Here is a 288,358-nt window from a genome sequence, read left to right as displayed (position 1 = left end):
TTTTCTGTATAAGACTGGTAGGCTTTCTTAAAGAACGAAAGTGTAAAATGAATCTTAAGAAAACACAGTACTCCGCTATTAGCCATAGATTATAGTCACACTTGCAGAAATAAGTTGAGAGGTTGGAATAATTGTGTGCCAGAATTGATTCAAATCCCATATAGTACAGTATTAAGACATGAGGCAATAGAGTTTTGTTCTTCTAGAACAGTGGTTCCCAAACTTTTTCAGTCCACCGCCCCCTTGGTGCTACACTCATCCTCAGTGCCTCCCACCCAGGAGTGGGATTCAAATTTCTTAACAACCAATTCTTTGGGCATGGCCTAATTTGTGGGTGTGGCTTGGTGGTCATGTGACTGGCTGGGCGTGGCTTGCTGGCTGGGCGTGGCTTGATGGCCATGTGACTGGCAAACCAAATGTAAGTGGTCCTTGCTTAATGGCCAGTTGTTTAGTAAGTGTTCTAATTTATGACTGACCTCCCCAGAGCTACTTGACCTATTTTTGGAGCTTTGACAGCCATGCGCGTGAACACACACACACACACACACACACACACCCTTCTAACCCTGCTGGAGCAGGTGGTTGGATTAGATATCTCATTCACTTTCTCCTCCCTCCCTCCCTCCCTTTCTTTTTCTTTTTTCTTTCTGTCCCTTCCTTCCCCTCTTTCTTTGTCTATCCTTTTTCTTCCTTTCTCTCATTTTTCTTTCCCTTTTCTCTTTCTTTTCTTTCTTGTCTCTTCTTTCTTGCTCTCTTGCTCTCCCTCTCCATCTCTTTCCCTCCCTCCATATCCCATTCACTTTCTCCTCCCTCCCTCTCTCTTTCTTTCTTTCTCTCTCTCATTCCCTCTCTTTCTCTCTCTCTTTCTTTCTGTCCCTTCCTTCCATCCCACACTCTTTGTCTATCCCTTTTCTTCCTTTCTCACTCCCTTTTTCTTTCTTTACTTTCTTGTCTGTTCCTTCTTTCTCTTTCCCCTCTTTCTTTCCTTCTCTCTCTCTCTCTCTCTCTTTTTCTTTTTCTTTCTCTCCTTCCCTCTCTCTTTCTCTCATTCTCTCTCTCTCTCTCTATCCCTTCCTTATCCTATCTACCTATTTTCTGCCCAGCCAGGCATAGCCTAATCTGTCAAAGGCCTAGCCTAATCTTGCATCACCCCATTTCCCCTTTCAGAGGCCCCATTTCCTCCCCCATGACTGCCTCTTTCGTCATCCCACTGCCGTGACTTTACCTTCCTCCCACAGCTAGCTGCCAGGGAAGGCAAGCCAGGGTTGAACCATTGTTGTCACTGGGCTCTCTGCCAGCCCACATTGTCCTTGTCACAAATGCCTGCAGCCGCCACAAGTTTTTTTCAGGGTGGCTGGACTGCAGCTGCTCCGAAAAAAAGACATGGTGGCTGGAGGTTTTTTGTAGCAAAACTTACTGACCTCTGGCTTTGCTCTGCTTCTCCAACGTACTGCTGCAGCTGCATTCTAGGCGCCGGCCCTGTAGTCCACCCCATTGAGCTGCTGCACCGGACTTGCCCAAACAAGTCTGAGTGGAGTGGTGCAGCAGTCAATGGGGTGAGCCTGCATGGCCGTTGCCTAGAACTCAGTGGCAGTGCATTAGAGAAGCAGAGCAAAGCTAGAGGTCAGTGATTTTTGCTGCAAAAAGCCTCCAGATGCTGTGTGATTTTTTCGGTGTGGCTGGACTCTAACCCCCATTCCTTTAACTTCAAACTTCACTTTGCAGTGAAAATTACTGATCTCCGGCTTTGCTTGTTCCGCTTCTCCAACATGCCGCTGTGGCTGTCAGCGATGTTGCGCATGCACAATAAGGACTGACCGGACAGGGAACGGAGGAACGGGTAGAGAGGAGCAGGGTCAGCCAGGGGGCCATTTTACTAGTTCTCCAAACTACCAGGAACAGTAATGAACCGGTAGAATCCCACCTCTGAATTGCGCCCTGCAAGGGGCCCACCTGCAATGCCTCACTGCCACCTCTTAATGCCCCCTGCTGGCCCCCTTGACTCTTAGAGCCCACCTAAGTCATTCCACCGCCCCCAGGGGGTGGTACCACCCACTTTGGGAATCACTGTTCTAGAATCTGTAGTAGTTTGTAGCCTGGAGGGGTTCCTTTTGGACTCTCCATTAGCATTTTGAGAAAGGTAGAGGTGAAGATTTGGGGATGCATATTTGAGGGATCAAGGAGTGGAAACAGTAGCAGTGTGAAAACCCCTCAAACTTACTCCGTTAGCAACACTGTCTATGCCCTCCCTGGATAGGCCACAGGAACCAAAAAGTAGAAGTCTGAAACAAGTGGGAAAGGTTATAATCTCCTGTCCTCCTGGCCAGATGAGGTTTCAGTTAAGCCTCCACTAACGCAAGTGGTGAGTGCTTTTGAAAAGATTAATATGAAAATTGCTTGGCTACACACATAGCAGTAATGACCATGGGAGCTATTAGATAGGCAGTCAAAATTAATGTTACATTTCATTGTGCGAATTGGTCCTCAAGGCCTAGCGCTGATATGTTGCCAACTGCCAGAAGCATTTACAATCTCTGCTTTAAATCCATATATTTTTTTCTAGCTCCTCTTTGGGGCTGACCCCAGCAGACTTGAATGAGAGTTTGGCAAAACTGACTGATGCAAAGCTGAGCTGTCCTTTGGAAACAGGAAGTCTATTGCATGTGTATGGAAGAAGGAGCTCTTCTCTCTGATGATTCATCACAAGAGTTTCATGCTTCTACATCAGATGAGAATGAGTGGAAAATGGCAATTATCTGTATGCTTTTTGACCAAGAAAGATCTGCTGGTTCTGCTTTGTCAAGTGCAAAGGTATCTGACTAGTTATTGTTACGATCTGTGTACATAAAACACATTTTTATTCAGATTAGTGCATTCAAATCCACATCTGCTGATGCCAGGACTAATGATCAATAAATGGCTGTCCGTTACAGTTCACTTTCTGGACGCTAAAAACTTTTCATTAATTTATTTTAGTGAGATCTACCTGTCCCATGTTTTTCCAGGTCTTTATTATTGTAGTTTGATCCCCTCTTTGTTTATCTTTAAGTGGCATCTTTCCATCCATCAATCATATAGACTAAAACATACGCAGAATGGTTACTGGGCTTGGCTAGTCTAGTAAAGAGAAGGACCAGGGGAGACATGATAGCAATCTTCCAATATTTGAGGGGCTGCCACAGAGAGGAAGGGGTCAAGCTATTTTCTAAAGCGCCTGTAGGCTAAACAAGGAATAATGGATGGAAACTGAACAAGGAGAGATTTAACCTGAAAATAAGGAGAACTTTTCTGACAGTGAGAACAATCAACCAATGGAACAGCTTGCCCTCAGAAGTTGTGGGAGCGCCATCACTTGAGACTTTCAAGAAGAGATTGGACTGTATTTATCAGAAATGGTGTAGGGTCTCCTGCTTGCATGGGGGGTTGGACTAGATGACCTACAAGGTCCCTTCCAACTCTGATTTATCTGTTATCTGTTAATATAGCAGATTCTTGACCTAGGGAGAGATGACAGAGCATATTGATCGTTTTCAATAACCACAAAGAACATTGGCATTCCCCAAAACTTGCAAAATGGCCCCAGTGGTTGAAATGCCACATTTGTGAAGACAACATGAAGATACTCAATTTCTCGGAAGTGTAAGATTCATTTAAATCAATGTGAACTTGGTACCTGGGCTTTCAGTTGTTTTAATGTGACACTTCTTCTATCTGATATATTCATATCATACAGCATATGAATCCTCTCTGATATCTAGTGTTTTGAATACATATTGTAATTTATGTACCTGGAACATATAACTTATTTATCCAATCACCAAACAAGGACTAAGAAGTCAGCACAGTGTGAAGTCAAATCTAAAGAGCAAAAATTCTGGTCTTTCTAAAAGTCTCATGAAACTAAATCGTAATAACCATAACTCTTTGTTTTAGCTCAGGAGGTTAGTGGCAATGAGGGAAGAATTATTCTTACTCATGACCCAAACTGAAACTGTAAAAGTTTCAATAATTCCCAATAATTCCCCATGTCACGTCTTTGGTGCCTTTCTATTAAATCACAAAGTCTATGAACCTCAACTTTTTGGAACAGATTGATTTGTTGGAAATTTTGCCCCATATAACCAAATAATAGAGTTGGGACCTTGGGGGTCTAACCCCCTAGTCCAGCCCCCTGTTTAGGCAGGAAACCCTATACCTTTTCAGACAAATGGTTGTTCAATCTTTTCTTAAAAACCTCCAGTGTTGGAGCATCCACTACTTTTGAAGGCAAACCGTTCCACTGATCAATTGTTCTCATTCTTAGGAAATCTCTCCTTAGTTCTAGGCTTGTTCTCCCCTTGATTAGTTTCTATCCATTGCTTCTTGACCTGCCTTCATGTGCTTTGGAAAGTATGTTGATGCCACCTATTGCAAGAAATAAAGAACAGTCTTCAATGTATATCTTGTTGTTTATTACATGTTCTTGTTCTCTGTCTAACCTATTCTCAGTATTAACCATTGATTAACCTATACCTAAAGTGGTCATGTCAGGAATCCATTCAACTTGCAAACTCTGCCAAAATTAAAAATTGAGCCAATATCATATAATTAAAAAAAACCAACAATCAAAAAAATCTACATGTGCACAGGACCATGAATACATGTGCATTCACACACACACATGTGACTAATTCTCTCATCAGCTGCTTATACCAGTGTAGAAAGACCAGTGTCTTTCTGGATTATTTTCAGATGATATGTTTATTTTCCTCTGTCATGCAAAAACCATTTTAATAATAGATGTTCTTCAAAAATGTTTATTATGATTATAAAGAGTGTCAGAGTAAAATTTTATCACTTTAGCACAGCATCTAATTTCACATATGGAAACTAATTTAATAGAAATAGTTTAAATTAAATGGGATTCAATTACAGCCTTCTGAATACGAACACTGTATTTCATCATCATCACCCCAGTGCATAGTCAGGGAAGTTGGTTATGAGAAACCACTGACAATGACAAGTAGAATTTTCATATTTAAATCAAATATGTTGTAGTCTTTTGTTAGAGGCTTAAAAATAATTGTAGGGGCCCTATGTGTCTCAGTTCACAAGGGAGGATGAAAAGCATCACAAAAGTTCTGTTAATTCCTGCCACCAATAAAACAATTCTAGCAGTGAAGCTTAAAATAAAACTGACAAGAGATTTAGCTATTTCCTCCTTCCCATTTAGACTTGCTTTATTGGTAGCTCTGTAGTGCAGAAACTGTATTCAACAACATTACTGGATGCAGGAAAATACTTTCTTCCTGCCAGCACAATCTTTCCTATATGTTTGAGGGAAAGAAGTATATAAAAATCTTTTTCTGTGTGTGTTTTAATTACTTGGTTAAGCAGTAGCCATTTTATTCAAATTTTGCAAATGCTATAAGTGGAGAGAAAATGATTATATATAACAGCAGAATCTTTCAGACTCATGGTCTTTTCTTGAAATTTGGAAATGTATCTGTGTGCTGAAAAAAACTTCCTTGGGAGAGCTTGCCCATTGCAAAATGGCTGCCATGGAGATCTAAATTTTAATCTCCTCATCCAGGGATTCTCACTTTTTCTGAGCAGCTGGATACATTTGCAAACTATGTTCTGTGCTTCAGTTACCCAAGTTTTCTTTTTTACTTTCCACAAAAACTGATGAAGCTCCTTTGGGGCTCAAGTGCATTCTTGGAAGTAAAAGTGAAGCTGAAAGTTGGCAGCTGGAAATTTAAAATACTGTCTTTTCAGATGCAAAATGAACAGTAATTTCTTAAGTGTACATATTTTGGAGGGTGTGAGATATAAGACCCAAATTATTCAATACTCACAACACAGAAACAGGTCTGGTTCACAATTCAAAGCTTTATTAAAGAAAATAAATGTTTGCAAATGGGCCTTCAAGTCCCTTCCAAAGTGGATTGGGTATGTTGAAAGGCTGTCAAAATGCCTTTCTTCTGAGGATTCGATTTTCCTGCTGGGAGAGCTCCGGTGCAAGGATACAGACAACTGCTTGAAAGCTGGATCTTTTTATTTTTCAGGAAGGCGAGAGATAGCAAGAAGTCTGCGTTCCTGAGCTAGCTAGCTTTGTATGATAAGTCCCTGATTTTTTATATCTTTTCTCCTTTTGCGTGTGTGTGCTTGTGTTTGTATTTCTTAATGTTTTAAATCTTGTCAGGGGTTGTCTTCATTTCTGCTGGAGGGCAAACTCCGCGGGGTGCAGAAGGCAAACTTTGCGGGGTGGTTTGATTGGATTATAGGTTTCGTCCTAATCTTTATTTTGCTTAATGGTTTCTTATATTTGTTTTGTGGCAATCTCCTGTCTGTCTCCTTTGCAATATATTTTGTGTCTTTTGTCTGTTTGTTTTGCTGATTTGGCATGTCTTGTGTTTGTAAGGGTTTTCTTTTCTTGTTTCCTTAGTTTTCTTAATTATTTGGGCTTTTGTCTAAGGGGCTTCTTTAATACCTTTTATTTGATTTCTTTTCCTATGCAAGTTTGTTTTATGGCTGGCTTGATGTTCCCTTTGGGCTTTTCCTGCTTGGGTGACACCACTGTCCTCGTGAAGTTTCCTTTCCACAATCCTTCATTTTTTTTTCTAGAGGGTGGTCGCTGATTGAATGTCTGGGTATACTTGGTATTCGTGATCAATCTGGATCATTATCATGGCCGCCTGCCTCCCCTTTAATTTTCTCTTCTGAGAGGGAATACAGGCCTTTAGGCAGCTAAAGCAGGGTGGAATGTATCGACAGAGGCAACACATGAGGGCTCCAAAGACACAAATGGTGACTGTGGTTGTTATAAGGATTTTGAGCCAATGGAAATCTGGCATCCATGAGAAGAGCCATGAAAAGTCCAGGAATGATTGCTCCTGACCAATATTCTGAGATAGCTCTTTCAGGTGGTAGATGTCCTTCCCTACTAGTTCTGAGGTTTCGTCCAGATTGAAGCAACACATCCCTTGGAATGTTATGTTTTGCAGCCATAATTATGCTTCAAGAGAAGGAAGTCTATTGCTGCCCTATTCTCCAAGGTGGCTTCTCTGACCTCCCTCAGTTCTCTGTTAAGGGCATCCAGGGCATGGGAGTTCAAATTCAAGCTTTTTTTTGCCAGGGTACATGCTAGTCTATTCAAATTTTTAGAATTTCGCACTGCCAATCCAGGTACCCCTACCAGAGATATTGCCAATGAGACCTATTCTGTTTTGGTGGGAAGGGAGACTTTGGAGTCACAGTCTGAGTCTAAGGTTTGGAAGGCTCTCCTGTGTCATCTCTGTAAGGATGGCATAAGCATGGTCAACCTTCCCAAGGTGCAGGGGCCATTGGTGGCATTTTCAGGAAGGTATGAGTAGGCTTTTAAGCCACAAAGGAAAAAACCACCCTGGTGGGAGCTTCAGGTAACTATATGAGAATGATATGGTCTCTGTGTAGTTGCATTTTAGTTCTGTGTTGCTAAGACTGGCGCATTCTGCGACCCTAGGTGTGCTGCACCCAGTGACATTATGATTTCCCTCCTGCTAAGCAAAAGTTAGTGGTGTTGAGTATTTCTCTTGCTAAATATTCCCATATGTTTCCTTTTTCTGGGATAAGCTTTGGTTCCAGGAACGCAGTTGCTTGTGTTACAAATGTTACAATTGTTACAGATAATAATACATAGTATATATTGCATTTCCTGTTCCCAATTGCTAGATTCCTTTTCTTCCCTTCCTCCCCCCTCCTTTTTTTAAAATAGCAATGTAAAAAAATGTAAAAGGTCAAGTATCAAAAAAATATGAGAAAGGTATGGTTAAAGTCCTTTTTGTTAAAAAAAATACGATGAAAAAAGGTTTAAAAAAAAGAGAAAAAAATGGAGAAGGTGAGAGAAAAAATAAAAAAAATAGTTTATAACTCAGCACCTGGGAGTCCAGTTTTGTGTAATGCAATGTTTGCACTTGGTTCCTCACAGTGGTGTGGTTCAACGGTGTTGAAGAATGCTGCAAGCGTCCATTGATCTGTGTCCCGATTATTCTTGAGTTTGATGGGTGGGATTGATTGTGGTGGAGTTTGGCTATGGTCTATGACTGCTGGCTTTGCATGTGTCCAATGTATCCAAGAGTCTCGTTCTGCAACCTTTATGGTGGTGTGTGTAGTCAGTAAGACTTGGTAGGGTCCTTTCCAGCTGGGTTGTAGAGTGGAGGTTCTGGTGAAGAACTTGATCCATACCCAATCTCCCGGCTCATATGGATGCAGGGCTTCTTCCAGGGATAAGGTCTGTGTCAGCGCACTCTGGGTCCAGAGGGTCTGTAGTTTTTGCAGGGCTGTAAGATAAGAAGAGAGAACCCTATCCCCCCTATCTAAGCAAAGGGAATGAGGATCTAGGCCTTGTAGGGTATTGGGGTGTGTGTGTGACCAAAAAGGATCTCAAAGGGGGAAATACCTATATCTTGTCTTGGTCTGGTTCTAATATAAAAGAGGGCAATTGGGAGCACTTGTGGCCAGGGGAGGTGTGTCTCCTGACAGAGTTTGCCCAGTAGGGTCTTCACCTCTTTGTTTGCTCTCTCCATGGCTCCTTTAAGTAGTCCTACTTCTGATGCATCCCAGCCCCATAAGGAGGGTGGCAGGTTTTTTAAATCTTCATGAAGCCCTATGTTGCTGGTTATCAGCATGATTGTCTTGTGTGTGCCTTTTCCTGGGATTTCCAATTGCAGCCCCTGTTTGCCATATGTGATGGTAGCTCCCATTTTACATAGGAGATCCCTTCCTAGTAGAGACAGTGGGGACTGGGGGCAAATAGTAAATGCATGGTCTACTGTGAAAGGTCCTAGTTCTACTGGTACGTTGTGGGTATATTTTACAGGGATTATTCCCCCCCCCCCACTCCCATTATGCTATCCTGAGCCCCTTCAGCCACTGAAGCTTTATATAGTGGTTCAGTAATTAATGAGGAGGTGGCTCCAGTATCAACTAAGCAATTGTATTTCTTTCCTCCTATAAGAATGGTGACAATGGGTTCCCCTTCTGGGCCGTTTTCTAGGGGGATAGCCAGCCCGTTAAAGGTAACCATGAATTCAGTGCTTTCATTGTCATGTCCTAGTCAGGAAAGAGGTAAATCATGTTCTCTTTTTTGCTCCCATTGATGTCTATTGTTATTATTTATTGGAGGAAAGGGAGCGCTGGGTGGTGCCTGGTGACTGAAACTTTGTTGCTCAGTGTAATGGACTGGATTATTGGCTGGCCTCATGTTCCTAGGTGGTGGGTGATACTGGTTGCGGGAGGGGTGTTGCCTACATTGCTTGCTGAAATGACCTTCCTGTCCACACCTATAACAATGCTGACATTTGCCTTGTGACCATCCTGCTTTATCGCAATGCCAGCATTTCTTTGAATTATAGGGGGTTTTACCTGGCGTTTGTCTGGCATCATGTTTCATTACAGCAAACATTTTTTAAGTCTTCCTGTCTTTCTATTCATCTCTTTCTATCTTTCTCTTCCTCTTTCAGCTTGTCTCTTTGATCATAGACAAAGTTAGCGATCCTGCGCAACTCTGCTATGTCTAAGGTTGGCCAGTTAGAGACGAAGTGGTGGAAATGTTCTTTAATATCCACGGGGGACTGGTCCACGAAGGCTGAAGCTAAAATCCTTTGGTCCTTCAGGCAGCTAAGGTCTTGGTGGGCATATGCAGTAGCTGCTTCTGACAGGTGGACCCAAAAGGCATCAGGGTTTTCCTTTTCCCTTTGTGTTGTTTTTTGAAATTCGGACCAGTTTAAAGGCTTTTTTTTCCTATTTCCTCTAGAGCTTCTAGTAAGTTATCTTTTGCTCTAGTGTATTCGTCCCAATGATTGGTATCATTATAGTCCCAGTCAGGGCGATGTACTGGCCATGCGATGCGGGCTGGGGCTGCCTGTCCAGGGATAGTTGGTAGTTTGGCTATTTGGTCTGTTTTTTCAAACAGTTTAATAGTTCGTCTTTTGTTAGAAAGACTTGTAACAGCTGAGTCATGTCACCCCAGGATGGATTATGGCTGTCTATGATAGATTTCAGGGTTTTAATAACTGTTTGAGGATCAGCTCTGAAAGCTGGGGTATCTTTTTTCCAGATGACTAGGTCAGAGGCAGAGAAGGGAGTGTGGGTAAAAACATATTCTAGTTGTCCCCTATTTCTGCCTGGCACTGGCTTGCTTAAAAGGGGAGCCATAATCCGTGCCTCAGTATTCCCTTCCCTGAAATGGGTTTCAGGCTTTTCCTTATTTTTTTTCCCTTGGTTAGGTCTTTGGTCCTAGCCATTTCAGCCCAGCAGTACTAATAGGGTATTTGGCTGGGCTTAATGCGTGTTCTAAGTGCTTTCAGGGTTTTATAATCTAAAGTACCACTATCAGGCCAAATTTGTCTACCCTTGTCATCTCGCAATAAAGCCCACTTTTTGCAAATCCTTTTTGCTTCTTTTTTATTCATTCCAGTTAGGACAAGCACTTGCCTTTCATCCCAAGCCTCAAGTAATTTATCCAAGGGTGTTGTGGCTCCGGGCTTGGATTCAGCTCCTGTGACTGATATGAGTTCAAGTGAGGAGGTCATGGCAGAAAAATATGAGCCAGCCTGGCTTAGTGATTGGACTGATAACCAGGATGAGGAGATGGACGTGACAAAGGACGACAGACCTGATGTATTAGAATTGTCAGGACCTTTGACCTCCTCTGGTTCCTTATCTGATCAACAGCCGGAATGGCTGACAGGGAAGTTTTGAGAGAGTCTTCTAGTGGAGATGAGAACTTGGAAAATTTGTGGTTAAATGTAAAAAATAGAAGACGGTTGAGAAGGCAAAATCAGCTGGAGCGAATGAGGAGAGCGAGTCAGTAAATTAGCACGTTGCCTCAATGAGTATAAAAGGACACAGCTGGGCTGGTACATTTTGCCAGGAACAAAATGACTATTTGAGTGAGGACGTTACAGCAAGAAGCTCTGAGACTAGAGATTTATTGCCAGGACTGGTTTGCCGGACAGAGTAAAGATTTATGCTGTGGTTTCTGCCAGCCGTTATCTTGTAAGACTTCTTTCCATTTGATTTAATTGTGAAACAGCTGCTTTCTGTTTTGTTTGTTTGAATTTTGAAGGGGAGTCATAACATTATTGTTCCTGGCCCAAACAAACCATCTTTAAAGCAAGATGGATTCAAATCAACTGCAGCATTTGGTAGAGCAGCAACAACAACAAATTAATCAGCTACTGCAAAGCAATGTGACGCTTCAGAATCAGGTAACACAATTGCTGAATTATGTTTCCAGCTTATCAAGCCCTGCTGCTGTTCCCCCTGCCCCTCCTGTGAGGAAAAGCCCAGTATCCATGCCGGAGAAATTTTCTGGGCAAATGGACAGGTTCCTGGCATTTATGGGTCAATGCCAATTGTTTATCTCACTGAGGTCTGAAGACTTCCCAACCGACCGGTCTAAAGTAGGATTTATGATCAGTTTATTAACCGGGCAGGCTGCTAATTGGGCTACTCCCTTGTTAGTTCAAGATAGCCCGTTGTTGAACAATTTCTCCGTTACTTATGTTCTGAGTGGACAGAATCAGAGGGCAGACCCGTTGTCTCGGAAGCCCGGGTATATCGGGCCCGAGGATCCTCTTCCTCTACGAACGGTGTTACCACCAGAATCCTTGGCTGTACTGCAAGATCCAGTAGACTTGCGGGCTCGCATACAAGAGGCGCAACGATTGGATGCGTGGACGCAGCAGAGACGGGGGGATGTCGGACCTGATTCTCCATGGTCCATTGAAGAGGACTTGCTCTGACATCGGGGTTTATTATACGTACCTACCAGGTCGTTGAGAGCTCTCATCATGACACAATGTCATGATAACCCCGCTGCTGGCCATTTTGGATTTTATAAAACCTTGCATTTGGTCACCCGGACTTTTTGGTGGCCTCGGGTTCATCACGATGTGTTCTCTTATGTCGCTTCTTGCGTCCAGTGTAGGCAAGCGAAAGCGGCGTCGGGTGCGCCCCTGGACTCCTCCAACCATTAGCTGTGGGTGACAAGGTGTGGTTGTCCATGAAACACCTTCGGATCGATCGCCCAATTAGGAAATTGGACCATCGTTTCATCGGTCCATTCCCGATTGAGGCGGTTATCAACCCTGTGGCATACCGGCTCACCTTACCGCGCTCCATGCGTATTCACCCTGTATTCCATCGCTCTCTTTTGGTTCCTGACTCCCTGGACTGTCCTCTGCGTGCTCCAGCTGGTACGACTTCCCCATCAACGCCCCATGAGGAGGCGGAGGTTGATGACACGGTTGTCAGTGTTACTGATTCGTGTTGGCTCAAGGGTCGTTTCCAGTATTTAGTCGGGAGGAGAGTGGATGACTCGGAAATTTGCTCATGGACGGATGCGTCTGCAGTTCATGCTCCAGACATCATTCGGGACTTTCATGAATGTTTCCCTTCGAAACCGCATCTGGATCGTCAGACTCGGGGGAAGGGCCCTGCGGTGAGGGATAGTGTTGTGGCTCCGGGCTTGGATTCAGCTCCTGTGACTGATATGAGTTCAAGTGAGAAGGACATGGCAGAAAAATATGAGCCGGCCTGGCTTAGTGATTGGACTGATAACCAGGATGAGGAGATGGACGTGACAAAGGACGACAGACCTGATGTATTAGAATTGTCAGGACCTTTGACCTCCTCTGGTTCCTTATCTGATCAACAGCCGGGAATGGCTGACAGGGAAGTTTTGAGAGAGTCTTCTAGTGGAGATGAGAACTTGGAAAATTTGTGGTTAAATGTAAAAAATAGAAGACGGTTGAGAAGGCAAAATCAGCTGGAGCGAATGAGGAGAGCGAGTCAGTAAATTAGCACGTTGCCTCAATGAGTATAAAAGGACACAGCTGGGCTGGTACATTTTGCCAGGAACAAAATGACTATTTGAGTGAGGACGTTACAGCAAGAAGCTCTGAGACTGGAGATTTATTGCCAGGACTGGTTTGCCGGACAGAGTAAAGATTTATGCTGTGGTTTCTGCCAGCCATTATCTTGTAAGACTTCTTTCCGTTTGATTTAATTGTGAAACGGCTGCTTTCTGTTTTGTTCGTTTGAATTTTGAAGGGGAGTCATAACACAAGGGGGTCTCTTCCATTGCCCTCGAGCTACAACTTCCCATATTCCCTACCTGATGTGGGGATTACTTTGGTTTAGCCGGGCTACTGCCGTCAGTTTTCAGACAAAAAAGGTCTGGAAAGGACTCCGGTTTCCCTATACACGGAGTACGGGCCCCTTTCTCTTAGGGAAACTCTGCCATCAGTTTTAAGACCCCCCCCCTAAAAATGGGAATGTTGGAGGACCATCTGCCCCCTAGCAGCACCGGTACGGGCCCCTCCTCACACTCTGCTGTCAGTTTTCAGATCTCCCTTAAAGGTGGGGATCTGAAAGGATCTGCTCTGCTTTGTTAGGCAAATTATTTCCAATTTTGTTTGCCAGCAGCCGGTATGGGCCCCTTCTAACTGCACAGGGCTTTGCTTGCGGGATGCACCGGGACTATTTTTTCTGCTTTCTATATATTTCCCAACACCAGTTCCTTTCTCAGACCACTCATTTTTTCTTACGTCCTTCAGAAGGACTCACACTCCGTGATCACCCCTTGCGTTCCCAAATCCAGCCAGTCACAGCTTGTTGGAGCTAGCAGCTGGCTGGGGTGCAGCTGGCAATCACGGAGGAGGTGAGGTCCCGCTGTTTCTGCAGAGAAAACCCACAATCACACACTTGGTCCACTCACGCTTCCACTCCCCTCCCTAGTAAGATTATAAATTTGAAGTGGTACTCACCTGCTTTCAAGCAGCTGTTGAGCAGAAAAACCCAAGGACTCCCTTTACTACCCTTATGCCTTCCGGGCTGGGTCCATGGATGTTGTCCCTGGACAAAGAAGGTCCATGCCGGCTGGGTTTGGATCCGCCGGCCTGGTCCGGTGGCAAGGTTGGCTGGAAAACCTTCATGGTCACCAATTGTTGAAAGGCTGTCAAAATGCCTTTCTTCTGAGGATTCGATTTTCCCGCTGGGAGAGCTCCGGTGCAAGGATACAGACAACTGCTTGAAAGCTGGATCTTTTTATTTTTCAGGAAGGCGAGAGATAGCAAGAAGTCTGCGTTCCTGGGCTAGCTAGCTTTGTATGATAAGTCCCTGATTTTTTATATCTTTTCTCCTTTTGTGTGTGTGTGCTTGTGTTTGTATTTCTTAATGTTTTAAATCCTGTCAGGGGTTGTCTTCATTTCTGCTGGAGGGTAAACTCTGCAGGGTGCAGAAGGCAAACTTTGCGGGGTGGTTTGATTGGATTATTGGTTTCGTCCTAATATCTTTTTTTTGCTTAATGGTTTCTTATATTTGTTTTGTGGCAATCTCCTGTCTGTCTCCTTTGCAATATATTTTGTGTCTTTTGTCTGTTTGTTTTGCTGATTTGGCATGTCTTGTGTTTGTAAGGATTTCCTTTTCTTGTTTCCTTAGTTTTCTTAATTATTTGGGCTTTTGTCTAAGGGGCTTCTTTAATACCTTTTATTTGATTTCTTTTCCTATGCAAGTTTGTTTTATGGCTGGCTTGATGTTCCCTTTGGGCTTTTCCTGCTTGGGTGACACCACTGTCCTCATGAAGTTTCCTTTCCACAGGTACAAGAAGAGCAAGCTTCCATATTCAAACAATACATTTTATACCCCTGCACAGAACACACCACGCCTAGAGGCCCTCCCCACACACCCCTTATTCTCTATATTCAGGGGTGGGATTCAAATTTCTTAACAACTGGTTCTGTGGGCATGGCCTAATTTGTGGGTGTGGCTTACTGGTCATGTGACTGGCTGATTGTGGCTTGGTGGTCACATGACTGGGTGGGTCAAAAGATAGAAATTCACTTTAACAATGCTCTTGGTGTGGGGTTGGACTAGATGACCTCTGAGGTCCCTTCCAGCCCTGGATTGCTGTGCTGTTTCAAAGCCTCCTCTGAAGCTGTGTCTAGTGCCAGAGTTTGTGATCCTTCCTTCCTCTCCTTTTTCTTTCCCTCCCTCCCTCCCTCTATCCATCCGTCCGTCCACCCATCCATCCATCCATATCTCATTCATATTCCTTTTCCTTCCCTCTTTCTCCCTTCCCTCCCTTACTTTCTTTTTCCTATCCTTCCCTCTTTCTTTTTCTTCCTTTTAAGAGAAAGAAAGAAAGAGGGAGAGAAGGAGAAAGAAACAAAGAAAGAAAGAAAGAGAAAGAAAGAAAGAAAGAAAGAAAGAAAGAAAGAAAGAAAGAAAGAAAGAAAGAAAGAAAGAAAGAAAGAAAGCATCTCTATGGTATTCATGGTATATTTTCAGCTGGAACCTCTTTCTGCTTAAACCAGGGGTCCCCAAACTTGGCAACCTTAAGACTTGTGGACTTCAACTCCCAGAATTCTCCAGCCAGCATAGCTGACTGGAGAATTCTGGAGTTGAAGTCCACAAGTCTTAAAATTGCCAAGTTTGAAGACCTCTGACTTAAACCTTAGTACAACACTATTTAAAGCCATTAAACATCTTGAATTAATCTTGAAACCTTTTGCATACTTATACATAAACAGGAAGAATTTTATTTTAACACATATGGCATATTTTAACACAATTCCAAAGCTACTTTTTATGAAGACCAAGTCAAGAAAAGGAGACTGGAAACAAAGCAAAGGTTAACCGTCTCATTCTTTCTAATATTTTCTAAATGGCAAGTAGAAGTGAGCCTTTCTACTTGCCATTTTATTACCAAGAATTTAAAATCCGTTCCCATTGGCTGAGCCATCTGACAGCGAGTGATATAAAAGTGAGCTGTCAGACAGCGTCAGCTGTTGCTCGTTTCTGTCAGTTGACTTGTGCAAGCAGCGGCTACCGTGGTTATCAGTTAATAGTTAAGAGTAAATAAAAGGTTGAACTTAGCAAGATCGTGGATGTCGTTTGTACCTCATAAAGCTGGCGACGAGGGTGGGATCAATGCAGTGAAGGCACACCAGTTTCCCGAATGATTCGAAGCGTGCCATGAAGTTACCTCAGCCGGCTGACGAGATGTCTTCCCCTCCAGCGTTCCCATGCTTCCATCCTACAATGGAGATGTGGTATTTATACATTAATCGATTTGAGTGTTTTCTAGATGCTGCTGACTTGGCGGACATATCGAATCACAGAAAAAAAGCTTATTTCCTAAGTTTCTGTGGGGCAGCTGTCTTCGACACTGCCACCGCTTTATTGGTGCCACAATCTGTTAAAGAGGTTTCCTGGGAAGCCCTCCAGGAAATCCTTAGTAACCATTATGTCCCAAGCCCTCTTGAATCGCTAGGCAACATGCTTTTAGGCGGTAGGCACAAGCGGAAGGGGAGACCATTAGTATGTATATGGTGGCTCTCCGAATGGCAGCGTTGCAATGCAGTTTTAAAGAGCTCGATGACATGCTGCTTGATCAACTGGTATGTGGAGTGAGAGACTTCAGACTCCAAAGACGTCTGTTGGCGAAAGGTGACCTCACTTTAAAAATGGCCATAAAAGAGGCTCAAGCCGCTGAGATGTCCAATCTCTCTGCGGCTGAGATCCAAGGCATGACTAGTAGTCCAGTGACTAAACCAAATGCTACTGTTCATTTTGAAGAGTTTACCCCTGATGAGTTTTTAGACTATGGCAAAGATGTTAATCACCTCACCAATCACCAACAACCTCAACAGCAAAGAGACTGGAACCCAGGAAACAAACCACAACAGTTTCCTACAGCGCAGGTAATTTGCTTGAGTTGCGGGGGTTATCATTTAAGACCTGCCTGCCGGTTTAGAAATACTATTTGTTTAAACTGCCAGCAAAAGGGCCATATAGCTAGGGTCTGCAAATCTGGAAAGAAAACACCGCAATCACAGCCTCAGCCACCAGCTAGATACCAGAAACAAAGAGATGAATGTTTTACTGTTACTAGAGCATCTCCCACTGACTCTCTAAACAATTTATCACAACAGCTGCACATTAATAAACTTCATGTAACCATCTCATTAAAAGATAAAGAGTGTCCAATGGAGATTGACATAGGTTTGTCTCTGTCCATACTTTCCTGGAGCATCCTGAAGAGACTGATTCCGTCCATCTCCAAGAACCAACTTCAACCTTGCAATCTGTCTCTCAAAGACTACCAAGGGTGGAACATACCAGTCATAGGAACAGGCAAATTTGCAATTAATTTTCAAGAGTTCAAGGGACATTTACCCCTTACTATTGTAGAAGGCACTTTACCTAGTTTGCTAGGGCTAGACTAGTTTGATGCTTTAGATCTTAAAGTGACTGGCATACGTTGCACTCAAAACCAAGACATTGAGTCATTATTATCTGAATTTAAGGACGTTTTCAACGACAAGTTAGGCCAAGTTAGACAAGTTATGTGGGCTCCCCAATTTCTTTTGCACTAGACCCAGCCATAACACCTATCAGGTTGAAACCCCGATGTGTTCCTTTTGCATTGAAACCAAAAGTTGATAAAGAAATTGATAAATTAATATCCCAAGGGGTCCTGAAGTCTGTGGATTATGCACTATGGGAAACCCCTATAGTGACCCCGAATAAACATGACGGCTCTATCAGATTATGCACAGACTATAAGAGCATATTGAATAAGGCCTTGTGCACTAACGCATACCCTGTAATTCAACATTTCCTCTATTCAATGGAAAAGGGCACCATATTTGCTAAGCTTGACATGGCCCAAGCTTATCAATAGCTGCCTGTTGATGAAGCAACTGCTATGGCCCAAACCATTGTGACACACAGGGAAGCATTCAAATGTAAACACTTGCAGTTTGGGATATCTGTGGCTCCTGGCATATTCCAATGTCTTTTGGAGCGGTTGCTGCAGGGTATCCCTGGCATTATACCATACTTTGATGACATCATCATCTCTGTACAAAACAAGCAAGACCTTCTGGCACACGTTAGACAAGTCCTAACTTGTTTCCAGACCTCTGGACTCAAATGAAAAAGGGACAAATGCAAATTTGGTGTTTCCCAAGTGGATTTTCTGGACTACTGCATCGATGCTCAAGGGATTCACCCTACAGACTCTAAAGTTAAAGCCATTAAGGATGCACCAGTTCCGAACAACAAAGAGGAACTACATGCCTTTTTAGGTCTCCTAAATTTCTATGCCTCATTCCTTCCTCACAAAGCTTCTATTGCAGAACCTCTGCACAGGTTGTTAGACTCACAAGCTCAGTGGTCTTGGGGACAATCACAACAGGGCTCTTTGATGCTGTCAAAGCGAAAGCTTTCTTCTGACAGCGTTTTGATTCAATTTGACAACCAATTACCTTTGATTCTATGCTGTGATGTATCTTCTTTTGGTATAGGTTCTGTCTTAGCTCACGTATTGCCAAGAGGAGTGGAAACCCCAATAGCTTACTTTTCAAGGACTATGTCCTTGACAGAAAGAAATTATTCAAAAATTGATAAGGAGGCTTTGGCAGCCATTGCCTTGGTTAAAGGGTTCCATGAGTTTCTCTATGCCTGCCACTTCCATTTAATAACGGATCACAAGCCTCTCCTGGGTATCCTGTCTGGTGATCGACAAAGTGCCCCTGTTTTGTCCCCTAGGATGACCCGCTGGACATTATTCTTGGCTGCATATTCCTAGAACTTGACATACAGGGCGGGCAATCAGCTTGGACACGTGGACGCATTAAACCATTGCCCCTTGCCAGACAAAATTGTATACCTTGCCTCTTCCTCATCGATACTATTGATTGACGATCACCAATTACCTGTCATGGCTGGGGATATTGCGAAAGCCTTCTCTAATGATCTTATTTTCTTACAGGTATTGGACAGGGTGATGGGGGCGTGGCCAGAAAGTTCTTTAGATGCCCCATTTATGCCTTTCAGAGCAAAGCAGCATGAATTGTCCACCCAACAGGGTTGCCTACTGTGGGGATGCAGGGTAGTAGTTCCCAGACACCTGAGACCTAGGATGTTAACCAGTTTGCATGAGGGCCATCCAGGAATGACCCACATGAAGGCTTTAGCCTGGAGTTACGTTTGGTGGCCTGGCATAGACTCTGACATCACCACAAAGGTTAGGGCTTGTCAGGCATGCTGTCAGATCCATGTATCTGTCATTTCTTTAGTGGAAGAAGAAAAGGGGGGGGGAGGCTGATAAAGAAATCCTGTCTTGATGTAACCTGAATATATTTAACCTTATATCGAATTTGTATAACCCACACATGATACAATGGAGGGAGAAAAGCCAGATAGCCAGAACCTATCACCTCCGAGAGGCACAGCCAGGAGATGGGAAGATCATAAAAATTCCACAGTGAGATGTATTCGGGGAATCTCTGGAAAAAGTTTGTTCTAAAAAGGGGGTGGGGGGAAATTAGGTATGTCCTGGGAAACTGTGAGAAAGATCTTTCCTACAGAAGGGGTGGCAGGGGAATTAACATACTGGCTTTTGTTTCTCTAAATACACATCGAGATAAGGGGAGGGGTTCTGCACTCCCTTATGTATCCCTGTATGCCTGAGGGACCTCAGGCACTGCTTTGAACTCCTACATGAATTGTCTCATCTCAAAAAAGGATTCATTTGGATAAATTTGGTTCTTAGAAGTTCATTCTTGCTAATTGAATGGGAAAAAGTTCTGTAGCCTGACACATGCCAAGCATCTAGAGCTGCCCCTCCAGCTACTGCCTCTGGGGAATGGGAGTCTGTGAAGTCTCCATGGGCTAGGGTCCATATTGATCTCTCTGGGCCATTTTAGGGCCACACCTTCCTTATCCTTGTGGACTTATATTCAAAGTGTGTAGAGTTAACCCTCATGCATTCTACCATGTCAGAGATGATTATCAAGGCGTTAGATCACCTTTTTCAACCCATGGGTTTCCTGACATCCTAGTGTCGGATAACAGTCCACAGTTTACCGTGGCAAATTTTGAGTTGTTCCTGGCACACCGGGGCATAAGGCATGTGCTTGTTGCACTCTACCACCTGGCTTCTAATGGCCAAGTGGAGAGAGCTGTGAGGGCTGCCAAGGAAGTGCTGGGGAGGTTAGAGGGCGAGGACTGGCATTCTAAGTTGGCAAAGTATCTGGTAATGCAACATGTTACCCCTAGCACAATTACCAATCATTCCCCAGCAGAGTTGTTAATGGGGCGAAAGTTGAGGAACCATATGGAGAGACTGCACCCCAGTTACACCCCAAATGTTCCCTTAAACTCTTTCAGTGGCACTAGAGTTTTCCGGGTCAGTGATTTAGTTTATGCTGGAATTTTGTGGGTAATTCGTTGTGGCTGCTGGGGAAAATAGAGGTCGTTACCGGGCCAAAATCATATAAAATAAGTCTGTCAGATGGCCGAGTTTGGTGCCAGCATGTAGACCATGTGAGAGGGTGTTGGTTTGAGTTCCTGGAGGACCCGGCAGATAGCAAGCTGGCCGGCGCACAGCAACATGAACTCGGAGTGGCCGATACACCAAGGTGCAAAACAACTGACAACAAGCCACCAGGAGAGGTCGACCTACCGTTAGAAGTTCCTCCATCTGAGTCTGAGTCAGCTACGGAGAAGAGTCCAGCGATGCTTCCGCTGTCGTCTCCATGTGTTCCTCGGTGGATGGCAAGCGGTAGGGGAAAGGCGACCGCCGGAGGCAGCAAAAGGCAAGTGGGGGGGAAGGCGACCGGAGCTTGCAGAGCTTCACTCACCCAGGGAGATTAATAAAGGCAGGACCGTAGTGAAAGGCAGGCAGCAATGACTGGCCTGGCAGGCATGCAAGAGCAGGCAGCAGTGTCGCGCATGCGTGCAATGTCGCGCATGCATGATAAGGTCTGACGGGCAGGCAGTAGAGAAGTGGATGGAGAGGGGCAGGGCCAGCCAGAGACCCGATTTACCAGTTCTCCAAACTACTAGGAACAGTAACAACCGGTTCTATAGAAGTGGACCGAACCGATAGAATCCCACCCCTGTCTATATTCTAAAATGAGATAAATATAAGCTTGAGAGTTAGCATGACATTGTTTTCTGTGTTTCAGTGTCTTATCTCGTTTTACTGCTGGGCTTTACCTTGGGAGGATGTCCCTTATAACAATGCATTATGTACTTGTAACTTTTTAGGTTTTAGGGTGGGGGTTTTATGCAGAAAAAGAGGAAGCTAACAGAAAAACATCAGAAACAACAAAGAAGAATCTTCTAGTCTAACCACATAAAAATTCCATTATAAAAGAGTAACTTATAATTATTTTCTCTCAAGGGGATGAAGGAGCCTGGGTTATGCCAAGGGAAAAAATGGAAGCACATTGGTACCTAGGAATTGATTTTCATTTCTACAAAGGTAAAGGTTCTGAGAAATTTCTTCCGGACTAGCAGGCTTGAAAGCCTGCAACTCGGATTGGCCCACTGACAGCGGATCGTGATTGGTCACCTCAGACTGATCCGATTGGCTAGTTAATGGGCTGCCGCGATTGGTCTAACCAAGCGCGGCAAACTCAAATCACCGTCATTGGCTGCCTAGCCACAGCCAGCCCTCTATAAGGGGCTGCTGCGGCTGGGATATTTCGCTCAGATCTGAAGTCACTAATAAAGAGCTGTTGTTGCTATCTGAGTCTTGTCTCCGTCCTTGGACCCGTCCTCCCAGATCCAACACTGGCGACGAGGATGGGATGCAGAGACAACGAAGCCTACTGAGCACTCAAAGCTGAAGGAGCACGTGGCTGACAGAGCGCAACATCAGCGAAATGGCCAGCAGCGCTATACCACCCGCCCCATTCGATCCAGCCAGCGAGGACTGGGACTCATATATGGACAGATTTCAAATGTTCCTGAAGTCCAACAACCTGAAAGATGCCACGCCCAGCAAAAAAACGAGCAGTCTTTCTGACACATTGCAGACCCGCCGTTTTTAAAATGGCTAAAGCACTTGCAAAACCGGCTGAAGTCAAAACGATGGACTGGGATACCCTTGCTCCCATCCTTCGCAACCATTACGCCCCAGCAGTACCGACTCTCATTTGCAGGCACGAGTTTTACCAGAGGGATCAGCGTGAAGGTGAGAGCATCGGGGATTTCGTGGCTGACCTAAGAAACCTGGGTGGATTATGTGGCTTCACCAATCTAGAAGAAGCCATGAGGGACCGAATTGTCCTTGGCCTGAGGAATCCAACCGTCCAAAGCAAGATCATGGCCAAAGGAGACATTTCCCTTGCAGATTCCATAGCAGATGCCACTGCAGCTGAAGCCACTCATAAATCAGCAGCACGAATGCGCCAAACCAGTGGGGCCAACTGCCAACCCACCAATGATACGGGGAAGCCTTCAGACAAATACACGTCCGCCACCCATCACGAAGATGTCGAATCCTCCTCAGACAGTGAGGAAGAAGAAGTCCACAGACTCCGGTCAGAACGTGAACAACAGGACCAGCAGGGTCATAAATTGAACTACCAATGTGCCGGGTGCGGTGGGAACCATCCACGATTCGAGTGCAGATTCCTAGATGCCATCTGTCATTTTTGTGAAAAACGAGGACATATTGCTAAGGTATGCAGGAATAAAAGAGGCTCCAGCCCCCGACGGAGAGGGAACAGCCCCAAAAGAACCGATGGCAACCCCACCACACAGAGGGACCGCCCAAGCAACCAGTGGAACCAGTACAACAGACCCCGAAGGTTTACTGGCGTACCCAGACGAGAGGAGGCACATCAGATCATCACCATTGGCCACGCTTCATCACTAGATACAAAAAAAATCCATGTAGAAGTCACCATCGAAAATCAACCGTGCATCATGGAAGTAGACTCCGGGTCTTCCCTATCCATGGTCTCCTGGAAAACCTTTAAACAACTGATTCCCAACATCCGCCGCCGAGATCTCAGCAGTCAGAGACTCATATTAAAAGATTACCAAGGCAACCGGATTCCAGTTGCTGGCACCAGCCATTTCCAGGTTTCTTTCAAGGGACATACTGCAATACTACCACTCACCATTGTTGATAGAGACTGACCTAGCCTACTGGGCCTTCAGTGGTTCACGCACCATTAGGAATCGGAATGGTAGGCATTCACCATACCGAAGACGATGACTGGGAAGCGGCCCTTGTCCAGGACTTCCAGGAAGTTTTCAGTGAAAATTTAGGCAAGTACAAAGGGTCCCCTATTTCATTTAATCTCCGCCCTGACATTGCGCCCATTCACCTAAAACCACGCCAAGTTCCTTTTGCTCTCAAACCCAAAATTGATGAGCAACTGGACAAATTAATTGCACAAGACATGTTAGAACCCATTGATCACGCCCAATGGGAGATACCAATTGTCACCCCCATAAAACCTGACGGGTCTTTGAGAATCTGTGGAGACTACAAGGCCACCCTCAACCACGCACTGCAGCAGAGCGCCTATCCGGTACCAGTCGTCCAGCATCTCCTACATTCACTTGGGGGTGGCAGAATATTCGCAAAACTTGATCTGGCCCAAGCTTATCAACAGCTGCCAGTCGATGCCGAAACCGCCGAAGCCCAAACTATAGTTACACATCGAGGCGTGTTCAAATGTAACAGGCTCCAGTTTGGAGTCAGCGTAGCACCAGGCATTTTTCAAAGCCTGATGGAGAGACTATTTCAGGGCATAAAAGGGGTTGTGCCCTATTTTGATGACGTATTAATAGCCACCCCAACAAAGAGTCATTTTGAGAAACGCCTCAGAACGGTCCTACAAAGGTTCAAAGATGCTGGCCTCAAGGTAAAAAAGGAAAAGTGCCAGTTATGCACGGAAAGGGTTGAATTTCTTGGTTACCTCCTTGACAAACAAGGAATTCACCCTACAGAAAAGAAATTGGCAGGCATCAAAAATGTCCCAAGACCCAAAAACAAAACAGACCTTCAAGCCTTCCTGGGACTCATTAACTTTTATAACATTTTCCTACCCCAGAAGGTGACCGTTGCTGAATCCCTTCATAGACTTCTCGATAAAAGGGCCTCCTGGATTTGGGGATGATGGGAGGAACATGCTTTCCAACAAGTAAAGGACCTTCTCACTTCAGATGCAGTGCTCATACAGTATAACGAAACACTCCCATTGACTGTGACTTGTGATGCCTCACCTTTTGGGGTGGGGGCCATCCTGAGCCACGTCCTACCAAACAGTACTGAGGCACCTATTGCATTTTTTTCAAGAACCTTGTCAAAAACAGAAAGAAACTATAGTCACCTAGACAAGGAAGCCCTTGCAATTGTATCTGCAATCAAAAGGTTCCACGAATATGTATATGGGAGATCATTTTCCATCATCACAGATCATAAACCATTACTTGGCATCCTGGCAGGTGACAAACCCACTCCACACATTCTATCTCCCAGAATGACACGGTGGTCGGAGTTCCTAGCCGCTTATGACTATCAACTGAAGCATCGCCCTGGAAAAACTATTCCCCACGTAGACGCCTTGAGCCGCTCTCCACTACCCGAACTGCAAGATGACCCAGATCCCATACTACCAATACTACAAATTGAGACAATCCCCTCACCACCACTAACAGCTCAAGACATCGCCCTTGAAACCAAAAAAGACTCATGCTTGGCACGAGTTCTTGGCTGGGTAGAGAGGGGATGGCCAGAAATTGGGCCCAACGAAACCTTTAAACCCTTCAAGAACAGACAAACAGAACTTTTCTCACAAAGAGGGTGTGTTTTATGGGGAGACCGTGTGGTCATACCAGCAAAACTACCAAAAAAAGTTCTACAATTGCTGCACGATGGACACCCGGGCATCGTGCGTATGAAAGCGCTGGCGAGGAGTTACGCCTGGTGGCCAGGTATGGACAAACAAATTGAAACCTGGGTCGCCACCTGTAACAGATGCCAAGAAACATGCTCAGCCCCACCAAAAGCTCCACCAGCCGAATGGGAAACACCCAGAGGTCCCTGGTCGCGTATTCATATCGACTTTGCGGGACCTACGAAAGGGCATACTTTTCTAATAACAGTAGATGCATATTCTAACTGGCTCGAGGTTAATAAAATGAAAACAACCACCACAGATGCAGTCATCAAGAAATTGAACAGACCTTTTGCAACACACGGCCTACCCGATGTTCTGGTATCCGACAATGGGCCCCAATTTACTGCCTTAGCCTTCGAACAATACCTAGCAGACTGTGGCATCCGACATGCACTGACATCGCCGGCTCATCCAGCAGCGAATGGTAGAGCTGAACGAATGGTTCAGTTCACAAAAAAACTCTACAAAAAATGGAACAAGGAAACATCTACGATAAAGTCACTAGGATGCTCCTTCTCCAGCACATCACACCCAACAGCACGACCAACAAGAGCCCAGCTGAACTTCTGATGGCCAGGAAACTCAGATCGCCTCTAGACCGGCTACACCCTGCTTACACCCCGGAAAAGCCCCTGGGCTCCAGCAGCAAGCACCGTGCCTTTAAGGTAGGAGACCTTGTATTTGCAAAAAACTTTTCAGGGGATCCCCTGTGGATTCCTGCCCAAATAACTCAGGTCACAGGCCCCCGCTCCTACCGCCTACTAACCACTGATGGCAAAGCGTGGAAACGCCACATTGACCAGCTATGTTCCAGGCTGACCACAACTTCCATCAGTGACCCCAACCTCAACACCAGGGGGGGAAGGGAAACTGTGAGTCCTGGAACAGAACCAACATCTGGCCTACAAGAACTAACCCCAAGATCACCACATCAAAGCTTACAATACTTACCAACTGAAGTAGAGCCTGGGCAAACGAACACTTCACCTAGAAGCAGCAGCCAAGCAGGCTCAGCAAGCCCTGGGAGCCCAAGCAGTAGCAACGAAGCTGGCGACTCAACCATCTCGAGGTCACCAGAAGAGAGTCGCAACTATGGCACTGGTTCACCGTCCCAGGCAGATCCAGCAAGCAGCCCATCTGAACCTGAAACTGAACACGGGCAATTGGAATTATGCAAGTCAGGTAGACAGGTGCGAAGACCCGCCTACCTGCGAGACTACATAACCCCGCCCCTTAAATGGAACCGAGAGGGGAGCGGTGTTCCGGACTAGCAGGCTTGAAAGCCTGCAACTCGGATTGGCCCGCTGACAGCGGATCGTGATCGGTCGCCTCAGACTGATCCGATTGGCTAGTTAATGGGCTGCCGCGATTGGCAAACTCAAATCACCGTCATTGGCTGCCTAGCCGCAGCCAGCCTTATATAAGGGGCTGCTGTGGCTGGGATATTTCGCTCAGATCTGAAGTCACTAATAAAGAGCTGTTGTTGCTATCTGAGTCTTGTCTCCGTCCTTGGACCCGTCCTCCCAGATCCAACAAAATTCTAGCATGTTTTTAGCACCAAATTACTGCAATAGAAATGACAAAAACTGAAACAGTCCATTGGACAGGTGTCTTGGTTCATTTTTACTTTTTAATCTTGCCTTTATTATCTTTATAAGTAACTCAAGATGGCAAACATACCTAGTAGTCCTCTCTCCTCCTATTTTTCCCACAACAACAATCATGTAAAGCGAGTTTGGCTGAGAGAGAGAGACTGGCCCAAGGTGGCTTTCATGGCAGGACTAGAACTCACCATTGTTTAGGTAACCTGGTGCCTTAATCACTGAACAGTACAGTACTCTCACTCTCTCACTCCTCACTCTCACATTCCCCTGAGAGACATTTACAGGAAAAGGTTGGAAAAGTGCTTGACAATAAACATTTTTTAAATTATGAAGAAGTAATTCACATTTTTTTCTGTATTCTCACCCAAATTTCACGGATTGTTTACTCCTGGCTAAAAGCATTTCTGAAGCTAAAATCTCATAGATAGTTTTTTTTTGGGGGGGGGTGCAGAAAGGAAGACCTTCTGTAGTAATTTCTACAATATTAAATTTCATAAATCTGTAACAAGGTCAAGACAAATTCTGAAATGAGCTTTTGGAAATATATTTCTTCCCAAAATTGAATTCTCATGATTCCAGTATGAGAGAAAAGAATTATAAGTTACTCTTTTATAATGGAATTTTTATGTAGTTAGACTAGAAGATTCTTCTCTGCTCTTTCTGATGCTTTTCTGTAAGCTTCCTCTTTTTCTTTTTCTGCATAAAACCCCCACCCTAAAATCTAAAAAGTTACAAGTACGTGATGCATTGTTATAAGGGACATCCTCCCAAGGTAAAGCCCAGCAGTAAAACAAGGTAAGACACTGAAACACAGAAAACAATGTCATGCTGACTCTCAAGCTTATAGTTTACCTCATTTTAGAATATAGAGAATAAGGGCAGGGGTGGGATTCAAATTTCTTAACAACCAGTTCTGTGGGCATGGCCTAATTTGTGGGTGTGGCTTGGTCATCATGTGACTGAGGTGGGAGTGGCTTGCTGACTGGGTGTGGCTATGGTCATGTGACTGGGGTGGGTGTGGCCATATGGCTGGCAACCCAAATTTAACTGGTCCTTGCTTAATGACCAGGTCCTTGCTTAATGTCCAATTGCTTAGCAAGTGCCTTTTGTCAGTTTCCAAGGCCTGGGGAACCCTGGAGAGGGCAAGGTGAGGCGTGGGCAGCTACGGGGAGGTCTGCAGAGGGCTGGGCAAGGCCAACTCAACATCACTTCTTTGCCCGAATGACTAAGTATTAAAAAAGATATACCAAAACAAAGGTAGTTTATTATGTCATATCTCTAATGCTTAAATAATAAAAAGGTACACAAAACTATATTGTTACAACATTTTAAAATATTAATCAAAAACTATTACATAACAAAACTTTACAAAAAACAATAAAACTTATTTAAAGTACTCCCAAATTGCTTTTCTATTATCGTCCCAAGTTACAGTTTTCTTGTGTTTAACACAAGCATCATCAGCTGTGTGATGATGTGCCCGTAACCACTTCTTTACTATAGGAACAGGGTCCCATTCTTGCAGAGGTAAGTCAATTAGACTGATGGTCAGGAGGTTTGTAATATTGGAAACTGTAAGGCAACTTCTGCCCTCTGAACATATTATGTTCATCTGCGAGAAGCCCTTTCCACCTCTGCTGAACTGACTGCAATAGTTTTAATAATATCTCTAGCGTTTTTAATGCTGCAAGGAATTGTATAATTTTTAGAATCTTTTAGTACATTTTCTATGAAATCACGATAATCATTAATATTGATTTCATAATTGAAAATTTGACCAAATGCAACCAATTGTCCTTCAGCTGCTCTCCATGGAACCACCACTTCTTCAATGTTCCAATAATCTGGCCCCAAATAATTTAGAAATTTTAATTGATCAATGTCTTTAAATTGGTAGCCTGTTTTTAAATGTTCGCAATCCATCAATCTTTTCTTTAAATTACTTATAATGCTTTGTATAAGTTTTTCACGAGGAAGTCCCACAAATCGATGATTTTGTATAAAATTTATATTTTTAAAGGTTTCTGAAGTAATTAATTCATCAACCTTATTTTCATATGAATGCTTTTCCTCTATAAGCATTTCAAATGATCTAATTGATCTTATCACAAGTTTTTCAGCCTTTATAATGTCTATGTTTCTCACTTGCAATGCATTAGAAAGGGGAGATATTTCAGTTAGCACATCAATCATCACGGCCAAATCAGTGAGAAAATATGCGTTTTCAAGATGGGCAGCCATACCAGAGTATTTTTTATTTGAACAGAAAAACGGATGTAGCGCTGGATAAGCATGCCACACAGCTAGGGTTGATCTTAAACTACAGGCAGCCCATCTTGGTCCAAAAACTCTACCAATTTTTATAATTTCAATCTGAAGTTGTTCGGAAATTTTGTTAAGTTCAATTAGGTTCTTATTCGCTTGATGGAAAATAGAATATATTTTATCAATAAAAAATTGAAAATGATTGATTTGCTTTATTTCCCTAATATAATCATCTTAAACAAGTTGCAGATGGTGGTTTAAACAGTGCCATATTGTAATATTTGGAAACTCTTTGGCTATCCTCGTGCTTATCCCAGATTTTCTCTCAAGCATAACACTGGCTCCATCAGAGCAAAACCCAATTAAATGTTTCTCCAGATAGTTTTTATTAAACCCAGCTTTATTCAAACTTTCTATAACCGAACAATATATCGTCTCTGCATCTTGTTTATCTAATTCTACTAGTTCAAGGAAAATTGTTCATGAGAAAGCTAGACCCTCAACTTTTAAGTATAGCATAAGAACTGGTTTGGAAGATATTGAGGCTTCGTCAATTATCAAACAGATTTTGTGAATTTTCTCAATAATTTTGGTAAATAAATGTTTCCTGATATCTTTTGCAATGAAATCTACTATTGCAACTACAGTTCTATGTGAATGCAACCCTGTTCCCAAATCTAAACCATTTGTTATTTGTAATTCAATCGGATCTTCTATATATGAAAATGGTCTGCACATTTCTGCCAGACTATACACTGTAGTAAACACTCTACACGTACTACCCAAATATTTCTCAATCATCCTCTCCAGTGCTTTGCTTATGACATCCTGCTCACATTGCTTCAACTTCTCTGTACAGATGTTGTGAGCCTTAGATGAGAAATGTTCCTTCAATTTCTTTCTGAGGGAAGCTTGTTGGATTTCTTTACTCCTTCCTGATGGTTCAATTTGGTAATTCTTCCACTCCTTAGCTCCGTGGACACTTTTTTCTTTGGTCGAAATTTCAAATCTTCTACAATGCTTGCAACTAATTTTTTCTGGGAAACGTCCAGTCCATCATATTTTTCCCTAAAATTATTGTACTGCTGCAGTATCCAGCAGTCAGGAAGGTTCCCTTCAATATCTGATTCAGTTCTTCCACTACCTGATGATGTGCTGGCTCCTTCCTCTAGTCATGGTGTGGATGATGTGCTGGCTCCGCTTTCTTCGATGGTTGATATGCTGGCTCTGCTTTCCTCAGACTCCAATGGTTGTGGTTGTGACTCTTTTGGATCTCCCTTTGTTTTCTTGCCAAAGAAAGCAGACAAACTCATTTGCCTTTTCATCTTGGCAATATGCTACAAAATTTTAACAATGGGACTCGATTGTTGTTGTAGGTTGAGTGGTGAAGGCAGTGGCAAGCAAAGAAAGCAGGTGAGGAACGGAGATCAGTAATATTCAGTTACTTTTAAGAGTCCCTGACACTATAGCTAGCTAGTATTTAAAAGATGTTATGGAAGAGGAACAAGTTTCACCAGACAAGAATGAGACGGAATTGAAAGTGGATTTGAAAATGACCGCCTATAAAAAGATGTTGCACTGTGTATATAAAAGAATGGCTGATATTTTAATAATTACAATTCATTAATTGAAAAAAAAAACTTAAAATGGAAATACTATTAACAAACCAAGGGAGTTTGTTATTTTGTGCCAGTAGAAATCTTTCCTAGCCAAGACTACTTACCTGGACCAAATGGAATGCTTTCTCTATAGCAGAGAGAGAGAAGCCAGAGGAAGCCATGTTTGGTTGCCTAACCTTTTTAGAATGCAGCTTAAAAATATACTGAAGCTTTTACCAGCCTTATGGAGATATATAAAGTACAAAAAAAAGATAATAGTACAAAATCATCTAAGAAGTTAGAGTACAAATGGAATGGATAGGCACATTCACAGAGCAATACTGAATTCTTTTTCTGAAATTTATTCCTCAGTTTAAAAAACTGGAATATACTGTATGAATTCAGTATTGGGCACTGCTAGTGTAGCTATTCAAGAGGATATAGTATCAAGGCTAGCAAAAATGGTAAAGCAAAATATAGATTTAAATTTTAAAACCAGAAATATTTTTGTTGGTACCCACATAAATAAAGGGAGTACAATTCATATTTAATGTTACACGTGTTAACAGCAGCTAGAATTATGTTTGCACAACAGTGGAAAAACGAAGAGATGAAAATGAAATAAATTTAATGAATGAAAAATTATTTTACTATTCATCTTGATGTTTCTTAAAGCAAAGGAGAAAGAAACATCAAGATGAATAGTAAAATAATTTTTATTTATGTATTTATTTAGTATCTGTTTTGTTTTTATGATTAATAAAAACAAAAACAGATAGTAAAAAAATAAATACATAAATAAAAAAAGTAAATTACCAAAAATGAGACAGGCAACTTGGCAAGCTAGCTAACCGGGGTCCTCCTTAATCTTCAAGCTTGCTGCGATGAGGACAACCAGCTCGGGAGTCGGCTCTCGACCAGGCTGGGGGCGGTGGCAGTAGGAGGAGGTAGGGGACCAGGCTGGTAGGACTTGCTGCTTTGCCTCCTCACTACCAATTGTTGGTGGGAAGGCAAGGCAGCAACAATGGAGGGCCGTGGGCGAGGGAAGATGGGGGCGGGTGAGGCAGGGAGCATCAGCAAAGGCAGTGGGCATCCTGGGAGTCGGCAATCGACCAGGATTGGCGGCGGTAGGTAGGCGACCAGGTTGGAGGTCATATTTACTGATCCGCATCTTTGGAGGCTGGCGGGTTAGGCAGTCCGGGTGGGTGAGGATGGCTAGCGGCAGTGGTGGCCATGGCTTGCGCCTTTTTTAATGGCAGCCACCATGGGAGGCAGTCCAGGCAAGGCAGGCAGGCAGGTCAGGGAGGCGGGCAGGCCGGGGAGGCAGGCCAGCCAGGCAAGGCAGGCCGGCCGGGTTAGGGTGGTTAGCGGCAGTGGCAACCGGGGCTTGCGGCTTGCCCTCACTCACTCAGCAGGGCGGCAGAAGGCAAGTAGCGATGGCTGGCTGGTGGCTGGCTGGCTGGCTCAGCTACTGCTGCTGCTGCTGCTGCTGTTGATACTGGTGTGAGCAATGGTGCTGGGCAGGAAAATTTTTATAGTTAGTGCACATGCATTATAAGTAGGGGCGGACAGGGGAGAATGAGGAAGGGATTTTCACGTTTATGCCGTTAAAAACCCCATTTTTTTTAAAAAAAATGTTTTTTTAACTTTGGAATGGTGGATAGGGATGGGGGCCAGGGCCAGTGAAGGGAGGGGCAGGCGGGGAGAATGAGGAAGGGATTTTAATGCATGCGCAGTAAAAAAACCCATTTTTAAAAAAATGTTTTTTTTTTTACTTTGGAGTGGTGGATAGGGATGGGGACTGGGTCAACAAAGGGAGAGGCAGATGGGGGAAAATGAGGAAGGGATTTTCACACATGCACAGTAAAAAACCCCGCTTTTTAAAAAAAAAACTTTTTTTTTTACTTTGGAGCAGTGGATAGGGGCAGGGGCTGGGGCCAGTGAAGGGAGGGGCACATGGGGAGAATAAGGGATTTTCGTGCATGCACAGTAAAAAAAATGGTTTGGGGGCCATAGGAGCAGCAGATAGGGGCGGGGCCAACAGGGGTCAGTTTTACCGGTTCTTAGAACTACCAGTGATGTTAACAACCAGTTCTATAGAACTGTTAGAAACCCACCCCTGGGTGTGGCGTGTTCTGTGCAGGTGTATAAAATGTATTGTTTGAATATGGAAGCTTGCTCTTCTTGTACTCAATCCACTTTGGAAGGGACTTGAAGGCCCATATGCAAATGTTTATTTTCTTTAATAAACCTTTGAATTGTGAACCAGACCTGTTTCTGTGTTGTGAGTATTGAATAATTCGGCTCATACATCTCACAATCTGTAGAAAAAAAATTAAAAGAAATCCATATATAATTCATCCATCCAGAATGATCTTGGTTTTTGGAAAATTGTATGAGTTTCCCCCCCCTCCTCTTACCCCAATAAGTTCATATTGGGTCTTACAATGCACAACCTAATGCCCCCACCCCCATATTGCTCTGGATTACTTTTTTCAGGGTGGGGAGGATAACATACAAAGAAATCTGTAATTGGTCATTAAAAGAAATTTGCAAAAAGGGGGTCTTATTTCCTCATGTGCACCTGACTGGCCCCACAAGAGCTGCTATGATATATATATCCATTGCTATGTACATTTTGGACAATTGATTTTGTCTTATGTCTGCTGAAGAAATTTTTAGTAAAGCCACTAATATTCAAATATATGAGTGAAGACAAGAGGAAGAACTGGAGACAATCACCAGGAGGTTTGTCAAGACATTCTTCCATATATAGATTTCTGTTAAAAGTCGTGGTTGTATATAACAGCCTAGTTTTTCATCCAGCTGTTTTTTTCAAGAGCTGCAGCCATAGTTATAGGTTGCAACGTAAAGCCACTAAGTGTGCAGAGGGAGAAAGTGATGGCTCTCTTAATAGAAAAAATGTGGAAACAGGATCAAACAAGATGCATATAACTCTGTACAACCTGTACAGCCCCTGCCTTATGAAACATCTTGTCCCTAAAGTTCTATTCTTTTAGCCTTTTATAAGGCTTTAAAGATCTAGATTTTTCCCCATTAGATGATGGCACATTAGCACAGACTGGCACCAGGTTCTTCTCCATTTCTATCTATGAGATAAGGAAAGCTTTTAAGGAGAAAGAAATATTAAGAATATTGTATACATGAAGTCATAAGGATCTCTGTATAATACAGTCAAAATATATCTTGAATTCTTATTTAGTGAGTTTCCAGTGACGACCAAATCAAGTGATGACCAAATTCTCAAAACAGATTATGGTTGTCACCTGAGGTTCTACTTGTATGCTTATTGTTTGATCGGGTACAGACAAGACGCGAGAGTAGTGAACTTCAAGCTCTTTATTTAAGTTAAGACCTGTACAAGATCTTGGAGCCGCGGCAGCCCTTCATATAGGGAATGCTCACGGCTTGCCGGCCAATGAGAGGGCTTTGAATCTCCCGCGATCTGCTCGGCCAATCACAGTTGATTCTTAGAAAACCAATCACGGCCGTTCAGTGGACCAATTGGGAAGCGGTCCATGTGGACCAATCAGATTTCAACGTTTGGAGTATGTTAATATAGAACACCCCTCCCCTCTTGGTTCAATCCTATGCAGTGTGGTTACGTAGTCGTGTAAATAGGCGGGGCTTCGTACCTGCCTATTTGACTTGCACGGTTCAGTTGATGTTTGGTCTTCAACCAATTCGGATGGACTCCTTGCTGCTCTCATCTCTCCTGATGGAACCACCTGGAAGGGTGAGCCGGGCCTACTGCGGTAGCTCCCTCCTGGTCTACTTGGGTTGGTTGAGCTGCCGGTTCCATTGTTCCCGCCTGGTCTTTCCGGGCTGGTTGAACTGGCTTGGCTGCTCCTTCCAGGTGAAGCTCTGGGTTGTTCATCTGCTGTTGGTTCGTCATCTACCGGTGAGTATTGCTGGTTTATTTTGGCTTGGGGGTGTTTGGTTTGTATTTTAGGGTTTTCTTTTTCTGTTTGTTTATTGCTTGAGGTTTCCCCCCCGCCCTCTGGTTTCTTTATTAGTGACTTTTTGTGGTGTTTGCGAGTTGTCTTCGTTGTCGGTGGCTATTCTTGACTTTAGTTGGTTGATGTGCTGTTTCCAGCTTCTTCCATCGTCCGTTTGTAGGCGGTATGATTGGGGGCCTGTTACCTGGGTTATTTTTGCAGGTACCCAGAGCGGGTCTCCTATAAACTTTTTAGCGTAGACTGTGTCTCCTGTGTTAAATGTTCGGTGTTCGATGAGTCTGGGGGTTTATCGGGGTTGTAGGTGGGGTGCTGTCTATCTAACTGGGACCATAATTTTCTGCCCATGAGGAGTTCTGCTGGGCTTTTGTTGGTCGTTGTGTTGAGTGTTATGTGTTGTATTAATAGCAGTTTATTTATTTTTTCCTGTATGTCCCTGGTTTCGAAGTTTTGTATGTCATTTTTTGTGTAACGAACCATGCGTTCCGCCCACCCATTCGCCGCCAGATGAGTGGGTGCTGTCAACGCATGTTGTATGCCCCTTTCTGCCAGGAATTTTTCAAATGCCAGTGCAGTCAATTGTGGCCCGTTGTCTGATACCAGCACGTCTGGTAGGCTGTGAGTTTGTTTGTTTAGTTTTTTGATAACGGCCTCCGTGGTGGTGGATTTCATGGCGCTTACCTCCAGCCAGTTGGAGAGAGCATCGACCGTTATCAGGAATGTGTGCCCCTTGGTTAGTCTGGCGAAGTCTATATGGATCCTGGACCATGGTCTCCTGGGGGTTTCCCATTCCAGGATTGGGGCGGAGGGAGGGCTGAGTCTGGTTTCCTGGCATCTCCCGCATGAGGCTACTCAAGTCTCGATTTGTTTGTCCATTCCTGGCCACCAGGTGTAACTCCTGGCCAGGGCTTTCATCTTAACTATGCCCAGGTGCCCCTCATGCAACATAGACAGCACCCTCTTTTGTAGCATTTCAGGGATCACAACCCTGTCCCCCCAAAGTATGTAACCTTTCTGTGTGAAGAGTTCGGTTTGCTGGTTTTGAAAAGTCCTGAATTGTTTGCTGCCGCCATTTTCCGGCCACCCCTTTTCCACCCAGTTCAAGACCCACATCAGCTGTTTGTCTTTATTAGTCTCTCGGGCAATGTCTGACGCAGTCAGGGGTGGGTTGGGTAGTGTTTCGATGTGTAGCGTTGCTGTTGTGGGTGCCGGGTCATCCTCCAGGTCGGGCAGGGGTGAGCGGCTCAACGCATCTGCATGCGTGATGTTCTTCCTGTGTCAGTGTGCCAGCTGGTAGGAGTAGGCGGCAAGGAACTTGGACCACCTTGTTATCCTTGGTGATAGAACGTTCGGGGTGGCCTTCTTCCCTGCCAGTATCCCCAGCAGCGGCTTGTGATCGGTGATGATTGAAAAGGTCCTACCGTATAGGTATTCATGGAACCTTTTCACTCCGGCGACGACTGCTAGGGCCTCCTTGTCCAGTTGACTGTAGTTTCTCTCCAGCTTGGATAGCGTCCTCAAGAAGAAAGCGATGGGTGCTTCTCTTCTGTCCGGCAGCGTGTGGCTGAGGATGGCTCCGACGCCAAAGGGTGTCACAGGTCATGGCTAATGGCAGAGTCTCGCTGTATTGGATGAGAACTGCGTCTGATGTTAGCAGGTTTTTTGTCTGTTTGAATGCATTTTCCTCCCGCTTCCCCCAGGCCCAGTTTTGTCCAGCAGTCTATGGAGGGGTTCCGCTACCGTTGCGTTCTGGGGCAGGAAAACATTGTAAAAGTTAATGAGGCCAAGAAAAGCCTGCAGTTCAGTCTTATTCCTAGGTCTAGGGGCTTCTCTGATGGCTTTGAGCTTTTTTTCCATGGGGTGGATTCCGTTTTTGTCTAGGAGGTACCCCAGGAATTCAACTTTCTCAGTGCAAAGTTGACATTTTTCCTTTTTAACTTTTAGTCCGGTGTCTTTGAATTTTTGCAAGACCTCCCTTAGGTGGCTTTCTAATTTCTTTATTTGTAGCTGACACCAGTACATCGTCAAAATAGGGAACCACCCCTTTTATTCCTAGTAAAAGTCTTTCCATCAGGCTCTGAAAGACCCTGGGTGCCATGCTGACTCCGAATTGGAGCCATTTGCACCGGAATACCCCTTGGTGGGTGACGATGGTCTGCACCTCCACGGTCTCGGCATCGACTGACAGCCGCTGATATGCGTGCGCCAGATCGAGTTTTGCGAAGACCTTACCTCCCCTCAGTGAGTGCAGAAGGTGCTGTACCACTGGGACGGGGTAGGCACTTGGCTGCAACGCATGGTTGAGGGTGGCCTTGTAGTCACCACAGATTCTTATGGACCCATCTGGCTTGATCGGGGTGACTATGGGAGTTTCCCACCGGGCATGGTCTATAGGCTCTAAAACCCCTTGCGCGATGAGCTTGTCTAACTGCTCATCGATTTTGGGCTTGAGCGCAAATGGCACTCGCCGTGGCTTAAGGCGGATTGGGGCAACATTCGGGTTTAGGCTGAAGGAAATTGGGGACCCCCAGTACTTGCCTAAGACCTCCTGGAAGTCCCTCACGAGCGTTTCCTCCCAGTCCGCCTCGGCGACGTGGTTGATGCCTGTCACCTCGAACCCCAATGGTGCGAACCACTGTAGTCCCAGCAGGCTTGGGCAGTCTTTGTTCATGACGGTGAGCGGAAGTACCTCTGTGCGCCCCTTGAAGGATATTTTAAAATGCCCAATCCTGGCCACGGGGATGCGGTTCCCCTGATAGTCTTTCAGGGTCAGCTTCTGGCTTTCTAGATCACCCCTGTGGATGGTAGGCACCAGGCGCTTGATTGTGCACCAGGAGACCATGGAGAGGTAGGATCCGGAATCTACCTCCATCACGCATGGCTGGTCTTTGATGCCTACCTCCATGTGCATTTTCCGAGTATCGAGGGTTGTTGAGTGCCTGATGATGACCGTCTGATGGGTCTCCTCTTTTCGCCTGGCCTCGATGAACCGCTTGTTCCGCCCGTCCCGGCTCCATCAGTTCTTGGCGTGATGGTCTCTGGTCCTGGGGGGGTGCCTTCTCATTGTCGGGGGCTGCCATCTCGTCGCCGAGGGCTGCCGTCTCGTCGCTGAGGGCTGTGGTTCCTCTTGTTCCAGCACACCTTGGCGATGTGCCCCCGTTTGTCACAGTGCCGACAGATGGCATCGAGGAACCAGAATTCAGAGCGTGGATGGTCACCCCCGCACCCGGCGCACTGGAACCCCGACTTATGACCTCACTGTTCTCGCCGGTCTCGTTCCGCCTGCAGCCAGTGGATCTCCTCCTCGTAGTCCTCGGTATCTGAGAAGGAGTCAAGGTCTCCGTGGTGCATTGTGGTGGTCTTGTGGTTGGCCTCTGGTCATGCTTCCAGGGTTGGTGCCGTCTCCGTGGTCGGTGGTCGGTCTGCTGCATGCATCTGCTGCATCTGGGCTGTGGACTGCTTGGTGGCTTCGGCGATGGCCTCGGTGACTGAGATGTCTGTCCTTGCCATCAGATGGCTCTGGAGGATGGGGTCCCTGAGACTGAGGACCACGCGGTCTTGTAGGGCCTCATCCAGGTCAGTGAAGCTGCATATGCCCCCAAGGTCCCTCAGCGTGGCCAAAAAATCGCTGATGCTCTCACCCTCTTTCTGGTCCCACCGATAGAACTCGTGCCTTCTGATGAGGTTGGGCACGGCGGGGGCATAGTGGCGCCGCAGCAATGGTTCGAGGTCGGCCCAGTCCATCTCCTTCACGTCGGCGGGTTTGGCTAGGGCTTTAGCCATTTTGAACATTGCGGGGCCGCAGTGTGTCAGGAACACGGCCCTTTTTTTCTGTCCATTGGCATCCTTTAGATTGCTGCTCTCGAGGAACATTAGGAATCGGTCAATGTATGATTCCCAATCCTCGGCAGCCTGGTCGAAGGGTGCGGGTGGTGAGGTGTTGCCGGCCATCTCATCTGGATTTTGGCATCGATTCACCATGTGCTTTGTTGGTCTCGGTGTCTCACCATCCCACCTTCGTCACCAGTGTTTGATCGGGTACAGACGAGATGCGAGACTAGTGAACTTGAAGCTCTTTATTTAAGTTAAGACCTGTACAAGATCTTGGAGCTGCGGCAGCCCTTCATATAGGGAATGCTCGCGGCTTGACGGCCAATGACACTTTGAATCTCCCGTGATCGGCTTGGCCAATTGTGGTTGATTCTTAGAAAGCCAATCACGGCCGTTCAGTGGACCAATCGGGAAGCGGTCTGTGTGGACCAATCAGATTTCAACGTTTGGAGTATGTTAATATAGAACACTTATCCCTCCCAAGGTCCTTGAAAACTGATGGCCCAAAGATTGTATAAGGTCCCCCAGATGTTGTTGAATTATGTCTTCAAGGATCTCTTGATACTGACCATGTTGGCTGCAGGCTGCTGGGAACTGTTGTGCAACAGATCTAGAAAACTGCATCCAAGCTTGAATTCAGCAAGGCTTATATAGGACAATCATATTCAGAACTGCCGAAATAGGTGAAATATCGACACATTATGCTCCCAGATGAAACTATTACTCTGCAATTATCCCACCTTACTCACAGAATGTAAGTTCTGGTCTGGCCATCATTTTCTCGACCTCCTATCTTTTCCCAGTACTAATTGTGTCATTTTTTTCAGATAAAATTGTTAAATTTGCTGAGAAGAAAAAGACAACAATTATGTACAATACCTTTTAAGTGATAGTGGAAGCATTTATGTTTTGAAATGTTTACTCGATGTGAAGCATCTTTTATTCTAATTCTCAAGGTTATACTTATATGTAACATCTTAGAAAATAACTTTATCATTTTTACATGTAATGTTCTAAGTAATATTTGAATTATTTGTTTTTTCATAACAAAGTACCAAGCAGAAACAAATAGGCTTTTCTAAGCTTCCCCACTTTTTTTTTTCAGTTTGTTCCCTTGGGTCTGAAATAGATTCAAAATTGTCCCTGGTGGGAAACATGAGCTAACATCTCTTTATTTTTTAAAAAATAATTCAGAGATATCTGGATGCTGCCAAAAATCAAAAGAGGCGTTCTTGTATTTTGTACTATCTCCATGGTTACTTTTTCAACATCTTGAAACTGGCCTGCAATTGTCACCAAAAAGAAAAAAAAGGTTCATTAAAGAAATGTAAGAAAATAACCGAGAAATATCTTTCAGTTAAATCACTGAAAAAATGAGATACAGCATAATTGAATGATAAATGTGTTTGACTAGGATCCATTAGACTCAGGAAAAACAGGTTTTAAATTTAATAGACAAATAATAAATGTCTGGAAAATGCAAGTAAATAAATTTAACCCCTTTTGACCTTGAGTATAATAGCAATGTTTTATTCAACATGCCTTTTGTCTATGAATATCTGATTAATAAAATGTTACATTTTACAGGTTTTATTTTATGTATTTAAAACATTTGTATAGCCACCCATCTTTCAACCAACTCTGGATGACTCCCTTTCAAAAATTAAAAGATACATTAAATCATTTTATAAAATATAAAGCTCAACCAATTAAAACGTAAAAGATCAGAAACAATAAAAACCTGGTGCTAGTCTTTGCTAAAGTGCCATCATCTAATTTCCCAATGCTTGGTGGGTGGGGGATATCAGGTTTTTAAAGCCTTACAGAAGGCTGTAAAAGAAGGATGGAGGCCTGCTGAACTTTAGGGGCGAAGTTTTCCATAGGGCAGAGGCTGTACAGGTTGTACAGAGTTAAATACATCTTGTCTGACCCTGCTTCCTCATTTTTTTTGTTTAAGAGAGCCATTACTCACTTGAACAAAGAAAGAAAGCACACTCAGTGGCTTTACATTGCAACCTATAAACTGCAGCTATTGGAAAAAACAGCTGGATGAAAAACCAGGCTCTTATGATATGACCACTGCATTCAATAGAAATCTATATATAGAAGAATGTCTTGACAACCTCCTTATTAACACTCAGCTTTACTGCAGAATATTCACATGCATAGAGCATGCACTATAGACAACAATGAGGTAGTAAAACAGTTTATGTTTCTGCCGAGCTGCGTGGAGTGCATGTTATTCATAGAGCTGCTGTATTTCAAAAGGCTGATGATTTTTAACCCCCTCTGCTGCCTAGCCAGAGAGGACTGGTTAGATATTGTGTTTCCAATTTCTTTTCAATATTACAGGGTTGCACAGCTTTATACAGAATTTCTATGCGTGCTAAGGGATCAAGGTCCCACACAGCGAAAAAGTCCATTTGGATGCTTTCACATAGAAAACTGGTTTAATAATCAGATTTTTTTTCTGGAGGCTTTCTTTTTAGACAGTCACTGTTCTTCAACATAATACAACCTTCACAAGCATCCAGTTGTCTGCAGAATGGTGGGGAAGACTTTCAAAACACGTTTCTGTCACTGATGGGACTGCACATGTGAGAAAGGCAGCTAGAATTGTCACCAGGTTCTTGTGGGAAGTTAATATTTCAGGCTGAGAAAAAAATATTGGAAGATAATCCTTTTCTCAAATAAAACTCTTAAATATCTAAGTTATGCTGGGAAAGATCTGTTATCTTTAAAAGTAATACATATTTGAATGTAGATAAGTATTATTTTAGTAGTAGGTGTGCAATTCATTTGCAAGCTATTTAAACACGCTGACAACTCCCCAATACTCTTGACAGATTCAAGATTAGTGTGATTATTACTGTATGGGTGTCTCACTTGAATCCATTCTCACTATTGGCTTGAAATATAGGAATGTGAACAGTATTCTATGCTTATATTCCTATAGTCCATAGAACAGCCAGTTTTAAATGGTCAGTGCGTGCACTGAAATGCACATCAGTGGACAGGCTGATAGGATATGACGTGTCAGGCTATTAGCAGTGGCAGGAGAAAGATTAAAAAGAACAGACGGTCCGGGAAAAAGTGGAGAGGCCAGCTGGGAGATGCAAAAGGTGGGAATGACAAGCAACAGCCTTGCCCTATTCAATTTTGTTTCATCTAAAATATAGAACAACTAAAATGTTCCGGGTTTTGCTTTTGTGACTTTGGTTGACCTGCTGAGTTGAACTAAACAAACCTCTAGAAAGTGATGATTTCTAATTGTTTCATACTCCTACCACCATCCATCATTGAGTATGATCCGAAATTTGTTTTCTTCTGTTGCTAATCCATATCCTATCTCTTTGCTGGACTCTGCTGCTCTGGGAATTGAACGTATTCTTAACTTCCTGAAATGATCACAGTACTGCAGGTCTGATGCCATGTTTTATAGCTGAAAATATATTGCTGACACTATGCAATTTTGTCTGTTTTTTAATTATCATATAAACATTTGGTTCTTAGGCATATGAATACAGTTAATTTCACTTTCATGGTAACTAGTATTTTTTGGTAATTGGCTAGGTTATATTGAAACAGTTTTTTAAAAACTGAATAGAAAACATATTTTTTTAATCAGTTAACTTTTTATCTCTTTCAAAAATATGCATTCTTAGATATTCAATAGCTTTTTAAAAAATAAACTTATATTAGATTTGAAGAGTGAGGAACATTTTTCTGCTGCACTGTATGTGTCCATTCATATTGCATAAAGTAATTAAAGCTAATTTATTTATTTTAATATAGAAAAGCATTTATTGTAGAACTTGGAAAACATTTTCTAAACACTTGAATGTGCATACATAGTGTTGCTGTTTTCAATGTCCTGGAAATTTAACCTGCAACCCAAAATTAACTTTTTAACAGACTTCTATTTTTGTTTGTAAAATTTATGAAGAATAGAAAATATCCATGGAAAAATGCCATTTATCTGACTGTAAAATAACTACCTTATAAATTAATTGTATACACAACTTCTCTGTCTCACTACCAACATATATAATAGATGAATGTACATAGATGAATTGATTTTTGTCCCATTTCAGATCTGACTCTACATAGTTTACTGTTATGTCTCACCTGTATCCACAGGTGAGAATCCAAAGTTCCAGAGTTCAAATATTCAAGCAAAACAAAACCAGACCCAAAAGAGTTAACTGCTTCTGTTTTCACAGTCCTTGGCAGTCTTCCTGGAATCTGTCTGGCAAGTCTGAACTGTCCATAAATCATGATGGCTGCTTCAAACGTATTCTTCTGAATCCAAAAAGCACTTTGCTCCAAGCAAAGATTGAGAGCCAGCACGCCTCCTTAAATCCCCTGGATGGGCGTGTCAGTCTCTCTAATTAATGCCTGGCTTGATGTCTCCTTTCAGATTGTGATTGACGTTTCAATCTTCTTCTAGTCCTAGCATCAAGCCAACATCCGTCAGTCTCTTCCTCACTTGAAGCCTCTGGCTCATTCTGTGGGTCAACTGCTGACATCCGAGGCATGAATGAAGTAGAAGGTTCTGGAGAGGACTGTCTCTCCGACACTCTCTCATCTTCCTGGCTCACATCTATGTCCTCTGATACCTCAGACTCCACATTCACAGCAGGCTCAAACCTTCCATCTTCAGAGACATCAGAATCAAAACTCCCAGCAGGGTCAATCCTTCCAGTCACAACAGTTTACTATATTTAATAAACAAGACATAGCAATATACACAAGCAATAATAGGGCCAGTTTGGTCGATGGTTAAGGCACCAAGCTAGAAAACACCAAACTGTGACTTCAAGTTTCACTTTTACTGTGAAAGCCAGTTGGGTGACTTTGGGCCAGTCACCTTCTTACTGCTCAATCCACCTCACAGGGTTGTTGTGGGGAAAATAGGAGGAAGGCATATTGGATATGTTCATTGCCTTGAGCTATTTGTAAAAAAATAATAAACCTGGGATACAAATAAATAAACAAACAAAGCAATAAATAAACACATACAATATATGTTAATCCAACCCTTACGGTGCGATGTTTTTCTTACAACTGTCTTTAAAATCCAAAGGTCTTAAATTTCTGGACGGTCATAAGAGTAAGAGTCATTTTTACCACTGGCAATAGCTGTTTTATAAGAAGGGAAACTCCACAAGAATCCTGGTGTGACTGTAGCTCTTTATCCAACAGTTATCAAAACAGTGAAGTGCAAACCGGTCCTCCTTTACAAAAGAGGCAAGCTCTAATTTACTACAGGTAGTCCTTGACTTATGACCACAACTGTGCCCACAATTTATGTTGCCAAGTGAGAAATTTGTTGAGTTTTGTTTGTCCCATTTTACAACTTTTCTTGCCACATTTGTTAAATGAGTTACTGCAGTTGTTAAGTTAGTAACATGGTTGTTAAGTGAATCCTTCCTCATTGACTTTGCTTGTCAGAAGGTTGCAAAACATGACCACGGAACACTGCAACTGTCTTAAATATGAACCAGTTGTCAAGCATCAGAATTCAAATCACATGACCTTAGGGGTCCTGAAAATGATCATAAGTGTGAAAAATGGACATAAGTAACATTTTTCAGTGCCGCTGTAATTTCGAATGGTCACTAAATGAACTTCTGTAAGTCAAGGTCTACCTGTACATTGAAAAAGCAGGACAATTGTTTCTTCCCTCAGTTGCTTGGATACAGGACTCTCATTTGAAGGTGGGGGGCTTGCTATAATTCTTAGATTATAATCTCAACATTAATTCCTTGGATTAATGATTTCAGTCTAGAATCAAAGTTCTGTTTTGACTTCTGAGGATACAGTACCAGCTAATAAATCCTTCTCCCACCAAATCTGCTCTGCTTCTGACTTCCTAGCTGAAGGGATGAGATCTGCAAATACCATATACCCCTCTGGGGCATCAATGTCCATATCCTCTGCCGAACTTGGTTGTCTGGTGGCATGTTGCCTGCCTTAGTTCCCTTAATATGAATGACAATGCAACCACCAAGAAAAGTATGTGCACTGTCAATCCAAGATGCCCCCTTCTACTGAATATGTTCTTCAATGAGATTTATTTCCTGGTAGATGTACAAGATGAAGCTTTCACTTTTTCCTGCGATATATGTGGCACCACTACTGCAACTCAGTCCACAGTAAAGTGCTGCTAGAGTTGAATCCCAGAAAGCAGAAGCACTTTGTGAATATTTCTTACCCCCAGCTCAAGAGTCATCATTCCATAATCACTGGTTATATATGTTACTGGGCTCTCTATATCGTTTTTATGAATTTTTTTTTCTACTTTTGCAAATTTTAGAAATTGTTCTGCTTTTTCTCATATCATGTGGTTGAGTGTGAGTGGTGCAATTTTAGCTACATAAGCAGGAATATTCTTCTTTAAACCAATGGTGTAGGATGCTTCTCTCTTTTTACTATTTTTAAACATTTTTTCTCTTTTTACTATTTTTAAACATTTTCTTTCTTTCTGCACAGTAGGCTACTGAAGATTGGATAGATTACACTTTCCTCTGGATTGTGTTCTCAATTCTAAGGCAGCCAAATTGTTCATTCTTGGTATATATCACAAAGGCAGACATTGATCTCATTGATTTCATAAAAGAATGCAATATGTTTTAGTACCCAGTTTGCTTAAGTATCTTCAGTGTGGCTAACAATGTGGTTCTATTTCCAAAATCATAGATTATATTTTGCAGTACAGGTGGGTTAGTTGTAATTTTGTACAAAGTTTAGAAAGGTCCATCTCTGTGTTTACCTCTAGAAATGTTCTCATAGTCTGCGAAAACTGAAACTATTAAGGTATGAGACTGGAATCAGGGAGATCCAGATTCTAGTCCACTCTCAACCAACAGAAATTCACTGGATTACTTTGGGTTAGTCAATCTCTCTCAACTCAACTATAAAGTTGTTGATATGGGAGAAAAGGATGAGGCTGAGCTCCTGAACAAACATCAAGTTACAAAGCTAGTCGCACCTCTACCAAAAGTATACACTCTTGTTTAAGAACAAGGTAAATGGTTTTCAGATTCAGATTATGATTCAAAATCTAGGTTTTGAAAAAAATGTTGCAGTTATCAATTTGACAAGTTTTAATGTCTTCAGTTGAATCCACCCACACTGCAGTTGGTAAAATAATTCATGCAATTCCTCAAATTAGGTTCTGATATAGTACATTGGCCCATTGCAAGGATGTAGCCTTTTGAAGTCTTTGATATAAGCCTCTGTGTATTATTATTTATTAAAGCATTTTTAACTATCCTGATTGTTAGATAGCAGGTAGAGAGAAGAGGCAAGACACCAGGCATAGTGGAACAGCTCTTTATTTCAGCTCTGGTAAAAAAAACTCAAATGATATCCACTTAATGATATACCAACTAAATGATATCCACTTACTCATCAAAGATGCCATTGAACGTGAACGGAAATGTCCAAACACTATTTTATTTAGTCTTGATGACACCACCAATTTGGATGATATCACTAAGGTTCGCAACATCATAAACAACTCTCATACATCAAACATCTCCCCTGATGACATCATTAAAATTTCCAAAGATGGCCCTGAGTACAAGTACAATGATGGCTCGGTGGCCCCATGATTTTGTAGAGTCGTTTGCAAAAATGAGTCCAATAAATGTATATTCATTCATACAACAAATTCCATTGCTAAAACCAACCCCAACCATAAAAAACTTCACTCACAGCCTGACTTATCCATACTGCAAAGAATTCGCTCCCGTGAACTCTGCACAGAACTCAAAAGACGTCCAGAGAGGATGATACATACATGGATTACCATGCTGAATGTATCAAAAAAGGTCCCACAATCCACATCCTCACAACCACTCCTCCATCATCTAATCCACCATCACCCAAAACTAGGCACACATGCCCTAACTTCCTCAATACCAACTACTACTGACCTTAAATGTAAGCTACTTTACGCAAGAAGCCTCGTAAAAAAATACCTGAATTCCTCCTCTTATTAAATATGACTAAATACGTTATATTTGTCTGTGAAACATGGCTGAATACATCCATCCCTGAATCCATTATCACAGTAATAGACACAGTAATAGAATGTACCGATCTGACCATGAAATCCGTAGAGGAGGTGGTGTTGCTATCTTTGATAAAAAGTCCCTACACCTAAAAAATATTCAAGTTACCCAGGAACTTGCTCTTCCTGAGATCATTGTCTGTTAACTGCCCTTAAATATCACACTTTGCTTCTTATTATCTTATAGAGCCCCCGATTATGACATTGTACATGCATCCTCCTGCCCACATACTCCTATCTTTATTGGTGACCTCAATTTACCTCTTATTAATTGGACCAAAACAAATGTACAACTGAACCCATACACTAAATCTTGTACAATGCTGTAACTAATCTGGGACTTGAGTAACTAGTAACCAACACTAGACTTAACTGCCTCGATCTCATCTTCTGCAATAGTTTGAACTCAATTTATGGGCTACATATAAAAGAGCCCTTTTCTAACAGTGACCACAGCATGATTGACTTTTGTCTCAACATATGTCCTCACAAAATAATCATAATGATGAGATCCCCAACTATAACTTTAAAAAAGCCAACTATGATCTCATAGACATTGACCTCTCATCTCTTGATTGGCAAATTCTATTCACTGGATGCAATACTGCCGAAGACCATTACAACATTTTTTTACTTGAAGTCAAAAGTCATCAAACTACATGTACCACTAATAATCCCCCAAACCAGAAAAAACAAATTAACCACAACAATAAGGAAGCTCCAATCCAAAAAGAAATCCCTTTGGCAGAAAAACAAATCTGGCCACGTTGCCAATTTTAAAAACTACAAAAACTTATGCCACCAGATAAAGACTGAAGGCACCAATTATCACATTAAACAAGAGGAAAACCTTCTATGCACGTTCCACCCATGCTTTCTATAATTTTGTAAACAACAGACTTAAAGACTCGAGATCCATCCCATCCCTAAAAGGACCTAACAGTAAAGACTGTAACAATGTGAAACCATTAAAGCCAACCTCTTTAACACATTCTTCGGCTCAGTCTTTGTAAACAACAATGGCTCATGCCCAATATTTCATAGTCAAACCACAGACAATTACAATGATCTAATACATATCAATTTTACAGAAAATAATGTCGAAAAAAGCACTACAAAATCTAAAGCCATTTCTATTTATTGGACCCAACGGGCTATGTGCCTACTCCTTAAAAAAGCTTTCCATTGCCATAGCAGAACCTCTAAGCATAATCTTTGAAAAATCTTTCAGGACCAGCTCCTTCCCAACCCTATGGTCACTAGCCATGGTCATCCCCGTAAGCACTGGTCTTTTCCCCTTCAACCGAACAGAATGAACTTCTGAAAGCTAGGTACTTCAAAAGGAATTCTTTATTGAAAGTAAGGGATCCCAGGACTAGCCAAAGCAGAATCTAAGATGCTTCCAGTCATACAGTAATAGATAGGAGTTAGAACCCCTTCCCTTATTCTGATGTGGATTTAGTCAAACAAAGAACCAACATGTTAATTTCCCCTTTTCTGGGAACGTATCTCAGAAGACTTTCCCAGGGAGTATCCTTCAGAGCTGGAATTTTTATGGTCCCTTCTCCTCTTGCCATCTCTTCAAGAGGTGACAAGTTTCCAGACATCTGGCTCCAGTCCTCCTGTTACAACATGTGCAAGTTATACAGATTCAATATAAGATTTATCAGGTTACATCAAAAAGGATTACTTGTACAAACTCCCCCCCCCCCCTCTTCTTCCATTGAAGAATGGCAGATACACAGATCTGACATACTGCCCTCCTCAAAAATTTGAATAATCCACCTGGAAGACATAAAACATGTGTTACTTTTACAACTTAGGATGGTTTGTGAGGGTATTTCAGGTGGAACTTCTGTAGTAATGTGGGTGCTTTTACATGTCATTTGGCTACCCACTCATTTTCTGAGGAAGGTGTTTCCAAGCTACTAAATATTGTGTGGATCCACGGTGAGTGCACGAATCAAGGGTATCTTTAATTTCAAAATGTTGTTTCCCATGTACCATAAAGGGAGTTGGAGGTGTGTGTCTGGGGTGTCTAAGGTTTGAAGTGATCTCTGGTTTGAGTAGGCTACAGTGAAATACTAGATGAACCTGTCTAAGTGTTTTGGGAAGTAGAAGCTCTACCGTAACAGGGTTAATAATTCTGGAGATGGAAAATGGCCCAATGAATTTAGGTCCCAGTTTCTTAGAAGGTTGTAATGATTTTAGGAATTTTGTGGACAAATATATGCGGTCCCCAACTTTGAATGGTTTAGGATCACAGTGTTTTTTGTCTGCTTGAGCTTTAAAAGCTGCACTAGCCTCTTGTAAGGCTAGTCTGACCACTGGCCAAATGGCTTGCAAATTATTCACTTCTTAAGGGAGGGAATTTCAGGTTCCTTGGTGTGTAGTTCTGGCATGGGGTTGAATTCTTGGCCTGTGGCTACCTGGAATGGGGTGAAACCAGTGCTGCTGTGAACAGAGTTGTATGCTACCTCTGCAAAAGGAAGGTTAGTCCAATTGTCCTGTTGGTAATTAATAAAGCATCTTAAATATTGTTCGAATACGCTGTTTGATCATTCTGCTCCGTCATTAGTCTGGGGGTGATTTCATGATGACAACCTCCGGCTGGAGCCTAATAGGTTTAAAAACGCCCACCAAAATGTGGATGTGAATTGTACACCCCTATCTGAGATAATCCATTGGGAAGCTCCATAAAGGCGATAAATGTGTATTAAAAACATCTTTGCCAAGGCTTTGGCTGTTGGGATCTTTTGGCATGGTACAAAATGAACCTGTTTTGAAAAAAGATCAGTTACAACCCAAATGACAGTATTTCCTACACTTTCAGGGGAGCTCCACTATAAAGTCCATAGAGATCTCTTTCCAGGGTGCTGAAGGTTCCACCACTGTTTGTAAAAGTCCAGGAGATTTTCCTTGTCTTCTTTTTGCAGCAGCACAGATGGGGCAACTGGCAACATAGTTTTCAATGTCCTTTTTGAGAGATGGCCATCAAAATTGTCTTTTGATGAGGTGCAGGGTTTTTACAAAACCAAATGCCCCAATATTTTTGAGTTGTGGCATTGTTTCATGAGGTCCATCCTCTCGCTGGCAGGGACGTAAAGTTTGTTTTCTACCCAGGCTAGACCATCTTTGAGTAAGCAAATGTTTTTGTTAGCCTGGAGCCAGTCGTCCTTAAGTAGTGCCTCCTTAAATATTGAAGTTTTTGCATTGTCTGACTGATTCTTTCTTCTCTTGTGCCCGGGTGATTACTTTGGCTGCAAGTTGGGTTGGTTGGATCATGGGTTTTATAACTTCAATCTTTTTGCTATTGTATTGGGGTTTCCTGGACAGGGCATCTGCCAAGAAATTTTTCCCCCCCTTGGAGATATTTGAGAGTGAAATTAAACAGTTTAAAGTATTGAGCCCACCTCCTTCTGGGAGTTTCTGTGGAGTATTCAGGGCTTCTAGATTTTTATGATTAGTCCAGACTTCAAAGGGGATTTGGATCCCTTCTAGGAAATGCCTCCATGTGAGGAATGCCCATCGCACAGCATATGCCTCTTTCTCCCATATGGCCCATCTTTGCTCGGTTCCTTTCAGTTTCTTGGAAGTGTAAGCACATAGTTGTAACTGTCCATGTCCATTCTTTTGGAGTAGAACTGTTCCAACTGCTACATCGCCATGGTTGTTCAGGGTCTGTGTGTTTCAAGATTGGTTCTGTTGAAAACAGACGTTTGAGTTTTTCGAATGCCGCTTGGCATTCCATTGTCCAGATAAGGGGTTGCCTTGGTTTGGGTTTCTCCCCACCTTTCATTTTTAACAAGTTCGTGATGGGGAGGGCGATATTCACAAAAGCTGGAATGAACTGAAGGTAAATGTTTGCAAAACCCAGGAAGCTCTGCAGTTGTTTGTGAGTATGGGGAGGCTCCCAATCGATGACAGCTTTTACTTTTTGTGGGTCCATCTCTATTCCCTCGTGGAATATTCTATATCCCAGGTAGTCAATTTTTTCTTAATGAAACTCACATTTAGAGAGTTTTGCATATAGTTTCGCATTTTGGAGTTTTGGGAGAACTGCTCGGAGTAACTTGATGTGTTCTTCTGTTGTTCGGTGTAGTTTAAAATATCGAGATAAACAAGAACCCCTTTGTACAAAAAACCATGGAGAGTCTCATTAATTAATTGTATGAACATGGCAGGTGCTCCTTGTAGTCTAAAAGGGAGCACTTTAAATTGGTAGCATCCCAGTGGGGTGTTAAAAGCCGTCTTCCACTCATTCCCTTCCCATATTCTGATGCAGTAGTATGCCTCTCGTAGGTCTAACTTTGAAAAAAAAAATCTTTAGAGAGGTGAGGTAACATGTCCTTCATGACGGGGAGTGGGTACATATTCTCCACACTGATGGTATTTAAATTTCTGTAATCCATACATAGAAGCAAAGAGCCATCCTTTTTGTGGAATAATACTGGGGCTGCTATTTTTGGTCGGGTAGGTTTGATGAAACTCCTTTTTAGATTTTTATTGATAAATGGTCTGAGTTCTTTTAGTTCTCTGGGGAACATGCAATACATTTTTGGTTTTGGAAGTTTAGCTCCTGGTAGGATTTCAATGGCGCACTCTGTGGCATGATGGGGGGGGAGTTCATCAGAAGGCTCCTCGCTAAATACTTGGGCTAAATTTTGGTACTCTTTGGGGATGTTAATGGGTTCAGCCAGCTGACCGGCCATGGCTGGTTCTCTGTTTTCTTTCTTTTCCTTTCCTCTGGGCTGTTTGCAAATGCTACATGTTTCTGGAAATGTACGGTTCCTCTCTTCCAGTTTATTTTTGGATTCCATTTCCATAGCCATGTGAGTCCTAGGACTAGTGGCCCTCCCATTCCTGGTGCTACAATGAATGTGAGCATCTCACTATGGTTCCCAAGTCATAGTTTTAATGGTTCTGTGGTAAAACTGGCTGGCTCCCCCCACCCCCTTGATATAGTTCCTTCTAATTGGCAGAAAGTGATGGGATTTTCCATTTTCCTTAGTTGGATTCCCAATTTCTCTGCTAGGGTGGGGTTTATTAGGCATCGGGGGCATTCCGAATCCAGTAACGCTGCAACTTCCTCCCCCTTCCCTCGGCTGGGGATAAACAGTCTTTGGGGTAGAGTGGGTCGCTTACCAGCAGATCGTCTTCCAGATCGCTTTCAGACTGGCTCAGGTCTCCTCGGGACATTGGGGATTCTTCCTCTGGGTTGGGGGGGAACGAAAACCTCACAGCTTCTCGGCTTCTCAGGCCAGTTTCTTTTCCTCGAGGGTTGGATTTTCCAGGTTTCCCCCCTGATGGGTGGTCTGGCTTTCTGTCAGGGGTTTTTGAACGGCATTCTGCTGCGTGGTGTCCCTCTTTTCCACGCTTAAAGCAGCCAGCTGGTCATGGAGTCATGGTGGTTTGGGGTTTGAAAAATTTCCACTTTCCCTGGGATGGGGATCTTCTCCAAACTCGGCCACTGTGGTACTGGTTACAGGTCATGTCTATCTCTGCCTCCTCTGCCATCAGGTACCATTCATGCAGGAGGTTTGGCGCCCCACTGGCTAGGCAGGCAGTGTACAGGTCATCGAGTCCATCTTTGAACAGACTAGGATATCTTCTGGCCAGTCGACTCAGTCGGCCAGGTCACGAAATTCCTCGGTGTACTCAGCTACCGGGCGATAGCCTTGCTTTACGACTCTAATGCGGTTGCAGGCTTTTCTGTCAGCGAGGGGGTCTTCAAAGTGGTGGCGTAGGACTGTCATGAATCGATCGAGGTTCCTCAGTTCTGGGGCACTGATGTTTTGGAGAGTCACCATCCATCTGGCTGCTGCCCCTTCTAGGGCCAGGTTGATGACTCACACTCAGGCCCCCTGGGTCAGGAAATTCCGCCCATATTCTTGCATGTAAGTGAGGACTTGCGCCAGGAAAAATTCCAGTTTCTGGGGGTCCCCATTGAATTTTACCCCCAAGGGCAGGACCTTTCTCTGCACTTGTTTCTGGGTTGGCCAGGGTTAAACCCCTGCACTGGAGTGGTAAGGGGTCGGGTATCTTGTCTGGCTGCTGGTCCTCCATCTTGTTCCAATGCCTGATCATTCTCCTCTGGATTAGGGGTGACAGCTTGGGTTCTCTCAATTTCTGGTTCACTCGTTCTCCTATTTTGGTGACCTGGTTCATTCCTCACGTTGAGGTCCACCAGGGCTTCCCTTATGAGGCAATTTATGTACCGTTTCAGTCAGTCATCTGCCAGTGGTTCCTCGACCCATTCTTCCTGATCAGAGAGGACCTCCAGTTCCATTTTCCATGTGGGTTTACAGTTACCCCAGGTGAGGGTTATTCTCTTGGTTCTTCCATCCCAGCTGTCTCTCTTTCCTACGCCTACAGACGACCTGGGCTTTGTGGAATTTTCGCAGGCAGCTTCACTTTCGATGGGGTATAAGCATAGTACATAAAATAATCTATTGCCATGTCCATCAACGACTACTTCAGCTTTAACCACAATACACGAGTACATAATAGATAGAAAATCAAGGTAAATCGCACCAAACTCAATTGCAGGAAGTACGACTGCAGCAACAGAGTGGTCAATATCTGGATTACCTGACGCTGCGGTTTCTTCCCCAAACCCCAAAAACTTTAACCTTAGACTGTCTACTGTTGACCTCACCGCATTCCTAAGAAGACTGTAATGGGCATGCATAAGTGCACCAACGTGCCTACTGTTCCTGTCCTACTGTTCCTTTTTATTTGTATCTATTTCATGTATTCATAATTGTTGTGGCTCCGGGCTTGGATTCAGCTCCTGTGATTGATATGAGTTCAAGTGAGGAGGTCATCCAAAGTAGTAGGGGGGGGGGGGGGGGGGGGGGGGGGGGGGGGGGGGGGGGGGGGGGGGGGGGGGGGGCGGCGCCTTTTTCGGGGGGGGGGGGGTGGGGGGGGGGGGGGGGGGGGGGGGGGGGGGTTTGGGGGGGGGGGGGTGGGGGGGGGGGGGGGGGGGGGGGGGGGGGGGGGGTTGTGTGGGGGGGGGTGGGTCATCGGGCTTCACGACGGTGCTCGTGGTAGTTGATATGCTGACTAAAATGGCTCATTTCATTCCCTGTCGGAGATTACCTTCATCCCGCACTACGGCTCAGCTATTTTTACAGCATATCTTTCATCTGCATGGACTGCCAGATAGAGTGGTTTCTGATCGTGGGGTTCAGTTTACTGCGCAGTTTTGGAAACAGTTAATGGCAGCGCTACAAGTTCAGGTGTGCTTAGCGTCAGCGCACCATCCGGAAACTGATGGTGGGACTGAGAAGGTGATTGGCATTCTTACCCAATATTTGAGGTGTTTTGTTAATCAGCGACAAAGCGATTGGGCGAAATACCTCCCATTGGCAGAATTCGCTTTTAATAACTCGCAGCACACCTCCACTCGGGTAACGCCATTTTTCGCGAATGTAGGTTATCATCCGCGCTTCTTCCCATTAACTTGGATGGATTCACCGGTTCCTGAGACACAAGATTTTCTGGAGGAACTACAAGCAGTCCACCGTTTAGTAAGGCAACAACTTGAACGAGTGAAAGAGGACTATAAACGGTTTGCGGACCGGTCACGTCGAGCACCGCCTCTGTTAGCTGTGGGTGACAAGGTGTGGTTGTCCACGAAACACCTTCGGATCGATTGCCCAATTAGGAAATTGAACCATCGTTTCATCGGTCCATTCCCGATTGAGGCGGTTATCAACCCTGTGGCATACCGGCTCACCTTACCGCGCTCCATGCGTATTCACCCTGTATTCCATCGCTCTCTTTTGGTTCCTGACTCCCCGGACTCTCCTCTGCATGCTCCAGCTGGTACGACTTCCCCATCAACACCCCGTGAGGAGGCGGAGGTTGATGACACGGTGGTCAGCGTTACTGATTCGCGTTGGCTCAAGGGTCGTTTCCAGTATTTAGTCGGGAGGAGAGTGGATGACTCGGAAATTTGCTCATGGACGGATGCGTCTGCAGTTCATGCTCCAGACATCATTCGGGACTTTCATGAACGTTTCCCTTCGAAACCGCATCCGGATCGTCAGACCCGGGGGAAGGGCCCTGCGGTGAGGGATAGTGTTGTGGCTCCGGGCTTGGATTCAGCTCCTGTGATTGATATGAGTTCAAGTGAGGAGGTCATGGCAGAAAAATATGAGCCGGCCTGGCTTAGTGATTGGACTGATAACCAGGATGAGGAGATGGACGTGACAAAGGATGACAGACCTGATGTATTAGAATTGTCAGGACCTTTGACCTCCTCTGGTTCCTTATCTGATCAACAGCCGGGAATGGCTGACAGGGAAGTTTTGAGAGAGTCTTCTAGTGGAGATGAGTACTTGGAAAATTTGTGGTTAAATGTAAAAAATAGAAGATGGTTGAGAAGGCAAAATCAGCTGGAGCGAATGAGAAGAGCAAGTCAGTAAATTAGCACGTTGCCTCAATGAGTATAAAAGGACACAGCTGGGCTGGTACATTTTGCCAGGAACAAAATGACTATTTGAGTGAGGACGTTACAGCAAGGAGCTCTGAGACTGGAGATTTATTGCCAGGACTGGTTTGCCGGACAGAGTAAAGATTTATGCTGTGGTTTCTGCCAGCCGTTATCTTGTAAGACTTCTTTCCATTTGATTTAATTGTGAAACGGCTGCTTTCTGTTTTGTTCGTTTGAATTTTGAAGGGGAGTCATAACACATAATCATGTTTATACTTATACACGTTACCTAATACATACCTTGACAAATAAAATAGTCTTGCATCAGACTTCACTCCTATTGAATATTCAGCACTGATCAGATGATTATTATTGACTTTTTATACTACATTATTCTATACTGGACTTTGGAAATAAAAATTTCATGATTGTCGAATCTAACCCTCTTCATCAAATGGCTGAAACTGTGAGTCACCAGAAGTCGCAAACTATGACAAAGCAGACCTAAAGTTGATATATGGTACAGTCACAAAGATTTAGGCCTCAATCAATAATTTTATTACTGTATCAAATAACATTCTGCTTAAAATGCCTCATGGTTCTTATATTCAGATGGTTTATGTTAAAAAATTAATACAGTAAAGGATAAAAAGTGAGTCCAGGTATATATGCAGAACAGTGCCGACAATAAAAAGCCTTAAATCTGAATGGGCAAATGTAGTGGGAGACATTCTCTTTTTTCTCCAACCTCCTCTCCAGTCACTATACCTAGAGTTGGAGTTTCCTAGTAACTCCAACCCCGCTTCCGTCGGGATGTAGGCACCGGAAGTGGGACAGAAAACGCTGGGCGGTAGGGAATTGCCGAGAAAGGGGGCCCGCGAAGAAGAATTTTCATGGAAAACTTCGGCGCATGCGCAGTGGCCGCCGCCGCTGTTGGTTTACGCCGCGCCTCAGCTGAGAGCGGGTGGTGGGTGGGAGGTAGAGGGTGAAGTTGAACCCCGCGGCCAGCGGGCGGGGTTAGCGAGCGCTGAGCGAGCGGCGGAGGACGCGGACCTAACTGCTGCAGGCGTTGTGGACAAAAGGCGGGACGCCTGGGTTTTGGGGGATAGTGGGGGGTGGAAAGGAGGGAACAGAAGGGCGGGGCTGAGTGCGCACGCGCTAGGATGTGAAGATGGCGGAGCTGCAGATGCTGCTGGAGGAGGAGATCCCGGGAGGGCGCCGGGCCCTTTTCGACAGCTACACCAACCTCGAACGGGTGGCCGAATACTGCGAGACCAACTACATCCAGGTACGGAGCGGTCGCTGTCTTTCCTAATTGCCCCCCCCCTCGCTGCAACAAAGAGAGAAGGGGTGAACACTCTTGAGTGCACGCTCGTATGCATACATGCATGCATGCTTGTATGCATGCGTGCAATGGAGAATATCGATGTTCCTCTCCATCCCAGGCATCTCAGCTGGCCTTAGAGGCCTCGAAGGAGCTTGGAATGAGAACGAGGGGGAAGTGGAGAAGAGGTGGGTACCCTTGAACGCCCATGCAAAAAGCCGTTGGGTCTAAGATTTGAGAGAGGTGCCCTTAATCCAGAGGTTTCCTTTCAGAAAGATGTATCCTGTACACAGGGAACTCACAGTTAACTGGGATCGTTGAGATAAAAAATGTTTCCCATTCTTTAACTGGAATAGTGTGCTATATTTCTGCTTGCTACACCTTGGAAATAAGGGCAAAAGGTGATCTTTGGACTAATAGGTACGGAAATTTTTCAGGCGACAAGAATAAACCCCTGACTCCACGTGTAATGCTACTCCTCGAGCGATATTACATGTACCTTTATTAAGAATTCCTTTTCTCTCCATTTAATAACTACTGTGCTCCATTTAATAACTACTGTGCTCCGTTTAATAACTACTGTCCTGTAATGTTAATGTTGTGTTCCTTACAACAAGGTGTTAATAACAATTCAAAGCTATGGCTATCAGACTGCCTGATTTGCTAGAATTGTGATTTGGCATCAGTTCTGAATGTGATGTCAAACTCTACTGAGACGTGGTAATGAGCTGGCTAGCTGATTACTGTTTTAATTTTTGCTGATTCTTCAAAGGAAAAAAACCCCTGATTTTCTCCTTCATCAACAAAGCTAAAAACTGACAGGATGCTTCAATATTTAAATTGAAATCACAAAGGAAATCTTTATTAGCTTAGAAATTTATATGCATTTTTGTGTTGCTTTTCCTGAAATGGGCGGGTTAGATTTGATGGATGGGTGGATGGATAGATAGATGATCCTCTAATTGCAACCTCTCTATCTCATTTATAAACAGGGAGTGATCTTAGTATCTTACTAAGTGTGCAGCCTTATTATAGCATATGGTAATATAATTTAGTAGCTTTCTGCTTGGTGATTAGAATTTTGTATTTCAGATATTTTTTCAGAGCAGTTAAAACATTATTCTAAGATGTAAAAAACTCAGATTTTGCTGGGGAGACATAAATTAAGATTTAATTATGACTTTCTGTTGACGAAGTGTTGAATAATTGAATGCAATGAATTTGCTTCATGGGAGAGTTACAAAATTGCAGTTGCTTTTTGGTTTATTACTTATGAAATTGGTTTAGTTAACTATGGTATCTAATGTTGAATGTAAAGTTTACATTATCAATTACTTAAACACATCTGGGTCTTAAGGAATAGGCAAAGAAAAGATGAGTAATTCTCTTATGTAATATTTTCCTTTTCATCATATCAGTTTTATAACATGCTTCTGATTTGAAGACTAAAATGTATGTGGCACTGATAAAAATTCTGAAGTTTTGGAACTTTTCTTTTTTTATGTACAGTGTAAATGGTTTTGGAAGCAAAACATATCCATAAGTTTCTGTTTTCATGCATGTGAATAATGTACATATTTGAAGATCAAAAGAAGAACTGAGAATTTTAAAAAGCACTAAGAAAATGTGCAGTGTGACTTGCTTGTTTTTCCTGAATTGGATATTGAATTATATAATCGGAAAGCTTTTGTACTTACTGTAGTCTGTCATGAGGCATTGTATGACTTAACCATGTTATTGTGAGTTTATAGTCCAAGGCGAACATAAGATTTTTCTTTGTGATATTGTAACGTAAAATGAATAAAATATTTTTGCTATGTTGCTTTAAATTGTTGCATGCATTGAGGTTGCAAAAATGGTATTTATTGGTTTTTATTTTAATCATAATGCTTAAAGATGAATTCTGTTAGCTTGACCTGAGGATGATTGGATTTTTGAAAGATTTTGCTGAAATAATATATGCCAAGGGAATCTTTATCAGATTGTTACATTATAAATCTGAAGTATTCCAATAAAAAATATACAGTTTAAGGAACAATGGTCAACAAAGAACAATTTGGGATAGGACTTTATATATTAGTCAGCTTTAATGTTAAAATAAATCCTCCCAATTGTTTTTGGGCAAATATTTGTACAAGGGCTCAGTAGATTTCTTTAGATTATTTCTAAATTTCCTGCTGAAAAGCAAGAATGTAGTCTCCACCTTTGTAGCACATTATTTTCAATCTGTTTCAAGCAACTTCTTTTTTTAAATTCACTCTTCATTTATTTGGTGGAGATTATTTTGTAATTTTTTTGTATACAGAGCTTATGCTGACTTTCTATGAAGTTATTCACTCTCAAATATGCCTGCATGTAACCTACAGAATAACATTCCTTCCTCTTTCCTATGTCCTTTACCATTTCCATATGCTATTGTTGTCACTTGTTGGATACATAGATACTAACTGCTGCCACTCATTGCTTTAATAATATAGAGAGATTATAAATTGGGTTACCAACCTTAATTATACCCCTGTTATATGCAGCATTTCCAGCTGTGGACAATACTAGTCAGTTTTAGCACATTTTAGTGTCTATGTCATATGTGCAGTCAGAGCTAGTTTTACCAAGCATGCTCATACTGAATGTACAAGCTTGCATCTTTAACCAGTATATTTCCTTGTAATCTCTTGTTTTCATCTCACAACTGAAAAAGTAAATGCAGTTATTGATATATAGTCTGAGTGCACAGAAAAACTTTAAAGCATATTTTTATTTGTTTCAAAGCCTTTAAATCTATATAAATTAGAAATCTGAAAAATTTTGGCATGCAATTGGCTCATTAATTTGATGAATGACTTTTGAATTTTACTGTATATATTTTAACTTGATTTGATATTTTTAGGATGGTGTTTTGTTGTGAATGATCCAGAAATCTTTGATAATTGGGCTGTTTATTTATTACAAACAAGTAAATAAAGTGCCATGTTGTGGAATGAGATCACAATATCATGGTGAAAACATGGATAGTGTTACTGGTATTTTACCCTTGTTTTATTAGTTGAATGAAGGATATATTACATATTAATCAAAATAAGTCATAAATTTCAATTTCATTGTACACATGTTGTGCATTGACAATAAACGTTTGATTTGAAATGGTTAATATAAGCAGAACCTGGGTTACAAATGAGATCTGTTCTTAAGTCTGTCTTTAAATCAGATTTGCAGATAAGACAGAATACTTACTCGATATCATGATCCTACTTAAAATGTTGGACATCATTCTTCTTCTTTGAGCCAACATATTATTGAAGCAATGCAGTGTTTTCACATAATGTCACAAAACAATGCATGTTTATTATTACGAACCATTTGTATTTGTATTCAGGTATTTTTTAATATAATAGGATTCAGGACAATCTAAAAGTTGTCTGAAAGTCAGATGTTTTTAACCTGGGGGAGACTGTCTGTTATCATGTAATACAGTTTTCTTTTCAAGTGAACAAAATTAAAAAAGTCTGAACCTGGCTTGATGCCATAATTTGTTTTGATTCCTGCTAAAACTTATATTTCAATTTATATCTGAATTTTCTTGCGCAATATTTTCTCAAAGATGGAGTGATATTCTGTGGTTCTTTACTCAAAGCAGTCTTGTTGCATGATTGCAGGTATACTAAAAATCTTTATAGAGTACACCATCCATTTAATATATTGGTTGGAGGAATGTGAGGTGTTCATTAAATCAGAATAACTTTTAAATATCAATTTATACCATTTGCATCAATTTACATCATTTGTGTAATTATATAATTAACATAAATGGCCTCATTTGTAGTAAAACTTTGATTTAATGGATAAACCCTCATTTTCAAAGCTAAACTGTCAATTTAATAGGGAATAGACATCAAATGGGATAGAGTGTGATCTGATGTATCTGATGTCTGCTAAACCAGCTATTTGGTGGACAAACCTTTGATTTAACACAGGGGTTGCCAACCTTTTAGCGTGATTTTTTCCTGCTAGGCAGTCTGCCCAAATAAGGGAGAGTTGCCTAATCAGAGCAGAGGAATTTTTTGTGGCTTGTTTCTACTTGATTGCTGGGCATAGTAGCAAGTAATTTTGGCAGGAGCGCCATTTTGGAGATCAAAGACTTTTTCAAACGCCCATTATCACATATATCTGCTTGGCTGTAAACCTAACTCAGCCTGTTCAGATACAAATAGCCACTACCTTTTGACACCTTTTCTGTCCTTTTGCAGGAGTTGCAGCTATAGTTTTGGAGGCTTTCTCCTTCATTTCCCAACTGGTGATCCCTTGGCCTGACAGATTGCTGCAACTAGCAGACTGCTCAGAAATTTGAATTCCCTTTCCTTGATAGATAGCACAGATAGCACTCTCACCTGAGATTATTAGCACCCATTCATTATAGCATTTGTACTCTAGTTATATAGAGTCCTCATAACAACTAGGATTAACATCATCCAGCTAAGTAATGGATGATTCCACTGCCACTCTTTCTCCACCTCAGACTTCTGAAACACAGCAGCAGGGTAAGAGTAAAAAACCAGTAAAACCAGGGATTCCGCTAAGGAAGCAGCAGTTAATATTAGAGCCAAGGCCAGAGCAACTAGGAGATCCAAGGCAGAGGAACAGGCTGAACGTAGGCTACACAACGCCTTACTCAAGCAGGTGGAAAAGAACACTAGAGAGCAGGAAAAGTTAATCCAACTTAGTCCTCCTAGGGAAAGTGAGAATCAGACCAGCCAGCCAGTTGTATCACGGGGGAAGGCTCAGGGACAGAGAACTAGGGGTAGCCAATCAGTAATTCAGCAGTCAGTAAACAGACTGCTGAAATTTCTGGTTGCTCTCATTGGGGAGTTCCTATCCAATGGTACCTGGTTTCCCACTCTTACCAGTTCCAATGTATCAACAGGCTGGGGTGGGCGGCTTGATACCTAACCCAGCCCTTCAATCAAGTCACTTGCCTCCCCCAAGAACCTATAGAGGTTGATGCCTATAGAGGTGCAACAGTGGGTTACCCAGATGATTAGGCAGGGTCTGATGGGAGGAACGCAACAAACAGTTCTACCCACTCAGGCAGCCGCTAACCCAGTCATTGCTCACTGCAGTAAACGTAATGCCAGACAACCTTTAAAGCATTCTGCAGTGCTCCAGGATTATTCCCCGGTCTCCTCTGAGGAAGACCAATCCGATTATTTGATTGAGGAAGGGGAGATAGAGGCCCTGTCGGAGGAGGAAACAGAACCCGAAAAATCCAGGTTCAAAGGGCTCTTTAGACCCATTTATTTAAGCCACTGTTGGCCAAGGCCAAGAGTGCCACAAGGTTAGAGCTTAATGCAGAAGCCCCAATTCCCACACACAAGACGGGGGGGCAATGAGACCTTATTTACGAACCCAAAAGAGGAAACGGACGTAATCTCCTTCTACAGAATCTTGTTTAATATGGTCGAACGACAGTTGGACTTCCTAGGGTCTTGTCCTAGCGCTACTGCCTTTGACAAATGTTTCTACAGTGTAGATACTGCATTCACAGAAGCGTTATATACCTGCCAGAAGTTGATTAATCGGTTTTGGCACTTGCTGCTTCTTCTTGTACACTGAACAACGCAGATAACGTCCTAAAGAGTGAAGACAAGAAGGCTGACTTAAGAGTGGCAAAAGACGCACCAGGCGGCTACATGGGTGGTCAAAACAGCCACAGCAGCATCCTTCTTCACCAGGGTGTCTTTGATCTGGCTATGGCAGATGCAAGAACAAGTACTGACCAGCAACATCAGAGCATACCAAGATTTCAACAAGGTGATTGCTGCATCTGAGTATACAGCTGATGCAACTTTGAACTCAGTTAAATTTGCATCCCGTGCACTATCTTCAGCTATAGCAGCTTGTCATTTATTGTGGCTCAGATACTGGCAGGTGGACACCAAATGAAAATGGAAACTTGCATCAGCACCGTACAAAGGTGGCAAACTATTTGGTGCCCCATTAGACCCCGTCCTCGTCAAGTCCAGGGACAAACGCAAGATTGTGCCATCAATCTCAAAGAAAGGAGACTCTAGGTTTTTCCCCTTTTCCCGACGTTCCGTTCGTGCACCCTACTATAGGGCAAAGGGACAATGGACTCAAGGCAGCTTCGGCTAGTGACAAGACACGCAGCCTGCGCAAGGGGGACGTTACAAGGCAAGATCACAATCACAGGCCAAATGGCCATTTTGAGGGTCCTCCAACAGGCCCTTTTATGAGCAATCTGTAGCTCCCCTACAAATGAGCAATCTGTAGCTCCTGTTGGTGGCAGACTCCCCCCACCTAAGATTTTTCATCTGCTGCCCTGTGTCAAATAACACCTCCAGACGAAACCTGATGGAGGAAGCAATCCAACACCTTCTGACAATACAAGAGACAGAAGTAGTTCTGGAGGAAGAGCAGGGCATGGATTCTATTCAATGCTATTTGTAGTTTCAAAAGCTTTGGGGCTGGGTAGGCTGGAGGGCTATTTTGAACCTCAAAAGACTAAATACCTTTCTGATTTATCACAGGTTCAAGATGCACATGCTCCAATCCATTTTGAAGTGTGTGAGAAAGAGGGACTATTTAACATCAGTAAACCTCACAGAGGCGTACTTACATATCCCCACCCTACCGGCCCATTGTCAGCATCTGAGGTTTTTTTATGAGGGCAAACATCTTCAATATAGAGCCTTCCCGTTTGGTCTAGCATCGGCCCCCAGAACATTTGTCAAGATACTGGCAGCCTTAACAGCTCATCTCAGAACTGTATCAATCAGGATATTGGCCTACTTGATGATATCTTAATTCTGTCGGTTTGCCAAGATCAAGCTGTTCGTGACTTGACGACCACCATGCAGGCCCTAGAGAATCACAGGTTTCTAGTCAACCGGGAGAAAAGCCACTTGGGGCGATAATAGACACGAAGGCTGAAATAGTTTTCCTATCACAGCAATGAAGGTAAGACTTACAATGTTAACAGGTCATTTCTGTTCCCCCAGGATGGCTTCCCCTGCCCAAATATCTCAACTACTGGGCAAGATGATACCGTGCATTGACGTTCCATGGGCATGCATCCACTCTCAGGTTTTGAAGTGGTTCTTGCTCCCGCATGAGAAAGCTAAGAAAGGAACCTTGCCCATACGAATGAGGTTGCCACCAAAGGTTTTATCATTCTTGTTTTGGTGGACCTCTTCGGCCTTAGACAAGGGGTGCTCATTTAGAGAGCAGGAACGTATAAGCATAACTACAGACGCCAGGCTGTCAGGATGGGGGCCCCGCTGTCAGGAAAAGGTGGCACAGGGCATTTGGACAGTTTCTGACTTAAAACATAACATCAGTAGGCTGGAGTTACGAGCGACCTTTTACGCCTTTAGAAAATTTGAGTCACTAGTGATAGGATAAGATGTGCTCCTTCTGATGGATAATGTGGCCACGAAAGCGCACATCACTCGTCAGTGGGGGGATATACTCCAAAACCTTAATGAAGGAGGCCTTTCGGCTCTGCAAGTTGGCAGAGGCAAGCCTAGTATCTATCAAGGCTGAGCATATCTCAGGGACACTGAATGTCAGAGCAGATTGGTTGAGCAGGTCCACAATAGATCACTCAGAGTGGACCTTGCACCCTCTTCTTTTCAAGGAGATCTCCAACAGGTTTGGGCTGCCCTTAGTGGATCTCTTTGCATCTGAAACCAATAATCAATTGCCTCATTTCTTCTCTAGGTTCCCAGCACAGGGGGCAGAGGAAGTCAATGCCCTCCGCTGCCAGTGGCTGAAGGGACTCCTTTATGCCTTCCCTCTGTTACCCTTCATTCCAGCAGTCATCAAGAAGACCTTGCAACAGGAGGCCAAGATTCTCCTCATAGCTCCATACTGGCCCAGGAGGCCATGGTTCATGGACCTGGTCAGTCTAGCAGTGTCATGCTCGTGGAGGATCCCCCCGACAGGATCTTTCTCAGCCAGGGGCCAATACAACACCCAGAGCCACAGTGGCTCCAATTGACTGCCTAGCACTTGAGAGGTGAATGGCTAATCTTTCAAGTCATCAACACCATGCAGGCGGACAGATGACCATCGACCATTCGAATTTATGAAACCACTTGGAGGGCCTTCTGTACATGGAGCACAGGAAGGAATGTCGACCCCACCAAGGCTTCCATCACCCACGTGTTAGAGTTTTTGCAGAATGGATTTGACAGAGGCCTGGCTCCCACAACACTGAGAAGACAAGTGGCAGCACTTTATTAGTACTGTCCTTTAGCAACCTGGATTCATTAGCACAGAATTCACTGATACGTCGATTCCTTAAAGGAGCATCAAATTTAAGACCGGCGGTGGTACATAGATTCCCCACATGGAATCTCTCCAAGGTGCTTCAAGCACTTACAGTTCCACCCTTTGAGCCCTTGAGAACTGTCGCCCTACAATACCTATCCTATAAAGTGACTTTCCTGGTGGTGATTACATCAGCCAGGAGGATATTGGAGTTGGTGGCTCTGTTAGTCAGAGATGACCTCTGTATCTTCCATAATGATCGTGTAGTTCTGCAATTGGACCTGACCTTTAACCCTAAAGTATTGATCCTAATTAACAATGTGGTAGCCAAAGCACATGTCAATCGCCAAGGAGGGACACATTCCGGATCCCTCATGACCAAAGCAGAACAATTGGGAATCTGGGCAGAAGCACACCTATTGTCCATCAAGGCGGAGCACATATCGGGGACAACAAATGCAAAGGCAGATTACCTGAGTAAAATCAGGGTGGACAACTCCAAGTGCTGTCTCCATCCGGATCTCTTCAGGGAAATGTCTCAGAAATTCGGGAGGCCGGTACTGGACCTGCTTGCCACTCCGACAAATGCCAACTTCCTGACTCCAGGCGCAGAAGGGGTCAACGCTCTTTGCAGCTGCTGGCCCAAGGGCCTACCATATACTCCTTCCCTCCTCTTCCCCTCATCCCGGGGGTTATATGGAAAGTGCTACTAGAACAGGCAGAAATCCTTCTCATTGCTCCCCATTGGCCAGAAGGTCCTGGTATGCAGATCTAGTAAGCTGTCAGTGTCCCGTCCGTGGAGGATTCCTCAGGACAGGATCTGTATCAGCCAGGGGGTCTTGGAACACCTGGAGCCCCAGTGGCTCCAACTGGCTGCCTGGCACTAGAGAGGAGGACTTTGAGGAAGGATAACTTTTCAAGAAAGGTGATCAGGACAGTACAAGCTTCCAGGAGACCTTCCACGAACAGAATGTATGACACTACATGGAAAGCGTTCTGTAAGTGGTGTATCAACAAATACATAAATCCCACTATGGCTTCTATACCACAGATCCAGGACTTTTTGCAGGATGGACTCGACAAAGGTTTCTCTGTTAGTACAATACGCGCACAGGTAGCCACCCTGTCCACAGTGCTGCACTATGGAAAGCGGGACTCCCTAGCCCACCATCTGCATCTTCATCAAAGGAGCTGTCCATCTCAAACCACTGCTAATTCACAGGTACCCTTCCTGGGACCTGTCTAAAGTCCTGCAGGCCCTCACTCTAGCACCGTTTGAACCTCTATAATCTATAAGTCTGTGCTACCTAACAATCAAAGTTGCCTTGCCATCATCTCGGCCATGCGCATATTGGAGTTGGCAGCTCTTTCTGTCAGAGAAGACCTGCACCTTCCACACAAACAGGGTAGTTCTGCACCTGGATCCCTTCTTCATCTCTAAGATCAACTCCTGCTTTCATAGGGCTCAGGAAATCATTTTACCTAACTTCTGCCCTACTTCATCTCATGATATGGAGCACAGATGGCACAAGCTGGATGTAAGGAGGGCGCTCCACAGATATATCAAAAGAACATTATGTATCACAAAACTGAAGCCCTGTTTGTCTCATTTCAACTGTCTTCCATGGGTACCAAAGTCTCATCATCGACCATAGGCCGTTGGATCAGGGCTTGTATAGTCAAGGCCTACGAGACTCAGGCTGTTCCCGTACCCAGATGACTAACTGCCCATTCAACAAGAAGTATAGTTACCACAGCTGCCTGGGCGATGCAAACCTCACTTGAGGACATCTGCAGGATGGCAACATGGTCCTCCCTATCTCCTTTCATAAGGCACTACAAACTGGACACATATGCCTCAGCAGAGGTGGCCTTCGACAGAAGAGTGCTACAATGAGTACATACAGATGGGGGTTCACAGGACCAGACTTCTTCCCTCCCATAGGGACTGCCAGCTTTGGTATGTCCCATATGTCTGGATTTTCCTGAAGGCATGCTGGTATAGCTGTTGGCTTACCTGAATGCAGTTTCTCAGCATGCCTTGGTAGAATCCACTCCCACCCTGGCAACTGTCTGGTCCAGTGTCCACGTGGGAGGCAGAGCCAACACCACAAAGAAGATGCCTGCGCCTTTGTCGTGACTGGAGCCTGGGGACTTCCTGGCCTGACAGGAAGAGGCATGGCAAAGATTGATGACTCAGTCTCTGGGCAGAAAGGCATATTCAACCCATACATGTGGATTTTCCCAAGGTATTTACCTATTTTATAAAATATTAGAAAGAAAACATCTTATAGATAAATAGAGATATGTAGCAAAGCCAGATTATTTAAGAAAATATTTTAAAAATATATGGACAAGAATTATCTCATTTAATAGTACTACAATTAGCTTCTGAAATTGATTATGTAAATTCTTGAATATTTCACAAAATATTGTCTATTATTAGTTTTAACATTTTTTGATAATATGAATTTAAACATGAAGATTTTAAAATGTTCAATATTGATCTAATTACTTTACATTTTATCAAAGAAATTTGTATTTTAATCCTAAGGATGTTGAATTCTGAATTTCCAGGATGGAAACTGTTGAAGTCATAATTAAATCTAAGGTGTGTTGTGTATATTATGTAATCATCAGGATTCAAGTTGAAAAAGTTAACTATCTTCATCAATTCTGGACTATTAATTATTTTTCTTAAGCTATTCTGTGAAAGGAGATACAAGCGTAAGCTAAGGTTAGTTGGAGAAATTTTGGATTAAAATTGCTGATTACTCCCAGCTTTCTGGAAAGATTCTTCTGTGGCTGCCACTGGCTTGTTTAAAGCTTATCATGCCATGTGCTACCAAATAAAGGATATAAGCTAAATGAAGCTATAGGATATTTTAGGTTTGATTTTCAGTTAGTGAAAGCAGCAGTGCATATGACATGATAAAGGATTGAATGAGCCATTGGTAGCTGTTGAGAAGCTTATGAAGTAATAGGAACAGCTAGCTGGTACAATAAGGGATGTTACAACTTATGCTTATGCCATGTGAATGTGTCCCAAGAAGTTCTTTAAATAGAGAATATTTGGCAGAAAAGCATGGGTTAATAACATAGAATTAATTTTTCTGAAGTCTCAGGTAGTACAATCTCTGCTGGGCCCTTTTGACCAGTGCTGCAATGTGAGCACCCCAGGTCAGGTCCTCTTTTATGGTAACACCCAAAAACTTAAAACTGGCCACTTGCTCCACTCAGTCTCCATTGATAAGCAAGGGCTGGATGTCCCATCTGTTCCTTCTATAGTCCACTATAAGCTCCTTGGTCTTATTGGTGTTGAGGACCAAGTTATTGTCTCCACATCACGAAAGCAACTGGTCCACCTCATCTCGATAGGCAGACTCATCCCACCGGAGATAAGTCCCACCAATGTTGTATCATCTGCAAATTTAGTAATAGTATTGCTAGCGTGAGTGGGAATTCAGTCATGCACATAAAGAGTATAGAGTAAGGGACTCAACCCGCAACCCTGTGGTGTACCAGTGTTAAGAATAAGGGCTGAAGAGGTATGATTATTTAATCTTCCTGTGGCCAGACAGGAAATCCATAATCCAAAGGCAAATTGAATTAGAAAGCCCAAGGTCCAGAAGTTTAGACGCTAGTCTATGTGGAAGAATTGTGTTAAACGCAGAACTAAAATCCACAAAAAGCATCCTCACATAGCCCCCGTCCTGTTCTAGATGAGTCAGAGCAGTGTGAATAGTGATGGCTATAGCGTCCTCTGTAGATCTATTTCTCCTGTGTGCAAACTGGTGTTTATCAAATGTGTGCTGAAGACCAGAAATGATGTGCTGGCAGACCAATTTTTCAAAGCACTTCATGATGATAGGAGTGAATGCCCCTGGTCTGTAATCATTGAGGTTATTGATAGGGAACTTCTTTGGCAGTGGAACAATGGTGGAAGCATTCAAAGAAGATGGAATAGTGGACTGGGATAAAAACCAATTGAAGATCATGGTAAAGACTCCAACTGATCAGCACAGTCTTTAAGCACTTGATCAGTGGCAGGATATTTTTATTTTAACTAATTTTTAGACGTGCAAATTATATTAGTATTCTTAATAACGAATTCTTATGCATAACTACAGAGTTCTAAACTTTTCTTCTTGGCCCTTTGGGTAAGATTATGTGTAGTATAGAAGAAACCGTTGCTAATACAACCTGAACTAGGCAAATTTTCACCTCAAACCCACATTATGGCTTTTTTGAGAGTTATCCTCTGTACGAAATCTGTCTTTTCCGGCTTCCTGATTTAAATATATATTTGTGTCTGGCATATGGCCAGTGATTTGTGGAAGACTTTATTTTCATCATTACCAAGTCAGATAATATAATGAATTACAGTTAAAGATGTAAACAATGTTTCCATTTTCTAGATTCTAATACAGGTTTTAAAGGAGCTAGTATTGTTTATTCAAAGAGGAGCTCTTTCTAAGAAAAAGGTTTTGCCATCTTTGGTGAATATTATATTCTCCCTTGTAAGGCTGTGACAGGTGAGGAATGGGTGTTGCTCCTATCCTAGCTGCTTGGACTGAATCTGTCTAAAAGGCTTATTAGCTTAGCTCTACTCACTCTGGGTAGCGCCTCCCAGTTTTTGCTCAGTCCTACAGCTAGGAAGGACGCATAGCGTGGCCTCCCCTGCCTTTGGTTTTTTTTTTCCCCAAAGGTAGCCTTGCAGGAGAGAATTCTAAAACAAACTACCTACAGAAAAAAAGCCTCGAAAAGGCTCGCCTTTTGAATTTTGCAGCTCTGCTTCCCAGCTGGGGCTTGGAGCCGCGCAACAGCTGAGGATTGCTCCGGCAGTCCGGAGCAGCTTGCAGAGGGCCGCGGGGATGATTGAGGCCCTCCAGTGAAGCATAGCCATTTTCGAGGGTGGAGGCTTCTTCTTGGAGCTTTGGGGGCGTTTCGGAGCCTCTGCAGTGAAGAGGGAAGCCACGCTTTGTGAAGCGGACTTCCCAGCGGCTGCTCCAACCTCCCAGGAGCAGTGAAAGGCCAGGGATCCCTCTGCAGGATTCCCTGGTGAAGCAGGCGGTCTTGTGGCCAGAAGTGGTTATTTTGAGAACTCCTCATGGCCGATGGCCATTTTGAAAAGCTTCCTCTACCCGAAGCGGCCATTTTGAAGAGGCCGGCCTGCTTCTTCTTCAACTACTCTGCGCCTGTCAGCACTAGGCCTTTGGTCTCTCCTCGTTGCTGTCCAGAAGACACCAAAAGGTAGGCGTTTTTAAATTATATTTTCATCCTGGTGGGGGATTGGTTCCCTGTCCCGAGGTAGACCAGAGCCCCCAGGCCTCAAGCCAGACCTGGGCTATATTAGATAGCCCTATTAGGCCCAGGAGGGTATGAATCCCAGTAGGGAGTGTTAAAACATCCTACTGAAGTTTGTATAGGGCTGAAGAAGAGTAGTTGTTGGAGTTGGGGGTTTGGAAGGAAGATTTCCCCTGAAGTTCATTTATAAATCCCTTCATGTGTTTCTCCTCCTTGCATAGGACTCCTGTCCAGAAGAGGCCTTTCTGCTTTCAAGATGGCTGTAGCCCCTAGGGACACCAGGGCATCTAGAGCTTCCAAAGCTCAAAGGCAGCTCCTCTTGCTTCAAGTAACAAAGAAAAGCAGCCTGCAAAGAAGGCCTCTAAGGCGGAGGAGGAAGATGCTTCCAGGCACCATCGGGCCATAGAGAAGCACATTGCCAAGGTACAAAGGGCCTCTATTTCCAGATCTCCAGAAAGGGAATCTTTTCCTGCTTTGCATCTCAGTGAGGTGGATCTTCAAGAGGAACCTGGTCCTTCCTCCAGAGCCATTACCCAGGCTTAGTCCCCAGATGCAGCCGGAAGAGAGGCCTCCCCTCGGAGGTGGAGAGTCATCTAGATGATCCCCAGGGTGGATTCAGAACTGTACCTTGGCAGGAGTGTGCAGGCAGTAGGCCTAGGGTGGATCCCTCCCTTACCCCTACTGCAGCAGGAGTTAAATCTGCAGAACCTTCTGATCCAGCTGTCCCAGTCAACCTGCAGCTCTTGATTGACAAAGGCCATCCGGAAGGGTATCTCTGAAGGTATGCAGAGATTTGCCCGTCACTCTTCGGTGGCTTCTGACGTTTCAGAGAGACAGTCCCGGGTTCGAGAGTCTCTTCTTTCAGAAAGAGGTTCCCCGGTTCAGGAACCAGTTTCTGTTTCAGCTTCGGCCCTCACTCCTGCTGTCGCTGATGAATCTTCCGAGGTTAGTGAACCTGACAAGAAGGAATCTGGTATATCAGAAGATGAAGGGTCTTCCCATGAGATTCCTGTGTTCACTGGATGTTTTTAAACATGCCTTATTCTTCCCCTTGCTGTACAAGGTGAGGCTACCCAGCCTCGAGTCAGATATCCTCTTCGATGAATTGGAGGTGAGGAAGGAGGAAGGTACCTTCTCCCAGGCTCTTTCTGAAGGTGGCTTGGAAACAGTGGAGTCACAATCCCCTGTCTTCAGATTGCAGGTTCTTCAGTGTGGGCCCTGAGCTCACCAAGACTGTTCAGGTGCCCTCGGTTGATGTGCCAGTGGCGGCTTTGGCCTGTACCTCTTCAGCCCTTTCTGATCCAGGTGATGTCCTCAAGGCGGAGGAAAAGCGGATCGAGCAATTGCTCCAGAGGTCTCACCAGGCGGCTGCCTGGGCAGTCAAAGCTTCTACTGCAGTTTCATTTTTCACCAGAACGTCGCTGAAATGGCTGAAACAGTTGCAGGACAGGATCCCAACTACAGATATTCAGGTCCATCAGGACCTAAATAAGATCGTGGCTGCAACTGAGTTCATGGCTGATGTCACTCTGCATGGGGCGAGATTTGCCACCAAAGCTATCGCTTCTTTGGTGGTGGCCAGGCACCTATGCTGGTTGTGCAATTGGCAGGCTGATGGAAGAAGAAAGTGGAAGCTGGCCTCTACTCCAGTTCAAGGAGACAAGCTCTTTGGGGAAGCCTTGGAACCGTTCCTGGTCAAAACCAAAGATAAGAGGAAAGTACTTCCATTCCTGTTCAAGAAACTAGAACATCGGCCTGCTCCGTACTACAAGCGCCCTTCATTTAGGAGTGAATCCAGCTCCAGCGCCCAGCCAAGTCCTCTTACCAGCAAGGGCAGGCAGGCCAATTGGCCCTTTCGACAAGGAGGAAGTTGCCCATACCATTGCCAATGCTAGCATTGGCCATTCCTTTCCCATTGGTGGTCATTTAGCATGGCTTGCCAACAAATGGGGAGAGAGAACTTCTGATGCCTGGGTGTTAAGCGTTGTGAGATCAGGTCTTTCATTTGAGTTCTACTCCACTCCTCTTAGGTTTTTCCTCTCCTGTCCCGTTTCTAGGGATTCAGGTAGAAGGCGGCTCATGGAGTCAGATATCCAGCATCTGCTGGATCTCAGGGCCATCTAAGAAGTCCCTCTGGACCATGGGGAACAGGGTTTTACTCCAGAATATTCATTATCCCCAAAGCCTTGGGGAGGGGTGGAGAACAATTCTTGACCTGAAATGACTCAATAAGTTTATTGTTTACAGGCATTTTAAAATGCATTCCCTCCAGACCATTCTGGGGGGCGGGGGGAGACTTCCTCACATCTATTGATTTGACGGAAGGTTACTTACATGTTCCCATTTGTCTTTCCCATAGGAAGTTCTTAAGGTTTTGTTATCAGGGACAGCATTATCAATATAGAATTTTTCCCTTGGTGGTTTGTCCTCTTCCCCTAGAGTTTTCACCAAAGTTTTGGCTCCCTTAGCAGCATATCTTCTTTCCTTTCCAGTGAGTCTGCTTTGTTATTTAGATGACATTTTGATTCTGTCTTCTTCATTTCGAAGGGCTCAAAGAGATTTGCAGACCACTATCTCAGTGCTGCAGGATCTTGGTTTCTCTTATCAATTTTAAAAAGAGCCAATTTACTCCATCAACTCATCCTTTTCATTTGGGGGCCATAATTGACAGAAGGGTGTCAGGTTTTCCTTTCTCAGAAAGGAGGGACAGCCTGCAGGGCTTGGCCAGGAATTTCCATAGTATGGGTTCTATTCCTTCAGCTCATCTCTCCCAGCTTTTGGGTAAGATGATTTCTTGTATTGGCATTTTTCCCTGGGCCAGGCTCCACACCAGGGCCCTTCAATGGTTTTTATTGCCTCACCAGAAGTCTGGTAAGAGTCATTCCTTAATGAAGGTGAAGTTACCCAAGCAAGTTTTGCTTTTCTTTCACTGGTGGCTTTCCAGTGCCATTTCTAAGGCCCAGTCCTTTAAGGTGGAGGACAGACTCATCCTCACAACTGATGCCTCATTGTCAGATTGGGGTGCTCATCTGGAGTCTCATATGGCTCAAGGCTTATAGTCTGTGGAGGAACAAGGTCATAACATTAATTGGTTGGAGCTAAGGGCAGTTTGTTTAGCTCTTCAAAAATTTTCTCATCTTGTCTTTGGGGAGCATGTTCTTGTCATGACTGACAATGTGGCCACTAAAGCCCACATTAATCGACAGGGGGGCACCAGGTCCAAATCCCTTATGACAGAAGCAGAGGCTTTGGACAGATGGGCAGAGTGGCACCTTCTATCCATCTGAGCTGAACATATCTCTGGCTTGGATAATGTGCAGGCAGATTGGCTCAGTCGAGCTACTATAAACCACTCAGAATGGAGCCTGCATCCTTTGCTCTTTACTCAGATTACTCAGAGGTTTGGGTTGCCACTCTGTTCAATGCCCAGTTGCCCAGGTTCTTAACCAGATTTGCTTCCCCTGGGGCGGAAGAGGCCAACGCCTTATGTTATACGTGGCCTCCAGCTTTGATGTACGCTTTCCCTCCTTTGCCTTCGCTGGCAGCGGTGATTCAAAAGATTTTGAGAGAGAAAGTAGAAGTGGTGTTAGTGGCTCCCTATTGGCCACAGCACCCCTGGTTTGCAGATTTAATCGGTCTCTCAGTTGCCCAACCTTGGCGGATTCCTGAAGAGGATGTCTCCTCCAGGGATCCCTGAGTCATCCGGAGCCCCAGTGGCTACATCTGACCGTTTGGTGATTGAGTGGGGCATCCTAAAACATGCCCACCTCTCCAACAAGGTTATCAGGACCATTCAGGCCTCCAGGAGACCCTCGACCATATTTATGATGCTACATGGCAAGCTTTTTCTAGTTGGTGCCCCAAAGCTAACATTCAACCTTTAGAGGCCTCGGTGGCTAGCGTATTAGAATTTTTACAGGCTGGATAGAGGCCTGTCTCCCAATACCCTTTGCCGGCCAATGGTGACTATATCTTCGGTGTTGGCTTGTGGCAAAGCAGAGCCCTTATCTCACCATCCTACAGTCCTTATCTCACCATCCTACAGTCCATAGGTTTCTCAGAGGAGTGGCCAATCTTTGCCCTCCGGTGGTTCACAGGTACTCAATGTGGGATCTGCCCAGGGTTTTGCAGTCCCTTATGAAGACTCCATTTGAGCCTCTTCGCCAGGCTAGTCTGCACCTTCTTACCCTGAAAGTGGCCTTCTTGGTAGCGGTCACCTCTGCCAGAAGAATTTTGGAGTTGGTCCCCTTCTCAGTTCACCCTGATCTCTGTATTTTTCACCCTCATCAGGTGGCTTTATGTTTGGTCAATACTTGTTCCACAGGTCTCGAACTGCTTCTTCCAGATTTTTGTCCCCATCTGGTCCATCATGTGGAAAAGGCTTGGCACACGTTAGCTGTGCTCAGGGCTCTGAAAGTTTACATCAAATGAACTTCTGAATTCCGTAGGACAGAATCCCTTTTTTTGTTCCTTCCAACCTTCCTTGTTGGGGGGGGAAAGTGACTCCTTCCACAGTCAGCAGGTGGATTAAGTCATGTATAGCCAGAGAATACTTGAGTTGGTCCCTTCTGGTACCCAGAGGCATTACAGCACACTCTACTCACAATGCTGCGACGACTGTGGCCTGGGCGACGCAGGCATCGGTGGAAGAGGTCTACAAAACAGCCACGTGGACATTCCTGTAGCCTTTCATCTGCCACTACCGACTGGACACCTTTGCTTTAGTGGATGCGGCATTTGGCAGAAGGGTCCTGCAACAAGTGGTGTTGGACCGTGAGAGCCTTAACCTTCCTGAGGACAACCCAGCTTTGGTATGTGCCATTCCTGACCTGTCGCAGCCTTACAAGGGAGAATGGGTGTTGGTTTACCTGAACACCTGTTCTCCTTTTAGGCAAGACAGGTCGGTCCCACCCTAAGGGAACTGATCCTTTCAGGGGCGTATGGGAGGGGGAAACGGATAACAGTCTTTTTTTAAAAAAATGTTTTTCCGCAGAGGCAGTCCTGTCTGTCGTGTTGTCTTTGCAGAAAGCTGGGAAGAGCTACCCAGAGTGGGCAGAGCTAGGCTAATAAGCCTTTTAGACAGACTCAGTCCAAGCAGCTAGGATAGGAGCAACACCCATTCCTGACCTGTCTTGCCTACAAGGAGAACAGGTGTTCAGGTAAACCAACACCCATTAACAATATTTTACATTGAGATTATTTTTATTTTGAAAAATAGATTAGAGATAATGTAATACTAACTGTGTTAAAAGTGATCAGTCTTTAATTTTTTCAGAAGTACTTTGTTATTATACTGTAGTTTAGGGAATGTTTGTGTTTGCATTGTGGAGAAATATGAAATGATTAAAAATACTAGCAATTTACTGAAATCATATTAGGTCTCTTTCCCTGTTACATAGTTTTTAAGAAATAAAATGGGATTTGACATTGTTGAATGTTATTTCAGTCATATTGTTGTTATAATATAAAGTATTTCTATTGCCCTGCTATAATACATTTACAAATGTAATGTTGATTTACACCAGTTATATAAAATGTAGGACAGAGCTCGTAGAAAAACATTTTTATGATTGATTTCACCTGTTAAATAATTTATGAAAATCTCATAAAAATAAAAGCTGCTTACTTGGCCCTCAGTGAAAGAAAAATCCCAACACATTAATAGTCCTTCAATTTTCTATTTAAACCTCCAGAATTTAAAAATTGTACTTATATTTGTTAGTAAAATGCTCAGATATTTTTTGGTTTTTTATTTAAATTGAAAAGATCTTTAAATCTCAAAATGGTCTGTTTTTATTAGGATGGTTTGGGCATGGTTTGAGAGACCTCTAGGAAGTGAACTGCTACCATTTCTATCTTTTACCCTGTCCTGAAAAGCACCTTTGAAAGATCAATAGATAAACTAAGACACCTCAAATTTTGCACTTCTATTACAAAGAAGTGATTTGATTGTTATGCACCTCAGTTCTTCTACTTCTCTGCCTCCCAGTTTTGACATTTAAAACCCTAAATGGAGTTCAACGTTCTGTAGTCTTCATGTCACAAGAAGTTGGGCAATTTTAACATATTTTTCTTTTTTTCTTATTTCCTTAAATATATTCTATATAAACTTCTGCATGTTAAGAATTTCAAAAACATGTAGACATTCTATCTGTCCATCCATCCATTAATCTCCCAAACAAAAAATCGTTACGTCTCATACTTCTCATTATTCCTAATAATATTGCATTTTGCAGTTTAGAAAAACAATAATATGATAATCTATATCTGGTGTCAAACTTGCTGCCCGTGGGCCAGATGCATCACATGCTGGCCACGCCCACCCCTGGTTTAGCGAAGGGGAACAAAGTTGTGATATGTCATATGACATATGTAAAACTTTTATAAAATAAGTGCATTTTTATTGCTCAAATCATATTTTAATATAATGCTCTCCCATTGTGCTGATTATAGCTGACACTATTCAGTATTAATTGGTTAGGTAATGGGAGATATAGAACTTGCATAAATAGTCCAGAACTTTCAGGTGAAGGGTGCTATTCAAGTTTGGACATTTATTTTTGACTATCAAGAGTAGATTTAGAAAAGTGCTTTAAATATTGGGCTGTTTAGCGGGTAAACATATCAGTGAATGTACATTGTCGGTGCAACACATGAAACCCAAATCATCCAGTTGTTAATGGTAAAAACAGTATATTTATAATTATGCAGCCAGATGGTCCTCCTTTCAACTTTTTATAAAAAGAAACTGTTAAATGATGAAACTAATTCTTTGCCAAAACTGGTTTTTTAGTTTATAAATTGGAGAACTTCTGGCTGATGTCGTGATGGGACCAGAAGCAGAGAACAGAGTTCTCTGTTCCTGTGCTGGCTTCTCGCTGTTTGTGGGCTCTGGAGGAAGCCGAAAACCACCCTGGAGGGGTGGTGAAGCCAAGGAGGGGCGTGAGGTCCTGGGAGAGAACACAACTCTCCTGTGGAAATCCTGAGCTTTTTCCCTCTATGCCACGACAGAAAGAAGGGACTGGTCAAAATGGCCACCAAAAAGTTGGGACAGCTGTGACCATCCAAGCGCTGTGCAGGAGTGGAGATAGTGAATGGTGTCTGGAGCAGGATGAGAAGAATCTTCTTTATCTAAAACTTAACCCCAAAAGCCTATCTAAAAAGGAACTTACTGTTATTTTTAAAGCGGCAGTACAAGCATTTGGAGAAAAAAAATTAAAATTGAAAAAATTGAAGGCAAATGTCTGGAAAATATGGAAAATTGAAAAATTACTGCATTGAAAAGACATTTTAAAATGTTAGAATCATATAAGTTAAAAAAAAACTAATATCTTACTATTTTGGATTGCTATTTTTAAAATCAGAGAAAACTGGTCAAAATTGTCCAGCTGCTGACAGAAGGAAGGAACAACTTACTCCCAAAGTTGGAAATGTTATGAAGTAATTTTGAAGATTTTGATATAAGATTGAATTTATAGAGTTATGAAGTTTTTGGAAAATTCCAGAGACAACCCAGAGACCCCAGAAAATTACATTATAAAACTGGTGGAAAAATTTATGAATATATTACCCTTGGATAAGAAATAGATTAACTTTTGAACTCAAAGACTCCTGGACGTTGAATTTATAGCTTGAAACGTGAGGCTTGGACAATTGGGACAAAAAACGGAATAAATAAGAATAAAGATGAGTGAAATATGTAGAGAAATTGAGTCGGAATTACGAGATATAAAAGATATTCTGAATAGAGGAGTTGTGGACAAAATACAGGGTGTGTTAGAAAAGCTAGAAATGGAGTCGCAGACAGCAGAGACACAAGCAACAGAAAGAAAACAAGAAACCCAGGAAGAGGAGGAGCCAACTGGAATTATAATCAGAAACAGAATGGATAATACAACAAATGAAAATAAAAGGCAACAAGAAAATAAAACTTAATAGGATAATGATCAAGGCAATAAAACAAGGGGGGAATGTTCTAAGGGGAAAATTACAGGAAATGGGATCTCAGTGAAAACATGCTGAGAGGATTAGACATTTGGAAAAAGAGACAATGGAATTTAATAGAGTAGGGAGGAATGAGTAAGAGGAAAGGTAAAATAAAAATAGAAAGTGGGAGGCAAGGTACCGTGTTTCTCATAAAATAAGGCCGGGTCTTATATTTTTTTGAGCCCCGAAAAAACGGCTAGGCCGTCTTTTGGGGGGTGACTCAATTCCCCCCCTTGCATCCTCATCTAGAGTGCCCCGTGGGCAGCCTCGCCACCAGCCGCTCCTAACGGGTGATCATGGCAAAGTGCAGAGAGCACCCTACTCCCACCAAACACCTTTGCTGCAGACCCAAGACCTTCGGCACCTGCCGCTGTTGCTTTCCCTTCTGCCCATTCCGCCGCCACGTTTGAAGCTGCCGCTTCCGTGTTTGGAGTGCCGCTGCCATTTGGAGCACCGCTGCCATTTGGAGCACCGCTGCCACGTTTGGAGCTGCTGCTTCCGTGTTTGGAGCACCGCCGTCATGTTTGGAGCTGCCACTTCTGCGCTTGGAGCTGCCGCCGTGTTTGGAGTGGTGGCGGCGCTCCAAATGGCGGTCGTGCTCCAAACAGCGGCAGTGCTCCAAATGCAGAAGTGGCAGCTCCAAATGCAGCGGCAGCTCCAAATGCGGACATGGCAACTCCAAACAGCTGCAGTGCTCCAAACAGCGGTGGGGTTCCAAACGCGGCGGCAGCTCCAAATGCAGAAGCGTCTGCTCCAAACGGCAACGATGCTCCAAACAGCAGTGGTGCTCCAAATGTGGAAGTGGCAACTCCAAACGCGGCGGTGGCATGGGCAGAAGGGAAATCAACAGTGGAGGGCCCTGAAGGTCTTGGGTCTGCCGCAAAGGTGCTTGGCAGGAGTAGGGAGCTCTCCGCGCTCTGCCATGATCGCCCATTAGGAGCAGCTGGTGGCAAGGAATTGCTGCCCGCGGGGTGCTCCTAACGGCAAGTCCCCCCGCCCTTCCCCCCATTTTGCATGTTTTAAAATAGGCCTAAATTTGGGAGGAGGGGCTTAATTTCATTTTATGCCTAGAAAACATGCTGGGTCTTCCTATTGGGGGAGGTTGTATTGTTGGAGAAACACAGTAGAAAGAGATGAATTAATTATGAGAACAAGAGATGATGGCTGAAAAGGAAAAGATAAGGATTCCACATGAATGTATGCATTAATATTTAAGATGTATAATTGTTAATAGTAATAAATATGAAATTAATATGGTATTAGAGGATTAGCATTAAAGATATACAATTGAACTGTAAGAAATAAAAAACTAATACTCTGAGGTAGGAAAAGAAATTATGTGGAAAGTGACAGATTTGAAAATAAGGTAAAATATGCTAATAGCTAAAGGGGAGTATAGTATAACTAGAATAGTATAATAAGCTAAATGTCAATAAGATGTATATTGTTTGTTTTATTATAATTGGGAGTAGGAAGAAATTTTGTTTTAGGTGTAATGGTGTCATAACCAAAAATTAAAAAGGGGATAAATAAGTAGAAAACATAAATTAATATGAATTTATGAATGGCTATTTAAAATATACAATTAGATAAATATTGCAAATATGACTATTAATATAGACTATATAACAAAATAAGGGAAGTTAAGAATATAGAGACTGATACAAAACAGTATACGAGAATATTGAATAATTACGATTGATAATATGTATTAATATCAAATAATGTATGAAAGCTAATAATATCAAGGTGAAATTACTTTCGTGTTTGTTCTAAAATGTAAAATAATCTGGAACCACACTGCTCATGAAATGATGTGTTTATATAATGCGTTGAACATTGCAAATATAACTATTAATATAGAATTCATGATAAAAGAAGAGACGTTAAGGATGTAGAGATTGATACAAAATAGTATATGAGAATATTGAATGATTAAGACTGATAATATGTATTAATATCAAATTATGTAAGAAAGTCAATAATACCAATGTGAAAATATTGTCATGTTTGTTTTAAAATGTAAAGCACCTTGGAACCACACTGTTCACACAATGATGTGTTTATAGAAACAAAAAAATAAAAAATGTATTTAAAAAAACCCTTCAAATTGAAAGATAACTAGAGTACTCTATTGGTTTTTTACTCAATTAAATATACTGCTTGTTCAGAAATATGCTGTTTTTTTGACAATGCATATCTGACACCGATTGTAATGGTAAATCTGAGAAGAAAGGATATCATAAATACTCACATTGAGCCTACTTATGGCTAAACACCTTTAGTGTGATGACAGTTTGTTTTAACCAGTTTTTGTTCTGTGCTCGTAGTGCTTTTTAATTGTTAATTGTCATTGTTATTTTATTGATTGTCAATTGGATGAACATAAAATATAATAACGAAACATTGTGCTTGGAATGAAGATCATAAACCTATGTGGTCAATTCAAATTCCCATGGCCATATTTAAAATGCAGTGTTAATAGTGAAATAATTTTTTTGCCTAAATTCTATGAAATTCTGTGAATTTAATATTTTTTAGTTATTCAGTTTTAGCTTTTACAGTAGTCTTTTCTAAAAGAAACAAAAATTGCAGATGGTCTTTGATCAGCGATGTTGACAGCAAACTACTATGATTCAAAATTGATGAATACACACATGGAACAAAACTAACACATTCTGCCATTAGATACTTCATTGTGATGTGTGATATAAATATGCCAGTCATATTATTTGTCATGAAACATGTTTTATTAATCAATCCCCCCCTTATACTTGCATGAAAAGTACTTATTGCTTATAAATTCCCCAGGTTATAGTGGCAAGGGGAAAAATTGTTCAATAAAGGAATTACTAAAAGGTGAAAAGAGAAACTACCAAGTTACATCTATTTTATTATAGTTCCTTTCTTGAAAGAATATTGGGATTACATATTTTATTGAATTGTATTGTAGTTTTGGCTCTGGGCTTTCTTGAAAAATATAGCTAATAAACATTTTTCGATATACCACATCATTAAGGGAATGACAATAAATATGTTAAGCTTCTTTTGTTTTGATTAATTGATTGATGGATCTAAGGAAACAGTTTTATTTTTAGGAGGCAATGGGACATATATTATTTGCTAGACTTTATCTAATCCTGTTGATAGCTATTCTCCCAGCTTGATGTTTTCCAAATATGATTGGACTAGTATTTAAAAAAAATCCCATCTAGCATGTCCCATAAGCATACATAGGGATTCTGGATTTTGCATATGAAGTGGATTTTTCTCCAGGTTAATGCATGAAAATAATCTCATTGTATTGTGAAACAATATTTTGTGCCTTGATAGAATTGAAAATACAGCTCACTAGAGCTGCCAATGCTGCCTGATGATCTTTGTTACCAAGAAGTGATTTGAACTTATATATCTCACCAATAAGGCAACCTCTGGGAGGCTTATATATATTGGATGGTGCATAAATCATGTACTCCAGTGTAGCAGATAAGAAGCAGATACATTATTCTGTTTCTTTCCAGGCTCCATCTATTTGTGTGTGTGTGTGTGTGTATTTTAAATTCCTGAAATAAAAATCATAATCTTTATTTTTAAGAAAATATTTTGGGAAAATATTTTAAGAAAATGCTATGTGCATATCTTGAAAGCATTGTTAAAAAAAATGTAACCTGGTTAAGTGAATCTGCTTCCCCATTAACTTTGTTTGTCAGAAGGTCGCAAAAGGTGATCACATAACCCCAGGACATTGCAACCATCATAAATACATGCCAATTGCCAAGAGTCTGAATTTTGATCATGTGACCATTGGGATGCTGCAATGGTCATATGAAAAATGGACATAAATCACTTTTTTCAGTGCTGATGTAACTTCGAACAATCACTAAATGAATGGTTGTAAGTTGAAGACTAGTTGTACTGTACAGAAAACTCTTGATTTACGATCATTTATTTAGCAACTGTTTGAAGTTACAGTGGCAGTGAAAAAAGGGACTTGCAAAGAGACCAGTCCTTGCCTTTATGATTATTGCAGCATCACCACAGTCACCTGATCAGAATTTTGGTATTTGACACCTGGCATTATTTACAATGGTTGCAGTGCCCCAGAACCATGTGATCACTATTGGCGACCTTCCCGGCCAGCCATCTTCTGACAAGCACACTCAGTCGGGAACAGAATTCACTTAACTCACTTAAGGACCAGGTGATTGCAAAAAATAGTAACAATGGAAATTTTGCTCCCAGTCGTGGTCATAGGGCGAGCACTACTTGTAATGCATTTTAAATTATGAAATAATTTGGAAACTGAAAAAGTAGAAATGCTTTTTTCCTCTGACTATGAACAATACTAAAATTAAATTACCAATAGCATCTGAAAAGATCTTTTTTCCCCCATTTTCATGAATTGATGATTGCTCAGAATTACCGGGTGTGATTAAGATTACATTTGCTACTTTCATACATGGTTTGGTGTTATAACTCCCCTTCAAAATTCCAACGAACAAAACAGAAAGCAGCGGTTTCAAATTAAATCAAATGGAAAGAAGTCTTACAAGATAACGGCTGGCAGGAATCTCAATCCACAGCATAAATCTTTACTCTGTCCGGCAAACCAGTCCTGGCAATAAATCTCTAGTCTCAGAGCTTCTTGCTGTAACGTCCTCACTCAAATAAGTCAACTTTGTTCCTGGCAAATTGTACCAGCCCAGCTGTGTCCTTTTATACTCATTGAGGCAACGTGCTAATTTACTGACTCGCTCTCCTCATTCGCTCCAGCTGATTTTGCCTTCTCAACCGTCTTCTGTTCCTTACATTTAACCACAAATTTTCCAAGTTCTCATCTCCACTAGAAGACTCTCTCAAAACTTCCCTGTTAGCCATTCCCGGCTGTTGATCAGATAAGGAACCAGAGGAGGTCAAAGGTCCTGACAATTCTAATACATCAGGTCTGTCGTCCTTTGTCACGTCCATCTCCTCATCCTGGTTACCAGTCCAATCACTGAGCCATGCCGGCTCATATTTTTCTGCCATGTCCGGGGAGTCAGGAACCAAAAGAGAGCAATGGAATACAGGGTGAATACGCATGGAACGTGGTAAGGTGAGCCGGTATGCCACAGGGTTGATAACCGCCTCAATCGGGAATGGACCGATGAAACGATGGTCCAATTTCCTAATTGGGCGATCGATCCGAAGATGTTTTGTGGATAACCACACTTTGTCACCCACAGCTAACGGAGGCGGTGCTCGACGTGATTGGTCCGCAAACCGTTTATAGTCCTCTTTCGTTCGTTCAAGTTGTTGCCTTACTAAACGGTGGACCACTTGTAGTTCCTCCAGAAAATCTTGTGTCTCAGGAACCAGTGAATCCATCCAAGTTAATGGGAAGAAGCGCAGATGATAACCTACATTCGCGAAAAATGGCGTTACCCGAGTGGAGGTGTGCTGCGAGTTATTAAAAGCGAATTCTGCCAATGGGAGGTATTTCGCCCAATCGCTTTGTCGCTGATTAACAAAACACCTCAAATATTGGGTAAGAATGCCAATCACCTTCTCAGTCCCGCCATCAGTTTCCAGATGGTGCGCTGACGCTAAGCACACCTGAACTTGTAGCGCTGCCATTAACTGTTTCCAAAACTGCACAGTAAACTGAACTGCATGATCAGAAACCACTCTATCTGGCAGTCCATGCAGACGAAAGATATGCTGTAAAAATAGCTGAGCCGTAGTGCGGGATGAAGGTAATCTCCGACAGGGAATGAAATGAGCCATTTTAGCCAGCATATCAACTACCACGAGCACCGTCGTGAAGCCCGACGAGGATGGTAAATGCGTGAGAAAGTCCATGGAGATCGCTCCCCATGGTCTGCCCGGAGTCGGTAATGGTTGGAGGAGTCCAGGGGGCGCACCCGACGCCGCTTTCGCTTGGCTACACTGGACGCAAGAAGCGACATAAGAGAACACATCGTGATGAACCCGAGGCCACCAAAAAGTCCGGGTGACCAAATGCAAGGTTTTATAAAATCCAAAATGGCCAGCAGCGGGGTTATCATGACATTGTGACATGATGAGAGCTCTCAACGACCTGGTAGGTACGTATAATAAACCCCGATGTCGGAGCAAGTCCTCTTCAATGGACCATGGAGAATCAGGTCCGACATCCCCCCATCTCTGCTGCGTCCACGCATCCAATCGTTGCGCCTCTCGTATGCGAGCCCGCAAGTCTACTGGATCTTGCAGTACAGCCAAGGATTCTGGTTGTAACACCGTTCGTAGAGGAAGAGGATCCTCGGGCCCGATATACTCGGGCTTCCAAGACAACGCGTCTGCCCTCCGATTCTGTCCACTCGGAACATAAGTAACGGAGAAATTGAACCTGGCAAAAAACAACAACCACCGAATCTGGCGTTGGTTCAATTTCTTAGCTGTGGTCAAATGTTCCAAGTTTCGGTGATCTGTCCGAACCTCTACCTTGTGCCGAGCCCCCTCTAAATGATGTCTCCAGGTCTCAAAAGCAGCCTTAATGGCCAACAACTCCTTTTCCCAGATGGTGTAGTTGCGCTCTGAAGCTGTGAGCTTCCTAGAATAGTATGCGCATGGGAAAAGAGGCACGCCATCCTTCGAAGCTTGTAACAGTACTGCTCCGATAGCGACATTAGAGGCATCTGTCTCGACCACAAATGAACGATTCGGATCAGGATGCCTCAATATCGGCTCGGCCACAAACGCTTTCTTTAAAGTTTCAAAAGCCTGTTGTTGTGGAGGCCCCCACACAAACGGGACCTTCTTACGGAGGAGCTGAGTTATGGGGTCCATTACTTTAGCAAAGTCCGGGATAAAAGTCCGATAGTAGTTGGCGAATCCCAAAAGACTTTGGATGTCCTTGACTCGATGAGGGGCTTCCCAACTACACAATGCCTCAACCTTTTTAGGGTCCATAGCAATGCCCTCGGGAGAAATGATGTGCCCTAAAAACTCTATCGACGACTGAAAAAAGAAACACTTCTCCAGTTTCGCATAGATCTTATGCTCCCGAAGACACTGCAGCACTTGACGGACCTGATGAAGGTGGTTATCCCTGGACCGAGAGTAGATTAAAATATCATCCAGATACACCACGACAAACCGATCCAGCATGTCCCGAAAAATGTTGTTCATCAAATGCTGGAATACAGCGGGAGCGTTGGTTAGACCAAATGGCATGACGGTGTACTCGAAATGACCACAACGAGTGCCAAACGCTGTCTTCCACTCATCCCCCTTGCGCATCCGAATCAGGTTGTAGGCCCCACGCAGATCGAGTTTAGTGAAGATAGTAGCCTCTCGCAACCGCTCCATCAATTCTGGAATGAGCGGTAAGGGATAGCTATTCCTCACGGTGATAGAGTTTAGTCATCTATAATCACAGCAGAGACGCAGTTCTCCCGACTTCTTCTTAACAAAAAGAACGGGAGCCGAAAGGGGGGACGACAAGGGTCGAATAAATCCCCGAGCTAAGTTTTTATCCAAAAACTCTCGGAGTGCAACCAACTCGGGCTCCGACATGGAGTATAATCTCCCCTTTGGCAATGGAGCGTCCGGTATCAGGTCCACGGGGCAATCATAAGCACGATGTGGGGTAATCGGTCTGCCTCCTGTTCGCTGAAAACATCGGAGAAGTCCGACAGCTCCGAAGGAATTGAGAAAGCAGGAGCGGTGATATCTTGGCCAGCGCAAACATGCCTCAAGTGGTCCACACATTGTAGGCTTGGAAAAGAAATGGCGTTCTGTGACTAAGCCACCAACGGATCGTGCAAACGCAACCAGGACATTCCGAGCACCAAAGGGAGATGGAGGTTCGAGGTGACATAAAAACTTATCGCCTCCTCGTGATCCCCAATAAGCATACGCACTGGCTGAGTAGTGCGGCGAATGGGTCCCGACTTGAGTTCACGCCCATCTACGGCTTCCACCTTAATGGGTGGATTCACAGGAATCAAAGGAATTCCAAAATGTTTAACAAAAGCACAGCCCATAAAGCTGGTTGTAGCCCCTGAATCCACCAGCGCAACGGCAGGAATTCCTTCTTTCTGGGACTGTAAAAAGATACGAATGTCCAAAAGTAAGTGCCGAGGAGGACCAGGATTTACTTCGGCAATTTGGGATGGGGGTGTAAGATGTGCCCGACCTAAGGTTTCCCTGAGGTCGGGCCTACCCCGTTTCCCGATGGGCCAGGAGTGGTTTCAGGCACAGGTCTGCGAGTCCTTCTCCGAGTGCAGGAATTTGCAAAATGTCCCGGACCCCCGCAATAAAGGCACAAGCCTTCCTGCAACCTTCTCGAACATTCTCGCACTGTTAAGCGAGGGCGGAGTGCGCCTAACTCCATCGGCTCCTCAGCATTAACCGTGGGTTGGAAAACTCCTGGTGGCGTGGGTTGTGCATGAGAAAACGAAGATGGTTCCATACCGAGCCGTTTGCGTCCACGTTGCTGTAAACGAGCTTCAATTCATAAGCACTGAACTATCAATGCATCCAAAGTTAAAGCCCTCTCTGCATGGACCAGCTCATCTTTGATGGCATCAGATAAGCCTTCCTGGAATGCAGCCATATGAGCCGGTTCATTCCAGTTAGAGTACATACACAGCAAACGAAATTCTGCAACGTATTCCTGCAGGGAACGTTTCCCCTGATTAATGTCCCGTAACTGTCTGTCCACATTTTTTATCTTAATTGGGTTCTCAAACATCACTCTCATTTGTTGGAGAAAACCCTGGAAATTGTTCAACAACGGGCTATCTTGAACTAACAAGGGAGTAGCCCAATTAGCAGCCTGCCCAGTTAATAAACTGATCATAAATCCTACTTTAGACCGGTCGGTTGGGAAGTCTTCAGGCCTCAGAGAGATAAACAATTGGCATTGACCCATAAATGCCGGGAACCTGTCCATTTGCCCAGAAAATTTCTCCGGCATGGATACTGGGTTTTTCCTCACAGGAGGGGCAGGGGGAACAGCAGCAGGGCTTGGTAAGCTGGAAACATAATTCAGCAATTGTGTTACCTGATTCTGAAGCGTCACATTGCTTTGCAGTAGCTGATTAATTTGTTGTTGTTGCTGCTCTACCAAACGCTGCAGTTGATTTGAATCCATCTTGCTTTAAAGATGGTTTGTGGCCAGGAACAATAATGTTATGACTCCCCTTCGAAATTCAAACGAACAAAACAGAAAGCAGCCGTTTCACAATTAAATCAAACGGAAAGAAGTCTTGTTAGATAACGGCTGGCAGAAACCACAGCATAAATCTTACTCTGTCCAGCAAACCAGTCCTGGCAATAAATCCTCAGCCTCAGAGCTCTTTGCTGTAACGTCCTCACTCAAATAAGTCACTTTGTTCCTGGCAAATTGTACCAGCCCAGCTGTGTCCTTTTATACTCATTGAGGCAACGTGCTAATTTACTGACTCGCTCTCCTCATTCGCTCCAGCTGATTTTGCCTTCTCAACCGTCTTCTGTTCCTTACATTTAACCACAAATTTTCCAAGTTCTCATCTCCACTAGAAGACTCTCTCAAAACTTCCCTGTCAGCCATTCCCGGCTGTTGATCAGATAAGGAACCAGAGGAGGTCAAAGGTCCTGACAATTCTAATACATCAGGTCTGTCGTCCTTTGTCACGTCCATCTCCTCATCCTGGTTACCAGTCCAATCACTGAGCCATGCCGGCTCATATTTTTCTGCCATGTCCTCCTCACTTGAACTCATATCAGTCACAGGAGCTGAATCCAAGCCCGGAGCCACAACAGTTTGGAATCAATTAGAGGTAGGAAACTCCTATCTCTGTATGGCAGTTTTTTCTTTTAAGCCAGTTCTTTTATCTTTTCTCATTTTTTCTGATGCCAGCAATTTATATAATAAAATATGAAAGAACAATTTGACCTAAGAAAGTTGTGAGAAATGACTGTCAGCTTTGAAAGACATATTTAGACCAGATGCTCCCACATTGCCACATTTTTGAGCCTGGGAAAATGGGAGGGGGGAATTTCTTGGATTGCATGTAGTTAAACATAATATTCTTTTTCTAATTAAAGGTCATGTTAGTTTGTACATAAGTGAGGGGAAGTGTCAAGTTGACGGATGATGATTGGGGCATGTGATGTGATGATGGGTGCAGGAGTTGGATTTGTAGTTTTTACTTATTGCAAGGAAGCTCGGAACTTTCAGATTTGGGATTCCCCAGTTGTGCCAGTTTACTATCCAAGTAAAAGAACTTTTGAGAAGATGTCTGTCTCGGAGTTACTGGTTGGAGTGGAGGTTTTCTGGAATGCTGAAAATGACTGTAATGTGTATATTGGCTTAAAAAGTTGGAAGATGCACAAATTGTTTATGAAAAATGTACATTTTTGATTATTATTTTTTCTTTAGTCACCAGATAAACAACGGGCTCTAGAAGAAACCAAAGCATACACAACTCAGTCCTTAGCTAGTGTAGCCTATCTGATCAACACTTTGGCAAATAATGTTCTCCAAATGCTGGATATCCAGGCATCCCAGCTTAGGCGAATGGAATCGTCAATCAACCACATTTCCCAAGTAAGATAACATATTTACTAACTTTATATTTAAGGTCAGTGTAATGCAGAGAATGTTGCACCATAGGCAGATACTATCTGTTGTCTTTTTGTTTTTATGGAAAAATAATTATTTTTCTTGAAGAAAATAAAATAGGCACTCTTTGAATAATAAAAAAACTTCATTAGCCAGCTTTACCATGTAAAATTCACACTTGAAATGTATAATTATTGCAACAAATGCTGAATATTACTATTTATTGTTTCCTTGGGATATTTTGCTAAAATTTTAAATCTGAATTGCCAGTTTCCCAAAATGTTCAATTATAGCAATGAGTTGATTCAGTTATTGGGACCTGTAGCATTAAAAAAAAATTCTACAAAGAAACTGAAAATATAATTGTCTTCCATGACACTGTCTCACATTAGATAAAAACAACATTAGCAAGCATGGCATAAAATTATTCCTTTCATTCCAGGAAGTCCATATTGGGACAGTAAATGTTTTGCATAGTTGTATCTAATGTTAAGTTTCTGTAGAGATCTTAGAGAGCAGCAGACCTAGGTATTTATAATAGACGGTAATCAATGTACAAAAGAAATCCATAATATAACACTGTTAATCTCATAGAATGATTCATGAACATAGAATCATGTTTCTGGAAGGAATATATTTTCACTTAATGTTAGGGAAAATGTAACTTACGACAATGTATGTCATTTTAAATTATCAATGTATTGTATTTTAAAAGAATTTGTTTTTTCTTTAATTACTTAGCATAGCATTAGTATAAGGACTATTCTGTATACCTCAGAAGTTTTTGTATTAAATTAAATGTTATTATAACAAAAGAAATAAAACATGTAACTCTTGTAGCTGTTTTATTTAATGATCTTTAATGATGATTTAAAAAAAAATACCTATATTCATTATGCCTGTAGACAGTTGATATACACAAGGAAAAAGTGGCTAGAAGAGAAATTGGCATCTTGACTACAAACAAAAACACTTCAAGAACTCACAAGATCATTGCACCAGCCAACTTGGAGCGACCTGTTCGTTATATCAGGAAACCTATTGATTATACAATTCTTGATGATATTGGACATGGGGTAAAGGTAAGTGGCAAAATGAAATAATTCAAATGTATATTTTAAGAATGAAAAAATGTTTGTGTAGAGAGGCTTCCTTGCATTCTCCAATTAATAGCATGGTTTGTTTACCTTTTATATTATTGATTCTGTACTGTATTGTTCTTTGTGTCTCAATGAGCAAAAAATAAGATAAAATGCATGTCCCCTTGATTTTGATTATCAAGCAGTACTGACTGACAATATAATACCTCTTTTCTGTTTAGTTGTGAACTAAACTCTTATTACACTACTATTGTAAACATATTAATCTTTCCTTTGGTCAGACCAATTTATTTATATTTATTATATGGATTTGTCTGCTGCCTACTCTCTTGATTCTAGACTCAATTAATTCCAGACTTGCATAATAAGCAAAATTAAGGAGCTAATCTTTTAATATCCTTTTAAAGCAGAAAAATAAGATAAACCAGAAAAAAATAACTAGGATCCATTGGGTATGTGGCTCTAACAATACCTATGATTTAAGTGTTGCTAAATTACATGTAGAATTACATATTAAATGTATATGCATGCACTGTGTAGGTACACACTTAATTGCATGTGTAAAGTTTGTTCATTTTCTTGCATGCTTCTCTGGAATACAGCCTTAAAAGATACAAAGTAATTAAAAAATGTGAAAATATCAACAAAAAGGAAAAAGTTAATGTGAAAAAGAACAATTTACAGTACTTGCAACATTTTCAGTCAGCATAGTAGCAGAAATGACAAAAAAATACGTATTTTCTAGAGAATTATTTACCTTGCAAAGAAATGCATTTGTTTGTGAACTAATTATATTATTGTTTACTTCACAATCCAGAATGTAATGATTCGGATTCTTCAGGGAAGCTTATTAAATTTGAAATATATTTAAATCCAACTTTCTTCACTGAAAACATTTTCTGTGTTGATTATAATATAAAACTATTCTGAAAGTAACCTTTGATTGAAATTCTCATTTTAAACATTAGTGAACTCTCTAAAAATTGCATGCATTGGTATTGTGAAGATGATGCATAAACTAGTTATTTTTCTTATAGTTATCATGTCTTTAACGTTTTATAAAACAAATACAGAGTTTCTGTAGCTGTTACACATATTTACATTTGGACTATAAAAATAACATAGCACCTTTGATTTATGAGAAAGGATGTTTGGTTCTGTTTTTCTTTCAATATAGCCATCCTGGAGGCAAACAATAATCAAATACCTGAAAGAATATTTGAAATGCAGCTTTAATTTGTAACAACAAAAACATACAGCCATGTTATATCATCTTTGGTAATCCTTATGAGTTCTATCTAATATCAAAAATTCCGGTTCTTCCTTATATCTAAATCTATTCTGGAATGTGAATTAATGTTCTAGAATACCTTAAGGAATGTGGATCAGAGGTGGTATTCAGGTTCTGACCAGTTCTGGAGAACCAGTAGTGGAAATTGTGAGTAGTTCAGAGAACCAGCGAATACCACCTCTGACTGGAGATTTTACAGTATCCTTCCCTTGCCACGCCCACCAAGCCATGCCCACAGAACCGGTAGTAAAAAAATTTGAATCCCACCACTGGTGTGGATTGCTCACACAGAAAAGGGAAATCTGTTTTGCCAACCATTTTTCTTGTTCTGGTGGGTAGTCTGATTAAATGTGTTTCAGTCACTGCCCCTACCTACAAGATAATGGTAATGAATAGTGGAGGTAATGAACAAATAAACACAATTTGAAGGAAGTATACAAGCAATTAATTTAATTATTCTGTAACATGAATGCTATAAATAGAAAACCAGAATAAACATACTTAGAAATAAAAATTATTTGTGGAAAACGATACAGTCAGAACAGATTTTGATAATGCCCTATTTTATTTGTGCAAAGCAGAAAGTCTTAAAACAGGAGCTGTGTCCAGTTTATAAGTTATTTGTGATACTTGTCTGAGAACCCTGGTTCAGGGAGCATGCTGTATGCTCCAAAGCATCTATTTCTTTTTAAATCTGAAGTGTTGCAAAGCCCTTTGGGATGACAAGCTGCTAGCTTTTTTTTATTCAAGTGAAAGATACCATGTTTCTCCAACAATATGGCCTCCGTCAATAGGAAGGCTCAGCATGATTTCTAGGCATGAGGTGAAATTAAGCTCCGCCCCCCAAATTTAAGCTTATTTAAACCATGCATTTCCCCACCATTTCTCACATTGTTAGAACTACACAAGGTGAAGAGAAATGGGAAGGGAAGGGGGAGGGAACTTGCCTTTAGGAGCGCCATGCAGGTAGCCTAGGCTAGAATACCCTGATCTACTACCGATAGAACATCGGCCAATAGAAGCTCCCCAAAGGCAGAGTCACCAGCTGCTTCTATTGGTCGGTAGAAGCAACCTCGGGGCGAATGCCCATGCGCACTCCCCTCGCCACGAGGCCATTTCTATCAGCCGATGGAAGCTCCCCAAAGGCAGAGTCACCAGCTGCTTCCATCGGCCGATAGAAACGGCCTCGTGGTGAGGGGAGAGCACGTTAGTTGTGTTTGAATCTACCAGCGGGGCAGGAGAGAAAACACACATGTATCTGTGTCTGGATAAAAATTGTGAGATTGCGACGGAGGGAATGGGAGAAAAGCCCTTAGCCCAAATGTGTTCCTGTTTTGCTTTCCTGCCCATTCTCTGATCAATCTCTCCAGGGCAGCTTTTGGCCTAAAATCACCCAGGTCTCCCTTAGCTAAAGGAGAGGGGAGGTCTCCAAAGACCGTCCCTAACCTCCGCCATTTGAGAGGACTGAACTCATTGCTTCTCAAAGTTAGACCCTCAAGTTTTTCAAAAGTTCTTCTGAACGCCTCAGACGTCCGATGTAATCCAGAAATGTCTCATGATTGAACTCAATAAAAAAAAAAAAGAACCTGCACCTCATCACCAAGTCCCTGGTTTTACGGCTCCTCTCTCATCCCGAATTATGCTGCAATAAGGGATTCCGAGGCTGGCGTTGGTAAATTGGTTAATGATGGGCACTCTTTCAGGTGCTCAGAGAGAGAGAGAGAGAGAGAGAGAGAGAGAGAGAGAGAAAGAGAGAGAGAGAGAGAGAGAAGGAGGCGTTGCTGAAGTTCTCAGACTCCCCCCAACTGTTAGCAACGCCAACCGTGAGCTGTGGCAGGATTGCTTCAGATCATGTGCAGAATGCCTTTGCTGTTCAACTCCCCCCATGACTCAAGGTTCATACTAAAATTAGGCCTTTCCAACCAGCCTCTGCAAATATTCGGCCCTCACCAGAGCAATAGAAAGGACGGTTTAGCTTCTCCCCGGCCCTTCTTCGCTCCAGCTCCCTCCCGCCCTCCTGTGCCGCAGCGGTGACCCTTTCACGCTCACCCCGCTTCCCCGCTGCATTCCCACGAGGACCGCTCCTGCGTCTCCTTTCGAGAACCCGCCCAATCTCCCTTCTAATTGTAGCCGAGCTCTGCTGCCTCCTCTTCCCTCCTCGGCGGCCCCCCCACTCCACAAACCAGCGGCGGCAGCAGGTAAAGGGAGGTCGGCTGCCCTGTGAATTTGGGAGGGTGCCCGGAAGAGGTCTGGCCTGGGGAGGGGAGGGCGGTGGTGGGAACCCCGCAGATTCTGAGACCTTCCCTCACCAGAAGGTCTCGGCTGACCCGGTGCAGGGGGGAGGGCTAGCAGGGGTGTGTGTGTGTGTGTGAGAGAGTGTGAGTGAGTGAGAGAGAGAGAGAGAGAGAGAGAGAGAGAAACTCAGCTTGCTTCCCTTCTGCTAAGAAAAGTTTGCAGCTGCTCTCCCATGCACACTCTCCTTGCCACGAAGCCGTTTCTATTGGCTGATGGAAGCGGCTGGTGACTGCCTTTTGGGAGCTTCCATCAGCCGATAGAAACTGCCTTGAGGAGAGTGCACGTGGGGTGCTCCTCTCAGGAGCGCCCTGCGGGCAGGCATGCCTCATCCCAAAGCGGCTGGTGACTCTGCCTTTGGGGAGCTTCCATCGGCTGATAGAAACAGCTTCGTGACGAGGTGAGTGTGCGTGGGTGCTCACTCTGAGGCCGCTTCTACCAGCAGATAGGCTGGTGACTCTTACCTTTGGGGAGCTTCCAGTGGCGGCCTCATGGAGACGTGAGTGCACATGGGGCACTCTAGGTGGAGGTGCGCATGGGGGAAGAAATTAAGTCACCCCCGAAAAGACGTCCTAGCCATTTTAAAATAAGACCTGGCCTTATTTTATGAGAAACACGGCAATTATTTTACGGTAACTTTGTAATTGAGTCTACACATGGGCAGAGGTATATATTTCATCATAATATAATAGATTTAGCAATAGAAGAATGGATAAATAGCAAATCCTATATAGCTGAATAAATTCTTCCAAATGAGGTGTTTCAGAATACATGGAATCATGTATAAAGAATCTATTTTTGATTAATTAAAACAGCGGTGTCCTTTTGTACACTTCAGAAGCTGTTCTCAGTTGTGTCTGCATGTGTGTGCATGTAAGTCAAAAAGCCACTGGAAGTGGCTTGGTTTGTGCAGGTATATAGAGACACAGCACAGCAGGTGTGTGAGTCTGGAAAAAGATTCCACTGTTTTAATGATCCAAAGAGAGCTTTGTTTAACATGGATTAAACCTTCTGAAGGATTTTCATAGCCCCTAAAATCTATATTGAGTGAACTTTTTTCTCAGTATTTTTTAGCATGTGTGAGATTTACAAATATGCTACATGTGCAAAATAATACTTTCGAATTCAATTTATCATTGTTATTTGTTAACAGATTTGTTAGCAAATTCTGTTAATAATATTTTAAAATGTTATTCATTTTGAAAACCTTTATTCATAACACCTTCTGCTTTAATCACTCTTTCTATGATCTATTGATACATTATTTAGTTGATACTAAGTGCTTAACTTTTCTTTTTCCCTTCTTTCTTCATATCCTGAAATTTCAACTAACCTTTCAATGCTTTTCTTCCTTGCCTCTTTTATTTGCTTCATTTATGCATTAAGTGGTTGCTTAGATTTAAGGTAAGAAACATCAGGGCTGGATTTCATTCTTATATTTGAGACTATTACATATGGGGAGAATGTTGTTTTTTGCCAAGTTCATGGGAAGAAAATAATGTTTAATATGTTTCTTGTGTCTTAAAAATATGCTAGATGCTGAAAGAACTAGCAAGGGCTTCAGCAATCAGATTTTACATGAAAAAACAAATCAATATAAATTTGTGTCAGGTCTTCTCTCCCCCTGTGTAATTATATATTATTACTTATATGGTGTGATTTGATCTCAGTTATGAGCCAATTGAATTTGAATTTGCAAATTTTATTTTATTTTGCAAAATCAAATATAACTTGGGGCATGGTTTATGTTTTGAAGTTTTACTTTCAATTATTAAGCAAATTTTTGAACTGCTACACCAGTGCTACTATTGGGCTGGTATTGCAGATCTATATTATAGTTCCTTTGGAAATATATATGTTTATATAGTTTCTGCTATGTTTGTTGTCTTCATTGTATTAAGTAGGATTTAAGGTTACTTTTAATGTTCTCAGTATTTTTATATTAAAATAAAGGAGAAGTAGATATAACTATTATAAGTACCAGAATGAATCTCCTAATTATCCTGAGCCCTTTGATTATATTTTATAAGTAACTTTTGTTGCTTTAAGAATATGAACAGATGTAGATGAAAGATGAAAGGACAATAGAGCACCTAAAGTTGTGCTGAATTGAACATGGTGGGATTTGGTACTGGGTAGCATGTGCTGCCAACTTTGGCTTATTTACATAATGACTTTTATCATGTAATTAACTAGTGCGTGCATTTGGAGTTCAGTTCTGTACTGTGCTAACTATAATTTTCAGCCACTCACTCACTTAAATGCAGTTTACAAAGTTCTTGTGAGTCTAAAATGGGATTGTCCTAAGGGATATTATTGTATCCTTGCCCCTGGAGGAATTGATGATTTAATAATGTGGAATTGATTTTTTAAAAAGCCAGTATAACTGATGACAAGAAATTGCACTTATGACAAACACACCTTAGTTTTTGAACATTAGTTGAGCTGAGCTGTGTTTAAATCTTTTGTTTTGTTCATGCCTTAGCAAATAAATATTTTGATGGCAGGGTGTTGACTATTTGCATTCCTCTTTGTGGCATTTTGGCTTTTTTTTCTGAAAATGAATACAGATTCTCAATTAAATGTCAATATATAACAACATATATTGTTAAATGACAATATATGACATGTCTAACAAATATCTGAAAGGCAATCTACCCAGTACAGAGGACTTATTTCCTTCTGAGGTAATTCATAAAAGCCTGCACGTCAGCAATGGGCACAGCCATAACTGCCTCAGTCTTTAGTCTTTACTAAAGGTCACCACAGCTACTATTACTTCTCTCCTATATTTTTGACGTTGTGAGGAATAGTGAAGCAACTCGTATGCATTTACATTTGCTGGAAGATATTTTAGAAAAGTGTTAGAATATATTCAGTAATCTTGAATTAATATTTCCATATATTTGGCACCGATTCTCTGGATATTGTATATAAATAATAAAGTTACCAAATATTCTGCAAATATTAACTACTCTAAAGTATTGAAAATCTTGTTTAACTGGATGCCATCCAAATATTAGATAGAGCTTCCATCAGTTCCAGGTTTCATAACATTCCATTATAACAGTAGCTGCAGAATGCCACACTTCATGGACTTTATTTATTGTGTCCCCTTCCTTCTACATTTTTTAAAGATAAATTCAGAAGCTTTAAACTGTAGGGTGTCCCATACACTTATTGACACTGTGAATGCATTATTGGTGTTGCTTTTATGGTAAGGAAATACAGTTGAATATAACTTTCCAAACATCATGTCAAATCCTAATTCTTAAACTGACTAAATTGACTGACCCTCCAGTGATTCCTTCACTTAGTGAGTTATTTTTTTATCTACAGAGAAATAATCACAATTTCTGTCATATTTATGATTGATAAAAATCCTGCTTATTTCATAAAACATTTCATTGAACTTGAGACAACTTATTTATACCTTGAATTTATAGCCTCATTTATATCGTTTGATTTACTGATATGATCAGTACAATAATTAACTGAAAAATTGAGGTAATTAATGCACTAATTACAACTTGGTTTTTAAAAAATATTTACTATTAAGGATAATATTTTATTTTTTATAACTTTGTATATTACTTTTGATTTGCAAATTGCTGCGACACAATTAAAATATGGTAAAAATAATTAAGAACAAAAATTAATAATATCCCGGCAACATAATAAATATAAACATATTTATCTTTTGTTACATAATATATATTTTCTAGAATTCAATTTATAGAAGCATCAAGTAATATCAGTGTGAATTTAATGTTAACATTTACAAGTATATTTACAATGTATAATAGCAATAGCACTTAGACTTATATACCGCTATAAAGTGGTATATAAAGCACTTATATACCACTATAAAGCACTATAAAGTGAGTGCTTTACAGCCCTCTCTAAGCAGTTTACAGAGTTAGCATATTGGAGGACAATTTGGGTCCTCATTTTACTGACCTTGGAAGGCTGAGTCAACCTTCAGTCTCGTGGGATTTGAACTGCCAAATTGTAGGCAGCTGGCTGCAGAAGTAGCTTGTGGTACGGTACTCTAACCACTGTGCCACAGAGGCTCCTTCTCCTCTGTAATGCTTATCAAAATCATTTCAAGATTTATTGAAAATTTTTTTCTTTAGGGCAATATTGGATTATTTATCCTATAATCTCAGAATGAACCATCCCTTTAGAAGCTACCTGCTTGAAATTTTGATTGCCCTTTGATGTATGATATTAGTGACATAACCCAGTTTATTTCTGTTTTATTACGTATGACTTCAACAATTTTATAGAATTGCAACTAAATTTAAATTTATTACCTGTTCTCTGGGTCAAATTCTTCTGGTCTTCATGCCAAGAATGAATCCCGCTATCTCAATATTCTTGGGGAAATAGCTTATGGAGATTTATATAAAAAGCCATATAAAGGGGGAGAGACTGAATAGAATTATTATCATGATGATGATAGGACCTTATATGGAAAAGGCAAGGGAAGCTGTTGGATTGGCCTTTATCACTACTTCCTGTTGCTGTTCACTCCAGCAAACCTTTACTTCTCCTTAACAAATGGTGATATATAATTAATTGGATTGAAAAGGTAATTGGATTCACATTTCTCATTCCAATTTTGTTATAAAACTGACTAATGAGACCTCATATACTTCAGGACTTCCTTGGAATATTTAATAAAATTATATGTAAGGCATTAATGAAAAGAAAATTGTTCCTGAAAAACACCTCTCAGAGGCAGTAAAATCATATTGGATTTTCATATAATATGCAGTTGTAAATTTGTATTTGTTACAAAGAGTAGAATCAAGCTCGAAACCAGGTTTTGAGCATTTAATTGATTACATGTAATTAATACATGCATATAGTATAATTAAGGCACAGCTAATAAAATGTTTCAGATACAGTTACTTTTTAGTCTCATTGGAGTAGACAACTACAGTACTGCGTTCTTGGAATGATAATTTGTCTAAAACTCTTGAGCCTAGAAAGCTCAACAATTTTCATGGAGATAGATTTGCTAAATGTAAATGTGATGGCCTTAGGCAAACTCTGTCTCAAAACCACATCATCACACCGCATATAACCACAATTTAAGTGCACCTAATAATTTTAACCAGGGTAGAGATAGCACACGTATGTATGACTAGTTTAGTTTTTTCTTTTTCTTTTTTTGATTTGCACATTTGTCTCTTTAATGTAGTAGATCAAGTCTTTATGGGCTCTAATTTAAGTCTGAAAAGTTTAAGTGAGGTTATTTTTTTCCCATTGCCTCTTACACAGGTTAGCACGCAGAATATGAAAATGGGTGGTCTGCCTCGTACCACACCACCCACACAGAAACCGCCCAGTCCACCAATGTCAGGGAAAGGAACTATTGGGTAAGTATAATTGCATATACATCAGAAGGGGGAGGGAGAGAATGTAAAGGGGAAAGCTAAATCTTTCTTTTAACTTTTACAATTGTCTCTTGGCATTAAGGTACTTAAAAGCTGCAGTCTGGGATTTGAAGGCATCTGTCTTGCAAGCATAAACCTATCCATAATATCACCAAGAGGTGTTGCATAATCATTGGAAATATAAGATACATTTCTTTTGTGGAAGCCTTTGGGCTAGTGCTTGCACTTTGAATAGCTGTACACTTATTTTCTTATATATTTGGAAAAAATGACCAGCCTGAATATCCTGTAGTAGATTAATATAAAATGTCATGACCCAGTACCTAAATGTGGGGATTTTTTTTAGCTCCAAAGAATCCTATTCTCTTTTTTTCTTCTGCATAGGGATGCCTGTTACATGTAGCATGACAGACCATCAAGGGGAATAGGAACTCTGTGCATGCCTCTTATAACCTAATCCCATCTGTCCTTTCTGCCCCAGTACATAAATACTCTTGAGGAAAAAGGGAGGGAGGGATAGTTTATGGCAGGCATGCATGGATCTCTTTATGAATTATCTACATAGATGCCAGCTGGGAAAGCTGGGCCTAAGGAAATCCTACACATATGCTACTCCTGCAGCGCATTGGATCCAGACCTGTGCATTTTTGAGCAGAACAATCTAGCAGGAATTCTGCACTGCCTTGGCCAAAAGGTTTTTGTATTTCATTGTCTGAAATTGCTTCCATACATGTTTTTCTTGTGTAGGCGTCACTCTCCCTATCGCACACTGGAGCCAGTGCGTCCTCCAGTGGTACCAAATGACTATGTACCTAGCCCTACCCGTAATATCGCTCCCTCGCAGCAGAGCCCTGTTAGAACAGCTTCTGTGAATCAGAGGAATCGCACTTACAGGTATTCACTCTGCTCCTGTGCAAAATATTAACAATAATTAAGATAGACAACTCGGTTTATAGCAAACTGCTTTTAACCACCCCACCCCACCCCACCTCTCCACTTAGAGCTTCATAAATTCATGCGATTTCCTGGGAAATAGAGAGAAATCATGCTGATTATACTACATGTTGTGTACTGTGAAGTTGTTTGTCTTGGAACAGGTTTTTGTTTTGTTCAAAAGCAATATACAATACACTACTGCATTGTGTAACGCAAATAGTATTGCATTTAATGTATTTATTTTTGCTGCCTACTATCTCGTTATAACTGGTGTGATACACAGCTTCTAAAATGTGGTACCTGCTAACAAGAATACTACAACTGTGAAAAGTTTATGTCCAAAATTCTGAAGTGGTAAAATTTTGATGCTTGTGCAAGTGCTGCCAATTTTAAACAAATGTGTAGTTCAGTTGACTTGAAATGTAGCTAATATTATTTATTTCCATTGACCCTTAGAATGTATATTGTAGCAGTAGGAAAGTAGCCCTGGTAAAATAGTTTTTGCAGTGTGGAATCAACCTGCAGAGCAGGCTAGCAGTACACAAGGAAAGAAAAATCTTAGCATATATTATAAAGCTCTCATGGGTATTTAAATTTTATACATAAAGGTTTTTACTTCAGAGATGCAGTTTAGATGAAATCAGCTTCTTTCCACCAAAGGCCCATATTACCAACATTTTTAGAAAATGCTCTTGGAGTTGTTTCTGATCATTTCATCTGTACTATTAATCCTGAATGATGTTTCCTAATTTTAGCTGAAGCATTGGCAAGACATTTTAAAAACATACTCAATTTTTATTGATCTTCAAAATGGAAAATTTAGCAAGCTTCTATAAATGTTGTGCAGCTGTGGTTTACCTGTTAAGGAATGGTCTATAGTTACTTTGGTGGTTTGGATTTCTTTTAGCAGCAGTGGAAGCAGTGGAGGTAGCCACCCCAGCAGTAGGAGCAGCAGTCGAGAGAACAGTGGGAGTGGAAGTGTCGGCGTCCCTATTGCTGTCCCTACTCCATCCCCTCCCAGTGTGTATCCAGGTAATGTCCCTTTTGTTCCTAGTCCTATTTTGTTCTTTTGATTATGTGCTCAATTAGCCAGTGGTTTGGAATTGCAAATGAAGTTATCATAGGAATAGTACTAGGAATAGTACTGTTTAAATGGAAATGGATATTTTACATTAATTTGGAATGTTAAGATTTATTTAAAATCTTAGCTATTTTGTTTCACACACTCCATGTGACTCAATGTTGTAAGCCTCCCAGACCCTCCTTGTGGTGAGATGAGCAGCAAATAAATTTAAATAACAATAGCAATAATAATGATGTGACAAATAGCAGATATAGTAAAACTAGATTTTGCTAGTATTATAAAATAAATACATGCATTCTTGTTTTATTCCAATTGATCATAACATATACTGCTTCACAGTGCTTTACAGCCCTCTCTACGCAGCTTATAGAAATAGCATATTGCCCCCAACAATCTGGGTCCTCATTTTACTGACTTCAGAAGGATGGAGGGCTGAGTCAACCTTGTACATGTAAACATAGATGCAACATGAAGTGAGAGCAGAAAGACATGTATAGACATGTGTCTGTCTTTCTATCTACCCATTTATCCACTCATATACTGTATATTAGGATGCCTGACACATATACAAAATCAGGCAACATATATGTAGTCATTCTAAATAGACCTTTTTTCATGCTCACCCAGGCAATGCACACGCATCCATTCTGATTGGACCCTGAGACACACACAGATGCAATATGTACTTTTGAGGAGAAACATACATGTATCACACTACTTCATTACACAGAAAAAAAAAAGGTGCCACCTCTGGAAGTTGGAAAGAATTCCAAACAACATGGTTTTCCTGTTTTTCCTCCTCCTTTATTATGGCCCCATCGGAGCCTAAGTCTGAGGAGGAGAATAAGACTGAGCTAGGGCCACTGGAGGAGGCCTTTGTTCTGGCTGTCTTGTTTCCATGCTCCGGGTCATCACATTCTTCCTTTCCAAACAGGAAAATAATTACAACCAAAAGAGGAAAGTTATTAGAATCTGTGGGGTCAAATACCTGCTTTTAAAATTTTATTTTGCGTTTTGGGTTGAGCTATTGTTGAAGTTGATTAGGAGTCAAATAGTTAATAGGAAAAATTGGCCTGAGACCATAAAAGGTGCAGTACGTCCAATTTGTCCCCCCAAAAATATCAAAATGCAAAAACACATCAATCTCCGCCCCCAAACAAATTTTGGCCCTGCCTTCTCTGAGAGCTGCAGAGAATCAAACGGCACTCTTGTTCTATATCAGGGGTGTCAAACTCATGTCATCACGTGATGCATCGTGACTTTTTTCTCTTTCACTAAACCAGGCATAGGCATGGGCATGGCCAGTGTGTGAAACATCTGGTCTGCGGGCTGCGAGTTTGACACCCTTGTTCTATATCAACAGCTAAAACAATATGATTTAGATTTGCGAGGCTTTTATGTATAGAATGCATTTCCGTTTCTTTTTTACTTTGGTGTTTGGCTGTATATGTAATGGGAAACCTCTCAGTGTGAACATTCCTGCTCTATCCATTTTATTTATTTTTTGCTAATTTTGACTGAAACTTAATAGCAATGATTAAAAACTTTTCTCCTCCTTGCTAACCTGAACTATTCCTTAATGCTGCCTCTTCCTCCTCTTTCAACATAGCCCCTACCAGTTCTGCTGGCACTTCTCCTCTCCCTGCTACTTCTGCCTCTGCTTCTGCCCCTCTCACTCCTGCTACTGCCCCATCCTCTGCTACCCCAGATGTTGCTGCTGCTGCAGGGGTTCAGCCCCTTGCTGATGGCTTCACTTCTCCAACTCCCCCTGCTGCCTCTTCCAATCCCTCTTCAGGTGAGTTTCTGCTGCTGATTTCTGACAACTGAAAAGTGCAATTCCTGCCTAAAGCTGATCAGATGTTTTGAGCTTTTAGATAGATGGATATTTCCATTATTTCTCTTTCTCCTTCTTGAGTGAGGAATGTTTCCGATTCAATCAACTAGACTGAACTTTTGAAAACGTATCAAAAAGTATCATAAAGGAATCCATTATTGAGATGAGACAATTCATGTAGGGGTTAAAAGCAGTGTCTAAAGTCTCTGAGGCATGCAGAGATAGATAAGGCAGTTTAAAACCCCTCCCCTTATCTTGATGTGTATTTAGTGACACAAAGAGCCAACATGTTAATTCCCCGCCCCCCCCTTTTTAAAACGATCTTTTTCAGAGTTTCCCAGGGCATACCGAATCTCCCCCCCCCCCCTTTTAGAACAATATTTTTCAGAGTTTCCCAGGACACATCTCACGGTGGAATTTTTATGGTCTCTTCATCTCCTGGCTGTCTCTCTCAGAGGTGATAGGTTCCGGCCATCTAGATTTCATCTCTCCATTGTATCGTGTAGGTTATACAAATTTGATATAAGATTAAATATATTCAGGTTACATTAAGAAGGATTTCTTTATCAGTCTCCCAGCGCCCCCCTTCTTCTTCCATTGAAGAAATGACAGATACACGGATCTGACATCCTGCCCTCCTTAAAAAACAGATAGGTCTACCTGGAAAAAACAAAAATCATGCGTTATGTTTGCAGTTTAGGGTGGCTTGTGAGGGTATTTTAGGTGGAACTTTCGTAGTAATGTGGGTGCTTTTACATGTCGTTTGGCTACCCACTCATTTTCTGAGGAAGGAAGGTGTTTTCAAGCTACTAAATATTGTGTGGATCCACGGTGAGTGCGCAAATCAAGGATATCTTTAATTTCAAAATGTTGTTCTCCATGTACTATGATGGGAGTTGGAGGTGTGGGGGGGGGTGTCTGAGGTTTGAAGTGATCTCCGGTTTGAGCAAGCTACAGTGAAATACTGGATGAATCTGCCTAAGTGTTTTGGGGAGTTGAAGCTCTACCATCACGGGGTTAATAATTTTGGAGATGGGGAATGGGCCGATGAATTTTGGCCCTAGTTTCTTAGAGGGTTGTAATGATTTTAAGAATTTTGTGGACGGTCCCCAATCTTGAAAGGTATACACGGTCCCCAATCTTGAAAGGTTTAGGATCGCAGTGTTTTTTGTCAGCTTGAACTTTAAAAGCTGCTCTAGCTTCCTGTAATGCTAATCTTACCACTGGCCTCGTGGCTTGCAAGTTATTTATCCACACCTTAAGGGAAGGGATTTCAGGTTCTTCGGTGGGTAGGTCCGGCATGGGGTTGAATTCTTGGCCCCTGGCTACCTGGAATGGGGTGAACCCCGTGCTGCTATGGACTGAGTTATTGTATGTTACTTCTGCAAAAGGTCAGTCCAATTGTCCTGTTGGTAATTAATAAAACATCTTAAATATTGTTCTAATATGCTGTTCAGATGTTCAGAACCTCTGTTTGTCTGGGGGTGATTTGATGATGATAACCCCTGGGTGGAGCCTAATAGGTTTAAAAACGCCCGCCAAAATTTGGATGTGAACTGAACATTATCCCTTGGGGAGCTCCATGAAGGCAATAAATGTGTAACATCTTTGCCAATGCCTTGGCAGTTGGGATCTTTTGGCATGGAATAAAGTGAACCTGTTTGGAGAAAAGATCAGTTACCACCCAAAGGACAGTATTTCCAGCACTTTCGGGAAGCTCCACTATAAAGTCCATAGAAATCTCTTTCCAGGGTGCAGAAGGGTCTGCTACTGTCTGTAAAAGTCCAGGAGATTTTCCTTGTCTTCCCTTTGCAGCAGAACAGGTGGGGCAGCTCGCAACATAATCTTTTTTTTTAAAAAAAATGTATTGGTTTTTAAAACAAACAAACAAAACAAAAACATCAAGTCATCTTCCATATATATACATACAGTGTGCTGGTTGGTTTACAAATTGTTTTGTGCTTCCATTTTGTAGTCTTCAATTACAATTACATTGTTATAATCTCGTATTTTCAATCAAATATTAAATACATTAATATCATTATTAATCATTTGACTATACTTTTATTCATTCATGTTTTACGAAATAATCATATTTTACTTAATTTGTTTTATGACAGTTCATATTATCCCAAATCTATCCTAGAATCATTTTGTAGATATAATAAGAAAAGAATACATCACTTCCGGTTTGCAGGGCTTCGGCAGTGGCAGGAATCCGTGATCGTGCGCGGTTTCTGCTGCGCTCGCCGCTGGAGTGCCCCGATCAGGCTGGATTTGGGGCTATAGTTACCCCGTAGAAGTAACTGAAGACAGGGGAGATCCGGCAGGGGTCTGGGGGAATCGCAACCCCCCTCCTCAGCTGGCTTAACTCCCTTTTCCGAAAGCGGTGGAGCGGCGGTCAGCAATGGCCGCCACAAAGAAGCTCTCATCCGGATAATAATGTGCAGGAGGAAGCTGAGCAGTGAAAGTTTTGGCTGACCAGGATAACAAGTAACATTTAAATACCCTGGAATTTAAATTTCATTAAAGATACATCGCTCCCAAAGAAGACTCGGAAAAAGCGGCGAATGAAAGTAAAAAGGGAAAGTTTGTTTTTTCTCACTCTCCTTCCTGACGGTGACAGCAGATGAAAGAAATTGGGAAAACCCGCTTTGGCATCAGCAGGTAATTAAATTGGAAAATTAAAGCCAAGGGGACAATAAAGATTTCTGAACATTGGAGAAAAAACTTTTCTTGCTGTAAGTGGGAAGGGAGAGGAAAAGAATTAATATTAATATTTTGCTGGAGGAGGCTGCTTGGAATTTACAAGACTAGAGCTAAATTGTAACAAGACTTCTAAAAGATACATTTTAATTGGAACTTTGTAACTGAACTGTAACCCCAGGAAGAGAAAGTGTAAAAAGAAGAAAGTGTTAAATGAAACAGTCTGTGTGCATTTGGATCGCTTGGTGACTTTGGGACTTTTGGAAATTATTATTTGAAAGACTAAAAACATTTGGGTTATTTAAAAATTTTTCCACAATGGCATTACTTGTTGATGAACTGAAAGTGGAATTCAAAAAGTATAAAGAAGAGGAACAAGAAGGGAAGGGCTCTTTTGGCTCTATTTTCCACTTCTTAGAAATGGTGATTTCTACTTATGAGAAACTACAAGAACAACAAGAAGATTGGGATGAAGAAGAAGCCATCTTTAACGAACAAGCAACTCTAGCTGGGGAAGAAAAGGGAAAGGGGGGAAAAAGAATAGAGAATTTAAGACTTAAAAAAACAACCAAAAAAGGGAAAAATAAGGTGAAAAATCGATACATTGTCAGAAAGCAGCAGAAAAGAGGAATACAGAAGAGGGTGGAGATCAAGAGACAAGGGGGTAAAAAGGCTAGATAGGAGAAGCAAGGAAGGGAAAAAGGGAAGAGAAGCTACAAAGGTTTGAAACAAGATGTAAAGAAACAGGATTTTTTCAGAGATAATGGGTAAAAATATAATTAAAAAAGAGATTCTGCAAAAGTACGTAAAACTGTATTGTATTTGTATTTGAAATAATGTTAGAAAACTGGAACATTATACGATTATAAAATGGGATAAAATATCAAAACGAATGTGTAAAATGTTTAAGACTTAATGATAGAGTTTAATTGCTATGGATTATTGTTTCAATTAAAATATTAACTTATTATTTTTTCTTATTTTAAAATATAGTATGTAGCTTTAGAATGTACAAAGCAGAATTCGAATGAAAATTATATACTATTTTAAGTGTTAAATTTAGGGGAAAGATATAAAGGCGTCATACTTCAATCAGTGATTACAGGAGAAATTTTATGTTAATGAAAAAAGATAATAGATAACTGAAACAGAACAGACAAAAGATATAAGCATAATGATTTAAATTGAGATGAAATAAATAAAATAGAATTAGGAGAGTGAAAAGAGAGGAGAAGCTATATAGAAAATGTAGAATGGTAAATAAGATATGAAATGGTATATAAAAGTGAGCATGAATTCGAATTTATGTCTGTACAAAAAGATGTAACCTGGGACTAAGCTGCTTTCCAAAACTAAGTTTTATGTTTTCATGTTTTGTGTTTTTTTTGTGTATGTTTGTTTATTGAAAATTAATAAAAATGTTATAAAAAAAAGAAAAGAATAGAATACATCTTTATATATTCATTATTTTCTAAAAGTCTACATATTTCATTATTATATTTTATTGTCTAACCATTAATAGAATAGATCCCAAATTTTATAAAATTGTTTATCATCTTGTTCTCTGATTTCAAATGTCAATCTACTCATTTCAGCACATTCCAATATTTTCTTAATGATTTCCTCCTGTCATAGTGTTTTCTCATTTTTCCAGTTTTTAGCAAATATAATCCTAGCCACTGTTAATACATTTACAATCAAGTATTTCAAGTCTTTACTATATATTTCAGGTAAAATTCCCAATAAAAATATCTTTGGTTTCAAATCTATATGTTTTTTTGTCATTTTTTTTCCAACCACGTGTGGATTTTAGTCCAGTATTTTTTAGCGTCCGCACAAGTCCACCACATATGGTAATATGAGCCAGGTGTCTGATGACATTTCCAACATTTTTCGGATTTATTCTTGAACATTCTTGCTATTCTTGTCGGGGAAAAATGCCACCTGTAAAACTTCTTATACAAATTTTCTTTATATGCTGTTGACATTGTCATTTTATAATTTTGAGACCACAATTTTTGCCATTTCTCTAGATCAGTCCCATATCCAAAATTCTTCCCCCAAGCAATCATAGTTTCTTTAACTTGTTCTTCTAGTTTAATTTCTAATAAATATCCATACAATTTTTTAATCACCTTTTCATCAGTACCTGTCAAAAACTTGTCTAAGTCAGTCAGTTTATCATAGAAACCTTCTGTTTTAGAATCTTTATCATACCTTGAATGTATTTGCGCATATGAAAACCAATTCATCAGTATACCTTGTTCCTCTAGTTTTTGTATAGATTTAAGTTCACCCTTTTCATTCAATATTTCACCATATCTGTTTGTTCCTTTTTGTATATTATAGGATAAGAAAATGCTTCAATAGTCGATAGCCAGACTGGAATTTTCAAATAACATTGTCTTTTAATCTCCCAGTTTAACCACAGAGACTCCCGTGCAACATAATTTTCAATGTCCTTTTTGAGAGACGGCCACCAAAATTGTCTTTTGATGAGGTGTAGGGTTTTTACAAACCCAAAGTGTCCCGCTGTTTTGGAGTCATGGCAGCGTTTCATGAGGTCCATTCTCTGGCTTTCAGGGATATAAAGTTTGTTTTCTACCCAGGCCAGTCCATCTTTGATTAAACAAGTGTTTTTGTTAGCCTGGAGCCAGTCGTCCTTAAGTAGTGCCTCCTTAAATATTGACGTCATTGTGTCTTCAGTCAGTGATTTTCTTTTCTCTTGTGCCTGGGTGATTGATTACTTTGGCTGCTAATTGGGTCGGTTGGATCATTGGTTTTATAACCTCAATCTTTTTTCTGTTGTATTGGGGTTTTTTGGACAGTGCATCTGCTAAGAAGTTCTTTCTCCCAGGAAAATATTTGAGAGTGAATTTAAACCGTTCAAAAATATTGAGCCCACCTTGCTTGTTTTTCAGAGAGTTTCCATGGATTTCTCAGGGCTTCCAGTTTTTTGTAATCAGTCCACACTTCAAAGGGGATTTGGTTTCCTTCCAGGAAATGTCTCCATGTGAGCATTTCCCACCGCACAGCATATGCCTCTTTCTCCCATATGGGCCATCTTTGCTCGGCTTCCATCAGTTTCTTGGATGTATAAGCGCATGGTTGTAATTGTCCACTTCCATTCTTTTGGAGGAAGACTGCTCCAACTGCGACATCCCTAGTGTCTGCTTGGATGACAAAAGGTTGTTCGGGATCTGGGTGCTTAAGGACCGGTTCTGTTGAGAATAGATGTTTGAGTTTCTCGAATACCACTTGGCATTCCATTGTCCAGATAAGGGGTTGCCTTGGTTTGGGTTCCCCCCCCCTTCGTTTTTAGCAAGTTCATGATAAGGAGGGCGATGTTTGCCAAAGCTGGAATGAATTGGCGATAAAAGTTCACAAATCCCAGGAAGCTTTGCAGTTGTTTGCTGATGTGCGGTGGGTCCCAGTCCAGTACAGCTTTTACTTTCTGTGGGTCCATTTCTATTTCCTCGTGGGATATTCTATACCCCAAATAATCAATTTTTTCTTGGTGGAATTCGCATTTAGAGAGTTTTGCATATAGTTTAGCGTCTAAAGAGTTTTGTGAGGAGTGCCCAGAGTAGCTTGATGTGTTCTTCCATCATTTCTGTGTAGATTAAAATATCAGATACACTAGAACCCCTTTATATAAAATTTCATGAGGGGTTTCATTGATCAATTGCATAAACACGGCAGGCGCTCCTTGCAGTCCAAAGGGGAGCACTTTAAATTGGTAGCATCCCAATAGTGTGTTAAAAGCTGTCTTCCACTCATCCCCTTCCTTTATTCTGATGCGGTAATATGCCTCTCATAGGGCTAACTTCGAATTTTTTTTTCCTTTTGAGAGGTGGGCTAACATCCTTCATGAGGGTGAGTGGATACATATTCTCTATGCAAATCGTGTTTAATATTTTGTAATTAACACACAAGCGTACTGAGCCATCTTTCTTTTCGTGGAATAACATTGGGGGAAGCTATTTTTGGTCAGGCGGGTTCGATGAAACCCCCTTTTAAATTTTTGTGATAAATGCTCTGAGTTCTTCCAGTTCTCTGGGAGACATGCAGTACATTTGTGGTTTTGGGAGTTTAACCCCTGGTAGGATTTCAATAGTGCAGTCTGTGGCACGATGGGGTGGGAGTTCATCACAAGCTTCCTCGCTAAATACTTGGGCCAGATCCTGGGGATGTTAATGGGTTCAGCTGACTGTCCGGTCATGGCTGACTCTCTGTACTCTGTTACTTTCTTTATCCTTTCCTATGAGCTATTTGCAAATACTACATCTCTCTGGAAGTGTACAGTTCCTCTCCTCCAATTTATTTTTGGATTCCATTTCTGCAGCCATGTGAGACCTAGGACTAGCGGCTCTTCCATTCCTGGGGCTATAATAAATGTGAGCATCTCATTATGGTTTTCCTAGTCTTATTTTCAATAGTTCTGTGGTAAACCTAGCTGGCTCCCCCCACTATAGTTCCATCTAATTGGCAGAAAGCGATGGGATTTTCCATTTCTTTCATTTGGATCGCCAATTTCTCGGCAAGGGAGGGATTTATTAGGCATCGGGTGCATCCCAAATCCAGCAACGCTGCAACTTCCTCCCCATTCTTTTGGCTAGGGATAAACAGTCTTAGGGGTAGAGTGATTGGTTCAATTGGGTTGCTTACCAGCAGGTCATCTTCCGGATCGCTTTCGGACTGGCTCAGGTCCCCTCAGAATGGACGTTCTTCCTCTGGGTTGTGGGGGATCGGAATCCCACAGCTACTCGGCCTCTCAGGCCAGTCTCCTCCAGGTTTCCCCCCGATGGGTGGTGTGGCTTTCTGGCAGGGGTTTTCGAATGGCATTCTGTTATGCGGTGTCCCTCCTTTCCACACTTAAAGCAACCAGATGTTCTTGGAGTCATGCTGGTTTGGGGTTTGAAAATTTCCTGTTTCCCCAGGGGTGGGGATCTTTTCCAAAACTTGCCACTTGCGGTCCCGGCTTCGAGTCATGTCTATCTCTGCCTCCTCTGTCATCATGTACCATTCATACAGGAGGTTTGGGGTCCCACAGGCCAGGCAGGCAGCGTATAGGTCGTCATTTAGTCCATCTTTGAACCAACAGACTAGGATATCCTCTGGCCAGTCGACTCGGCCAGCCAGGTCACAAAATTCCTCGGTGTACTCGGCTACTGGGCGACGGCCTTGCTTTACAACTCTAATGTGGTTGCAGGCTCTTCTATTGGCGAGAGGGTCTTCAAAGCAGTGGTGTAGGGCCATCATGAAATGGTCGAGGTTCCTTAATTCTGGGGCGTTGAAGTTGTGGAGCATCACCATCCATCTGGATGCTGCCCCTTCCAGGGCTAGGGTGACGACTTGTACTCGGGATCCCTGGGTTTGGAAATTCTGTCCATATTCTTGCATGTAGGTGAGGACTTGCGCCAGGAAAAATCCCAGTTTCTGGGGGTCCCCATCGAATTTTGCTCCTGGGTTGGGACCTTCCTCTGCAGTTGTATGTCTCTGGGTTGGCCAAGGTTAATCCCTTGTTCTGGGGCATTTAGGGGTCGGGTACCTGGTATGGCTGCTGGTTCTTCAGCTTGTCCCACTGCCCAATCATTCTCAGCTGATTCCGGGGTGGCGGCTCAGGTTCTCTCTTTTTCTGGTTCCCTCGCTCTCCTGCATTGGCGTCCTGGTGCATCCCTCACCTCGAGGTTCTCCAGGGCTTCCCTCATGAGGCGATTTATATACCGTCTCAGTCGGTTGTCAGCCAGTGGCTCCTCACCCCATCCTTCCTGATCTGATAGGGCCTCCAGCTCCAAATTCCATCTGGGTTTACGATTGCCCTGGGTGAGGGTTACTCCCCTGGTTCTTCCTTCCCTGCTGTCTCTCTTTTCTACACCTATAGACCACTGGGGCTTTATGGAGGTTTCGCAGGCAGCTTTGCTATCTTCAATGGGGTGCACTGAGTCAGTATCTGGCTTGGTAACTGTCAACATTTCTCCCCAGCATTTGGCACCCCCTTGGTCCTTGCTGTACTTAGACATTTTACTTTCTTGCAGGGTCCCCTTGGTAGAGTTAAGGTGTTTTTTTTTTTTAATTCCTCTCTGGGCTGGCCTCTATTGCAGATGCTGCTTTATGTCAGGCTACAGAACTTTTCCCATTCAATCAACTAGAATGAACTTCTGAAAACGTATCAAAATCTATCATAAAGGAATCCTTTATTGAGATGAGACAATTCATGTAGGGGTGAAAAGCAGCGTCTAAAGTCTGTGAGGCATGCAGAGATAGATAAGGGAGTTTAAAACCCCTCCCCTTATCTTGATGTGTATTTAGTGACACAAAGAGCCAACATGTTAATTCCCCGCCACCCCACTTTTTAGAACAATCTTTTTCAGAGGTTCCCAGGACACATCTCACTGTGGAATTTTTATGGTCTCTTCATCTGGCTGTCTCTCTCAGAGGTGATAGGTTCCAGCCATCTGGGTTTCATCTTTCCATTGTATCATGTGTAGATTATACAAATTCGATATAAGATTAAATATATTCAGGTTACATCAAGAAGGATTTCTTTATCAGTCCCCCCCCCCTTTTCTTCTTCCATTGAAGAAATGACAGATACACAGATCTGGCACATCTTTTTCCCTAGAACCATATGAGAATAAAGATGATTCATTTTGGAGCTAATGGGTTTTGTTTTTCTGATTTTCTGGAGAAAATTAGAAAGATGGAAGCTGCAATGAACCAAGATGCATTTTGCCAGATTAATTCTATGAATAGGAAACTCTTGGATATGTTCATGCTGTTAAATTTATCTACAGTTTTATTTCTTAACTTCATATCATACAGCTTCTGATATCAACTTGGCTTATTTTATTCCTACATAAGTAGTACATAGGTTTGAAGTGAAAATAAGCCTTCTATATGTACTAAAGCACTATTTAGCTATGTGAAATTTATATGTTTCAAATTATAGCTCTTAGAAAGTTTTATCATTGGTGCATAGAACTTATGGATTTTTTCCCCTTCCATTCAATCGTGTCTGATTTTTGGAGACTGGCCTGGTCTCCAATCCCTGATGTTTTCTTGGTAACATTTCAGAAGTGATTTGCCATTGCCTCCTTCTAGGGTGACTAGCCCAAAAATGCCCTGCTGGCTTTGTTCTAATGCAGGACTACCATACAGGGTCTCCCAGTTTCTAGCCTGGTGCACTATACCAAACTAGCTCTCATTCTGCATCAGAGCACTTTATATTTGTTCTGTTCACTGTTCTAACAACTGCTCATTATGATTACATATATTAAAAAAGCTGAAAATGATTAAGATCAAATCTCTCACAAGATTTGAGATGGCAATGCTGGACACCAATAGTTTTACAGTTGGCAATGTTTTGCCATTTTTAAAAATTATTTTTGGCAAATCAACCAGGAGAATATTTACGATTCCCAGGAGCCACCAGTGATCCTGAGACCACCAGTATCAACCCATTGCCCTTGATTTTACCTTGGTCCTGCCTTTGAAATGTTGAGCCAAGTGACCTCAAGCTGGTCAATAATAAGATTGTGGGAACTATTCAAAGGAACATTTGGGCAAAGCATCGCAACAGACTGGCCTGTACTTCTGCGAAAGAGCTGTGCATGCAAATGCATGCAAAAACAACTGGGGAAAATCCAGGCATGAGAAATTCAACATTCTGTAATCAGTGAAACCCATTCATATGGTACTTGAGCATGAGATTCTTCTGCATTCTGACTCTCTACATTTTCACTGAGAAGCACTGTGGCTGAAAGAGTAGAGAATGTAGATATTCATTTCATATTAATTCATTCACACATGCTGGTTATTAAGTAATTAACTTGCACATTATGCATGTATTATATTGGAACGCTGACTTCCGGATAATCAAGTTATCTACTTCTATATTTGGCCAAGTTTTTTTAAGAGTCAAGAGAATAATATCTAAGAATGTTTTCTTCTTAAATTTGTTTGATCTCATCCACGTAGGATTTTTTTCCATTAGAGAACTTGACTGAAACGTGTTTCACTTAATTTGAATTGCCATGCCTAAGTTAAATCACTTCATCTAAAAATGGATTGTTCAAGGTTTTATATTTTTTTCTAACCTGTTGAAATAGGTCATCCTGTTCAGTTCTACAGCATGAACAGACCTGCTACTCGGCACACACCTCCAACAATAGGGGGCTCTTTGCCATATAGGCGCCCTCCATCCATCACTTCACAGAACAGCCTTCAAAGCCAGGTCAACGGAGGACCGTTTTATAGCCAGAATCCAGGTAAGATAGGCCCCTGCAGAATTCCCAGTTTTGATAGAAGAATGTTAACCAGAAGTAGCTGGATGTGTTTAGCAAGAACCTTCTATATATCATAGCACATAACTAAGTCCTGGCTTTAAATTTTCTGGTATGTTTGTTTACAGTAAGGAATTGGTAATGGAAACATCAAATCCAAGAACACCTAGTTCACTTGTTTTAAGTGTGAATAGAAAGGTACATTAGAGCTGTGGTGGTGCAATGGCTGGAATGCAGTGTTGCAGGCTAATTCTGCTGACTGCCAGGGACTTGATCCTCACCAGCTCAAGGTTGACTCAAATCCTTCTGAGGTTGGTAAAATGAGGACCCAGATTGTTGGGGGCAATATGCTGACTCTGTAAACTGCTTAGAGAGGGCTGTGAAGCAGTATATAAGTCTTAAGTGCTATTGATATACAAGTATATACATGTTACGTTCAGACACATATTTCCCCCTTTCCCAAAACTTCCATGTATTTTTTAAAAATGTGAAGTAAATTGCTTAGGTTACTTTTTCTTCTGCAAAAACTTATTTTCTCTATTCTATTTGGTAGAATACTTTGTAAAATAAACTGTTGGGAGATAAATTGTTGACATTTGTTATTCCTTTGTTGAGATATCATGGAAGGTACCAAATAATGTATAATAATAGTGATGTAATCCCAATTCAATTTATCTAATCAGAAGAAAATAATTATTTAAAGTTCTTGCTTCCATTGATTGTAAACTTACAAAAATATAAGTATTTTAGTAAATGCAATTCAGGACTTAGCCACATAGTCACACTCTTTAAATGCTCAGACCTAAATTAATTTTGATTAAGCGGAAATGGGTCAAGCGTCCATATTGTATCAAATTGATAAATATGGAAGAATAAACATTTTCTCTTAGCAGCATTAATAGTGTAGCAATATTTCCATTTGCCACAATAATATTGTGCAACATTTTATTTGCTGTAATAAAATAAGTATGATTTGAATAGGGCTGTTTCAGGAATATTATTCTGTAGATACTGTAGATGTTTCCAAGAATTCTTTTAAAAAATTCTTTAAAAAGCTGATTATCCATTTTCAATGTTCTGCACAATTAATATTACCTAGTTTTTAATTATCCAGTCACTCCATTGCATTTAGTAAGATGCCACATTGTCGTATCCAGTTATTTCATGTTTCTATACTATACTTCTGATTGGAGTCTATTTATTTGTATTTCTTCTCTGCAGTGTCTCTTGCACCACCTCCTCCCTCTATCCTACAAGTAACTCCCCAGTTACCATTAATGGGTTTTGTGGCCAGAGTTCAGGAAAACAGTAAGTTTGTCTTTTTATTGATCTGTGACTTAAGTAAAGATCTTTCAGTTTTTGTTTCTTACCTTAAGTTACTTGTATGCACTAGTTTGACTGATCTCTGGGTAACAGTCAATTTTGTGCAGCCATATCACTATTCACTCCTAATATGGTAGAGATTCCATGTTTAGATGTTTTGATTAGACTTATCTGATAAATTCTGTCCCAATTTCAGGCAGCAGCTAATATTTAGTCTTCTTTTCTCTGAAAATAGGGTAATTGCCTTTCTCCCCCGGCCTGTATTAGAGCAAGCCACCTTCTACCTTTCAGATATTGCTTGTCAGGTATGAAAGACCAGGTCCACACCTGAAGGTCCAATTAAACTGATTTATTGCTAAAAAGCCTATTTGTGCACAGGAATCTTCTCATCTAATGATTAACATGTGTTTCGAATTAGATGAAGGTGAACTAAATTTGGGAGGGGGAAAGTTGGACTTAATTCACTTGTGGCTACATAGAGATCCTAGATCAGGGTCACAAACCTTTCGGACCTCAGGGACCACTAAATTCATAATTTGAAATCCCGCAGACCACTAATATGATCAGCTGAATGACTGGCTGGGTGGGCATGGCCAACTCGATGTTACTCACATCGAGGGGCGCCTTGCCAGCCTCTACTCGCCCCTTCCCTCTCAGCCACTCCTTGCCTGACCACCCAGGTTCCTTAGGGCCCAACAGGAAACAGTTGTTGGAGCTAAGCAGCCACCACGAGATAGAGTTGGCAAAACAACTGCCTCAGTTCAAATTGGATCTGACCAAGAAGGAGGCTCAGCAAAAGCACTTCACTGAAGACTACGAGCATAGGCTTTCCAAGCAGAGGGAAGACATGCAGGAGTACAAGGCCAGATACTGGTGCCTGGAGGCTCAGCGGTTCCAGGCCATGATGCAAACTCACTGGAACAAGGCCCTCCGGCTCCAGCCTTTGCCCAAAGCCCCACATTAGGAGGCTGAAGCAGACTCCAAGTCATAATTTCTGCCCCCCTCCAACCCACACAAAGGAGAAGACTCTCTGCAGCGTTCATTGCACATATCCGGCCCAGTTTGAGAACTCCTGATTTAGTGCAGTATAAAAAATGCAAATAATTTTTCTGTGGACCACCAAAATTTTCTCACAGACAACCAGTTAGTGACCTAGATGATCCCTCTTTTAATTCCACCCCAGGTTCTGCCACTCCTTTTCCTACAGTGCTGGATAGTATATGATCTTTGACATCACTAGCTAGGCGTTGTATTTTAATAGCTGGTGAATACAAAATTATTTGATTATCATTAAAAAGCTTATATACATTAGAAGAAGGGAAGCAAAGGAGTCTTGCCAATTCTTTGTTACAAAATAATCTATATAAATGTTATGCATATAGGTAGCCCTCATTATCTATACTTTTTATTATCCACAAGTTTGTGTATCTGTGGTTTTGCTCATCTTTATCAATGAAAGTTTTGAAGGATGAAGGAACATTTGAAGCATAATCTCTAATATTATTTACTAGATCTCCATATTTCCACTTTGGGTTTCATGTGTAAAATAAACTGGACAAATATGTCCTACTATTTATTATATTGCTATTTATGTAAACATCTAAGTCAAGAAACTTGAATATGATTTTTATTTTTTTTAGTTTCAGACACACCTCCCCCTCCACCCCCAGTAGATGAAGCTGTTTTTGATGAATCTCCACCACCACCCCCTCCTCCAGAGGATTATGAAGAAGAAGCAGCTGTGGTGGAATACAGCGATCCTTATGCTGAAGAGGATCCACCATGGGCACCAAGGACCTATTTGGAGAAAGGTTAGTTGGTTGTAATTGTAGTGAAGGTGGAAGTTTGTCTCCCTCATTGGATCTGAATTAAGTGTGGCACATTATACTGATTCCTTTTTATCCTGAGAGCTTGAGAGTCTCTGGTTTTCTACATTTTGCCAAGTAATAGTGCTAGAATAATATTTTGCTCCCTTATGTGATGTCTTAAAGTGTGACTTATGGTGTGATCATGAAATAAAATTATTATTAGCCATCTCCAATTATTTTAATCAAAATTTTACTGGCTTCTTTCCCCAAGAAACCAAACCACATTCAGATATGAATGTAATTCAGAAACTTAATTTGCATTCAGTTTTTAAAAATGTTTCCCTATGTCATGTACTAACAACTATGACTGTATTCCATTCTTTCTGTCTGTCATGTGCAGTCTTTGACTTACATCAATTAGGACCATAATTTCCATCATCAAGCAATGCAGTAATAAAGCATGACTGTATCTCTTAGTGATGCAGTCTGTACAATCTTGGTTGCCATTGTTAATGGAAATCCACAGTTATTAGGTGAGGCAACTTCTTACTGGTTTCTTTTTTTTTTTTAAACTTTTTATTGTTTTTTAACATACAAACAAAACAACAAAACATAAAAGCATCAGCTCCCCCATATTTTTATACAAACAGTAAGTCGGTTGGTCCATCAGTTTTGTGCATTCATCTCATAGTCACAGCTACAATTACCTTATATAATACTCTTATTATCAATACAAACTTATAAATCATAATATCACTATTAAAAAAAAAAGAGATTTGACTAAACTTTTATTCGATCATGCCTTTATGAGATAACTATATTTTAAATAATTTATTCTAAAACAAATCTTATAATCATGCCAATTCTATCCTAAATAGGAAAGGAAAAGAAAAAAAAAAGAAACAGAAAACTATTATATAGATATAGTATCAAATACCAAAAAAAAGAAAAGAAAAATAAAATCAATATTATTCCTTATTGTCTAATCTTTATATTTTTGTATTTCATCATTCAACCATTGATAAAAAAGATCCCAAACTATATAAAATTGTTTATCTTCTTGCTCTCTAATTTCAAAAGTCAATCTACTCATCTCAGCACATTCCAGTATTTTCTTTACAACTTCTTCTTGCAATGGAATTTTCTCATTTTTCCAATTTTTTGCAAATACAATCCTAGCAGCAGTCAATACATTTACAATCAAATATTTCAACTCTTTACTATAAGTATCTGGTAGGATTCCCAATAAAAAAAACTCCGGTTTCAAGTCTATATGTTTCTTTGTCATTTTTTCCAGCCACATGTGGATTTTAGTCCAATATTTTCTAGCATCCTCACAAGTCCACCACATATGATAGTATGAACCAGGTTTCTGATGACACTTCCAGCATTTTTCGGATTTGTTCTTGAACATTCTTGCTATCCTTGTCGGGGGAAAATGCCACCTGTAAAACATCTTATACAAGTTTTCTTTATAAGCTGTAGACATTGTCATTTTATAATTTTGCAACCATAATTTCTGCCATTTCTCTAGGTCAATCCCATATCCAAAATTCCTCCCCCACGCAATCATAGTTTCTTTAACTTGTTCTTCCTCCAGCTTAATTTCCAATAAATAGCCATACAACTTTTTAATCACCTTTTCATCAGTACCCATCAAAATCTTATCTAAATCAGTTTGCTTATCATAAAATCCCTCTGCTTTGGAATCCTCATAATACTTTGAATGTATTTGCAGATATGAAAACCAATTCATCTGTATACCTTGTTCCTCTAGTTTTTGCATCGATTTAAGTTCACCCTTTTCATCTAATAATTCCCCATAGCTAACTGTTTGTTCCTTTTTATAGATTATAGGGTAAGAGAACGCTTCTATCGTCGATAACCAAACTGGAATTTTCAAATAACATTGTTTTTTTGTCTTCTCCCAATTTAACCACAGAGACTCCCGTATATAATGTCTTCTAAAATACCCCTGTGTTTTGGTTCCCTTGTACCATAAAAAAGCATGCCAACCCAACAGCAAATCATGACCTTCTAATGTCAACAATCTGGTTTTCCTTAATGTTATCCATTCTTTAACCCACATCAAATTTGCAGCTTGGTAGTACAACTCCCAATTAGGCAAACCAAACCCTCCTCTAAATCTAGCATCCTGTAAAAGCTTTAACTTTATTCTTGCTTTCTTGCCTTGCCATATATACTTCAAAACAATTTTGTTTAAATCCTCAAAGTATTCTTTTCCAAGCCTAATTGGTATTGTTTGAAACAAAAATAAAATTCTGGGTAAAATGTTCATCTTAATTGTTGAAATCCTTCCTATTAATGACAATTGTAAGTTTTCCCATTTTTTCAAATCTTGGGCTATCTGTTGTTTAAGTTTAATATAATTATTCTCCTTTAATGTACTACATCTTGACGTCAAATATATCCCCAAGTACTTAACCTTATTTGTAACTTGAATTTTTAACAGTTCTGCCAGTTCTTCTCTTTGTTTCAGCAACATATTCTTTGACAAGATCTTTGTTTTGTCTTTATTTATTTTCAGACCGGCCACCTCCCCATAGGCCTCTATCTTTTCCAACAGCTTCGAGGCTGTTTCTATAGGATCTTCCAAGATGAAAACTAGGTCATCTGCAAAAGCTTGTAGTTTAAATTCTTCCTTTTTAATTTTCATTCCCTTTATAGTTTTATCTTCTCTGATATTTCTATTCAACACTTCCAAAGTCAATACAAATAACAAAGGCGAAACAGGACAACCTTGTTTTGTACCTTTTCTTATATTAATAGAATCTGTAAATTCTCCCTCCATCATTACCTTAGCTGTTTGTTCATTATAGATTGCTTCTATTGCTTGAATAAATCTTCTAGCAAAGCCCATCTGTTCCATTAAAAGTACCATAAACCTCCAGTTTACGTTATCAAATGCCTTTTGAGCATCTAAAAATATCAAAGCCATTTGCTTTTCAGGGTGCGCCTCATAATATTCCAAGGTGTCCAAAATTACTCTCATATTATCTCTAATTTGTCGCTTTGGCAGGAACCCATTTTGATCTGGGTGGATAAAGTTATTCAAATACTTTTTAAGTCTTTCTGCTAATATTGAAGCAAAGATTTTATAATCTGCATTTAATAAGGAAATCGGTCTATAATTCTTGATTTGAAGTAGGTCCGCCTCCTCTTTTGGAATAAGTGTAATATAAGCCTCTGACCATGTTTTAGGTATTATCTTTTTTAACATAACTTCATTCATAACTTCTAGCAGTGGAATACACAATGATTCTTGAAAGGTTTTATAAAATTCTACAGGAAATCCATCTGGACCTGGTGCCTTTCCATTATTTTGTTTCTTAAGTGCTTGGCTTAACTCCATCATTGTTATATTGCTTTCTAGCATTTCTTCAATCTCTTTAGGTATCTTAGGTAGATTTGCATTCTGCAGGTATTGTTTAACTTTCTCCTCATCAATATCTTCTTTCTTATACAAATGTTTGTAAAAATCATAAATAATTTCTTTTTTCTCTTTACTGCCATGACAAGTTTTACCTTGGTCATCTATTAACTGTAATATTTTCCTCGACTCTTTCTCCTTTCTCAGTTTATATGCTAGCCATCTACCTGGCTTATTTGCATCCTCAAAATAATTCTGTTTAGCATTCCTAATTTTCTGTGCCAATTCTTCTTTCTCTATTAAATCCATTTTATGTTTAGTTATATCCAGTTTCAATTTGACATCTTTTCTGTGTGGTATTTTCTGCAATTCTTTTTCAAGTCTTTTATATTCATCATCCAAGGCTTTAAGAGTTTGCCTTTTCCTAATATTCTTTTTTCTTGTATAGTCTATTATCAAGCCTCTAGCATAAGCCTTCATTGTATCCCAAACATTCTGTATTGAAGTGTCTTCTTTTCTATTCTCTTTAAAGAAAAAAACCAATTCTTTCTCCATCCATTGTATAAATTCCTTATCCTTTAAAATAGTATTATTTAATGTCCATCTCGATCTTTTCCTTTGTCCCTTCCATTTAATTGTCAATGGGTTGTGATCAGCCCAAGTACTTGTTTCAATATTTACTTCTTGAATACTAGATATTAAGTCTGTTGAAATCCAAATCATATCCAGTCTGGACCATGATAGATGCCTATTTGAATAAAACGTATATTGCTTGAGTTTATTATTTCTTTCTCTCCATATATCTTTTAAAGTTAATTCATCTATCATTTTAAAAAAAGATTTAGGAAGAGTTTTTCTATTATGCTTTACTGCTGTTGCAATATAATCCAGTTTATTATCCACAATTCCATTTAAGTCTCCCATCATAATTGTATTAGCATAGTCTAGTTCAGCCATCTTAGTATGTAGTTTTTTATAGAATTCTTCCTGTTTATCATTCGGGGCATAAATTGCAGTCAAAAGTATCTTTCTATTATTGTCCATTATTTCTACCATTAATATTCTCCCATCGTCATCTGTATAAATCATTTTTGCTGGGATGGCCTCTTTAATATATAAGACCACCCCTCTTTTCTTGCATTGAGTCAAAGAGGTAAACAATTTCCCTAGTTTTGGTTGTAATAACAATTGTTCATGTTGCTTTTTAATATGTACTTCTTGTAAGCAAATTATGTCAAACTTTAATTTCCTCAATTTATGGAAAATCTTCCTTCTCTTAACAGCTGAATTCAGTCCATTTATATTCATTGTAATCAGTTTTTTCTCTTCCATGATTATATTTTATATTTAGATTTAACCACTCTCGTGGGTCTTGCTTCACGTTGATCTTTAATATCCACTTGTCCACCTACTGCACCTTCTTCTTTTCCAATCTCCATTTGTTCCTCTTGGGATTCAATTGGTGGAACCTCCTTTCCTGCCCCTCCTTCTCTCCCTCCAAAAACTTCTGCATAGAACAGTTCTGCTTTCTCAATTGAATCAATTCTATGTCTCTGTTCCTGCCACGTAAACATCAATCCTTCTGGGATCAGCCATCTGTAAGTCACCTCTTTTTCCAATAACCTTTTAGTCAGGAATCGATATTCTCTTCTCATCTCTCTCACTCTTCTAGGTATTTGTTTTAAAACCAAAATTTCTTTACCTTTATATTTCAATGTCTTCTCTCTTGCCACTTGTAATACTTGTGTCTTCATGGATTTTTTAATAAATCTAATATGAACTTCTCTGGGTAGATTGTTTCTCATCGCATATCTTGTAAAAACTCGATATATCTCATCTATTCCATCCATCATCTTCTCTTCTGTTATCTCCAACGCATCCGCCAAGATTCCTACCATTATCGCAGCCAAATCTTGTCCTTTTTCTTCTTCTATATTTTGAAATCTGAGATAAAATTCTGATCTATCCAACTCCCATTTCAACATCTCACTTTTTTCTTGTTCAATCACTGTTAATCTATTGTCAATATTTCCAATCTTCTCCTCTCTTCGTTTGCCCCCCTCTTCAACTTTTTGAAGTCTCTCCTCATATTTTACCATCATCTGTTGGATACTTTCCACTTTTTCCTCCGTCCTACCTGTTCTTTGTTCGATGGTATCTATTTTTAGCTTAAGATCTTGAATTCCTTGCATAATCATCTGAAAGGATACTCTTTCTTGTTCTTTTTCTTTATCTTGCTTTAACAATGTCTGAATTGAGCGCTGTCCAGATGGTGGGGAGGCCGAAGCAGGCATAGAGGCACCTGAAGATATAAGTTTCTTACTCATTTTAGATGGTTCCAACTCTTCAAGTTCTTTCAAATTTTAATTCAAAAAGAGTATGAAGTTATAATCCAAGATAAAAAGGCCAACCATAAAAAAGCCAATAATGAGAGAAAAAAAAAGAAAAACATGAAAAAGAAAAAGGAAAAGAGCAAAAAAAAAAGGGAAAAAAAAGAGAAAAAAAAATTCTTCAAATTCTTCCTGACCTTAATCCAATTAGAAAAAATAATCCACAAAAGAGAGTAAAAATAAGAATAAAAACCCAATAATAATAAGAATGAACAAGACCAAAGCCAAAAAAGAAAATGGAAAAGAGAAAAAGAGAGAAAAAACAAGACAGAAAAATAAATTTCTTCAAATTCCACACCTTAGTCCAGCCAAAAAAAAACCTCAATTAAAAAAGGAAAAAGAAATAGTCCACTGATGTACAAAAAAAAAAAAAGCAGAATCCAAATAGAAAGGAGAAAAAATAAAGCAAAATAAATCAAAATAAAATAAAAATAAAAGGAAAATTCAGAGGCTTCCCTTTGCAAATAAATCAAACTCAAAAATAAAGACCTTGATGCTAGTGGAGGGGGTGGCGGAACTAAAAAGAAAGAATCAGAAAAAAGAAATAAGCAACAATACACTGCACTCTATTTAATTGTCCAAGGCTCTAATTATAACTCCCTTCTCTTTCCCACAAGCTTCAAAGCTAAGCCATAAATATCCAGAAAGACACCTGTAATAATATTCAACAAAGTGCTTTCCTCTATCTTATCAGAGGATGTCCTTGAGAAGAGGAGCTTGTCTTTTCCAGTTCATGTAAAATGTTTCCAAGCCTCTAGTTGGCAGTGTTACAAAGTTTCTTAGTTCTCACTTTCCCCCCTCCTCTCTGAGGAGCATAAAAAAAGAGAAAAGCCGGCATGGAATACACAAACATATAAAAGCAAAAGAAAAAACAAAAACAAAGGGAGCCTCTAGCCTAAAAATGAAAAATCCAAAAGAAGAATAAAACATATAAATATAAAAAGGAACAGTCCAGTTATCTAGTAAATAACAATAAAGTCCGGAAGCAAAGAAAAAAAAAGTAAATAAATTCTCTCTTTGACGTTTCCCTTAAAAAAACGCCGCTTAGTCAGTTTTGTCAAAAGAAAAAAAAAATCACACAGGTTTCTTCAAATAATCAGAGTGGACTTTCAAAACTCAAAAAATTAAATAAAAAAAAGAGGTTCTCACCCAACCGACAAACTCTTTCTCAAACTCGTTCTTTCTGGAGCCGCCCCGACTTCAGCAGCATGGGGGCTGCCTCTCCGCCGCTGGCAAAAAGAGCTTCACCCGGGCCCTCCAGGGATTTTGCGATATCCCCGGAGTCCTCAGGGTATGCTCTTCACGATGGCTGTCCCTACGGGACAGCATAGGTCCGTTGGACCGACCGGTAACGGAGATATCGGCTGCAATCGAGGAACTCGATTGCAGACCGTATCGTCACGGCGCAGGCTCCTCCCTTCTCCAACTTCTTACTGGTTTCTTACACCAAACTTAGTGAAGAAGCTGAAAGGAAGTTGCAAATCCTAGGCTGGCAGGCAGGTAAGCTGCTGCTGCTAGGGATGGGTGAGAGCAGAGACCAAAGAAGTGTATATGGGGGTTCAGGGAGCAGGCCTGCAAGAGGTGCTGGTAAGGGAAAGTGTGAAGAGTGCATGAGAAACTTTGCATAGGTCAGTAAGGGTGTGGTGGGCTGCTTGAGAGTTTGAGTGAATCAGATGCATGAGAGTGAGGTGTGAGAAGGTTGCATGAGGGCATGCATGGCATGCAAATCCAAGAGGCTATGAATGGAGGTGTAAGTGGTTGGCACAGCATGATTGCAGGGGGCTGGTGAAGGGTTAAGGTGACTTACAACATTCTCTGCTGGTTTCCCTACTGACTTTCTGGAAGAGCTAGCAGGGAAGATCGCAGATGGCAATCATATGATCACAGGATACTTGGCAACTGGTTATGTGATCGACTGTGTGGGTGTTGGTTTATCCAGAACATTGATGATGTCATTCCACTGTCATTCAGCACTGTCATAACTTTGAACAGTTGCTGAATGAATGGTCGTAGTTCAAGGACTACTATCTTGTTTTTGGAGGAGGGGCCTGCTTTGACTTAGTGTTGACTCCTGGCTACTGACTGGAGAACTCAGTTTAGTTTTCTTGGCAAGATTTCAGGAGTGGTGTGCCATTGTCTTGTTCTTAGAGCTGAGAGTGAGTGAGCGGCCCAAGTTTACCCAACTGAAATTGTGCCTAAGGTGGGACTAAAACTTTGATGTTTGGCCACAAGGCAAAGAGGTTTTCAGAAAGTTCTCCACTAAATCACGTTTGTGTTTTTCATTTCATTTTCAGCCATATGAGAAATAAATAGAATTTCACTAAGCCAACAAAGCATTGTTAGTAGTCGTGAACCACATACCCTGGAAAATCACTGTTAAAAGATTGAACTCCCACTTCTATTAGCAAAGAAAGCTTGTTGCCCAGTGGACAGTTTTGAGGGATTAATCATTTAGTAATACATTATGTTATTTCATTTTTTATGTAGTAGTCCATTATTTTAGAATCAAAACGTATACATGTCTACATGTTTTACAATTTTGCGTTAGCAACTGTTTCTGTAAATGGGAAGGAACTCTTGCATGAATAGACAATAAAGAAAATGCCTACTTTTTGATACAAGATACCACTTAAGTGAAAGCTGTAATTGCTTTGGGTCCAACTGCTTATTTGAAATGTTAATTTTGTTTTTCTTCTTGTTCCTAGTTGTGGCAATTTATGATTACACTAAAGACAAGGAAGATGAACTTTCCTTTCAGGAAGGTGCCATCATCTACGTCATTAAGAAAAATGATGATGGATGGTATGAAGGTGTGATGAATGGAGTAACTGGACTCTTCCCTGGAAACTATGTAGAGTCCATCATGCACTACTCAGAATGAAGACCATTATGGCGAGACAGAACCAAGAGATTGTTGAGCTGCCCAGGTCCCATAGGCAGCTTGGGGGGAACCTGGGCACCTGAAGGAAGGATCATTATAACAAAACCACTCCTCTTTCCTTTTTATAAAATGGTGATTTGAATTATTTTGAAGAATGGCTCTTCCATTTGCCAGCAGCGACCAAACTGAATGACCAATATTAATGAGCTGACTGATCAACACGTAGATATAGAGATGTAATGAACTTGCCAGTAAAGGGATCCATTACTCAAATTGAGATTCAGTCAAAATATGGGATTTTTTCCCCCCTCAGGAATACCATGGGGCATGGTATTGGGGCATCTTGGATGTTAGTGCTTAAGGCTTTGTCTGCCATCTCTTTCCCCCTCCTTATTCTGCACATATTACTGTTGAATATGTGTTATTGTACTGGCAAACATTCTGAGATTACACACCAGCTTGGTTCCTTGCATCTCTAATACAGCAATTCTGCAATTGTTTCACACTTATAGCTTGATCTAGGCTTGTAAGGAGCTGTTTCATTTCTTCTTACAGAAAGAGATAATCTCCCAATATATTGAGACTTCCAAGTCATAAACTGGGCCTCTTTTGTATCATTCAGTTATTTTTAAGAAGTTGGACTAAAGATAATGAAGGATGATAAAGCTTGACATTTTAGAAATGGCCTCTGTCCTTCTTATAATTATATAGCAGCCTTATTCAGCCCTCAGTATGCAAAATATTTATGAAATGGTTAAACCTGCCCTCTTGATAGTGTTCAAAAATGCTTTCAGTCAGGCTTTAGCTCTGATTGTTGTTACAAAGGCTGACAGCAGTCTTCTAAAATTACCTCATGTTTCATAATTTGGGAGTTAGAAAGGGACATAAGTATTTTATAGAGAAAGGCTTTGAATTGATTAGCCTGCTTTAGTTAACTATAGCCTATCCAACTCAGAATAAGTGTGTACTATGAGACTGGCCATTTGTTCTATTTCAGATTTTGATACATATCATAAGGGAACTGTGAAACCAGACAAATATTGCCCAAAGATTTCCAAGGGCTGTTGGTTTTCTTTGAATGCTAATTTAAAACTGGCAAAAGTATAAGCTGCTTTTTCTCCCACCAGTAAATATGTGGGTGATTTTCCAACATGGGAATGAAAATCTACTATAATGTCTGTAGGCACTTTAGCAACAAGCTAGAGGATATCACAGTATGTTTATTTTTGTTATCCAGCAATCATGGAGCTGTCAGAATCAGGCATGAAGTGAGGGGGAAGGTGTGAACTCTTTTCTATACTGTAGACCACAGTCCTTATGAAACTTGCTTTTGCTTAGCTGCTAATAGCAGCTGAATTGGGGGGATTATAAGAAGGACCAGAAGGGTTTTATATTAGCTCCGTAGTGTATTGTGAGAAGTTAAGTTTATATGCCACAATCCCAGTCCAATTCTTCGCTGCTGATTAACATAATAAATGTTTTCCCATATACAAGAATAAGATATTTCTTTTTAAGGCATTGCAAGCATTTCATACTTCTTACTCTTAGTTGGTTTTCTGGGTATATTGCTCAAGATATTGTTCAGTAATCATGTGCTTGGAATACTGTTTGTAGTGGTCAGCCTTCCTTTCTCACATAAGCTAGCCATGAATTTACTAAACACTTTACAGATTATGTTGGTATAGCTTCCTATGTTGCTTGTTTGTGCCATTAATAAACTCAGGTGCTACAAAAAGTCATTAACTTTGCATCAATTGTTGTAGCTCCCATTAGTAGGACTGCTAATGAGATCCAGATCCCTTCAAAGATTACTGTTTCAAAGCTTGAGACCCATTGTGATGTCACTGGCATCCCCCAAAAAAGAGATCAAAGCTGCTTCTCCTTTTTAATGATGTAAATATTGCAGAGGTACAGAGGAGTTCAGTTGCATTCTGGGACCATCAGTTTGCCTTTACTGGCGCACCCCCTCCCCCCAAACAGATGCCAGTGCTTATAGTATAAAGATCACTTGAGGACTGGCTTGTTTGAAGGCATCCAGGTTTGATTTGTCTAAGAGGGATGGGTATTTGAAAGCTGGATATATCTGTAGATGATGGAATACTGGAGCCAGCTTCTTGCATAAACACTAGATCTCCAATTCAGAGTATGAGTTATGAGAGCCTGATCTGTTAGGACAAAGGGTAGATTTCTACAAAGGACCAAGCATGATGGGTATGCATATAGGTTTTACTGGGTGATACCTTAATGTGTGGTGTAATAGTATACAGTCTTGAGACACAACCTACTATATGAAGATGGGAATGCAGCCTCCATCAATATGCTTATTTTAAGTGGCTGCCACTGCTCCATGGGGACCCAGGTAAGATAAGATTCTGCTCTGAGAAGTTGAAAATGCAACTGTAGTACTTGTTTGGAGTTTTGGAGTAGGATTCTGCTTCAAAGATCATTCATCACTGACGCCCTGCTTTCTCCTGAGTTTTGCAGAGCCTGCCAAGAGGGTGAGCAAAAGAGATCAGGGATTGTTCTGGACAAATTTTGTGGACTTACTTGGGCTCAGATCTGAAAAACTAAGCAAAGTTAACATTTGCCCATTTAAACATATTGGGTGTTCTGCCTGCAGTCTATGAACTGTGTTCCAAATAGTTTCTTTAGAATGGAAAACCTGAGCCACAGCTGATTAGGAAAGCAACAAGCTGGAGGATATACAGAATACAGCTTATTCAAATTTCCTCCCAATTTTTCATATTCTGCTTTTTTTGCCATTATTGATGCAGTTATTGTCTGGTACCATGCTTTTTATGGTTTCATCAACTTCTGCAGAGTGCTTTGCCCACCACCATAGTCTTATTTTCTTTTTTCAGAAACTGATTGCCTTAACAATCCTTCACGTGTGGTGTCTTTCTCTGCTGTTCTGGGAAATTGTAGAAAAGACTACTGTTACGCTTGGAGCTCTGATGTTGAAAAGTCAGTAATGTGAAGTCTTAACTCTGTCCCTTTGCAAGACCTAAACCACCAAATTTTATTCCTAGAACAAATAGAAGTTGGATGATGATTCTGTGGCAGAACATACATGAATCCTGACTATTTCCTGGTTATGAAAGGGAGGGTTTATTGATAGCCTTTTTGTATTTCCTGTTTAAAAGTGCTTTTAGTATCACATGGTTTTTATAAGATGCTACTCATTTGCTTGTTTGGGGAGAAACTACAGCCTCTATGGAGGGCAGGGCCACAGTTCCCTTATACGAATTTGGAGCTCTCTGATTGTATGACTGCTTCCTGTATCCTTCATGAGCCAAGATCATCTTCCTGCAAACTGCTGCAGAGGGTGTTTACAGAATCCTTGCCTCCTGCTGGTTTAATGCTTTTATTCTGCAATACTAATGTTGTGAAAATAATCCTTGGATTTTATGCTTATTTTTTATTTTGTACAGTTTTGAATTCTGTAGAATGCCTATGGATGATGCTATGTACAAGGCCCAAAGTAATCAGACTGTGTGTATGTACTGTTACATAGACTGCATGTTATATCAAGACTGTGAGAGTGGTTTTTCAAATATCATTTACTATTTTTCCAACTTACCTTTTTCCCCACTACTGTTTAATTAAGAAAAAGGGGTGAAGAGGAAGGGCCTGGATTTGTCCCTTGTACCTATGCTCTTTCCCTAGTCCTGCTGTAAAGCTATTAAATATGTTAAACATTCCACATTCTGTTTCAGTATCTTGTGGGGAAAAACATATAGTGGGGAGATCAAAAAGAACTCAGTGTCATTTTTTAAAGCTTTTCCTTCACCATAAAATGGCTTTGATACCCTTAGCGCTCATTTTTCCAACCATGCAATTATGGCACATGAACATATTCATGAACGTTCTTCTGTTTCTTTTAGAGAGCAACATTTTTTTGCTATGGTACGAATTAACATCCCTTTGGCTTCATGTAGCTTCTTAACATCCAGTTTGAGCCCCTATCACTCTGAGACATGCTCTCCAAAGTCATAAGCCAAGTAGTTTAATTTAAGATGGGCGTTGCCCAAATTAAAGGTGCGAATGAATAATGAAGCATGACAACTCTAATTCTTATCTTTCCATCCTCAACATATAAATGATTTGGGGAGATAATGCATGTATTATGGATGCATTGAGGGTAAAAATAGGAGCCTCTCCTGTTATTTCCACAGGTTAAAACTCTTGATCTTGTCCTTTCTGGGGAAAAAAAGATTGATCCTATCGCCCTTCAAAAGATTGGGAAGTTGAGCTTTGGCCCAGAGCTTTCAAATATTGCTGTCTGTGCTAAAGGGTCAAATCTTCCCCTATGGAAAAGTGTTTTTGTTTATCATGCAAATAATATGTTGGTGCCTTCAGGCCTAAGGATGATCCTTTTCAGGGGCTTTCCCCTCCAGTAGAAATGGAAAATTACTTTTCTTCATTTGAGAGCTGACATCATAGTGTATAGGAGGAAGAGGCAAAGTATATGATCCAGAGTCTATTACATGTTCTTTTGCTTGAATTTTACATGCTTTATAAGAATTGCATAGAGATGTTGCTTGTGAGTTTGTTAATTTTAATTTAATGAGAAAAATGATCTCATTAATGATCTCTCTTTTGGTGATCTCTAACAGATAGGCTTTTGTAGGGAGGGGAGGGAGGCCTAACCTTTGCAGATTGTGTTGTGGTTTTAGCTTTATTACTTTCGTAATTTATCCCCAATTTCTTTGTCGAATGAAAAGTGAGAAGTTAAAACTTTTTCACATAAGAAAAGGACTTTAAAAGTGTTTCTGGTGAACAGGACTTGCATGTTTTGCTAGGGAAAAATCAGTATAAGCTAGCTTAGATGGTTTTGTACCGCTCCAGAAGTTAAAATGTAAAAGAAATGAAGTGTGTTAAATTTAATTAATAATGATAGCATGTCTTCCAGTTTTGGGTTGTTGGAACAGCCTTTGTTTTATAGCAGTATTTAAAAATTTCATCAGTGAAGGGTTGAACTAGATAGGATAAAAATTCACTATGTGATGACAGATTTTGAGTATCAATACATATTCTGAAAGAGCTGATGCACCAATTAGAAAAACATAGAAATTCTCTATGATTATAGATTTCTTAGAAATTATACGCCTGTCTTAACATTTACAGTATTATACATCACTTTTGCTAGACAGGATACTGCAGTTAAAAATAATATATAAATTGTTGCTCAAAACCAAGAGCAGTTTTTTAAAAAAGTGCTGATAGATTTGAATTTGGCAATGAGTCCCATTGGAAATTCAGAGGGAGATGTTAGATTTATCTATGAAGAGAATTTGTGAGGTCTTCTATACCTAATAATGTATGTATACCAGATCAATGGCAGTGCTAAAAACCACGCGATAGAAGAATGGTGCTTTTTTGCCCTAGTGCAGAATAGGCAGCAGTTCAAGGCAGAAAATGTCATGACCAGTCCTGCCTGGGCCTAAAAGTATAACCCTTATGCAGTACTATCACTCTTTTATTAATAAACTCCATTATGGTCTTCATATATTACATGAGAAATAGCAAAGAATGGTTTCAATTGGAGTCTATTAAGAGTTCTGGCTGAAATTTCATAAACATTGGGTGCTGTTTTTCAGATATTGTGGCCAACTTCATTTGCTATCATATAAAAATAGGCATTTGATTTAAAATTAGCCACTTTACTAGTAGTGGCTATGGCTCTGAGCTCTTTAAGTATCCCAGTAGGGTGAGAACAATGTGGGATTTTAAGGAAGAAAGCCTTGCTGGTTTTGATTTATTGTATGTACCGTTAAACCATTTGGGGGGTGGGATGAGGGAGGAGACATAATTTTTTAATTAAAAAAAAATGTATTTGGAATTAACTGTTGCTGTGTACTAAACCCTCTTGTTACAAGTCCTAATAAATAAATCCCCCAAAACTTGCACTGCCCTCAAGACAATTGCCTTGAACTTTTTAATGATTATTTTTTGATGTGCACTTGTTATTACTAGACCTATTGGTTTCTGGCTATTTCTATATTTTTAGTAGTTTTAAGAATTAAAATGAAGTTTAAAATAAATAGTTTAAGTCCAAAAATAGTATGATGTGTGCTTGTTAACACTGATGTCCTTAAAGAAAGTTTGGAAGAGGAAAAAAGTACTTGTATTGACTGCCAACCTAGGTTGTGGTCAGTGTCCTCCTTTGGATAGATAGGATGGATAGGTTTATCAATTTGAATATCTGCATGAACAATGTAGAATTGTAGAATTTAACATGTGAGAATCACCGATCCCTTGGCAAATAGAAAGTTGGAGATAATTTAAGGAATTGTCCTGGATAAAATGATTGACTAGAATTCAATTCAGGTGTGTAGTTATTGATGAACCAGAACCTACAAAAATGCATTCCTAGCATTAATAAAAATCTTTCATGTGGTGGATCCTACTGGTGAAAAGCTAAAGTAATGAAGGCGACATTAAGGTTTAGTGCTGTTTTTTCAAGAGTATACCAAAATGGTTAAATACATAAGAAATTCAAATAGTGTGGCAGAAGAACCGATTCAGGATTTATCACAATGTATAATATACAGAATTATGTGAAAGTGTTGAGAATGTACTGTAAGAAAGAATATAAAGTCATTTACCACATTAATAGAGCTGATAATTCAGAAATAAACATGCTTTGCACATAGTTCAAATGGGAGGAAGTATTACAGGTGAAACTTGAAAAAATTAGAATATTATGCAATAGTTCATTTATTTCAGTAATGCAACTTAAAAGGTGAAACTAATATATGAGATAGTCTCATTAAAGGCAAAGCAAGATAATTCAAGCTGTGATGTGTCATAATTGAGATGATTATGGCTTACAGCTCATGAAAACCCCAAATCCACAATCTCAGAAAATTAGAATATTGTGAAAAGATTCTATATTCTAGGCTCAATGTGTCCCACTCTAATCAGCTAATTAAGCCAGAACACCTGCAAAGGATTCCTGAGCCTTTAAATGCTCTCTCAGTCTGGTTCAGTAGGAAGCACAATCATGGGAAAGGCAGCTGACCTGACAGTTGTGCAGAAAACCATCACTGACACCCTCCATAAGGAGGGAAAGCCTCAAAAGGTAATTGCAAAAGAAGTTGGATGTTCCCAAAGTGCTGTATTAAAGCACATTAATAGAAAGTTATGTGGAAGGGAAAAGTGTGGAAGAAAAAGGTGCACAAGCAGCAGGGATGACTGCAGCCTGGAGAGGATTGTCAGGAAAAGGCCATTCAAAAGTGTTGGGGACTTTCACAAGGAGTGGTCTGAGGCTGGAGTCAGTGCATCAAGAGCTACCACACACAGACGGATCCTGGATATGGGCTTCAAATGTCATATTCCTCTTGTCAAGCTGCTCCTGAACAAGCAACATCAGAAGCGTCTTACCTGGGCTAAAGAAAAACAGAACTGGTCTGTTGCTCAGTGGTCCAAAGTCCTCTTTTGCATCCCATTTGGAAACCAAAGACCCAGAATCTGGAGGAAGAATGGAGAGGCACACACTGCAGGATGCTTGAAGTCCAGTGTGAAGTTTCCACAGTCTGTTGATTTGGGGAGCTATGTCATCTGCTGGTGTTAGTCTACTGTGCTTCATTAAGTCCAGGGGCAATGCAGCTGTCTACGAGGAGATTTTGGAGCACTTCATGCTTGCTTCTGCAGACGAGCTTTATGGGGATGCTGACTTCATTTTCCAGCAAGTCATGGCACCTGCCCACACTGCCAAAAGCACCAAAACCTGGTCCAATGACCGAGGGATTACTGTGCTTGATTAGCCAGCAAACTTGCCTGACTGAACCCATAGAGAATCTATGGGGCATTGCCAAGAGAAAGATGAGAGACATGAGACCGAACAATGCAGAAGAGCTGAAGGCTGCTATTGAAGCACCCTGGTCTTCCATAACACCTCAGCAGTGCCACAGGCTGATAGCTTCCATGCCACGCCGCATTAAGGCAGTAATTGCTGCAAAAGGGTCCGAAACCAAGTACTGAGTACATATGCATGCTTATATTTTTCAGTGGTCCAATATATGTACAATCCTTGTTTTATTGATTGCATGTAATATTCTAATTTTCTGAGATTGTGGATTTGGGGTTTTCATGAGCTGTAAGCCACAATCATCACAATTATGACAAATCATGGCTTGAACTATTTTGCTTTGCATCTATCTCATATATTAGTTCCACCTTTTAAGTTGCATTACTGAAATAAATGAACTTTTGCATGATATTCTAATTTTTTGAGTTTCACCTGTATGTGTATTTGCTGTTTGAGTTACTTATGAAGTAATAAGGGCAGGGTAAATATCTAAACTAACCAAAAACTTAGTGCCAGATTCTGCCTCAATAAATTACCATGCCTTTCATAGGGCAATTTCTTACGTTTGTGTAAGACCATACAAAAATTTCTGTATAGCATTAACAAGTTATCTTAAACTAATTATAGGGGAGGGGTTAGATTATGTATGTCTACATATTAACTATGTCTACATACTGAGAAAACCCTTGAGTCTTCCAATTCAAAGTTCTAGGTTGGGGCAACTGTTCCCAGAACATTTTTAAAAGAAAGATTGCATTAAGTGAAAATCAGAACGTATAAGCTTTTTAGTGGTGTGTTTTTACTATATTTGGCAGTGGGAGGATAAAATAAAATATATTAAACCTCCAGTATGCTTAAAGAACCCCACTTCTCAAAAAAGAACAAGTGCAAACCCATCCTCTTCCAAAATGCTGACACGTTGGAAAACAGATGTCTCTCCCTCTGCGGCAACCTTGGTTGGCTTTATACACTTCATGATGCATTAATTTTCATACTGCCTTTCCTCATTAAACCTAGAGCACTCTTTGGAAACAACTGCAGCACTGCTTACAAGAAACTGAAGTCTGCACATATTTTATGTGGGTCCTGGGTGGATAAGCTGTGGTGATCTCAACCTTGCTGAACTTCTACTATAAGAAAATCCAGCTGAACAGCCACAAGGAGAGGAAAACTATTTCAACAAGTTTAAAAGTTGACTGATTAACCTGTGCAGCAACCAGCAAGGTCTTCTACTTCACTTTGAGCTGCTCAGGACCCCCAATATCTGCACAAATTAGCCAATACAGTAGCAGCAGTTGATGATGTTTGTTTCTTGGAGGCTTAGATGGCAAATAATGCTATAGCGTCTGACTGTTCAGCTTCTGTCCCTACCTTCTCTGTTAAAGAAACACTAGATTTGGATACGGTAGAACATGTTACTAATTTCCCATTTATCTGATGAAGGAATCTTAAATTTTTATTTAAGGTATTTATTCATATGAAAGAATATGAATTTCCTGAATACTGATGGGCAGTTTTGCCAGGTAGATGCCTTCTAGGGCAGAGGCAAATTATCTCTTGAAACAACCTCAGACAAATTTAACTATATCTTTATTGACTTGTGCATATTCCATTGTATAATGATTTCTTAGTTCTTTCCATGAATGCATTCTTATTTTTTTACCCATGCTTTAAAAAAGTATATTTGTACATATTTATAGAATATTTATATAGAAAGAGCTCTTCTCAACCATAAGTTCTTACTTGCAATGAGCTTTCATTCTTAAAAGGAAAGGATACGGGGAGGCAGTCTCATTCGGAAAGAATGTGCAATTTTTTTCCTGTAAAGCATATAGCACACATTGGCTACACAGACAAAATCATTGTTTTAACATTGGTGGTTTACATGTGCATAATCAGATACAAGAAACACCACCACTGACTCAGTCCAATGGCTGCAAAACAAATCAAATGTTCTTTCCCACAATTTACAATCCTAAAATTTACAATTACAAAATAGGCAAGCAGGGAAAAGCAGACAAGTATTGACCTTACCCATTTTCTGATGACAAAATACAAAGATTTGGGGGTGGGGGGTATGTTGCAGCAGTCACAAATAGGTACCTTAGAATGATACACCCACATTAAAATAAAAGCAATACCCATTTTGATCAGAAGCCTTGTTTTCCAAAACATTCGTACTATGGCCTGCATTCATGAAGATGTAAGCAGTTCTTGAGAGAACTACCGCAGACTATCCTGTTTTACTTTGCTGGACAAGGTCATCCCCAATATTGTGGGGCTGTCCTGCTGAAAGCATTGAATACTATACAGAGGTTCTCTTAACTCTCCAATCTACACATTCTAATTTCCACCAGGCAGAGTAGGCCAGTCATTATAACAATGCAAGAAAGTACTACATGAACCAGATGTAGATCCAGATCCTTCCTGTTACATTTGTGGAAGCTTCTGTAAGCTTCAAATGTATGAATTAGGGAAGAAGAGAGTATAATTATAATTAGTTGATGGGAATCCAGGAACCAAATTTTAACTGAACCCTACACTGAAGCAGCAGATACCAAATAACATTGGTGTACATCACATAAGACACTAGATTACTGATATGATTGAAATAGTTCGCTATCTAATAAGTTCCATACCACATATGGCAAGCATTTTTTCCTTGTAACAAAATGAGAGCTATAGTTTTAGATGACAATCAGTTCAGCTATAATGTATCAGGACCAACCACCCATTTATGTAAGGCTAGATATACATGTACAACATATGCAGCACACACAGAGAAATAGTTAATAGTAGAGATAATTGTGATGCACAATTTTCCTGTCTAGGGACCTCAGCCATAGGTATTGATGCCAATTCTTTTTGGTCGTAACATTCCTCTCAATAAAGATAGTTTAATCATATTAAAAATATTTTTAGCTTTTATATATTTTCAAGAATTATTCAAAAGAATAATTTATTAATAGGTTTAGAGAGCATATAGAAGTCACTTTAAAATATTGTGAAGAATCATTTCATCCTATTGTTATTAGACAGCATTTTAGATATACCTGCTTGCAAAATAATTCTAACAAATTTGTTTTTGGGTGTAACCCTGTTTTTTTTAACCTAAAACTCTTAAGAATTAAGTTTTTAAGGCCAAAAAGCTGTTCGGATTTATATTTTACTGATCAATGTACAAACCAAACAAATAAAGAAATGCCAGTGGAAATGAGATGTTTATTCACCAAAAGCTGAATTGAGCCATAATCCAGACATTCTCTCTTCATGATATTTAGGTATTTAACCATCTCTGGCTTAAATATTCTTATCCTTTGACTTCTCAGTTTCAAAGTTTAATAAAATATGCCATAATCTCCTGGGTTAGAACCTTTTGGGGAAAATTTTTGAAGAAAACTAGCCCTGAGTTAGACATTGAACGTATTTAAAATCCTAATTCAAAAAGAAAATATGAATGCTTGAACAATCTGATACAGAACTGAGGCCTAATTAACTGAATGGATATACTAATTAGGGCAATGATTCTAATCGAAAATGCAACCTACCTATTTGGTTCAAAACCAATCAAATTGATTTTCTGTGATGCTTCTCAGATACTTAACCAAAGGCCCGTGAGAAGGGTTGAAAAAGGAAGAGGTGCAAGGGCAGAAACAGGGATGTCCTAAAGCCAGAGGAAGTTAACCAAAAGGAGCAAAGAAAGTAGGTAAAGAGACCATTATGTTGGTAATCCTTAGAGAAAGTGTAGAAACCTACCTGCAAAATGGGAGCAACCAGGAAAGAAAGTTCTATATTAATATTCTTTTTAAAAGACCAAGTCTGGAAAAAGGCATCCCTGTGCTGCTGCTGCTGCCCAGGTCAAATTCTCTATCAGACAGAATTTGTCTTCCTTGGGGCACATAATTTAATTTGATGGCTTCAGATATTTAACTAGTACAATTGGGGGGGGGGGTCATAGGCAGGTACTGCTTATTTTTTTGCATATGACAATATTTTGTTAACAATTAGTGAATTCAGGCAGTACTTCATTGCCTGTCTCCAAAGAAACAGTGAACAAACTGTCCCACAGAAATTCTCTCTGTTTCATATTCACAAAATTAGACCTGTCCCAGAGCCATCAAGCAGTGGCGGCGGCGGCAGCAGCAGCAGCAACCAACGGGAATAAAAAGGCAGAGCACCAATGCATTCGCAAAGCAAAATTAAAAAATAAAGACCATACCATAAGACAAACCAAATATGTGTTAAAGTACACTAATGCAAATGTGGTTAATTGTTAAGGACACTTTGTAATCCCAAACACTTTGAAAGATACAAAAAGAAAAAGTGCCTTCTAAATAGCAGTACTTTAAAAATGCACAAAATGGTATATTATTATTGCTCAGATAAAATATTGTCAAATAGGAAAAATATGCCCAGGATACATCTGGGGCAGAGCAAATCATCTACTATAATTCAAGCATCCGATGACATAGCACCACTTTTCTGTTGTTAATTATTTATGACCCAAGTTCTACAAAGGAAAAAAAGATCACTTTTTACTTCTTTCTAGAACAAATACTCTGTAACGAATCCTTTTGTAATAATTCTAACAGAAGTCCAGGTGTGTTGTATGTGTTTAGTCATTTTAAATGTCTAATCTTCAGAAGTAATATCTGGTTGCTACATCCATAGCTGGATGAGACTGCTAACCTTTGAGGGTTCAAACTCAAATCCAAACTAGTAACTCAGTGATGATATCTTCATGAACTATCAGTTTACAACTGCCAATTTTAAAAGACATTTTTACAATCTCCTGTGTTGCACAGCACATGCACAGTAGTTATTTTAAGTTGTTTTATACATTCTAGGATATTTCTGGTTAAAACAGTGGTTCTGTAATTAGCATTTGACTTACCCACGAATCTTAGTGGAAGAAGAGCTATTTCACTTAAAGGCCATAAATTGTGGGATGGGTGAAACCAATGCTTCTCTTAGAGTTTAGTTTTTATACCAAAATGCACACTACTATCCTTTCAATACAATTTTATAGTTGCTTCCTCAGATACTTTCTTTTGATTTAAGCTGTTACCTGATGGTGTTCATCTGCCATGTTCTTTTAAGCTATAGCATCCTCACTATTTACTGCTTTTGAGTGTTCATAAAGAATTTTCCTTTTAAGAGTTTGTAATGTTTGTCTGATTAGATTTTATTCTGAAGAGAGAACGAGGAGGGGAGGGGGGAAAGAGAGAGTTGCACCCCCTATATGTAAACTTGTAATTTGATGATACACTATTTTTACTTAACCAAAACAGACATATATGTGACAGTGAATTAAATGTTAATTTAAATAGAGGATTACCAGTCCAAATAATCCCACTGAGAGTTTGGGGAATGATGATCTGGTTTCTAATGCACAACATTCTAATATGTTCAATTCCTTACACATTCCTCTTTAGAATATGTTACTAGAACATTATGTTTAAGCCCAATCCTACCGGTGTTTATTCAGGAGAAAGTTCTGATGTATTTTAAAGGACTTACCCCCCTTAAGAATTCTAGAACAGAATGCCTTTATTATCCAACATCTTAAACTTCAGCCCCACTGTACAGCATTTTTCTTTTTCTCTATATGGATTTCTATTCGGTAGTATTACAACCAGCATGTTTTGGTAGACTATGTCCAAATTTTTTCAATCAATTAATTCTGCGCAGAGACTGACAGAATTTATCAGCCCTGCATACCCGTCACCAACATTTTCCAATGATCTAAGGTGCCCCAACATCTTTGTTTCCAAAAAAAAAAAAATGGCTTTTCTAACACATCATCCAATTTCTGATAAAAAACTCAGTTGACTGAAACAATTACAGATGTACAAAAACATTCTGGTGAGCCTCTACAATTCCAACAAAATATTTCACAATATATTATATACCTACATTTATAATACATGCACCCACATGTCCCACACTGACAAACAACAGTTATTTCCTGAACAGCAGGAAAAATATTGTTAAAGATTTTGGTCCAATCCTTATGAAGTATTTGAACTTTGAAGTAGTAGTCATTCCATCCTTCATCCCAATACATAGAACACAAATAAGCAAAGCTTTAGGGACTGTTTCTGGAAGTGGATGTAGTCACTACCCGCGGCTACTGTTAAAACAGACTTCTTCAGTTCACAGCTATTAAGGTGAGGCGTCTCAGTACCAGATGTGTCCCGCTTAGGGTTTGCTGGCAATGCAAAGGTCTCCTAAATATCACCAGTCCCTGGACAGTTTGGTGTTTTGATCCCTCTTTGGAGGTGCTGGAGGTGGGCCCCTACGTAAGGTTGCATAGCCTAATATATGACTACCTCCAAAGTTGCTGGTCTTCTGCTTGTCTGTCAGAAGTTCTGGTGGGGGTGGGGGCAAGGCCATGTCATCCATTGTAGCAGTTGGCTCAGCTCTGGACATCCGGGCAGAGGACAGGGAGCTATGTCGAGTGATGGACTTACGCTGCAGAGTCCTATTCAAATCAGCCAGAAAACCAGGCTGAACACTAAGGCCGGACTTGGGTGAGGTGGGCACTTGTGCACTGACAACAACCTGCGACTCCACCATTTCTGCTTGTGTGAGACGGGTGCTGTCATTGCGTTTGGGACGTGTTGGAGGGGGAGCTTTCTTCCCAGATGACTTAGACCACAGCTGAGGTTGGGGATTGACGACAGCAACCTTTGGTGAGGTATTGCCTGAAAAGACAGCAGGAATTTCTACGGGAGGTAAAGGAAGATCGATTTCTGGTGGTGGAGGGGGAAAGTCTGAATCTGATGGAGGAGAAGGAAATTCCTCGGCAGCACCCTTGCCTAGTGCTCCTGTGGCAGGTGCTTTTGTTGAAATACCTGCCTGCTGAAGAACGATAGGCAGGCAGAGCTTTCCTGGCTTTGGAGGAGCAGCTGGTGGAATTGGGGATTCCTTACCAGGAGATCCCGAGGGCTCTGGGGGATGTGCAAATTTGCTAACTAAGACATCCACTGAAGGTCTCTTAGGTTCACTGGACTCAATTGAACTATTTGATTTTATACTGGAATTGCGCTGAGGTGTAGGAGGCGGCTTTTTTCCTCCTGGACTGGAAGTCTTACTACCTTTTTTGACTGGAGAACTTCCTGACTTATCTGGTGTAGGGGATACTATCAATGGAGAAGAAGGAGAAGGTGGAGGAGGAAATGCTAGGCTACTTTCAGGGGGTGGAGGGGGAAAATCAGGGGATGGAGCAGAGGTTGGCTGCCATTTTGGCTTGGCTTTTACAGCTGGAGGAGATTGAGGTGGTACACTCAGAGGGACAGGTTTTAAAGGCTGGGGCTCTGAAGCTGGCATGGGAGGAGGGGGAAACTGGCTGGCTATTTGCTTCACAAAGGATGGCACAGGAGATTGTGGAGAGGGAGGAAGCTTACTAGAGTGATTCTGTTGCTTTGGCAGAGTAGGTGGAGGAGACGGACCTAGTGAGGCAGGAGACAATGGAATTTGTGGGGTGGTTAAACTTGGCTGCTTCTTTACTGCTGAAGGAACAGGAAGCGGCGGTACTGGATGTGTCATGACTACCGAGATAGATTTTGCACTGTTTTGTGTAGGGAGAGTCATAGTAGGCTTAGGAGGAGCTTGTGGCAGTGGTGATGCTGGCCCTGAAGGTGGTGGAGGTGGCAAAATTGCAGATTGAACAATGTTGTGGTGAACTTGATGAATTTTGAGAGCGGGAGCAGGAGGAGGTGGCTGTGTGAATAGTGGTACTGATGGGTTGGAAGGCACAGGTTTCATGAGCTGTGCCATTGCTGATCCTGGGGTAGGGGGAGGAGGTGGAGGAGGCGGGGGTGGGACTATACCATTTGGAGGTACTAAATTCTGAGGTATTCCTGGAGGCGGGAGTGGGGATGGTGGCTGCTGTATTGTGATAGGTGATTTGTAGAGAAGCCCACCATGCTGAGAGGCATTCTGTAGTCTTGCTATAGTGCTATATTTCACAAACACTGTTGCTGAGCTGGTTCCAGATGGCACAGACTGACCAGGAAGAGGTGGAGGAGGTGGAGGTGGAGGAGGTGGGGGTGGAGGTGGGGGAGGTGGAGGAGGTGGAAGGGGAGGTGATGGTTGTGATGCTGAATATGGAGTAGCTATTTTAGTTTGTGGAGATAAAGGTGATACAAGTGAAGTGAAAGGTCGGTTTATTGAGTCCATTCGAGCCTAAAGGAGAAATGAAAGCAAAATGTTCAAAAAACAAATTCATGCAAATATCATTTATACTGGCAATTATGATCCTGTGTGCTCAATACACCCAATTAAGCTGAATTATGAAACCCTGAAGAAAAAGTGTCATTTAACTTAACAAATAAGAGTTACAGACAAAAAAACTACACAGCAGCTCGTGTGGGATCGCAATTCCACTAAGGACTGTGGACATTGCAAAAAATCTCCCTTTGGGATATTTCAAAGTGGAATTCCTTCACAATTCTAGAAAAAAAATCTATGCTGAAGAGCTGAAAAAATATGTGAACAAGCAATTATGATCAATAGAGTGAACGCAGAGTGAAAACTATCAAAACCTCCATATGATAGCATAAAGAAAGGCATGCACAAATATTTTGTGGGAAGAAATAAATAGTCAAGGAGAGAAACAGAACAGAAGGTATTGATAAGTTCTGGTCAAGGTGTTAAGGTAATTTCAGTAAGTTAAGGCATGTTTGTATGGAACCGAAATAAGGAAATCCACATTAAAGAATGCCTTGTCTTCCTGATTATGCAATGCTTTCGGTTAAATATTATAAAGCCAAGAATTCCATTACAAAAAAGGATCTGAAGTTTGGCAAGCAATAGCATACTGGAGATCTTTCATTCTGGGTAATGTAACCCAGGCTAAACCAGAACTACACAGTGAGTGGCATGACAGGGTCAAATTAAACTAGGAGAGCTTCAAGCACTTGTGAACTGATCAACAAATGTAAAGATTAGAACTCGGGAAAAGTTAGTTTGCATGATTTGGGTTGCATCATTCCCCCAGGTTAATAGTTCAAACAAAGCCCCTGACCTTAACTCTACCCCTGGCTTAAGCCATCACTGCAGTGGAGCACAGAGCTGTTCCAGGTTTTGCTTTTGCCACATGAGACTGCAGGGCAACAGGAAAAACAAGAACAAAAACACAGCATGAAACACAGGGGATCAGGGGACAGGGAAACCAATGGGGGACTTCAAGCAACTTTTCCCCACCATTTTCAGAAATCAGGAGGCTTTGTTGGCTTACACTTTGCACTTTGGCATTTTGCATTAAAAAAACCCAGGACCTTCAAACAAGTCCAGATTTTGTAATGGGAACATTCCCTCGTAACAATGCTTATACTTACGTTGATCTTGCTAGATTCTTCCAACTGAGTTCCCCTCTTCCAAGCTTCTGAAAAGATGGAGCTAACAATACTTTGGGAACGGACATGTCCTGTTTGAGTGTCTGAAACTCCACTGTCAGACTGATTTGAATGGTTGGACTGAGATTCTGTCAAAAGAAATATGAAAAATATTTGAAATTTTTGTCCTCATTAAAAAAATTCACAACTACAGTGGCTTAGATGGAGCACTATCACTCTATATTGCCATGGTGAACTGGATGGTATATAATAAAACGTTACTAAATTTGGGGAAGGAAAAGAGCAAGACAAAGCAAAAACCAAATCTTATTTTGATGCCAGTCATATAAACATACTCTCAATGTACAGATTCTCTTCACTTAATCACCAATTTAAAAGGTATCATTTAGGTCATATCAAGCTCAATGAAGACTTCTAAATTAAAGTAGTCCTAATTGAAATTGCTGTAGTTTTTGTTTGAATTTATCCTTTGGTTCCACTTTAAAAACATTTTTTATTCCCCCCAAATAATGAACCAGAAGCTGATTTTCTGTAAGGTAATTAATCAGTGCCTGAACACTTTCTTCTACATGATTCTTAAAAAATGCTCTATTTTTCCATTTTCTTGGTTTATCTTCATAAGACTTAGTTTCTAGTCCATTTACTATCTTCATTGTCCTTCTTTAAACAGTTTTCATTTATCTGAATATGACAGTTTGTTACATAGAATCTCACAAAGAAACTCAGTTGTAGTCTACTCAAAGCAGAACTTAGTGCAATAGCCATTACTTGAATACTTCAATTCACATAACTTTAAATTATATCTGCTTTTTAGCAGACATGCTAAAAAAAACTTGGGGCCAGCCAAGACCTTTCCCATGTATCATTATCAAACCATAAAACTCTAATTCTATATATGAGCAAATGACTTTTTCTTTGGTGAAGACTTTTACATCTTCCTCTACTAAGCTTCCCTTGCTATTGCTAACTTTATAGGATAATTTGATATCAATTCTGTCCCAAGTATTATTAAATCATTTAAAGACAAAAGTTCTAACCTCCCATATGAAAACTGAAATTGTTTCTGTTTCTGTTCTCAGATAGAATCTATTTCACACATGCTATCAAAATGTCCATTGATCACCGAATGACAATTAAGTTTAATATGTCCAATTGTCAATAACTTTAACTGCTATTGCAATCAGGAGATTGTTACCTTTCCCCTAGGTTACCATTCTTCAGAAACTAAGAAAGTTGCATTTTTAATTAATAGCTATAGCTGATAGAAATCATCTAAATCCTCCCTTGTGGTATTGTTAGATGCTACTTGCTTTAGGATTTTCTCATTTTTTAAAATTTCTTTTTTTATGCTTGCTGTATTATGTGCCGGTCTTTCTTTGTGTTTGGTCTGGGACTGTAAATAAACTTATTGTGTCTATTAAATTCATTCTATATTTTTAACCCTTCCTCTCATCTATCAAGCTAATTTCAAGCTTAGTGCCTGGCTTCTAGAGAGTGTCACTGGCAAATCTAGTAAAAACTTTGAGGAGGAACAACTGGTGGATTGTTTATTTCAGTGGGTTTCCAAGTAAACTGACAAATACGTTTCTGAAGTCAAGAAACATTTACATTTACAGCATTTCCAAAATCTGCTAAGACAATTGACTGATAAAAAATGAAATTAAAAATTACAGGTAGTCCTCAATTTATGACCACAATTGAGCCCAAAATTTCTGTTGTAAAGTGAGTTTTGCTCCATTTTACAACCTTTCTTGCCACAGTTGTTAAGTGAATCTTTGCAAGTGTTAAATTAGTACCACAGGTGTTAAGTGCAGGGGTGGGATTCAGCTGGTTCAGGCAAACCAGATGTTAAATTTACATCTAGTTCGCTGAACTGGTAGGTGAACCGACTGGCTGGCCCCACCCTCCCCTCCCCTCCCCAGAGTTTCATGTTGCCCATTTTGGATGCAGGTAAGGGCAGGGTCCACGCAGAGGGCAAAAAATGGCCCTCCTGGAAGTTTTGTTTCCGGCTTCTAGAGCCCGGGTGAGGCCATTTTCACCCTCCCAGAGGCCTGAGGGAAGCCTGGACTCTGGGGAAGGTGAAAAACAGCCCTCCCGGAAGTTCCGGAAGTGGGCCTGTTTCTGGCTTCTGGAGGACTTCCGGAGCCCAGGGGAAGCCATTTTCGCCCTCCCAGAGACCCGAGGGAAGCGTCCGACTCTGGGGAAGGCCTCCTGACTCTGGGAAAGTTCTGGTAGGCCACACCCACCATAGCCACGCCCACCCAGCAACTGGGCAGAGAATCAGTTGTTGGGATTTTTGAATTCCACTCCTGGTTAAATGAATCTGGCTTCCCCATTAACTTTGCTTGTCGGAAGGTGATCATATGACCCCAGGACACTGCAACCATCATAAATATGACTCAATTGCTAAATGCCTGAATTTTGATCATGTGAGCATAGAGATCCTGCAATGGTCTTGTCAGGCTACAGAACTTTTCCCATTCAATCAACTAGAATGAACTTCTGAAAACTAAACGTATCAAAAGGAATCCTTTATTGATATGAGACAATTCATGTAGGGATTAAAAGCAGTGTCTAAGGTCTCTCAGGCATGCAGAGATAGACAAAGGAGTTTAAAACCCCTCCCCTTGATGTGTATTTAGTAAAACAAAGAGCCAACATGTTAATTCCCACACCCCCTTTTTAGAGCGATCTTTTCCAGAGTTTCCTAGGGCACATCTCACTGTGGAATTTTTATGGTCTCTTCATCCCTGGCTATCTTTTCCAGAAGTGATAGATTTCTGGGCATCTGGTTTTCATCCCTCCTTTGTATCATGTGTAGGTTATACAAATTCAATATAAGATTAAATATATTCAGGTTACATCAAAAAGGATTTCTTTATCAGTCCCCACCACCCCCTGCGTTCTTCCATTGAAGAAATGACAGATACATGGATCTGACAGGTCCTAAATGTGAAAAATGGTCGTAAGTCATCTTTTTTCAGTGCTGTTGTAACTGAATGATCACTAAATGAACTGATGTAAGTGAAGGACTATATTTTAACAAGATATTTTCTTAAAAAGTCCACATGGACTACTCCTAATCACTATTTTTAAAAAGCAGATTGCATATTTTGCTTCCACATTAGACTCCAGGCATAATTTTGATACCGAAGGGGATGAGGTAGAGAAAGAGAAACACATATATTTTCATTAGCCACTGAATCAATACATATATACATTATACACAGAAACAGCTATTAATTGGTCTGTTGGAGCTTACCTGGTAAACTAGATGAGCTGGATCCAGACTTAATACTGGAACTTGACAGGGATGTCCAATCATATGCTGATTCTGTCCTTTTCAGAGCTTCTTGATAGTTTATATATAATTGCTTCCCATACTGTACAAAATATGAAATATGAATGCTGCTTGTTACAACATTTCCAGCTGTATGACTCAAACCCAGGACAATCCCACTGCACACTCTTCGATGAAAGCAAGTATTAGAATGTTTCTTTTTAACTTTGATATGTCAAAAAAGAGGTTCAGAATTATTGTTGAATTGATTAGAAATAAAATAAATAAATAAAATAAAAATGTTAAAACCTGAATATATTTGTGACAAATAAAGGGGTTCCATCCATTGGTTGCACAAGAAGGCAGCCTGAGCAACCCTCTTCATCTGAAAGAGATTGGTATACTTAGAAAATAGCCAGAGATGTTGCCCTTAAGTTTCAGTATGATTGGGTGAAGAAATTGCCTCAAACTTGCACCAGGAAGTTTTTCCCCCTCCTTTGTTTCCAGAAAATCCTGGCATTGCCTTCAAGTTATTTTGCCTACATTTAAGCTGAGTCAAACAGACTTTTCTAATTTTACAACGGTACTGTTAAGAAAAAGTATCAATTTAAAGAAGAAAAGGTATATGGGTAATGGGATTGTGTTTCAGATTTTGTCAAAGACAAACACACTGCACAATCATGGTAAATTATCATTCATTCTTCAGAAAGTGCATTAATTGTAAAGTTATCTCTTTCGTGTCCCTTGAGATGTTAGGGGTACAGTGGAAGATGCTTTTAGCATCAAAGGGCAGGGAAAGGGATATTGGGAGGCTGCAGCCTGGCTACTACCGGAAGTGATGGGTGCTGATGGCCTTCCTTCCTTCCTTCCTTCCTTCCTTCCTTCCTTCCTTCCTCCCTCCCTCCCTCCCTCCCTCCCTCCCTGTGTGTGTGTGTGTCCTTCCCTTCCTTCCTCCCTCCCTCCCTGTGTGTGTGTGTGTGTGTCTCCCCTCCCTCCGTCCCAATCAAAGTAGTCTAGTGGTTAGTGATAGATTAGCTAATGGAAACTTTCTGGGTTCTTTTTCTTATGTTCAAGTCATTTGTTGGTAAAACATCCACTGTCAATTTTGATTTTTATTGTAGTCATTGCATTTTGTTTCACACTCCTTATTCTTTGTTATTGTGCATTGCCTTGCTATGGATCATAGGTGGGAATGTTTGTAAATTGATACTCACTGCCATCTAGAGCAGGGGTCGCCAATCTTTGGACCTGAGGGACCACCAATCTCATAATTTTAAATCCCAGGCAACCCTAACCTGTTCTGTGGGCGTGGCCTAATTTGTCGGTGTGGCTTGGTGATCATGTGACTGGCTGTGCATGGCTTATATGTAAATATTATAAATATATAAATATTGGATTTTTTATAAAATAGAGCAACTTTTGCCCAAAATCAGGCAAAGCAGGCAGGCAGATTGAGTTGCTCAAAGAATCACAGAGTCATTTAGAAATCTATCTATCTGCCATCGGCTAGCTCAGTCTGTCACAATTTGCTTGCCATGAGTCTGCTCTGAATAATAGAACCTTCAGTCCTAAGGGAGGTTTGGGTATGCTTAAAAGCAGAGCCAAAGATCTAAAGTCTAGTTAGAAAGCAAGAAATCCAACCATTTCCTGCTTCCTAGCTAATCTAAATCTCCCGGCACAGCAGAACAGCTGATGGTCGGAAAAAGGAAAAATAGCAATTTAGCAGGCAAGTTTGCCAGGTAAGGAGTGAGTGGGCGGGGAGGCTTCTCATGGGCCATGTGGGAAGCGCAGCCTTGGGTTTCTGTGCAGCCTGGATTAATTGCTTTGGGAGGGTGCTCTAGAGGTGAGATTTCTCTGCGGTCCACCAAAATTTTCTCACGGCCCACCGCTTGGCAACCACTGATCTAGAGTACAGAAAAACACCCTAAAAAGGGTTAATTACTGGCAAGGTTGAACCAGCTAGCTTTTATCTGTCACTTCGTTCAAGGCAGGAGAATAAAACACCAGTATATTTACTGCTTGGTTATTTTCCCTTTTTCAGTTATTCATATTTCAGATAAAATTATATTCTGCCATGATATTGGCTTGATTTAATTAGTATTAATCTGTTCATATTAAGAGGGCAGAATAGGGCAATAATTAAAGTAGAAAAAGATAACAAATTTGGTTCAAGAGTTTCCCAAAATTGCAGTGGATAAAACTAAGAGTTATTCTAATATAGAATTAATGCTTAAAGAAAAACATGGACAGAAGGAGGTAATACCTTAGCAATACGGATGCCATTTATCCACTGATGAAGGGTTCTGATATCATCACAACATAAATACTTAATATATTGAGATTTCTTCTGAATTTGGGGATGCTGAAAGAGAAATATTTAATCTATTTTGATCAGATTGAAATAAGTATTTACAGAATTAAAATTAATCATAACGGAGACAGCTGAAGCATATTCAAAATTGACACTATTATTGTCTGTATGCTATGTTTTCATAAAAAGATTAGAATAAATCTTCCAAATAAAATGAAGATATTGTGATTTTTTTCTAATAGGGAAATAAAACCTGTACTTGGATTAATGTTAAAGAAACTTTAAATCTTCTTAAACGAAAACAGTTCAAGATGATATAGATGTCATGTCATGAAATCCATAGCAGATAGAAACAAATTGCATGAAGTTATGGACAGTTTTCTTCAATGTTTATTTATCACATCAGAAGAATTAAGTCAATAGTTACCTTTAGTACCAGACAATAGTCTGTAGGAGCTTTGTACTTGTTGCGATAATCTTGTCCATAGTAAACATTAACATGATCCAATTGAAGAAAGCACACAAGATCTCGTGAGACCTATCAATAATGACATACTTGGTCATGGACAAAGAGGACAAATCATATCAACAAATGTCAATTCTGTCAAGGCTACTGTCTATATATAGTACTATACAAAAGTACAATACATTTGTTTGGGCACACTAAATGCTGATTTGATTTGGATTTCTCTTATGTTCATTTACTTTCCATTTTGTTAATTGATAAAAATAAACTATTAACACTTCTATTTCTGAAAGCATTCTTAATTTATACCACTTTTGCACAGTACTGTACATTCTCAACTAAATGAATTGCACAACCTTTATATAACAGAAACATTAGTTATTTCTATTTATTGATGAAATTTATATTTTGTCTTTTTGTTTAAGTGCATAAAGCATTGTCTCCTTTTTCTCCAGCACATCTCTGTGAAGCAGGTTGGGCTGAGAGTGAATGCTGGTGCAAAGTTACCAATCTAATGAGCTTTTGTGATAGATGGTAGAGCAAAACCTAACTCTTCCCAGTGCCAGGCCAACATCTTAACCACTATTTCAACCTCTCATTCCAAAATATGAGGGGGATGGCTTGTCTATTATTCACAAATGAGGGGAATACCAATATGCAAATGATACAAATCACAATCCTCTTCAGAGATCTGCATCATGGTATATTACATAAACATATCATTAATAAAAATTTAAATGCCTCATTTGTATTACTATATTTTGGGTACAAGACCATTATTTTTGAAGGAAGTCTGGCCAGAAATTTGGTCAGATGTATCTGAAGTCTCCTAAACAGAGTCTGTTTAATAAAGGTTTCACTGCATACACAAATGATGTATCTTTTTTATAGTAATTATCAATTATCCATTATTTAATGATATCCTCTAAAGATTAGGTGAATTTTTAACAGATAGATCCAGCTTTGGAAGAAATCATCAATATTGTACATCAATATTGTCCAACAAAGTTTTGGGGTATGTGTGTGTATATATATATATATCCAATCCAATATATATATATAAATCCATATAAATCCATATAAATCCATATAAATCCATATATATATATGATTTCAGGATTCCATCACCACAATGTTTAAAAATTATGTGCTGAACCTAGATGAAACAAGCATATTCCAGCAATCATAACAGAAGCTATAGGTGTGTGTGTGTGTGTGTGTGTGTGTGTGTGTGTGTGTATAATCTTTTTCAGGCCACTAGTCAATTTGAAAGTGAAAGCTCAGCTTTGAACATTCCCAGTGCAATGTGATATTTTGATGACTGCTTCATAAATAAACCATAAAAGTGCATTTTACAGTGTGTTTTCGGTAGTAAAAGTTGCAGTCAAGCGCATTTGAAAAGACGAGCACTATATGAGATTCAAAAGAGATTTCACCTTTGCTTTTCCTTTTGGAACATAGTAGATTCCAGAAGCTCGCAGAAGAAAGTAACGCTTCTTCCAAGATTTTTTACCATCATCTTTCAGCCACAGGACTCCTTCGATTTCTGGCACTGTTACTGAGCTTCCACAAAAACACTCCTAGAACATATGGGTAAAGGAATTGTGAAAAATGAACTTTATGTAATTAACAAGAAACCTTTTTGTGTTAGTTGTCTATTCAGTCTTTCCTTTTCTATCTCTTAGAATGAGGATGGGGAACTTCAGCCCAAAAGGATAGGTATCCTGGCCTATGGGGACTTGGATGACTTAAGCAGGGAAACAAGTTTAGCTCCCTAATCCTGGTATAAGACTCAGTCATTTAAGCATGCTGAGGTAGAGAAAGTATTCTGGAAAAACATTTTTCTGAAAAACCTACTTTTCCACTATTCCAAGTTTCTGTTTGTTCCTATTTCTAAGTAACTAACACTTCCTCATCGAACATCTTAATTATGGCAGATGAATACTACAATATTCTTCATTATTTTTCACGTGGCAGACAGATTTTAGTTGAATTCTGTGGGTGAGTTCTGGACTGTTTCAAGATATTAATGCAGCAGATTTCCTTTTTGTGGCTCATAGTGAAGTGGTTACCCTCTTATCAACTTACCTCCAGTAGTACTTCCTTGTTCCTGTCTGCCATTTCAGAGGTTTCTCTTTTCCCAAGAAGATAATTCTGCAATAGAGAAATAGAAGCTACAGTTGACCGATGTAAAATAATAGAAATGAAATAGCTATCTGAGTCTCATCTTTTCCTGATGCTAATAGAGTGCTATTTTTGAACAAATCTTTTCTATATGGAAACATATATAAATTTATGGGAATAATATGAAATCTAAAGGCAGGTTAAGGCAAGCATGTTTATTCCCAGATACAAAAACCTGGTCAAAAATTTAAATGCAAATACATTTTTTAATATTTCTCAGAATATTATTAGGAAGGGAATGGAAAATCAAAATAAATTTAAGAAATACTCCCTTTCAGATCATAGTTATGGTTTCAATAAATTATATTTAATAAATTTTAATGCATTAAGCATATAAAAACAACCACCACAAAGGATGTTTAAGCCACAATGGATGTTCAAAAGTAGAAAAAATAGCTTTATTGTAAGGACCAGACTCTTTCCTCTTCAACTGATAAGAATGAACTTCTGAAAGCTAGGTACTTCAAAAAGAATTCTTTATTGAAAGGAAGTGATCCAGGTACTAGCCAAAGCAGGCATACAGATGCCTCCAGGCATACAGTATAGATAAAGGGAGTTAGAACTTTATTCTGATGTGGATTTAGTCAAACAAAGAAACAACATGTTAATCCCCCCCCCTCGTTTTCTGGGAATGTATCTTAGAATTCTATGTACTTCTAAAAATGAAATCATCATCTCTTTCTCACCATTAAAGAATTTATTTTTCAGACTGTATTTATTCTATAATTAAATGCTCTATAATCCAAATTCACTTAGGAGTGATTTCTTCAAAATATAAAAATAATTTATAATCAAGGCAACATACAAAAAAGGATATAAAAACCCTCTATCAATAAAACAAGCTTTTTACATTTCCTCTTTTTAATTGACAATAGCCCCATAAGGCACTTTTTAACATACATTTACAAGCTATGAAGGAACAAAAAAAATCACAGGCAGTCTATTTTCTGAATGAACTAATATTGCCCTTCAGAATGAGACAAGGTTAATTGCACAATAAGATCACATGTGCACACACTTATTTTCCCCCCCTGTAAGCACCGGACTTTTCCCCTTCAACTGATAAGAATGAACTTCGGAAAGCTAGTTACTTCAAAAGGAATTCTTTATTGAAAGGAAATGAACCAGGTAGTAGTCAAAGCAGAATCTAAGATGCTTCCAGGCATACAGTAATAGATAAAGAGAGTTAGAACCCCATCCCTTATTCTGATGTGGATTTAGTCAAACAAAGAGACAACATGTTAATTCCCCACCCCTTCTTTTCTGGGAACGTATCTTAGAATAGTTTCCCAGGAAGTTTCTTTCAGAGCTGGAATTTTTATGGTCCCTTCTCCTCTTGCTATCTCTCCAAGAGGTGACAAGTTTCCAGACATCTGGCTCCAGTCCCCAGTTGTATATCATGTGCAAGTTATACAGATTCAATACAAGACTTAAGATATTCAGGTTACATCAAAAAGGATTACTTGTACCAACTCCCCCCTTCTTCTTCCATTGAAGAATGGCAGATACACTGGATCTGACATGTTTCTACCCATTGATGATCTCACCATTAATTTTAATACATAATACATTATGTCTTGTTTTATTTTATTTTAAAAATTTTTATTTTTATTCTGGTCTGTGACAATAATACAAGATTGATGGAAAGCATTATACTTACTTGGGGATTTTTAAAAAGGGCATATTTTTCAATACGTTCAACAAACATCAGTTTGTTTTGACTATCTCTTGTCCAGTTCAGGAGGTTTTCAACTAAATTTTCATGGTCTTCAAAAATCCTCTCTGCATAGTTACGGAAATATAAAACCATTTTAAATTCAAAATCAAGTCATCTAATTTTATAGACTAAAGTCCTTTCCCTAATGTCATATGACAATGCATATTAATGAAAAAGTAAAATTGAAGAACATGTATATTTCATATTTACTAAAGACAGGTAAAAGTCAATTTTCCAATTATATGGTTTCTATAATGCATAAATAAATATATGCACTTTTTACTTGTGAGAACATATTCTACAAACCTATTTTGCATATAAATGAATGTGTGTGTATTCATTATAATAATTTCATGGAAAGAACGTTGTCTTACCTGAACGCTTCTTCTCAGCACGGCGATAGAGAATCCACACATGGGGTAGATACACGTCTTTCTGCCCAGAAACTGAGTCCTTTTTTTTTTTGAACCACACCCCTCTGTCAACTGTCACTTTCCTAGTTCACGACGAAGCGCAGCTATCTGAAGGACTTTTTGGTGGCGTTGGCTCTTCCTATCCTGAATGAGGGACTTGACTGCCTCCGGGGGGAGTAGATTCTCTATCGCTGTGCTGAGAAGAAGCGTTCAGGTAAGACAACGCTCTTTCTCCAGCATGTCGATTGGAGAATACATACATGGGACATACCAAAGCCTGGCTGTCCCTATGGGCAGGAATTGGTCTGGTCCTGAGTCCCCCTATCGACATGCACTCACTGAAGCACCTCCTGTCAAAAGCAGCCTCAGCCAAGGTGAATGTATCCAGCTTATAGTGGCATACAAAGGGAGATGGTGAAGACCATGTCGCCGCCCTGCAAATCTTTTCAATCAAGGCCTGCGTCGCCCAAGCAGCTGTAGTTGCAGCACTTCGAGTAGAATAGGCGGTTAATCATCTGGGGACCGGAATAGACTGTGTCTCATAGGCCTTGGCTATACATGCCCTTATCCAACAGCCTATGGTCAATAAAGTGACCTCTGAACCTAGAGAAGATGTTTGAAATGAGACAAACAGTGATTAAGTTTTGCAGTGAGGTGGAGTTCGTTTGATATATCTACATAGTGCTGTCCTCACGTGCAGTGTGTGCCATTTCTGTTCCAGTAAATGAGAAGGTCCTGCACAGAAGTTTGGCAGCACTATCTCCTGGGCCCGGTGAAACTAGGAGTTGATCTTGGGGATGAAGGAGGGATTTAGACATAGAACCACCCTGTCTGTATAGAAGGTGCAAAGTTCCTCTCTGATGGAGAGAGCAGCCAGCTCTGATATTTGCCTGGCCATTAAAAAGGTAACCTTGAATGACAGGTATCGCAGACTCTTAGACCTAAGTGGCTCAAAAGGTGCTAAGGTGAGGGCATGTAGAACTTTAAACAAGTCCCAAGTTGGGTACCTGTGTACAACAGGTGTTTTCAAGTTAACTACCCCCCCTTAGGAAAGAACGCACTACCAGGTGGTGCACAAGTCCCCATAAGTCAGCACTGAGGACAAGGCAGCCATTTGTCTCCAGATAGTATTAGGGGCTAGCCCCTTGTCTGGACCCTCTTGTAAAAAGTCCAGGATCTGTGGAATGGAGACTGACATGGGGTCCAGGTCCAATCTACTACACCAACTGCAGAATGCCTTCCAAGTAGAGTTTTAAATTCTATTGGTGGAAGGTCTCCTGGAAGCCTGGATTGTATCACCTTCCTTGAAAAGTTGTCCCTCATCAGGATCCTCCTCTCAAGTGGCAGGCGGTCAGTTGGAGCCACTGAGGCTCCGGGTGGACCAAGACCCCCTAGTTGCGGGAGACCCTGTCCCAAGGAATCCTCCAAGGACGGGACACAGATAGGCTGATGAGATCTGCAAACCATGGCCGTCTGAGCCAATGGGAAGCGATGAGCAGTATCCCTGCCTGTTCCACTAAGAGTTTCCTGATCACTTCCGGTATGATGGGAAGAGGAGGGAATGCATATAATAGGGCCCCGGGCCAGGGGCAGCGGAGGGCGTTGACTCCCTCTATTCCAGGTTTTGGAAACCTCATGAAATATCTGGGCAGTTGCGAGTTCAGGTCCAGGATTGGGTGGCCGAATTTTTCACACATTTCCTGGAAGATGTCCCAGTGCAGCTGCCACTTGGAGTAGTCCACCGTGGTCCTTTTGAGAAAATCTGCCTGTACAATTTGTTGCCCCCAAGATGTGCTCTGCCTTGATGGAAAGCAGGTGAGCCTCTTCCCAGAGAAACAGTTGGTTTGCCTCGCGCATGAGGGACCTGGAGTGGGTGCCCCCTTGGTGATTGATGTGCCACATTTGTTGAAACATTGTTCATCATGATCAGTAAGTGTTGTCCCTCTATGGTAGTCTGGAAGTGTCGGAGGGTGAGTTGGATCGCTTGGAGTTCCAGCCAGTTTATGTTGTGTTTCAGGTCTGCCTGAGACAACTGACCCTGCTTCAGCTGCGACTGAAGATGAGCTCCCCATCTGAACAGGCTGGCTTCCAAGGCCAGGGTTCGGCAGCTGGACTCCTTGAACTTTGCTATTGCTGGACACCCACCACCTGAGGGACCCAAGTCTCTCTAATGGTATCCTAACCATCGAGATGGAATTGCTGCCCCCTGCCCTCTGGAATGGTAGCAGAAACCATTGCAGGGTTTGTTAAGTGTGATCGAGCCCAAGGTACTATGGCTATGCAAGAGACCATCTTTCCCAGGAGCTGTGAGAATATGGCCAATGGAACGAATCGTTCCATCCTGATTTGGTTGACTAAGGACTTGATGCTGTCCTGTCGTTCCTGGGAAAGACAGACCTCGAACAGCTTGTTGTCTATAACTGCTCCTAGATGGAGCAGATAAGTAGTTGGTACAAGATGACTCTTTTGAAATAGCTAACACCCAAGAAGATAGGCTCAAGATCCAGATGGATCTTGACAGAGTAGAACACTGGGCTGTATCTAACAAAATGAAATTCAATGTAGAGAAAAGTAAAGTCCTACACTTAGGCAAGAAAAACCAAAAGTACACATATAGACTGGGTGAAACCAGGCTCAATAGCAGTAACTGTGAGAGGGATCTTGGAGTCTTAGTGGACAACCAGCTAAATATGAGCCAGCAGTGTGCAGCAGCAGCCAAAAAAGCCTATGCAATCCTAAGTTGTATTAACAGAGGGATACAATCAAGATCAAGGGAGGTACTAATACCACTCTATAAAGCCTTAGTAAGACTACACCTAGAGTACTGCATCCAGTTTTGGTCACCACATTATAAAAAAGATGTTGAGATTATGGAAAAAGTACAGAGAAGAGCAACCAGGATGATTAAGGGACTGGAGACTAAAACATATGAAGAACGGTTACAGGAACTGGGCTTGGCTAGTCTAGTAAAGAGAAGGATCAGGGGAGATATGATAGCAGTCTTCCAATATTTGAAGGGCTGCCATAGAGAGGAAGGGGTCAAGCTATTTTCTAAAGCGCCTGTAGGCCAGACAAAGAATAATGGATGGAAACTGAACAAGGAGAGATTTAACCTGGAAATAAGGAGAAACTTTCTGACAGTGAGAACAATCAACAAATGGAATACCTTGCTCTCAGAAGTTGTGGGAGCGCCATCACTTGAGACTTTCAGGAAGAGATTGGACTGCCATCTGTCAGAAATGGTGTAGGGTCTCCCACTTGGACGGGGGTTGGACTAGATGACCTACAAGGTCCCTTCCAACTCTGATTATCCGTTAAGTATCTGTTAAATTGACCTAGCTCTTCTGCAGCTGGTCTTCCTAAGCTGAGCTGAAGTAGAAGCTCCCTGGTCTACCTGTTGACAGGAGCTGTTCAGCCATCTTAACAGCCTTACTTCAGCAGGGCGATGCAACCACGCTCTGCTTAGAGACTGCTGCTCTGCTGCTGGTGTTGCTGGGGAGAGCGATTGAGTATTGGCAGCAGGACCAGCGCACTGGGGTAGCCAGCACGCACACTCACCCCTATTCTCAATCATGCAGTCCAAAACAAAGGCTGCTAATGCAGACTGAATCTCTGCAGCAGCCTGAGCCTTTAAAACAAAAGCTGCTAAGCCGGAAGTTAATTATAGGCTTGACAGCCTATAATTATAGGCTTGACAGCTGAAACTCAGCTGTGAAGTGGCAGGGATTTGGCTGGAAGAATCTAGCTGTTAATAGCAAGGCTTTGGCTGCAAAAATTAACTGAGGGCTTCTGAGTCGGCAGAGACCAGCATCTGGAGCCTCTGTAGTGCTTAGACAGTGCTCCGATCTCCCCTCCCTATCCAGGAAGCAGCTTTAAAAAAAAAAAAAGAAAGACAATGTCCAAGCGAATTCAGCTGCTCATCATCTTCTGAAAGATAGTCTATTTGATGATACAAGAAAAAACATTTTCTCCTTAGTCCAACCAAACAGAATACAGGGTGGGACTGGATTCTCCCTTTGGCTCCCCGAGAAGAGGCGTGTCAGGTAGGACCAATGCCCCTTCTCCACTGAGCCGAAGGGGGAATCCAGGATGGGACATACCAAAGCTGGCTGATGGCTTTCCTACAGGTGGGAACTTGACTGGTCGGAGGTCCCCACCTCTACATGAATGCCCTGCAGGATTCATCTTCCAAAGGACACCTCTGCCAAGGCAAAGGAGTCAATTTTATAATGTCTTATGAATGGGGTCACAGACTACCATGTTGCAGCTCTACAAATGTCTGGAACCGATGTCTGCATTGCCCAGGCTGCAATGGTCACTGCACTCCTGGTTGAGTGCACAGTGATTCTCCTGGGCACAGGAAGAGCCTGTAACTCATAGGCTTTTGCAATGCAGGCTCTAAGCCAGAGACCCATGGTAAGAAGGTATCACCCTGCAGCCCAAAGTTGATGGCTGAAAGGAACGAACAGGGCTTCAGTCTTCCTAAAGGAAGAGGTTTGTTTGATGTAAATATGGAGGGCCCTCCTAACATCCAAGGTGCGCCATTTTCTTTCCAGTGCATGGGTAGGCCCTGGACAGAAGTCAGGCAAAATCAACTCCTGTGAATGATGGACTTAGGAATTCACCTTGGGCAGAAAGGTAGGGTCCAACCGCAGAACCACTCTGTCTGGATGAAAAAATGCAAAGGTCCTTTCTGATGGATAAGGCCGATATGCCTGGCTGAAGTTATGGCCATTAAGAATGACACTTTGCATGTGAATAGACGAAGACTGACTTCACGCAAAGGTTCAAATGGGGGAGAAGTCAGTGCCTGCAGGATCCTAGACAAGTCCCAGATTGGGTAACAGTGGATCACTGGTGGCTTCAAATTCGTGGCTCCCCTAAGGAAGGCTTTCACTCTGGGGTGTTGGGCCGGAGTGGTTGAGTCCTTGAATGAAATCACCAAGGCCAAAGCAGCCACTCTCTTCAAGGTATTGGGGGCGAGACTTCTGTCCAAACTGTCCTGCAGGAACTCTGACACATTTGCAACAGAAACAGAAGTGGGTTCCAATTGGTGACTGGCACACCAACCGCAGAAAATCCTCCACGTTGCGTCGTATATTTCATTGTAGAAGGTTTTCTGGCCCCCTGGAAGGTCTGGATGACCCTTCTGGAAAACTTCTCCCATTTCAGGAGCCCCCGCTCAAGCACCAGACAGTCAACCAGAACCAAGCTGGATCTGGATGCTCAAGTGGGCCCTGGCTGAGGGAGATCTTGTGCATGGGAATTCTCCAGGGTCTGGCGCCTGACAGGCCCACCAGGTCGGCGAACCATGGACGCCTGAGCCAGTTAAAGGGCGACCAACAGAACCTCCGCCCTCTCTATCAGTACCATTCTGATTGTCTCCAGAATCAGGGAAAGTGGGGGGGGAAGGCATACAATAGTCCCTGGGGCTACCTGCACCGGAGAATGTTGACCCCTTCTGTTCCCAGTGCTAGAAACTGTGCAAAGAACCTCGGGAGCTGCAAGAGATGGAAAGAGGTCCAAAATCGGACAGCCAAACCATTCCGTCATCTCCTGGAACAGATTGGGATGCAGTCGCCATTCCAACTGATTCCCTGCTCAACCAGTCTGCCTGCACATTGGAAATTCCCAAGATGTGTTCTACTCATAGGGACAACAAGTGCCTCTCTGCCCACCTGCACAATTGAGTCGCCTCCTGCATCAGGGCTCTGGAGTGCCCCCCTGCCAGTTTATGTGGGCCTTGGTGGCCACATTGTCCATGAGGAGAAGTACATGTCTCCCCACCACCTCCTGCCTTAGATCCTTGAGAGCTAAGCGGGCAGCCCTGAGCGCTAGCCCATTTATGTTGTGGGCGAGCTCTTCCCGTGACCACCTCCCCTGGGTAACCTGGACTCCCAGGTGGGCCCCCCAACCATACAGACTGGTGTCAGTAGTAATGGTAATACTCTGGGGCTCCCTGTATGAACATCCCTGATCCATGGCCAGGGACTGCCACCAATGGAGAGAACAAATAACCAGCAAGAGGACACGAACTGTCCTCAGTGAGTCACCCCTGCCCGCCCTCTGGTAGGGGAGCCAGAACCACAGCAGGGTTCGGGCATGGAAGCGGGCCCATGGGGCGATACCGATGCATGATATCATCTTGCTGAGAAGTTGAGACAGCAAGATGATAGGGGCCTCTTTGGATGACAGGATCTGTGATGTGACATCCCTTATACTGTCTTCAGTGAGAGAAAGACCTGACTCGCCAAAGTGTCTATGATAGCCCCTAAATGCAAGAGATGAGTCAATGGGACTAGGTGGCATTTGTTCAGGTTTATCGAAAACCCATGCTCTCGAAGGATCCTGATTGTCGACATCAGATCCTCCTCCACCTGGGGTCAGGATGTCGTCCAAATAGCACTGGATCCTGATGGGTAAGGATCTGAGGTATGCCGCTATGGCCGCCAGGAGCTTGGTAAAAGTCTGTTAGGCCCCTGGTGGAGTCTGACTCTGAGGAAGAAGAGGAACAGCTAACAGGGAGTGGGAGTGTGGCTCCAGAGGTGGTGGAGGAGGCTGGGGAAGGGCAGAGGCCGGCTGAGCAGTCAGAGGAGGATCCAGGCCCATCCTCTATCCATCCTAGGTCATGCAGGGAGGAGAGGATCAGGGAAAAGCGAGGTCTACTCAAGAAGAGATTACCATGATCCTCCTCGTGGTTTGCAGGTGGGAGCTATGTATATAAGTTTGCAACTGTGCAGTTAGAATTGCTGAAGTCAATTAGTGTTCACCTTGAAAGAAGCTTATCTTTGTTGGTGTTCTTCCCATGGACTTTTCTCGGCTATTTTCCTGGAGTTTATAATTAGTTATCTTGGCTTGCTTCAGAACTCTCATCAATGCGGTTTGTTTGGTTTTCTGTTTGCCTCCTTATTTACTTTTGTGACTTTAAACTGTGCCTAATAAAACAGTGAAGTTAAGTTGAAGGCTTTACCGGACTTGAATATATGTTTTGGGTTATTTTGAGAGACTATGGGTCATCACAAAGTCTGTGGGGCTGATTACAGGCTGAATGGGAGAGCCCTGTATTGAAAATGGCAGCCGCCATAGCAAAACCTCAGGAACTGATGGTAGTTGGGGTCTATGGGTACATGGAGGTAGGCCTCTGTCAGGTCTACCAAAGCAAAAAAGTCTCCCTCCCAAAGACCCTCTAGGATGGAGTGGAGGGAGTGTATTTTGAACCTTCAGTATATTAGATGCCTGTTGAGCCCTTTCAGCTTGAGGATTGCTCGCCACCCCCACCCGCGAAGCCTTTGGAATCACAAACAAAATTGAATAAAACCCCTGTCTCTCCTGGTCTCCAGGAACTGGCTGGATGGCCCGAATATCCAGCCTTCAGTGGATCGCCGAGTCAATGAGTCCCTCTTTGAGGGGTCCCTGGAGACGGGGCAGCACACAAAGGCTCTGGAGGAAAGAAACTCCAGGGAGAGACCTGACCGTAAAGTTGTCAGGATCCAAGCATCTGTTGTAGTCTGTTCCCACCTCTGCCAGAACAGCCCCAGATGGCCCCCTATGGGAAAAGTGGCTTGGATGTCACTTGTTGCGTCTAAAAGGTCTGTTGGAATCCCGAAAAGATCGTTTGCCTTCTTGCCTCTGATGCCCTTGGCGGCAAAGGCTGGTCTATTGGCCTGAGACAAGGATCTTTGGAAGAAGGGCCTACTTTGATGGGGAAGGCCTGTCCCAGCTTCCCCGTTTAAAGGAAAGCTTCCTGTAGCAGGCCAGATACCTGTTATCAAAGTGCCTCCCATGGGAGGGCAAGCTCCTTTGCTTGTCCCTGGCCTCCATTAAAAAGGGATCCAGGGCCTCCTCAAAAAGCCTCTCTCCCTTAAAAGGAGCTGACGCCAGCTTCCATTTGTTTCTGGTGTCCATCTGCCAATTTCTTAGCCAGAGGAGCCTACGTGCTGTTACAGATGAGGCCATGTCTCTGGAAGAAAATTTGGCTGATGTGATTTTGGCAGTTGTCAATTGAGCTGCGGCTTTTATCTTATTCAAGTCCTTATGCACCCTGAGGTCCTCAGGTAGGATTCTGCTCTGCAACTGCCTCAGCCACCGCAAAGAGGCCCGTGTGAAGAAAGACACAGTCGTGGCTGCTCTGATGGCCCAAGCATCAGCTCGATGAGCTCTGCGGAGCACCATCTCTTCCTTCCGGTCCTCCGCCTTTAAAATGTCCTCAGCATCACTGGGCCATCTACCTTTGGCACCTCAATAATTGCAAAAGATCTTTGTCCACATTAAATAAGGTAGACTCTGACCCACTGGGGCAAGTGTACACCCCAGGGGATTCCCACTGTCTTTAAATCACATTCAAAAACATCTGGGGCACAGGCACAGCGTCCACCACTGATGTTTTCTCAGTGAATAGGTAATCTTCCCCTCTGGGGGAAGTGTCCTTTTAAAGATGAGCCATGCTCCTAGCCTTAACCAGCAGAGTCTTTAAGAGAATTGGTTGGAAAAGGTCCTTAAAGGAGGGGGGACCTGCTACCTCCGACTCCTCTTCCGAAAAGTCCCTCTCTGGAAGGAGGTCCCTTTCGGAGACATAAGACTGGCGTCTTTCTGATGGGGATGCAGAACAATCTCTGTAGTAGATCAGCTACTCTGCAGAAGCCTGGCCATGCCCGAGGAATGCCTCTGTTAACGTCCAAACAAGACAGCTGCTGCAGCTGGTTGACTGCTGCCTGAAATTCTTGTCTAATTGTTTGGGGGGCTCTCATGAAGGATGGTATCTCTTGCATGTGGGCTTCCTCAGGCCGCAATCCAGCTGCTGTGGGGGTAAAGGTGGCTTCAGGCACAGCTCTGGTTCCGCTGGAGGCTTGACTCCCCGATGCAGTAATTAAAAATCCTTGTGATGGCTCAGAAACATTATGAGTGGCTTCTGCTCTGATTTGGGGGTTTCCCTGCACATCCTGAGTACTTGAGCCACCAGGAGACCAGGCAGTCAAATATTGTCTATCTGCCAATTGGTCTTGCTGCCTGCCATATTGTGGGATCAGAGGAGAGATGGCCCTGTTTTCAGCCATCTTGGAGTCTCTCACAGCCTTATCAAACTCTTTATTCAGGGCTTTCTGTCTACGCCTGGCCTGCCTATCCTGTGCCCTAGAGGGTCTTTTAGGGGCTAGGGCCCTAGCTCTGATCCTAGCTGCTGCCTCTAGTCCAGCAGACCTGGACTTAGTTGATCCCCTTGCAGCTCTCTCTCTACTCTGCTGAGGAGCTGATAATTCCTTATCAGCTCCCCTGGCTGCCATTTTGAGCCCACCAAAAATAACTGTCACTGACAGAGAGAAAAGGAAAAGGGGCAAAATAAAAATAAATTTTATTTGGTCTAAACGTCGGAAATGACTGCCGATGTCAAAAAGGGGCAGAAGCACCTTGCGGTTGTTGTGGCTAGCACAAATAAGAATGGACCGGGAGTTAAATAAGACACCGACTCCCGCCCCCACAGCCTGGGCCACACAGGCTCTCAGGGGCACCTCCAACCAAAATTCCACCAACAAACCACAGAAACCAGCCCACCCGCAAATAAAGTTTAAAAATTAATCAAAAAAATGTGGAAAAAGCACAAAAAAACAAGTGGCTAAACCGGTGAGCTAGCTGTCAAACCTGTTCTAAGACTCTCTAAGAAAAAAGTCTCAATCCAGGGGGTGAAGATTCTTCCACAATCTAAACTATTCAGAGTCCTTTAAGGGTGGTCTGAACATGCTGAGACTGAGTGAAGAACTGGGGACTGTTACCGTGGGGTGGGTGTCCTCAGTTTTTCAACTCAGTCTGCAGAGCTATGAGACTAGAGACTACCCAGCCTGGATTCTCCCTTTGGCTCAGTGGAGAAGGAGACAGTCTCTGGGCAGAAAGGCATGTATCTACCCCATGTGTGGATTCTCCAATCGATGTGCTGGAGAATTAGGAGGCTACAATTTCAATCATGGATGAAGTCTAACTCCATGGTTCTGATTTTGCTTACTTTTATCCTGCAATCTAAAATCAATACAGATTTGTTTTATGTACCAATGGAATGAATTATCACTCCATTATTGTGAAAAATATAAAGATTTTTTTTTCAAAAGGGGAATAAACTACTCATATATACGAGTACTGAAAAAGATATCTTACAGGTACTGTATATTCTTATTGCAAATAGTGTATTTTTAATACGTTCAATTTAATTCTATGAAAGGAAATAAACTATAATAATAACAAAACCAACAGATTTTAAAACACGTCCCAATATTTAAGTAGAATACTAAAAATCTTTGTATATAAAAAGATGAAAACCAATTATATACTAAAGCTATAACGCAAAGGTTCTATCTACAAGGGTATTTTTAACAGGCTCGAAGTAGAAAGAACACCAACTTTTTGTAATAAATATGCTGTTGATTTTTAAATAAAAATGTGGATAAAACATGTACAGGTAAAAGTATTATGGTATATGAAGCATGTAAATATATCTGTATCCAATTTAATATCTTTCTCAAGTAAAACCAAACCTTGACTATTTTATTATTGTATTTCTGGTTTGGTCTACTGAAAGCTTGTGGTTAAGTAATCAAAGTGGTAACACCAAAATATTATAGAAGTTTTAGCAAACCCAGGACTTCCAGAATTATAAAAGGATCTTTACAAAAAGTTCCAAGCAAAGAAAAGTCTTCCCCAAGCAATCCAGCTACCTAAAGGAAGACACATACATATACACACAACCAGGAAACAAGATCATACATTATAAAAATTCCATAACAATTTGGTACTGTCAAGAAATCTGAATTACTAACCCATTTGTAATTCAGAGATTGTTTCTACCAAGGACCAGTCTAAGCTAAATCCACAATGTGATTTGTCCATCAAGTTGTCTAACACTTGTCTTACAGTCTGTCGTTCATCTACCATCATTGTCTTTGAGCTGTCATCAGACATGTGGACTCTTATCACAAGCTGTAGCAGAAATAAAGGAGAAGGCATTAAACTCTGATGAAATTTTGAAATAAAATTTCTACTCATTACAGATAGTCCTTACTGAATGACCACTCATTCATCAAGTGTTCAAAGTTACAATGACACTGAATGAGGGAGACTTACGATGGGTCCTCATATTTGAGGCTGTCACAATGTTCATAGGATGATGTTTTGGGAATTTGGCAACTACTTCATAATTATGATGTTGCAGGTCCAGAACCATGTGATTGCAATTCATGACCTTCACTGCAAAGTCAGTGAGGAAGCTGGCAGAAGGTTGCAAATGACGATTATGTGAGCACAATCTGCAACCATATGGAATTTGTCTAATTAAGACAATTGGGATTGCTGCAGCTGCTGTTGTCAGTGTGATCATGTGACATCATGGTTTATGACTGCGTTGCCAGTCCCAGTTATTACTGTTAAGCAAGGGTTTTACTAGATTCTAATAATTTTCAATGATATGATTTTTACATGAGTAGTAAGTATAATTTAACATTTCCAACTCTTGTTAGTTTTGAGATGATTCTACCCTTAACTTTTACCCCTATCTTTGTGGATCCCTTAGATGCCCTGCAAAGATACCCTGAGGCTCATGCTGATTAGGAGCCATGCAGGAGTTAAACAGAAACTGAGATAGGGTGAATAGATATAACTGGATACAACCCACATCCTGGAATCATTAAAAGGGAACTTTCTGTTGCTGTAATCCAAGTTAATATGTTAACACTGCTTGCTAACTAGAATTGCAGTGCAAAATAAATTGTAGAACTAGAAATATAACCTAAAAACAAGCATTTTAATGCCACATATTTTCCTCAGTAGGAACTAATTGTTTGTAATGACTTTAAAATATATTAAGCAAAATATATTAACTTACCTTTTTAACTTGTGCTTCTTTAATCTTCTCTAAAGCAACCCTGATCTTTTCAGCCTTCAATTTGGCAGCCTGTTCTTCCTATGGAAAATAATTTTTGCTTTAACTCTGAGCGGTATATGTGGACTGGACATACATACATAAATATCAATAATATATCAATGCTTTTCCCATCTTCCCCAATTATATTCTCCAATAGAATACTTCAAAGAAAGAAAGTAAAGACAAAAGACAGAATTCTATGAAGTGCATTTCTACTGTACCACTTCATTCTACTGACTATTCAAAAAGGTATCACATGTTAATCTAATATTTACAGGAAACTTCCCATCATTTTAGAATATTATATTCTAAAAGTATGTGCCATTCAAACACACCTGTTTGAGCTCATGAATTTTTCAGTATAGTAACATTTACTAGATGCTGCCTTTTCTATTCTCATGAAAACTTCTGAATTTTTTCCTAGCTCCCTGTAGCTGCCGCCTGCCTCTTCACGTTCTGTCCAATTAATAGCAAAAAAGGGAACAGCTGGCAAAAGAAATGTTCATCGGAAACATAGTAATTTTCAATGAAACTAACGAGTAAATGGATAAGAGCAAAGATAAATGAGGCCTGAAACAGTATCTAATAAACAATTACAAAGGAAACCACATTCTGGAGGTGGGGCAAAAGCTCATCATATATCCAATATAAAAAGGACTTCACGTAGTTTGAAAACAAAGATTAGAGAAAGAGTTCTGTAGTATAAATCTTGTATGGGCTCAAATGGAAAAAATATTCCCAACAATTCAGCACATTGTATAGAAAATAAAAATATCTTAGATTGCAAATGAAGTTTTCTCACCTGGTTTTTTTAAAGCAAAATCACATACCCAAACTTTAATATATGAATCAATCATACTTTTACTATGGATGTATCAAACATGATTTTATGGTCAATTTCTAAAAAAGACAACCACTTTTCATTAATAAAATGTGCTAAAATAAATGTAGTTTTATTTATTAAATACCCATCCTAGTGATTTCACAACTGTCCAGAAATTTTACAGTCTTATTTTAAATCACAAGCATAAATATTCTAAAATCTCCTAATATATTTTAAAATAATAGAATCATAGCATCTACTGGTTACATCCTTTCCACCTTAGATATATTTTTCAAATAAAAAATGTATCACTTTATAATATATCCAATCCTTGTGTTTCATATTCTCATGTTTACTCTGACTATATGACTGAGTATAAAGTCTTCAATGACTTCATCTGATTATACATTTTGACCTGGATAAAGTTAATCAGAGTAGATAAATATTTGGATAAAGCATGTAAAGAATGCACAGAGCAGTAAATAAATAATATTGGCAATTTTGGCAGATAGAACAAATATCTCCAATTATTTATATGTGTATATTAAGTCACAGAGTCACATCCTTTTATCAATTTGTCCTTCTTACTGAAACAAATTATAAATCAGGAAATGCACAAATATCAAGCAGCAGCAGCAGGGAAAATTATAATGAACTATGAAAATAATTTCAAATCTATATTATGGATCTTCATCATGGATAACATTGTATGTTTGTTTAAGATAAGAAAGAAATTCAGAAAATAGTGTAGATTTGCAAATTAAAAAATTGTAAAGAAAAACACAAAACTGTCAGTATCAATGTCTCAACATAGAGCTGAATATTATTAGATAACTCCCCTAAAGCCTATTTCTGTGACAATGAACAAAGTGCAAAGAAAGTTTTATTTTTGATGCTTTTAGTTGGAAAGAATGGAGTATAACTTTAAAAGAAGCGGCAATAACAGGATTAAAATACAAATATTAAAAATAAAGGAACAGCCCATCTTTGCTAATTTTATCCCCAATTCTTTAATAGTCAGAATTAAATCCAGTCCTTAATTGTTGCAGAGGAATGGTTTGATCTAGTGGTTAAGGCACCAGGCTACAAAGCGGGAAAGGGTAAGTTCAAGTCTCCACTTAGCCTTGAAAGCCAGCTGGGTAACTTTGGGCCAGTCCCTCTCTCTCAGCCCAATCAATCTCACAGGGTTGTTGTTGTGGGGAAAATAGGAAGAGGAAAGTATGTTGGAAATTTTTGCCACCTTGAGTTATTCGTAAAAAATAAAGGTAGGATACAAATAAATAAGTAAAATAAAAATAAACTGGATATGAAGTAACACTAGCCATCATTTCTCCATCAGTATCTACTGTAATTCATTTTAACACAATTGAAGCAATACATGTTTGTTGCTGACATTTCAAAGTCCTACCAATGAATCATTGGAAACCATTTAAATATTTATATTCAGACTAGTGGGGTAACAATATTTTGATAAGAATAGCTTCTTCTGGTGAACAGTTTCTACTCCTTTCACTTTGGAGTGATTTCTTCAAAATTATAAAAATAATTTAGAATGAAAAAGTAGGAACAATTGTGGGATTTTTTTGTAGTGATTGAATTGTGAATAAAAAGAAGCCATGTATGCAGAGTGAATTTACCACCAACGCAATATTTTAAGTTTCTTGTGATAATTTGAGACTATTTTTTACACATTAAAGAACAAAACGTTTAATTGAAAAAAACCTGTTCTATTTTATCTTAAAATAATATTGATTAGTAAAACTAACTAGCCAGCACAATAATATTAGCCCAATTTAAAAGTTGGTAACTATTCTTCAAACATTTATAATAATTTAATTTGGGATCAATCAGTTCATAATGACTTAATAAGTGCATGCCTTTGCTTGATACTACAATCATTATTACCTTTTTGATGGAAATAAGTCTGAAAAAAACCTGGCTATAATTGCTTTAAATTCTATGTACTTCTAAAAATGAAATCATCATCTCTTTCTCACCATTAAAGAATTTATTTTTCAGACTGTATTTATTCTATAATTAAATGCTCTATAATCCAAATTCACTTAGGAGTGATTTCTTCAAAATATAAAAATAATTTATAATCAAGGCAACATACAAAACCCTCTATCAATAAAACAAGCTTTTTACATTTCCTCTTTTTAATTGACAATAGCCCCATAAGGCACTTTTTAACATACATTTACAAGCTATGAAGGAACAAAAAAAATCACAGGCAGTCTATTTTCTGAATGAACTAATATTGCCCTTCAGAATGAGACAAGGTTAATTGCACAATAAGATCACATGTGCACACACTTATTTCCCCCCCCCCGTAAGCACCGGACTTTTCCCCTTCAACTGATAAGAATGAACTTCGGAAAGCTAGTTACTTCAAAAGGAATTCTTTATTGAAAGGAAATGAACCAGGTAGTAGTCAAAGCAGAATCTAAGATGCTTCCAGGCATACAGTAATAGATAAAGGGAGTTAGAACCCCATCCCTTATTCTGATGTGGATTTAGTCAAACAAAGAGTTAATTAACAAATGTTAATTCCCCACCCCTTCTTTTCTGGGAACGTATCTTAGAATAGTTTCCCAGGAAGTTTCTTTCTGAGCTGGAATTTTTATGGTCCCTTCTCCTCTTGCTATCTCTCCAAGAGGTGACAAGTTTCCAGACATCTGGCTCCAGTCCCCAGTTGTATATCATGTGCAAGTTATACAGATTCAATACAAGACTTAAGATATTCAGGTTACATCAAAAAGGATTACTTTGTACCAACTTCCCCCTCCCCTTTTTCTTCCATTGAAGAACGGCAGATACACGGATCTGACATATTGCCCTCAAAAATTTGAAAAATCCACCTGGAAGACATAAAACATGTGTTACATTTACAACTTAGGGTGGTTTGTGAGGGTATTTCAGGTGGAACTTCCTTGGCAATGGGAGTGCTTTTACATGTCGTTTGGCTTCCCACTTGTTTTCTGAGGAGGGAAGTTGTTTCCAAGCTACTAGGTATTGTGTGGATCCACGGTGAGCGCGTGAATCAAGGATATCTTTAATTTCAAAATGTTGTTCCCCATGTATCATAATGGGAGTTGGAGGTGTGGGAAGGGGTGGTCTAAGGTTTGAAGTGATCTCTGGTTTGAGTAGGCTACAGTGAAATACTAGATGAACCTGTCTAAGTGTTTTGGGAAGTAGAAGCTACAGTAACAGGATTAATAATTCTGGAGATGGAAAATGGTCCAATTAATTTAGGTCCCAGTTTCTTAGAGGGTTGCAATGATTTTAGGAATTTTGTAGACAAATATACATGGTCTCCAACTTTGAACGCTTTAGGATCACAGCATTTTTTGTCCGCTTGAGCTTCAAAAGCCCCTCTAGCCTCTTGTAAGGCTAGTCTGATCACTGGCCAAGTGGTTTGCAAATTAATTATCCACTCCTTAAGGGAGGGAATTTCAGGTTCCTTGTTAGGTAGCTCTGGCATGGGGTTGAATTCTTGGCCTGTGGCTACCTGGAATGGGGTGAAACTAGTGCTGCTGTGGACCGAGTTGCTGTATGCTACCTCTGGAAAAGGAAGAAGGTCAGTCCAAGTGTCCTGTTGGTAATTAATAAAGCATCTTAAAATATTGTTCTAACACGCTATTAGCTTCCTCTGTCAAGCCATTAATTTCCAGATAATTGGATGAGGACAACCCCTGGGTGGAGCCTAATAGGTTTAAAAATGCCCGCCAAAATGTGGATGTGAATTGTACACCCTTATCTGAGATAATCCATTGGGGAGGTCCATGGAGGCGATAAACGTGTACTTGCCAATGCCTTGGCTGTTGGGATCCTTTGGCAGGGTACAAAATGAACTTGTTTTGAAAAAAGATCAGTTACAACCCAAATAACACTATTTCCTGCACTTTCAGGGAGCTCCACTATAAAGTCCATAGAGATCTCTTTACAGGGTGCTGAAGGTTCTGCCACTTTTTGTAAAAGTCCAGGAGATTTTCTTTGTCTTCTTTTTGCAGCAGCACAGTTTGGCAGCTAGCAACATAGTTTTCAATATCCTTTTGGAGAGATGGCCACCAAAATTGTCTTTTAATGAGGTGCAGAGTTTTTACAAATCCAAAGTGTCCTGCTATTTTTGAGTCGTGGCATCGTTTCATGAGGTCCATCCTCTCGCTGGCAGGGACATAAAGTTTGTTTTCTACCCAGGCTAGACCATCTTTGAGTAAGCAAATGTTTTTGTTAGCCTGGAGCCAGTCGTCCTTAAGTAGTGCCTCCTTAAATATTGAAGTTGTTGCATTGTCAGTCAGTGATTCTTTCTTCTCTTGTGCCTGGGTGATTACTTTGGCTGCAAGTTGGGTTGGTTGGATCATGGGTTTTATAACTTCAATCTTTTTGCTGTGTATTGGGGTTTCCTGGACAGGGCATCTGCCAAGAAATTGTTTCCCTCTGGGAGATATTTGAGAGTGAAATTAAACCGTTTAAAATATTGGGCCCACTGTACATGTTTTAGTGAGAGTTTCCATGGATTTTTATCCATCAGATAAAAATCCATCAGATTTTTATAATCAGTCCAGACTTCAAAGGGGATTTGATTCCCTTCTAGGAAATGTCTCCATGTGAGGAGTACCCATTGCACAGCATATGGCTCTTTCTCCCATATGGCCCATCTTTGTTCAGTTCCTGTCAGTTTCTTGGAAGTATAAGCACATGGTTGCAACTGTCCACGTTCATTCTTTTGGAGTAAAACTGCTCCAACTGCTACATCGCTAGCATCTGCTTAGATGACAAAAGGTTGTTCAGGGTCTGGGTGTTTCAGGATTGGTTCTGCTGAGAACAGTTGTTTAAGTTTTTCAAGTGCTGCTTGGCATTCCATCGTCCAGATAAGGGATTGCCTTGGCTTGGGTTTCTCCTCCCCTTTCGTTTTTAGTAAGTTTGTGATGGGGAGGGCGATATTCACAAAAGCTGGAATGAATTGGTGGTAAAAGTTTGCAAAACCCAGGAAGTTTTGCAGTTGTTTGCGAGTATGGGGTGGCTCCCAATCGATGACAGCTTTTACTTTTTGTGGGTCCATCTCTATTCCCTCATGGGATATTCTATATCCCAGGTAGTCAATTTTTTCTTGATGGAATTCACATTTAGAGAGTTTTGCATATAGTTTGGCATTTTGGAGTTTTGTGAGAACTGCTTGGAGTAACTGGATGTGCTCTTCTTTTGTTTCGGTGTAGATTAAAATATCATTGAGATAAACTAGAACCTCTTTGTACAAAAAATCATGGAGAGTTTCATTATTTAATTGCATAAACATGGCAGGTGCTCCTTATAATACAAAAGGGAACACTTTAAATTGGTAGCATCCCAGTGGGGTGTTAAAAGCCGTCTTCCACTCATCCCGTTCCCTTATTCTGATGCGGTAGTATGCCTCTCGTAGGTCTAACTTTGAAAAAAAAAATTCCTTTAGAGAGGTGGGCCAGCATGTCCTTCACGAGGGGGAGTGGGTACATATTCTCCACCCTGATGGTATTTAAGAGTTTTGTAATCCACTCATAGACACAAAGAGTCACCTTTCTTTTCGCAGAATAATACTGGGGCTGCTATTTTTGGTTGGGTAGGTTTGATGAACCCCCCTTTTAGATTTTTATTGATAAATGTTCTGAGTTCTTTTAGTTCTCTGGGGGACATGCAGTACATTTTCGGTTTTGGAAGTTTAGCCCCTGGTAGGATTTCAATGGCGCAGTGAGGTGGGCACATCAGAAGGCTCCTCGCTAAATACTTGGGCTAAATCCTGGTACTCTTTGGGGATGTTAATAGGTTCAGCCAGCTGGCCAACCATGGCTGGTTCTCTGTTCTCTTTCTTCTTCTTTCTTCTGGGCTGTTTGCAAATGCTACATGTTTCTGGAAATGTACGGTTCCTCTCTTCCAGTTTATTTTTGGATTCCATTTCCATAGCCATGTGAGTCCTAGGACTAGTGGCCCTCCCATTCCTGGTGATACAATGAATGTGAGCATCTCACTATGGTTCCCAAGTCATAGTTTTAATGGTTCTGTGGTAAAACTGGCTGGCTCCCCCCCCCCCCCCTTGATATAGTTCCTTCTAATTGGCAGAAAGTGATGGGATTTTCCATTTTCCTTAGTTGGATTCTCAATTTCTCTGCTAGGGTGGGGTTTATTAGGCATCAGGGGCATTCCGAATCCAGTAACACTGCAACTTCCTCCCCCTTCCCTCGGCTGGAGATAAACAGTCTTTGGGGTAGAGTGGGTTGCTTACCAGCAGATTGTCTTCCAGATCGCTTTCAGACTGGCTCAGGTCTCCTTGGGACATTGGGGATTCTTCCTCTGGGTTGGGGGGGAACGAAAACCTCACAGCTTCTCAGGCCAGTTTCTTTTCCTCGAGGGTTGGATTTTCCAGGTTTCCCCCCTGATGGGTGGTCTGGCTTTCTGTCAGGGGTTTTTGAACGGCATTCTGCTGCGTGGTGTCCCTCTTTTCCACGCTTAAAGCAGCCAGCTGGTCTTGGAGTCATGGTGGTTTGGGGTTTGAAAAATTTCCACTTTCCCTGGGGTGGGGATCTTCTCCAAACTCGGCCACTGCGGTACTGGTTACAGGTCATGTCTATCTCTGCCTCCTCTGCCATCAGGTACCATTCATGCAGGAGGTTTGGAGCCCCACTGGCTAGGCAGGCAGTGTACAGGTTATCATTGAGTCCATCTTTGAACAGACTAGGATATCTTCTGGCCAGTCGACTCAGTCGGCCAGGTCACGGAATTCCTCGGTGTACTCAGCTACCGGGCAATAGCCTTGCTTTACGACTCTAATGCGGTTGCAGGCTTTTCTGTCAGCGAGGGGGTCTTCAAAGTGGTGGCGTAGGGTTGTCATGAATCGATTGAGGTTCCTCAGTTCTGGGGTGTTAACATTGTGGAGAGTCACCATCCATCTGGCTGCTGCCCCTTCTAGTGCCAGGGTGACGACTTGCACTCGGGCCCCCTGGGTCGGGAAATTCCGCCTGTATTCTTGCAAGTAGGTGAGGACTTGCATCAGGAAGAATCCCAGTTTCTGGGGGTCCCCATTGAATTTTACCCCCAAGAATGGGACCTTTCTCTGCAGTTGTATGTCTCTGGGTTGGCCAGGGTTAATCCCCTGCTCTGGAGTGGCAAGGGGTCGGATACCTGGTATGGCTGCTGGTCCTCCAGCTTGCTCCATTGCTTGATCATTCTCAGCTGGATCAGTGGTGACTGCTGGAGTTCTCTCAATTTCTGGTTTCTCGCTCTCCTTCACTGGCGGCCTGGTTCATTCCGCACATTGAGGCCCTCCATGGCTTCCCTCACGAGGCAATTTATGTACAAAGGAAAAAAAAAATCCTCTCCGGGTTGACCTCCATTGCAGATTCTGTTTTATGTAAGCACCGGACTTGTCCCCTTCAACAGATAAGAATGAACTTCTGAAAGCTAGGTACTTCAAAAGGAATTCTTTATTGAAAGGAAGTGATCCAAGTACTAGTCAAAGCAGAATCTAAAATGCTTCCAGGCATAGAGTAATAGATAAAGGGTGTTAGAACCCCTCCCCTTATTCTGATGTGGACAAACAAAGAGACATGTTAACACCCCCCACCCCGTTTTCTGGGAACTATCTTAGAAAAGTTTCCTAGGAAGTTTCATTCAGAGCTGGACTTTTTATGGTCCCTTCTTCTCTTGCTATCTCTGAGGTGACAAGTTTCCAGACATATGGCTCCAGTTCCCCAGTTGTATATCATGTGCAAGTTATACAGATTCAATATAAGAGTTAAGATTTTCAGGTTACATCAAAAAGGATTATTGTACCAACTCCCCGCCCCCCACTTTTTCTTCCATTGACGAATGGCAGATACATGGATCTTACATCCCCATACAATGTAATTTGATAAACTGGAACAAACATAGTTGCAAAAAATGAATTAATGCAAATGAAATATTGCTCTTTCTATTCAAGCACTGCTTAAATCTGAGTACCGTATAATATAATATAAATGTGCAATATAAGCACATTTTTTTGCTCCCTGGAGTTTTTACTTTTTCCTGATTCCACCCTATAAGAGAGAAATCAGAAATCTAGCAGCTAAAAATGAGACCATCTCCAAAAATTATACTTGTTCAAATAAGTCATTCTGAATTAACTGGTCCCAGGTCTTTAAAAAAATTGGAAAGAGAACATGGTGAATTTAAACATATATTGACAATTCTTTTTCATTGCAGGACAACTCTTTTCATTATTTTAGATACTTTTAGATATTTTAGACAGTCATGTACTACTTTTTGGATGTGTATAATTTGGTGAAACATATGGCTTCTTATGTAGTATTTATAGCGCAAGGGGTATGAATAAGGCAAACTTTTCAGTAAAAAATAGCTCTTTGAGAATAATTCAGAAATAACTCTTCTTTCTAAACTATGATCCTTATTCTTCTGATTCTTTGAAAGCATTAATTAAATAGGAGTTTGCTTATTTATTATTTAACCAACTAAATGCATTTCAAACTTCAGTAAAAATATCATCAAAAAAGTTGAAGTTAAAAAGCTTTATACTTTGTAAAGAGTTATGGTTATTAGTTATGAATTTCATATCTTTAGAAACATGCTTGCAAGAATACTGCAATAAAAACTATTTTAAATTAAAAGTTGCTTTTAAAAATGCATTAAAAAGTGCATATAATTTTTTGCTATATATAGAAAACTAAATAATTAAAAATACTGCAAAAATAATTAAAAATATATATATTAGTTTAGACTTTTGTATGATTTTTTCATTACCAACATCTTTATTATAAAAACTAGACAGTATTATAAATGATGCAATGATATTAATTGGTTTTATAGTCTCCTTTCACAATTTTCTCACTTCAAATTCAAGCTTATTTCAAAATTGAAAGTTTCATATTTATTTTGTGCTTTGGCATAGGTCTAATGAACTCTAGAATCTTAGCAATTATTTTCACAAGATTTTTTGAGATTTACTAAATCTCAAAAATACCAATAGTGGGTTAATATTTAAGTTATTGTTCCAAACACTAGCTGTTGGATATTATATGCTATTCTTTAGATGAAACAAAGGAAATACTTTGTTACTACTTTGTTGATTTTCCCATTTGATTTTTAGTATTAATTAAATGTGCAAGAAAAAAACACTAAAATATGCTGTTTCTAATGGCATGCATCTTAATATGCATTTAAATGTTAAAACGATGCTACTATTTAAATTGCACAAATTATGAATTATATTTAAACTAGTGATTGTGAAATAGCAGAAAATGACTTGTTCTGGAATGTAGTTTTATTTGCTACAAAGCATTAATGATGAGGTAAATAATATTTTAGTAAGTGTTTATATTTAGGAGATCCATAAGATAAAACATCACAGAATCATCCAAATAAAAAGAATGTATTGTGAATTTTAAGATTACCTATTAAATTCCAACACAATTTAATGAACTTGTTGAAATCAAATTAATTTTAAACATACTGTATTAGCTTAGCCTAGAACAACAGTTATACAAAGCTGCACCACACTTAAAGGTTGCCTAAATTCAGCTACTGGATTCTATACCATTTATCCATACCAACTGGCAGGGAGAAACCCACAACACAGTCAGTGTTTCCCAGATTTTGCTAAAATAAATGTACAGATTTGAAACTTAACTTACTAAATCAAATATTCAGTTAGGTTTCCTGAAACAAAATATAACAAGCCTTGATTGCAAATTATGTCCTTCATATGATATAAGGACACCAGAACCACCTGCTTCATATTCCTGTCCATCTTTTTTTTTTTTGAAAACAGTTTTACTGGTTTTTTTAACAAACAAACAAAAACAGACAAAACATAAAAGCATCAGCTCTCTTCCATACTTATATACAAACAGTGTGTCGGTTGGTTCATCAGTTTTGTGCATCCATTTCGTAGTCTCAATTACAATTACATCTTCTTTGTTTTTCTTATTGATGTATTCCCACTGTGTTCTTTTTCATTGTTTATTTTATTGATTTATCTTATTTCTTTTCTGTTTACGCTCTTCATTTCTTCCTTTTTATTGTAAATTGCCCCACAGTGAGTCAGTCAGCAAATAAATTTAACAAAAATAAATAAATATTTTAAGCCAGGATATGATGGCTAAACTCAGGAAATTGTGATTTGGTAAACTGTGGTTTATAAGGACAATTCTGAGACCAGAGTTTTGTCCTGGATTGTTCTCAACTGCATGTTAAGAAGAAGAGGAGGAACATGATAAATTGTGACTTTTTTATATGACTGGAAAACACAGCTTCCCCATTATATTTGAAGTAGGCCTTTGGGCAGTTTCAGTCAGGTATTTGCCATGTGTGGAGAGAATAGTGCACAGAGGGCATATATAGTACTTTTACTCATGTTCGTTCAATATAGGGACATAACTCTGGCAATTTGGGAATGCTAAAGATGGCACTGGCAGCTGTCTTTATATTCAAGCACACCCAAAGAGATTCCGCTTAAGATTCTTGACGCCTCGGCGGGGCGATGAATGTAGAGAGCACACTCTGTTGATCACAGGGAGCCCGCAATCTTCCTGATCGGTCTGGAGAAGGCTCTCTAAACTGACATCAGGGAAGACGGCCATTGCGTGCCGTTTCAAAGCTGGGGCAGTCACTGGAAGGAAAGTGAAAGTGGACGGTGTGATCAGACTGGGTGAGATACTTTTAAATGGAATATTTAAGAACAAATAGAAGAGAGCCCCCTATAATACAACTAAGGGGAAGTGAGACCTAAAAGGGGAGCTGGAATTGTTTTTCTTTCCACCTCCTGAAGAAAAGCAGCGATGGACAGCTTTTAAGAGCTATAATCAAGACAGGAAATTAGTTAAAGACTGGCTGAAAGAGTGTATTTAAGAAAACCATTTCAAAAATTATATAATATTTAATACAAAAGCAACTTAGATGTTTTGGATAATATAAAATTGATTTTATGGAACTCACTTCATAATTTTTGAATCTATACCGGATATATAGTATTAGAGGGAAAAAGGGAGAAGCAAAGCAACAGAGCCACCTAAAGGCAGAAGTGAAAATTGAAATGGAAATTATACAGACTGAAAAACATAGCCTTGAAGCTTGAGAACAAAATGATAAGATAAGAGGTTGTGTTGATTGAAAAATTAAAATAGAGAGCGAAGCACTGAAAATTTGTCTTTGAAAGAGTGTAGCTCTTGGAACTTAAATGGAACTAAACAGATAAAGGAAACAGAAGCTGATGTTGCCTTTTCCTTTTGATCTTTTTTTCCTGTTTGCTCTGTAAACTCAACTTTTGGATATAAACTTGTTGGTGGTTGATTTTCTGGGTGTGGTGGGCCTATTTGGATTACAAATTATTGTTATACCAATTCCTTTTTTATTAACAAGATGGATTAGGGTTTGAAGAACCTGAAGAAAAGAGGAACTTTTAAAAGAATGATAAAATTTGGCCCTGGACTATAACTTTCTGGGATAGAGCGGAACTATATTTTTTAACTGGATTATTGGATTTTAAAATGAAGAAGGCAACATCTGCAGCATCTTTGACTTCATCATCAGTAGCCTCTAGCACAGCAGGCCAGAGAACTTTGGATGTCCTGCTCAACAAGAGAAAGCAAATGTAATGCAAACGGAATTAAAAAACATGGTACAAACACTTCAACAGGACATGAAAGAAAGGATGGAGAAAATGGAAGGAAAAATAGAGGAAGTAGAAGGAAAAAGAGAGACCTTTCAACAAATGATGGCAAAAAATGAGCAATATACAAAAAGTGGAAGAGAAAGCAGAATTCACAGAAAAAAGAGTGGGAATATTGGACTATAGAATAGATTGACACAAGCAGACAGAAGCAAAGAAAGAACAATAATCGCATTAGAGATGGATAAGGCAGATATTTATTTGAGATTTCAAAATACAGAAGAAGAAAAGAGAGAAAATCTAGCGAAGATAATGGCAGAGCTGTTGGCAGGGGCTTTGGACATAATCTGCCTACAAGAAGTTCACATCGAAAAGCAATACAATAAAGTACTGGAATATCCTAAAACTGGGAAGTTGTACGCCTCTCTGTCATAACAAAGCGACAAGAATAGCATTGTATCTAAAAGAGACAATAAACCCTAAACAAATTTTTATGGATGACAAAGGGAAGATTTTAATGGTGGAGATAATGATGGAGGATAAGCAGATACTGTTGGTAGCAATATAGGATTTTTATGATAAATTGCATAAGAAAATAATAGAACTGGAGTATCAAGCTTGCAGTTTGGGCTTCTTCAGCGAAGGACTGAAATCTGTGATCGTGCTCAGTTTCAATCCGTGCTCGCCGCTGCAGCGCCCTGATCCTTTGGATTTGGGCTGAAGTCACCCCATAGAAATGGCAAAGAGGGGGGAGACCACCAGCTGAGTCGAGGAGAGCCACATCTCTCCTCCTTGGCTTGGCATTACTCCCTTTCCCAAAGGCAGCTGAAGCAGTGGTCAGAAATGGCCACCTCAAAGAGGAACCCAACCGGACAAGATTGAGCAGGAGGGAAGACAAAGGGAGAGAGTTTGACAGACCGGGCTAAGCTGAGATAAACATCTATGCAAGGTACCCTGGAACTAAAATTATTAAGAGCATTATTCCTAAAAGAAGATTTTTAAAGCGGCAGAGAGGGGGAAAGGAAAAAAGATTTTTTTCTTTCTCACATTGATAGATGCAATCGGCTTTGAAAGTTAAAAAAGAAGAGACTCAACTAAGAAATTTGTGTTGATTTACTTTGACACTAACAGGCAATCCTAAACTGAAATTAAAGTGTCAAAGGGAAAATAAAGATCGTTGAACATTCTAACGCCCTCAAAAGGAGGAAAGTGGAGAGAAAAAGAAAGGGTGGACTTGGAAATAACAGAGAGTATCACCTGGAAATAAAAAGAATTAACTGTGAAACTTTAAAAAGATTTCCAAAGGATATACTGTAATTGAAACTTTGCTACAATATAACAAAAAATCAAATTGAATACAAAGATGAAATGTAACTGAGATTATGTCTGTATGGAGATGTGATAATCTGGAATCATGCTGCTCTCAAAAAGAGATGTTTTATTTCTATTATGTTTTCTGAAAACCCAATAAAACTTTTACTAAAAAAAAAAAAAAGAATTGGAGTATCAAAATATATGCATAGTAGATTTTAATGCAATTGTGGATCCAGAACTGGACTATAAAACTAGGAAAATAAACAAAAAAGCGAGGAAAACACTTCCAAAAGCTTTTCTTAAAATAGTGGAAGAATTAAGAATCCAAGATGCTTGGAGAGATACCTATCCTGAGAAAAAACAATATTCATTTTATCCAAACAGACATATGTCTTGGTCAAGAAGAGATATGAAGTAGTTATCAATATACAAGAAATAAACATTGAAACAAATATTTGGGCAGATCAAAATCCGATTAAAGTTATATGGAAAGGACAAAAAAAAAGAAACTGAGATGGACAATGAACCAAATAATATTAAAAGAAAAGGAATATATTCAGTTTATGGAAAGAGAATTTGACTTTTTCTTTAAAGAAAATAGGAAAGAAAAAACATTACAAAAATTATGGGATAGTGCAAAGGTGTATATTAGAGATTAACGATAATGTGGGAAAAATAAAAAGAGACAAATGCAAAAGAAATTAGAAGAAATTAGAAGAAGAATATAAGAAATTAGTGATGGAATTACAGAAAGACCCATAAGTGGATGGAATAAGAGGAATTAGCACAAAAAATTAAAAGTGCTAAACAAAACTTTTTTGAAAATGCAAATAAACCAGGAAGATGGCTGGCGTACAAACTGAAAAAAAGAGAAAGAAAAAAAATTGGTCCACCAATTAGTAGATGATTGTTTTAAGACCACTATCTCTTTTCCTTCATATTTATCATTGAAATGAGGATAAAAAGAAAATAATTCAAAAATATTATGAAAAATTAGATGATCAAGAGACAATTTTAGAAGATAAAATAAAACAGTATTTATAAAAAGCACAATACCAAATACCAAAACAGTCAAAATAGCATTGGAAGAAAGAATAACAATGATGGAATTAATGGAGGCAATTAAAAGACAAAAGAGTGGCAAAACACCAGGTCTGGATGGACTACCAGCAGAATTATATAAAGATTTGTAAGAATCTTTAAATAATATAATTTGGAGATGTTCAACGACATTGTTAGAGGCAGAGGTAACAAATTCCTGGATGGAAGCATACATTACTCTCATACCAAAAGAAAACTTAGATTTGCAACAGATTAAAAACTATAGACCGATATCATTATTGAATGTGGATTATAAAATATTTGCATCAATTATTGTAGAAAGACTGAAGAGATTTCTAAATCAGTTTGTGTACCTGAACCAAAATGGTTTTTTACCTAAAAGGCAAATTAAACATAATATGAGAATAATCTTGAACACTTTGGAGTACTACGAAGCACATCCAGAGAATATGTTTGTCTTGGAGTTACTGATTGAAACGGACAATTTCTGGAACCCTGACAATATTCTGAAACTCTGCTTAAGGGGCTGCTGAAAACCCCAGGGATTTTTTCCAGTGGTGGAGGAGGCCCAAAATTCAGCCAATCCAGAAGGTGAGACAGAGGGAGCTTGGGGAGGGCCCTGTGGAGCATTAGCTGAATCTCTCAGCCCCCCTTTGGAGGAGCTAATTTAGAGATGCAGAGGAGAGACATGATTTAGGAGCCAGAACAAGACGTTCCAACTCATGGAGGAGTTGTCAAACGATGCTAACCGGACTGCCAGGGGAAGGGTCCTTCACGAGCCCTCTGCATACAGCAAAGGAGTTACACTGGAGGGGTGACGCCCAAATTTGTATCGGAACCGTCTCAAGATGACAACCCCCCAATTTATTCTAGAAGCCAATCGTTGGCAGAATTACCACAACAATTCCAGCAATTAAAAGTGGGGAGTTTTGTCTCAAAGTCACAACCTACCTATTCAAGTTGGAGCCTGGCACAGCCCATCTTTTCTTTCCCAAGTGTTATGAGGGAAGAGGAAATTGTCCAGATGCTAGTTGGAGAGGCCCAGCATGACGGACCACAGCAAGCACAGATGCTGGCTATAAGAGATATGTTGCAACCTCCAATTCTTCCTCCCCAACACCCAGAAGAAAGTTTACCCCTGCAGAGAGCATCCCTCTAAGGTGGGGGTTTTATCCAGGCCAGGGGTGGATTCAGTGCCAATGGACGCCAGCGCCAACAAAGCCCTGGGCCAAAGGGGAGTCAGCAATCCTTGACCCACAAGGGGATCTGCACAAACAGCAGTCACTCCCCTTCCACCCAGGCAGAGAATGTGGCAATACCCACTGTCCTCATGGCAACCACCCATTCAACCCCCAACTGGAGCAATCCTGCAGAGGCCCCTCTCACAGAGAGACACACCCCAGCCAGGCCTCAGAAGACCTGCCCAATCTACATACGCACCTCGTCAGGTTCCTTTCATTCCAGGTCAACCTGCAGATGCCAGGCCAGTACCACCTCCCAACCAAAACCCAGACCAGACCAGATACAGTTCAAGGCCATTTTCGACAGGCGCCATGAGCATTTTTCTTACTTCTTCACTCGAATCGGGTCCCACATAGACTAATTTGAAGACCAATGCGCAAAAGCAGGCAGGCAGATTGAGTTGCTCACAGAATCACAGATTCATTCATTCATCTATCTGCCATTGGCTAGCTCAGTCTGTCACATAAGAGTTGCTTGCAAGCAAACTCATAAAATTTGCAAGCAAGCAAACTCACAAAATTAACTCACAACACACCATGCATGTAAATATTGAATTTTTTATTTAAAAAAAGAGCAACTTTTACCCAAAATCAGGAAAAGCAGGCAGATTGAGTTGCTCACAGAATCATTCAGTGATCTATCTGCCATTGGCTAGCTCAGTCTCTCAAATTTGCTTGCAGTGAGTCTGCACTGAATTTGCTTGCAAGCAAACCTTCAGTCCTAAGGGAGTTTCGGCTGTGCTGAGCCAAAGATCTAGACTAGCTAGAAAGCAAGAAATCCAACCATTTCCTGCTTCCTAGCTAATCTAAATCTCCCGGCACAGAAGAACAGCTGATGGTCAGAAAAAGGAAAAATAGCAATTTAGCAGGCAAGTTTACCAGCTAAAGTGTGAGTGGGTGGGGAGGGTTCCCGTGGGCTATGTGGGCGGCGCAGCCTTGTGTTTCTGCACAGCCTGGATTGTTTTGTGGGGGTGCTCTGGGGGTGAGATTTCTCTGGATCCCACCAAAATTTTCTCACTGGCCCACCAGTTGGCAACTGCTGGCTTGGCCAATGAACTGTCAGAAAGCTTTTGAAACTCTAAAACGCCTTTTTGCAGCTGAACCCATTCTTCAACACCCAGACCTGACCAAACCTTTTATAGTCCAAGCTGATGCTACTGATGTGGCAGTACCGGCTGTTCTGTTACAAAAGGACTCTCAGAACCGACTGATGCCTTGTGCTTATGTGTCCAAAAAGCTAACGGACACAGAGCGAAGATAGGTGGTCTGAAAGAAAGAAGCATTTGCAGTAAGATGGGCTTTATTGACTTGGAGGAAATTCCTAGAAGGAGTGAAGGAGCCGTTTGAGGTATGGACTGATCACAAAAACCTTGAAGTGCTAAAGACACCTCGGAAACTATCCCCTAAACAAGCCCGCTGGGCTCAATATTTCAAACGATTCAACTTCAACCTGAAATATATCCCTGGAGGGAAAAACATATTGGCAGATGCCCTGTCCAGGAAACCCCAGTTTGACAGTCACCGAGAGGAAATAGTAGTCTTTGATCTCAGAACCTCAATCGGCAGGCCAAGTAACCACTCGAGGCCAAGCCAACCACAACCCCAAATACCTGGAAGACAAATTTACCACAGAATTGAAAGCAGCCCTATTGATCAATCCCTGGTTTGTGGAACATCAACCAGAATTAACCATCAGTGAACCATCAGAGGCTTGGAAAGGGACTAAACTTTATGTACCCGCAACCCTAAGACTAATGGTACTAAAACGTTGACACAACTGATGGCTGGGGGGACATTTCAGGTTCTTAAAAACCCTACATTTAGTAGAAGACAGTTCTGGTGGCCAAAAATGAAACCTGACATTGAGGACTATGTAAAAAGTTGCTCAATTTGTGCCACGATGAAACACAGAATTGGAAAAAAACCTCCTCCAACAAGTAGCTGAACCAACACAGCCATGGGAAGAAATTGCAATGGACTTTATCGTAGAATTACCTAAGAGTGGAGGGAATACAATCATTTGGACTGTTATTGACTTATTCTCTAAGCAGGCCCACTTTACAGCCTGTAAAGGACTTCCATCTGCAAAAAAGCTTGCAAAACATATTTACAGACTACATGGAGTACCTCATAGAATAATATCAGACAGAGGAGTACATTTTACCACTAAATTTTGGAGGGAGTTTTTAAAATCCATTGGGTCATCCCAAGGGTTATCCTCAGCATTCCATCCAGCCTGCAACGGAGCAGCAGAAAGAATGAACGCCATGGTGGAACAATACATTAGATGTTATGTAAATTATCAACAGGGAAACTGGGCTGAATTATTACCATATGCAGAGATTGCTTATAATAATGCAGTACATAGCAGCACAGGGTTGACTCTATTTCAAATCAACACTGGCATGGAATTTGTCCTGATGCCAGAATTACCTAGAGAACCTCCTACATCCATGTCTATAACAGAATGGATGAACTCATTGAAAAAAGGTTGGGAGAACACGAAAAAGGCTTTGACTGAAGCCGTAAAATATTACAAAAAGCAAGTAGACAAACATAGAACCCTCCAACCACCATTTAAAGTAGGAGACAAAGTTTATTTGTCAACCAAATATCTTAGATTAAAACTTCCTAGTAAAATAATAATCAATCCGGTCATGCCTGTCAGCTTTGGAATCCCTATTAAAAGCTGCCACACAGCTACGGAGGATGGAAGGGGGGTTGTTGTTATTTGAGTAATTTTCAGTAGACATAATAGATACATAAGACTGTCAAGGTCATTCTCTATGGTGCAGTAAGAATTGAAGTTGAAGGGTGATTAGTTCACGTGATTTACGATGTGGGAGAAAAGGGGTGGGTGTTGATTGAGTATTGTGGGAAGTCTACGAGGAAACTTTAGTTTCGGAATCTCACAGACGTGCCAAGTTTCTGTTTTAATAAAGCACTTTGAGAATATGTTTGTCTCGGAGTTACTGATTGAAATGGACAATTTCTGGAATCCTGACACATGACTTACAACTGGGTTGGCACGCCTTCTTATGGTATGGGAAAAATAGGATACATGGGTACTTTCAAAGATATTATATAAGAAACGCTTTATTGTTAGTATGGGAGAAAGTCAGAGAACAGCATTATTTGAAAATATCAATTTGGTTTTCGACAGTGGAAGCACTTATTCATCCAAATATTTTTAATCTGGGAAACTTTGTTAGATATAAAGATATTTTGAATGAAAAGGGTGAGCTCAAAACTAAACAAGAATTGGGTGAGCTAGGAATTGACATGGTTTGGTATTTATATGTGCAAATACAATCTAGATATGAAAAAGATGTTAAATTATATAGATTTTACAATGATCAGACAGAATTGGATAAGATATTAGCAGGAATAGAAGAAAGATTGATAAAAAAGTTTTATAGTTATCTGTTGGGTATTAAATTGGAAGAGGAACAATAAAAGAGACAATGATAGCATGGGCAAAGAATTTTGGCTATACAATAGAACTAGATAAATGGCAGAAACTATGGGATAGGAATTATAAATTAACAATGTCACCCGCATATAAAGAAAATTTGTTTTATAAATAGCATTTTGCACCAGCGAGGTTGGCAAGGAAGTTTAAAGATAAATCAGCCAATGTTGAAAGTGCCACCAGACACCTGGCTTGTATTATCATATGTGGTGGACATGTGTAGAAGCCAAAAAATATTGGACTAAAATACACATGTGGTTGGAAAAAATGATACAGAAGCATATTGATCTAAAACCTGAAATATTCCTATTGGGGATCTTACCTAAAAACTTATACTTAAAAGAGAATATATACTTAATTATTCATATATACATCTAGAATTGTATTTGCTCAAAGCTGGAAAAGTGAAGAAATTCCCACTGAGGAAAAGATGATTAGGAAAAAATGATTAGGAAAATATTAGAATGTGCAGAAATGAACAGATCAACACTTGCAATTAAAGAGAAGAAGCAATTTGAATATTATAAGATATGGGAACTATTTTATCGATGGTTAGAGAAAAAATATGAAAGCTAGAAATATCTAATAGACCAGTGAAATAAAGAAAATATCTTAATAGAATTAAATATGATAAGAGGGTTGTTATAATGATAGACATATTATGTATACTAATAAGTAAAGATCTAAACATGTTATTATTATAGTGTAAGAGATATCATATATATTAATAATAAGATAACAATGGAGAACTAATACTAATGTAATGAATATGGTAGTAATTTTGATTATTGTTGCACAAGATATTTGTACCCAGACGACACACTGTTAAATGGAAGATGAATTGTTTGTACTTATAAAATAAAATAAAATTAAAAAAAATAAAAGAAAAATTAAAAAAAGATTCTTGAGTATTCAAAATGGAAAAAGAAGCAGGGACATCTATGTGTCACATTCTCTTCCCACCTGATGCAAATGCCCATTTATTATTTCAATTTATTTTAAATGAATTCTTGCCGATCAGCAAATTCCAAACAATGCCAGCTTCACTCTAGAATAGAAAGTTATTTCTACAAGTTAAATTAATATTTTAATTTTCTGAGGGAGGGAACAATTAACTTTATCTGTTGTGACAAATGCCATGCAGAACTTTGTTTCAACAGTAACATTTATTGTAGCACAAGCTTTTATTATTTATAAATTCATATTTATAGGGATATGTAAATATTTCTTAAATTAAGGAATAAGTTAAAGCTATGATACTCCCTTTCACAATCATGAGGGAGACCTATCTGTTTATGACAATAGATACAATGATACAGCCATGAGAGGTAAACCTTGACATAGACTGAGAAGCTAACTTTGTCCCAGTATCTACTTTGACACCAGAAGACTTAATGTTATTAATTATAGCAAGAATTCACAAATCTGATCATTGTCCACTTCAATGTAGTCATCACTGTCACCACTAATAGCTCACCAAACTCTAGGGAGGACAACTGATATGGAACATATAGGAAATAAGTACAATTTTAATTTCCCCCAAATAACTGCAGAATGCTCCAGCTTTCATGCATATTTTGTAGCTGACTTCAAGATGACCAAGATTTAATGAGAAAATAACAATTTATTTTATGATAAAATAGTTGAGATGAAATTTCCATGGATTAACAGAGGCAAAGATGATCAAACTTAATGAATTCTTTATCTTAATGGTGGAAAAACATCTGCCACACCAAAATGTATATATATTCTATTGAAAAGCACATTAACACTGAATATAATGGCAATATTTCATTTCCCTGTAACCTTTTATTTTTTAATCACTTCCCCACGAATAGGCAGGCTATAATTCAGAAAAAAATGCTCTAATAAAAGGAATTAGATATTAAGATGTACAAAACTTTCAATTTCTCATATATCAGTGACTAATCTCTGTCTTGTCTAGTATCAAGAATATGCCAAATGATATATCTTGAAGATTTAAGTTCCTTCGATATAAATTACTTGTCTGCTTGTTCTTCTTGCTGGCCTTTAGCCATAATAATGTTTTGATCTGATCTGATGTATGGTTGGCTTCATTTATCTACTGGAAATCAATGACTTTATTATTTGTGGTGATAATCTATTTCCTTGTTAACTGACAGCAATTTATGGATTATGATTTTATACAATGATAACTACACAAAGATTTAAAATGAGAAACTTGATTGGAACGTTAACATTTATATACAAACATATTTCCTTAAATGATTTCATTTTGACATTCATTAAAGCTATCTGATTTCTGTATTTGTTTTATGAAACCTGTCAACAATAAATGCATTTAGATTCTAGACAACATAACATTTTGACTTATCACGGGAAATAAACCAAGTATATTTAATGATGCCTTTCCCTTCCTTAACCAGAGGAAAAATCATTTTCATAAAACAAAAGCTACTGAAATAAAGTCCAAATTAAATATACACATTACACAAATTCCACTTCTATCTAGGATTAAATGGTCACATGCAGGTGGGAAGTAAGTAGCATATCACCTTGGTCAGCAAATGAGAAGGCTTTCCTGCAATGTTTCTCAGAAGGAGGGAGGTTTCCCTGTCCAAATAGGAGTGCTTGTGCAGAAAAGAAAAGAAAAGAAATTAAGTCACAAGAAAGCCAGTGCAGTCATTTTATAGTGCATGATCAGTAATAATAGATAAGAGAGTAACTTCTCTTCCTCATCTGAAGCACAAATAGTGCTTTAGGTATATTTCAAGCCATGTTTTAAAAACATCTGCAAATTCCTTTCCACCACAATTTTGAAATTTTCTACAAACTATTCCTTAATAATTTTATAGAAATATTCTAGAACTTATGTCTATGCCAACATACAATTTTAGCCAGAATTTCACCCACATAATGAAAAAAGGTATTTCAACCATTTAAAAACAATATAATTTAATAACTATAGCCTTGTTCAGGAATTTATTTTCCAGAATGCTCAGCTTTAACCTATTCCCACTGCCATTGCAACTGTTTTCTATTTCTTCTACACTAGGGGAACTCAGTATATTCCATCTGTTATCATTTTTGTGGATAAACACTATTTACACTATTCTTGCAGGATGGAATGTAAACTCTTCTATTAGAAATTATTAAGACAAACCTTCTAAACAAAGGCTCCCAAGTGGTGTTTTGCTTTCTCAATGCAGCACTGGAAGTAGGCCTAAGAAGGGCTGAAATGGGGATATTTAACTTTTGGTTAAAACTGAATTTTTCCTCACAAAGCTAACTGACCGTTTCTATGTATTCCGGAAAGTAATGGTGGAGCAAACTGCTGCAGAGATTGCGTTCTTCCTAGATGTTGGTAGAAATGGGCAATGGCCAAACAATAGAGATACTAAAGCAGACACTTGAGAGATATAGCCATATGGCAGACATAGCCACAAATGAAGACTGAGGTAGAATTTTTGAAAGTACGGAAGTAAGTATCTGGTTTACTAATCTCCAGGTAGCACCATTATCTTAAGCAGCTTATTCTTCCAAGTCACTGCACTCTTACATTTTTTAACAAACTATCTTCAGCAATTCTTAAGGACAGATAAACACTCTTCTCAGAAAAACTGCCCATGTGGGAAATTGCAAGAGAAAACATCTTGTGAATATTTGTCTAATACCTCGTCTATAGAGATTATTCTGTCATCACTATAGCATTTTCAAGACAAAAATTTCCAGATGTTCTTGTTGACTTTTAGGTAAATTATCTACTTGGAGACAAAGATCCCAAAATAACAAGGCCAGTCTCATAGTTCTGTTAAGCAGTATAGCAAGTATAGCATCATTGAAAGGAGGAGCAGAAAGCGCACAAAGAAAGTGCATGCAGGGGTCTTCCTTTTGTATTATTGCATATTACTGTGTTTTATGTTACTTACTCTTTAAAATATTTGTTGTCATTATTCTTGTTACTACCATTTAAACCTACATTTTTTTCCTTAGGTAATATATTAGGCAATGAACTAAGTAAAACTACTGTGTTAAATAACCAGATTTAGCTGCAAAATTATGCATACCAAAACAATTGAGGGCAAACAAATATTTTAAGGGGAAGTGATAAAAACTCCAATAAAAGCAAAGTAACAATTATCACGTTTTTCTGGAAATATTGTTTAAAAGCATACTTAAGTAATTTGTTATGCTTTTGCCTGTGTTTACTTTAAGATTTTAACTAAGATCTTAATTTAAGATTTTAATTTAATTTAAAAATTCCTTCATCTTTTAATGTTTTGGATGATATTTAGTGGTTAAGACACCAGGCTAGAAAATTGTATGTATGTATGAATAAATAAATAAATACACTGCCCTATATATAGCATTGAAACACAGCTGATATGTTCTAAATGTCACTTTAATAACTGAAAATAAAAATTTTAAAGTGAAAAACGATTAAATACTTTAATATGCAGCTAGCTTACATCTGTAGTATGCTTAGTTACACATACACAATAAATAAGGGTACATCACTACCACATAAATATTATTTTAAACATTAAACTAGCCAATTTTAGATAACAAAAAAATCAGATAATTTTCTAGTCAGGAGATGGTATTAAATGTGCCTTGGATAGTTAATAAGCCCCTGACATAATTGCTTAATCTAATCCTACACTATAAAACATTCATAAGCCTCAGAATGAACAATCTATACTTGTTTCATATTGTGACAAAGTCAGATGCAACTTTTTGATATCACACTGAAGTGCCTATTTCGGAACTGGATCTTATTTTCACTGAAACTGAAAAGACCTCCCTCTCAAAACTACTATTTGAAGCACGTAAAGTTAAAGGAGTGCTAAAATCTTAGTAGCATTACAAAAGTAGCGTGTCCAGTTAAAAAACCCTTCCCATCTATCCCCCATGCAAAAATAACCCAGGACTCAGCATACTCAATTTTGTGATTGGCCCCGGGAATTGGTGCTGTCTTACCTTGAGGGATCGATCAATAAAGAAGGAATTTTCTTGGCCACACTACAGAATTCTTGTGCTATGGCTTTCTTCCAGGATGTGTTTTTTGATTCCCTGGTTGATTTTACAAGCCAAGCAATGTGTGGCTGCACACTATTGGGCAGAAATGCTGTTTGGGCTAAAAATGGCAATGCTGCTAAATTACAATCCAACACATGTCTTAAAGGACTGCCATATTTTACCATTTTATTTATCACCATCAGAATTTGCCAAGCAAGATTTCCATATTTTATAATTTAATCCTTTTGAGATGAACTGTACTGGAAAGATTGCACCTTCATTTATACAGGTTATGGATTTTAATTCAGTTACTGTAATTTTACTAAACCTAGCAGTTTAAGTGATTCAAAAGGATGGGAAGGGCAAATGTTACTGTACTGCTAAGCAAATTAAGAGTTTATAGCAGAAGTGGGAAGCACAAAGCCACATACTCCTACATAGCCCTCTGACCACAATTGACAACAAAATACAACAATTCACAACTGGGCAGGAAATAGTTAAAGTGTCATGCCCCTGGTGGAGTCTGACTCTGAGGAAGAGGAGGAACAGTGAACAGGGAGTGGGAGTGTGTCTCCAGAGGTGGTGGAGGAGGCTGGGGAAGGGCAGAGGCCGGCTGAGCAGTCAGAGGAGGATCCAGGCCTATCCCCTATACATCCTAGGTCATGCAAGGAGGAGAGGATCAGGGAAAAGCGAGGTCTACTCAAGAAGAGATTACCATGATCCTCCTCGTGGTTTGCAGGTGGGAGCTATGTATATAAGTTTGCAACTGTGCAGTTAGAATTGCTGAAGTCAATTAGTGTTCACCTTGAAAGAGGCTTATCTTTGTTGGTGTTCTTCCCATGGACTTTTCTCAGTTATTTGCCTGGAGTTTCTTAGTTATCTCGGCTTGCTTCAGAACTCTCATCAATGCGGTTTGTTTTGGTTTTCTGTTAGCCTCATTATTTACTTTTGTGACTTTAAACTGTGCCTAATAAAACAGTGAAATTAAGTTGAAGGCCTTACCGGACTTTAATATATGTTTTGGGTTTGGGGTTATTTTGAGAGACTACGGGTCATCACATAAAGCCTGTATGAAACCTATCTGAAATAAACAACCTTATTATTACTTTTTTTTTAAAAATGAACCCCCCTCCCCCCCCCCATTTTATCACCTATCAAACCAGGACCATGGAAGGTAACCGGAAAATCCTTGTATGGTGTGCTTTCCAACTACCCTGAATTATTATTACATCCTTCTGTCCCTCAACAGTATTAACCCTAGGCCCAGCCACCAAGGAATTGCCCATCCTGCTTTACAAATTTATTTGCTTTCTCCCATAAAAACCTGCCTAAAATTTGAGATCTGGAGAGACTCTTATAGCTTCCTCATCCGTGAGACCATCTTTTTCGGGGTGTATTTTTGTTCCAGAGCACCTATATTTAAATATTAAGCTTTATATGCCAGGAAAAGTAAACATTGTATCCACACTGGTCTTTTAAATCAATTTTCTGATTTACATGATATCAATTTTTCAAAATTAATTACAGGTGAAACTTGAAAAATTAGAATATCGTGCAAAAGTTCATTTATTTCAGTAATGCAATTTAAAAGGTGAATCTAATATATGAGATAGACTCATTACATGCAAAGCAAGATAGTTCAAGCCGTGATGTGTCATAATTGAGATGATTATGGCTTACAGCTCATGAAAACCCCAAATCCACAATCTCAGAAAATTAGAATATTGTGAAAAGGTTCAATATTCTAGGCTTAAAGTGCCCCACTCTAATCAGCTAATTAAGCCAGAACGCCTACAAAGGGTTCCTGAGCCTTTAAATGGTCTCTCAGTTTGGTTGAGTAGGAATCACAATCATGGGAAAGACTGCTGATCTGACAGTTGTGCAGAAAACCATGGTGCTCCATTCAAAATCCAAGAAAGAAATACTTAAGACTCCATTAATTAGAGAAAATATATCTTTTACTGGAAGTCAAGTGGTAGCAACAAAAGAATTCTAAATCTGAGAAAATGAGCGTGTAAATCACATATACAAAGTGATGGCAACGTTCCCATCCCCAATAGTTCAATTGGCTCATCCAATTAAAAGTTGTGTATAGCATCATGTGGGCATCTCAGGTGGTGATGAGGCCTCTGTCCATTGACCTTGACATATTTTGATAAAGAGTTGTGGCTGCGCATAGCATAGGATAGAAGCCTAAGCAAGAAACTTCCCCCCGCAACTTATAAAGTTCTGTTTTGTAACACCTCCAGCTCGCTTCCCATAACCATGTCTCCCCTCCTCCCGCTACTTATGACAGCTGAAAGATGCAAAACAAAGGGAGAAAATCTTGAAGGCTGACATTCGGCCCTCCTGCAAAAGAGTCCTAAAAAAGATAAAAATAAAAGGTAATAGAAAATATACATGTAACACCATCATACTATTTTTTAGGGTTTATCAGGATATTTAGTACGAAATGCCTTGACAAGCTTAGGAGCTCTAACATCCTTCTCATTCACCCATTCAGACTGGGAAGGAGGAAAATGTTTCCAAACAACCAAATATTTAAGTCGATCCCTTTGTTTTCAAGAATGCAAAAAAATTTTAACTTCAAAATGTTGTTCACCTTCAATTAGCAATGGCACGGGGGGATCGACCTGAATCGGTCTCAAGTCGGAGGTATGTTCAGGTTTTAATAAACTAACATGGAATACAGGGTGGATCCGTCGGAGGGTTTTAGGTAATTTCAGTTGGACTGCCACAGGATTCACAATTCGTTCAATTGGGAAAGGTCCAACATACTTAGGTCCAAGCTTTTTTGACTTTTGTGTGGTCTGCAAATATCTGGTAGATAAAAAGACCTTGTCACCAACTTGATATGGTTTTTGTGGAGTTCCCTTTTTGTCTGCAAATTTTTTGGGGGGGCTTGATGAGCATCATCAGCTTTATGGGTAACTGGCCAGGTAAGCTGCAGCTGTGTTATCCATTCATCTAATGACTGAATGTTGGGTTTCTCCTGTGGAAGCTCGGGTATGGGTACAAAGTCTTGTCCTGAAGCCACTTTAAATGGAGTAAACCCAGTACTACGATGTACCGAATTGTTATATGCCACCTCAGCAAATGGCAATAGGTCAGCCCAATCATCTTGCTGATAATTTAGATAACATCTAAAATACTGTTCCAATACCGAGTTAGTCCTCTCACAAGCTCCATTGGTTTGTGGGTGGTGGGCAGAGCTTAAGCCCTGGGCAGAGCCCAACAACTTCAGGAACTCCTTCCAAAAGTTTGAAGTAAACTGGACATTCCTGTCTGAGATTATGCGTACAGGAACCCCATGTAACCTGTAGATATGTAAAATAAACAGTTTAGCTAACGTTTTCGCAGATGGGATTTTCGCACAAGGTATGAAATGTACCTGTTTGGAAAACAAATTTATTCCTACCCAAATAACTGTATTTCCCCCACTTTCAGGTAATTCCACTGTAAAATCCATAGAGATTTCCTTCCATGGAGCAGTTGGTCTAGCCACATTTTGTAGTGAGCCTGCTAGTTTACCAGGAGTCCGTTTGGCTGAGGCACAGATAGGACAGCTAGCCACATAAGTCTCAATGTCTTTTTTCAAGGTAGGCCACCAAAATTGCCTTTTAACCAAGTGTAAGGTCTTCATGACTCCAAAATGTCCAGCAGCTTTACAGTCATGAGCTTGCTGTAATATTTGGTTTCTCAGCTTTGCTGGCACATATAGTTTGGCCCCCACCCATGCCAATCCATCTCTAACCATACAGTTATTTGAGTGGGCAAGGAACCAATCATCAAGTTTTAGAGCCTCTTTTAATTGTGCAGATAAATCATTTGATAAATCAACTTCTTTTTTTTTCTGGACTCTGGTAACCACTGGAGCTGCCAACTGTTTGGTTGGGACAATTGGCTGTACCACTTCTTGGCGAGCACTATTTATATTGAGGTAATCTAGATAAAGCATCCGCCATGAAGTTCTTCCCCCCTGGAATGTACTTCAATGAAAAATTAAAGCGTTTAAAGTACTGCACCCAGTGAACTTGCTTGGGAGACAGCTTCCGAGGCGTTTCCAAAGCCTCCAAATTTTTATGATCCATTTACACCTCAAATGGGTGTTTTGCCCCTTCTAGGAAATGCCTCCAAGTTAACAGAGCCCAGCAAACTGTAAAAGCTTCTTTTTCCCAGATGGCCCATCTTCTTTCGGTTTCAGTTAGTTTACGGGAAGTATATGCACATGGCTGCAGAGTCCCCGTCTTGTTTGCTTGTAGTAACACCACCCCAACTGCTACGACACTCGCATCAGCTTGGATTACAAAAGGGGCATCCATGTCCGGGTGCTTGAGTACTGGTTCAGCAGCAAACAGTCGTTTCAGCTTCTCAAAAGCAGCGTGGCACTCCATGGACCACTCCAGTGGTATACTAGGCTTCGGTTTCACCTCCCCTTTGGTTTTTAGGAGATTTGTGATAGGCATTGCAATCTTTGCAAAAGCAGGGATAAATTGACAGTAAAAATTAGCAAATCCCAAGAAACTTTGAAGTTGTTTCCTGGTGCGGGGAGGGGTCCATTCCAAAATGGCATGAACTTTCCCCAGATCCATTTCTATTCGTCATTTGATATGCGATAGGCTAAATAGTCAATATTTTCCTGGTGGAATTCACATTTGGACAACTTTGCGTACAGTTCAGCAGCTCGAAGTTTTTCCAGAACTGACTGCACTAGTTTCACATGTTCATCACGAGTCTCCGTATAGATAAGAATATCATCAAGATAAACCAACACTCCCTTGTATAAATGTTCATGCAACACCTGATTGATCATTTGCATGAATACTGCAGGGGCCCCCTGTAGGCCAAATGGAAGAACATTGAATTGGAAACAGCCCATTGGGCAGTTAAAAGCAGTTTTCCATTCATCCCCTTCCTTAATTCAAACTCGGTAGTATGCTTCTCTCAGGTCAAGTTTCATAAAAATTTTCCCTTTGCCCAAGTGGGCCAACATATCCTTCATCAAGGGGAGGGGGTACACGTTCTCCACTGAATGGCGCTGAGGTTCCTATAGTCAGCACATAAACGCAGGGAGCCATCTTTCTTCTCATGGAACAATACTGGGGCTGCTATTCAGGGCCTAGCAGGTTGGATGAAACCACGTTCCAAATTTTTATCAATAAATGACCGCAGCTCTTCTAGCTTCCGTGGTGTCATCAAGTAGTTTCGGTTTGGGGAGTTTCACTCCTGGCAAAATTTCAATACTGCAATCTGTTGAGTGATGGCGGGGAGCTCGTCTGAGGCCTTCTCACTGAATACCTCCTTTAAGAACCAATATTCCTCTGGAATTTTCTCCCCCCTCAGATTCTTGGTGCCAGTGGAGGCCAGCTCTGTGGGATTCTTGGGTTTTGGTTGAGATTGCCCCTCCCCTTCTGGGTGTTGGTCAGTACGTATGCACAATGATCCCCTCCTCCAGTAGATGTGGGGTTCCATTTCCAGAGCCAGGGCAAACCCAGCATTAGGGGACGCTCCATCCCAGGAGCCACAATAAAATACAAAGTCTCTCTATGCTTCCCCATCGTCATTTCTACTGGTTCCGTTATGAAATGTGCAGGGCCTCCCCCAGCTACCGATCCATCTGGTTGACAAAAGGCTATGGGTGTTTTTAAAGTCTTTAGCCTTAAGCCCATTTTCTCTACTATCTCCGAGCTGATTATGCACCTTGTGCACCCAGAGTCTAACAAGGCCAACATTTCCCCTTTGGCTCCCGACATGGGTACCCTTAATCTCACGGGAATAGGGCCCTTATTTGGACTTAACAGTGAGTCATCTTCCGATTCGGATTCACTCTCTTCAGAAGAGGTTGGAGTTCCCAGCTCCTCTCCGTTCGGAAGGACGATCTCTACAACCCCCTCCGCTTTAAGCACAGTTTCGCAAGGCTTTGCTGGGTTTTTTTCAGGTTTTCTTCCTCTTCCTGGCACCCCCTTTGGCTCTAGCTTGCAGCCCAGTGACCTTCCTTCCCACATCGGAAGCATGCAGTGGTCTTGGGTTTTGCTGCCATCCCTCCCTTTTGAGGTTTTAAGGCTTCTCTAGGGCTGATGGAGGAAGACTTGCTCCAACCAAGGCCCCCCGGTGTCTGTTTCGGGTCAGATCAATTTCCACCTCTGCTGCCAGCATGTACCACAGCTGCAGCTCACTGGGGTATCTTCTGGCAATACAGCTTTGATAAATATCTTCATTCAACCCATCTTTAAAAGCTTCTATCAGGGCTCCCTGGGACCAGCCTCGAATATGACACGCCAGCTCTCTAAATTCCTGGGTGTAATCAGCCACTGATCTCCACCCGATTTATGGTTTTCATCCTAATTCTGGCCTTACGTTCAGCAAGTGGGTCTTCAAACCTGGCCCACAGCGCAGTCATGAACAGGTCATAATTCATCAGCTGGGGGGCATTATCATTATGCAAAGTCACCATCCACTTTGCAGCTGTTCCCTCAAGAGCCCTTGTAACACATCTAACTTTGGCTGCTTCCAAGGAAAAATCCTCTTCATATTCTTCCATATGGCTCCAGACTTGTGCCAGGAAGAATCCTAACTCCTTGGGATCCCCCCCATATTTTACTTCCAACGGAGGCACCTTTGGAGTTCTATGCCTTCTGGCAATTACTCCCCCTGCCGGGGGCCCCTGGGCTGCTGCTGCCTGTTGCAGCGGCCCAGGTTGATTTATGGGGGTGGCTGCTCAGATTCTTCTGGCTGGGGCTGCCCCCCTTCCCTCTCATACCTTTGATCAGTCTGAGTTTCTCCGACAGCTTCATTTAGAAGATGCAGGGCTTGAGTTAGTAAACTATTCTTTCTTTCCTTCTCTTGCCATGGCTCTTCTCTTCCACGGCGACGGGTAGTGGTCACTCCTGGAGGAGGCTTTTCCTCAGGATCTTTCCAGCCAACTCCCAGGGACCATTTGGGCTTTACAGTTGGTTTTTTTGCAAAGACTTAATTCTGCTAACAAGTCGGCTTCCCCTGTCTCCTCTAACAGCAGGGAATCTGGTCCTCCAGTTGCTCCCAGATCTTCTTGGTCGCTGGCTGGATTAGACATTGTGTTCAGATCCACTTGGAAGAAAATTTATTAATTCTCCAGGTGGCCTGGTAAAGTGAGATTCAGAATAATATCAGCTGGTGCTCCATTCAAAATCCAAGAAAGAAATACTTAGACTCCATTAATCAGAGAAAAGTTATCTTTTACTGCAAGTCAAGTGGTAAGCAACAAAAGAATTCTGAATCTGAGCAAATGAGCACGTGAATCACATATACAAAGTGATGGCAACGTTCCCACCCCCAATAGTTCAGTTGGCTCATCCAATTAAAAGTTGTGTATAGCATCATGTGGGCATCTTAGGTGGTGATGGGGCCTCCGTCCGTTGACCTTGACATATTTTGATAGAGTTGTGGCTGCGCATAGCTTAGGATAGAAGCCTAAGCAAGAAACTTCCCCCTGCAACTTATAAAGTTCTGTTTTGTAACACCTCCAGCTCACTTCCCATAACCATGTCTTCCCTCCCCCCCCCGTTACTTATGGCAGCAAAGGAAGAAAATCTTGAAGGCTGACAGAGGGAAAGCCACAAAAGGTCATTGCAAAAGAAGTTGGATGTTCCCAAAGTGCTGTATCAAAGCACATTAATAGAAAGTTATGTGGAAGGGAAAAGTGTGGAAGAAAAAGGTGCACAAGCAGCAGGGATGACCGCAGCCTGGCGAGGATTTTCAGGAAAAGGCCATTCAAAAGTGTTGGGGACTTTCACAAGGAGTGGACTGAGGCTGGAGTCAGTGCATCAAGAGCCACCACACACAGACGGATCCTGGATATGGGCTTCAAATGTCGTTTACCTCTTGTCAAGCCACTCCTGAACAACAAACAATGTCAGAAGCGTCTTACCTGGGCTAAAGAAAAACAGACCTGGTCTGTTGCTCAGTGGTCCAAAGTCCTCTTTTCTGATGAGAGCAACTTTTACATCTCATTTGGAAACCAAGGACCCAGAGTCTGGAGGAAGAATGAAGAGGCATACACTGCAAGATGCTTGAAGTCCAGTGTGAAGTTTCCACAGTCTGTGTTGATTTGGGGAGCTGTGTCATCTGCTGGTGTTGGTCCACTGTGCTTCATTAAGTCCAGGGTCAACGCAGCTGTCTACCAAGAGATTTTGGAGCACTTCATGCTTCCTTCTGCAGGCAAGCTTTATGGGGGATGCTGACTTCATTTTCCAGCAGGACTTGGCACCTGCCCACACTGCCAAAAGCACCAAAACCTGGTTCAATGACCGTGGGATTACTATGCTTGATTGGCCAGCAAACTCACCTGACCTGAACCCCATAGAGAATCTATGGGGCATTGCCAAGAGAAAGATGAGAGCCATGACACCGAACAATGCAGAAGAGCTGAAGGCCGCTACTGCAGTATCCTGGTCTTCCATAATACCTCAGCAGTGCCACAGGCTGATAGCTTCCATGCCACGGTGCATTGAGGCAGTAATTGCTGCAAAAGGGGCCCAAATTAAGTTGTTCTACTTATTACTGTTTGGGTGGCATAAAGCAGACAGATCAACTTCACAAAGCCTCCGTACAATGTCCTTTTTATTGGTTCATCAGGCATCCTGTCAACTCACATTTATGATGAGATTCTTCTAAATGTCCAATCCTTTGCATATCTGAATTGTGGTATAGAAAGATAATAAACTCTCACCCCCATGATGATGATTGAAGTGACTGCATGGTAAAGGATTTAGGCTAGAGTGAGGGAGCCTCCCCCAACCCAACAAGGGTCAATTTAGTGACCAATCAGGATTACAGATGTGGCCACATGACATGAACTAAATTTCCCAGGATACCTTAACTACATTTGTCATGATGCATTCCCTTAAGGGGACAGATCTCAAATCCTAACTAACTATCCCAAATCCCATTAACTCTAAACTCTCTGGACAGCACACAAGTACTGAATACATATGCATGCTTATACTTTTCAGAGGTCCGATATTGTTCTATGTACAATTCTTGTTTTATTGATTGCATGTAATATTCTAATTTTCTGAGATTGTGGATTTGGGGTTTTCATGAGCTGTAAGCCATAATCATCACAATTATGACACATCACAGCTTGAACTATCTTGCTTTGCATATAATGAGTCTATCTCATATATTAGTTTCACCTTTTAAGTTGCATTACTGAAATAAATTAACTTTTGCACGATATTCTAATTTTTCGAGTTTCACCTGTATAGTACCCACTGCTGATAATGGATTTGGCTTTTTGTTTCTATTAACTTTTTAACCCATTGCTTTGATTCTTTTAATGTTTATTTCATTACTTCAAAAAGAGTTCTGAGAAAGGAAGTAGAACTTGCCCTCTTCTGAATTATCACTTTAATAAATGTACCCTGTAATAATGATGACACATATTTTAAATAATGGCTGAATCAGTTCTGCTGAGATTACTAAAAAGATTGGGAAATTGCTGACTTGTTTTCTGCAGAACATGCTTTGCTCACAAATGCTATGACTCAAAATGTATGACTTAAATGGAAAATAGTATGTCAGTATTAATAGTATTAAAAAAATTCCCCTAGCCTTTTCCTTCAGTTTCCCAAGTCTGCATGCAAGTCAGACAGTTAATATGTGACGAACAAACCCCTATGAGTGAGTTCCTTGGATATTATTTATAAACAAAAACAAATACTGGGATAAAGTCAAAAGCTGAATAAAGAATGAAAAATTATACAGCTGTATTATTTTGATCCTTTGCAACTACATCAAAACTTTTAAATGTTTGTTTATAACTGATTGAACAAATAAATAAATAAATAAATACAAACATTAAAAAGCTTGTTATCTGCTAATGCCCTCCAATAGATGCAAAATTTATGACTTTCTATAGGTTGAACTCTTTGCTCCATAGAGACTGTTTTTGATGAAGGTGGCTTAAAAAACTATTGACTTATTGGTGGTGTCTTATTAGAGTCTCTGCTCATTAGGCTTCAAAAATGCCAGAAGTGCTCTGAAGCAGCAGATCTGGGACATTGACCTTCCAACCAATTTAAGGTTAGGTTCTAAGCCTATAGTTTGGGGGATTTGTCCAAAAGGATTTGTGCCAGCCTACCTATCATCTATTACAATATAGTACTGACATTTCATACAGCATTTACCTTAGCTAGGCCAAAGGCAATGTGCTCACCAGTCCTCCTTGGATACTATAAGGGTATCTGTATGACAGCCCATAGAGATGGCTCAATAGCATTTCTGAGCCATCTCCATCTTTGTTGTTCTCTTTTCAAGAACCCTCATCTATTCATCTAGAGCAGGGGTGTCAAACTCCTGACCCATGGGCCAGATGCGTTATGTGCTGGCCACGCCCACGTCTGGTTTAGCAAAGGGGGGAAAGTCCCAATATGTCATGTGACGTCTCCGTGATGACATGAGTTTGACACCCCTGATCTAGAGGAATTTCCAGGCATTTATTCTATTCACTTTACTTGTAGGTAAAGTAAATTTTTACATTTGTATGAATTTTGTTTATTTTCCTTTATTTTATTCTGCTATTTTACTATTTTGTTATATATTTTTATACTTTGCACTTTATTATGTATCTTATATTTACACCACACACATAGAAACACACATATATAGAGCAACCCTCAACTTACTACCATTCTTTTAACGACTGTTCAAAGTTACAATGAAACTGAAAAATGTGACTTACAACCAGTTCTCGCACTTACAACTGTCGCAGCACGCATTTACCATGGCTGCAGCATTCTGGAATCATATGATCACAATTTATAACTTTTCCAGCTGACTGCCAACAAGCAAAGGCAAGGGGGAAGCTGGATTCATTTAATGGCCTTGTGACTCACTTAACAACTGCAATGATTTGCTTAACAATTGTGGCAAAAAAGGTTGTAAAATTTAAAATAATTAACAACCAATTTCCTTAGCATAGGAAATCCAAGTCCCAATTGAGGACTACTGAGGACTACCCTGTACAAGATTGATCTTGCTGGGTTTTTAGTGGTAGCAAGTAAAAGACAGAGTCTCAAGGTTTTTAAAATTATCTTAATTTTTATGAGCTCTAAATTATGAGATATTTAGAAATAAGGCCTTTAGAAAAAATAGGCAAATAATATGATTTTGGAAATATCTATTGAAAAGTACATGTAAATGTATATCAGGCCTCCAGCTAAAATATTTTACAGGAATCAAAAGAGAGATCTTTCTTTTCTTTTTGTTAAAACTTAGAAATACTGTTCATTGCATATGCAGAGGTTTCTGCTGATTAGATGCTTGCATGACATCTTTTGGTGGGGGTTCATCCCTATTATTTATATGCATTCCTTAAATGTTTCCCATTGCTAGTATATTTTTTATCTTATGCTTAACTTTTCTTAAGCTTTAATTTGTATTTCTAATAAAAATGAAAATTGGATCTGATTTCATAAATAAATCCATAAACAAACATTTATTTCAGATCCGATGTCAACGAAAGTCCATTATGGTTACCAGAGATAACAACATACTGAATTTAGCTTTGATTAAATAAATCAACTTTACATTCTATTCTCTTACGTCTAACAATCTTAATCTTTGGTCCATTAATAAAATGTAACACAACTTGATTTCTTTTCATTTTTTCTTTATCTATTCTCCTGAGATTTTTCAAAAGTTTAGCAACCGCCTTGTAAATCCAATATTAAACAATTATCCAGGTCACTATCTTGGTTTATTGTTTGTATATTCCTTTTAATTATTAAGACATCAGATGGTTTCAGGGCTGGGTTTCTACCGGTTCTGTCCACCTCTGTAGAACTAGTAGCTCTGAAGAGCAGCAGACATAGAACCGGTTCTATGTCTGTAGATGTTTTTGTCCACCCGCCCACCCGGGCTCTTACCTGACCTTTATTTCCTGATTTTTTCAACTTCAGCTGCCGTGCGAGGCACAGCTGCAGTTAAAAAAACAGGAAAAAGGGGCTTCTTGAAAGGCTGCTTCTCTGCATGCAGCATGCTGATGACGATTTACAGGCACGTACCGGCAGTGTGCAGGGAAGCACATCGTAAATCACCGAACCTCGTAAATGACCGAACTGGTAGTTAACCCTGTCGGATCCCACCCCTGGATAGTTTCCTTTACATAACCAGTGTAGTATCTTTTTCCATTTCATTCTTGGCATTCATTTGTGAATTCACTTTCAACTATGTTTCTTGTTACGCAGAACTTGATCCTCTTCCATAGCATCTTTTAGATCAGGGGTGACAAACTGGATTTCTTTGAGGGCCGTATCAGCATTGTAGTTCTTCTCTACGGGCCAGTGGGTGGGGGGAGGCAGAGAGGGGAGGTGGGATGGACATCTTCTGCAGCACCTTGCCGGCCAAAATGGGGCATGGAAGGACCTCATGTGGTCCCATGGCCCTTTTTTTGACCTGGACATCCTCCTGCACTTCGGCGGAGGGCAGGGCCCTGCAGCCCATTTTCAGCCTCCACGGCCTCCTACAGCATTTTCCTGGACAAAAAGAGGCTGAGGAGCATGCGTGGCCCATTTTGGCCAACAGAGGCACTGTGGGCTGGTCCTTTGCTATTTTCAGGCCGGCCCCATGGGCCAGATCTAAGCATCTGTGGGGGCAATCCAGCCCATGGGCCTTGAGTTTGACACCCATTTTAGATAGTCTCCCAAAAAAGAAAATGTCTCTTTTGACACTTGAGTCCATTTTTCAAAATATTCTTTAATATGTCCAATGTTAGACTATTTTGCTTCATTCTATAATTGTAAGTTGAATTTTTCATTTTCTTTCTTTAGCAACTATACAGATACAGCTCCCCAGTAGAGGTGGCTGATGGGATAAGACGACCTCATCCCTCTCCTGTAAGTCTCTTTGTTCTCTTTCAATTTTAATAGTTTTTAACCTGTATAGTTTTAATGTTTAATAATTTAATTATTTTTTTTACTGTTTTATAACTTGTAAGCTGTCCAGAGTCACCTTCTAGGGGAGATAGACAGCATAATAAATAAATAAATAAAACATGAAAGCTGTATATAATTATATTAGGAGGCAACTAAAACAAGAATAGAATAATTAAAATTAAAACTTAAAAAGGCAAGACCCTTTAAATATTTGTGATGTCAGGGTACAAAGATGAATGAGGTAGAGCTTTTGTATTGTAATGGCCTGATATTTTTGCCATTCTCCCTCTCCCACAATGCCACAGTCTTCTGCTTACAAACTAAGGGTATACATAGACCTCAAAGGACATGGCGTATTTCTCGGAAACTCTTCAAACATTTTTATAGAATTTGGGTCAGATTGTATTGCTCTAACAATCTTTTCTCTCCTGTACACCAACTTATCTAATAGTCTTTGATCTGCTGCCACATTTAGCTGCCATTTGCCTATCTAACAGACACAGCCTATTTAAGTCACACAAGCAGAGGCACACTCAGTATGGCTGCATCCTTGCCTTCCTCAGCCAACTGCTTGGGTAGCTACACTCAATCCTTCAGCGTCTCCCTTCTTTTCGTATTTCTCTCCCTACTTGTTCATTTGACAAATTACTTAATTTTGATTTCTACTACTACCATTTGGCTTCTACATATTGAGGAAAGAATGCTTCTCACTTGCTAGGCTGCATTCCTACTGATTTTCTTTAATTATTTATTTTGTTTTACTGATAATACTGCCCTGTTCCCAAATCCCTTAAAATTCAAAAACAACTAACATAATGGAAAATACAGCATACATTTCTGACCCTCTCATATTATTAAGTACTCTTCCATCTTTAGGACTAATGCTTACAATGAATTAAACCTCTAAAGAAAAAGTATGAATCACATCTTCTCTCATTAACATATTTTAAAGTGAAGGAGAGCAAATTCTGATCAGGAACCAACAACATTAAACAGTAATGTAGGAGTAAAATCACAGGTTTAAAACATATTAGACAATATACATCTCGGTGTAAGTAGATTGCCACTCAGAATATTCTTTATCTTTTCCTTCCTCCTTCTTTCTGCATTTCATTTGTCATTCTGACATTTATGTTGCTCACAATGCTATAGGCCACAATAATATTAATAATCATATTCTTAACATTAATATAAATATGAATTGCAAATAAGGAAATTTTTCTCCACTTTATTTCTAAACAAACAAAATTACTAAAATGGAAATGTCATTTTTTTAAAAAAAATCATGAACATATAAATCTTATAATTCTCATACCTAGCCTAGATTTTTGGAAAAAGTTAATTTAGTAATTTAGGGATGATGAATTTTGTACACATTACAAAATAAACAAGGATCAATGACTTTATCTTCCTAACAAATGAGATCAGATGAATCTAAACCACAGTGTAATCACTGAGCTCTATGGAGTATTGATAGCACATAAAGATAGAGAGAAGAATCATGAATTAGGGCTGTTGGTTAATTCAAGCTTCTTTGTTTCTCCATATTTTTCCAGATTCCCCCAAAATGTACAACAGGAAATGGAGAAAGTAGGGAATGGAGGATTATTCATTTATTACATTCATATATTATTATTCAAATTCAAATTCACAGTAGCTTACTAAGAAAAATTAAAACAAAATAAAACATCAGTACAAACAATAAAGCATGGATTATCCAATTCATTCATCAGGTCAGCTGGAAAAAGCCATGTCTGTGGGTTCAGCTCACAGTGCAGTGATTAGGATTAGTCCTGCAATCACTTTTTATAATTAGATGAAGGCATTTGATGAAATTAGTGTTAATAATTCGTGTTATCCCTGGTATAACAGGCTTGTCCTGTTCTTGCAAGAGTATGATATGACATTTATTTTCTTTGATCTTAAAATGAGGTCAGTATAATTTAGATTTTTTTTGCATAATAGATTAGGACAATGTAGAGAATGTTTAATAGAGATTGTCCACTATTTTTGTCCTATCAGAAATGCAAATCAGAAATTGGAACATTAACTCACATATAGTATCCTAAACTTGTCCTGGGATTATCCATTTCGAGGAGAAATCCATAGGATTATTAACTTAATTATAGACCATGTTGCATGTAAAAATGTTAATATGTTTATCTTGATTGTATGTTAGGGCTTGGAATCTATAAAACAAAAAAAGAATGTGTGTGTATGGTGTGTTTGTACTGAACACTGGAATAATAAATATATATTTCAACTGTGGTAATGAACTGTTGATATATATTTACTTCTCAACATTTGAATTAAGTTATTCATTTTAGAAAAGGGATAAGAAGGCAGATTTTTAAGTTATTTCAAGATGTTTAGATTTTTTTCTTCTTCTTCATCATATAAAGGAGAATATTTGTAGATCAGGGTTGATATGAGGTTCATTGGTGGTCTCTGAGCTTGCTTGTTTTCTTGCAGACATTTCATTACCCAAACTAGGTAACATCATCAAGTGCTAGAGAGCACCAACCACTCCTCGTGATATAATTTTTCAGGTCTTGTTTTTCCCTAAGAACAGCCTACAATCAAAAAATTGGCTGGTAAGAATAGCATATACCGATGAACCTCAGTACATATAGAATACCAAAATCTCTTAATAACCATTTCAGGAGTGGCATATTTTTCCTTTGATGAGAACCTATTCATTCTCAAATTCCAGACTCTTTTTACTTGTCTCTTATTCAGGCTTCCGCATTTTTCATCTCCTTTATCTCAGACAATATATCTTTCTCCATTACTTGTTCTATTTCTTTCCATATCTCAGTTTTCCTCTTTTCAGTCACAATATAGTTTATCATCTGTCATCTCCCCAAACATGGCTCCATTTTCAAAAGAATTCATACAAAGTTATGAAGTCAACTAAACTAATATCCATCCTCGCTGAATGATTCTGGTGTTTTTCTTTGTAATTTTGGTCAGTGCTGTAAAAACAACTTTGCCAACATCAGAACACTGTGCAATGTAGATTGCATTAGTTAATACTAAATTGGAGTGGGTTTTTTTGTTTCAGATTATTCACAGAGTATTCATAACACGAAAATGAATGCTTATATATCTTAGGGAAACCCACATTTAAATCTTTAGCTGTACATAACAAACAAGCAGTGTTACTCAAAAGTTAGTGTTTAAGATTAAATATCAGTGCTCTTATTGATAAAATTTGTTATGGATGGCCTCTATAGAAGACTCCTATGCAGCAACCTATACGAGGAAAACAGGAAAATAGTAAAAAGCAGTCTCTTTATTTTATAAAGGGCCCAAAATAAACCAAAGAATTATATTTTGAAACTTAACTAACTCATATGAACAATCATAGTTTACCTCACTGATGGGCTGCCTGTGGGAAGTCAACTCCAACTCTTGAGGTCTTGTCATCTTGTCAACGTCCAGGGAGTCCATACTGGATGCTGCAGATGTGATACTAGATCGGGAGAAATTACTGATAGAATGGACTTCAGCATCACTCACAGTTCCAGCTGATGCTGTCCTCCTATGCTGAATAGCAACTACAGGCTTGCTATCTTCAATTATAGATTGCTGAGCTGCTTCATCCATACTTAGAGATGCTTTCTCTAGCTGTGCAGTAATGTCATCCAGAGAGAAGACAGCATGTGAAGGCTTTGTTACTTGACTAGATGAAGATAATCCTTTCATGCTACCATGCTTGGAAGGAAGTCGGTTACCACTTGATGGTTTCTGGGTCATTTTCCCTTCTATGGGAAAACATTTCATTGATACGCTGTTGGTGGACTGTGATCCAATGCTACTGAGCTCCTGCTCTATGGAACAAAGATCTGCCATAAGAGCATCAAGATCTACAGTCTCACCTTGGTTCAAGGCTTCTGCAGTGAATGACAAGAACATAAACAGTATTCCAATTTCAATTATCAGGTTCCACTATATCTAAGTTATTTTAGTTTAATGTTAGATTTACTTGATTAGTTGGGCCATGCAAATCCATCAAAAAGAGGTTCTTTGGATTTTACCCCCTCAAATTAAAACAGCTATCTCTTTTTCTAGATTCAGGGATCAGGTTCAGAAGTTGTTCACAAGTGTCTCTGCAGGCATCTGTATGCTCAGCCACTTTGTTTTGCTGGGGAAAAAAGATGAAGTAGCTATGCACTCACATGCAGGCAGAAATAGTAGCAGTTTGGGAAGATATGTGACTGCCTTAACAATGTTGTTGATCAGCTTATGGAAATAATAGTCAGACTTTCTGTTTTTACTGCATGGGCGGTTTTTGCACATAATGTTACTTTAACCATAGTCTGATAAACAAGTTAATGCTATTTTTGTAGATGAACGAAGAAATAATGAATTCCTCATGTCCCAATTTATTTTCTCCACTTTCCAGAGAAAATGGACAGAGAACAAATTAATTAATTATTCTGGATTCAAATATAAATCAAACCATATTTAGAGCAAGTCAAAATTCATGTGCTAATAAACAATACTTATGGAGAATAATTTACTGACAAGAATAAACAATAATTTTTTTTATGGGCTGCATTCATATATCACGCTGAACCAAAATCAAATCAATAACATTATGGCTTAGCATTATGTGTCAGTCAAACTAATCATTTATCTGATGTGGGTTTAAATTATTATTGCTCCATGAAATTTTATCAAAATTTCAACAGGAAAACTTCATTTAGAAAAACAGTATGTACTGTATACTTATAGATGAAGTAATAGGTTTCAACAGGATTGTTTGTTTTGCACTCAAATATATAACTTTATTTTTTCCCCAGTTGAAATAAATTATCAATCTTACCATTCAGGTTGTACATGGAAAAGCGATAAGAGAAGTTGGCAATATTAGCATCCTGCCGAAGAGGGGATCTTTTTACTGGTTCCATAGGCTTGTCTGTATCCAAACTCTAAATGAATTTGAGAAAAATAATCAAGATCTACAAATGAACATAAGGAAATAATTACACCTCAACAGATATTTTTTTTAAAAAAATTTGTATTTACAAAATGTTTAATGGCTACCAATAATAAATCTGTCAAAATAAAATATTTTTATGAATCTCTATATAGGAAAGAAAAAATGTATCCAGTTATCTATGATATAGGGCCATAGTTACTACTGAATAGTATCAGGGACTGTCTTGATCAAGCAAAGTTGGGAAGTATTGGTGGTAACCCTAATCACTGAAATGAGCATTGGAGCTAGGATGGGGGTCCAGACAGGATACGAGGAAAAGGAGGGAGTGAAGAGTTGGTTAAATGGCTAGGCCAGATACTGTCCTAATGGTTGGAAGTGTATTCATTGGAGAAAAAGCAATAGGGAATTTGTTGTCTGGCTCTCTTCTGCCTTGTTGCCTAGTGATAGGGGATTATTGGAGACTCAGGAATTATATAATAAACCAGAAATCCAAACTCTGACATAATGTTAAGCATACCAAAGGGCTAGGTTTTTTTTAGCCTGGTGAGCTGCTTCCAAATGATAGGAGGACAATGTAAGAGCAATCAAATATTCTGTGTAAAATACTGCTTGTAAATTATAATCTCTGTTGCTGATATAACCTACCAACAGCATTACCCTAAATCAATCTGCTAGTCACCTTGTCTGGAACTAAGGAATGTTTTACTATATACACACTCTGAGAATGCAAGTTATAGAACGCTGTTATAGCAAGCAAGAGTGATCTCTTTTACAGTTTGCATCTCATAGAATTATAAGCAAACTTTAACCTGTGTGAGTTTATCTAACTCTCCAAGCCAAGCTCCGAACATCTTATCCAGATCCTGATCTTCTTTATCACTATCTTCTTCTGCACCATGATCAAGTTCTTCATCTGAGAACTGCTCCATCTAAAAGAGAAGTTTTAGAAATGTAAAGGCTTTAGTTGTTGTCTGCCAGATCATTTGTTCCCATCAACATTAGCAAGACTGGATAATCGTGGGATTGAAATATGAAGGTCCCAGGATCTGAGTCGGTCCACCATGAGTGAAATTTCACTGAGTTGAAATATCTTAGGAGTTGTTCTATCCATCCCTGGTTTCTGCTCCTGACAAAAATGAGCCAATAGGTCTAGCTGGCATATATTTCAGTTTTTCATAGCAGCAAGCCAAAACTACTCTACTCTTTAGGGAACTACCATTCTATTTCCCATTCTTCCATAATCTCTTTTTCTTCTCTGAATGCTTAAAGCATGTTTCATCTTTAACAGACTAAAAACTTTCCAAATTCCAGTATGCAGAATATCTCCCTGAAAGGTCAAAAGGGACCAAGAAGGGTGCATACTCCCATCCATTTCCCAACAAAGTTTATCCAACTAGAGCAATGGTGACTCAATCCCACATCCAGCTCAGAAATTAGATTGTAAGGGATCTGGATAATCCACTCCCTCTAAGCTGTTTTTAGGTAAATCGCTATGTTAGTTCAAGTCTTCTTTTGTGATAGTTGGGACACCAGTACCAATTCCTACTTTCCTGTAATATTCTTTCCAATACAACTTTTCAGATGCATACAACAATTAACACAGAGGTTTGCAATTTCCTCTCTTGTTCTTTTTAATGCTAAATATCTTTTTCTTTACCTGCATAAACTGCCATTTCATTAAAAAGTAGCCTCCTCAACTAGCAAAACGTACTTCTGCCTTACTGTTTCCTTGTTATTTTCTGACTAACTTGGCTGATTTATTTGCTTAACTAAAGTCAATATTCATGAAACAGGAACTTAGTAAGTAATCTTACTTGGTTAGCAGACTTTCCTACACTATACAGAATGAGTTAGAACAAGGTTCGGGTACAGAGTTCACCTACATCAACTTTTAAAATCTTATGTAAAAGCTAAGCTTGTTTTGATTTCTATAGATATTTAAATAAATACATATTGCTTTTAAAAGATTAAACTAGTTTGGATTCCTTTCCATATTCAGAGAAATATTTCTTGCTGTGTATGTTTAGTATTAAAAGAAAATGTGAAACTGGAATTTAAGCTATCAGTGGAACACTGCTACTCACTGTCAAGCAAATGACATATAAGCTTGAAGAAAACCTTTATGTCATTTTAGTTTGGTTGTTGTTCTAGATTTCTTAGCCACAGATTCCAAGTGTCTGTTATTCTAATAATATGCTGAATGTTTTATATTATTTTAATTGTTTGCCTTAAAATTTGCCTTGACTCCTGGCAACTGGTCTGGACAAGTTCATGCAGTTTTTTTTGGCAAATTTTTCGGAAGTAGATTGCTACTGACTTTTTCCTAGGTCTATAAGTAAGGGAGTGGCCAAAAGTGACCCAGCTGGTGGCTTCGTGCCTAAGGCAGGAAGCCATGGTCTTCCTGTTACCAGTCTTAATCACCAAATTAAACTGGGTCTCTGCTAGCATTAATATATATGAATTGATGCTTTTCCAAGGACAACATCCCACTATACATTAATTAAAAAAATAAGCCACAAGAGCTGTTCCTTACAGAAATATATCAGCAGTATTATTTCTGGTGTACAACAAAAAATTCTCAGGCAAGATACATATTTAAGGAAGCACTTTGCTTTGTTTCAAATAGAAGACAGATATATTATCTTGTCAGAACCTTATAATTATTGCCTTAAGGATTACATGTTTAAAATCAAATGAATAGTTTTTCCTCAATAGTTTATGTTAGGTTAATGAAGGGGAAGAATGGAAAGCACTTAAAATTCAGGCAATAACCAAGTTAACAATGACAAAGCAGCTTAATATAACTAGTCAAAGATGTCACTATCCTAGATTTCTTCAACAGAAAGATATGTAAATAAAACCTTTCTTTTGGGTTTTTAATTTATGTAAACAGGTTTAAAATCTGAAGAAGACATGTATGTTGCCAATACTGACTGCTGAAAAAATAATATCTGGCCATGTCCATAATCTGTTTCTCTAAAGGTCAGAGGATTTACAATTATATTTATTTAGGGGAAAGCATACATTTAATTTTGGTTACAAATTATGAAAGCTTTTAGCAGGCCGAAACAGTTTTTTATTTGTTTCCCCCAAATCATATCTTATATTAAAAGGAGTCATCAGCTGCTTTGAAATTGGGGGTGGGGGATGGTGGACAGCAGAGACCCTATTCCCCTTATCCCACCACAGTACTTAGGCCTGTAAAAACTTCACCAAGCTGTCAACCTAACACGGATATTATGTAAAGCAGGGGTGTCAACCTGGCATCCCGTGGGCCAGATGATTCATGTGCAGGCCACACCCACTCCAACTCTTGTGAAGGGGAAAAACATCATGAAACATCATGTGATGGCAAAGTGACCCCGCAAGTTTGACACCCATGATGTAAAGGAAAAAGAAACAAACTCCAGTCTAATTGATTATAAGAAAACTGAGGCTTGAATCCTACTGCCTTCCCTTGAAAACTACTAGAAGCATGCTTGTATTTGTTTCTAATCCATCAAGTCCGTGTATAAAAAAAAAGGGGGGGAAACAAAAGAGAAGGGAAAGGAGAAAGATTGAAGTAGGAAAGGGATTATATATGTAAATGACAGCTATTCCATTTGTTTGTTTCCTAATGTTAATTAATGCTTTATTACTGATAATTTATTGTCTTTATTTAGATAAAGTTAAAAATCTAATATCTATTTAACAAGCAACATAATCATTTACCTATTGAGTTAATATTCTGGGGGAAAAATTACCATACAGAAGTCAAGAACAATGTACAAAGGAGTGGTGGTGTCAAATTTGTGCCATAGATGCTTTTCCTCTCTTTGTTCTTGCTTTAAGGCACTGCATGCAAGCACACCTGCTCATTGGTTTCAGCATTTATGGAAGAGTGAGCAAAATGGGCAGGAGGGCAGCCCTATCCCTCAATGGGTGTAGAATATAGGTAGCACTCAACTTATGATCACAATTGACCCCAAAATTTCCGTTGCTAAGCAAGCCAGTTAAGTGAATTTTTCTCATTGTACAACCTTTCTTGCTCCCATTGTGAATCATTGCAGTTGCTAAACTTAGTAGCATGGCTGTTAAATGAATCTGGCTTCCCCATTGACTTTGCTTGTCAAAAGATCACAAAAGGTGATCACCAGGACACTGCAACCATCATTAATAGAAGTCAGTTTCTAAGCGTCTGAATTTTGATTAAGTGACCATGGAGATGCTACAGCAGTCATAAGCGTGAAGAACGGTTGTAAGTCACTTTTTCAGTTCTGTTGTAATGTTGAATGGTCACTAAATAAGCTGTTGTAATTCCAGGACTACATTTAACTAAATGTGAATAGTAGCGTTTATGAATTTGTTTTGAGCAAATGGTATATATATATTGCCTTTAAAAGATAGTAAATTCCAGTATCCAATCTAGATACTGGCCAGTCTAGATTAACATTCACAATAATCCCTGCAGCAAATCCAATATTTCATATTGTAAAAAGTAGTTTTTTGTCTTTTGCTTTGAGAAGAAAGCAAAGTTACCACTCCTGGCAAAATGCTTTGAATAAAACTGGAAAAGCAACTAATTGTCTCCATTTCCTCTCTATTGGACTCCAGTTGAGTGCCAATGCCACTCCAATATATAAGGAGTGAAGGAATAGCTAACTTTCAATACTTACTATGAGAACTTCTTAGTGGGGAAAATGGTTAAGGTCAACTCTTTTTGCAGTTGTCCTGCTCTGGTAAGTTTGGGCACTGAGGTGAGAATATGGGCTGGGGATGGAAATGGAATTCAAATGAATTAACTTGCTGTATAGGACTCAAACCATTGTTACCAGGTTTTGCTGAACAATGCATTTATCTTCTCCCATCATCAGTCCTCCATTTACTTCACATTTTTCTGGTGGCCTGGCAAAACTAAATTCTGGACCTGAGGTGCAAATACTCTAGGGACATTACTCCTGGGAAATAAAGACAGTAGCAGTTCAGTTCAATCTGACTGCTGTCTGTCTATTAAGCACTACAGCCTCGATGTTAAGCAGAAATAAAACCAGACACTCTGCCCATAATCTTGCTATCTGAAGACACAACATGCTCGGGGAAATGAAACTGAAATTACCAGATGCCAGTCTACAGAATGCAAATATTATTTGGTCTCAGAAGGTTACATATGAGTGCAAAATTATTAATGAATTGACTACCTTTTATATTTATACAAGGAAAACTTTTAAAAGAAAAGTTTATGAAAACAACATTGTAGCATTTGGATGCTGCTATTTTTAGGTTTACTTTTAACATTTTATTTTCTTTTTAGTTTTTCCTAAAAGCTGTTCAGCAAGTTAGAAAACTGAAATAGTGGTAGCTAGACTATCCACATAAAAGTACTGTAGGCGTTTATGTGAGAGCATTGATCATGCTGAAATAAAAAATAAATAAATCCAAATAGCAGGGTTATTTAACAGCTACTCAAAGATGGCTTTATTTAGATAAACAATGCCTTGTGCTACCAGAATTTCAAGGATCTTCCCCAAACTATTAGAAGAGGCCTTCTGACAGACTGAAAGAACAGCCTAGAATGGGAGGGGCTGAGAGGTCAATTCACTAAACTCCTGTTTGACTTGGGATCCAAGTCACAGAATTGCTTAATCAGAATTGCTTAATCAGAATAGTTAAAACTCTGACCCTAACCCTAACCCTTCTTACAAATAATCCTCCACTTTAAATACAACTTTCATACTCAATGTATTATACAAACTAAAATAGAAAATATGCTTTTAGAATTATATATTAGTCTAAAAATAACAGTCACCAAGTTTCTGGGTTTTTCCTTTTTCTAATTCAAGCTTTAAATTTGTCTATGCAGCTTTACATTTGGTCCACCTTAACTTCAGGGGCTGTCGCTCTGAATACTGACATCCAAAACACCATCTGCCAAATAAAACACTGCTTGCCAAATAAAATGGACTATGCTAGATTTGCAAGTTTCTATCCGAAGGTTGGAACCACAGAATTTTAAGAGTGGAACAAAAATTATTACAGATTGCTTATGTTCGTTCGTCTTGTCTTAAACATCTAACATTACAGGACATTAATATTGTATTCATATTCATGTTTATAAAAATTTGTAAAAATATTGTACAAGAACCAAACATTTCAAAGAATTGTTATTTTGCACAGCTAAATTTAAAATAAAGGTTAAGTTGGCATAAGCAGGTTAAATTGAGGTTAAATTAAGACCAACTGTCTAGAAAAGTCTTTATATAAAATTTTAAGAGCATATTTTAGGAGGTAAAAACTATTCTTAATATCATCGTCAGCATTTTTTTTTAAAAAAAACAAATTTTATTAATTTTTAAAGACAATATACAGACAAACAAAACATAAAACATAAGAACATAGAACATCTTTTCTAAAAACTGCTTAACAAAACAAATAAAACATCTTACTTAAGTACAACATAATTCTAAATTATCACGTTTTCACACACACTTTAATATGCATCTTATGTATTCAACTTCATATCTTATTACTCTTTTCCAACTTCTCACTGTTTCTTCCTTTATTTCTGTTCAATTTTATTCATTAAACTTATACTTTCATGTATTTCATATTACTATATTTCGTATTATTACTGTTTCATATGTTCTTATCCAACATCATTAATCCTCGATAAACAAACATAAACAAACAAAATACATAACATAAAAACATAAAACTTCTTTTTAGAAAGCGGCTTAACCCCGGGTTATAACTTTTTGTACAGACATAAATCAAATTCATGCTCACCTTATATACTATTTCATATCTTATTTAACATTCTATATTTTCCATATGTCTTCTCCCCTCTTTTCACTCTCTTAATTCTATTTTATTTATTTAATCTCAATTTAAATCATTATACTTGTATCTTTTGTCCGTTCTTTTTCAATTATCTATTTATCTTTTCTCTTTAACACAAACTTTTTCCTGTAATCACTGGTTGAAGTTTGACACCTTTCTATCTTTCCCCCAAATTTAACACTTAAAGTAATACATAGTTTCTATTCTGATTCTGCTTAGTACATTCTACATAACATTTTAAAATATAAAACATAATGACCTTATAGTATGTTAAAAATAATGTTCCATAACAAATTAATTAATTAAACTCTATTAAATCTTACACATTTTACACATTCCCTACAATATTCTTTTAACACATATGTTATTCCAATTTTCTAACTCTATTTCAAATACAAATACTACAATACAATCTTATGTAGTTTTGCAGAATCTCTTTTTAGATTATGTTTTACCCTTTATCTCTGAAAAAAACCTGTTTATTAGCATCTTGTTTTAAGCCTTTATAACTTCCCTTCACTTTTCCCCTTCCTTCCTTGTCAAATCTAGCCTTTTTACACCCCCCCTCAATCTCCAGCCTTTTAGTCTCCCCTCTCTGTTATATTCCTCCTTTCTGTTGCTTTCTGACATTATATTGATTTTTCACCTTATTTTTCCCTTTCTTGGTTGTTTTTTTAGAACTTAAATTCTCCATTTTCTTTTCCTTTTTACCCTTTTCTTTCTCATTTAAAATCATATGTCCATTAAAGATGGCTTCTTCTTCATCATCCCAGCCTTCTTCTTGTTGCATTTCCTGATAAGTAGAAATCGCCATTTCTAAGATGCGAAAAATAGATCCAAAGGAGCCCTTGCCTTCTTCTTCCTCTTCTTTTAACTTTTCAAATTGCATTTTCAGTTCTTCAACAGATAACATTGTGAAAAAATTTTTAAACAATCCAAATGTTTTCTTAGTCTTTCAAAAGATAGTTCACAAAAGTCCCAAAGTCATCAAGCAATCAAAGTCAGCACAATCAGCAGTCTGTTTCATTTAGCACTTTCTTCTACTTTCTCTTCCTGGGGTAGAATTCAATTACACAATTCCAAGGTATTTTTTGGAAGTTTTATTGCAATTTAATCTCTGATCTTATAAAACTCCAAGCAATCTCCTTCAACAAACCTTGGTATAAATCATTTACCTCTCTTCCTTCCCACTTAAAGCAAAAAGATTTTAATTATTAAATGTCAGTGTTTAGAAATCTAATGTCCCCTTGGCTTTAATTTTCAGAGTTAGTACCTTCTGCTGCCAAAGTGGGTATTTCCGATTTCCATCTGCTGTCTCCGTAGGGAAGGAGAGTGAGGAGAAAAAAAAGCTTTCCCTTTCACTTTCCACTGCAGCTTTACGATCTTCTGGGAAACAATATATCACTTAAAGAGCCAAAGTTCCAGGGTATTCAGATGTTGATTGTCGTCCTGGTTCAGCCAAAAGCTTTCACTTTCTTCACTTCCTCCTGCACAAAACTTGTCCGGCTGAGAGGTTCTTTGTGGCAGCCATTGCTGACCGCCGCTCCACCACCTTTGGAAAAGGGAGTTAAGCCGGCTGGGGAAGGGGGGTGCGATATCCCCAGACCCCTGCCCGGATCTCCCCTCTCTTCAGTTATCCCTACAGGATAACTATAGCCTCCCAATCCAATTGGATCGAAGGCACTCCAGCAGCGAGCGCAGCAGGGATCACGCACAAACGCGAATTCCTGCTGCCTCCGAAGCCTGACAAACCGGAACTCAATCGTAGGCATTCTTATTGCCCATCATGATCATGAAGAAGCAGTGACTATTTCTTTCTTCCAACCACGAATGAATACAAGAACAATCCTAATACAGATGCTATCTGGTATGGTCCTGATACTTACTACTTGGCCTAAAACCAGCGCGCAAGGACTTGGAAATCATACAATCCACAGCCTAAGAAAAAAACAAAGCAAATACAGTGAAGCCCAAATTCAGCAGCTCAAAGGGTTGTGCGATTGTTACTTCCAAACTGCATCATTCACAGTGATTTGCATAATTTGTGTGATGACATTATTAAATGAATGACATACTGTAACCTGATGGAAACGACAATGTAAATTTATTGCCTCAACTTGACTACTTCAAGTACAACCAACTTGTCCTTTATTTCTATTTCCAGACAGAAAATTTGTCTGTTGTATCTGAAGTCTACTGAATGGAGTTTGTTAAATCCAGCTTTCAGTCCACATTATCTGTACAGTCTGTAATAAAATAGTGATTGCCACACCAGGGAAAGGCACCTTTTGTTCAATTGTTGGAATTGTGTCATGCCTGTTGATATGAATGTGTTTTAAAAAATATTTTGGAATACAAAGGATGATTAGGGTCTCACATCAAACCACTTTTAAAAAAGAGATATTGAGTTTGGCTCTCAAATTCTCCCTCCTCCCATTTACCATTTAGGCAAGTGATACAGGCAGTTTTTGACTTACAAGTGAGACATTTGTTAAGTGAATTTTGCTTCATTTTGTGACTTTTCTTGCTACAGTTGTTAAGTGAATCACTTCAGTTGCTAAATTAGTAACATGGTTGTTAAGTGAATTTGGTTTTCCCATCAACTTTGCTTGTCAGAAGGTCACAAAAGGTGATCACATGAACCTGGGACACGACAACAATCATAAATATGAGCCAGTTCCCAAGGGTCTGAATTTTGATCATATGACCATGGGGATGCTGCAACAGTCATAAGTGTGAAAAATAGTCATAAGTCACTTTTTTCAGTGCCTTGTAACTTCGAATGGTCATTAAATGAACTGTTAAGTCTACCTGTATTAGTACCTTATAGTGGATAGCAAAATATACAGGCAATTCTACTGGTGTTGCATTCATTCCTGTGTCAGCTCTGGAATTAATCGCTGCCACAGAGTTGAAAATGTGGGAAGGGGGAGATGTAATTGAATAGTTTTTAGTAGAAAAAATATATGAGTTTGAAAGTTCAAGGTTACAGAGGGTGGCTAGCAAGTAATTGTAGCTGCAGAATAATTGGTTCACGTGATTAATGAGGTGTAGAAAAGTAGGTGTGTGTAGGTGGAATTTTGTGGGAGGTCTGGCAAGCACCTCAGTTCCGAAATTCTACAGACGTTACCAGTACTTGTTTCTAATAAAGCACTTAGAGATTATGCCTGTCTCGGAGTTACTGATTTGCAACAGACGATTTCTGGATGCCTGACACCCTGGCTATAAGCAAAATGTCAGTTCTTGCTTAGGGTTTATCTATACAGCCACCATTCACAGTCACAACAGTGATGAAAAAATAATATAAGTAGTTCTCATATTTACAACCTCTGAAGGTCTGTAAAGCAAAGGAAAGCTGAATTAAGATTATAAACATAGTTGCAGTTTCATTTAGCAACTGCTTTGCTTAATGATTGTCATCCCAATTGTAGCCAAACGAGGATCTCTTGTAGTCACAATTACCCTTGTCTAAGATATAAGCAGGTTTATTCTTGACTTTTTAAAAATGTTCTTGGCCCTGATGCATTCAACTGTCATGGGGAGAAGTATTTAGGTCAACCTGAGAAGAACAGAGGATCTTGAAGCTAGGCATAATTGTTCCCCAAAATAGCTTATTGTTATTCTTGCAAGCCATTTGGTATTGGGGGGGTTAATAATGGGAGTTGGGGAGGTGCTGGGACAGGCAATTCAGCCCATGCACAAGTGTAGGGACCTCAGGAAAAGCAGGGTGTGGAGCCATGCAAGTGCAGGGAAGCCAGGGAAAACAGGGTGCAGTGCCACATGAACACAGGGAGCGATGGAACAGAGAGTGCACATCGTGTGAGTTCAGAGAGGACAGAAGGACCTATTGGAGCTAACTGCAACCTTTTCTATCAGTTTCCCCATTGCTTGTGGGAAACCGGTAAGAGACTGCAAATGGCGATCACATCACCACAGGGTGCTGCAACCATTGTAAGTGTGAGCTGGTTGCCAAGCATCCAAATTGTGATCACATGACCACAGGCATGGTGCAATGGCCATAACTTCAAGGATTGGTTATAAGTAATAGTTGTTTGGTGCTATCACAACTTCAAACAGTTGCTGAACTGCAAAATGCTTACCAATGCTAAGTAAGCAAGAACTAGCTGTTCAGTTTTAGAAAGCAGTATTTGGATAATATATAGCTTCTTTGTTTTTAGCAGTAGGCCCGGCAAAAAGAATGGCAAAATGGTGCCCAAAAGCAGTAACAGATTGGATGGAAGTTAGCAAATGGAGGTTCAGTCTGGCCAGGGCAGAAATTCTATTACTGTAGGATTCCTCAAGTGAGACAGGAAGCTATTCAACTGTTGTAAAGGTTGACAGGAAGAAACCTCTGGGCTAAGCTGGTTGGAAAGGGGAAGAATCCCTGTTATTTAGCTTCAAATGTTTGGAAATAAAGTCACCAGAACTCAAGTTGTCTGTATAACTGTGATTCTGAAGGAGAAACATTTTTAGGGAGCAATGTCTGTCTGGTACATATATTTCTAAAGCAAACAAACAATCTGGTCGAAATTACCCACACTCTGGTAACTTCCCAATACAGGACTGTCATTAAGGATGATTCAGAAACTTGTGCTACTACATAATTAGATTGTGATGGTTTTTATAAGGGATATAATGATAATATTATGCTCTCCAATGCATTTCTGTGCTTAGTTCAAAATGCTGTTTGTTTCCTTTAGGTCATTTTGGTTTTTAAAAGTAACATTGTTCATATATTTTTTCTTTATAACTTTTGTCCTTATTCATCCTGCAAGTGTACAGAATATCTAGCCTCTTTCTTATGAATGCCTTCAGAGCAATGCTGATAGGGTAAGCAAGGAAATGATTAGAGCAAGGGTCCCTAATCCACAGGCCACAGATTAGAACTAGTCTGTGGCCTGTTAGGAATTGGGCTGCACAGCTGGAGGTGAGCAAGTGAAGCTTCACCTGTATTTGTAGCCCCTCCCCAGTGCTAACATCATCTTTCCAGCTCCACCTTAGATCATCAGGCATTAAATTCGTTGGCTTTGCTTGTCGGAAGCCAGCTGGCAAGGACACAAATGGCAATCATATGAACCTGGGAAACTGCAACCATTGTAAATACATTATAAATACATGCTGATTTTGATCACATGCGTTAATCCCAAAAGAAGAGACAAATCACCAACAAATAAAGAATTATAGGCCTATTTCATTATTGAATACTGATTATAAAATATTTGCATCCATAATGGCAGAAAGGCTAAAAAAGGTATGAAATGAGTTGATACATCCAGATCAAAATAGAGTTCTACTAAAAAGACAGATGAAAAATAATTTGAGAACGAATACAAACATACTGAAATATTATGAAGTACATTCTGGAAGACAATTAGCATTGATGTTTCTAGATCACAAAAGGCTTTTGATAATTTGAATTGCAGTTTATTACAAAACAATTAGAAATTATGAATTTTTGGGAGCAATTGTTAGGAATGATAGTCACCTAACAGTTGGGTTGGAAATATATAAACCAGGATAGTAATTTAATACTGTATCTTTAAGAGAATGCTCTAAGTGTGATTGTCTGAGGTTCTTCCAACGGCCATAAGATGAAGCCAAAAACCTGGTTTCTCTCTCCTTGCATTTCCTGTTTTGCCTGATCATCGTTCTACTTGGATTACTGTGAGTTTTGCAACTGTTAGCAAACTCCGTTTACTGAACTCTGTTTATGATACTTGACTTCATTTTTGGATTATCCCTAGACTGATACTAACTGCTTTAATGGTGAATGATTTTGACTGTTTGTTGGACTTTGTTTACCCGTTTACTGGAAGTAAAACCTACATTTTACTATTCAGTGTATCTGTGTGCTGGTTGTATGTTATTCATCACCACTCTCACTATGTTTCCCTGAGTGCACTCATTTCATCCTAATGGGGAATACCTCAAAACTGGTTATGGGCCCAGGCCCAGATAACTGAGAGTTAGTGTGAATACACAGTACCGTATACAGACAGCTGTTTACTGTTTAATCATGGGTTACTGTCCTAGTAAAGATGGCACAAGACCCGTCAACAAGTGTATCACTGATAACCCGGTTGGATGGAACAAACTATGTTTTCTGGTCTATGAAGTGTAGTTTACTTCTGCGTAGGGAAGGGTTATGGGCTGCAGTTCAGAATCCACCAGATGTAAATGCTTGGGATCCAAATAATGAGGACGATGCCAAAAAGTTAGCTGACTTTAAACAGAACAACGAACAAGCTCTTTGTATAATTGGACTAACACTGAGTAACAAGCAGCTAGTCCCTATTCATAGAGAAGTGTCTGCTGCTAGGTGTTGGGAGAATTTGAAGAGGATTTATGTTCATGACAGTGTAGGTGCACACATACATCTTACACGTAAACTGTTTAGAGCACGTCTTCTGAAAGGTGGAGATATGTTAGCTCATTTGAACTTCATGAAAAGAACTTTTCAAGAGTTACATGAAAAGGAACTGATTTTTTCAGAGCTGCCTCAAGTTTACATCATTCTTTCCTCATTGGATGAAAGTTATGATGATTATGTATCTTCACTGGAAATCCTGACCAGAAATGAACTGACATTGACTGACATTACTGGACAATTGTTAGAAGAGGCAAGAAGAAGGCTGGATAGAGACCAACTGAGAGAGAAACAACCACAAGAAGAGGATTTTTCAACTGCCTATACTGTTAGGAAATGTTTTTCTTGTGGGGCTAGGGGACATATAGCTAGATTCTGTAAGACGGGAAAATGACAGAATACTGGTAATCACCAGAAGGCTAAAAAGAATGTTAATTTAGCTATGTCTAGCAATTCAACTGTAAACCATGATTTGTGGGTAGTTGATAGTGGAGTATTGCAGTGCATTACTAGAAATAGAGAGAGGTTTGTAAAGATGTCCATGAGTAAGCAACATGTATCATTGGCAAATGGATGGAAGATGAAAGCATCTGGTGAAGGTACTGCATATTGTTCATGTGTAAATGAGCATTTAACTATGTTGTATGTACCTAAAATGAAATTTAATTTGTTATCAGTAAGGGCTTTAGTTAATATTGGTTATGTAGTAACTTTTAGGAGTTAATAGAGAAAGAGGGTAAAAGTGTTACTGCTACTTTAGAGAATGATTTATATGTTATACATGATGACCAATTGCAGATGGCTAACTCAGTTTATAACAATGTTAAGCCACATGACAAATGTATACATTTTACTGCATAGATGTCTGGGGCACATTAATTTCAAAATTCTGAAACAAACTGTTGAATTGTCAGAGGGAATAAAATTAAAACCCTGTAGCAAATACTTAAACTGTAATGCCTGTAATCAGGAGAAAAGCAAGGTTACTCCAGCAAACAGACTGAATGGGTTTAAGACCAAAGAACCTTTAGAGGTTGTTTTTGCTGACAAAATTGGTCCTAAGAAAACCAGTTTGGGAGGTACCTGCTATGTTTTGAGTATAATGGACACATCTGATTCAGATTTGCCTGATACACTGTGGGGTGAAGCCATAATGTGTAGTAACCATGTTTTAAACAATGTAGTTAACACAACAACTGGTGAATTGCCATTCACTCGTTGGCATGGCAGAAAACCAAATTTAAGTTATCTACACACATTTGGAGCTCCAGCATGGGTGCATATTCCCTCATAAGACTGAAAGGTTACAAGGCCAACCATAGATTGTTTAGATTCTGGGCTCCAGGCCCAGCTAATATTTACTGTAGCGCTAGTGCTAAATTTCTTGAGCACGTTAGGTGGCATAAACTAGAACAGGAATCCAACAATGATTTTGTTATTGACACCCAAGTAGTCCCTAACGATGAGATAGTTAAACCATCAATAGCCATTAAAAAGGAAGAACAGGCACAGGAGGAGGTAGAAGAACAGGAGCAGGTGGAACAGGAGAGTCCACCAGTAAGCCCTGAGTTGCCTAGACGTTCAACCCATGTAACACGACCACCAGATAGATAGCAGGCTAGTATAGTATGCCAAGTAAATATAGTTCCTACTAATTATAATGAACTGAAACTGTATCCTGCTAAAGATCAGGCTGCTTAGCAGGAAGCAATGGATAAGGAACTGAAATCTTTACAAAGGTTGGAGGTATATGAAAATGTCAGGTTACCACCAGGTGAGCATGCCATAGGGTGTAAGTGGATTTATAAAATTAAGACAGGTGTGGATGGGACTGTTACCCATAAAGTCAGGTTAGTAGCACAAGGGTTCGATCAGTCAGCCAATGACTATGATGAAGTATTTGCACCTAGTCTGTATGTTATTCATCACCACTCTCCCTGAGTGCACTCATTCTCCTAACAGGGAATACCTCAACAACAATTTATAAGAATGGTACAAGCAATATATTCCACACAAACAGCAAAAGGAATAAGAAACTGAACAATGTCAAATATCGAAGGGAGTAAGGCAAGGATGTCCGCTATCACCATTGTTGTTTTTTCTGACTTTAGAAGTGCTACATGGACAGATTAGAGGGGAACAAGAAATAAAAGGCCTCAAAATAAAAAAGTGTCAGCTTTGGAAGCCATATTCCACACTGCCCCATAGCCTGAGAAAGTGGGAGGGGGATGATTTCAATTGAGTAGTTCTAAGTAAACAATATAAAATTCTTTATTTAGTTGGAATGGAATTTGTCCCTATGCCGGAATTACCTATGGAACCACATCCATGTCCTTAATGGAGTGGATGGACACATTAAAAAAAGACAGCAAATAAGAAATGCAATTTTAATATAAGTAATATGGAAAAAAATAAGGGGAAAAGAGAATTTTCTATGTCATGTAAGGAAATGATGAAAGAGTTAAATTTAAAAGATTTATGGAGGGAACGGAACCTGGAAGAGAAACAGTTTACATACTATTCTAATCCACATAAAATTTGGACTAGAATAGATATGGCTTGGATGGATTCGGAATTGGCTAATGAAATAAAAGAAATTAAAATTCTACCAAATGAATGGGCCGACCACAACCCAATACAGCTAATTTGGAGAGACAGGAGAGGAATAAAAAAAAGATGGATGCTAAATACCCAATTAGTAAACGAAGAAGAGTATATTAATAAGTTGAAAGAGGAGCTAAACTACTTCCTAAAAGAAAATAATAATGAAATAACTTCAAAACAGAATATTTGGGATACAATGAAAGCAATTATAAGAGGTATGACAATTTCCTATAATGCTATGAGAAATAAGAGAACTTATGCCCAACAAAACGAATTACAACAACAAATCAAAGACTTAGAAATACAATTACAAAAAACCCCTAAGAATCAAGGAATACAAAACCAGTTAATATTAGCCAAACATAAGCTGAATTTAACCGAACAAGATAAAATAGTAGTTAGTTTGAGAAGGTCCAAACAAACCTATTTTGAGCACGCTAACAAACCAGGAAGATGGTTATCTCATAAACTTAAAAAGAAAAAGAAAAGAGACTGATACACCAACTAATAGATGAGAAAGGCATACCACAACATGAGATCGAGAAGAAAAAAGATATCATTTTAAACTACTCTCAAAGACTATATAAAAAGGAAGAAATCAATGAAGACAAAATAAGAACTTATCTGGAGAATACGAATGATAAAACAATAGGGGAAGGAGAGAAAGAATTATTAAATAAGGATATTACATGGTCTGAGTTGAAATCTGCAATGGAGAATCGAAGCAATAACAAATCCCCTGGACCAGATGGGATTCCAGCAGAATTGTACAAAGCTACAATAGAGTTAGTAGGGCCACTGATCCTGGAAGTGTTTAATGAACTACTTTTGGTAGCCAAGATGTCAGACTCATGGAGGGGGGCGTTGATCTCGCTAATTCCGAAGGAGGACATAGATGCCAGATATATCAACAACTATCGACCAATTTCGCTTTTAAATGCTGATTATAAATTATTTACCTCTATTATAGCGAATAGAGTAAAACAAGTTTTAAATTTATACATTCATGAAGATCAAAATGGTTTCCTTCCGTCCCGCCAAATCAAAAATAATCTAAGAACTGTTATTGATGTTTTAGAATATTATGAAGTTCATCCAGAGAAACAATTTGCACTCATGTTTTTAGATGCTGAGAAAGCATTTGATAATCTACATTGGCACTTTTTAATCCAAAAAATCTATAACATGAGTCTGGGTACCAAATTTGAGAACATTATCACAACAATTTATAACACCCAACAGGCTAACATACTAATTAACGGTGAACAAACAGGCCCAATAAACATTGAAAAGGGCGTCAGACAGGGTTGTCCTCTCTCACCCCTCCTATTTATATTTGCTTTAGAATCACTGTTAACGCAGATAAGACTAAATTCTGAAATCAAAGGGGTAAGGGTTAAAACAGAGGAATATAAACTACAGGCGTTCGCAGACGACATGGTTTTCTTCTTAGAGGAACCCATGGAAAAAGGACATAACCTAATAAAAGAATTAGAACAATTTGGTTCAGTAGCAGGATTAAAGATTAACAGAAATAAGACAAAACTAATGACCAAAAATCTAACAGAGAATCAGAGGAAAGAATTAGAAAAAAATCATAGGGATACAGGCAACAAAAAAGGTCAAATATTTAGGCATATGGTTAACACCACAAAGTAAATCGCTTAAAGAGAATAATTACGATAAACTACTACAACAAATTAAGAAAGACCTAGAATCCTGGAATAAGCTGCAGCTTTCCCTATTGGGCAGGATTGCCACGATCAAAATGAACATTCTACCAAAATTTCTTTATTTATTCCAGACAATTCCAATTAAATTACCAAAAATTTTTTTTGAAGATATAAATAGGTTAAAACACTTAAATTTATTTGGCAAGAGAAAAAAGCTAGGATCAATATTAAGGCCTTACAAGACGCAAAAAGTAGAGGGGGGCTAGCGCTCCCAAATTGGGAATTATATTATTTGGCAGCCATCTTATTATGGATAAAAGACTGGATAATTTACTCAATAAAAGAACCTTAGCTTTAGAAGGGCACGATCTTCAGAGAGGGTGGCACACATTTCTATGGGAAGTGGGGAAAACTAAACAGTCGTACTTTCATAGACACCTTATTAGAGATTCATTATTAACCAACTGGAAAAAAATATGCAAAAAACACTATTTAAAAATTCCGATTTGGCTTTCAACAATGGAAGCAATGGTACATCCCAACAATTTGGATATAACAAAATGATTAAATATAAAGATTTATTAGACCCTCTAGGAAAATTAAGAACTCGACAGGATTTACAGGAACAGGGATTTAAAATAGACCAGTGGTTATACATAGAAATTCATAGAGGATACAAACAAGATATCAAAGAGTTTGGAATCTATAGCAAATTACAATATTTAGACAAAATCTTATTAGGATCAAATAAAAAGAACATTTCTAAATTTTATAAATACTTATTGGAGGTAGAATTAGAGCAAGAGATAGTGAAAGGGAACATGATAGCGTGGAGCAGGAATATTGGAAGAAGCATTACATTAACAGAATGGGAAAAGATTTGGAATAGAAACATCAAGATTACGAAATCGGTGGCCTACAAAGAAAATATATATAAAATGTTATATAGATGGCACTTACCCCCTTCGAGGCTGGCGAAGATGAACCCTAATTTGAGCTCAAGGTGTTGGAAATGTAAAAGCACTGAAGGAACTTTTTTCCACACGTGGTGGTCTTGTAAAGCTACCCAAAAATTTTGGCAAAAAATCAGAAAATGGTTGGAGGAGATAACTAAAGAACAAATAGACTATAAACCAGAGTTCTTCCTGTTAGGGATCACTGACAGATATCTATCCAAAAAGACAAAATATGTAATAACCCATATTCTAACTGCAGCTAGATTAGCATTTGCTCAATGTTAGAAATCACCTCATACACCTACAGAGCAAATGGTTATTCAGAAAATATGTGAGTGTGCTGAAATGGATAAACTAACTATAGCTCTAAAAAACAAAGAGTCCTCAACATTTTACAACAACTGGGATTCTTGGTATAATTGGCTTATACAGAGACAAATTGTGTAAATGATATAGAGTAACTTAAACATAATGGAAAAGAGGAGTAGATCAGATATGACGAAAAGAAATGATCCTTACAGACTGTCACAAAAAGATATCGTTTGCTTTTAAATGTACCTTTTTACTCTATTCCCCCTCTCCCACCCTTCCCTCTTCTCCCTCTACATTCTTTCTTTCCCTCCACACCGGCCCCTATCCGGTTTGTTAGGGGTGTCTTTTTTCTTTTCCTTTAGCCATTTTTTCTATTCTGTAAATGTACTGTTGATACGTTTTTAAACTGTAAATTCAATAAAATTTATTTTTTAAAAAAAGAAATGCATTGATATTCGTTTGGGGAAAGATTAAAAGAAATCATGACAAAATTCCAATCTGGTTATTAACCATGGAAGCATCAATATATCCAAATGTGTTAAATCTTGATAAGATAGTAAGGTATAAGGACATGTTAAATGAGTAAGGGATATTAAAAATGAAACAAGAATTAAAAGTGCAAGGAATCAAGGTAGAGTGGGGGATGTATATGCAAATACAAGCAAGATTCAAGATACAGAAAGACATGGGATGCATAGAGAACTATTGCAATTAGATGAATTTATACAACTGTGATGGCTAACCTTTTTGTCCTTGCGTGCTGCAAGTGTGTGCCTGCGTGTGCACGTATGTCTACACCCATAATGCACTGTGTGCGTGAGCCCCCCGTGCACCTCTACCCCGTGCACGCACCCCCCTGTGCATGTATGACAGATACCCGACAATCAGCTGTCTGGCAGGAGGCATGTGCGCATGCATAGTGCACTGATCTGGGGCGACGGCTTGTGTGCTGGCAGAAATGGCTCTGCATGCCACTTCTGGCACACATGCCATAGGTTCGCCATCATGGTTACACAAGGTCCAGAGGAGAAATTGATTTAAAAAATTATATAATTATTTGTTGGAATATAAGATGGAAGAGGAAATGGTTAAAGAAACAATGATTGTTTGGACGAAAAATTTTGGCTACATGATAGAATTGGAGAAATGAGAAAAATTATAAATTATAAATTGATGATGTCGGCATCATATAGAGAAAATTTGTACAAAATGTCCTACAGATGGCACCTACCACCTGCTAGATTAGCAAAAATGTTCCCAAACAGATCATCTGAATGTTGGAAATGCAAACAAAAGCAAGGAACATATTACGATGCAGCTGTTGAGGGTAAAGACCTGATTCTGCAAATAAAGACACCTTTAATAACTTGTTTTATTTTTCAGCACGAAAAACAGCCAATTCAAAATGGTGCCAGCCGCTGAAGACACCGGCATGAAGTTTAAATTGAAGAGAGCAGTTTAGGGACCTCGGTGCGAGTGTGAAGGACTGTAAAAAAAAAAAAGACAATTTGACGCTCCAGTAACGCACCGAGGAGCAGAGCCTTGCCAACGTGCCTTGAAGCCTTTTGAAAATAAGAGGCTTCAGCAGCAGAATTGAGATCCCTCTCTTCGCGCTGCTATGGTCCTGAAAAAGACCAGCTGCAACTGACAAACAGCTGATCAATTGTCATTGGTTGGCAGCGTTTTGGAAAGGAAAAAAAATAGAAGAATAGGACCCTCTAAATCCTGAAGCCTGTTAATCCTGTCTGCAGCTTTCCAATGCTCCTGGGCAGGAATGCATTTCTAGCTTGAACAACAGGCTGAGCTAAATTGGGGACAAGCAGCAAGGGGGAGTGTCCTCAGAACTTTGCTCAGCCTGTTGAATGGCAGATGGAAGTACAACCCTGACCTGGATGGATGCTTGGAACAACTCACTGGAGAATATTGGATAAGGACAAAAAAAATGGATAGAAGAAATAATTAAACAGCAAATTGAATTAAGACCAGAGACTTTTCTATTCTGTATAATAATGGGAAAATATGATAAGAAAACAAAGTATCTAATGCTACATTTATTAATGGCAGCAAAAATATCTTGCACACAGAATTGGAAAATGATAGTATGCCATCAGAGGAAAATGTGATAAGAAAAATACTAGAGTGTGCCGAGATGGATAAGTTGACCATGGAGATAAAGGAAAGAAAGGAAATGGATTATTATTTGACATGGAATGTACTGTATGATTGGCTAAGTAATAGATATAGAGTTGAATATAGAAGATGGCAGTAAGATAATAAGATAAAAGTTATAATGGACAAAGATAGTGAGATGGCCAGGGGTGTGGCACAAAGGCAACACATAAATGAGAAAATACATAAGTAAGGCAATACATAAGTAAGAAAAGTCCCTTTAATACCTACAACTTTGCCCTCAATGTCTAGTTACCTTTGGCTGGAGAAAAAACTCTCCCTAGAACAGTCTTTAACTGGATGAAATTCAGTCCAAAAACAAAGTACATATAGAATCCACAGTTCTGTCTGGAGATTGAAGAACCAATCAAGCCACAACCTCCTTAGGCAAGATTGAGTCATGAACTGGGGAAAGTGACAGTTGACAAAGGGTGTGGCTAAAATTATGGATTCAGTCTCCAGGCAGAATGGCATGTGTCAACCCAGCTATGGATTCTCCAGTCATCGTGCTGGAGGGCACTGTGTTCCCAGCTGCAGCTAATGAAGGGAATTAGGGCCCTTTCCTCCCCCATAAGCCACGCAAGCAATTCATGTTGCTCCCTTCTCTGTTCCTCCATGCACGCCCTAGGATGAAGAGGGAGGTGAGCCTGGATCTTTCTCTGAATTCCCTCTGCCTTGCTCTACCTCTCCCCTGCTCTGCCCAGTCGGACTTTGCCCTTCCTCAGTTTCTTCCACAGCCAAGGGAGCTACACCCCCACTCCCTGTCAGCTGCTCGGCCTCCCCCTCGGAATCAGATTCCGACAGGGGCATGACAGACAGATTAAGCAATATAGACAAGTGTATAGATAGTTAAGATTTATGTAAAAGTATGTGTACTGTCACGAAAGAGTTGTAATGAATGGAAATGATGTTGTATGTAAGAAAATTTGTTTATTAATTTTTTTAAAAAAAATAAAGAAACATGGTTTCAAATCTATTGAACAAAAGCATGTAAAGATTTAGCATTATTGAAAAGGCAGCAATAATGAACACTTTCTTATTTTTGCTGAAGGGACTCTTTATATAAAGATTTAAGTGGCAATTATGCTAGTGCTTAGTTTTTAGATTCTCTGCTATAAGAGACATTGTTGAACTGTACAATGTGGGTACTTATCCACTAAAACTCCAGAGAAGCTGCCAAATTCCTTTCAACAAGGACTCAGTATCAGCTTTTCAACTGTGGCTTGTTTTTCATTTTTATAAAGATATATTCAGTCTTTTAGCTGATACAGTAAAAACATTTCCCCATACCATTGTGTGAGGGGTGTGTGTGTGTGTGTGTGTGTGTGTGTGTGTAATTACAGCCAACTACCACTAAGATTGAAGCCAATGATACTCTGATTCCAGTTAAAAAATCTTGTTTCATTAACAGTCCATATTTTTTGTTAAATTACACCTATTATTACACCTGTATAAACATTTCTATAAAACAAATGCTTCAAGGAACTAGCAAAAAGAAAAGTGCAGGCTCTGCCTGCTTATATTTGTATATGCTTTTTTAATTGGAGTTTTAACAAATTCCTGCAAAGAATATTAATGAGTCTCACTTTTAACCCTCAGTCTGAGGTATTTTTTCCTGCAGCCATTCATTATTTCAGCATATTAACTTTACACAACTCTTTGAAATCCTTGCTTCTCAAGAACCTTCCAGTTTCCTAACCCAGAGATCTCCAACCTTGGCAACTCTAAGACTTGTGGATAACCAAGCTTTGCTAGTTGAGGAATTCTGGGAGTTGAAGTCCACAATGTTAAAATTGCCAAGGTTGAAGACCCCTGTCCTAGCCTATCTCTACTTTTATAAAGAACTGAAGGCAATACTATCTGAAATCAACGCTTTATATTGCAAAAAGTTTAATAACCTGTAGTCATTGGTTATTTATGATGGCCTATCAGATGCTTAATAAATCTGGCTTTCTAGATTGTGTAATGCTTGCAAAAATAATTAATAACATTTTATAACCTGCAATACAGCTAGTCCTTGACTTACGGTTAACCATTTAAAGGTATGACAAACTCTCAAAAGGACCTACAATCAGATTTAGAAATTACAATGGCTACCCACACAGACGTACACACCAAGCATTAACCTGATTATATTCTGGACACTTGGAAACAACCTCTTGTCGTTGCAATTTTTAAATCAATTTGTACTAGTTTCCAGAATTTACTTCTGGTTTCCAGCAAAAAACGCCTATTGGGTATAATGGATTCACTTAACGATTGCCACATTCACTTAACGACATCTCTGCTCACATAGTGAGCGCTGCAAATGTAATAAAGATGGGTGCCTTCATAGGGTGACCCACTTCAGAATTATGACGACTTACAACTGTAATTCCAGGCTCAATTATGGTTGTAGGTTGAGGTTATGGTTGTAGGTTGAGAACATCATTACTGAAGTGAATTCAGCCTTCAAGAATCTTTTCTTTCACTTGTCTTTCCGGCTGCCATAGTAATGGGGGGGGGAGGGAGAATAAATTGGGCTTTGTGAGGGGAGGGGAGGATGCTGGAGGCTTTAGAGAATGATCTGTAAAACTTGGGGAAAACTTTATTGTTTGTGCTTACTTCCTTACTGCGCAGCTGCCAGCATCTTATCAAACCAGGCCAAGGTCAACGGCCAGATATCTGCATCATCACCTGAAGATGCCCCCACATGACATTATACACATCTCAGATTGGATGGACTGTTTGAACTATTGTGGGTGGAAATGCTGCCATGACTTTGTGATTTCTGCCCCTAAATTCTCAGATCTCGAATTCTTTTGATGCTACCATTTGATTTCCATTAAAAGTCCTTTTCTCTATAACAATGGAGTCTAAGGGTGTCTTTCTTGGATTTTGAATGGAGCACTATCTGACATTATTTGAGATCTCAGTTTACCAGCCCACCCAAAGAATTAACATTCTATCTTCCGAGCGGGGGGGGGTCTGAAAAACAATGTCTAACTCAGCTAGCGACTACGAAGATTTGGGAGCTGCTGGAAGGACAAACTCTCTGAATATGGATGCTGCAGGGAGGCCGAGCTGCTGGCAAGTCTGCACCTCAAAGAGAAACCGGTAGTTTGACCCAAATGGTCCTTGGAAGTCGGATGGAAGGAACCAGAGGAACACCACCCCCAGGGTTGATGACTACCAGATGCCATTGGGGAGAGAAGGCTTGGCAGGAGGAACAGAAAAGGAACCTTCTGCTAGCACAAGCCTTAAATCTCTTAAATTAAGCTGTGGGAGTAAGCAAACCCGATGAAAGGTATGAATTGCCGATTCGTGAAGAATCTGGGAAAGAGAAGATGGAGGCAGCAGCACTGGGAGCCCAGCAAGCCATCCCCATAAATCAGCCTGGGCCAGCCCAACTGTCAGCTGCTGCCCAAAGGGCCCCCAGCGGGGGGAGCAGTTGCAAGAAGGTGTTGAATTCCAAAGGTGCCTCCATTGGAAGTAAAGTATGGGGGGATTCCAAAGAATTAGGTTTCTTCCTAGCCCAATTTTGGAATGATATGGAAGAATATGGTGATTAATTTTCATCAGAAGCAGCTAAAGTGAGATGTGTCACCAGAGCTTTAGAAAAAACTGCTGCAAAGTGGATGGTGACATTGCATAATGATACTGCCCCTCAACTGATGAACTATAACTTGTTCATGGCAGCATTATGAGCCAGATTCGAAGATCCACTGGCCAAACGTAAGGCTAGGATTAGAATGAAGACCATAAATCAGGGGCGGAGATCTGTGGCCGAATACACCCAGGAATTTAGAGAACTGGCATGCCATATTAGAGGCTGGTCCCAAGGAGCCCTGATAGAAGCATTCAAAGATGGGTTGAATGAGTACTTTAAAGATTTAAATAAAATAGTGTTGAAATATATTTGACAGGGAAAGAAAGCAAGAATAAAACTTAAATTGTTACAAGATGCAAGAATACGAGGAGGATTTGCTTTGCCTAATTGGGAATTATATTATCAGGTGACAAATTTGATGTGGGTAAAGGAATGGATAACATTAAGGAAGAGTAGATTATTGACTTTAGAAGGACATGACACTGAAGGATGGCATACCTTCCTCTGGTATAAGGGAACTAAAATGCAGAGGTATTTTAGAAGACATTATATTCGAGAGGCATTGTTATTAAAATAGGAGAAGACTAAAAAGCAATATTATTTGAAAATTCCACTTTGGTTATCTACTATCGAAGGTTTTTCTTATCCAAAGCATATAAAAAGGAACAAACAGTTAGATATGGAGAGATATTGAATGAAAAGGGTGAACTTAAATCTATACAAGCATTGGAACAACAAGGTATAAAGATGAATTGGTTTTCATACGTACAAATATAATCTAGATTTGATAAAGATCTTAAAACAGAAGGTTTCTATGATAAGTTGACTGATTTAGATAAATTTTTGACAGGTTCTGATGAAAAGGTAATTAAAAAACTTTAGAGGTTAAATTGGAGGAAGAGTAAGTTAAAGAAACAATGATTGCTTGGAAAATTTTGGATATGGGATTGACTTAGAGAAATGGCAAAGATTGTGGTCCCAAAATTATAAAATGACAATGTCAACTGCTTATAAAGAAAATTTGTATAAGATGTTTTACAGGTGGCATCTACCCCCAACAAGAATTGCGAGACTGTTTAAGAACAAATCGGATAATTGTTGAGATGTCATCAGATACCTGGTTCGTATTACCATATGTGGTGGACATGCTCGGATGCAAAAAGATATTGGACGAAAATCCACACAAACAACACATAGACTTTAAACCAGAGATATTTTTATTGGGAATTATACCAGAAATATATAATAAAGAATTGAAATATTTGATTGTAAATGTTTTAAGAGTAGCTAGAATTGTATTTGCTAAGAATTGGAAAAATGACAAAATACCTATGCAGGAGGTATTTCTTTATTAAGAAAATTATGGATTGTGCTGAAATGAGTAAATTGACATTTGAAATTTGAGAAGATAAACAATTTTATAAGATATGGGATTTATTTTATCAATGATTAGACAAAAAGACATGATAATGATATTAGGAAATTTCATAATATAAGACTAGTACAATAATATAGAATATAATATATAAATATATAACCATTGGATGAATGCATAATATAAATTCATATAAAATTTAGAATATTTTGTATAAAATGATGGAATAATAGTTTAGTCAAATGAACGATTAATAACTGATAATGTATAAATATATGTTGGATTGATAATGTGAGAATCTATTTAAATTGTAAGTGAGGACTATGAAAGGATAGCACAAAAGATTTGTAACCAACTGACACACTGTACGTATAGCTGCTGATGGTTTTATGTTTTTTGTTGCAATGTACTTTTACCTTGTAAAAGTGATGGATGGACAATGGAATGTATGTGATAAGGTGCTGACTGTGTGGAAAAATACTGGCTGGAGAAACGAAAGTTATATGGAGAAACGAGAGTAATATGGGAGAAACAAAAGTTATGGAGATAAGAGTAACTGGGCGGGGCTAAGAAGTAGGAACATAAGACACCAGCTATGGTATAGGTTTGCATTAGCATAATTATGTAGAAAGCTTCTTTGTCCTGCTATGACGTATGCATGTAGCCTATAAAAGGAGTACCCACCATTATTAAAGTGCCTTTTCATCCCGAGTAAACACTGGTGCCGTGTGTTTATTTATTTACCATGAGAGGCCCAGGGCTCTGAGTTCAGACCCTGTCGTCGCCAGGAAGCAGGCAGTGAAAAGCCACAGTTTTTAATGTTTTGCTTGTGTTTGTTTAAAAAAATTTTTTTTATTAAAAAACAAACAAAGATGGGCTGAATGAGGATGTTTATCAAAGCTGCATAGCCAGAAAAAATCCAAGTGATCTGCAACTCTGGTACATATTAGCAGCGGATGTGGAAATCGATCTGACCCGAAACAGACGCAGGGGTGGAGCAAGCCCTCTCCCACCAACCCTCGAGAAGCCCCAAAGCCTCAAAAGGGAGGATCGGCAGTGAAGCCCCAAACCACAGCATGCTTCTGATGTGGGAAGGAAGGTCACCGGGCTGCCGATTGCCATGAAAAGTTGGAGCCAAAAGGGGCATCGGCAGGAGGAAGTTGTAGAGTTTGCCCCTCTGAAAGGAGAGGAGCTGGGAACTTGACCTCTTCTGGCAAGAGTGAATCCGATTCTGACGATGATCCTTCGGTAAGTCCAAAGAGGAGCCCCATGCCTATCCCAGTGAAATTAAGGGTACCCGCTTCTGGAATCCAAGGGGAAATGTTGGCCTTGCTAGATCCTGGGTGCACTAGATGTGTCATCAGCTCAGAAGTTATGAAGAAGTTGGGATTAAGACTAAGAACTTTTAAAACTCCCATAGTGTTTTGCCAACTAGATGGATCAGTAGTTGGGAGTGGCCCTGCACATTTCATAATGGATCCAGTGGAAATAATGATGGGGAGACATCAAGAGACTTGTGTTTTATAGTTGCCCCTGGGATAGAGTGCCCCTTACTACTAGGCTTGCCCTGGGTCTGGAAGTGGAATCCCCAAGTGGATTGGAGGAAGGAGTCATTGCGCATACACACTGACCAACCACCCAGAATTCCACGGAGTTGGCATCCATGGGCAGCAAAAGCATGGCGGAGGAGGAAAAAAATCCCTGAAGAATATTGGGACTTAAAAGAGGTTTTTAGTGAAAAGGTGTAGGATGAGCTCTCCCCTCATCGCCCAACAGATCGCAGTATCAAGATTCTGCCAGGGATGAAGCTCCCTAAGCCTAAATTGTATTCGATGGCACCATGAGAGCTAGAAGAACTGTAGTTGTTCATCAATAAGAACCTTGAACAAGGTTTCATCCAACCTGCTAGGTCTCAAGTGGCAGCCCCAGTGTTATTCCAAGAAAAGAAAGATGGCTCTCTTCGTTTGTGTGTCGATTACTGAAATTTAAATGGAATTTGCGTAGAGAATGTGTACCCATTCCCCTTAATGAAGGACATGTTGCCTCACCTGGCCAAAGGGAAATTTTTTCACTAAACTTGATTTGAGAGAAGCCTACTACTGAGTACAAATTAAGGAGAGGGATGAATGGAAAATGGCCTTCAATTGGCCTTTGGGAAGTTTTCAATTCAACATTCTCCCATTTGGCCTGCAGGAGGCTCCTGCTGTATGCATGCAACTGATAAACAAGGTTCTGCATGAACATTTGTACAAGAGGGTGCTGGTCTTGATGATATCCTTACAGAAACAGAAACAGAAACTCTTGAGGAGCACATGAAATTAGTACTGTCAGTTTTCAAAAAACTTCAAGCAGCCGAACTGTACACAAAATTGCCCAAGTGTGAATCTCACCAAGAGAAAATGTACTATTTAAGTTATCGCATATCACATGACGCATAGAAATGGACCCAGAGAAAAGTCCAAGCATTTTTGGAGTGAGCTCCTTCTCGCACCAGAAAGCAATTGCAAACTTTTCTGGGATTTCCTAATTTTTTCTGTCAGTTTATCCCAGCATTTGCAAGGGTTGTGCTGCCTATTACAAACTTCCTAAAGACTAAGGGAGAATTTATACCAAAACCCAGTCGACCATTGGAGTGGTCCATGGAATGCCAAGTGGCTTTTGAAAAGTTCAAATGACTCTTTGTAGCCGAACCGGTGCTAAAACACCCAGAGAAGGATGCTCCTTTAGTGATCCAAGCTAATGCAAGTGATGTAGCGATGGGGGTGGTGCTACTGCAACAAATGAGACTGGAACTTTGCAACCTTGTGCTTACACCTCCTGTAAACTAACTGAGACAGAAAGAAGATGGGCTCTTTGGGAAAAGGAAGCTTTTGCTGTCCGTTGGGTTTTATTAACCTGGCTGGTTAATTTTCTCAAAGGGGCAAAACACTTCTTTGAAGTGTGGACGGATCATAAAAATGAGGCTCTAAACACGCCTCGAAAATTGTCGCCTAAGCAAGTCCGCTGGGCACAATATTTTAAACGGTTTAATTTTGCATTGCAGTACCTCCTGGAGGGGGGTAATTTTATGGTGGATGCATTATCTAGATTACCTGTATCCGTAATCTACATTAACAGTATCAGCCCAGAAATTATCTGTCCTATTGTCCCGACTAGGCAATTGGTGGCTCCAATGGTTACCAGAGCCGCCCAAAAGGGAGAGGTTGATCTTTCCAAGGACTTGACTGCACAGTTAAAGGAGGCACTAAAACTAGATGATTGGTTCCTGACCCACTCAAATGACTGTACGATTACAGATGGTCTGGCATGGGTGGGGGCTAAGTTATATGTTCCAGCTAGCCTGAGGGGGCCCATTTTTAAGCAAGTCCACGATTCAAAAGCTGCTGGACAGTGTGCATTCATGAAAGCCTTACATTTGGTCAAATGGCAATTCTGGTGGCCCACTTTAAAGAAGGACATTGAAGCTTACGTAGCTAGTTGTCCTATTTGCGTTTTGGCGAAAGGGCCATCTGGAAAACCTGCCGGTTTACTACAACATGTAACTAGGCCAAGTTGCTCCGTGGAAGGAAATTTCCATGGACTTTATAGTGGAATTGCCTGAAAGTAGGGGAAATACATTCATTTGGGTGGTAATTGACTTGTTTTCCAAACAGGTACATTTCATACCTTGTTCAAAAATCCCATCTGCAAAAACTTTGGCTAAATTGTTTATTTTACATGTCTATAGGTTACATGGTGTTCCTGAATGGATAGTTTAGGATAGGGGAATCAATTTATGTCAAACTTCTGGAAGGAATTCCTGAAGCTAATGAGCTCCGCCCAGGGTTTAATCTCCGCCCATCACCCACAAGCCAATGGGGCTTTTGAGAGAACTAACTTGGTATTGGAACAATACCTTAGAAGTTATATTAATTATCAACAAGATGATTGGTCTGACCTATTACCTTTTGCAGAAGTGGCGCATAATAACTCTGTTCATAGTAGCACTGGTTTTATTCCACTTAAAGTAGCTTCGGAGTAGGATTTTGTACCCATACCGGAACTTCCTCAAGAGAAACCCAATGTTTCATCATTGACCAAGTGGATAACCCAACACCAGCTTTCCTGGCTGGTTACCCGTAAAGCATTGGATGGTGCTCATGAAGCTCATAAGAAGCAAGCTGATAAAAAGAGAGCTCCACAAAAACCATACCAAGTGGGGGACAAGGTCTTCTTGTCCACTAAGTATTTACAAACCACACAGAAGTCCAAAAAATTGGGACCTAAATATGTTGGACCTTTCCCAATTCTACAAATAGTGAATCCTGTAGCAGTACAACTGCAATGACCAAAGACCTTTAGACAGATTCACACTGTCTTTCATGTCAGTCTATTAAAACCTGAACATACCTCCAATTTGTGATCTGCTCGGGCCGACTGCCCAGTCCCTCTTTTGATTGAGGGTGATCAGCATTTTGAGGTTAAAGAAATTTTAGACTCAAGGAAACAAAGGGGACGGCTCCAATATTTAGTTGTTTGGAAGCATTTCCCTGCTTCTCAGTCCGAATGGGTAAATGAATGAGATGTTAGAGCTCCTAGGCTTATACAAGCATTTCATTCGAAATATCCTGACGAACCTTAACTTTTGTTCTACCTTTCCTTGACTTTCGCATGTGTATTATCCTGTTGTCTTAAAATTGTTTTTCTTTTCCAGGGCTAATGCCTCTTTTCCAAGAGGGCTGAATGTCAGCCTTCAAGAATCTTTTCTTTTGCTTGTCTTTCTGGGTGCCATTGTAATGGGGGGAGGGAGAATAAGTTGGGCTTTGTGGGGGGAGAAGTGTGCTGGAGGCTTTAGACTCAGAGAATGATCTGTAAAACTTGGGGAAAACTTTATTGTTTGTGCTTACTTCCTTACTGTGCAGCTGCTAGCATCTTATCAAACCAAGCCAAGGTCAACGGCCAAATGTCTGCATCATCATCTGAAGATGCCCCACATGACATTATGCACATCTCAGATTGGATGGACTGTTTCAATTATTGTGGGTGAGAACGCTGCCATGACTTTGTATATGTGATTTCGATTCCTAAATCCTTAGATCTTGAATTCTTTTGATACTACCACTTGATTTCTGGTAAAAGTCCTTTTCTCTATAACAATGGAGTCTAAGGGTGTCTTTCTTCTATTTTGAATGGAGCATTATCTGACACTGTATGTGTCATATAACTGTACCTGTATTTTGAGTTTACTGTGGCAAAAATGTTGTAAAATGGGGGACTTCCAGTTTGAAGAGCTTCGGTGACAGACAGGAATCCACTATCGTGCCCAGTTTCTGTCTGGGCTCGCCGCTGGAGCGCCCTGAGCTGGCTGGTTTCGGGGTTAAGCCACCCCATAGAGGTGGTGAAGAGGGGGGAGACCACCAGCAGGGTCGAGGAGAGCCGCATCTGTCCTCCTCAGCTGGCCATTACTCCCTTTCCCAAAGGCGGTAGGAGCAGTGGTCAGAAATGGCCACCTCAAAGAAGAACTCAACCGGAAAAGAACGTGCAGGAGGAAGATAAGAAGTGAAAGTTTTGGCTGACCGGATTAAGTTGAAAAAGCAACAACTAAGGTACCCTGGAATTTAAATTTTACAAAAATAACATCGCTCCCAAAGAAGAGTCGGAAGCAGCGAAAGAAAGGGAAAAGGGAAAGGTTTGGCTTTTTTTTTTCTCTCTGCTTCCCTATATTGACAACAAAGAGACTTAAATAAGAAATCGGAAAAATCCGCTTTGACATCATCAGGGCAATTAAGCTGAAAATAAAACAAAATGCCAAAGGAACAATAAAGATTTCTGGACATTAAAAACTCTTTCTTCTATGAGCAGGAAGGGAGAGAAAAAGAATAAGGGCAGAATCTGGAAGAGGGAGGAGACTGACTGGAATTAAAAAGAATCTAAAGTAAAACTTCAATAAGACTTCTAAAAGATACATTTTAACTGAAACTTTGCAACTAAATAATAACCCCAGGAAGAGAAAGTGTAAAATAAAAGAGCAAAAAAGAAACAGCTTGCATGTATTTGGATTATTTGGTGACTTTTGGATTTTTGGTTATTATATTTGAATGACTAAAATCAATCCGGTGGTTGTTTAAAAATTTATACAATGGCATCACTTCTGGATGAATTGAAAATGGAACTTTACAAAGAAGATGCACAAGAAGGGAAGGGTTCTTTTGGCTTCGTTTTTCAATTCTTAGAAATGGAGATCTGGAACTATGAGAAACAACAAGAAAAGATTGCAAAACAAGAAGACTGGGACAAAGAAGAAGGCATCTTTAATGAACAAGTAACTCTATGTGGGGAAGAAAAAGGAAAGGGGGAAAGAGAATGGAGAATTTAAGACTTAAAAAAACAAACAAAGAAAAGAAAAATAATTCAAAAAATAAGTATAATACTGGAAAGCAACAGAAAAGGGGAATACAGAAGAGGGAAATAGAGGTAGAGAAACAAAGGGGTAAAAAGGGGAGAGAGAAGAAGAGAGGGAAGAAGGAAAGAAAAAGAAGTTACAAAGGTCTGGAGCAAGATATAAAGAAACAGGACCTATTTAGAGACAATGGGTGAAAATCTAACTGAAAAAGGGATTCTGTAAAGGTACATAAGATTGTATCGTTATAATTGTAATAGAAATAACTTTAGAAAATTGGAAACAACATATGATTAGAATGAGGAATAAAATCGTTAGTGTAATTTAGTTAAATGTTTGTGAATAAATGAAATAAAATAAAATAAATGAGAAAATTGAATTAGGAAGGAACGGGAACATTTTAATTAGCCAATGTTTTATAAAATATAAGTGAAGAGGGGGGGAATTAACTATGGAAAGTTTATAATTGTTCCCATAGAAGTATGATATTTAATTGAAAAGCAACATGAAAAATGTTAAGACTTTAATGAATATTAATATTAATGATAGAATTGAATTGGAATGGAATGTTGTTTTAATTATATACATTTATAATTTTTTTTTTCAAGAATACAGTGTGTAGTTTAAGAATGTACCAAGCAGAATCCGAATGGAAGTTATGTATTATATTGAGTGTTACAACTTTAGGGGAAAGATATAAAGGCGTCATACTCCAATCAGTAACTACAGGAGAAATTTTGTTTAATGAGAAAAGATAATAGACAATTGAAACAGGACAGACAAAAAAATATAAATACAATGATTTGAATTGAGATGAAATAAATAAAATAAAATTGAGAAAATTAAAAGAGGGGAGAAGCTATGTAGAAAATGTAAAATAGTAATAAGATATGGAATAGAATATAAAAATGAGCATGAACCTGAATTTGCGTCTGTACGAAGAAATGTAAGCCGGGATTATGCTGCTTTCAAAAAAGATGTTTTATTTGTATTTCTTTTCTTTTTGTGAAAACTCAAATAAAATTTACCAAAAAAAAATGTTGTAAAATGGGTCAAAATTCACAACTGCTTTTTTTAGCAATGGAAATTTTCGGCTCAGTTGTGGTCATAAGTTGAGCATACTTCTACAAGTAAGGAATATTTAGAAAAATATTCATTGTAATAAAATAATTTTATAACAATATTCGTCAATTGCAAAAAGCAACATTACTTTACTATACATCCTGCGATGATACCATTAACACTATCAAACAAGAATATCTCTCTGTCCCAAGTCCTTTGGATAGAAATGCCAAATCCATTCTAAACTGGACTGGCTATGCAACTAACCATAGTAAAATGTCTATGAGGCCTGACTTTTGAGTGGGAAAGAAAAAATAATAAAAATGTTTTAAGATTACTCTGAGATTACTCTTAAAGCTCTTTCTGAGTCAGAGAAAGGAGAACAATGAGAACAATTGGATTTTGATTCTATTGTTTATAATTTAGTGTGCCCATTCTTCTTAGCAGTTAACTAGGATAATTATGTTTGCTTATCTGAAGGCAACAATAGGTACCATATTTTAAGAATGCTAACTGCGTTTTATGATTCAAAACTGCCAGTGGAATAGGTGCACCCTAGAGCGGAGTCTCAAGCTAAACACTCATACCTCTTCTTACAAGACAATTATTTCTAATTCTGACAAACTATATGTTACACTGGCTCTTCAAGCGTACTGCAATTCAGACTTCTGGCTGACATCAAGGCGATATTGGACATGAGGAATGGGTCTCCTTGCTCCCAAGCCGAGTTCTCCCTGTTGGAGGGCTTCAAAAGGAGCTAAAGCCATCCTGTAGGGATGGTGAAGAAAAGAGCAACTCTCATGCTGGACTCAGGGCTTCTTCCCTTTCCCACGATGAGAAGAGGCAGTCATCATGGCTGCCATGAAGCTGGAACAGCTGAGGCAACAAAGAAATGTGTAGTGAACAATGATTGGGTGAGAAGATTCTTTTTTATGTAGACCCTAACTTTAAAGAAAAAAAGAAAGGAAAATCCAAGAAAAACAATATTAGAACTATATCTTAAAGCGGCAAACAACCATAGAGAGAAAAATCCTAGACGTGAAAGAAAGGAACTAAGGAGAGAAAAGCTAAAGATCTTTTAAAACATAAATTGGACTTTTAAATTGGGCAGGCGTTGTTTTGGAAAGGCATTATAAAATGCTGGAATTATCTACTTGAATCTACTTGAATAGCTGACTTTGCTGCAATACACTGAACTAAATTTGGATTAATTAAATCTATAAGACTTGAAATAACGCTGAAACCTAAGCTGAGAGCCCCATCTATTGGTGAATGGAACATACCAGACCCCTACAAGTTTAGAAAAATTTTTGAGGAGAGAAATAAACATTTATCTTGAGGAATGTGGTGACACTTACTGTTCTATAACTATTTACTTTATGATTACTGGAGACTCTATTGTGAGAATAAGGAAGACTCTTAAGTAAAGTGACTTTTGATTAGTGGAAGCTGCCTGGACTACTTAAATGGAATTGATTAATAATCCTGAGATGTAAAGAGCTATGATTATTGAACTTCCTGAGGAGTAACATTGGACTAGAATATATTGTTTTGGACTTGAGTAAGAGCGTGACTTATTAAATTAAGACAAGATGCTTCATCAGGGGGAAATGAGTGAGATTTCAAGAGGAATGGCGTTGATGTTTCAAAGCATCAGGGGTATGGAAAAGAATCACAGAGAGATAAAGAACCTGTGATGACCCAGAGTGTAACACAAACGTAACAAAATCCAAAACGTAAATAAATGTCCTTTAATGCCTTGAACTTGGTCCCACTGTTCAATAATACTCAGTTGGATATAAAACGTACTCAAAAATAGTCTTCAAAAGAAAGCAAAACAGTCCGAACTTAATGAGCAGATAGAGGTGAAATAAAAAACCAAACAAACTATGAAATTTCCACAACGGAACAGGAGAAGTATTTACCAAATTCAAAGAGATAACAAGGAAGTCTGTTGGAAGGATGCCAACCAAGATTACTTCTGACCAAAATAAAACACACTTTGTTTCCAGCGTTTGCCAGTACACAAGTCCAAACTCTTATGCAGTTATCACACCTGCAGCCCATGAAAAGGGATCAAGGACCTCTCTTCCCGAGTAGATGTCTCTCCCTTATCCTCTCCTCCCCGCCATTCCTCTAGGATGGATAGAGGATGGGCCTGGGTCCTCCTCTGACTGCTCAGCCGGCCTCTGCCCTTCCCCAGCCTCCTCCACAACCTCTGGAGTCACACCTCCACTCCCCATCGGCTGTTCCTCCTCTCCCTCAGAGTCAATCTCCACCAGGGGCATGACAGAACCTAATGCAAGGCATATATAAGAAAATAGAAAATATGCTACAACTGATAATGAATGAAAATCAAAGAGTCCAAGAAAGAGACGAGATAGCAGAAAGTATGGAAGAAAAGATGGAATGGACAAACCTGGAAATAAACCAAGAAGATGAGAAGATGATGATAAAGATAATAATGACTGATGAAATAAACCAAGGGAAAAGTACTTTAAGAGATTTAAAAATGGAATCGGATAACCTAGAAGATATTTTTGAAAGGGAGATAGGGGTTTGGGTGGATACTCTGGAGACCTGGCAGTTTAGGAGGATAGAGATGGGAGAAAGATTCAGTCTGAATGGTAAAGATACAGATGTTGACAGAGACAAAAATCCAAGAGAGGAGTATGGGAGACAAGCCAAAAAACGAATAAGATTTGTGTGTATGTATGGTATTTAGGTTTCTTCAGGTATTTTCCCACGTCTTAATAGTTGTGCTTTTAAAGTTATAGCAACGTTTCGGCAGAATCTCACCTGCCATCCTCAGGCTTGTGTATTGGGTTTTTTCTTAATCATGCGCCAGGCTTTGGCAGCTGTTTCTGTTTGAATTTGGTGCTGGCTTCATGCTTTATTTGATGGTTTTTTTCTTCATCCTGAAACAGAAACGGCTGCCAAAGCCTGACACACACAATTAAGAAAAAACCCAATACACAAGCCTGAGGATGGCAGATGAGATTCTGCCGATATGTCGCTATAACTTTAAAAGCACAACTATTAAGACATGGGAAAATACTGAAGAAACCTAAATACCATACATATAAATACTCGTGAAAACGTAAGAATATATATATATATATATATATATATATATATATTCGTAGATTTTCACGGGTGCAGGTATGCAGGTTTTGGCACGTTTGGGTCTTTTCCCATGTAAGATTGAGAGTATCTGCAAACATCAACTCCATCAACCAATCAAGAAATAACAACACAGCCAACCAGCCCGCTTACAACAGAGCCAGCACACCACACCTCCTCAATCTTACATGAGAAAAGACCCATACAGGCCAAAACCTGCATACCTGCACCCGTGAATATATTAGGTATGTTTAAATAATAGGAAAACTGGTACTTGAATGGCATATTGTGACTTTGAACAACCAAATAATGAAAGACTATGTCTTAATACAAACGTGTGTATTAATACTAGGATTAGCAGTGGTGACTTGATTAGAAGCTACATAGAATAGAGGTAGAAATAAGAAATAGGGGAATATTAGCAGATATACTTTTTATATAAATGAATATAAATAATAATTTGATGGAAAAGATCAGAAGTTGAATGATGGTATTACCATGTATGGCTATATCATCACTGGCATGAAAATGGAACACTGAAATATTGAATAATTACTTTAAAAATACCATGTATATTAATACTAGGATTACATAAGTTTGATTAATATAACTATTCTGATTATCATTATTGATGTTTGTATCAAAATGAATTATATTCAGGGGCCACACTATTCATGTATTGATATTGATGTATACTTAAAAATAAAAATCTAATAAAACTTGGAGGGGGGAAGCATACTGCAATTGAAAGGCACAGTGAAACCAATTCTGGTTTGAGTTTCAAGGGCAAAACAGTTTGCCAATTCTGGCATAATAGTAAGCTATGGTTCATCAGAAGCAAGAAGTTAGGTATTAGGTATTCTTGAGGAAAAGAAGGGAGTATATAAATCAAAGGCTCAGGTCCAGTAGACTTTGTTAAAGCACAGGAAACAATTCTCTAAATGTACATATATAGGTTAGTCTCGACTTATGACCTCATCTGAGCAAAAATTTCTGTTGCTGAGACTTTTGTTGAATGAATTTTGCCCCATTTTATGACCATTCTTGCCACATTTGCTAAACAAATCATGGCAGTTGTTAAGTTAGGAACATGGTTGTTAAATGAACCTGGCTTCCTCATTGACTTTGCTTGTCAGAAAGTTGCAAAAGATGGTCACATGACCCCAGGACACTGCAACCGTCATAAATATGAACCAATTGTCAAGCATCCACATTTTGTTCATGTAACCACGAGAATACTGCAATGGTCTTAAGTGTGAAAAATGGTCATGAGTCACTTTTTTCCAGTGCCGTTGTAACTTTGAACAGTCACTAAATGAACTGTTGTAAGTCAAGGACTACCAGTATTTCTTCAACATGAAGACATTTAATGCAGCTAAGAATATTTTTTTTCTAAAAAAATGTTCATTGAAATATTTGAAGACTCATCCTTCCTTTTCCTTAGGAGATAAATGAAGCATTTTCTAAGGCTATAGCAAATAATGTGTGAATCTCTGCTATATCCTATGAACCATGGGAAAAAATATTTCTACTGCCACCAGACATGAAACTAACCATGCATGTCCAATGCGTGTGTTTATGTGAAAGTAAACAGAGCTGAGCTCAGGCTTAGTTCTTAATGTAACTTAGGTCTTGCTGCATTTTTAAGTTCTAGAGAACAAGCAGGCTTAGACATTAAATATGACTTTTTAAATTGTAACATTATAGGAATGCATGTATAAAAAACATTCACAATCATTTTTGTAAAGAAACAAACATCCCTAGACTATCCAGCCTGAGTACATTCTTATCTGTAATTAATAACAAGTCGTATCTGTGTTATTTCAGTAAAAATATAAACTCAAGTGCATATTTTAGAATCAAGACAGAACATATTTTCTGGATCAAATATTTGTATACACACTCATTCTAATCATTAGGGCAAGTTTTCTACAGCTTTTCAGTTCCAAACATATTTCTGAATTGCAAAATACATCTGGAGTAAATATCTTGTTCCACAACTAACTTGCAAGCATACTATATTTTACACGGGGCAAAGACAGCAGAACATGCACTCGTGTCTGTAATCACAAGCTCCTTTCTAGACCACTAGACCAAAGATGATTCATCTTAGGAATGAAATGCATGTTCTAGTTGTACGGGAGGAGAATCCAAAGTGTGGGTAGTCTCTGCTTCCTTGAAGACTGAGTCAATCAAAGCTTAGTCCTGCCTCCTTCCACTGCGCATGCCCAGTTTTTGATGAAGGCTAATGATTGACTTGGAGATTTGTTGGTGCTCTTTTTTGATGATCCTAAGCTTGGGACCAACATTCACTCGGGTGGGTTTAAATTCTCCTCCTGTACAACTAAAATATGTGTTTCAGGTAAGAACCAACACTCTTTCTCAGTTGTAAGGGGCATAGAATCCAAAGCATGGGATGTACCCAAGCCAGTTGTCCTAAGGATGGGCAATAGTCTGGTCCCGAGCCCCCATCTCCATGTGTACTCTTTGTAGCATTCTTCCAAAGGCTGCCTCTGCTGATGTGAAAGTGTCCAACTTATAACTTATAGGCCAAATGGTAGGGCCCTGTATTGGTAATATCTTCCTGTGTAACAAAACTGCAGGAACCTTCGATGTGTCTTGGTAATCGGAATGTGTAAGTATGCTTCTGTAAGGTCTACTGATGTTAGGACATCTCCCTCTTGGATGCTCCCCAGGATTGACTGTAGGGATTGCATTTTGAATATTTTACACACTATGTGTCTGTTCAGTAGCTTGAGATCTAGAATTGGTCTCCCCCGACACCTTTTGCATCTTGAACAGGATTGAATAGAACCCTTGTCCCTGTTCGTCCTTTGGTACCAGTTGGACCGCCCAAAAGTGCAGCAGGTGTTGCACTGCTGTCTCCATGATGATCTTTTTGGCTCGGTCTCTTGGTATCAGGCACCTTCTGAAGGAGTTCAGAGGTGTGGAGAGGGATTCCAGAACTAGGCTTCTTTTTATTGTGTCCAGGACCCACTTGTCCATTGTTATTGGCTCCCATCAGTTGGCGAATAAGCCCAGTCTTCTGCCAATGGGCACATTGTTCCAGTTGTCACTTTGTGTGACAGAAGAGCCTGCTAGAGGGGCCCCTGAATGGTCATCTTCCTTGGAATTGTTGATTGCCCCTATCTCTAAATCTGGATCTGTCTGGTTGCCTGATTGGCATCTGCGTGTACGGTCTCTGGGAATACTGGGAGTGACCAAAGCCACTCCCAGTGGCTGGAAAGGACTATCATCATGTGTATGGTGAGGGCTGCCAATCTGCCTGACCAAACTTCCTAGGCAAGATCTTTCTCCTGTCCTTGGTCTTGATCAGTAGTGGTTCAATCACTTCCCTGAATAGTTGTCCCCTTTTACTGGGGCCAAAGCAAGTTTCCACTTGTGCTTCAATTCTGCCAGCCAGTGGCGGAGCCAAACTAGAAGCCTTACTGCCACAGAAGCTGCAATAGCCTTGGTAGCATACTTGACCTCATTGAGGGTGGTGTCAGCTATCAGCTCCATCATTGCTATCAGTTTTTAAAAATCCTGTTGTAATCAAAGATCACCAAGTGGCACCCTATCCTACATCTGTTCATGCTATATCAGGACTGCCCTGCTGAAAAATGAAGCAATAAAGGTTGCCTTCACTGACCACATTGCTGCCTGGTGGACTTTTTGGAGGGTCTGCTCCAGCTTCTTGTCTTCCCCTTTTAGACCCTCTTCTGCATCATTGGCCAAAATGGTAGTAGATGCAGAAGTCGCCACTGGTCCATCTATTGTTGGGGCCTTTCTCTCATCTGATTGGACATCTTGATGAATGGCTTCTCTCTCTCTTCCATCTTTGATGATCTACTGGCCTCCCTGGGTCCCTTTTGAGCCTTGCTCTCTATTAGAGCTTGGGTCAGGTGATCCCTGATCCTCCAAGCCAGCCTCCATTTCTTAAAAATCAGCCATGTTGTCCCCTTTGTTCTCTGGGACAAACAGCTTCGCCTTCGCTGGAGCTCAGCTGACGCGGTCTGCTAGTTCCTGACCATTCAAGAGTATGCTCAGCCAAAACTGAATATGGACTCTAGCCCATCTTAACTTGGATGCAGGGTTAACTTGGATGCAGTCACTCAGCCGCAACTCTGCTCTTTGTTTCCTTGTTTAATCTGTTGGAGGCTATGTGGAGGGTCCTGCTGCTATCTATTGTCCTTTTCCTATCAGGAATTGCTCTATTTGGCTCCCCAAGCTAACTCCGCTCTTTTAGAGCGGCCGCAGCTTCCTTTTAATCACCCACCAGCTGTTTGGTGGTCCCTTGTTTGATCTTCGCCCAGCAGCTTCAGGATAGCCATGCGCTTGCCTATCCTGCCCACTGGGCTCCTCTGCTCCCCTGCTTGCTTCAGGATAGCTGAATGCTCACTCCTCGGTTCTTTTCATATATAATGGCGAGACCGCCCGCAATATCTGAGGCAGCCACGGTTTTGTTCTGAGCACCAAACAGCTGTTTAGCACTCTCCTGACTTGTAAAGGAGACCCAGTTCTGTCAATTTGAGGCTTCCACCCCTTTTCGCTTTACTCACAGTTCGCTGTTTCTAAGTTCTCTTCTTTCTCAAGTTCGAAAATCCGAAGTGTGATTAACTTTCTCTGAGGACTCTTTCCATGCATCCTCTTGCATGAAGACTGAGTCAAAAACTGGGCATGTACAGTGGAAGGAGGCGGGACTAAGCTTTGATTGACTCAGTCTTCAAGCAAGGAAGCACTCACACTTTGGATTCTCTGACCCGTACAAATGAGAATGTAGAGTTTTTATTAAAGACATGAAACAAAGTACATAATATGATCTGCAATTCCAAGTATGGATGATAACACCTGATTTGATAAACAATTAAAAGCATCAGAATACTAAAATGTAACACCTGTAATATTGAATTCTCACTTGTAATACTGCACAATTACTTAGTCATTGAACAATAGCAAAGTTGCAACTGCTGAACTATTCTTCTTGAGGCAAAGGAAATTCTTAACTTCATTTAACTAACATTTTTATTTAACATAACCTAGCCCTAATGATGCCAATCTTGTGTTAGTTCAAGAATTATAAATATAGTTAAGATAGAGTTAAAGTAATACAATAATGAAGGATTTGTCCACACAGTACTTTGACTTCATTTGATATGCAACCCAATCATAAGAGAATTCTTGCTCACCTGCTTATCAATATCCTGGTATATACCACTGGTTACTCCAATGTGGGTTAGCCACATCTCTACAGCAGTTACATCTTTTTGTAGATAGACAAAGTCTTGACATCATTTAGATATAAAACCAAGAGTTACCAAGAGTCACTTTGGATACTGATTTGGGCAGCATATAAATTAGACAGACAGACAGAAAGCTATAGAGCACATCATATAAATGAATGATATCAGACAGGACAGAAATACTTAGTGCTGTACTGGACTACACTTTCTGTGTAACGCTCATTATAGCATCAACAATCAGTAAATGGAATACATTCAGAAGCCCAAAATTATTGAAGTGTCTATTTAAAAATCATTTGTCACTGATGTCCATACTTCAATTGCTAATTATTACTAAAGTAACAAAAATGGGACCTCTGGTTTGTTCGTCGTCGGAGTCGAATCACGATTGTGCACGGTTTTGCCCTGAGCTCACTTGCTGGAGGGTCCGATTTGGGACCAGAACCACCCTAGAGGGGTAGTGAAGAAGGGGGGAATTGCTTGGAGAGTTGGGGGGAGCCGCAACTCCCCTCCCTGACAGGAAAAACCCCTACCAAAGGCAAATTTCAGTGGTGGTCCTAAAATGGCCACCATGAAGACGAACAACAGTCCGGAAACTAAGACTGTGCTGGAGCAGAGAAGCAGCAAGCGGAATGTGAACCAGGCAAAATACATGGATTTTGAGGTACCCCGGTATTAAAAAATAAAGGACTATTTTGGAGGAAAGTGTGTGGAAGCGGCGACCAAAGAAAATAAGAAGGAAATTGGATTTTATAAAATTGGCTTGAATTATTGTATTAGATTAACTTGGGAGGAGAAAATTTAAAGGAAAATATTTGAGCACAACAAAGTTTTAGAAATTAAACTGAACAACTATTGGCACTTAAAGGGCATAACTAAATGCTGAAATTGAGTGTGTTGAAAAGAAAAGAAATAACAACTAATGATTGAAATTAACGAACTTAATAAAAGTGCTATATTTAACAAAGAAAGTTAAAGTTAAGGAAGCAGTGGATTGTAGAAAAGACTCAAGAGCGCCACCTGATGGTACAGGAAAAATTTGAGTGACATTTTAAAAAGTGCTTGGGCTTTCTAAGAAATTGGGACTTTGGAACTTAAAAGAAACTAAAAGAAACTCCATTAGAGTAAAATAAAAATCCTGGAAAGGGACATCAAATATTACAAAGGGAAAGTTATTTGAAAATATTGTCATAGAACCACCCAGTAACAACAGTTGGGAAAGGACCAATTAGAAGACCTGGAACAAAGACTTAAGGACATGGATTGTTGAAAATAAACTTAAAAGACATTGGCTGGCTTCCGGTTTGAATTCTCGTTGGTGACAGACAGAAATCCACGATCGTGCGCGGTTTCGGTCTGGGCTCGCTGCTGGAGCGCCCCGAGCCGGCTGGTTTTGGGGCTAAGCCACCCTGTAGAGTTGGTGAAGAGGGGGGAGACTGCCAGCAGGGTTGAGGAGAGCTGTATCTCTCCTCCTCAGCTGGCCATTACTCCCTTTCCCAAAGGCGGTTGCCGTGGTGGTCAGAAATGGCCACCACAAAGAAGAACTCGACCGAAAAAGAATGTGCAGGAGGAAGATAAGAAGTGAAAGTTTTGGCTGACCGGGTTAAATTGTAAAAGCAACAACTAAGGTACCCTGGAATTTAAACTTACAAAAAAAAACATTGCTCCCAAAGAAGAAGCAGTGAAGGAAACTGAAAAGGGAAAGGTTTTTCTTCTTCTTCTCTTCCCTTCCCTATACTGACAACTAAGAGACTTAAATAAGAAATCAGAAAAATCCGCTTTGACATCATCAGGGCAATTAAGCTGAAAATAAACAAAATATCAGAGGGATAATAAAGATTTCTGGACACTATTTTTTTTTTTCCATAAGCAGGAAGGGAGAGAAAAAGAATAAGGGCAGGATTTGGAAGAGGCAGGAGACTGCCTGGAATTAAAAAGAATCTACAGTAAAACTTCAATAAGACTTCTAAAAGATACATTTTAACTGAAACCTTGTAACTAAACAGTAACCCCAGGAAGAGAAAGTGAAAAAAAAAGAGCAAAAAGAAACAGCCTGCGTGTATTTGGATTATTTGGTGATTTTTGGATTCTTGGTTATTACATTTGAATGACTAAAATTAACCAGATGGTTGTTTAAAAATTTATACAATGGCATCACTTCTGGATGAATTGAAAATGGAACTTTACAAAGAAGATGCACAAGAAGGGAAGGGTTCTTTTGGCTTCGTTTTTCAATTCTTAGAAATGGAGATCTGGAACTATGAGAAACAACAAGAAAAGATTGCAAAACAAGAAGACTGGGACAAAGAAGAAGGCATCTTTAATGAACAAGTAATTTTATATGGGGAAGAAAAAGGAAAGGGGGGAAAGAGAATGGAGAATTTAAGACTTAAAAAGACAAACAAAGAAAAGAAAAATAATTTGAAAAATAAGTATAATACTGGAAAGCAACAGAAAAGGGGAGTACAGAAGAGAGAAATAGAGGTAGAGAGACAAGGGGGTAAAAAGGCGAGAGAGAAGAAGAGAGGGAAGAAGGAAAGGAAAAGAAGTTACAAAGGACCGGAACAAGATTTAGAGAAACAGGATCTATTTAGAGATAATGGGTGAAAATTTAACTGAAAAAGGGATTCTGTAAAGGTACATAAGATTGTATTGTTATATTAGTAATAGAAACAACTTTAGAAAATTGGAAACAATGTATGATTAAAATGAGGAATAAAATAGTGTAATTTAGTGAAATGTTTGTGAATAAATGAAATAAAATAAATGAGAAAATTGAATTAGGAAGGAACGGGAACATCTTAATTAGTTAATGTTTTATAAAATATAAGTGAAGGGGGGAATTAATTATGGAAAGCTTATAACTGTTCCCATAGAAGTATGATATTTAATTGAAAAGTAATGGTAAAGAAGTTAATATTTTAATGAATATTAATATTGATAGAATTGAATTGGAATGGAATGTGTTGTTTTAATTACATACATTTGTAATTTTTTCTTTTTTTAAGAATATAGTGTGTATTTTAAGAATGTACCAAGCAGAATCCGAATGGAACTTATGTATTATATTGAATGTTATAACTTTAGGATAAATATTGAAGCCTAAATAAGAGTTAAATGGATAAACTTAAAAGATATAAAAGCGTCATACTCCAATCAGTAACTACAGGAGAAATTTTATTTAATGAGAAAAGATAATAGATAATTGAAACAGGACAGACAAAAAATATAAATATAATGATTTGAATTGAGATGAGATAATTAAAATAAAATTGAGAAAATTAAAAGAGGGGAGAAGCTATGCTGAAAATGTAAAACAGTAATAAGATATGGAATAGAATATAAAAATAAGCATGAAGTCGAATTTGTGTCTGTACGAAGAAATGTAACCTGGGATCACGCTACTTTCAAAAAAGATGTTTTATTTGTATTTTTTTTTCTTTGTGAAAACTCAAATAAAATTTACAAAAAAAAAAAAGACACTGGCTGAAATAATATACTGAACTTTGAGATTGAATACATTAAGGAAGAGGAATGGGCAATGGTAAATTCACCTGAGAACGTCCTTTCTATCTATGCTGCTAGAGCAGGGGTGGGCAAACTACGGCCCAGCGGCCACATCCGGCCCGTTGGTCTTTTTAATCCGGCCCGTTGAAGATTGGTACAGAATTAAGGTTTGATGTGAATGATTGAATGATTGCATTCATTTGATTTTGACCTGTAATGACAGGCATTTCGACACCAGGTGGCAGCCCATCTGTCAAATTTTAAAAGTCAATGAGGCCCCCGAGCCAAAAAGTTTGCCCACCCCTGTGCTAGAGAGCCCAGGATGGGCTCCTCCTGATGACATCATCAAGCTAAGTCTGTCTTGTATAAAAGGGACTGCCTGTGGGAGTTTCCCCAGCTTTGGTGAAGGTACTTGAGAGACTGTAGTGTCTCTGAATGCCAAACAGAATCTTGAACATTAACATATCTTACCATGGTCCGGATGAAACAAGGGAGGGTCTGGGCTCTCTAGCAGCATAGATAGAAAGGGCTTTCTCAGGTAAATTTACACTCGTCAAGGCATAGGAGTCCAGGTGGTAGTGTCTGATGAACAGAGATGGGAAAGTCCACGTAGCCGCTCTGCAAATCTCTTCTAGGGATGCCTGGGTGGCCAGGCAGCTGAAGTCGCAGCACTTCTAGTAGAGTGTGCCGTTAGGCCCTGGGGTACTGGAAGGGCTTTGGCTTTGTAGGCCTTTTCGATGCATGCCCTGATCCACCTACTCAAGTGGGAGGACATCTAGTGTGTGCCAGTTGTGCTCTAAGTTGTGGTGCGGAAGGGAACAGAAATCAGATAACACTATGTCCTGAGATCTGTGGAAAAAAGTATTAACCTCTGGGACAAAGGTAGGATCTAGGTGGAGAACAACTCTGTTGTCATGAAATATGCAGAGAACCTGTCTGATAGAAAGAGCCACCAGCTCCTATAACCTTCTAGCTGATGTGATAGCTATCAGGAAAACCACCTTCAGGGTCAAGAATTGAAGGGACACTGTTCTAAGGGGTTCGAAGGGAGGTTCTGTAAGAGCCTGGAGCACTTTCTGAAGGTCCCAGGAGGGGTACCTGTGTACAACAGGAGGATGAAGGTTGGAAACCCCTTTTAGAAACCTTCTGACCAAAGGATGGTGAGATAAGGAAGGAAAGGATTCCTGGGAGAGGACTGAGGAAAGAGCCGCTACTTGACAACATAAAGTGTTAGGTGCGAGACCCTTCTCTAGGCCGTCCAGAAGCAAGCAGAGAACCTACTCCAGCCGAAGTTGGAGTGAGACCCTCTTTTTGACACCATTGGCAAAAAAACTTCTAAGTGGCATTGTAGATGCGCGTCGTAGATGGTTTACGAGACGCCTGGATAGTGAGAATGTACCTGTCTGGGAGGTTAGCCATTCTCAACTGATGCCGCTCAATCGCTCAGTTTGAACCACTGGAGATCTGGGTGGAGCAAGGCTCCCTGATGAAGGGACATCCTGTCATTTGGGATCCTCCAGGGAGTGGCTATTGACAGGTTCACCAGGTCTGCAAACCAGGGCCTCCTGGGGCAATAGGGGGCCAGAAGAATCAGCTCCACCCATTCCTCCATCTTCCGAATGACCGCCGGAATGATGGGAAGAGGGGTAAGGCATAGAGGAGACCTGTGGGCCATCTGCTCTGAAGTGCATTGGTCCCCTCTGCTCCCTGGCAAGGAAACCTGATGAAGAACCTGTTGACTTGAGCATTTTGGGAAGAGATGAAGAGGTCCACCACTGGGGCACCGAACCTGAGTGATAGATCCCTGAATATGGACGGATGGAGAGACCATTCTGCGTGTTCAACTAGGCTCCTGCTCAGCCAATTGGCTTGGGAGTTGTCCACTCCTGAGATGTGGTCTGCTGTGATAGACAGCAGGTGTTTCTCCGCCCACCGCCTCAAACATTCGGCTTCCCTCATCAAGGCCCTGGATCTTGTTCCGCCTTGCCTGTTGACATGCGCCTTTGCAGCCATATTGTCCATCAACACTAATACATGGGATCCAGCTATCTTGTCCCTGAATTGTTTCAGCACCAGGAAGATGGCCCTTAGTTCCAGCCAGTTTATGGGGCTGGTCCTGTCTACTCTGGACCAAATCCCTTGGGCTATGTGCCCGTCCAAGTGGGCCCCCCAACCCAGGAGACTTGCATCGGTGGCGATGAGCAGTCTGTCCAGTTCCTTGAACAGGAGTCCTTTCCAAAGAGCCGGAGAAAGCCACCACCTGAAGAAGTAATAAGTCTGCGGAGAGAGCTGGACCCTGGTGGATGTGTGGCTGGTTCCTGCTCATTGAAATGGGAGCAGGAACCATTGTAAAGATCGGGAGTGTAATAGTGCCCACGGAACGATGCTGATGCATGAGATCATTTTCCCTAATAGTTTGGACAGCATTGACAGGGAGACTTGTGTGTTGATGTTGAACCTGTCGGATGATCTCGGTAAGGCTCTGCCCCTGATTTGGTGACAGAAAAACTTGGCACAGAGTTGTGTTGATGACCGCTCCCAGGTGAAGCAATTTGATCATGAGAGAGATGACTTTTCCTGGTGTTGATGGAAAAGCCATGGCTCTGAAGACAGGAAAGTGTGATTTGTAAGTCTTGATGGACAGAGTGGATGGAGGATAACAGAATCAAAATGTCGTCCAAGTAACATTGGATCCTCACTGGAACGGAACAGAGTGAAGCCACCAATGCCGCTAGTATCTTTGTGAAGACCCTTGGAACCAACGAGAGCCCGAAGGGAAGGGCTTGATACTGGTAGTGAGAATTCTGGTAACAGAAACAGAGAAACTGGCGATGGTGAGGCCAGATGGGAATGTGGAGGTAAGCCTCTGTGAGATCAATGGAAGAGAGGTCGCCCTCCTGAACGCTCTCTAGAATAGAATGCAGAATCTGCATTTTAAAGCGCCTATATGAGAAAAACTCATTCAGAAATTTAAGGTTGAGAATGGCTCGCCGACCCCCACCGAGGCCTTGGGGACAACAAAAAGCCGGAAATAAAACCCACATCCCCATTGGAATTCAGGGACTGGCTGAATGGCCCTTATGTCAACTAGGTGTTGGATGGCCAATTCCATAAGGGCCCTTTTTGAACTGTCCCGCAAGATGGGGCAGAGCACAAAATTTTTTGTCGGTGATGATAGAAATTCTAGTTGTAACCCCGACCTTACTGTATTGAGTACCCAGGCGTCCATCATTGACTCCTCCCATGTGGAGGCAAAGAAGGCCAAACGACCTCCGATGGGTGGGGAGAATTAGGGATTACTTAGGGTGACCCCCAGGCCCATGAAAGGGACGTTTACCCACAGTCTGTTGTTGTCGTCTGGGTGTGTCAGGGCATTGCTCTTGGTGCTGGGAATACGCTCTCTGTGGCCTGGAAAAGCAAGGAGTAGTTTTGGGCCTAAATGGAGGTGGCCTGTATGGGGCAGGGTGGTAGTCTGCCCTCTTCCCTGTAGAGGAAAGAACTTTGCTTTTGTCCCTCATTTTGACAACAAATGGGCCAAGAGCATCTCCAAATAGCTTCTCGCTGGTGCAGGGGACCAAAACCAGCTTTCACATGTGCCCAGGCTCTGCCTGCCAATTTTGTAACCATAGCAGTCTCCTTGCTGCCATATGACGACATGGCCCTGGAGAACTTGGTGGAATTTAGGGTGGCGTCCACTGTGAATTTTGCTGCTGCTATAATTTTATTGAGATCTTCATGCAATTAAAGTCTGATGGAGGTATGCGGTCTTGTAGCTGGTGCAGCCAATGGATAGAGGACCTCGTGAAAAACGATGCAGCAGTCGAGGCCTGGACAGCCTAAGCAGAGGCCTGGTGATTACGTTTTAATGTCTGCTCGGCACATTTGTCCTCTGCCTTAAGTACATCCTTGGGCTCAGTTGGAGTGCCCAAGGAGAAGGAAGCCATGACTGGAGCATCTACAGAGGGAACAGAGCGGTAGCAAGAGAAGGACCCACATTGTAGAACTGCCTGTCATAGGTGGGGGCCTGTGGCAGGAGAGGCAAATTGTTCCTTGATCAGATCGAGAAAAATTCTAGGTGATGGAAGGACCTCTGAGCGGACTATGGGTTTGGAGAAGAGGGTATCCACAGGCCCCGACTGTACCACCTGAGGTTTGGGGGCAGCCTCCTCTAGGGACAACTGGGTAATAACCAGTGCCTTGTTGAGAAGAGGCTTGAATAAAGCTGGTTTAAAGACTGCAGCTGATGGGGGTTGATTGGGTTGCCAATCTTCCTCTTCTTCAGAGAGGTTGGGGTCCCAGATTTCTCCCTCCTCCCATTCAGAAGCAGGAGAGTGGTTATATTCAGATGGTTCTGCATAGTCTCCCTGCTCTAGTAGAAGGGGGCCTGGGTTCCAGTGGATAAAGCAGTCCCCTCTGGGGGATCTGGGCTTGTGGGTAGGTCAGAAAAAGGGGCTGGGCCCTGTTTGAGGGTCAAAAAAATTGTTGCAGCCCTTCTGCTAGGCCCTGTCTGATGGCAATGGAGACTACATCTTGGATGTCGTTGAGTCTGCCACCTTATGATGGATCTGCAGGGTGAAGGGCTACAGTGGGGGTGAAGGTAGCTTCAGATCTAGGTCGAGAGCTACCTTGGGCCATGGAGGGCAGAGCTGAAGAGAGGTCCCAAGAGGCCTGTTTAAAATTGGGGGCTGATCTGCTTAGGTCTTGAGGCCTGAATTGTTCCTCAACAGGCTTACAGACCAGACTTGGCGGTTGTCAAAACGGGCTGGAGATTCACCCACCCCCCTGGAAGTACCTGCCACAACAACCAGAGGGTAAGATGGTTGGGAGGCCTGTTGCAGTTGTCCTCTCATCTGCTCAATAGTCTTATTGAACTGTCGCTCCAAGGCCGCATGTCTATGTTTCTCTGTTTTAAGTTCGGCCTGGGATGTTTTCTTAGGGCCCAAAGCTTTGGCCCTGATCTTGGCCGTTACCTCTCTTTGCACTGATTGAGAGTGCTGTCTCTTTCTTTTCCTCTTGGTCGTTTGAAGACCCTGGTTGTCCAGGCCTGAAAGCTCTGCTTGAATCCTATCCTCCTCCATCGTTGGTACAGACAAGCACAAGAGGTCCTGTGAGCGACCCTCACTATGTGCTGCCTACGTAGAGGCCTTAATTACCACCTGCTGTGTTGTGGAAGTAGGCAGTTGATGAGTGTGGCCACTTAGAATGGCCGCTCACCACGTGTGCTAAGGAGAAGATGATCTAAAATGGCTCCTCGCACAATTGCAGCCTGCGATGGCTGATCCTCGTTCTCTAGGCAGAGAAAGTGCCCTGAGCGGAGAAATCAACTGTAGAAAGGAAACCACGTTGTTTACGATCAGCTGTGAGGCGCTGTTATCACTGATCTGATCTTTACAATCGCAGCGGCCGAATTTGCTCAAGGAGAGCTGCAGGGGAGGGCCTATGGCTTCTCCCTTACTTACAGTCTCCCTGGACTATGGGACGATTCCCTGTGTTGCAGGAGAATGGAGCTCTGCTCTCCTGAAGGCACAGCTGCACCGGGTCCCCAGGAGCTGTGCTGAAGGCTTGTAATCGCTGTTCTGAATTTGCTGTTGCTTTGCTTTGCTAAATTGCTTTCAGAGACACAGTTCAATCGTCGTTGAAAGAAGCTGAGTTAAAGCTGGGGAAACTCCCACAGGCAGTCCCTTTTATACAAGACAGACTCAGCTTGATGATGCCAACAGGAATTATCTAACCCATCCTGGGCTCTTGCAGCAGCATTGAGGAGAATACATCTATTAAAGAAGAGGAAAGAAAAGGAAAAAAGGACAAGATATAATGGAGAAATAAGATTGGACTTGAAAATTAAACTTGAAATATGCAATTATGTATTACAGAAATTAGAAATAGCAACTCAGCTTGTAGTAGAACAAAGTAAACCAGAGGGGGAGGAGTTTGACAAAGAAGAACCCAGCTTTGAAGAACAAAGGGAGCAACAATTATCTAAGCAGGGGGGGAAAGGAGTTAAAATTAAAAATTTGTGTTCTGATGTGACAACAAAAGGGAGAATGGTTCGGAAAATGAAAAAAAGGAGAGGGAAAAAGCAGAAAAGGGAAGTACAAAAGAATAATCAAAAGAGGGAGGGAGATAAACTTAATAATTGGAATGAGAAATGGAGGGGTATAAGAATGGGGAAAAAGGGGGTTAAGAGAAAGGACCAGAAAATAAAGAGAAACAGGAAGCAAACAAAGTTGAAAAGAAATTACATTGTTAAAAGAGCAAGAGATAATGGGTGAAAAAAAAGGGCAGGCACAGTAATATGTTGTGATATATAAAAATAAGTACTGAAAATAGATAAGTATGTAACTGATATGGGTTTTTTTTTAGTTTCCTTTTCTTTTTCTCTTTCTATTAAAGGATTATCACTACATTAGACATGGAACTTAATGAAATAAATATGGAATTGGGAATTTATAACAGGAATATTATATATTAATTGATGATTAGCGAGGTATAAGAAAAGGAAAAAAGGGGGCGAATGATGAAATGAGAACCATTATGGAAAGATTAATATTAGTTGCTATAATTAATTGATTAGATTAATACTTTTGTAATGTACAGATGACTTAGAAGGTGATTGAGAATGTAATAAGGAGTTAGACAAATAGATATATTTGTGTTATATAGTAAATAGAGAGATTGGTATTAAGAATGAAGGTGGCTAGCTCGAATTATTACCCAGTGGGGACAATTTTGAATTAATAAAATAAGGATTGATAAAATTGCAAATGTGACAGAAAAAGTAATATGGGAAATGAACATAGAGAATCTTTAACACTGTAAAATAAGATATCAGAATATCCTAAGAAAAATGAAACAAGTTATAACATTAATTGGAATTGGATAAGTTTATTATTTAACGCTAATAAGGATAATGCAATATGAAATTGAACAAATAAAATGAATAGGTAACTATCTGTGGTCATGTTTGTATTGAGACGTGAAAACTGGAACCATACTGCTTGCCAAATTTTTTATTTAAAACAAAAACAAAAACAAATTGGAGAGGAAATTGAATAATGGAACTATTATGTATGTTTAACTGATATGGAGGTTGGCATTAGGAGAGAGTATTGAAATGTTGAAAATAAGCAATGAAGGATTATGATTTAATATGAATATGTGTATTAAGAGATATGATTGGCATTATTAATTTTGCCTATACGAAAATGTATGATATATTGATGCCACACTGTTAATGTATTGTTGTGTATGTGTAGATTGAAATAAAAAAACTTGATTAAAAAAACCTAAAGTAACAAAAATGATGTTCCTAATGTTGCAATAAGTGACTACAGGTGAAACTCGAAAAATTAGAATATCGTGCAAAAGTTCATTGATTTCAGTAATGCAACTTAAAAGGTGAAACTAATATATGAGATAGACTCATTACACACAAAGCAAGATAGTTCAAGCCGTGTTTTGTCATAATTGTGATGATTATGGCTTACAGCTCATGAAAACCCCAAATCCACAATCTCAGAAAATTAGAATAGAACATGCAATCAATAAAACAAGGATTGTACATAGAACAATATCGGACCTCTGAAAAGTAGAAGCATACATATGTATTCAGTACTTGGTTTGGGCCCCTTTTGCAGCAATTACTGCCTCAATACAGCGTGGCATGGAAGCTATCAGCCTGTGGCACTGCTAAGGTGTTATGGAAGACCAGGATGCTTCAATAGCGGCCTTTAGCTCTTCTGCATTGTTCGGTCTCATGTCTCTCATCTTTCTCTTGGCAATGCCCCATAGATTCTCTATGGGGTTCAGGTCAGGCGAGTTTGCTGGCCAATCAAGCACAGTAATCCCATGGTCATTGAACCAGGTTTTGGTGCTTTTGGCAGTGTGGGCAGGTGCCAGGTCCTGCTGGAAAATGAAGTCAGCATCCCCATAAAGCTCATCTGCGGGAGGAAGCATGAAGTGCTCCAAAATCTCCTGGTAGACGGCTGCATTGACCCTGGACTTAATGAAGCACAGTGGACCAACACCAGCAGATGACATGGCTCCCCAAATCAACACAGACTGTGGAAACTTCACACTGGACTTCAAGCATCTTGCAATGTGTGCTTCACCATTCTTCCTCCAGACTCTGGGTCCTTGGTTTCCAAATGAGATGCAAAAGTTGCTCTCATCAGAAAAGAGGACTTTGGACCACTGAGCAACAGACCAGGTCGGTTTTTCTTTAGCCCAGGTAAGACGCTTCTGATGTTTGTTGTTCAGGAGCGGCTTGACAAGAGGAATACGACATTTGAAGCCCATATCCAGGATCCAGGCTCTTGATGCACTGATTCCAGCCTCAGTCCACTCCTTGTGAAAGTCCCCAACACATTTGAATGGCCTTTTCCTGACAATCCTCTCCAGGCTGCGGTCATCGCTGCTGCTTGTGCACCTTTTTCTTCCACACTTTTCCCTTCCACATAACTTTCTATTAATGTGCTTTGATACAGCACTTTGGGAACATCCAATTTCTTTTGCAATTAACTTTTGAGGTTTTCCCTCCTTATGGAGGGTGTCAATGATGGTTTTCTGCACAACTGTCAGGTCAGCAGTCTTTCCCATGATTGTGCTTCCTACTGAACCAGACTGAAAGACCATTTAAAGGCTCAGGAACCCTTTGCAGGTGTTATGGCTTAATTAGCTGATTAGAGTGGGACACTTTGAGCCTAGAATATTGAACCTGTTCACAATATTCTAATTTTCTGAGATTGTGGATTTGGGGTTTTCATGAGCTGTAAGCCATAATCATCTCAATTATGACAAATCACAGCTTAAACTATCTTGCTTTGTATATAATGAGTCTATCTCATATATTAGTTTCACCTTTTAAGTTGCATTACTGAAATAAATGAACTTTTGCACGATATTCTAATTTTTCGAGTTTCATCTGTAGCTCAAAAACAAGTTACTTTTGTCTCTCTGAAATAGAAAAACAAAGTTAACATTTTTAAAAACTTGGAATGATTTTTCTTCTTGAGAGCCAAAGAATTCTCTACAATTTCCTCTAGCACCACAGTTCAAAGGCACCTACTTTTCTTTAGTTAGCTTTTCACATGATCTATCTTTTATGAGCATACATTACAACTGAGAAATCACGGACTTGGCAAAATGTCTTTTGCGGTCAATGTGACATCTGTCCATTGATCATAGTTTTCCTTTAAGTATCAGCCATGTCTGCTTCATGACTACAATTGTAAACTGTGTGAATGTTTACTCCCAGAAAGATAAAATCTGTTACCTATTTGGTTTCGGATAGGATGGTCTGTTTATATGGTTTTTAAAATACTGAAGACTGACGTTTGCATTTTCTTCTTTCACTTTTAACAAAAAACTTATTAATTTTTCCAATAATCAAAGTGAAGTTATTGTTTTCCCCAGCAAGTTGAACTCTCATTTATTTTTTTCTTAGTCCAATTTCTATTTCTCCATATAGTTACCCAGCCTCTAATCAAGCATACAGAAATTAGAGGTTTTGGGACAATTACATAGTTCAGTATCTATATAGTAAAATATGCTAATTATAATATTTAAAAAACTGTTTTACAGTGAACAATAACTTCATAATGATTCATCTCAAAAAATCTTTATCCTACATGTAGCTGAAAGACATACAAACGAAGAAGGAAGGAAGTTCTTACTCTTGGTTAAACAAAAAGCCTATTATGTCATTTTAGCAGCTGTGCAAAATATTGGCACAATTAGATGGACACTGTGTATGAATAACATCCCAAAACAACGATTATTTTCCTTTCTTCAAAAATATCTTTTTTGGCATGAAGAAATTACATGAGCCAATTCTAGCACACAAGGTATAGCCATTCATATTACTGTAGTTTTAACACTGAAAATTGCTTATGAAAGCACATAATCACAATCTGATTTGAATGGCCATAATGGTGCATTTGTTGGCTTAATAAAATTCTTCAAATTATTATAGAATTAGTTTAGATAATTTGTGCACACTTTAATTCCTTTAACTTTTAATGCATAAAACATTATTTTAAAATTTTGGTAGTGAATAATCAGAATATGCTAATCCCTTTTAAAATTGTTCCAATAGTTTCATATGAAGTTCATAAAGACACAACTGGAAACAGAATTATTAGTAGGTGTTTCTTTGCTCATTTGTTCATTTGTTTACTTTTAAAGTTATCTGAATTTCTCTACTGACCTTACATGCTCTTTCAGCTAGTCAGTCAATTATGAGCGTGATGACATTTAGGGTAGACTCAGAGCAATATTGCCAAGCCATTAGAAAAAATATATTTGAATCAGTGGTGGAATTCAAATTTTTTTACTACCAGTTCTGTGGGTATGGCTTGGTGGGCGTGGCAGGGGAAGGATACTGTAAAATCTCCAGTCAGAGGTGATATTTACCGGTTCTCTGAACTGCCCAATATTTCCACTACTAGTTCTCCAGAACTGGTCAGTACCTGCTGAATACCACCTCTGATTTGAATTCTGGGACTATAGAATACAAGCAAATGAAACTCAAAATAGTTTCACCTCAACTGTGTTAGCTATAAATTGAAGTAGAAGGGGGCTGTGACAGGGACTCAAAACTTACATTACTTTCCAAGACTCCCAGCAATTCTTGTTTCCTGGCCTTGCCTTCCACATAGGGCTAACAAAGAGAAAGGGCGTTGTACTTACCTGATACGCCCATTCTCTGTGAGCTGTGACGAGCATCCATTAGTAGTGGGAGGTGCTTAGACTCTGCTTCGATAAGCTGGGCTTAATTGATAGGATGCTCCTCCTCCTGCATGGGCTCCTTCTTAGCATCCCCCACTTTTGGCGAAGACTAAGTGATGTAACCTTTTTTACCTTAGTTAATCATTGGCTGGAACAGGATCCCACCAGATGGAAATTGGGTGGGGCTGGATGCTTGTCACAGCTCACAGAAAAGCAAAAAACTGGGGGATGCTAAGGAAGAGCCTGTGTGGAGGAGGAGGAGCGTCCTATCAATTAAGCTGAGCCTATCTGAGCAGAGTCTAAGCACCTCCCACTACTACTGGATGCTCAGAGCAGCTCATTGGAGAAATGACTGGCTCCAGTTAGACTACATACATACTACATTCTCTTCTTCCACAGCAAGGAGTTTGTGAAATAGTTGTTCACTGTCTGTATTATTTGCGGGGACCTTTTTAGCCAATCTACAATAATTGAAATTTTCTATCATCTTAGTGAGCAATAGTCTGCTCGCTTAAAAAAAACCCTAAATTTGCTAATTAGAGGATATTTCTCATTGATGACTAACAAATTATTTACTACAGAATGTATTCAGAATTTAGAGCTAAGTGAGGACGACAGCCTAGGCTCCTCCAGATGTTGCTGAAGTCCCAACTCTCATTAATCCAGTCATCATGGCCAGTGTCCAGAAATAATTCTATATGCTGCAACTTAATCTAGCGATTGAGAAGGACTAATCCAAAGATGAGCATCACAGACATTACATTTGCATTATAAATCCTACAGGCTCTTTTGGTCAACCATTCTAATAGCAACAGAAGTGTAAAATAGCCATTTGTTGCTTAGAGGTAAATTTTGCTTTTGGTTTATATAGGCTTGCAAACCATACATTTAAAAGTCTATTCTGTTCATTACATGTCTCTGGATCTCTTAAGACTACTCGGGAAGAAAACACACCAGATAGATAGATAAAGCTTATATATGTCAAATGCACATCAAAAGAAAAGAAAGGGAAAAAAGGAAAAAAAATAGGTGGTTATTCCATGACAAAAACTTAATTTTTTTTTTACCTCTTTCAAGAAGTCTCTAATATAAATAAGAGTAGAAAATTAATAATATAAATACATACACCAAGTTGCCATAACTACATTGAATATAGTGATCATTGGAGTGTAAGCAGTTTTTTATTAGAATGAATTACTAGCACACTGAAGTGGCAACAAAAGAATTGATGGAAAATTTTCACTAGTGGGCTTACTTCCATGTTTTATTTAAACTAAATACAGCTGGAAGGTTTTATGTAGCAAGGCTAAAAATAGACTTCTGTCTATATGACAGGAGAAATACTTTTGCCAAACAAATTTCTCTTGTGAAATAATTATCTGCAGAGTACTACATTATTCATTCTAAAAAAAAGCTGTAAAATATCTTTTGTGCATAAAAGTGTCCAAAATAAATTCTGTAAACCAATATCCAAATGTTAATCAGTTTTTATACAAAATTAAATTTTGTGAACCTAAAGAGAGAAAGTGCAGCAATCAATAAGACAAAATAATAGTTTTAACTATATGAATGCTGAATAAGAATTTACATGCTTATATTTTCAGAATGCTAAAACCTTGCTCTAGCTACAACTATAGCTACAACTATTAAAAACAAAATGTTTTAGTTAGTATATGACTGATATAATTTTCCTGCATGTTTAGTTCTATATTTTCCCTATCAAACAACACAGTTTTTATTAAACAATTTTAATGTACTTAAGTCTTGATTTAGATTTAATGGATTGTATTCCAACAATGCTTATATATTGACAGACTGTAATCTGGAACAAAATCATATTGTATTACTCCAATTCATCACCACCCACATGATTGAGAAAGTTAGTGGATTTTGTAAAATAGTACACAGGGTAGAGCGAAGGAAGTCCTATTGTATGAATGGAAATCCGTACATAAAATATTGGATATAAACCAATATACGCACCATGTGAATTTGTAAAAGGAAGCCGTTGAAAACTACAAATGAATGGTGTAATTTCCTTAGGACTGTTTCAATCAAATATATTTCAAAAGCTGTTCTTCCAATGTTCTCAAACTGAATATGAAATAAAGGTTTTTACAAATGAAATTTGGAAATGACATGAGAAACAAGTGCTTTGGAATATTAAATTTTTATCCTGCCTTTATTACTTTATAAGGAACTCAAACAGATATAATATATCTTCCTCCTAATACAACTTCCTCCTCCTACTTTCTGTCAGGACTCCAACAAATCCACTCCCATTCAAATCTTAAGTCTCTACTCACATCTCAGAGAAAAGAAAATTGATTTATCAGAAGTGGCCATATTGGTGTTAGCTGGATGCAGTTGATACTAAAATACATCATTCATTTCCTCCTTAACCCTGGTCTTCCCCCGAACCCCTGGATGTGTATACTCCAATGGGACACATTCATCCCCAAGAGTCATCAATCATGCTCACCAGTAATTTTCTCGCGCTCCAGGTGATTATCTAGGCACTTAAGGAATGCACTGTTTCCCCCCACTCCCTTTTACTGGCCGCTAAAAAGATCAAAGGAGTATCTTTTTAGTTGACACTTTCCCCATGACACTGTAAGACGGGTTGGCTGAGAGTGACTGGCCCAAAATTACCCATCTGACTTGCATGACTAAGGCAGGACTAGAACTCACATTCTCCTAGTTTCTAGGCAAGCACCTTAATCACTACATCAAAATGGTTTATGAAGCAATATTTAATCATTATATTAATAATATTAATATAGTAAAAATAATAAAACACCATTCCTGGCAAGCAAAACTGGTGGGACCACAAAATAGACAACATAATAGAAAATAAAAAAGCCAAAGTTCTCTGGACTTTAGAATTTAAACAAGTATCTGCCATATAATACCAGATTTAACAATTATTGATAGGGAAGATAAAAAAGTCTGGATAGTGGATTTGCAGTACCAGCAGACAGCAGAATAAAAGAAAAAGAACTGGAGAACAAAATAGAAAGACTTGCAAATAGAAGTAGAATGATTTTGGCAAAAGAAAGCAAATATAGTTCTTACCTATAGTAATAAGTGCCTTAGGTGCAATCCCAAAACAACTGGAGCATTATCTATCAGTAGATAATGAGAGTTTACTTCCTACAACGATATCAAATTGTATCTACCTATCCCCAGGCCTTGGAAAGACCTTGATAGGTGGATTAAAATACCAAATCTAATCTAAACATCTGGCTATGCAACCAAGAGTAATTAATATTAATTGCTTTAATCTATAGTTTCTTCCAAAATTCTATTGATAAGCACTAATTTTATTTATTTATAGCATCAGCTGGCATTTTGAATTCTATAGAAATACATGTTTGTGACAAGTAAAATCATGAGAGGCATTGGATTTGATCCAGACTTGTTCTACAGCATAACTTGTCTTGTTTATTTTGACTATCTAAAGGTGAAACTCGAAAAATTAGAATATCGTGCAAAAGTTCATTTATTTCAGTAATGCAACTTAAAAGGTGAAACTAATAAATGAGATAGACCCATTATATGCAAAGCAAGATGGTTCAAGCCATGTTGTGTCATAAAGACTGCTGACCTGACAGTTGTGAGGAAACCATCATTGACACCCTCCATAAGGAGGGAAAGCCTCAAAAGGTAATTGCAAAGGAAATAGTGTGGAAGAAAAAGGTGCACAAGCAGCTGGGATGACCACAGCCTGGAGAGGATTGTCAGGAAAAGGCCATTCAAATGTGTTGGGGACTTTCACAAGGAGTGGACTGAGGCTGGAATCAGTGCATCAAGAGCCTGGATCCTGGATATGGGCTTCAAATGTCGTATTCCTCTTGTCAAGCCGCTCCTGAACAACAAACATCAGAAGCATCTTACCTGGGCTAAAGAAAAACAGACCTGGTCTGTTGCTCAGTGGTCCAAAGTCCTCTTTTCTGATGAGAGCAACTTTTGCATCTCATTTGGAAACCAAGGACCCAGAGTCTGGAGGAAGAATGGCGAAGCACACATTGCAAGATGCTTGAAGTCCAGTGTGAAGTTTCCAGTCTGTGTTGATTTGGGGAGCCATGTCATCTGCTGGTGTTGGTCCACTGTGCTTCATTAAGTCCAGGGTCAATGCAGCCGTCTACCAGGAGACTTTGGAGCACTTCATGCTTCCTCCCGCAGACGAGCTTTATGGGGATGCTGACTTCATTTTCCAGCAGGACCTGGCACCTGCCCACACTGCCAAAAGCACCAAAACCTGATTCAATAACAGTGGGATTACTATGCTTGATTGGCCAGCAAACTCGCCTGACCTGAACCCCATAATCTATGGGGCATTGCCAAGAGAAAGATGAGAGACATGAGACCGAATAATGCAGAAGAGCTGGAGGTTGCTATTGAAGCATCCTGGTCTTCCATAACACCTTAGCAGTGCCACAGGCTGATAGCTTCCATGCCACGCCGCATTGAGGCACTAATTGCTACAAAAGGGGCCCAAACCAAGTACTGAATACATATATGTATTACATATATGTATTACATATACATACATGTAATTCTACTTATATGCTTCTACTTTTCAGAGGTCCGATATTGTTCTATGTACAATCCTTGTTCTATTGATTACATGTAATATTCTAATTTTCTGAGATTGTGGATTTGGGGTTTTCATGAGCTTTAAGCCATAATCATCACAATTATGACAAATCACGGCTTGAATTATCTTGCTTTGTGTGTGATGAGTCTATCTCATATATTAGTTTCACCTTTTAAGTTGCATTACTGAAATAAATGAACTTTTGCACGATATTCTAATTTTTCAAGTTTCATTTGTAAGTATGATTAAATATAGAATTCACTGCCAGTCATCCACTAGTGGATTCATAGGAGAAAGATCTCCCTCTACAATCCCAATTTCTGTAACATTAAAAAGGAAAAATCATTATTGCCCTTGTTTTGCTGGCATATGTAGTTTATCAAAAGAAGATTGGCATTGAATTTTAATAATATTTATCCCATTATTAAGGTCCCCAGAATGTAGCAATATAATTCAAAACTGTGTGAAGTGCTTTCACAAATCAGTTTTACCACCACTTCTATTTACTTCAAAGTAAATTCAAAAGAAGCCCAGATGTTTTATTTTCAATTGATGGCACCAATACCACAGCAATGTAAATATATCTGATAGATAATATTAATCAAGTAATGCTTCCATTTGAATTTCAAATAAGTATCAATTATTTTCTCAACTTTAAGTTCAACAAAGAATTACTTAGAGCCAAGTTAGATTGATTGAATTTTTGAAAGTTAACATGGGAAATGAAGTAACACATTTAAAAAGTAATAAGGACATTTCAAATTTTATTGCTCCCTTTGTGTAGGCATCCTTTGGGCTTTTGCGGGGAATTTATTTCTTTTTCTATAAGAATACCCTAGTAGAAAAACAGTCTATGCTCAAAAGTCAGAACAGATGGATAAGAAAGTGGAATCTATTGAACAGAAACTAATGGGAGAAAATAAGAAATTAGAAGAGGTGATTTCCTATTTGGAGATGGAAAAAGCTGATTTTTTTTTCTCTGATTTCAAAATGTAACATAAGAAAGGGGAGAAGATCTACTCAAAATCATGACAGACCTCCTAGAAGAAGCCTTACAAAGACAGTCAAGAAGTTCGAAGAGAAATGGATCAGGTATACAGAATCTATACAAATTACACAAGACGTTTTAAATTACCATGAGAGGTTTACATAAGGTTCTCTAAGAAACTATTAAGAGACGATATATACAAAATGACAAGAGACGAATCATTGATCTTCAAAGGAATAGAAATAACAACTCTGAAACAAATCCCAAGAAGAGAAAGGGAACATAGGAAAAACTATAGATTCCTGGCTGCACAACTGAATAAACATAACATTCTGTTTAGGTGGCTCATCCCAGAAGGAACGTTAATATCATGGCAAGATAAAAAGTTTAAAATAGATAATATAGAAAAGGCAAGGGATTTTTTTGATTTGTATGTGGTGTTGGAAGAAGACCAAACAAGTAAAGAAGTGGAGAGTAGAAGTCAGGAAGAACAACAGTTAGAGGAAAGAGAAATAGAACAAGAGGAAAGAGAACAGGAAAAAGTTGAAAGACAAAAAAAAAAAGGAACAAGAACAAGACAAAAAAGAGAAACAAAAACAAACAGGTGTTAATAAATAAAAAACACAAACTAAAATGGATGAAGAAATAAAATTAGTTTCTATAAATGTCAATGACTTAAACTCACCAATTAAGAGGAAATAAATATTAACTAAATTACAGAAACAAAATACAGACATTGTATGCCTTCACGAAACATATATACATAAATATCAGAGCAAATTGTTTGAATCAACAAAATTGGGAGATTTATATGTATCTTTAGCTCAACAAAAAAGGGGAATAGCAATATATATTAGAAAACACAAACAAAATAAGTTTATGCAGACGAGGAGGGTAGAGTTTTAATGTTAGAAGTATATGTAAATTACAAGAAAATATTGTTAACTGTCATATATGCACCAAATGAAAAACAGGAAAGATTCTATAAAATGTTATAAAAAATTAGTAGAACTGGAGTATGAGAATATATGTTTGGTAGGTGACTTTAATGCGATAGTGAATCAAGAAAAAGATTATAAGAATAATAGTATGGATTTAAAAAAAAGGAAAACATTACCAAAAATATTCTATCAAATGACAAATGAATTAGGATTAAAAGATATATGGAGAGAAAGAAATCCAGAAAAAAAACAATATACTTATTATTCGGTACCACATAAATCGTGGTCAAGACTGGATATGTTATGGACAAATTTGGAAATTGAATGTAATATAAAAGAAATAGAAATAGAAACGAACATATGGGCAGATCATAACCCTATAAAAATAATTTGGAAAGGACTGAAAAAGAAAAGAAAATGGATGCTAAATCAGGAGATCTTAAAAGAAAAGGAATGTATCAAGATGATGGAAAAAGAATTAGAATACTTCTTACAAGAAAACGAAAAACAACAAACATCAATCAAAAACATATGGGACACCGCAAAAGCATATATTAAGGGTCTAGCAATCTCATACATGACATTAGGCGTAAAAAAAAGGAAGAAGAACAATTCAAATTACAAGACAATTAGTAATTAGGGAATTAGTAAAAACATTACAAAAACACCAAATAATAAAACAGCAAATAAAGAAAGAATAATGGTTAGGCACAAATTGAATACGCTGATACAGGATGAATGGATAACAGATATAAGAAAGATAAAACAAAACTATTTCAAACATGCAAATAAGCCGGGAAGGTGGCTAGCCTATAGAATAAAGAAGGAAAGGGAAAAAAGAACAATTCAAAGAAACTGATGGCAATTTACAATACCAAATGGAGAAGAAAAAAATATTACTAAAATCTTTTTTGAAGAATTATATAGACAGGAAGATACTCTGGAAGAAAATATTCAACAATATTTAAAGAAGAAAGGGCTGGCTACAATCTCGGAAGAAAGCAAAGAGATGATGAACAAAGAGATAACACAAAAGGAATTACAAGAGGCAATTCAGAGGCAGAAAAATAATAAGACGCCAGGACCAGATTGTCTTCCTGGGGAGTTATATAAGAAATTCCAAGAAAAATTAGAAATCCACTTATTAGATCTTTATAATGCAGCATTGATGACAGCAAAATTAGCTAAATTGTGGGAAGAGACATATATAACGTTAATTCCAAAAGAAGATTCGGACCACCAATTAATGCAAAATTATAGACCAATCTCTCTATTGAATGTGGATTATAAGATATTTATGTCTATACTGGCAGAAAGATTGAAAAAAATATTAAATCAAATTATACACAGCGACCAAAACAGGCAGATTAAAAATAACACCAGAATGGTTATCAGCATATTAGAGTACTATGAGGCACATCCCGAAAAGCAGATGGCAATGGTCCTTCTTTTTTTTTTTTTCAAATTTTATTAATTTTACAAAACAATATACAGACAAACAAAACATAGAATATAATAACATAAGAAATCTTTTTCTGAAAAAACCAATACACATCTTATTTAAAGACAGAGTTATTCCAAATTATCACATTTCCATATAAACACAATTTAATAAATGTATTTACCTTATCTGTTCAACTTCATATCTTATCCCAACTTCTCTTTATTCCTCCCTTTCCTTCTATTTATTCAAATTCTATCTCTTTTACTTTAGATTGTATACATTTTTTTATATCCATCTGTCTTATATACAATTTCATTATTCTCTTCCAATACACAGACAAAACATAAAACATAAAAACATAAAACATCTTTTCTGAAAGTTGCTTGATCCCAGGTTAAAACTCATCGTACAGACACAACTTCAAAAATCATGTTCCTCTTATATACCATTCCATATCTTATTACCATTTTCCATTTTCTATATAGCTTCTTCCTTCTTTTAACTCTCTTAGTTTTATTCTACTTATCTCATCTCAGTTCAAATCATAATACTAGAGAAAAGATGAATGGATAGCTGTCAGCTATCCATTCATCTTTTCTCTTTAAACAAAACTTCTCCTGTACACTGATTGGAGTATGACGCCTTTAACTCTTTCCCCTAACCTAATGATACTTAATATCACACATAACTTGTATTGGGATTCTGTTTAGCACATTCTAAAATTACACAATGTATTATATAGAAAGAAAAAAGAAAAAAAGAAAGAAAAACAACAATAGAACAAATTTATAAATATAATCATACATATTAATACTCATTTATATCTTGAGCATTTTATTCTAAAAACACATATGAAAACACAATCTTATGTACCTTACAGAATCCCTTTTTCAATTAGATTTACCCATCGTGTCTAAATGAATTCTGTTTCTTTAAATCTTGCTTCCCGTCATTAAGACTTCTCATCCCTTCCTTTCTCCCTTGCTTATTCTTCTCCTTGCCCTTTTTACCCCTTTGTCTCTCCACCTCCCTTTTCTTCTTCTGCTTTCCCCCTTTCTGTTGCTTTCTAACCTTGTATCCACCTTTCAACTAATTTTTATCTTTTTGGGGGGTTTTTTAGGTCTTAAAATCCCTTTTTTCTTTTCCTCTTTCTTCTCCTCCCCCAATAGAATCACATGTTCATCAAAGATGGTTTCTTCTTTGTCCCAATCGTCCTGCTGCGCAATCAATTCTCCATAAGCACGTACCGCCATTTCTAGAGATCGAAAAAGAATGCCCAAAGTATCTTTCCAATCTTGTTCTTCCTTTTTATATTTTTGGTATTCAGTTTTGGATTCATCCAAAGATAATGCCATTATAAAGAGGAAATTTTTTTCCCAAAACAACCACCCGAGTGTTTTTAAGCAAAAAAAAAAAAAAAATTCCCAAAAGATCCAAAGTCACCAAACAATCCAGATAAACTATTTCTTTTAGCACTTTTTCCTTTCTTCCATTTCTTTTTCTGGGATTACTGTTGAATCACAAAGTTCCAATTAAAATATATCTTTTTGAAGTCTTATTAATGTTCAAATGGCTCTTTAAAATTCTAGGCAGTCTGCTCCTAGTTTTCAAGTTCTACTTCAATTTTTTTCCCTCTCCCTTCCCACTTACAGCAAAAGAAAATTTTTCTTTAGATATTTAGAAATCCATATCCCCTTAGCATTAGCATAGTCTTTAGCATTTAGCATACCTCCAATGCGGGTTTTCCAATTTCTCTCAAAGTTCTATCGTTGTTCCGTTTGGAAGGAGAGTGAAAAGAAAAAAAGTTTTCCCTTTAATATCCATTCGCTGCTTGCTCAATCTGGGAACAATGTATCTTTAATAAGTATTAAATATCAGGATACTTCCACTGTTGCTTTGTCCCGGTCAGCAAAGATCACTTTCACTTCTTCACAGCTCCTCCTGCACTTTCTTTTTCCGGCTGAGCTCTTCTATGTGGCGGCCATTACAGACCGCCACTCAGCTGCCTTCGGAGAGGGAGATTTTGCCGGCTAGGGAAGAGAGATGCGATGTCTCTCGTCCCTGCCAGAGCCCCCCAGTCTTCACCACCTTCTGCAAAGGTGGCTTAGTCCCGAAGCCAAATGGCTCGGGGCACTCGGGCAGTGAACACAGGCAGAAAACGCGCACAGTCGTGGATTCCTGCCTGCACTGAAGCGCTGCAAACCGGAAGTCCCCGGCAATGGTCCTTCTTGATGTGCAAAAAGCATTCGATAACATCAATTGGCAATTCATCATACCACAACTAAAAAGTATCGATTTCGGTGACAATTTCGGCAATTTACTCTACGCAAATGGCCAGTATAATACTAAATGGTGATAGGACAGAAACATTTAAGATCAACAAGGGAGTAAGACAGGGATGTCCACTGTCACCCTACTCTTTATACTTATGCTAGAGAACTTATTGGAGAATATTTGGAAAAATAAAAAAAATAAAGGGGACTTAATGAGACAAGAGCATTATAAAGTACAGGCTTTCGCTAACGATATAGTATTATTCTTGGAAGAGGCAAAGGACACCAGAGTAGAATTAATAAAAGAAATAGAAGAATTTTGGCAATGTTGCAGAGCTCAAAATAAAAGTAAAACAAAGATATTGACCAAAAATTTAAAAGATAAAAAAAAAGAATTGGAAGAAAAATTGGGAATGCAAATTATCAAAAAGATAAAATATTTGCCCTGTTTCTCCAACAATACGGCCTCCCCCAATAGGAAGTCCCAGCATGTTTTATAGGCATGAAATGAAATTAAGCCCCTCCCCCCAAATTAAGGCCTATATTAAAACATGCGAAATGGGGGGCAAATGGTGGAGGGCTTGCTGTTAGGAAGTACTTTTGTTGCACACCTGGATATGGTGCTGCCTGCATTGACCCTGATACAAAGTGCCCCACCAACGCCGAGGTCAACATCCAAGCCGTCGCTGCCCGCCTGCCTGAAGATGCAAGGGGGGGGGATTAAGTCACCCCCGAAAAGACGGCCTAGCCATTTTTTCAGGGCTCAAAAAAAAAAATGACCCAGCCTTATTATATGAGAAACACGGTACGCATCTGGTTAACATCAAGATGCTCATCAATTAAAAAAGATAATTATGATAAATTAATGATACAAATTAAAAAAGAATTGGAAATAGGGGAGGAATTACAGTTATCATTAATGGGGAAAATCACGGCAATTAAAATGTCCACGTTACCAAAAGTATTATATCTTTTTCAAATTATACCAGTGAAATTAGATAAATTTTTGGGGGGAGAATTAAACAAAATAGTAATTAAATTTATTTGGGCAAAAAAAAAGCTAGGATAAAAATGAAACTATTACAGGACAAAAGAGAAAGGTGGCTTTGGACTCCCTCACTGGGAAATGTACTGTCAGGCAGCAGCCATGGTATGGATCAAGGAATGGATCAATCTGGAAAACAAAAGAATATTCTTGATAGGGAAAAAATGTGGGGACTATATTACAAATCAACTATGGCCACAGCTTCACAGCATACAGGGAAAATCTATATAAATGTTTTATAGGTGGCATCTTCCTCCTGCTAGATTAGCAAAAATGTTCAGCCTAAGCCCAAGCTGTTGGAAATGTAAAAAGGAAAAAGGTACATATTTTCATATGTGGTGGATCTGCCCAGTGCTCAAGAAATTTTGGAATGTAATTCGATTGTGACTAGAAGAAATAACAAAACAGAAAATTGAACTCAAACCAGAACTATTTCTATTAGGCATAATAACAGAAAAATGCAATAAAAAGATAAATACATTATGCTACATATCTAAACAGCTGCTAGGATTTCTTATGCACAATTTTGGAAGCAGGAAAATGTACCATCAGAGGATGTTGTTATAAAAAAAATTTAGACTGTGCAGAGATGAACAGACTAACAATGAAATTAAGAGACAAAGAAGAGTCGACATATTATAATGTTTGGGATCCCTGGTATGAATGGTTTAAGAATAAAAAGAAATCAAAATAGTAATTAGGTAAAGAATAAGAAACTATGTAAATACTTATATTCATATCTATATTTATTTGTTAAGTTGAAATTGTATAATGAAAGAAATGTGTATACAGAAAGATGATAAGGAAATGTAAAAGATGTTTGGACATTGATATAATGATGTATAAAGTTTTATTTTTTGTTTTTAAATTTTGAAAACTAAATAAAATTTAATAAAAAATAAAAATAAATAAAAAAAACTAAAAAGAAAAAAAGTCTATTCTGTGATTTATAAAGAATGCCTAGAGTTGCGGCACCAGGGTATACTTGCACTTATTCAATTTACAATAATAACAGAAATTATAAAATTTTTAATCATATAAATTATCTTTAACAATTTACAGTTAACATTTTACTGACGAAATGAATTAGCATGCAATTATATTTTGAACTATTTGGCAAACAGTTAAAAACAGGATAAATTTGTCATGTGTTAATTAGAACAGGGGTCGCCAACCTTTTGGACCTCAGGGACCACTAAACTCATAATTTTAAATCGCACGGACCACTAATATGAATTCTGACTGATGGTGGCTTGCTGACATTGGTGGTAAAGTCCCACATTTCAGAGCTCCTCCACCCAGGTTCACTGATCTGCCATGGACTGGAGGAGCTGCTCCGGGATGACCAAAGGGCCAGACTTATGACTACTGCAGCTCTGGAATATGGGACCGACTTTCCCACCAACATCAGCAAGCAGATTTCCCTCCCCTGCCATTGGTCTTAAATTCCATGTCCAGCTCACGTGGCTCTACTCAAGGTAAAGTTTGTGCTTGGCCGAAGGGTGGGGGCTAGCAGGTAGACAGGCCACGTCAGCAGCGCAGCCTTGTGTTCCCACGTAGCCTGGATTAATTGCTTTGGGGGGAGTGCTTTGGGGGGCAACATTTCTCTGTGGACCACCAAAATTTTCTCACGGACCACCAGTGGTCCCCAGCCCACCAATTGGCGACCACTGTAACTAGAATATTGGTTTATCATAAGTGTCATAGGTACAACATAGCTCAATTTCAGTAAAGCATTTGGTAAGTTCTCTCACGATTGTCTTCATTACTGACACGATGTATAATGTGAGTTGGATACTGTTAATTTCTGGTAAACGTATTCAGAGAATATCCATTAAGCATCAAATAAAATTTCACAGGGCGCTGTCCTGGGCTCTAAGCTATTCAATATTTTGCTGATGGAGTAGTGAGACTGCTTTTAACATTTGCAGATCATACAAAAGCTAGAAGGGGTAGCCAACTGATGACAGAATCCAAGATGATGCAGCAGTAGAGAGCACCACCAAGATGAATTTTGTTTTTAAGTTAAAAAAATATGAGGGGAAATTATCCCATTTCACACCACTCATACACCAGACGTGCAGCTTCCTGCTGGCTTCCTCGTTGATTTTACTTATTGGAAGTCAGCAAGAAATTGCAAATCCTGGTTATGTGAGGTCCTTGCTTAACAATAGCAATGGGGACAGTTGGGATTTCCATTGCTAATTGATGAAGTCATGTGAAGTTCTAATATATGACTGCATTGTTTAAACACAAATTCTGATTGTTAGGGATACACCCTAGCAGAATCTGCACGGCAGTCAGGCAGGCAGGCAAAATATGTGAGATAAACGTTTTTGTAGCTTACACTCAGTAAAACAGATACACTGTGCTCGTTAAATAGTTTATTCCAGTAAGAGTTTTAGCATAGTCAAACAGTCCATATATCATTCACTAATTCAGTCTGTCCGGGGATTATACAGTTGCAAAGTCCAGTGTCGAAAAAGAGGTCAGTAAACTTACAAATATCAGTCCAGTAATATATCTCCTCGCAGTAGAGATATGAAGAAGTCAAACCTCCTTTCTTCCTTCAGCAGCAGGGAACACGCAGTTAGCACACCATCAATCCATCAAACCATCAATCGTCAGCAATCCAGCAGGTTCTCTTGCTCCCTCTTATGGCGGTTTCACAACCGCACCCAAAATTATATGCTTTGCAGTTTAAAGTGACACACACTTAAACTTACTATCATAGTTTATATATATTATTTTACCCAAACTACGTTAGGTAACCTATGTTATTCCTAACAGTGATCCCAATTACCATCATTAAGCAAAGATTACCTATCTTGCTTCTTTAGTGTAACACACTGCTGGGAAGTGCTGGAGGCATTTTAAAAAGATTGAAAGATCAGCAAGGACTTGAACAAAAGCAAAGACAGTACTGATAAATAAATCTATCCAGGTGAATGAGATTCACATAATTCACACTGGAGACGCTTTCAGGACTAGGAGTGCATTTTCACTCCTGGTAACCTCTTTGATAGACTAATGCAATGTACTATACATAGGCAACCTTTGACAATTGTTTGTAAAGTTTGGCTAGATCAAAACTAGCTTAGTTTAGTTAACTCAAGACTGATAGTTGTGCTCTTTCTGTGACTATCTCCATTAGATAACTGAAAATAAACTCCTCTGGATGTCCTTGCCAAGTAAGACTAAGGGAGATAGAATTGAGATGGTCTTTTGAGTTATAAAAAAAAAAAAGAATACCTTCTCTCACAGAGTCAAGTCTGGTTATTACTGTGTTAGTTTTCAGCATCGTGCAAATGTATTCCTCTTCTCTCAAGCATTTCTATATATCTGTCAACTTATTGAGGTAGTCCAGACAGGAAGCACAACCAGATGAACTAATTCTACTTTATTATAAGGTAACATTAGCAGACTACTGCAAGTCTGAAAGTGCACTTCTCTCCCTTTGATTTTACAGAACAAAAAGCTAGGGAAGGTCTCCTCTGAGACATTTGCCATATTGTCCACATTCCTTTTGCGAGCTAAACTGTCTCAGGTCCAACCATTCCCCTGGCTTTCCCTGCCTCTGAAGGTCATTCTCACATGCCTACATTTATACTCAATATAGTTTTAAGTGCCTGCAGTAAGCTGAAATAATGGAATTGATATTCCTAAAGTATCTATAAATTCTACTTCATTGTTATACAGATTAGAAAATGTTTATACAAATTTTAATGCTTTACTATTGTAATTATTTCAAAAGAACTTATTTTGGAAACATCTTAAGAGGATTTTATTTATCCATATATACAGTAGAATCATAGCTATGTCAGCAAATGCAGCTATATTTCTAGAATACCAATAATGGCTTAGCTAGGAGAATTTATCTGATTTACTTCTCTGTAAATCTAAGTATAATACAAAGAAGAAATGAATTTCAGAGCCAGTAATATTTCTGTTTTGCATCTTATTAAGTGAATAATGCTACCTGAAATACATATGAACATTTTAAAAGCATTTTAATATTAAAAGAAAAACCTCCTTCCTATATATTCAATCCAAGCTATATTTCAAAGAAATTAGGGAGGTAATATAATGCAAAAGGTAAATGGTACTGCAGATAAACAGCCTCAACATTAAGTCTGGACAGACACTGTAAAAGAAAGAGTTGAGGGGTAGCACAGAAAGAGAAAAGCAATAAAGACTGTATGTGTTAAAGAAGGATACACACACACACACAATGGCCTACAAGATCATATGATGCGGTTTAAATAATTTGTTCATGTTTTCTTTTCATGTACAAATATTCCTACAACATCTATTTCTTGATGAATACATGTTAAAAATTGCAAAAGAGACCCTGATAACCTCCTGACATTTTGGACCAACTGTTACCAGCCCTAATTTACTTTTTGGCAACAAGGAACTGGGTGATAAGTATATTCTGGGCCAGTATGATAATGAAAGAATCAAAACTAGTATAAGCAGGAGATAAAACAATGTGGATTTGTACTACAGCCATAAAATACACAGAACAGAGGACTGTACTTTCTTTCAAAGTGATCCACAACTTTTACACATTTTGCTTTGCACAGCTGCTTTCTATGTTCCATGGAAACTGGTTCTTGTGAAAGTTCCATGGAATACTAATTTAGTACAAAAAACAAAAAAACAAATTCAAACAGGAAAAAAATGGGAAAAAAATCATAAGACCAAATTAATTTTTAAAACTATATAGCAAAATAGATCCAAATAAACTTTTTGCCACATAAGCAGAAAGTCCTGAGTTGAGGACATAGTTTAATAGATGAGATTTTTCAAATTACAGAACATTTTACCATTCACTTTAGAGTGGTGTGATATTGTAAAACTGAAGATATCTAAAGCTACTGTTAAGTCCATCAAAACATAATGATTTCTCCATCATTTCTGAAGGGTAGAAGTAATTTTTATTTATTTTATTTTTATTTTATTTGTTTGTCAAACATGTACAAGATAACAAGAATAGATATGAACATAAACATGAACAAAGGAAGTAAATACAGATAAATGGGGACAGTTAGACACGCTGGTGCACTTATGCACACCCCCTTTAAGGACCTCTTAAGAAGGGGGTGAGGTCCACGGTAGACAATTTGAGGTTGAAGCTGTGAGGGTTTGAGGCTGTAACAACGGAGTCAGGTAGAGCATTTCAGGCACTGACCACTCTGTTGCTGAAGTCATATTTTCTGCAATCAAGTTTGAAGCAGTTTACCTTGAGTTTGTATCGACTGTTTGCCCGTGTATTATAGTGGTTGTAGCAGACAATTTTGTGTACTATGCTTAGATTGGATCACAGGCAGTGCAGTTCAGATTGTCCAAGCCCAAAATTTCAAGCCTGGAGGCATAGGGAATTCTATTGTGAGTAGTGCAGTACTCTTCTCGAGAAATACCTCTGAACCCACTCAACCATGTTAATGTCTAATATACAGTGTGGATTCCAGGCAGACGAGCTGTATTCAAGAATTGGTCTGGCAAAGGTTTTTATGCCCTAGTTAGCAATTCAATGTTACTGGAGAAGAAGCTTTGCAAAACAGGCATTGGCTTACCTGAACAGAGTTTCTCAGAGAATCCACACACATATGTTAAATCTGCCTTTCTGCCCAGAGACTGAGTCATCTATTTTTGCCATGCCTCTTCCTGTCAGGGCCAGGAAGCTCCCAGTCACAATGAAGGTGCAGGCACCTGATGATCTTCATTGTGGTATTGGTTAGGCCTCCCACCTGGACTCTGGACCAGACTGTCACCAGGGTGGGAGTGGATTCTCCAAAGGCATGCTGAGAAACTGCATTCAGGTAAGCCAATGCCTGTTCTCCAGCATGCCTATTGGAGAATCCACACACATTGGACATACCAAAGCCAGCTGCCCCTATGGGCGGGAAGCAGTCTGGTCCTGTGATTCTCCCCATCTGTATGAACTCGTTGTAGTACCCTTCTGCCAAATACCACTTCTGCAGAGGCAAATGTGTCCAGTTTGTAGTGCCTTATGAAGGGAGATGGGGAGGACCACATTGCCGCCCTGCAGATGTCCTCAAATAAGGTGATAGCTGCACTTTGAGTTGAACGGGCGGTTACTTGTTTTGGTATGGGGAGAGCCTGAGTCTCATAGGCCTTGGCTATACAAGCCCTTATCCAATGGCCTATGGTTGATGATGAGACCTTGGTACCCATGGAAGACGGCTGAAATGAGACAAACAGGGTTTCAGTTCTGCGATACAACGATGTTCTTTTGATATATCTGCGGAGTGCCCTCCTTATGTCCAGAGTGTGCCATCTGTGCTCCAGGTCGTGAGATGGAGCAGGGCAGAAGTCCGGTAGCACAGTTTCCCGAGCCCTATGAAAGCGGGACTTGACTTTAGGGATGGAGGGGTCCAGCTGCAGAACTACCCTGGTGGTGTGGAAGGTGCAAAGGCCTTCTCTGACAAAAAGTGCTGCCAGTTCTGATATGTGCCTGGCCGAGGTGATGGCCACTAAGGTGACTTTCAATGTCAGGTAGTGCACGCTGATAAGACTGTAGTGGTTCAAATGGTGCCAGGGTGAGGGCCTGCAAAACTTTGGACAGGTCCCAGGTAGGATGCCTGTGAATCACAGGTGGTTTGAGATTAACGGCCCCTCTGATAAAGGTACAGACCACTGGATGGTGGGCTAGGGATTCTAACTCTCCATAATTCAGCACAGTAGACAAGGCAGCCACTTGTCTGTGTAGTGTGCTAGGTGAGAACCCTTTGTCGAGTCCATCCTGTAAGAATTCCAGGATCTGCGGAATAGAGGTCACTGTGGGATCTGTCTCTCTCCTGTCATACCACTTACAGAACGCTTTCCAGGTAGCATCATAGAGTCTGTTAGTGGAAGTTCTCTGGACGCTTGGGTCTTCTGTATTACCTTCCTTGAGAAATTGTCTTTCCTTAGGATCAAGTACCAGGGGTTCTCAAGTACCAGGGGTTCAATTGGAACCACTGAGGCTCCGGGTGTTCCAAGACCCCCTGGCTGAGGGAAATCCTGCCCTGAGGAATTCTCCAAGGACGGGACACTGGCATGCTTATCAGATCTGCATACCATGACTGTCTGGGCCAATGGGGACCGATGAGTAGAATTTCTGCCCATTCAAGTAGCACTTTCCATATCAACCCCGGAATGAGGGGAAGAGGAGGGAAGACATATAATAGGCCTTTGGCTGCGAAGGGCATTGACCCCTTCTGCGCCCAGAGTTGGGAATGTGGAGAACAGTCAGGGAAGTTGGGTGTTTGCTGCAGTGGCTAACAGGTCCAAGTATCGGCCTTCCGAATTTCTGGGACATTTCCATGAAGAGATCCGGGTGGAGATGCCACTTGGAGTTGTCCACCTTGGCTCTGCTCAAGTAATCTGCCTGTGTGTTTGTTGCACCTGATATGTGCTCTACCTTGATGGACAATAAGTGAGCTGCCCAGGTTCCCAGTTCCACTTCGCTCATGAGGGACCTAATGTGGGTCCCTTCTTGTCAGTTGACATGTGCTTTGGCCGACACGTTGTCCATCAGGATCAACACATGCTGGCCTGAGACAGTATTCTGGAATTGCCTTAGAGCCAAGTGAATTGCTCGGAGTTCCAGCCAATTTATATTGTGTTTCAGGTCCACTGGGGACCATTGTCCCTGTGCTAGTTGAGATTTTAGATGGGCTCCCCATTCGAATAAACTGGCATCTGAGGTTACTGGGATATGGTTGGGTTCCCTGAATAGGGTTCCCTTTGTTATTGCTGGGGAAACCCACCATCTAAGGGACCTAAGAGTTTTTAGCATTACCCGAACCCTGATATTGGAGATGTTGGTCCCTGCCCTCTGGAATGGCAAGAGGAGCCATTGGAGGGTTCTGGCATGTAAATGCGCCCAGGGATGCATGATACCAGTTTCCCCAAGAGTTAGGAAAGGGAACCACCAAGGGAACTACTCGTTCTGTTCTGATCTGGTTGATCACGGACTTGATGCTGTCCTGGCATTTCTGAGATAAGTAAATCTCACACAGATTAGTATCTATCACCGTTCCCAGATGTAGCAGGCCTGTGCCTGTTGGCTGGAACTGGACTGAATGAGAATATTATCCAGGTAGCACTGGACCTGCACCTGAATTGTTCTGAAGTGGGTGGCCAGTGCTGCCAGCATCTTTATGAAGGCTCTAGGGGGTCGATGATAGGTCAAACAGCAGAGCCTTGTATTGATAGTGGTTCCCTGCATAATAGAACCTGGGAAACCTTCAATGGAAGGGAAAGATGGGAATGTGGAGGTAGGCCTCTGTCAGATTGACGAGTGTCAGGAGATTGCCCCCCCCCCTTTATACCCTCCAAAATTGACTGCAGAGATTGCATCTTGAATCTCTTGTACTCTAGGTGTATATTCAACTTTTTGAGATCCAGAATTACTCTCCACCCCCCACCCCACCCTGAGGCCTTCAGGACTATGAATAGAATGGAGTAAAATCCATGCCCCCTCTGGTCCTCCGGCACCAGCTCAATGGCCTGGATGTCCAACAAGTGTTGGACTGCCTTGTTCATCAGCCCTCTACTTTTTGGATGTGGGGCAGCGGGTGAAGGTCCTTGGAGGCGTGGTGAGAAAGTCCAGAGTGAGACCAAATCGCACAGTCTTCAGGACCCAAGAGTCGGAGGTGATATTCTCCCATCGGTCCGCAAATAGGGCCAGACAACCACCAGTGGGAGGAGGGTTCCAGAAGTCATTTGGATCAGTGAAAGGGACAACTTCCCGAGCCACGAAAGGGCTGCTGGAACTGTTGCCTAGCCCTGTCCTGAAACCCTGATCTGTCTGGTGTTCAATCGGCTCTAGACTGGTAAGATCTTTGGAATTGTGAAAATTCCTGTCCTGCTTCTGTTGGACAAAAGGGCTGCCTACAGGTATAAAGGAAAGCTCCCTATCTGCTATCATGGTAAGGGAGGAAAAGACCTTGAGCTTTTCCTTGTTTTCAACCAGGGAGGGATTCAGATGTACCCATGTATGGGTACATCTCCAAGCCTCCATTTTGTTCTGGCATCTGCCTGCCATTGCTGAAGCCATAGCAACCAGCAAGAGATAATATTGGAGGCCAGTGCCAGGGAAGAAAAATGGGCCTGCATGCAACGATGAGTCAGCTGCGAATTTGGCAGCCACTACCAGTTTGTTAATGTCCTGGTTTGTCCGAATTTCTTCCAAGGGGACTCTGGCTTGTAGTTGTTGAAGCCAGAGAGGGATGTTCTGGTGAAGAAGAAGTTGGCTGCTGCTGCTTTGACAACCCATGCATTAGCCTGGTGTGTCCTACGGAAGTTTAGTTCTGCTTTCCTATCCTCAAGTTTTAAGGGCCTCCGCTATATCCCCAGATACAGCAGAGGGAGAGACCAAGGACGCCAATGGTTCATCCAATGAAGGCAATTGAAATGCCTCAGCAAGGAGGGGAGTCATATTGAAGTACTTTTTGTCGTTACTCCCCGTGGTGGGAAAGGTACATGGCTGCATCCATTGTCTTTGGACAATGTCTAGGAACAGCTTGGGGCAGGGTATGTCCTGCTGCATGATAGTGGGTTCAGAGAACACCTTATTATTAGGGCTCTAGTTGTCAGTTGGCACTGCTGGAGAGCAAGGCTCTGGGCCTATCTGGGCCGTGGTTCTGGCCTTGTGCAGCAGAGATTTAAAGAGTGCTGGGCTTAATAGCCCAGTGAAGGGGGGAGGCTCAGGAATTGTCCTCTGAGAACCCTTGTTCTCTTTGGTCTTCCTCCTCTATCACAGATGCCCTACTCCTTATAGAGCGGGCTGGAGATTCTACCCTCTGGTGCCTAAATGCCTCCATAGGAACTTGGTATTGCATGGTTTGCAATGGAGGCTCAAACCCCAAGAAAGGGGGATGGCTCCTCCTCTGCAGGGTAGAGGCCACCCCATGTGAAATGGCGTGGGATATAAGGGCCTTAATTTCCTCAGACAACTCTGGTCCAAGTGTTTCTGCTGAGTGGAGCCCCGCTGCAGTAGTGGCCTCTGGAACCCTGCTTCTCTCCCTCCTCTGTGATTCTGCAGAATCAAGGGCCATGCAAGCAAAGGGAAATGATTCTGTTTGAATTTCCCCTACTGAGGGGAGATAAACCTGCTCTCTATCTCCCTCTGGTGACCATGCTTTTTGAATTGCAGGCAAAGCTTGCAGTAATGGTTGCTGAGGGCGGGAAAAGCTAGTCTGTGGCTGGGGGGAGGGGGAATACCTCTTCTACACAGCTTGCTTCTCAGCTCTGGAAAACTCCTTTTCAGGGGCTTTTTGTCTTCTGTTTGCATCCCTTTCTTCTGCTCTGGTAGGTTTCCTGGAATAAAATGTCAGTGTTCCAGCAAACCTCCATTCTGGTCAATAACTCCAAGACAGACATATCTCAAAGGTACCTTTATTTGGAAATAGTAACTGGCACATCTGTGGAATCCCAAAACTGAAAGTTCCAGGCTTCCTTGCAAAAGACAAAACTACAAATCCTTAGCCATCACCACATCACATGGTCCAATCACCATCTGTCCTAAATTAAGATTCCCATTTCATTATACGTCACACTCGGTGACCTTGAACCAAACAAAAAAAAAATATTTTGTCTAACTAGATATACTCAAATGAATTCCTCCCTCCCACTTTCTCAGACCCAATTAGGGCAGCGTGGGAGCATCAAATCTCAATATGGCTTCCAAAGCTGACATAAATGGCTTTTGCTCTTACTTTGTCTGCTGCATCCTTGCTTTCAGATCTAGCCTTCCTGGAAGATGTTTTAGAATGTTTGGGTTCCACACTATCTGCTGAGTGATCAGCCATTATTGTAGCTTGAGCCAGAGACTACCCTGGGAGAAGAGGTTAATGGCTCAATCCTCCAATTCCCTTTTAATCCTGGGACAGTCTTCAGCCCAGGTCTTCTCCCCTGGGTTGTGGCAGTGACGGCAAGACCAGATCCCTAGAATAGCCTGCACAACTCGCCACGCAGTCACTTTCAAACTGGCGGCCACTGGCCCCGATAATCAGCCGTGGAGTGCTACGATCAAAATGGCCATGCCACAGTTATCCAGGTGAGCCTGAGTGCATGTTTGTGTTAGTGGCGGCTGTGGCTCTGGGGCACACACCCGCAACGGGTGGGAATTAGTGACAGAGCTGCCCCCTCTATGCCTGGCCTGTTTGGGCCATTATTGGTGGTTGGAGGAAGTCGTGCTATAGCGGAGCAAAGAACAGGATTTTAAAATCCTTTGCTGCCTGTCTTCTTTGTCTATCCAAACTTTTTGGAGAATCCACACCAGAGGTGGTATTCAACCGGTTCGCACCTACTCAGGCGAACTAGTAGCAGCTATTTGGCATGGGTCGCCGAACCGGTGGCGACCCCTGGCTGGCCACACCCCAAACCTGGTCACCCGGTTGCTCACTTTCGATCGCTCTCCTAGCTTTCTGTTCCCCACGTCCTCCTTCTCCCTGGGGGAAAGGAAGAAAGGCATGGACGCTGCAAGTATCACTTTCCCCGTGTGAGTTAAAGTGTCTGGAGTGAGAAGGAGTGCGGTCTGACAGAGGGGCTGGGGGAATCCACTCCAGCCTTGGAGAAATTTAAAGGAACTGCTTCCAAAATGCTTGTCTGTTAAGTGCTCTGTGTGTGTGTGTGTGTTTATGAGAGAGAGAGAGAGAGAGAGAGAGAGAGAGAGAGAGAGGGGGGAAGGGGAAAGAAAGAAAAAATAGGAAGAGAGAGAGAGATGACACTCTCTACTATTATTTTTAATTGTTCCATTATTTATCATGTGTTAATATTTTATACTGTCACTACACCTAGAGTGATTTTTCGGTCTTTCTTTTGCCCAGGGCTACCACATATTTTTCAGGGTTTACATGCATTCAATGTCAATAGTCCAGAGCACAAAATACACATGTTTAACAAGAGTTGAAAGGGACCTTGGAGGTCTTCTAGTCCAACCCCCAGCTCAGGCAAGAAAACTGAGGATGCCAGACTCTGAGTAGAAATCCTGGGAAAGGTGTCAGAATAATACTTAGAAGGGACCTTGGGATGAAACCTATACCATTTCAGAGAAATGGCTGTCCAGTCTTTTCTCAAAAACTTCCAGTGATTGAGCACCCAAAACTTCTGGAGACAGGCAGCTACACTGGTTAATTGTTCTCATTGTCAGGAAGTTTCTCCTTAGTTTTAGGTTGGTTCTCTCTGTTCAGTTTCCATCCATTGCTTCTTGTTTGCTTTCTGCTTCTTTGGAAAATACATTGTCCCACTTTCTTTGTGGCAGCCCCTTAAAGGCCTGTTGCCTATCACACTCTTGGGTAAAGCATGTGAGCCATTTTCTCCTTTCAGTGGTCCATGAAAGTACATCTATAGTATGCAGATAATAAAGTCAAAAAAGGTGAACAACATTTTTACAGAACTATAGATAAGTTGAGGCTGGGTGACAAGGAATGGCTGGGAGGGGAGGGGCCAGGTAAGGCACCCCTTGATATGAGTGACATTGAGTTGGCCATGCCCACCCAGTCACTGGACCACCAAGCATGCCCACCCAGTCACAACCAAGCCACACCCATCCAGTCACATGACCACCAAGCCACGCCCACCAAATAAGCCACGCCACAGAACCAGTAGTAAAAATTTTTGAATTACACCACTGATCCACACCGTAGCTGAATGGAGCCAACCTTTACCATGTCTCTAATGGGCCAAGACTGAGTCATGACTGGGGGCTTCCTGGCCCTGACAGGAAGAAGTGTGGCAAAGATTGATGACTCAGTCTCTGAAAGGTAGATTCAACCCATGTGTGTGGATTCTCCAATAGGCATGCTGGAGAATAAGGTTAACAAATCTTAATGCCTTTTTGGCAATGCTGTTACAGTGAGCTCTGGGGCTTAGATCGTTTGAGATAAATACTCCTAGGTCCTTGACAGACTGAGAGTTGTCTATGAGATCGTTTCCCCCTAACTTGTATTTGGTTGTCTGATTTTTATTGCCAATGTGTAGAACAGAGCATTTGTTAGTTGAAATTTGGAGTTGCCAATTACATGACCATTCTGACACATAGTCAAGGTCGCTTTGTAGGGCAGCAGCATTGTCAGTAGGGTTAAATAATTTTATGTCATCGGTGAAGAGGATGCAGCTGCTTTTAATATAATCGCATAGGTCGTTGATGTAAAGCAGAAAGAGTGTGGGTCCTAAAAATCTGCCTTGGGGGACACAGTGGTTAACTGGTGCTGGATTTGATATGGCCCTACCTATTTTGACTATTTGTTGCCTGTTTCACAGGAACATAGCTATTCACTTGGGCAGGGATCCAGAGATGCTGTAAGAGCTTGGTTTCAACAGTAGTTTGTCATGCACCACTGAAATAAAGCTTTGCAGAAGTCTATGCAAACTGCATCTATTGCTTTACCCTGGTCAAGATGTATGGTCCAAATGTTTCTACAGTGTCGGAATTGCAGATTACAGGACATTTTTTTCCTGAAACCAAACTGCTTGTTAGAAAGCAGGTTGTTTGTTTCTAAGTGGAAGGTAATGGATTTGATTTATAATTGTTTCCATGACTTTACAGGTGATGCAACACAGTGAGATTGGTCTGTAATTTTCTACTAGACCAGGGTCTCACTTTTTAAAAATAGGTATGACCATGGCTAATGACCATAAGTCAGGCAAGGAGCTGGTTCTGAAAGATCACTCACAGATTGTACATAGAGGTTCAGCAATGGCAGGCTTTTTAAAAAAGTAGGCACGTAATCCGTCAGGGCCAATAGATAAAAATGGCTTTAGGTTACGTAGTGCCGTTTCAACGTTATCTATTGTAAAAATCAATATGTAGTGAATTGTTACAATTTGTTGTGGTACGACTAGGAAATGAGGGGCAGCAGCCATTGCTGTTGACAAAGACTGAACTGAAGAAGGTATTAAAGAGGTTGGCCTTAACAGCTTCATCGTTACTGTCTTCCCCGTTAGACCCTTTTAGGGGTGGGATAGTTTTCAAGTCTTTAAGTTTGGCATTTATGAAATAATAGAAGACTCGGGAGGAGTTCGACTTTTAACAGCTCTTCCTCCTGTCTGCAATGGTGATTGGTACATTCAGCCTTTATCTGGCAGCATAAGGTTTTGTATCGGTTTTTAAAGTTAGCTACGTAGCCAGTTTTGTTTTCTCGCCAAAAAGATTTTTTTCTTGGATCGTAACTTTCTTATTGTTATGGGTAATTCTTTTTTTTTTTTTGCTCTAGGGGTTATTTTAGGTACGTATAGATTAATGATTCTATTGACTTTGACCAAAAAGTGTTATAATGGTCTTCTGTTATACAACCTGTGAAGAGAAGGTGCCAATCAAGAGATGCGAGGTCAGCAGCTATGTGATCATAGTTGGCTTTTAAAAGTTATAATTTGGGATCCTATCATTATGACCCTCTTTACAAGGATACAAATTGAGATAAAAATCAATCATGCTGTGATCACTGTTGGAAAAAGGTTCTTTAACTTGTAGGCCATAAATTGAGTTTAAGCTATTGCAGAAGATGAAATCTAAGCAATTGCTGACCGTAGTGTTGTTTGTTACCCACTA

The 288,358-nt window shown here is 40.0% G+C and overlaps 2 protein-coding genes, 1 long non-coding RNA gene and 1 pseudogene across 18 annotated transcripts; 1 reads left to right on the top strand and 3 right to left on the bottom strand.

The window, feature by feature from the left end:
- Positions 1-27,605: 27,605 nt before the first annotated feature.
- LOC148127920 (E3 SUMO-protein ligase KIAA1586 pseudogene) lies at positions 27,606-29,945 on the bottom strand (annotated as a pseudogene).
- Positions 29,946-55,687: 25,742 nt separating this feature from the next.
- Positions 55,688-130,654, top strand: ABI2 (abl interactor 2). 15 transcript variants are annotated; one of them, XM_087914195.1, is made up of 12 exons: positions 55,688-55,826; positions 87,832-87,999; positions 88,920-89,096; positions 94,084-94,101; positions 97,987-98,084; positions 98,850-98,996; positions 99,949-100,070; positions 101,732-101,917; positions 112,774-112,932; positions 114,169-114,255; positions 115,911-116,081; positions 124,565-130,654. In XM_087914195.1, the coding sequence occupies exons 1-12, from the start codon at positions 55,710-55,712 to the stop codon at positions 124,738-124,740; spliced, it is 1,626 nt and encodes a 541-aa protein (XP_087770321.1). In that variant the 5' UTR covers positions 55,688-55,709; the 3' UTR covers positions 124,741-130,654. The 15 variants fall into 15 exon arrangements, with proteins under 15 accessions (XP_087770321.1, XP_087770283.1, XP_087770417.1 ...); XM_087914157.1 differs by having other exon boundaries at positions 99,946-100,070; XM_087914291.1 differs by lacking the exon at positions 94,084-94,101.
- Positions 130,655-134,125: 3,471 nt separating this feature from the next.
- Positions 134,126-207,546, bottom strand: RAPH1 (Ras association (RalGDS/AF-6) and pleckstrin homology domains 1). 2 transcript variants are annotated; one of them, XM_026696750.2, is made up of 14 exons: positions 207,408-207,546; positions 206,482-206,587; positions 205,026-205,546; positions 186,273-186,347; positions 164,147-164,224; positions 163,086-163,245; positions 151,817-151,938; positions 150,061-150,126; positions 149,409-149,552; positions 147,934-148,044; positions 147,459-147,557; positions 145,178-145,298; positions 141,898-142,043; positions 134,126-140,743 (listed from the first exon to the last, which is right to left on the bottom strand). In XM_026696750.2, exons 1-14 carry the CDS (start codon positions 207,525-207,527, stop codon positions 138,791-138,793), a joined length of 3,822 nt encoding a protein of 1,273 aa, XP_026552535.1. In that variant the 5' UTR covers positions 207,528-207,546; the 3' UTR covers positions 134,126-138,790. The 2 variants fall into 2 exon arrangements, with proteins under 2 accessions (XP_026552535.1, XP_026552536.1); XM_026696751.2 differs by lacking the exon at positions 186,273-186,347.
- Positions 207,547-213,132: 5,586 nt separating this feature from the next.
- On the bottom strand, positions 213,133-215,175 carry LOC148127919 (uncharacterized). The gene is made up of 2 exons (XR_015740696.1): positions 213,428-215,175; positions 213,133-213,392 (listed from the first exon to the last, which is right to left on the bottom strand). It is a non-coding gene; the product is annotated as an uncharacterized LOC148127919 (long non-coding RNA).
- Between the last annotated feature and the right edge of the window lie 73,183 nt (positions 215,176-288,358).

Source organism: Pseudonaja textilis, chromosome 1, assembly GCF_049901715.1.
Source record: "Pseudonaja textilis isolate UNSWEBS1 chromosome 1, rPseTex1.2, whole genome shotgun sequence".
In the NCBI taxonomy this organism is placed as follows: domain Eukaryota; kingdom Metazoa; phylum Chordata; class Lepidosauria; order Squamata; family Elapidae; genus Pseudonaja; species Pseudonaja textilis.
The sequence above is the reverse complement of the archived record's forward strand: the minus strand, read 5'-3'. Positions and strand labels throughout refer to the sequence as shown.

Excerpts from the sequence above, each read along its gene's own strand:
- RAPH1 (XM_026696750.2), bottom strand. The coding sequence starts at position 207,527 with ATGGAGCAGTTCTCAGATGAAGAACTTGATCATGGTGCAGAAGAAGAT. Across the intron at positions 163,246-164,146 it reads AAGAAGCACAAGTTAAAAAG|CTTGTGATAAGAGTCCACAT; the intron begins GTAAGTTAATAT and ends TTTCTGCTACAG. Across the intron at positions 145,299-147,458 it reads ATGGCATCCGTATTGCTAAG|TATGGGAAGCAATTATATAT; the intron begins GTATTACCTCCT and ends TATTTTGTACAG.
- ABI2 (XM_087914157.1), top strand. The coding sequence starts at position 55,710 with ATGGCGGAGCTGCAGATGCTGCTGGAGGAGGAGATCCCGGGAGGGCGC. Across the intron at positions 55,827-87,831 it reads GCGAGACCAACTACATCCAG|TCACCAGATAAACAACGGGC; the intron begins GTACGGAGCGGT and ends TTTTTTCTTTAG. Across the intron at positions 101,918-112,773 it reads CTCTTCCAATCCCTCTTCAG|GTCATCCTGTTCAGTTCTAC; the intron begins GTGAGTTTCTGC and ends CTGTTGAAATAG.